The sequence below is a fragment of the Chelon labrosus genome, assembly GCF_963514085.1.
Source record: "Chelon labrosus genome assembly, chromosome: 20".
Lineage (NCBI taxonomy): Eukaryota > Metazoa > Chordata > Actinopteri > Mugiliformes > Mugilidae > Chelon > Chelon labrosus.
In genome coordinates this window covers 12074154-12355522 of record NC_140353.1, presented here as the reverse complement: position 1 = coordinate 12355522, position 281369 = coordinate 12074154, and the positions used below count along the sequence as shown (strand labels likewise).

Here is a 281369-nt window from a genome sequence, read left to right as displayed (position 1 = left end):
TCTAGTCTCCAGTTTGGCAGATACATAATTAATATGCAATTTTACATTGTGCAAAGGCCTTTTTTGGGCATTCTCTTGCACAAATAGGGAGATGCAACACCATAATACTTTGTAAAGTACAAGAGTAAAGTCGAGGTTAACTCGTGAGATGCAAAGACTTGTATTCAGCACCTCACCATATAATCTTCAAACAGAACAGCATCTATTACAGCCACTATTAAGACATAAGGCACTTTATTGTTGTTGTAGGCATACTGCAAAGTTGTGCTCGGTGACTCTCACATCAACTGCACAGTGGGATAAGAGGAAGTTAAATATAGGCATGATCAAAACAGGTAGTAAACAGTAACGCAAAGTGAGGTAGATCAGGATCTCATCAGGAAAGAACAGCAATCATAACATCTCCTCTTCGGCCAGGACCTTTCCTGTTTTTACAGATTCTGAGGAATTTAAAGTAAAAGGTTAACTAATAGTTTCCATTCACCGTTTAAGAGCACCTGCATAAAAATAACCAAAAAACTAAGACCTAAGACAGTCAAAGATGTTGTTTAATAAGCTCTGAAAGAATCTTTTGCTTTGATAGTTGGTCAGATATTGCAATGGATCGTCTACTCCTATGGTGAGCTGAGGAAAATCCAAACCAGTAAAATGCTAGTGTGCAATAATGCATTCTGACAAAGTGTCTGTGAAAAATCTTTTCAGATTTTCCCACACTATCAAGTCCTTTTCATAACAAGCGAGACGTCTACTTTGTCATTAGACATGCCATCTTCACATGAAGAGACTCCTGTCCGCAGTAGGCCAATTAGATATATATAGCAGTGGTAAATAGGTTGGGAAATCCCAGCGCTTCAGCTCTACTTTTGCGCTGCGTTAGCCTGCAGCATGGCGGCTTCTGCAGCTCAGGTTTACATTTCCTGTTGTTTTATCTGATATGTAGAGCCAAATATTGCAGAGGAAGAGATAGATACGTGTTGTCACAGTAGAAACCGGACATAAAACTGAGACTTTCAGCGCAGCTGTTGCTTTGAGACAAACTGCAGATAAGTTTAGCTTCAATCACAACCTGAGACGTAAAGCTGTATTTTGAGTCCGTCATGAGTCACTGAAGGCTGATCTTCACAATTACTTACTGATCTGAATCCAACAAAGAAATCACTTGTAGCCTTGCATACCAGATGAACTCATCATGACCTGTAATCCTTTTCTTTCTAGGTTAGACAGGTGATACAGAAGAACCGATTATTCAGTCTACACAAAGAATTGAGTTGGTGGCTGGAAAACTATGGTTGAGACAAGGACTGGTATCTGAGAAACTGCAGTAAGGCTGAGGCTCGATAGCTAAGCAGAGTGGGGCAAGGGATCCAGGTGGCCAGGCCGTACAACAGAGAACAAAGGAAGCATGGACCCCAGGCAGGCAACGCCTAGTGAATGAAGAGCTGGACAACTGGGGATTTTAAGGGGATGGCCCAGAGGCTGCGCAGGCTTTGCAAGCAGGCCATTCAAGTGGAACCACATAGGGCAGGCAAACAGGGTCGTTCAGGAGAAAGGACACAAGAATCAAGAAGAAGTGGAGGCAGAGGTGTTGAATGCTGTTCTAGATCGCTAATGATAGCGTTTGTGTGTCAACTGCATTGTTTAGAAGTAGACCTGGGAGGTCTAATAAAAGACCTTTTTCAGCCTTTAGAGTCTTCATCTTCAGTGTTTTAAAGGAAGTACCCTGTTCTTAAACACAATCTTCAGCTCTACCGTCATATTTTCTTTTTTTCTTTGTCAAACCTGGAAAAGCTGCGTTTGTTTGGAGACTTCTCAAAGTGTAGGCAAAAGCATTGGCTATTAACTCGATATTAAAATGAGATCTGGACAAGCAACCTATTTCTCTCAACAAGGCAAGTCACAATTAATAGATCTTAATCTGCCTTCAGAGAGGCGCCGGGAAAGTTCATTATCTTTGTCCTTTTCTGCCAAGTCTTATGTTTCCTTGGACAATTTGATGGCAATTTCACCGACAGCTCCAGTTGCTGCAGGGACAGAGGTGGTGATGGACTGTGTGCTCTCTCACGCAGCATATGAGTCACAGAGATCAATATGCAGTGCAGTGCATGGCGTTTGCAGACTCACTAAACACATTTTCCGACGTGCGACATGTGACCCGCCATTTAATACTGCTGACATAAATGGCAGGTTATTGTGGTCAATCTGTTTTTTTTTTTTCTGCACTAAGTGGGATGAAGTCAGCGGATGTCTGGGAAAAACAAGGACATACCTTTTGTAAAACCTCACTCTTTAGAAGTGCTGTGAGTTCTTCAGCACACTCACATTTGTCATGCGGGACACTGAGAGACCCAACAAAGTTGACGAAGATGAAGGGATGCGTTGAAGTTCTCCAGAAATTCACATAAATTCTGAATTAAGACAAAAAGGCTAGCGGCGTTGCTTGTTTTTTTCTTCTTCTGCATATTATAATCGTCAGGTTCTCTCCACTCCACTTCCACATCACTCCACGCTGTGGTGGGAGGTTGTACCATAGTAATCAGTCCTCTGTGCTCCAGTTCACAGCCCACCTCAAGGCTCTAATTAGAGGTAATTAAAACACTCTTTCACTCTCTCTTACACACATGCATAGTCACATGTGAGCCCACACCAGATCTTCAACAGGGTCCACGCTGTAATTAGACCCGGCAGAAAACGTAACTGAATCATCAACAGGATTTAAACTCCCATCCTGCATTTTTTTAATAATGTCACTGAGGTTTTTGTTCATCATAGTTTAGCCTTTACAGTTTATATTAAGATCCAAAGAAGAGTTGTCAATATATTTGCCAAATGACAATAGCAGTGTTCATAAACATTTTAAAATAAGTAAAGAGCATCAATCATGTGGGACAAGGTTTTATCATATTGGGGCAAATGAACAGCAACCATTAAGAGGGACAATTAGCCAATATTCAAGCATAACAGTACAATAGTTACAGTGCTTCGTCTTCAGAGATTACATTTAAGGTTAATCAAGACTCAGTACCCTTCACACTACGTCCTCTGAGATGTCTCACTTCTTTCACTTTCCCACATACTCTGCCTCCATAATACATGTCATCTGCTCTGTGTTCCTCTCGACTTACTCAGCCTGTCCAGCGATGCCCGACAGTTCAGACATTGCGCGCGCTGTCTGATCATTGGCAGAAAATCACCCTCCAAATCCTGCTCTTTTGATAAGTGTGGACGCAGGGCTTCGCTTCGATTCACGATTAAACTCGTGTTTATTGTCACTTCCACAGTAAAACGCAAAGAAGTGTGAAATGCTGTTTCTCCTAGTCCCGCCGTGCTACATACAGTACACAACTACACAGAATAGCTGTAAGTACGAAAGCTGCCTTTGCATTGAATAAACACTGCTACTGATGGGTACAACTGTACACGTTAACTGCAGGATAATAAGGCTTTAGATTGTTGTTCCCCCAGGCGACGTTGGCCAGTCAGTGAGAGAGCAATGCTGCATAGAACAAAGCTACAATCCGGTGATGGCTGCCTCCATTAATCCTGAACAAGACATGCAAAGAAACCCCAACTCAGCACTACAGAAAGCCAGAGTGGAGGTGAAAAGAAAGAGCAGACCAGCACAGAAAAATCAATAAGGGCTTGCCCTTAACTTACCGTATATGAAAATGTAGTAGACATTTGCCTAACGTGAAACAGATCCATGGAACAGAGACATAATGTTTCGGCGTGAGATTAATAGCACTGTTGCATTCTTTGAGAATGTTTTAAAAAGCTAAAAGCACATACAAAAATCAGATAGCGTGTCTTGCCTTAGGCTACTCCACTGAGCATTTTTCTCCTGGGTTTACACTGTCGAAAGAATAGACAAAGGAGAAAAAAAAGAGGCAAAAACATCACATTCTTCTGGTTTCACCAATAAAATTAAACTTAGGCCGCAATCTGCTATGGCTTTATACATTTTCTCATCAATGTGTATAGATTCCTGACAGGCTTCCACTATGGCTGCACCGGAAGACGCTATGGAAAGGGCTCCATATCATGTGTTGAGTTTTCATTTGTTCTAAACATTTGCACTGGTCTTTGCCAAAGAAACCAATTATTAATCTTCTTGGATTCAAGGAAATATCGCAATCATTGGCTCAAGCTGACATATTAGCCGACTGGCTGCACACATCACTGAAGTATGCTGACTTTTTTTGGCATTAAGGTGGATGTGGTAAAAGCATGAAAACAGCATAAAAACGTGAAACACTCTCTGTTGTGATTCAGCCTCGTTGTAGCAGAGTTTGATGATCATGCGGAGGAAGGAAAAGGTGTTACACAACCAGTGGGCTTCCAATACTCCCACCCAGGGTGCTACTGCAGTGTCAGAGACTCAGCTAAATGAAACAGTGATAAGAGTAGGCCGAAGTGCACCTCCTTCTCTCTCGGTTGCCATCTGTCTCTGCTTTATTGTTTCAGTTTCAGGGCCTTGCATTTGCTCTGAAAGTTTGAAAGAACGTGCATAGTGAAAACAATTAAAGACAGTCTCCCCTTATCTGTGTAGTGAGCATTGTTGCGTTGCGTTAGCAAGGCACACGCCCCAAATCCCTCTGTGCGCCTGTTCTCAGGAGATGAGACAGGGCGGCTGATGGGCTCCTGTGTCAACTTGCACAGATGAGACGCTACCAGCTCTGCAGAGGAATGCAACCAAGAATGAAAGTAGGGGAGACCGTAAAAAAAAAAAAAAGAGCGTACGCTTTCACCCAGGATGTGTCATTATGAGAACATGTGTCTCCTGAGGGGAGAGGTGTCGCTGCGTCGGTAGGAATGCATTTTGTAGTAGTGGAAGGAAGTAAAGGCAGGTATTTTCTGTACGCATCCACCTCTGTTCTGCATTTTGAAGCACATTTACATATCCCTTATCAGTTAAACCATATTGATTTGTATTTGGTGTTTTTTAACTAATTTCTATTCAAATCTCATAGCACATTCTTAAATCTTTCATTTTGCAATTTACCACGGTGAGAATCACGTCAATGTGCATTCGTTCATGTCATTGTTATTTTATTGGCGTAGTTAAGGCATTGGAAGCAGGGTTTGATACAAATGGTCTACACTGTTCACTGATACATATAGAGAGAGTCATGAGTCGTGCATAAAATAAATAAAACTGCAGCATGCATCACAGAGTTCCAGTTAATTAACTTTTGGCCACAAATGCACTGTTACAGTTCTTTGCACTGATAATATCAAGGAGTCGTCTGTGATTCTTTTCAAACAATAAACCTGCCCAAGCATTTAGTTATCAAACAAGCCTCTCCCTTCCTCCTCTGCGTCCAGGTAAACTGAAATGGAAAGTTACAAAAGCTGGTTCAATGACACGTCGGCCACTCCCTGTGGTTTGCCCAAAGGTGAGGTGCTCGGTGCTTCACAGCCTCTGTAATATGTGATGGGACCCGCCCTTTGTGGGGCTGCAACTTGGATGAGCAGCTTTTGACAAAAAAAAAAATAGATGATTGTGCTGAGCAGAACTGACTAAGAGAGAGGCATAATTGCAAAGGGCCTGTCTGGATGTCCTCTCTTTTCTGGTCCTGGGTATTTTATGAGTCATCAGAGGGCATGGCTCAACCTCTGGGCTGGTAGGCAAACAGACACTGTGCGCTGTGCTCCAACATGCCTGCAGAGAAAGCTCCTGCTGCCAGACGAATAACGGGGATGAGATTTTCTAGATACTGTTATATATACATGCTAAATTCGGACATATATTGGCAGAGCTTTTTAACTGAACATTTAACATTTCACTTTTAGAACGACATGACATTTTGCGACCCGTTTCATATTCAGTTTAATCCCAGAGAAACTATTTCAAACTTTGTGAGGACAGCTGATTACTTCCTTCAACTATTCTGTGATAAGAAGGGACACGGCGGTAGGACTCTGGTGTCATGGGGTCATCCGGGGTTATTCCAGATGCCTCAGGAGTTGGTCACATGATCAGCCATTCCTGATTTCACTCGCTGAGCAAGGATTGATTGCTGATGGTGATAGATGAGCTGGTGAGACTGACGTCTTTTTGTATCTTTACGTCTTGGTAGTTGCCTGGACCTCTGTACCAGGGGCTTGTACTGAATGTTGACATTTCTTCTTGAAGAGTCAAACAAAAGATCAATGGCTAAAGGCTCATTGTCAGAATTTACTGATAACATTTCATATTCAGAATTTAGGTTGATTAGTTGCCCATCAGTTGTCACCCTGTTACTGTTTATACTTAAATGGCGCCAAGAACCAGGTTTTAGCACATTTTAACTGACAAAACGCTCCCTTCTTTTAAAGCTGTGCCCCAAAAACTTTGCATAATCTCTTTCCAAATCGACGACAAAAAGCAAAAACTCAGTGTTATGTCTAAGGACTCAGGTCCCTCCTCCTGCAATAGGGCTTAGAAATCTCCCAGTCGTGGTGAGAGAGTAATTTCCAGAGCAGTAGTTAGTCAAGCTTCAGACTCACAGCGATGATGTCAACTTACAGCACAGACGTCACAAACTCAATTATTCAGAATGAATGGCTCATTTTGGATCAATACACTGACTAATAAGTTCGGACTATGTGCCAGTGCACCATGTGAAACAAAGTGGTGGGCCATTAATCTGCTAATACAGTATGCATGCACATTTTAGTCTGATTTGTTTTGTAATTTTTGTAATGTCCCCAACAAAGGTGCGGTGTGGTTTGCCGGAAGCAACAAGTCCAGTGCTTCGTGGCATAATTAGCATGGGCCACGTGAAATGGTTTGCGGGCTGGTGGTGTTAATTATTAAGTGGCCCGGGTCAATTCCAGAGCTTTGCAGGCAAACAGCAGCAGAAAGGTCACAGGGAAGAGGACACGGAGCTCCTTTCTAATTGTTAAAAAACCACCCTGCTATCAGTCGATGCTAATATTTACCACTCTTATGTGATGCAAATAGTCTTAGCCAATGCGCACGATCACAGTGTGACAAATCAGCCCACATATTTGCCCACAGTGTCTTCTTCCGCAGCAGATTACAACCAGTATCTCCAGTAAAAACAGGACAGGCCATCGCGAGTTTTCCTACTCCTCCTACTCCTCCTCCTCCCCTCTTCACCTCTACCCTCCCCTGATTTCTCTGACAGTGCACTCTGTCTTTTCTGGGTTGCCTCTGCTTGCCCCTGGGGCACAGATTATTGAGATAAACTTAGCAACAGCTAGCCGTGTCACCCTGCAGACCCTAACAGAGCGAAAGAGAGAATGAGGAAGGGTAAGCAGGGGGTGCAGCTTGTGCCTGACACACAGGACTCTATCAGCTTTAACATTAGAATTAGATTTATTTCAACTTATTAAACTTCTTACTGGAGATACATAGAAGAGATACTAAAAGCAGATGAGATGAACAAGACTATTATATACTTATTTAAGCACAGCCATTCAGGGCAAATGATTTTTCGCTTATTTGCTTCATTACCAAGGATTCAATGATCTGCAGCCACCAGAAAATCAACTTATCGGCTCATTGTAGTGGAAACACTTGGAGGCACAAACAGAGCCCCTTTCAATGGAAACAAATCTTGGCTTTTTACATCATGCAAAACAGAGAAGATGAGGAGATGAGAAACAACAGCTTCCACTGAGTGAGTCGCTTCATCTCCGTGTCAATACTCCCCGTCTAACAGATTTTTATTATCATTCCATCTAATTATCTGCTCTCTCTTCCTCTCATGTTACAGATTCCTACTCTAATTTCTTACCTCCTTCTGCGGCCTCGTCTCCATAGCGATGTGAGCCGCCTGCCCACGCTTTCACTGTAATATCATTCAAAAACAATGGCTTCGTACTGCACAACAGAGCTGAAGACGGAGAAGGTATCTATAGTATCTAAAATAACTCTTTACGGTTAAGTAGAGGCTGGTAAACAAGGAGATTTAATTAATTTTCTTTGCTTTATGCTATATTTGGATCAGGCAGAGAGCCAGAAGTGGCACAAATATCCTGTGGACAGAAATACACAAGGATATCCCTGGAGGAAGTGCTACCACAATGTCTTCCTGGAAACAATGCTTCAACAGGAAGTGATTTATGACCCAAATATGGAAAATCTGATAAGATGTCTGGGGCTCTGTAATTATTATTTTTTAACTTAAAAAATGTACAGCAGACAACTTTTCTGTTCTGTACGACTGAAATCAGTCTGACTTCAGGCTGTCGTCTGTTGAGTTGATTATGCAACACCATCGGACTCACTCAGACAGACGGACATCAGCACGGTCTTTATCTTTTTTACACTTGCGATGAATTCTTTTCTGCCATAGGCTCAAAACTGTCGACACGGCAGTTTTGTTGACCAAGGTAATGTGGCTTAAAGAGTGAGAAGCAAAGAAGGCCGAGGGGAAAGAGAGAGAGAGAGACAGACAGAGAAAGAGAGAGAGAGAGAGAGAGAGAGAGAGAGAGAGAGAGAGGATTCAATTTGTGTCCAGGCCTCGGGTCATGTTCTGCTCTGATGACGAGCTCTCTGCCCTTGTTTCTATTTCCTCCTCTCCTCTCCTCTCCTCTCCTCTCCTCTCCCAAGGTGACCCCTGCTCCGTGATGATACAGCCATAGCATTAACAATCTCGATGCCCAGTTCAATCACACAAATACTTCGTTAACAAAGCCGTTTAGCTGCAGGTTAACAGGTCATTTGACTGCGCCCACCGTCCTTGGTTTTTCATCATCCGACTGCGTCATAAAGTACCACGCCACACCCTTAGCTGCAGCTGCTTTATGCTTTAGAGGGTCACCATCCACTGTCGTTGTCTTGGTTTTCTCAGCCCTATACAGAGATGACAAAAGTGGCATTTTCTTATCTTTGTTTTATATTTTGGGAGCTATAAACATCAAATTAAGGCGAGGAACACACTTGACTCTTAAGCGCAATACTCCAAGTAAACCGTGTTTGACCAAAGTGAAAATTTAACGCAGCAATTATTGACAAAATGTTAAGAAATTAGATAAATCCACATATGGCACATTATTATCATTTATTTATTTGTGACTTGAATAGTTAATTAGTGAGTACCCTAATGACAGTTACAGATTCATGCATATAGTTAATGTTCAGCTCAGTTATTTGTAAAGAATTACATAAAATCAAAGACAAGAGCCTGCTTATGTACACTGATCAGCCACAACATTAAAACTACCTCCCTAATATTGCGTAGGTCTTCCTTGTGCTTCCAAAACAGTTGTGACTCATCGGAGAATGGACATGGGCCTTCTGAGGGTGTCCTCATGTTGAGGGGAGGATTCTCTGTGGATCATCCCACAGATACTTGATCAGTTTGGGATCTAGTGAATTTGGAGGCCAGGTCAACACCTTGTGTTGTTTTTCATGTTCTTTTGAGTTGTTCCTAAACCATTTTTGTGAGTGTGTCTGTGTCAAGCTGCGTCCTGCTGGGGATGTCTGCTGCCATCAAGGAGTGTCATTCCTATGGGATGGGGGTCCCTGGTCTGGTCTAGGTGGGTGGTACATGTCTAAGTAACATCCACACGAATGCCAGGTTGACAAGATGGTCAGCGTCATTTACTTATCCTGTCAGTGGTTTTAATGTTGTGACTGATCTGTGAATAAGACCAAAAATTATGGTCAGTGCATGTGCACTTCACACATTGTGCTGACCTATCATGTGATATCTCACAGTAGAGTGGTTGGCTCATAAGGTTGATGTCAGCACTTTCCAGCGAAATCCAGTCGCACTCAGAGCCTTAACAAACCTGCCTCTCTCTCTCTCTGCTTTTCTTTCATGCCTCCGCTTTGACTTTGAGTGTTGCCATGGAGACCAAGGGCAGGGAAAAATAAAATAAAATAAAATCCCTGATCTTTGGTTTGGGCTGTGAGGTCATGTGGAGACAGGCAGATGAAGAGAGTGAAGAGCAGGCGGGATCCAAGAGGGGGGAGGCAGACAGAGGGAGGATGCCAGGGGAGTGTGTCACCGTCGACTGGTCAGTAATCTGGTCGACACCTGCACGTACTACACACACACACACACACACACACACACACACAGAGGAAGTGTAGCATAATAAATTGAGAGTCTGTGGCTTCTTTGTGGCATTTAGCGTTAACAGTGCAATTTCGCCTCTCAAACTGTGACTCAATCAGCTGTTGTTCATTTCAACACGACCGCCGTCCTAGCTGGGCGTTAACTGGGCTGATAACTGGACTACAGCGTGCACCAGCAGACACAATGAGACAAACCAGACTGTGTGTGTGTGTGAGAGAGAGGAGTGTGTGTGAGCGGAGGCGGGCAGATGCTGGGGTTTAGAGGCAGATTTTTTTGTCATGACTCCAGGACAAGAACACAAAATAAACTCCCAAGACACTTGCCGAATGCGTTCTAATACAGCAGTCCTGCACTAAATCTGAGCTTCATGACTGTTATAATGTTCAGGTTATGTTGAAAGGGTGCAAGGGAGGTGGTAATTAAGCTGTATGATCATTTTGAAGGAAGCAGTTTGTTGTGCTGTTGACCCACTGACTACAAAGGGGTTGTGATAATAATAGAAATGTGTCACTGCAACACAATACAATTCAGCTGTACTGCAAACCACTGAAAACACAGTTGAATCAACAGCTCTCTCCTCACTTTAAACAAACCCAGAACAGCATAACCTTCGTGAAGCAAGCATTTCATTTACTCATCATTCTCATTGTCTAAGACTGTGATTCAGATGAGAACATTTCATTGTGTTTTTAAGCCGTCCGCGTCCGCCGTCAGAGCAAAGGAAACAAGGGTATTCTTGGACTTGACTTGCGTGTACGGTAAAGCCAGCGATGCCCTCGTGATTGGTGCTGAGCGCGGCCTGTAGTGGGTGGGATGGTCCTGTTTTTCACGGTGAGATTGCAGTGAATGCATTTCAGGCTGCGGTTTCCATGGCTACCAGCGGCACGCCAGCGTTGCATGAGTTGCAGAGGATTGGGAGGGAGGGGAATTACGTGGAAGCCTGTGTGTGTGTGTGTGAATGCGTGGTGGCGGTGGAGGAGGAGGAGGAGGAGGAGGAGGAGGAGGAGGAGGAGGAGGAGGAGGAGGAGGGGATGATGTTGTTGCTGCACTTCCCTTCACGATGTCCTGTTTCCTGTTTCCTCCCCTGTGTGTGGAGTGGAGTATGTGTGCATTATCCCAGTCTGTCTCTCTGCCTCACATATTCCATTTGCCCCACTGCTTATCTGCCTCTGTGCACATCTGGAGACAATTACTGGATTTTTAAATGTCGAGGTATAAAAGTCCTCCTAAGACATCAGAGGCAGGTTTCAGGTTACAGACAGAAAGATCAATGAAGTGAGCACCTCTGGCAGCTCATTACCCTGCACCTTCCTGGTGTAGACTATGATAATAAATCCGTTTTTTTTCCCCCCCCTTCTTTGACTAAAACACAAACAGATCAATACCGAACCCCGTCCTCACACTCATCGAGATAAAAGGGGACCGTGAAGAAGATGAGAGAGGAGTGAGGGCTGAGGAGAGAAGCAGCAACCAAGAGGGAAACTCAACGGGGGAATGAAAGCGGTGAAATATTCATGAGAGAGTGAGACCAGAAAGGAAAGAGACAAAGAGTCAGACACAGAGCAGCTCTGCATGTGTGTATGTGTGTGTGTGTGTGTGTGTGAAAAAGCGAGTGTTATCCCTAATGAGAGGCCTCCCAGCTAAGAGGCCTCGTATCAAACCTCGCCTTTTATCTGCAGCGTCAGTTACAGCCTGCTGCTCATTTCCATAGACGAGAGGTTCTGTACACCGTCCTGCAGGAAGACATTTGCATACAAATAGAGGGGGTCAGAAAAGGCTGAAAATATACAGAACCCTCTTAACTGTGTGAAACTGTGTGTGTGTGTGTGTGTGTGTGAAGCTCAGTTCCTCGCCTGAAGACAGAACAGAGCAGAAGGCGTGTTGGGGCAAATCTCTGGAAAGATTATACAACCTGTTTCTTTCAACAGAGAGTGAGAGGAGTGGGGTTGATTGAGTGTTGTCATGTGCTGCCCTCTACTGGCCTTTTGCTCACACTGCTGCGCTGACTCTTCAAGCGTTTCCTGTAAACCAAGGGAGGCAGGGAGGGAGGGACACACTGATGCCATGACTGTAAAAATCACATGACTTTAAAACATTTATCGGCTCTGTGCAAAACCCCAGTCACTGTCAGTTGGCACATTTATTTCCCTCTCTTCTTCCTGTTTGTCTTTTGCTGTGCACTTGAACGATCACATCTGATTTCCTCTTTGACTTACTCACCACCCAGTCCTGCTATTTCCAGTTAACCAACACAAATAATCTGCTTTTTGCCTCCTCCTGTCTTGACTATTGTAATTTGCAGTAAATGCATTTAAACTCAAAAAATGTGGAGTAGGAGTACAAGAATCTGGTGAACAACTTCGTCTCATGGCAGCACTAAGAAGAAGGGCACCTCACGGCTGGACAAACTATATTATTATATAACTTAAATATTTTTCATATCTTCGACTATAAAGAATAAAGTATCTATCCATCTAGACTGCCTGGCCAAAAAAAAAAAGGTCACACACTCTAATATCTTTGATTAATTGTCAAATACCTGGGAGTGACCATTGATAACAGACTGAACTGGAGGACCAACAGTACAGCTGTGTACAAGAAGGGCTGCAGCAGACTCTATTTCCTGAGGAAACTGAGGTCCTTCAATGTGTGCAGCAAGATGCTGGAGATTTTCTACCAGTCTGTTGTGGCCAACACACTTTTCTCTGCTGTGGTCTGCTGGGGGAACAGCATTACAGCCAGTGACACCAACAGACTGGACAAACTGATCAGGAAGGCTGGCTCTATCATTGGCTGCAGACAGGACACTTTTGAATCGGTGGTGGAGAGGAGGACTCTGAACAAACTGTTATCAGTCATGGATAACCCTGACCACCCTCTCCACCACGCAATAGACAGACAACGGAGCACCTTCTCCAGAAGGCTCAGACAACTTCGTTGTCTCAAAGAACGCTACAGGAAATCTTTCCTGCCCCAAGCCATCAGTTTGTACAACTCCTCATCTGTGTGTGACAGATGACACTCTGGACTTTTGTTTTTTTCTTGCACATTTGCACATAGTTGTTTGGTATTGGTTGTAAATTTTGAATCTTACCTAAATTCAGTACACCTCATTGCATTCTAATTTAACTTTTTTAATATTCACTTATTCACTTATCTTATAAGTTTTGTAAATATTGTGTATACTTTTTGTTCTTTTTTTAGTTCTCTATTCTTTTTATTGTCGATTTTTAGCTTTTGTTATATTTATGTATGGTTGAATGCCTGTACACTGCTGCTGCAACAGTGAAATTTCCCAGTTTGGGATTAATAAAGAAACTATCTAATCTAATCCAGTCTAATTACAGCACGCATTCTCTGTGGCATTGTTTCCATAAGCTTCTGCAATGTCACAAGATTTATTTCTATCCAGTGTTGAATTCATTTTTCACCAAGATCTTGTCTTGATGATGGGAGAGTCTGACCACTGTGCAAAGCCTTCTCCAGCACATCCCAAAGATTCTCAATGGGGTTAAGGTCTGGACTCTGTGGTGGCCAATCCATGTGTGAAAATGATGTCTCATGCTCCCTGAACTACTCTTTCACAATTTGAGCCCCATGAATCCTGGCATTGTCATCTTGGAATATGCCCGTGCCATCAGGGAAAAAAAAATCCATCGATGGAATAACCTGGTCATTCAGTATATTCAGGTAGTCAGCTGACCTCATTCTTTGGTCACATAATGTTGCTGAACCTAGACCTGAGCAACTGCAGCAACCCCAGATCATAGCACTGCCCCCACAGGCTTGTACAGTAGACACTAGGCATGATGGGTGCATCACTTCATCTGCCTCTCTTCTTACCCTGATGCCCCCATCACTCTAGAACAGGGTAAATCTGGACTCATCAGACCACATGACCTTCTTCCATTGCTCCAGAGTCCAATCTTTATGCTCCCTAGCAAATTGAAGCGTTTTTTTTCCAGTTAGCCTCACTGATTAGTGGTTTTCTTAAGGCTACACAGCTGTTCAGACCCAATCCCTTGAGTTCCCTTCGCATTGTTTGTGTGGAAATGCTCTTACTTTCATTATTAAACATAGCCCTGAGTTCTACTGCTGTTTTTCTTTGATTTGATTTCATCAAACATTTACACCCCACTCTCCTTCCAGTTTTTAATAATGCGTAGGACAGTTCTTAACCCAGTTTTAGCAGTTTCTACAATCTCCTTACATGTTTTCTCTGCTTGATGCCAATGATTTGACCCTTTGCAAACAGACTAACATCTTGTCCACGACCACAAGATGTGTCTTTCACCATGGTTGTTTAAGAAATGAGAAGCTACTCATTGCATCAGTAGGGGTTAAATAACTTGTTGCCAGCTGAAAGATATCACCCATGCAGTAATTATCCAGTAGGAGGCTCATACCTATTTGCTTAGTTAAATCCTTGTGGTGACTTTTTGGGCCAGACAGTGTATCTATCTTTTGGTAGGGCCACTGAATATTCAGGAGAACTTGCTTGAAAAAAATAACTTTGTATTTTACAGTGGTAAAAATATATAGATTTTTTTTTCTGCTAAAACTCTATCCTAAAAAATGCCATGAACACCAAGAGACCTGAAATACCGGAACAGGAAGGACACATTTGTTAATAAAAGCAAATCCTGGCAGGTTTCCAGACCCGATTTCAATTTAAACATGAAATTATCAGATTGTAATCATATCTGTCTACAGTACTGACATGATTTACAGTTTTCATGAAGCACAAATGTGAATTAAAAATATTACAATAATAATAAAAACAAGTATAACGAGGATTTTCTGTGGAAACGCACAGTTGCGTCTGCGTCTGTGCCTGTGCAAACACTGGTGCCGCACAGATCCAGTCACACACACGGTGTAACCTTGCAGGAACATGGAAACGAAAACCAAAGGTGACGGTTGGCCTAATCCAGCTTGTCAACTGCACTGATTTCTCTGCTCCACCCTGGGATGGACTAGGGACAGAGGTGACGCTGGTTTGACTGGTAAATGGATCAGTTAACAAAAACCATCGTTGTAAAGGTGTTGTTTTAGCAGCAGTTTCACTGTGCTCTACAGCTTGACAGATGCACACAATTAGTTTACCTGCTATTCAGACTGTACAGGTTGGAAAGATCTGATGTTATAAAGTTAAATCAGTTTGGTTTTAACACTGATCGAGATTGGAAAGGAGCAAAGATTTTAGAAATTCTAAAATCAGTTTATACCAAGTTTTCCTCTATTTTCTTACTTAGCTAGCCATTAAGCTTTATTTTCTGCAGGTTCTGCAAGTAAAAGGTGCATTTGATTAATTAAAAAGTCAGCCCAAACTCATAAAGTTGCTTAAACTAGAAGATCTATTTTGGCTGCTCTTAATAAACTGATTGATTTCCCAACATTAAGCTCTCTGCAGGCATCTGTTTCACGATTATATATTTTAATGCCATTAAAACTTTTTTATATTTTTTATTTGTGTGGTGCATGAAAAATGTTTTGGAATTTCATCACTGTCACCGTTGCTCCTCAGGCCCCTCAGGCTCAGAGTCTTGGCCCTTGTTCAAGTGAAACTCCTTCTCCTGATATCTGTCCCAGCATGGCATTTTTTGGCTGTCTTGTCACTTGTGCACAACCTCATTTTTTTTTCACAGACTAATTCACCAATTATTCTTAACTCATTCAAGCCGAATAAACCAGAAAGGAAACAAGTTCCTTTCTGATGAATTTCTCATGGATTTCCTGAGTCTCTCCCCCTACAAATGCTCCCAGCTCGCTCTGTGTTGCACCATTGTTTTTGAGCATGTTACAGGTCAAACAAGTGACAGAGTTTCAGTGCAGAAGCTCCTTCACAATATGAAGGCTGCAGTAAACGCCAAGGAGCAACGGTTGGCTTGAAGACAACAGAAACTCGTGCAGGCACCTACATGCCCGCTGAGCTCCTGCTGACTGTATCGTCACAGAGAAACCAATATGCCACTGTCTGTGCGTGTGGTGGATGTGTTATTATAAATGGATAATCCCCGAGTGCAGTGTCTCCCATTACAGCTTCTATACTGCTCGGTTCCCACCTTTACATCCCTAAGTCCCGGCAAGCACAGATGATGCCCTTTCACTTCTTGATATCCGTCACTAAATGGTGTGAAATAATTTCTCAGGAGCTTTTTTTTTATGTGCAAAAAGGTAAAGATTCACATTTGAACTTCAAGGATCAGGGTTCGATTTATTCATCAAGACAAACAGGGAAGTCACAAAGCCCACATTGTAATGAACCAACACTGATGATCAAACTAGTCAAATTAAATAAAAATATGTAAATACCTAACCATTCAAATGTCTGCGTAAAAAAATGACCCTTTACATCGTCTTTTAGTAAAACAGAAAGTCGCTTGGATGACACTTTGACCGATGTTGCAACATCTCCACCAATGGGAACTACTTCACGCCCCCTCAGTGAACTTTAACTAATGATATATGGTGTTACCCTATGTTTCTTTACACAGGGAGAGGCTCCATCGTGTCATCTCTGACAGTTCTAAAAGTGAAAATCATCCGTTCGGATCAAGCATCCACTTCAAACATTTTACACCGCGGCCTTATGAGAACATCAAGTCGAACCAAAATGACTGTTTGAGTGAGTCTCGGCGTTCACTGATATTTTCCAGAAAAACAACTGTTTTTGTTTCCTGCTTCCTCTTAAAGACACAATTCAGGTTTGACAGCTAGTCTGCTCAGGAAGGATTCCTGTGCACTGAGTGTCTCAGAGTGTGCACGCAAGTGGGTTTGTGCGTGGGTGGACCTGAACTTACGCCTGGGTACACGACGGTGACAAGTCTCTAAATGCTAAAGTCGTTGGAATACATATCTTTCCACGGGTAGCTGTGAATATTGACTTCTTCTCATTCATGTCACACCTCTTGTTTATCCAGATTACTTTGCCGATTCAGGTTTTTTTGTTTCACAATGCATTCATGAATCAGTCTAAAACCTTAAATGTGAATGTTTGTATGTGAATACATGAAATAATACTTCCTTAATACTACATTATACTATATGCTTTTTTCTTTTTTTCCATTAAAATTCTCCCTAATGCATCACTTAGTGTTACTGCGCTGCGTGCATGCTTTATCCTGATGTATGTATGAATTGAGCCATTTTCTTTTCCAGTTCCTTCCACTCCTATTTCTTTTGTCCCATTTCTGCTAAAGATTTCTTTCTGTTAAAAGAAAGAGAGGGTTTTTCAATGTCACTGTCGCCTTAGAGTTAGATCTGGGGGTTTCACACTCTGAATTGGGTCGAAATTGAATTAAATTTAAAGATACTTCTATTTGGTCACTGGTTCAATTTTTATTTTAATTACGAGTTACTGAATTCACCTATAAAATATTTAATTATCTACATAAGATATAGATATAAGGTATGTCTATAGATTAAGTTTTATAACAGTATGTAAAATAGCTCAAATCATCTCCTTCTTGAGCAACTACAACAAACAAAATGCTGTGTACACGTTAACGTACATCATCTATTTTGATTTCACTTATTTCTTTACACGAACAGTATTTGTAATACAGAGTGATAGGCTGTGATTTTTGCCCGAGCAAAAAGTCAATCACAGCAGAAACAAAACTGGACTGGGCAGAATGGGAGGCTGAACCAGGTCACAAGTGGCAGAGCCCGTTTGACAGTCTCTCACTGTTTCTTCAACAATAACCGCCTTCACTGAAGTCGCCACACCGGTCTATAAACCATAAACGTCTTCCACACCTTTCAGCTTCCTGGGGACATAAGGTAAAACATTGTTTTCCGTGTGTTCCTGAAAGTACCTGCAAGTCACAAGACTGCGATGAGCAGGACTGAACAATTATCAGCAATGAAGCCTGGTGAGAAGAATTAACAGAGACGTCACCTGATCAGAGTCTTACAGCAGTAGAAGTCGATGTGTATCATCACAAAGACTCGTCTCTCTGTTAAAACGCCTCTAAAATTAGTGCAAAACTAAACAATAAAAGAGTGTGACACAAAACTGGACTGGTGATAACAGTGAGAGTTTCTCTTCTGCAAGTTATCTTTAAGATTTCGGTCACCTTATCTCAAGAGTAACGTGCGCGATTTTAAATGCAACATTTTCCCATGGATGCGACTCTCAAAATAGCTCCCTGGAGTGTCCATGATCGCGCAGGAATGCCGTGTAATCTGTTTGCCGGCATTCCTCGAGCAGCACAACACAAAGCCTGCACGACGGCTTATAAAGGCCTCAAACTTGTGACTTGTGTAAATACTGAACTGTTAGTAAGGTGTCACTTTTCACGGGATGAACATGTTTCGAGATGGAAATTGAAGGAAGCTCCGTGCAAGCAGGGAGGAAGGAGGATTCACAGACTTGTTTGACAATGACGATTTTCTTTCCTTCTTCCTGCTGTCGTTTCTAACATTTTACACCATGCCAGTTGGCAATAGTATATTGTACACAACAGACTTTTTTTGCACACTTACGTTTAAGAAAACCATAATAAAAACATGTAGAATTTGAAGAAGAGTTTGTACAATGACATAAATCACAGACTGAATGATCAGTCCAATCCACTGCTCAGGGCTAAAACATCAGCGTCCTTCTAACGAAACATGGCGGTGGCAGCATCATCCTAACATAATGCTTCCCAGCAACAGGGAAACTTGATCAGACCCCGAGGGATGGATGCATGCTGCCAAATACAAACAGCTTCTTGCAACATGGGACAGGGGTGGTGAATTCAAAAATGTTGGGTAAACTCAAACAGCCATGAGGGACGTAGATTCAGGGCAAGTCTCTTAATGGCAGCAGCCGAGACAAAACATCTGTAGAGATACCCGATGATGACGGTTCACAGACGCTACCCATCCAGTCTGAGCTTGTCAGTATCTTTTAGGAAGACTGGAATAAAGTGAAAAAACCCAAGTGTGTAGGGACTCAAGACTCAAATCTGTGATTGCATTTGAAAAGTACTAAATTAATCTATTAAATGAAAGATTTCTGTTTGATTTTTTTTTTTTTTTTTTCCTCGAAAGATCAGTGAGGCTAAAAAAGGCTTCAATTTACCAGGGAGCATAAAGATTGGACTGTGGAGCAATGGAAGAAGGTCATGTGGTCTGATGAGTCCAGATTTACCCTGTTCCAGAGTGATGGGGGCATCAGGGTAAGAAGAGAGGCAGATGAAGTGATGCACCCATCATGCCTAGTGCCTACTGTACAAGCCTGTGGGGGCAGTGCTATGATCTGGGGTTGCTGCAGTTGGTCAGGTCTAGGTTCAGCAACATTATGTGACCAAAGAATGAGGTCAGCTGACTACCTGAATATACTGAATGACCAGGTTATTCCATCAATGGATTTTTTCTTCCCTGATGGCACGGGCATATTCCAAGATGACAATGCCAGGATTCATGGGGTTCAGATTGTGAAAGAGTGGTTCAGGGAGCATGAGACATCATTTTCACACATGGATTGGCCACCACAGAGTCCAGACCTTAACCCCATTGAGAATCTTTGGGATGTGCTGGAGAAGGCTTTGAGCAGTGGTCAGACTCTCCCATCATCAATACAAGATCTTGGTGAAAAATGAATGCAACACTGGATGGAAGTAAATCTTGTGACTTTTCAGAAGCTTATGGAAACAATGCCACAGTGAATGCGTGCTGTAATCAAAGCTGAAGGCGGTCCAACGAAATATTAGAGTGTGTGACCTTTTTTTTTTGGTTGAGACTTTATTTTTTTTGGACCAGGGAGTATACTTTCCTGTATCAATTAAAAATAGAAAGGGAACTATTTTCTACACTTGCCAATTTTGTGGGTCATGCTGTATGACCAGTTTCACTATGTTTTGATTTTGTTTTGTTTTTGTCCCAAGCTCTCAGGAGAAGAAACTCACATCCTGGAATATTCACATCCTGGAATATTTAATTATCGAAATAAAGCTACTAGACTTGTTTGAGCTTCTTGAAGTGGTTATACCTTTCATCCAAACAGCTTCCTCAGAGTCCCAGACTTTTTGACCCCTTCCTGGGCTGAGCTCTTTGACCCTGTTGTTGTTGTTTTGAACTCAAGAGACCTTTTGTCAGAGTCTCAACAAAGTCCAGCTGCTTTGCTTAAGCAGATCTATTATTACTCTACTTTATTAGGCACACGTTGACAAATCATCATAACAGTGAAGCCGTGTACACTGTGAATAACATTAATAATAAGGGTCTTTTTAAGCAGACTGAATGGTCAGTAAAAATCCACAGCTCAGGGCTACAAGATCAGCAGTGTTGTGAAGCAAAACACACAAACGCTCCATCAAGAATCCCAGAATCCAATAACACCTGGAAAAACCACTGACCTGTTTCCCCCTTGCGTGTGTGTGTTCATATGTGTGTGTGTGCATGCGGGTGTGCTGTGCCCTCAGTGTTTATACTGTAATCAGCGGGGAAACAATGTGATAGCATCTAACTCTGGCCTCAGCAAAATACTGGAAAACATCATGATCATCAAACTCCACGCTCGACTCCAAACATCCCTCAGTCAATTAACAATAATTTGTCAAAGAATGACGGTTGGAAAGCTTGTAACAGCAAAGGAGGCTGTAGGTAAACCACGGGTGACCAGTTATACGCGAGTGATGACAGTCCCACAATGTCAATAAAATAATATTTGTAGATCAGACTCATCTTTCGCAACGGCTGAGTGCAACAGATGTGAAATCCCACCCAGTGCACACCACTTTAAAAACTCAAATGCTCTGCCCGCACAACAACTAACAGCAACATGGTGATGATCCTCAAACACAAAGCAACACTGTTTCATTGTTCATGCAGGTTTGCCTAACTGTTTACCCAGCAACAACACACTTTACCATGAGCTTCCAAACTTCAGGCCCGAACTGATGGTCCAGTAAAACAGACCTCATTACAGTTAGACGAGCCGTCAGCTCAGACATGTGCTCGCATGCCGGAAAAGTGGGGAAAGGATTTGCATCTCATTTCCATCCCAGTTAGATGCCTGGAGTGAGGTGGGACGGCACTAACTGACTTCTAGGATGAGGGAGGTAACAGGGGAAGGATGGATGAAAGGGGGGATGCTGTAAGGTGAGTGACAGGGAAAAAAAGAAAAGAGAAAAGGCACTTTGAAGACTTGGAGTCGTTGAAAACAACTGTTGGAAACTTCAGATCAGAGAGACGCGTGTCTGGGTGCTTTTCGTTGGCCTACCTGTGTTTGTGTCTCTTCGCCTCTTCCAAACAGTCACATGAGATCATCCCTTTGCCTCGGGCTGTTGAACGCCAGCAACTACAGCGGGCCCGGCCTGGGTGTGTGTTCACTTCTGTTGGAGAGCAGACTAATTCAAGCGAGAAAAAAAGAAAAAAAAACTCAGCCTGCTGAGCAGAGATCATGATGTTTTTTCCCTTTTTTATGACAGAAATTGGTGTTTTAAGTGGGTTTTCACTTCGTCTTTTCCTTCTCTGTGTCTTATTTAAGCCTCTTTGTTTGTAATAAAAGTCAAATGAAATGTTAACACGTTTCTGGATTAGCTATCACGCCAAAAGTTGCAAGAATTAAAGTCGTAAACTTAGAAACACAAGATAAAAGTAATAAATAAAGGAATAAAACTAAGCAAAATAGCAAGTCTAAGCAGGTGGATTGGCCACACCTTCTAGTCTGGAGAGAGGAACATCCAGTAAGCCCTGATTAGTCTCCAACACAGGTGAGTCAAAATGAGAAAATGACGCCAAAATATGAATCACAGTTTGATGTTAATCTCCGAAATGGACGGTCAGCTGGTGTGAAAAGACCAACGCTGGAGTTAAACGAGTTTATTTTGAAGTCTAAAAGCTCTGGAGCAGCAATTTTTATGGATCACTTTGGAGAAAGATAAGGGACCGTACTGCTGTTAAGGCAAGAGAAAAGCAGATGCAATTTCACACCCATGTTTCATCAGCGCTAAGCTAAAGAAAACAATGCAGCATTCACACAGAGAAATAAAACGTTTAATAGCATCATAATCATCTGCAGAGAGTTGTGAAGTGATAGAATCTTTTTGGGATTCCTCCAGATTGGGCTTCGAAAGCAGGGCTGTTACTTGTAGTGAAGTATTCCTCTTTTTAAATAAAGTATCTGAGTACTTCCACCAGATCTACAGTGCGTTCCGCTTCCCGAGACCACACCTGAGCGGGCCCTTTCTCAGGCGTGATCTCACGCTTCCACCACTGCTTTCTTTTCTCTGTTTCGGCTGTTTTGTGTGCTCTGTCGAGTCAGCATCTACTCCCGTCCACCATCAGCAGCCACGCATTCCCAGCCTCCGCTCTCCCCCCTCGCTCTCCCTCACACACATCCTTGTATCCCTCCCTCGCCGTGTTATCCCATGTCTGAAGTGCAAACACAAACAAGCTCCAGGAGAAGCAGGTGTCCTTCCACTGGGATAAATAAACAGTAAACCAGGATCCAGGAGCAGGAGGTTGCGGCTGTGTTGTGTTGGTGTGGTTGTGGTTGTGTGCGTGTGTGTCAGGGGGAGGCCGGGGGAGGGGAGTGGTTGTGGGGGATACAGTTAGTTTCTGTCTCTGTTTGTGTGAGGGGAAACTTTGAATATGGCTGATAGCATCTTTTAAGCCCCCTCTGCCTCTGACAAAGCTGTTTGTTTTCACTCAGTGTTTCTTTTCATCTCATTTGCGTTTGTTTTATGGTCAGCCCACAGTTAACAGCTAAACCCATAGTATTGTGCGGTTGAGATTAAATACGGTATTGTAGAGCAGCATAAAATATATCATAGATACAGTAGATAGAGATAGAGATGAATGTCAGGATGCTTTCAACTGTTAACCATCAAAACTGGCCCCTTAAACAACGCCCCTCTGATTTGGTTGCATGCTAATTCATCGTACGTATTTGCACGCTTTTGATGACTCTGGGGGTATCGAGACTAATTTGCCTGCTTCTCACCTTGCAGCTGTGCTGGCTGATGGTAATCTACCCTCCTAGAGAATGTAAACAACTCTGAGTATCATCATCCTCTAATAGCAGGTCAATTTAATGCAAAAGGCTTAGTTACAGTTAAACAGGAGGAAAAACCGGCCCACGGCCATGTGTGGGGATCATTACGTCACATGTGTGTGGCGACAAGAAGAAGTTTCAGTGAGTGTTCAGATGATGTGAACTTTTTAAGATTTTGCAGATTTAGTAGGGTACAAAACTCAACATAACTACTGCTTAAAATCACCGTAATGCGTTTTAATTCATAGACAAGAGCTGGCCAAAATGCAACCCCCAAGACCATATATCAACAGTGGTTGTCTTTGTTTTTTAATACATGACTTTTGTGCTCCTCATAAAGCTGAGAGTGCTTTTAAATCATCAAGGGGTTAGTTTCTGCACTAGTTCACAGGATGCTGTTCATATTGAACAAAATGTTTCTGTTATTATTATTATTATAATAATGAAGCCGAACTGGTTTGATGAGGAACAATAACCTCTTGCCTCATGTTAACTGTTATATAATGTAAATGTCTGCAATCAGTTCCATCAACATTTAGGGGAAAGTGTAACATGCATCTGATAAATGTATAGATACTGTAAATAATTGTGCAAGTAGAAATATCTTTACTGTGGAAAAATTTTTCTGACAGAAAGTTGAAAATACTTCTGCAGAAAGAAGAATAAGCAGATATTTTTAACATATAACCTACAAATAATAACCTTGTCGGCTTTTAATTCAATATTTGCATAGATTTCTGCTCTTTTATCAAGACAAAATAATAAAATCACAGCTTTTAAAGTTCTTTAACTGGTTCTCCTCGAGTCCCTCCACTGCTGCAGGTAGGCCACCCCCGGTGAACCAATCACAGCCCCGGACGCTGTAATTGACAGCGAGACCCCGCCCCCGCGTCCACCTGTAATCCAATCCGCGGCCTTGTCACAGGTAAAACCGGCCTCTATTCCACAGCGTTTCCCAAAAAAGCGAGAAAAGCCGACAAAACCCGTTCTTACAGTAGGGGACACCTTGATTGTTGCCGCGGCCCTCATCCAGCGTTAGCGGCGGAGTCTTCCACGGTAAAGAAGACGGGTCGGATTTTCAGTACCAACTAGAAAGTCCAGTTCGACCGACCGAGATGTCACAGGAGCATGACAAGTAAGTTGTCCTGACTCTCCACTTTTAGCCTGCACCACCAGCACGTTGACGCTATAGCATTATAACCTTGTAACAAATATTTATTATTATTATCGTTATATCTGGATTATTACTTTTGCATTATTATTTTTTTTATTTTTTATCTGCGCTCACGGATTTTTAAAAGTCACACAGTAGTGCATTTCTGACCTGCAGCAGCTGGTCACACATTTTTTATTTTATTTTATTTTATTTTTAATGGTATTTATGTTGCATCTTTAAGCGTTACTTCAGGACTATCATATCATTTTTTTCTTTTAAATGGGTAAGTTTACTCTGACACTGGCTGCCAAGCGAGTTGATACTATCTCATAGTTTCCCATGGTGTAACTCCGCTCATTTCACCTGTCATGTTCAAGCTTGTACAGGTGTATCTCCACCTGCCGTGCGAGCCAAGGCGCCTGTTAGAATATAAAAAAAAAAAAAAAAAAAACTGTCCCGTGATAGAGTTGGGTGGTTTAGTGTTTGACTTTGCTTTAAGCTCTAACAGTTATGTGGATAGTCTTAATGATGTTTGTTCAGGTATAAACATGGACATGAGCAGTGAAGCTGTCAGCTATAGAGAAAACTCTCTGTCTGCACACGTTTTTTTTTTTGTTGTTGTTGTCCAGAGCTTCATTTTCTGACAGATATTGCCCAGTGAGAGACGATTAGCCCTTATTCTGTATGTTTTTTTTTTGAGGGCATTGACAAGGAGAGTTTTGAGGGGAGTGAAATTGTACACCTGCTAGGCGTTGGCCCATCTCAGACAATGTAAGCAAGCACAGGGCTGTCTGAGGTTTTAGTGGATTTTACTCTACATTGGTTAAATGTTTGGTCAAATTAAAGGCTCGGAAATTAGTCACATAGATTTTCTCTTAATGATCATGTAGAATTTATTCATTTTTTTTAAAAATGTGCATTAAAAGTGGCAAAAGAAATCTGCAGAGATGTCCCACTGGCTTTATATTCTACAAATTAAACCAAATTTCTATCTAAAAATGATCTTTTTTTTGTTTGTTTAAGCGACAGATTATGTTACCGTAGAGTTTTATTGGCTTGTAAATAATGGATCTTATCAGGTTGCCTTTTATGAATAGCACAATTAGATATAGGATTACTAATTATCACTTTGCTCTGACCATTGAGAGAAAAAAAGAAGCTGTATTTGTTGTAGATACTCAACATGGAAACTGAGCCACTCCGTTCACACTTTACAATAATTACTTTGTTGTGGAGGAACATCAGCTCATGGATTTGGTGGCCGAACATGTGTTGTGGTGGTGGCGGTGGTGTGTGTGGTTTCCGAAGTCTGACGAGAAAAAGCTGATGATCTTGAGGGAACTTTAATGACAACTGACTTTACTTTCATTAAGTAGTTAGGCTGAGCACATCTAAGTAAACGGGGCCTGTGCAAACATTTAAATTTACTGTAAACAGGCAGCTTCGTTTGGAACGCTGCAGGAACATTGCCTGTTTGTACAAACTGAGAGCTGTGTTTTAATTTCCTGTTAAGTTCAAGAGCTTCATATTTTAGACTTAGGCAGTCACTTAAAATATTCTTATTGGTCCACCAACTCATTCCTGTTTGTGAAGTAGTGACTCTAAAAGGCGCCACAAGATGGGCGCGAAAGATGCAGGCTTCATTAAAACTCATGATTATTTGCCACAAACTGGTTCTCTCATAGCTGTTAAAACGCAGGAATGCTGCAGGGTCAGGTGCGTCACATGCGGTCAGCCTCTTAGCCAATGAGGGCGCAGCGAAAAAACCCAGAGTCGTCACACTGGACGAGCCTGTAGAGCATAGTTTTCTCGAGACACCTCTGCGCTTCGATGGCTGAGATTTGTTGCACAATCGTCGAGAAGCCTGAACAACAGGTCCTGCAGATAAAGAAACATCTACGCAGTCGATCTCTCTTATAACCTGTTTGTCTGTTTTGAACGAGGCCGAGATTTTAGGTCCCGGCTTGGTGAACTTGTGGCGAGTCAGAGCGGAAAATCAGTCTCTCTGATGCATGAGGAGAAGCTCATGAAGGGAGATGTGAATCCAAGCAGCCTTATCAGCTCTTATGGGCATTTTTAAGTAGTATCGGTTGTGGACATTTCATGAGACTTCCAAGTGTTATTATCAACTCATTTGTGCACAGTAACCAAAATACACCTCCCTCTTTTGCAGTAAGCGTGCCGTACTGGTTCTCCAGAACGACCTGAATTATGGGGCCCAGCGTCGCTCCTTCACCACAGAAGATGAGGCCTGGAAATCATTTCTGGAGAACCCACTGACGGCTGCCACCAAGGCCATGATGAGCATAAATGGAGACGAGGACAGCGCTGCAGCCCTCGGCCTCCTCTACGACTACTATAAGGTGCAAGTCTTAGAGATCTTAGACTTTCTTGACCATGCAGGAAAAGTTTCTCCATCTTTCCGCTGAGCAGCGCAAAATCACTCGCAGGGGGGATTAGTTACACAATTATACCTATACGTTCGCTGCCTATATGATCCTCATTCATAGTCATAGTGACATCCAGCCATTAAGTAACATCTGTGAGGCAGACGCCATGCCATGTAACTGATATATGCTGACTATAGACAGCAGGATGACCCGGGCTGTTGGATGTGATGTGGTCAGATGCTGAGCGGCTGTGTTTACCTTCACATACAGGTGCCCAGGGAAAAGAGAACAATACATCAGCAGAAGACAGATGCACTGGTCTCTGATGTGGATCCCAACAAAAGGTGAGCGGCGGTCCTTTTCCTAATACCACCCCCTCCTATAAAAAAAATAATAATGAAAGCACAGCGGAGGGCAATGGGACGAAAAGAATAGGGAGAATTTTTTGAATTTTAAATTCTGTTTGCACACACCTTTATCCTTGAGGGGGGGGAGCTCCAGCTTCCTCCACAGTGTCAAACAATGAGTCGTTTTTAGTTTAAACATAATTTAGTGGGTTTGTTTTCACAAGGTTTTACTAACATCCTTAATCTCTAATATCAAGATAAAGAGAGGCTCTGAAAGGGTTGTAAAAATTAAAGTGTAGTGTGGGAAAATTGGTTAAAACATTAATCTACGGGAATCTGCATCTCCAAAATATGAAAACCCAAGTTAAGCCCATCAAACAGTAAAACATATATATATAATATATCCTGAATGTGTGCAGATGTGTCCATGTCAAGGTATATTAGTAGTTTTGGCCTTTACCTTTAACTGCAAAGTAGCTTTGAAAGCATATATTTGAGCGTTATGATGATTTTTATCAGATAAAACCAACAGAATTTCTTTGTTGCAGGCACCAGAACCAGGCAGGACACTCCATAGTTCCTCACCAGGAAGCCGGCATGGAGAACAGGATCCAGGTCCTCAAAGCGCCCTTCAACATTCTTCAGCTGGCTCAGGACAAGAGGGCCCATTTCAACTCACCAGGTCTGTTCACACTCAGTAACACGAACAGACAAAGGCGGTTCATTAGCAGAAAGCCTGAATGTCAGTTTGCTGAATTTGTTCACTCAGACACTACTGTCACAGTTTCCATTGCGGCCGTGCCAAACTACCAGACCATCAAGACGGAGGTGCCCACCCACGGCTTCTCCGTGACCGTGCCAAACAACTGCGGCGAGAGCGACGGCCACGTCAGCGTCTTTGAACGGCAGCTCGCCCACAGCGCGGTCCAGTTCAGCCCGAACACGCAGTCCCGCACGCCCCCCGACTCCACCTTCTCCGAGGGTTTCAAGGATGGTTCCCAGGAGGTGAGTGTTTCGATCCCGCTCTTTCTAAACCCTGCTAATGCTCTCCCTACAACCCCCCTTCTTCTTCTCCTTCGCTTTCCTCTCCTCTCCTCTCTCAGATCTCTCCCATCAGACAATAGGATATTCACCTGATCCCATGGAGCCAGCGGTGGGCTCAGCCTTCCCTGGTTTTATTTGAACATGCCAAAATAGTGGCCAGTGTGTTATTATGCCATTGTCTCACCAACACAATAAAGTGCTGTACTTTTCTCCTACAATAGCCAAAGCCTTTTCTCTCTGCTCTTTCTCTTTTTAACCTGGAGGGGAATTACCTCAGAAAAGAGTAACCCAACAAAACCCCTGTACAGGAGGGGTGGGGGGCAGCAACAGAGCCATGTTTGAACAGAAAACAAAATGGGCACGAAGGGGAAGAATGAATTAATAACACAAACACAAACTGATGGCAGAAAGAAAACTAGGTGGCACCAGATAAATACATTGAACATTACAGGAAGAGATATAAAATCAAAGCAATGAAGTGGATTTATATCGTCTTTCTCCCGTGCCTCACTTCACACGTTGTCTCTATCTGGTCCCTTTGTGCGCCGCAGGTGTTTTCCTTCCCTGGAGATCTCCCGTTACGCATGCCATCCATGGCGAACGACGAGTACGCTCAGTTCGACACTGTGCCGGGGTAAGTCGCGCTGCCGCCGGCCCGCCGTCCGACTTCCACCACCATTCAGCGTTTGACACAACGCTGCAGAATGGCTTCATTCATCTCGGCCACAGGGGAGACACCGGATTCCCCGTCCATGTGAAAGACAAGAGTCTGCATGCACGGGGGTTATCTGGCCTCGCTCTGATTTTGGGTCACGATTTAGCTGCAGTGGCCAAGTGAAGCCCATTGAGCCCCTTTTAGCTTGAGGCTGCAGTTTTATCTCTGTCTCAAACTAAAGAAACGTTAATTTTCTTAGTGTGGAAATCTGTGCCCGATTATTCTGAGCATTGACTAAATTCTGCCCTTATTTCTGTGTATTTTAGGAATAATTTTGAGTACACTCTTGAGGCATCCAAGTCTCTGCGTCAGAAGACGGGTGATGGGACCATGACGTACCTCAACAAGGGCCAGTTCTACCCGATCACCCTCAGGGAGGTTGACAACAAAGGGATGCAGCAACCCATCACCAAAGTCAGGGTAAGAAAGACAGACCAATAAAGGAAAATTGTTATGGATAATAATATCAATGTTACAAGGTATCAAGGTTTCTTTCTTTTCTTTTAGAGTGTAGTGATGGTGGTGTTCGGAGAGGAGAAGTGCAGGGACGACCAGCTGAAACATTGGAAGTACTGGCACTCCAGACAGCACACTGCCAAACAGAGGTGTCTTGACATCGGTAAGATCGGCGTGCTTTTCAGTCGTAACGCTCGCTATGAAATGCAAAGAAACTCCACTGAAATGCAGCAGCATTGACAGTTGAGTCATCAGGGTGTTTAGTTTTGAGAGATTAATCCACCTGCGTCTGGACACTTAAGAGGCTGGTTGAAAGGGCAGCTTAGTGAGAAAAGGTGTGTTGTTTGATTGTCACAGTTCAGTTTTGATGGCGAGGGATTACCGTTAAGTCTGCGACCTTTACAAATCTCAGCATGTCTCATCATCATATCGAATCACCCTTTTCTTAGAGTTTCCTTTTTGGTTGTCATTTATTCCCTTACGTCTTAACCGATCCTTACGTTTTCTTTTTGTTTTTTTTGTTTTGTCGCTCCAGCTGACTACAAGGAGAGCTTCAACACCATTGCCAACATTGAGGAGATTTCCTACAACGCCATTTCCTTCACCTGGGACACCAACGAGGAGGCCAAGGTAAGCACATTTACTCTCCCACATACAGGTGTCTGACATCCTCTTCCATCACGTTCATGTAAAAACAAGTTCAGTGTTTGGTTCACAGGGTCACTGGTGATCCAAGGTTTCCGTGTACTTCCTTGTCTTGCAGTCTTAATGCGAGCCTTGAACTTTTCACATCAACACACTTTAAAACCTTTTAAGCCAAAAATAGACTCTTCTTGTGTGCGTTAATTTGAATTTAACCACCGACCGGGTTTCAGGTGCTTTTCGTTGCCAATCGTCAGCCCCTTTGTCCATTGTGATCCTCCAAAATAGCCGTTAGAGAGGTTAGCGGCTTAAAAAGAGGAGCGAGGATGTCGTCATGTCGTGTCCCCCCTCCTCTTGTGTGTTTACTCGGGTTGCGTAGAAACAAGGAGGTGTGCGCATGAGTTTCCCTGCACTCTGCTCCTACATTCTTGACTGGTCCAACCAGCCTGTCACCCCTATTGTGGTGCTGAATGTTGAAAGGTATTTCTGAACGCCAGACACAAGCAACAAAGAGTGCAGGAATGAGGAAACTCAGCGGGAGGGGGCACGGGGGTCACAACGACAAGATCGGACGGTTGGCGGCTAAGATCCTCTTCACTCCACTCCAGTAATTCACTCTTGTCTATTCGTCTCTGTTGTCAACACCCGTGCAGCCCTCTGGCTCTGCTCCTAAGACGGAAGACGACTGACAAGCTATAGCAAATAGACACAGAGAAAACACGCCAGTGCGATTCATCCCCAGCGCCTCGCGTTTGTTTTCTGTAGGCTACACTTTGCATAAATAAAGTCACATGTGCAGACCTCTTTTGCACACACACGCACACACATGCACCAGGATGTGGGTCTAACTGTCTCATGGCTGGAGGCCTGTGTCCATAGGATGTTCATCCTTGTGTGTTTTCGTTCACCGAGTGTGTGTAACAGCCCCGCCACATTGTTTGAGCATCTCCTCAGTGAGGTGTTAGATTTCAAATGAAGCTGTGTGTACTTGGTTTTCTGTGTACATCTGGCAGGACCAATTTGATATTTATTTAAAGTCTCATCAAAGAAAGTTTCATTTAATCCGTTTATTATATATATATTCATTGTGTTAGCTTAACACAATGAATGAATGATATTTTATCATTTAAAAAAACAAACACTGAATACAAGATGAATTACACAAGTGCTTTTTAAATGATATGCTAATCTTTAGTGATAATCATCAGTTATTTATGTATAAATACAGCAGAAAGACATGTAACGTTAAGTTTTTTACATATAAATTGATTTTATTACAACGCTTTTTCGTAAATACTAATAGTTTTAACGATGCGTAGACATAATTTCCATGTGTGTGGACAAATCCCACTAAAATATATATAAATTAGTATTTAAGGATGAACTGAGGCCTCCCTCGCTGTTAATAACCTCCATCGTTACATTTGTCATTATGTTTACACAACACTTGAATGCACAAATACGTTAAAAAAGAAAAAGATAAAATTCTTGGTATCAGTGAGGCCCTGTGGCTTTACCCTCCTTTGGCTGTTTTCAGACCTTCTCTTTTGATTGTGTGTTTTGTTGACACAATGGTAACCTGTTTTCAGTACAAGCATCAGGAGGACAAAGGGAAAGAAAATGAGCATGTGTTTGCTGAAGTCCACCAGATGAGGGCAGCACAGATCACTGAGCGCGGTCTGGAGACCTGGGCTGACATGCACCTGCTGCAGAAAAGCCCTCAGTGAATTTTAAAACAAACTTAACAAAACCGTTGTGAATTTCACCACCTGAGACTTTTGAGACTTAAACTCTCTTTGTCTGCGCCTGCCTTCATCCTCCGTCCTCTCTCCCTCCCGCAGATCTTCATCTCCGTCAACTGTCTGAGCACGGACTTCTCCTCTCAGAAGGGGGTGAAGGGTCTCCCCCTGAACCTGCAGATCGACACGTACAGCTACAACAACCGCAGCAACAAGCCCATCCACCGCGCCTACTGCCAGATCAAAGTCTTCTGTGACAAGGGTGCGGAGAGGAAGATCCGAGATGAGGAGAGGAAGCAGTCCCGCCGGAAAGGGAAGGTCGTCGAGCACAACAGTGGAGTGGCCTGTGAGTCCCTTTTAAGTTGCAGAATGCGCACAAGCAAAGAAACTACTGTTCACTGGTCGTCTCTCCCTGATTTGCATCAGAATAATAAGTAACAAAGCAGTACAGTTAAGAAGACAAGTTTAGACATGAGTGCTCCATAAAAACAGAAATAAATTACACCTATAAATATTTTTATAGAACCAAGGTCAAAGGTCAAATGACTACTGACAACTTTAAACCTGCTGCCAGTTAGCTGCTCAAAGCCGCACGGTGCATTTTAGCTTATTTCAGCTATTGTTTTGGTTTCAGAGCCTAAACTTTACTGTTACGATTCAGCCTCATTGCTCATGTCCATGTCTTTTCCAGCACGAGACATCCAACTGCCAAAGTTAGCAACTAGTACAAACTCGGTGGAGACTGAAACAGAGCCAGGAGTGAATATTGAACTTGCATTGCCTAGAAAACACAATGCTCTGTTTGCTGAATTGTAGCTGCTCCAAATGGCCGCACAAATCTATTAATGCAGATTTTTCAGACTTTGACTTTGTCCTGATGCACGAGGCAGACACTTATCAATCTGCTCCCCGTCTTCTCCTCCCAGATGCAGATGTGAAACTACCAATCCTCCAGAAACGCAACGATGTGACCATCTTCAAGATGATGACCGACCTTGAGACCCAGCCGGTCCTTTTCATCCCTGACATTCACTTCTCTACCTTCCAGCGCCACGTGAGTGCAAACTACACACCCACAAAAAACCAACAGTACTGTTTAAGTAAGCTGTGAATGACCTTCCTCCTATGCCATTTCCAAACATGAACACGCTTTCTGGTGGTTTTATGTACCAGTTGGAGTATCTTAGGTGGTCCATAAACAGTTTGTTTATCAGCTTCCACCCACTCATCTGCCAGCTGGGTCGAGGTGACCTGCCTGCTTGCTAGTTGGCAGGAACACAGAGTTCTGGTTTCAGGCTTTGATAGGAATCCTACAAAATGATGGCTTGGTTTCAGGATGCTTACTCACATCATGAATCATTTACCAGCGACTCAAAACAACCCAGGGGGGTCAGAACATAGCACCTGTACACGCACCTTAATTTAAGTGCGCATGTGCTCGAGGCAGAGGGGATCAAGTAGAGCGCTTAGATGCATAAATAGAGTGTTATGATATTGAGTTGTAGGTACACTATGTTGGAAAAAGGAGATGTCCAGAGTTACACATGAGGCCAGAAAATAAGCAGTTTGTTAGCTTTTTATAAAGCGACGAAAGACAGTAACACATCTTCTCCTAAAATGGACTCTGAGCTTTGCTTCGTCCCTGCAGAATAAACCCGTCACATGGCACTTACATGTGTTCATGTGCACATCTGACCCCTGCATGCACTAGTCTTTTGGTGACATTCAATTTATCATGTCACATTTATAATGAGCTGCTTTATTTATTGTAAAAAAGAACAGTCAACATCTAAAAGGCTTTTTGCCCATTGAGAAACTTGACTACTTGTGAGCTTTGAGCTCCCCCTGCTGGACGGATCATGAGCAGCCCCAGCTGAGCGCAAATTATAAAATGTTCTCTTTCCGCCTCGCCAAGTTTGCCCTGCTGCCAGCGGGGCAGAGGGAGGAACAGGGGGGTTATTTTTGGTGATGCCAATGACACTGAACTTTACTGACCCCTCTACTATCAGTTTCTGATAAAACTCTGGGTTTACTGACTTTCCTCTCAGAATAGAATTCTATTAACAGTCTGCAGTCGATACAGGACAGGACTCAGCAGGATGAAAGGCAGCTTTCCAAGTATGAAAAAAAGAAAAGTTACTAGCCATTAAGCATTTTTGATCATTTTATTCAAGTACACATGCCAAATGTCTATTGGTTACAGCCAGAAACGAGCATATGGTCTGTTATTTTAACACAAATAAATTATTGTTAGTTATTAGAAGACACATAAGACATAAGACATTGTTTATTTATCCCACGAATGGGACAATTTCCTTGTCACAGTAGTGCGGAATTTGGCAAAAAATATATTCAAAACATAACACCACTACAAAATATATAGAGAAAAATAGAAATAAAAAGACATTCCGTGTATACAGTGTGGTGGTGGAAACTTTACAAATGAATAATTGCTAAAACTGTAAAACTATGAGACAGTGAGGTAGTGGTTTGTGATCTGCAAAAAGCAGATTTACTTGTGCAAAAAATGACTGTAAAAAGCAAAAATGGGTTATTGTTGAAGAAGAAGAAATCAATTAAAAGACAACAAAAACTGACATTTTCTACTATTTTCTGATCCTTTTTAGACAAACTGATTTTTTTTTTTAATTAATAAGTAACAAAAACTAGTTGTGGTTGCAGCCCAACTGCGTTTCAAAGCTTTCCGTTCCTCATATGTAAAATAACACTCAAGTCTGAGCAGAGTTTTTCGATACTTTATAATCGCGTGAAGCGCAAAACGAAGCATGCGTTGGTGTCAGAGTCCAGATGTGTAACTCCAGCTGTACAGACTTTGCTCTGCATATATGCCTATACAGCTGAAGAGCCGGTTTGTGTTGACCAGTCTCAGTTCTCTGCGATAAAGGAGAAATAAATGGGTCAACACAGGAAACCATTTGGACTTGGATGTTGACTTTGCCTTTGACCCAGTTGACTGATTTAGCCGCCAACACGGGGAGCTACAAGTGCGGGCATATCGGCGGCAGGATAAAAATCTTATATAAGCACGCATTAATGTCAGATATCATCGTAAATATGTGATAACCCGTCAATAAACATCTATAACTGACGCTAATAGAAGTCAAGAGTCATCTGTGACGCTGTGTGGAGCTGAACGCTAACTTTTCTGGTCCATTTAAGTGAATTTCCTCTCCTTTCTTTCTTTTGCAGCCTTTCCCCACAGAAGATGGAGAAGACAGGTGAGTTCACTGAGGCTCTGATTTCACACTTTCTGGTAGTTTTGAACTGAGACAACCTTTGACACCTTCCCAGAATAAAGCACCCAGCGATGCAGATGCTGTTTCTAGGAAATGCTTATGGGTTTCGTGTCATGTGTGTGTGTACGTGCCAAAGATTTATGGCTGATTGTTAAGTCCATTAAATGGTGATTTGTGTGTGTGTCCACTGCAGCTCAGGCATGAAGAGATTACCCTTCAGCGATGATGAGTTCGTTACACCCCCAAACAAGATGGCAAGACTGGAGGAACCGAAGAAAGGTACAAAACAGTATGAGCGTCGCTGTGCATCCGTGACACGCTCATGTGCCGATCAGGGGCCTTTGAGTGCTGCTCTTCTCTGGGGCTAAAACACTGTGTTAAAGTCTGCGCACATGCATGTGTGTGTTTTCTATGGTTGGCCCCCGAAGCTCCCCACACACACACAGACACACTCGCTGGGCCATGTGATTATTTCAGGTCTTTCAAAACACATACACGTGCCTGAGGCCTCCACAAACCCAACAAAATACCACTGATCACTCCATGCTCACATACATGCAAACAAGCCCGTGCCCTTTACCCTACATCCTGTTCCTGCACATACAAAAGGCTTTTACTCTAATAATAAATAACTGAATGTGTGTTTTAAAATGTATTTTTTAACAGGCTGAATCTTGATGTTTAAAAAAAAAAAGTTTCAATTTGATTTGTCAATTTATAAAGCAAAGCAAGATTATGCAAGGCTACTGATGAGGTGTGTACACGAGCAGTCGGTCCTGAGAAATATTGAGTGGGTTGACAAACACTCTTTTACAAAATAATTTTAATTTTAATTGAAAATTCACTTTTTTTTCCACTTTTGCAATCCGACACTTTGCCTCCAGAGCTCTCTAGGGCTTCTCCACACCGCCACTACTAAATATTTTGGCATATTCAGATTTAGTTTGGCAAATCTGTCGTAAACTGGACACAAACCCCATACCAATCAGATGCACCACAGTCCAGATAGTCGGATTTCAAAGCGTCTTTGTCACAATGTGACTCGCGACGATAAGGTCGACACGGGGAGTCTGTGGAAAGATGTCAAAATAAACTTCTGGCGCACTAGGGAAAGCTTCTGGCAAAGCTTCTGGCAAAGCTGCTTGCTGACGTCTACTGACGGCATTACCGCAACAAGCAATGCAGATATGTTGATGATGTCTGGACACATTAATACCATCGGGTCACATCCAAATTACAGCGCATCCGTGTGATCTGGTTTGAGAAATCTGATTCAAAGGAAGTTTAAACGAACCATAAAACACAATCTCACTTGTTGGTGTCTCAACGTCTGACCAGATGTGACTACGACTTCAGGGGTTACACGTCAAAAGAAATGCTGTAACACCGACTTAAGTGATCTGCTTCAGTTAGTTCAAGTCTTTTTCAAAAGGTGTTCAGTTTAAGGCTTATATGAAGTTTTATAACTTCTCATGTTTTTCCAGTCAGAAAACTGGATCGTATTTATGTATCAGTGAATCCGAAAATTTCCTAGTTCCACTCATTTTCAGCAGCTGCTGCAGTCCACAGTGTTCCACGTCAGATATGGCCTGCACATACTACAGCAGTGTGAAGCCGAGCGTGGACACTGCATGGTCACTTATCTCACTGGCCCACCCCTTACTTGGCGTTTGTTCATACTACAGAGGTGGCTCAAACTAGTGAAAACTCCTCTGCACATCTTTAAAAAGAAGCCCCCTCGAAAACAAGCAGCATTTTCCATATTTAGAGGACACAAGTCTCATTTCCCTGCAACAGGTTGGAAACAATATAACATCAGAATGTGGTCTATTTAAAGATGACCGAGTGTAGTGAATGAGAGGTGGGTCTGTTTGTATACGTGTCCTTGTGCGACCACACCAGCGTCATATGATCAGTGCACATTCTAGGCGAACGCTGTCCAGGCTCTGTGCCACCTCTACGTATTTGGAACAAAGGCCGTGCATAGGGAGTATTTAGGAAAATGACTTGCAGTGTTGTGTTTGTAGCTGTAAGTCTACTAATAGATCAAACGTACTACATGTATATATGTATATATATGTACATGAGCTTGAGCTTGCTGTGAAAGTTAGATGGAGATGCAATAAAGCCACAAATCCACACAAATGAGCCAAAGTGGCAGATGAGCAGTTTGGTCTGACGCAAAGAAAAGCTTTTATGACTTTTTTTAGTCCGAGGTGGGATTCGTGTTTGTGTTAAGTCCACGAACGTATGTGCTTTGCTTTGACGCCCGTCCTCTCTTCTCTCTTCTCACCACGCAGTCCTGCTGTACGTGCGCAAGGAAACAGAGGAGGTGTTTGATGCCCTCATGCTGAAGAATCCCACGCTGAAAGGCCTGGTGGAAGCTGTAAGTTGTTGCCTCTTGCTTGTATTGACTTTGTCTTATTGTATTGTGTCTGAGCGGCTATGGGAGGCTGCATGAGCCGTGACGGGACTAATCCAAAGGAGAGGATGGGGTGGGGATTTATGGGGACACACGGGGGTACTTAAATCAAGGTTCTTGGAAATAAGAAATGGGAGACATCTTGGGGAGTACGAAAACATTGGAGCAGGAGGTCTCGCTTTAGGGTTCATCAAGTTTAGAAATACTAGAGAACAAGGGTCGTCCACAGCAGTTATGGAGAGTTGGTGACATGTAAGAGGTGATTCACACAGGCCACTGTAGGATAAGGGGGTTAAGACCCAAATGCAGGACACCAGGCGATGAGGCAGGAGTAGGCAAAAAAGGAATTTAATTAAACCAAAAGTAACACACGGCACTGCATAAGGCAGGAGCTCCAAAATTCAAAACCTTCAAAAAAGACAAGAACATAACAGGACAAGACTAGAGCTTGAAAAAAACAGAGAACACAGAGAAATGGTATGACACGACAGAAGACAAAGGGAAAGGCAGGACTATATATACACAAGGGCAGAGGAGACACAGGTGAAAACAATCAGGGCGGGGCAGACAATTACACAGGTGGGAAATCACAGGACAGGAAACAAGGAAAAACTTAACAAAATAAAACAGGAAACTCAAAAACCATCTCCTTACTTTCCGCTGACTATTTCTTTATTTCTTTCAAGCTCTATGTCAACCATTTATTTATTGCTTTTCTGCTTCTGACATTTTATTTTATTTATTTGTTTTTTCCAAGCTAATCTTTCCGTGTACTCTTGGTTCAGAATTTAAAGCTTTCGTGCATGTTTTTAAAATGTTAATTTGGATATTTTTTTTTATTTTTTGGACCAGATTTCAGAGAAGTACGAGCTGCCCTTGGATAAGGTCGGAAAGGTCTACAAGAAGTGCAAGAAAGGGTGAGTGTCGGCCATTTACGTTCTCACCCCGTGTCTGACAAAAATAAATAATAATCAAGTACAAAATAAAGAAATTATATTTTTACCTTTTTATGAGGCATTCTGTGTTGTCCGTGGGGCTTTCTAGACTGATTTATTTCCGATATGCAAATGAAGCTATTGAGGAATTTATCCTACCTTCAGAATGTAAATAACAAGGATGTCAATCAGATAATGTGCGTTTTATCAGATTCACGATTGCCGCTTTCCACTTACAAGGAGGTCAAAGAGTATAATCCCAATTGGCAGTCATCACTCTGGGTGTAATACTTGGTCATTTGCGAGTTAATTGGACAATCAAACTCGCTGCTGTGATGAGCCAGTCGTGAGCTGTAAGAGCAGGATTGATTGGCATCACATGTAATCTGAAAATAGAAGTTAAACTGTACTGTGATTACATTTGCATAATGAGAGACAGGTTTTGCTCTAAGCCAACCAGCTGTTGGCTTTAGCTCAACATATAAAATATAGAATTCTTTCTTTGGGAGGAGTACAGAGAAAACAAGACTTTAACACACTATTATCTTCTGTATTGACAGTATTCTAGTCCACATGGACGACAACATCATCAAACACTACTCCAACGAGGACACCTTCCAGATCAGCATGGAGGAGCAGGGCGGCATGTACAAACTCACCCTCACCGAAATCTGACCGGAGGAAGGAGAGGGATAAATCCTGAACAGGGGAGGACAACTGGAGTCTTCAGGTTTACGCTTCCAGCTATGCAGTGATTACGGACTCGATCTGAAACTTAAATCACGATGTCTCTGTGCCGCGTCAAACAGATTTATTTTTAATTTTCAGTCCTAAAAGCGGTATTTACTGCAAAAGCTCTTAATAGGCAACAACGTTGGCTAGAGATGTAAGTTATACATTTTTTTTATTTTTTTTTTGGACTCGTTCTGATTTTGTGCACAACAACGAGTGAGGATCGATCGCTAAGACACTGTTCTCTAATATTCGCACCTACTTTTGTAAATTTTTGTCCAGATTTGCAGAGCAATCGCAGCGCTGCTATACCTCATGCTACGCAAGCGGCGGCCTTCGTTCATTCAGTCACGTGTTTGAATTTTATCAGGAGAAACAGCTTTCCCCCCCTGTCTTTGCCATAGCACTGATGATTGCAATCTGTATAAGTTGGCCGCACAAAGCGATGAAAGCAAATTGTTTGATGAAGCCCCAGTGGCTCAGTGTATTAATACTAAATGAAACATGGCAGTATTTAGTGTGTAAAACCGACACATAATTAGAGTAGAATACTGTAAATGTTTGTATTTTTTAGCATAGGATCCTTTTTTTTTTTTTTTTTTGTGAATGACGTGGCTTTAGCAATGTTTTTTCCTCAGATCAATTTAAATGACGGCCTCTCTGTAAGTATTACACAGTTGCTAAATATATTGATAATATTGCTAAAGACCCAGCTACCCTTCCCCCCGTAGAGTAGTTTTCTGAATGTCAAGTGAAATAGGTCAGTGCTGTCCTGGAAGTGCAATACGATGTTTAAGTTCAGACACGTTCAGAAAAGTAATTCCCAGTTCAATTGCCATAAATACAGTATAGAACACATATTAACAGATTTTCTAAAGTGAAATGTTGTATATATCAACTGAAAAAAAAGGATCAATATGATGATCCCTCTTTTCTATCTCAGTACTTATTGTGTACATATTTATTAAGAGGATGTGGGCTTTTTTTTTAACCATATATAACCAAATATCTATTAATCCTATTAATATAATGTTTTTTTTTTTCTCCTTTTATATGAAGTTATTCTAACATTGCATGTCAAGGGACAGAAAGTTAACACATTTTGAATCTTTGTTTTGTAAAGGATTTGATGCTCAAAGTGTCCAATAAAAGCTCTCTACAGCTGATGCTCCTTGTCCTTTGACTTTGTTCCTGTTGAACCGTGAACTCGCGCCCTGTCTTTGAGATGCAGGAGGATTTAATTAAATAACTGTAGGTGCGTTTCGGTGGTTGAGGTGTCGAGCGGCGGCACATATTAGGTTGACCGTGTGTGTCCACGGGAACAGATGTCTGGGCATCAGCTCTAACCCTGCACACAGGAAACGGGGCATGATGACAGGACGGCCTGGTGCAGGAGAAGCTGCTCGGTTGTAAAACCTGGCCACAAATTCCTGCATTTGGCCTTTGATTGTACAAATTTCTGCAGTTTGGTATTAGTTCCCCAATCTGGATTACTTGTATGACCTAGTTATTTAGCTTCTAATGTTGTATCACTGTTTTATACAACACAAAACATGCATTAATTGTTCACTACTTCGGTTTATGACCAGGTAAATATGAAACCAATAGTGGTAATCAACAAATATTAGCATGCTAACATGCTGAACATTCAGTGTGAGCATGTTAGCATGAAGCACAGCTGTGTGTAGATGCAGTCTCCTACCTCCTAGCACTGCTGCCGACTTAATTTTGCAGAGTCGGGCAGTTAAAAATTAACCAATTATGAATCAAAAAGATTTCTGTCGGTGTAATTTGTAGGAATGGTGCTTTCATTTGTTGATCGGACCATCTGTTGTGTCCTTTTACAGACGATGTTCCTTTATATATCGTCTCATAATACGTCTGCGTATCTGTGGCTGCAGTCTGACAGCTCTGCAGGCAGAGTCATAAAAGATGACACTCCCGATGGGTTCAGGTGTGCAGGTACGTGCAGGGAAGAGGGCCTCATTTAGTTATAATTTAACCAACCAGTCATGCCACTGTTGTCACACTGCCTCGCTGCGGTGCTTTAAGTGTCACCTGCCATCTGTTCTCTTCCCGTCCACTGTCTCTCTCCCTCTCCCGGCTCTTTCGCTCAGTTTTCTTTTTCTTGAGATGTCCTCATCTAAACCCACAGTTGGTGTCGTGATACAGCTTCTGTTCAACAGTTTGTGGTGAGGACAGGAAACTGGTCGGGCTCACAGCACACTTCTTATGTTTATTCAGAATGATTTGATTGGGTGGAATTTAATTCTTTCCATTCACAGATATGATCTGAGACTTAAATCATTTAGATTGAAGTGTGGATTCAATTCCATTTTGTATTTGGGTGCAGTGTTTTAATCACTACAATGATGATAATTTATCTCGTTTTAAAATACTCTTCCGTCATGCTACCTCGATGAATTTTTTTGTGTGTGACCCTTCACAGGACAAGCGGTTACTTCCTCTTCTTTTACTTCTGTGCTCTGCATTTTTTATGGGTCAAACTGTTTTCTTTTCTGTTCGGAGACTTGGAATTATTATTATTATTTTTTTTGATGACGTCCCATCTGACTGCCTGACACGTTTACATTTTCCTGGCACATGAAAAACAATAGATTAGATTTCTTTTTTACACACAGAAAACACAGAAAAACTGACACATACGTTTTCATTTTGGTTGTTTTTCTTCTGCCGTCAGATGTCACTGAACCCAGGTTGACTCACGATGTTGCTGCTTCTCTCATATTCGTCTCGAGGTAACTAGCTGAGGTTGAAAATGGAAAATTTGGTCTAGACACAAAGTACATTTGTCACTGCTTAAACGTTAAACCATTAAACTCAAAGGGAAAATGTTCAATAGGTCTCCAGTCTCTTTCTGTGCGTGAAAGCAGCACATAACATCTTCCTAACTACTGGTGAGTAATGTTAAAAACACTTGAGAGAATAAGTCATTTACAGACTTAAAATGGACCACAAGTAGGGTTTAATGTACTTTATATGAGCTCTGAAAGTGTACAGTACATCTTTCATTGATTAGCGTTAAGCAAGCCACCAGGAGAAAAACATCGTTCCCACGGCACAGCCAGACGCCCAGACAGAACACCACAGTATTGTTTAACGATAACACGGAGCCTTGATCATTAGGCACCACACATCTCCAGACCATCTCCAGGGAAGCTCCTCCAGGGAGCCCTCAAGCCTGCCTCCTGTTCCCCATGTTGCCAGGACAACAGACAGCGAGCTAGCAGCACACGAGTCAGTCTCTCATAGCAACAGATTGGCTTTAGAGCCCCACTCTGACCAATCAGGAGCCAGGCGCTCGAAGCGAAATCCCTGTTGTTGCTCCGTTCGGATGTGTAGGAGGAGGAGGAGAGGAGGTGGAGTCACGTGTTGTGTGGTTCACAAAGCATCCTTCAGTTGACTTTAAGAGTCGGCTCCTACTACGGGTCAGCCGTGGATTGTTGTTGAAAATACACAACAAAACAATTTCATCAGGAGCAGGAAATGTAGGCTGCTCCCTCATTCCTGCCAGACATAGTGGCTGTGCACCTGTTCCATTCAACTTGATGATAATCAGAGATCGATAACACAATCAATGACAAAAGGAGAAATTCTAGTGTGTGAAAGGGTAAAAGTGATGTAGTCAAAATCCTACTTAAGGATGACCCATTTCAGAATCTATATATCAGCTATAGTATATCAGAACATATTATTGAATTGTACTCATTGATTCATTCATTTAATGTTTATTTAACTATTTTACCTACTGCTACATAGCTTAATGTATAATAACACATTTCTCCTGCGATATATATTTTATACCACAAATCTATATATTCAGAAGAAAGTAGCATAACATGGAAATACTGAAGTAAAATACATCAAAATTGTACAAAAGTGCACAGTACTTGTGTAAATGTACTTAGTTAAATTCCTAAAAGCTGAACTTTGCTGTTAATACAGGAGGTGACGAGATGAGTATGAATTTGTAATAGACTAAATTGTCTTGCTGTGTCTTTTGAAGCTGCATATGTTAAAGGGGTGACACTGAGTTTATGGGTTTTAAACATGGAGGTGAGAGAATAGTTTTCCTGTATAAAGTGTTATTAGGTATGATTCTTTGACGACATTATCCTCCATGCAAATGCAACACAAAATAACATTTTGCCGTTCAGAAACCAGAGTAATTCAGCAGTCTGCATGTTTGTTTGTTTTACATAACGTGGCCTATATAGACGTCATGCGTGTACAACAGTAAAATGTTGACTTTTTATGGGCTTCGGATAATTCATACTTAAAACAGGACACAGTAAGAGGTTATTTCCTATTATTCCTATTGTTTAATCCAATGAATGGAGGAAAGAAGGGAGAAAGATTCCTCCTTTAGAAGTTTACTCCACCCCTGGGATGCCTTTACTAGCTGTGTCCTTTCACCCAGATGCCAGTTTGTAGAGATAGTTGGGAGGAGCGACTGACAGCCGGTGTTTAACACGAGTACGTGTCAGCCCGCAAAACATCCGGAGTATCTGAATATTAGCATCGGCGTCTTTGAAGACAATATCAAACTACGTATAATAACAAGGTCTTCAAAAAAGTAATAATGCAACTGTGAACGTAATTCCGAGGCGTAAAAGCCGAGCGTTGCAACATCATCCTCAACAACGATCTGCAAAGTGATCTTGGCTCCGTATTGCGTCAAAACAGAAAAATGTAAACCAGAGAGCAGAGTGAAAGAATTGTATTCAAAAAACAAATTTTTGGGACGCGTGGTGTAAACTGCCTCAGGAGATCTGCAGCCTTTTGCAGAGGGACCAAATTTAATTCAGATTGTGAATGTAAAACCGTTAAAATTTATACGTTTTTAGACGAGACACATGTGGAAGTAACCCTCGTGTCTTTATGAGACTGCCTATGGCTGACTGTCAGGGCCCTGGGGCTGTTAGTGAAGAGTAGTTCTGGTGATATATTTAACCTCGCCGGGGCAACTCCCCCCTGACTTCACTCCTGGAGTTCCTGAGGTGGGGGAGTCAACTGGACTGGGGAGGTGTGCATGCAGAGGAGGCCCAGATAGGGCCAGCGTAACCTTTCCTCCAGATTCCCTAACTAAGATGAAGTGAACTGCCCCACTTATATTACAAACAGGCTGCCTGTCATGCCTGCATGCTAACTCGTTTTTCCACGTAGCTCCTCCCTCTTCCCCTTGCTTCTCGCTAACAGCTGGCACTGAAACTGCATTGCCACAGCTTCAAGCACTCGCTGCTCCCTGAGGTCATGCTTACGTGAGTCATACTGAGGCACGGCCTTCCTCAGCAGCCTTGCACAGCCAGGTCTGGGCCAACACACCTGCTGCAGGCAAGCTGCAAACAAACACAAGTTTAAGAATGAAACACAGTGCGATCAGGTATATAAGCAGGAAGCCCAGAAACTAAACATTAAATAACACAGGCCTGCGCTCAGGGAAGTGACATTGAGCTTATCATTATTACCTTAACTTCTTTCAGCTATCTTTAGTCATGTTGAGTAGCATATGTATTTGAAAGCACGAGATGTGTGCCCTTTATATCATAGCTACCAGAAGTCTGCTGAAACTCCTGACACCTTCTTTTCGTTTCCTTTGTCCAAATGCAGTTGGTGATGTAACAGTATATGTAGGTCAAGACCAATCTGGATTCTCTGAGATGTGCTTTTGGGAATGAGTTCATATAAAAGTTCAGACAAAAGGCCACAGACAAAAGACCCCGACATACAGCAATATGCACGTGAAGCTAAAGTGAATATATTTAGTATGAGAAGGATAAAGCGCAATATGCTTCTCTGTGTATACAGTACAATATACAATGCAGTGCATATGAAGACTTAACTATGGAAAATATTTTATTTTTAAGGCTTTTTTAAGGCTATTTTACGGCTTTATTTTAAGGCCGATGATGTAACAGAAGTCAAAAGCGGGCAACAGATCAGAGACATTGATGAATAATTTGTTAATATTAGTTTAATTAGTGACCTGGTTTTACTGTGAAAAGGCAATGAATACTGAAGCAAATTGTGATGACAATACATTGTCTTGCGGTAACACAGTTAAAGGTTACATGGATGATACTGATAAAACCTAAGTATTTTAGGGCATTGCAGTCAAGTGACATTGCATTTGTGTTATAAAATGTAAAAGATGCGACTGTTAAGAACTTGTTTGTCGGCTTTTTTCCCCGAGAATTTTGCACAAACAACTCCAAAATAACAAGACAGAAACCCGCGCTTAGCCTTGCTCTGGCGTTGCATTCACGTATTGTGGGAAAGGTGGTACAAACGAGTGTCAGGTTGACTGCACAGCTTAAAACAATCTTTGAACTTACATTTTACGTTGTAAGAAAGGAGTTGTGTGCAATCACATCCAAAAAAAATATTCATTCGTTTCAACAGCCTAAAACCAAATTAAAGCTTTTAAGCGTTTATTAATATGTCTTCTTAAATGTCTCAGGACATTCAGCGTGTGAGTGTATGCAACTGCCATGTATTTAAGTATTATCATCATCAAAACCATGCACTTTGACTAGACATTTTGGCAATCAAGTTTTACCCATAATATTTTAAATTTTAATATTTTAATATTTTAATAGTTACACATATGTATATGTGTAACTAGTATTCACAAACTGTGTCTCTACACAATCAATTTCTCATTGCAGTTGTTTGCGCTTATATACAAAATCCTTTAAAATCTTAAAATATTATTTATTTATTTTTTAAATGTATAATATTAGGTGGCATGTAATCATGACATTATAAACGGCATGCATATATAAATATATAAATAGAAAAAAAACAGCATATTTTGTCCTGTTAATTAATAATCAACTATTAAATTAATTACACTGGTAATGTTATGTCATGTAAATATTGCAGTGGATGTTTGAGCCGGCAAAATAAACAGAATAGAGCGACTCTAAATCACAACATAGTCTTGATTTAGAATTTCCAGAAACTTTGATAGAGATTTCTGTTAAGATAAAACTATTTCTCTATCATTTTTATTTCGCCTTTAAATTTTACTATCTGGCTTAAGAATAGATCCCATTCGGTATTCCTTACGAGGTAAGGTTTATTTTATGTTTTGCTCGTAAAATGTTCCATTGAGCTGTCACGTCGTCTCTCACCGGGTTATTGTCGCAGCCCGTGAACGCAGCATAGACTGAATCGACCTTTTGCCTAGTTTAGCGGACGGCAGTTCATCGGGTTTACCCTGACACCGCTGACTCTCGAGGCCACGCCCACCAACGGCCACGCACCCTATTTCCTCCAACCGTCCTGCGAGCACGCACTGTTCACGCGCTCCCTGCTTCCTTATTGGCTGACGTTCCGCACACACTTGATTGTGATTGGCCGAGTGTTGCCACCCGCCGGTGCGTGTTGTGAGTTTTGTTTTTCTTTTTTTTTTTTTCTTTTTCCCTCCTCCCCATGTTTTACACACACAGCTGAGAGAAAAGGGAGCCAGTCAGAGAAAAAGACGACCTCAACCCTTCCACAGCAGCATTGGCAACCGCCGTCTCTTTGTTCTATACTGGCTTTGACAACAAAAACGTGATATTTAAACATTTTATTCCTCAATGCCATCGCGAAAATTCAAAGAGATGGACTCGCACGGGGTAAGAGATTTCTTTTTAACAGTTTAGCCTGAACGCAACATTTATTCCGTGTTTTCTTTTTTAGCCCCTTCATAGTCACTTGTTTACTGACTGCTGTGACGTTACAGGCTAAATTTATTTTTGTTAATTTTCATTTATTATTCTTAAGAATGCTGTCACGTCTACTGCACTAAATGTAAACACGGGTTTTAATCAAATATTGATGTCGCAAAATATTGTTTTATTATGTCCCTAAAAGGTAACGACCTCTGTATATGTTAAAGTATTAAAACAAGTAATTTAAACGTGCACTTAAAAATGTCAGTGTGCAGTTATTGTTAATCTAGATGCATTTTTATAGAGCATCAGTAGCATGCATTGTTTATTCTTAATATGTATAACAAATAATAAAGTTGTAACGTAATAAGCCTACTTCCTGATGCAAACCCGCTTTATGGGGATTTCACATGGCTCATCTCAGCAGCACGTCACTGTTTGGTCTATATTTGGGAAGGGGAGGTGTCCTGGCATCGGGCCACAGGCAGTGCATGCTGGGCCAGGGTGTAGTCACCAACACCTCCTCCTTCCCCTTATTGGCAGCATCATGCAGTTTGGCCCGGGAACTTCAGATACAGGAACAGTGACTGAGCAGACCATAACTGGAAATAGATCTGTTTTTTCCCAGTCAGAACAGACAGCGTCCTTTTGTCCGCCATACCAGAGCGAAAGCTGAATCAACACCAAGTAGTTGAAAGCGGTGTGTAATTTTCCTGTTTTTTTATTTTTTCTTCTTCCTAGACTGAATATATGGAAAATTGCGGGTCTTACGTGAAGAGAAGGAGACATGATAGTGAGCAGTCTGTCTGTAGTGGAACCAGCAGCTGTTCCCCCGGCCTGGAGTACACTGACCTGGAGGCAGCTGAAGCTCTGGTGTGTATGAGCTCTTGGGGCCAGACTCTCTTCCTCAGCAGCAACAAGCCGAACCCCAAACCTAGGCCTCTCACCCCGGCCTCGGACTCCTGCGACTCCCTGCCATCTGAACTCCCAGAGCCCCCAAAGGACTTTGTGTCCCTCTCCTCTCTGGTAAGACGCTTATCATACTGTACTAGCATCAAACAGTCAATAATATGCATTCTGGTTTTCCCACATTAAGAGATAGCTAGTGTTTAATTGGTAAACACATTCCCGTGTTTGCATTAAACCTGTTGACCTTTTCATGTGAACGTGTCAAGATAAGTGTGGGAGAGTGCTTTATGACATAAGAGTATGGCAGGTAAGAGGTGCTGCAGCGAGAAAAAGCTTGATACAGTAAGGTGGTTGACCTTGAGACAACTCCTACTTGCAGGTGCAGGGGTCATAAAAATCACAGTTTACAACTCGGAGTGATCCTTATTACTGCCACCTGGGATACTTATCTCTGCAAACACAAGACCTTTTAAATGTAGAGAAACACGCTGTTTTATTGCGGTGGCACTAGGATACGCTTTAATTCCTCAATCTCTTCTCTTTCCAGTGCATGACCCCCCCTCACAGTCCCAGCTTTGTCGAGACCCAGTCAAGCGTTGCGACCCAGTTGAGCTCCAACCTGGCTACGTCCACACAGCGCTGTGGGTCCGGCCTACACCAACCTGCCCTGGCACCTATTGCTGAAAAGACAACCACCCTCCCACTTGCACCACAGCCCTGCAGAGCCATGGCGACCAGCGTCATCCGCCACACCGCAGACAGAAACCTCTGCCAACAACACATTCCAATGGCCCCCAATCCTGAGAAAACTAGAGACACAGTAACGGCTACAATGGTCTGCCAGCAGCAGCAACGGCAGCAGCAATGCATTACAAACACTGGGCAGATAACCACACCTCCATCTCCTCCTGCTTCTCTCTTACCCCCAAAAACAGAGCAGCCAGCAAGTCCCTCAAAACCCTGTTTGGACAGTGTCTCCACCCCCACTCTTGTCAACATCCAACCACAAAATAGCCCACCCACTCCGCCTGTTCCCACAACCCTGTCCCCTCCTCCGGTCACTAGCCCTCAAATCATCTGCCAGATGTTCCCCGTCAGCAGCCAATCAGGTATAATCTCAGCGTTCATCCCCAGTGCGGTTCAGACATCCGGTGCTGGAATTCGGACTGCCACCGCACCCATCCTCTCCCAGTCCACCTCAGCTAACGGCACCCCTGTCCAGCAGTCCCTCATAGTGGGCTCAGCGGTGCCACAGGGGACAGTGATGCTGGTTCTCCCTCAGACCTCAGTCTCTCAGGCCCCTCATTGCCCTCAGACTGTCATGACCCTGGGCAACACCAAGCTGCTACCTCTGGCCCCAGCCCCCGTGTATGTGCCAGCCGGACCCAGTGGCAGCACAGCAACCACAAAGATGGACTTTTCTCGAAGGAGAAATTATGTCTGCAACTTCCCAGGCTGCAGGAAGACATACTTCAAGAGCTCACACCTCAAGGCTCACCTTCGAACACACACAGGTGAGGGCTCACCTCATATAGAAGATACTCATAGGGATGTGGAATGAGTGTGACTACCACAGTGTGTTGCATCCTTCTTGTAAAACCTTATTTGGCCTTGGCTATTCTTGATGGGAAAGACAATGAGCTCATTGTTTTTGTGTGAGCCAAGCTTTGTTAAGTTTTTATGACGGCAGTGTGACTCACTTGTTTTCTCCTTTTGGCCCCTCTTTTAGGTGAGAAGCCCTTCAGCTGCAGCTGGGAGGGGTGTGATAAGAGGTTCGCCCGATCTGACGAGCTCTCCCGTCACCGGCGCACACACACCGGGGAGAAGAAGTTTGTGTGTCCCGTGTGCGACCGGCGGTTCATGCGCAGCGACCACCTAACCAAACACGCCCGCCGCCACATGACCACAAAGAAAATTCCCTCATGGCAGGCGGAAGTTCGAAGCCTGAACAAAATGGCGGCTGGCAAAGCACCTCCCTCAAAGCCTGGCATTGCCACATTAAGCGTGTTGGTACCTGCTGGCTCAAAGTAGACAATGAACAGCTCTACCCACTCCCGACATACTAGAGGGATGCAGGGAGCAGTAACCACACAAGGTTGGCTGCTCTTTTACTTATGGGAATGAACGACATAAAACATGCACTGGACTCTTTTCCTGCTCTACTGCTCATTTGTACATGTATTTTCTCTAAAGGATTCTTTGTTTACTTTGATATAATTGATATGTATGCACTCTTGCCAAAGCCTTTGTATGAAGTTTGTCTTATACATTTCACCTTCTGCACCTCTCCTCCAACACCTCTTTTTCTCTGTGTTGATACTGATATACGTGTCTACGTGAATGTATTGTTTCTTGTATTATAAAATGCATTTATTTGTCACATTTGGGGAAAAAGTTGACAAGAAAAAGTGTTGTAAATACAAATATTAATCATCAGTACTATGATTATACCTTGATTATATCTCCCTGTCTAACTTTTCATATTATTTAATACATATTTGTAATAAAAAAACCCAAAAAAGATCAAATGACTCATTCTTTGTTAATTTCATTATCTTTCCTATATCTAATCCAAGACAAATGACTGGTAGGAATCGGGGTACAGTCAGCAGTCGCTCCTTGCCGGCTCATGCAGAAATGCAGTGAGTGGTGTCAGCCCACATCCTGTGTGCGTCACGCTGATTACCCGCCAACCAGCACCGCTCTCTGTGGTCAGCTGAATCTCACTCGTGTTCATCCAAATGTGCTGACAAGCCTGTGGGTAGCTTCCTGCTGGCTGAATGAATTTTTTTGGTGTTATAAAAGCTGTTTTGGCAAGACCATCTGGGGACACTGAGTCCTATTTGTTAACTCAGAGCCGGAACGCTCGATGAGTCAGAAGAGACAGACAAGTTGTTTGGAGTTCATTAACAGATCATTTGAGTACACTCAGGACTGTTACGTGGGAACAAGGAACTGATAAACCACCACTCAGTCCTACTCCTACTCAATCAAAACTTTCTTTAAAACACTCCCAATTGGTATGATTGCCGAGTACACATTAAAAGACTTCCAGTGGCCCTGGAAAGTGTCATTAGTTTCTGTATTCAGACTTCGACTGGAAATATTCGGAGGATGCAAGTGCAAGTTTTATAAAGGTATTACACAAATAAACTTATTAACACGCCACTCAAGTCCTCCCACTCACATATTTCATAAGCGGTGGCCCCACACCCAGAAACGACGCACCTCTTCCAATCAGATACAGAGGAAATATGAACGGTTGGGGGTGCGACCAATCTGCTTTCTCCCCTGCATACCCGCCCATTCGCCTCAATGACCGACATACTGACTGCCCTGTGACACCTGAGCTGTGGTCTGCAGAGACGCCTGCTGGTGTGGACATGTCACTTCACGCCACTGAAAAACGTCCTAATATTCAAATCAAAAAGAACTTTATACTGAGGGTTGGACAGTATAACGAAATTTAGATAGCACTTTCTGAAATGTATGACAATTAAGGACATTTAAGAGGCAGTAAAAATGATCAGTAAATATGTAGAAGATATATAGTACAATGTGCAAAAGAATGTGCAAATATATGTATAAAAAAGCAGCAAGAAAGGTCATCAAGTAACGTCATTATGAACATTTAAACGTAACATAAACAAGAGGATTATCATAATGAACTGTGCGTTACTTTGAAATGAGCGATAATGACCTGGTTATATTTATGGGTTGATTATAATTATATATGTATAAAAAAAAGTTATTTTATGTATGGGTATATATGCAGTTATGGGTTACCAGAGTTAGAGTTAAACATGTTTTTGTTTTTTTTTGTTTTTTTTTCCGAGATGTAAAAAGAATTTCATCGACAGCTTTGGCGAATGTATTATTATTCATTGCACACAAACAGCCCAAGAATTTATAATTTTGTCCTCTCTTTATAACTAGTTTAAGGTTTAATGTCAGCATTGAAAGTGAGGCATATAATTATGTAGATAGTTTCTACAATAGGATTTATTAATAAATATAACTCATTAACGCTACTGGAACAGCACAAAAGACCTGTTTAAACGAAAGGACAGTCAGAAAGTTATTTAATCTATTCACATATTATTGTGTTTGGAGTTCATTTGAATTTATTTTTTTTAAAAAGGATTTATTTATTGTCGGTTAATCCAGAATAACGACGACGATGTGAAATATATCTGTACTTTCTTAAAGGAAATGTTGCATTTTATTTATTAATTTATCTCACATTTACAATTTAATCTTACGATTGCCTGTACAAAAGTGAATATCTTTCGAAGCTTTTAAGTGTATGTACGTGGATTAATTTATTTTATATATTTCTGGGGGAGCTATTTCCTGGTTGCGCCAACTGCCCTCGCGGATAGGTTGCTATGGTTACATCGACACAACTACACCGGGGTTTTCTGCACTGTGGAGTTTCGTTGTCCTGTAAAAGGGATAAAACGTATAATAATCATCGCAAAACGAAGCAAATGTCACGTATTTTTCTGTGGATTAGCTTGACTAAATATTAGCAGTTAATGTGTTTACATTTCAACTGCTTTTTACGGACGTTTGAGTCACAAAACACCGCAGGTTACATCCTAAAACTCAACCTTTCTCCTCGTGACACTCGCCATGGAGGTCGGAGATAAACTGAAAGAGCTCAACATGACGGCGGACGAAATCGGCAGACTAACAAAAGCTTTCAAAGACGAAAAGTTCAGGGAAATGCTGCGAGATTACGCCCAAGAAATATCAAACCCCGAGAACAGGAAAGCGTATGAAGAGGAGATCAAACTTTTGGAGCAGGAAAGAGGAAACGCCATCGACTTCATCCACCCCAGACCATTTAGGGCCATCAAAACGAGCGTGGACGGTAAGCAGAAATGTTTCATCAACATCTGCGCCAACGAGAAAGTCGGGAAGCCTGCGTCTAAGTGTGTTGTGGAGGATGGCCGCAGGGGACAGCGTTGGTCCCTGCCTCACAGCCTGCACCCTGGGAGACAGGACACCGATCCTAAAGGCAACAAAATCATGATTTACGATGTTATTTTCCACCCGGACACTCTCCATATAGCAAGCAAAAACAAGAGGTTCATGGATATGGTGGACGACACGGCCATTCAGGGAATCCAGGATGCCTTTAAAGTGACTCTGGATAAAAACAATGTGAAAGAGCTGAAAACAAAATACAAAGGGACACCACATCCTTGTGTAATTCGAAAACCTATACCTGGATATGAAGCCAGGAAGCCCACAGACGACCCAGACCCTCTCGCCTTCCCATACCCAGATGATGAAAAAAGACCTAACGCAAAATCTGTGACAGCAACCAGAAGTGATGCTAAACCTAAAAACGTCCCTACGCAGCCTCAGCAGCCCAAAGAGCCAACCAAGCCGAACTATACAGTGAAATATAGATCTTTTATAGACCTGCAGGACTTTAGATGCTCTAGGGACTCGGCCCAAAGCCCCAGGCCCAAAGAGATAGTGGTTACCATTGACATGCCACTCCTGAAGTCAGTCACAGACACCAACCTTGAAGTTACGGAGAAGAACCTGCTGCTGGAGTCCGAGAAACCGGCCTACAGACTGGAGCTGCCTCTAGCCTACCCTGTGGACGAAGACAAAGGAGAGGCCAAGTTCAACAAACAGACAGGACAGCTTACCATCACACTCCCCGTTCTTCCTTCTGATGTGACCTTGGATCTTTTTAAAGGGCCTGCAACTGATTTTCAGAGTGACGATGAGATCCAGGAGGAGGAGGAGGAAGAGGACGCACGGAAAGAGACAAGCGTTGATGAAAAGGTAAAGGACGAAAGACAAATACAAAAGGTGGATTTGAAGCAAGAGACACGGGTAGACGAAAAAGACGAAGAAAGAGGTCAATGTGAAAGAGGAAGGAGGATGAGGGAGGGTGAAGAAGGGGAGACTGGTGCAGAGAAGCTGGAAAGCAAAGGCCAAGAACGCGAGGAGGTGAAGAACAGCGCCAAGGTTCCTGAGAGTGGAGCCAAGGAGGAGGAGGACAGCGTGAACGAGGAGGAGGAGATGAATAAGAAAGAAGACGGACAACTGACGAGGCAGGACACAGATGACGATCTTAACAAACCAATGATAGATAAATGTGACGGTGCAGTGGAGAACGACAAGTTCCAGTGTAAGAAAAGTGACATTTCTGATGAAGCTGCTTCATCTAAAACTGAAACGCAGCACATTTTAATCTCTGATGAACAGTCGTGTATAAGAGAGGAGGCAACATCCAGAATGAAGCCTTCAGATGTCCAAGAGGAGACTCTAGACACTAAAGGTGTACAAGGAAACATTCAGGTGAGATAAATATTGACAAGAAGGCTGTGGGTGTAAGTGTGCGTGATTAAACCAAACAGCTAAGTTCTTTTGTATTTTTTGCATTAGGTGGGAACAGATGCTGCATCTTGTGAGGAATCCCAGACGACTACTACCACAGTATCTGAAAAGCCAGGTACAACAGCCGTCACATGTCTGAGCAACATGGAGGACCGCTGCATATCCGAGGGGTACGTTAAGGCCGGTATGATGCCTTCAACAGGTGAAGGGAACACACCAGGGAGAGGAGATTCAGACAAACAGTTCACCCTTCGTTCTGCAAAGCTGGAGGAGAGAATCATCAAAGACGACCTGCCAACAGAGCAACACGTCCAAAACCCGGAGCACGAGAAGAAGAAGAAGAAGAAGAAAGCACCTCCTGTATTACTGAGGGAAATTGACAAAGACGGAAAGGAGACCGTCATCAGTGACCACTCGACATCTGCTGGCTTCATCTTCCAAAACGACCTCATGTATGAGCTGGACTGATGTGTGCTTTTGTTGTGATTCTGAAAGTGAAAACGTTTTCTCATGTGGTTCTGTTTGCTTTCTCACATTTTAAAACCCAACGTCCCACTTAAGACACGTTACATGACACAATTACCATTTCAATGTCACCAAATAAACTACTTGAGACATGACAATGAAGACTTTTATTTAATTTTTCACGTATATATAAAAAGTGTGGGTCATCAGCACAGTAAAAAAACAACTCCCTTCAGACAGGTTATGGACCCTGAGGCACTGTGTTCAGGAAGTTCGTCTCACGTCTTCATTCCTCTGCCTAGTGGAAAGTAGGTCATTAGGGGAACGTGCAGTTTGTTCTAAAAGGCATGAAGGACCAGATGCTGTATGAGAGTTGCCGGCAGCACAGGTTTTTTGTGTCAGTCAGTGCCACTACGTCACAAGTACATGAGATATCTGTGCTTCTCTGTTCACCATTATGATTTAAGAGCCATATAAGTTGAGTGCGAGTGTAAAACTAGCGGCTTGAAGCACCTCTAAAAACAAAGTTTAACAGAGTCAATAGTGTCCTTTCATTTAAAGCCCTTATCAGGAAAGTGTACCACTGGGTTATTTACTGCTGCAGTCTTCTGTCTCATCAGTCATCATCCTACAGTATCTCTCAATACAAACTATTGCAGAATCCATCAATTCCCATCTGTTGGTGTTCTATTCTTCCTTCAATTAAGTCTGTTCTTCCTCATTTGATTCCTCTCTGGAGGGAGTTGTCTAAAAATTCGGAGTAGCAGGATAGTGAGCAGAAGTGCCGCTGCACCGGTGCATCTGTGCCTCCCATGTCATCCACCAACACCACCGTGTGAGAGACTTGGTGCAGGTTCATGCTCACTGCTGTCTTGATGTAGAAACTGATGCAGACACGGCCGCAGTCGCAGGTCTTGGCTACTTCGAGGTCCCGGCACAGGTGGGCGGGGACGAGGTGAGGTCCATACGGTATCCTGCGAGGTGAGCAGAAAGAATAAGATGCAAGGACTTATGAACCGCGGTGAGGCTTATGTGTGATGTGCAGCAAACTAACCTGAGATTAACCACAGCTCTGGAGGCCATCTCTTGAAGAGGAAGAGGAAACTTAAGTTGCATCGTGTGATCCAGCGGGTTGGGCTGGACAAAAGGATTTCCAAACAAGTCCAGGTTCTCCAGACTCAGTTTGCGAAAGTCACTGGGCAGCGCGGCCAACTGATTATGTGCTGCAGACAGGAACCTCAACTTTGAGAGTCGGCCGATGTGAAACGGCAAACAGACGAGCTCGTTGTCGTCCAGCTTGAGGTTCACCAGTTCCCTGAGCTGGCAGAACTGAGCGGGCAGGGCCTGCAGTCGATTCTGGCTGATGTCCAGGAGCTGGAGGGTCCGCTGCAGCGTGGACAGGCAGAGGGCCTCGCTGAAGGATTCCAGGTGGTTGTTGTGGAGGATGAGTTCGGAGAGGCAGCTGAGGTCACCGATGGTTGCAGGGAGTTTCTTGATGTGGTTGTTACTGAGGTCTAGCTTGCGTAAAGCTGGGGGAAACAAAAACAAAGAGCAATAAACAATAAAACTGAGGTCAACAGTCAAAAACTCATTCAACATTCCCTGTGTACACTGTAAACTTGTTAAATCTTACACTTATGTTTGGTAAACTTGTCTTTTTAACAGTACCCATCAATCATAACGGGTCAAATCAAACCTTAAGCGTGTCGTTAACAGACAACTCCCTTTACCTTTGAGAGAGAGCATCCGCATGTCCACACGCGACAGCTTGCAGTACGACACCTGCAGCTGCTCCAGAGAATAGGGGAAGTTTGACGTGAGAGGGTAATCCTTCCTGGACGTGATGGTCAGCTTCTTCTTGGGCTGCTCTACGTCTCTGGCACGAACAGGAGTGAGTGTGGACAGAGGAAGGCTGCTTGTGTCACTTCCTCTGTCTGCCAAACGAGCCGCTGAGAGGAAATTCTTCAAGCTGTTTGCGTCAGCCTACGAACACGGAAGTAAATGAAGTTACGGGGCAGATCAATAGATTATTAAGTAACAGACACGGCAGACTCGCGCAGTCCTCTCAGTTTATTGCATGTGACCGGATTTCTCAAAATATCTAACCTAAATTCACTGGCCTAGAATATCCTGACACACTTCTTTTGAATGAAGAGCGTGGATTTTACGCTTTTGGGAATAAAAATGTTAGTAGGAAGAAAGTATATGGGATAAAGGCATTGTTCAAAACCCACAAAAAAAAAAGTGCTAAATTATCTCTTTGTTGATATTTTGGACCTTATTTGTAGTGGTGATATCATGGTGTTTTTAAAACTGCGTCAGCATCAGTAGCTCCAGTCAGTTTTGTGTGAGTAATTTTCCAAGTTAAAACAGCTAAGCTAAAAAAAAATGCTATGGTCTGTGGCCTGTGGCCTAAAGAAAAGTATGTTGATGGTCGGTGTCTCAACTTTGAGGCAAACTTGAAGGTTTTGTACCAGAAAAAAAAACAAAAAACACACATACACCCCCCCAAAAAAAACCAGTCCTCACTTATAAACACAATCTTATTCAGATCACACCACACTGGATGTCATACCTTGCTCAAACAAATGTCAACAGCGGGTTCCTTTAACCTCACAGTGGCCTTTCCATCCTCCACAAACCAAGTGAAGAACTTCTCTATGTTGTCTTTCAGCTGCAAGTGAAAAGTGGCAAACGTGAGTAGTGGAAAAATACATTTCATAACAACGTCAGCAACCATGATTCAGCCAAGAGTGATTCATTTCGTCGGCAAGTTTAGACAGGAACACTAAAGCAGTTTTTTTGTCAACAAACAGGTTTACAGAGCTTTGACCATTTAAATCAAAGGCATTCAGGAAGCAGCTGAGACCATGAAAATAATACTGCTTGGGTTTCTAATCTAAGACTCTGTGGGAAAGATGATGAATATTTAAAAAGACTCAAGCCACAGTTGTCTGTAATGTTTTGGCAAAGCCAGTTTGAAAAAGAGAAACGACACAGAGGGACTAACTCAGGATTACTCTTTATCGGCAGGTAACATCTGATCAGTGAACAGGAATCTTCTGGTTATGAGAATTGATTTTCTGTCCCTGAACTAAATGATTGACAGTTTAATTGTTGTAGCTCTTAAAGCACATGGTCGCACATGTTTTCACTGACACATTAATAACATGGGTGTGTCTATTACTGTAAGTGATAAGAACAAAGCAGGTAGACCTGATCTACTTGTACAAACTAAGTTCATATTGACAGCTTTTCAGACTATAATTCAATTTTAGATTTGGTGGCTGAGTAAACTATGTTTAACGTCAAAAATATATAACTTACACTAATGACTGGTGTCATAGCGTACTAGTTTATAACTTTTTTAAAAATCCTTCTAGGGTTTCTGTAAATACATATTTGTTTCAGAAGAAATCAGGCTTTATTTTGACTTTATTGTGATATGCTAGTCATGAGGCTACCTGGTTTTGACAAGCTCTTTGTTATATCAATAAATAAAATCATATAGTTGGATTAGTTTCGATATTTGAGGCCCCACACCCAGTGGTAAATAAAACATGTCCCCTCCAAAAACATTCACCTTTAACTTACAGCAGAGTGCCACAAACAAACAGCAGCAATCAAAACAACCGTACAAACACACACCTTGTACTTTGACCCTGCTCTGTCTTTGGCTGTGCAGACCATCAAGTAGATGTTGCTGCGTTGACTCGTCTTGTCCATATGCTTGCCAATGGAGAGCACAGCCCTGGTCCCCTTCCCTCGACTCTTCATCCCAAACGTGGGGAGCATCCGATTCACCACCTCGACTTCACACTGCAGCTTCATCGCAATCAGTCAGTCACTTAAAGCGTCCGTCCGGCTCAATGCCGCTTCCGACTGAACAAAGGGTTTAAATGCATGCCAGAGGAAAACTTCCGCGAAAAAAAAAAAAAAAAAAAAAAAGTTGCGCTAGCTAGCAAGTTACGTGCTGCAACTGCTGGTGACACAAACCACGTCAGTGCTGTCAACAACAGCAAGCCCAGCTTTCTTTACAGAGCTGCCTCTGCATCTAAGCGGCTGGTGGAGAAACTACACGCCGTCTACAACGGGAATACTAACTCCTTCGATGGCAGCCTCAGTTTTCTTGACAGTATTTTGACGAGCTGTAAAGGTCGAGGACAGTCCTCTGCTGTCAGTTGGTCGGTTAGCTCAGCTGCCGTTAGCACAATCCCGCGCGCCTGCCTGGGAAGTGACGACACTGGGGCGCGCGCTAAGGCAAGACCGCCCGTGCGTGCCTGTCCGTTTCCCAACTTATGTCTGTTTTTTTTTTTTTTTACTTAGTAATAAAAAAAATATATCTTCAAAAAAATATTATTAATAAAATGTGTCTTTTATATATTGTACTGTGCTGTCATATTATTTGGGACTTCAACATGAATGTTTAGATCGGGTGTTTAACTTTAAAACATATTTATTGGGTCAAAGAGACAGGAAAAACTGGTAAAACAAAATGGTAATAATATTAACTGAAATAGTCAGCTGCCGTTTCCAGGATGGGTTTTTCCGTTCATCCTCTACATTTGTTAGTGAAAATTAGTTTGGCTAGTTTATTGGGTAGATATATGGATGTATGAAAACGCATATAAAAGTCATTTAAAGAAAATGTTTCGCTCTTAACGTTAACGTGAAACAATATATAATATATAATATAATCATCGTGCCATCTAAGAGTGAAAGAAAAAGAAACTTCTGTAAATTTGGTGAACAAATACATATCTTAAAAGTTTTAGTTACTATTCTGAACAATATAACTTACAAAAATGACACGTTGTCCTAATATACCAACAACATAAAAGTGCTGCCAGTGCATCAATGATTTCACAACACATGTAATGTACTCAACAAGATCACTTTGCATCATGTGCACTTTTACTTCTACTTTTTTTTTTTTTTTTGCATTAACTCTCTCATCAGATCAAATGGAAACATTATTCCTATTTCCCATTGGCCTAAAATATCCAATTTTTGTTTTACATCCAGCTCTCGCTTTGTGTTTGTTATATGATGTATTTTAGAGTTGCTGGCAACAACAGCAACAACCAAAGACTTTCCAACATGAGATGAGTTTAAAATTTAAGGAAGAACCTAAAACCATCGCTGCAGCGTGTTGTTCATGAGGGAAAATTCCAGTTCAAATGACCATCTGACCATACATTTGTATCCATGTATGCTTTATTTGTATCGCTCCTCCCTCTGGCATCAGCCGAAGCAAAGTCCCCAATCTATCTTTAGTGTTTCCTCCGTTGCACTTGAGGACAGCCGACGTACCAGTGAGCAGTGAGTCTGAGACTGTGTGACACTGTCGTCTCAGATCAACGTGATCACGGCAAAACATTAACTCTGATCTCGTTTCCTTCTCTTGTCTCTCTTCTATTTTGAGGTCAAGCACACATAATGAACATTGGCAAAGAGTCTACCATATATCAAGTATTTCAACACTTCAGTCCTTCATACAGACCTTTATTGCTTCCACTTTGACATTCACTCCGTGTTATCCAATCCACACATTTCTCATCAATCATTTTTCTGCAGATTTCAATAAAATAATGATAATAAAAAAATAAAATACTCATGTCTTTGGTTTCAACTTGCTGTCTGTTAAACTAAAACACAATATGATTGGTAGCAACATGCAGCTTTTCATACTCTAAGTGTTATTCTTACAAACAGACCAGTTTCTTGTATATTTCACAGACACAGCGTCAGTGTTTACAAGCTGGTGACTCCAGTGATGACACCTTTGTGGAAAACACAGGTGGTTAAATCAGTAGGATGCTCTGATCATGCAGCCAGGAGAGTATGGCGGTAATAAGATGGGACACATCAACACCTGCAGATGTTTTCACAGACACTGTTTGGGAGATGTGTAAACGCAGTTCAGCACCATGACTCCTCGTAACTGTGTTCAAAAATATAAAGTCTGCTTAAAATACTCTAATTAAGTTTAATTCATATTTACAGAGAAATTTCCTGAAGTGTTTCCATAAATCTCCATCAACCAGCCCTTCAACACACTCCATTACTACTGGCACTGAAATCACTGTTCGTCACAGAGCCGTCTCCACACAGGATGATCCTCTCCGTATGTAATAACGCCTCACTTCCCTCCCGTCCTCGCTGCCATCGGCCCGATGCACAATTAGAACAGGGAAGAAGCTAGCGTCCCTGTAAGTTGGTGGACTGTCACTGAGGGCCAGCTGGCTGGAGTCTGAGCGGCAGCACTGCTCGTCCACGCAGCAGGGCTCCGTCAGGTTGCTGCTGCGGCTCCTCCACAGAGCCACAGTGCGATGGGAGCCGTACATGCGGCAGAGAGAGAAGCGAGACGTGTCCGAGGAGAGGTGGGAGTGGAACAGGGCTCGGCTGCAGGAGAAGATGGAGGAGCAGCTGGAGCTGGTGACCGTCCTCCTCCTGCCTCCTCCGGCCCCTTGTTCGTTGACCTCGCCGCACTGCTCGCAGTCATCCTGGCTTTGGAGGGCTCCGTAGCTATCGGCAGTCTGGCTGCTGTCCAGCAGGTAGCAGTTGGAGGAGGAGGTGTCTTGTAATGAGTCTCCTGTGCTCATGTTGATCAGCATGGCCTCTGAGTAGCTGGGAATCACCTGGTGGTTGCAGCGGATGTGCCACTCCATTTCAGTGCTGTCCAGTGTGTCGACTCTTGGAATAACACAACCAGTGTTACTCCCCACGGGCCTGTCTTCATCTAGAGGAGAGGGGCTGCTGTGGGTGTATTCCAACCCAAACAGTTTCTCTATGCGGTAGTGAACATAGGCAGTACGATACTCGGTGAGCACTCTTAGAGGCCAGGACAGCATGAGCAGAGCTGCCAGCCAGAAGGCAACCTGGGAAGTGTACCAAGGCATCCTGTCTGGATCTACGTAGGCTATCAGGTTTTCTCTGAAGTCCATGTTCTTCAACAACATCCCCTCCCGGGCCTCCATGTAGTCATCCAAACCTTCGATCTCAGAGAAGAACCTGGCTCTCTGGTTGAGGTAGTCATTTTCTGGACCGGCCTCTGTGAAGCTGAAACACTTGGTGAAGCGCAGGCGTGTTGCTGGATGTTCCTCCAAGCCTCTCAGGTCACGTGACACATCTTTCATCCCACAGTGGCTGTAGTCGAACTCGCCCTCAGCCACATGTGTGTTGACTCGCTCGTGGTACACCTGCGTGGTGGTGTAGGTGTCCCCGTTACGGTATCGGGTGACTTGCCGCGTCCGTCGAACGAAATGGTAGCTGATGGCCTTCCACCATATGCAAGGCTGGGACTGTCGCATGCGCAGCACCCGCTCGTACACGCTGTCCACGTCTGCTTTGCACTGCAGCTCGCTCCTGGCCCTGCAGTGCCAGCACTCCACCATGTACAGCACGTAGAGCATGAGCAGGAAGGCGAGGGGGATGTAGATGTAGCCGTCCGAGCAGGGGCTGTCGTGGTAGATCATAGAGTGTCCTCCAACGCCAATGCCGGAGGCGCCCCGCAGGGAGGAGGTGAAGGAGGCCGTGAAGGAGGAGGTGAGGGCGGAGTTGAAGCTGATCTTGGTGACCCGGGTCAGCTGACACCAGGCCACCGCACCCAGACAGCTGTACATGAGGAGGGAGAGCACCAGGCAGCGCCAGTGGGACTCCCAGCAGACACAAGCACCGAGAGACTGCTGGACTGGACGCTGCTGCAGAGTGAGGAGAAAGAGAAAGATACGAAAATGAACAAAAAGAAAGAAATTAAGAAAGTTAGATAAGACAAATAAGAACAAGAGAAGGAAATATACAATAAAAGAAATGAAGGAAAGACAAAAAGTACAAGAAAGAAGGAAAAATAGGAAAGAAATAAGAAGAAATGTAAATATAAGACGAGAAAGAAAAAGAAAACAGAAAGAAAGACATGTAAGAAAAAGAAGAAAGATGACATAAGTGAGAGAAAAAGGATGAGATAAGAATGAAGAAAAGAAAATACACAAAGAAAGACAAAGGTAGGAAAAAAGAAAAGTAGCAAACAACAAAAAGAAAGAGATAGGAAAGGAAGAAAGAGGGGGGATGAGAAGAAGGCACTTAGAGCGATGAATGAACCCTGTAAACCTGGCAGTGATTTCATGGCTTGCAGCAGAAATGCAAATGAACAGAGCCTCACTATAAATTGCGGCGTTTTTCCAAACCTAAGCACAAAGTAAATCAAAGTAAAGAGAGCTCAGTGGAATTCAATTAAACCGAGCAGAGTGTCCCAGCGAGGCTGTGCGTCAAAGCGGCTGACAGATGAATATTACTGAGGTGTTTTCTCACATGCATCTCTGAGATGAGTCTAATGTATATGAGGACAAATATACCTGCTAGTGAAGTTGTCACATTAACGGCATACTCATGTGTGTGTGTACACAAGCTGACAGAGGGAAAAAGAACAAGTTATTGGCTTATAAAGTTACACACATGTAGTAAATAATGGTCCATTAAATTTGTTTTTAAAGAATTGTGAGTGGGTTTAATGGTGAAAACCAAGCTAGATAGAGCTTTGCTATGACATAATATGTTAAAGAGGACACTTTAATAACAAAATTATCCAAACTAAATGAGTTTACGATCTACACAGAACCTCATATGTATGTTCAGGTTGAATAAATCATGACACTAACTGAGAACGTGCGCTATTTTCTTTCAGCTCCATGTCTAATCCCCACAAAAAACAACCAATTCATCAAGCAGTTGTTACTTTGCATCGACACTGAATAAGCTAAATATATTTTATTTCTACTACATCCTCCAAAATTTCAGGGTCACACACACACTAATTTGCACTTTAATGAACAATATATTGATCACAAAGCTGTTAGTTGAGGACAGCAGTAATTACTAAGACATCAAACCACCAGTTAATAAATTATTATACATTAAATCAACACTATTTCTTTTGCTCTCATATTTGTTGCACTTTTACTTTTGATAATTGAATGTAAGACTCCACCTTGGGTATTTTTATATGGCGGTATTGCAGCTTGAATGCTCCTCTCATTACTGCTTCACATCTCTGCACTTATCTGCAGAGTACTGGCTGCTTGTGGCTCAGAAACAGAAAGTGCTCACATTTGCAGTACTGACCAGCAGTCAAATGCTCCCATTCAGCAAAGACTCTAGCTGTAGGCCATTTCATCAGTAACAGTACAAGAAGAAGCTAGAGCGTGCGCCTTCATGCATAAAGAGAGTAAACCAGGATTAATTTGATGCCATCTTGTCAGGCACATCTACGTCCGAATCTAATATCTCTTCTCTGTCTGCTTCTTGGTGGTGACATTCTTCCACATGACCTCCCGTGTTGCTGTTGTCGACTACCTCTGGTGGTTTATGGAGTGAAAGGATTTATGCTGACAACCAGCCATCCATTACCGCCGCTCACACTGGGGTGAGGTTGTCACACACTGACGATTCCACCTCAGTTATTTATGGAGGAAACAGGGATTCGGTCCTCGCGTACTAGGATTGGGCGGACGTTTCACTAGTCCGAGCCACGTGACAGTTTCAGTTTTATACAGGACATTTAAGCTAATATCCACATGCAGTTTTGGTCAAGTCAAAATAGATTTTAAGCAGCTGAACTAAATCGGCTGAAATTAAGAAATGTAATGTGTGAAAAGGTTCAGGCTGCTTGTAACAGAGCTGAACAGTGCAGCTGTACATTCACCAAGCAGTTTATCGCACAGATGATCTGATGACAACTCATGTGATTCCTCTATCTGTCCAAGATTTGCTGCATTGTCTACAGATGGTTCAGAGCAAGTGCTTCAGACTTATTTTAGTTCAGGAGCAATACACAGCCCAGTTTGATCTAAAGTGGGCCGGACCAGTAACATAATACCATAATAACTTCCAAATAAATGTTAAATGTTCACATTTAATGTAATATTCTTTTAAAAAACAAGTTATGAACAACCTGAAATTTCTTCTTCTGGGTCTCAGTGTTGTGTTATGTCCGCAAGTCTCACTAAAACCGCACAAACAAATTAGAAATAGCAGAAAAATCGCACTTAATGTCTTCTATGTAATTTCTGTACTCTGGCGGTATGTTTGACACCCCTGGTTTTAAAAGTAACTACTCAGTGACGGTTAAGACAGAGGGTGACTGCAGACATAAGCAGGTAAACAGATCAACGTCAAAGTAGGGCTTTGCAAAGCATCACTGTCAGCTGGGACATCATTTCTTGTCTATACAACTCTTTCCAATATGCAGAATACATTCATTCACCAGTGAGACTACCTCTACACATCACTGGAGTCTGCTGCCGCTGCGTGAAACGTAATATTCTGACATTTCTGCAAGCAGAGATGCTGTTTGGCTGCAGGTGGAAGCAGATGATGTTGCAGAAAGGATTACAGAGGACTGAATTAGGAGCCAATCAAAATGACTTCTAAATTAGCTTATTCAAAAGTGAAAATAAATCTGAGGGAATCAGTGTGCCTCTTAAATAGCAAGAACAATAAATCTGTGTTTCTTATGTATTATAAGTATTGGCTTATTTTTCTAAAAGTCATTCAGTCATCAGAGCTGTCATATATTACAGAGAAATTACTTTATATGCGAGTGGGTCGTTTTAATTATATAAAAAATAAATAAATAACGTTTTTCTGCCATGTCAGCACCTACCTCCTCCGGGACATCACTCTCAGCCTCCTCCTCCTCCTCCAGCTCCTCTCCCTCAGCATCATTGGGACCGCTGGCCGCCGTGTCCTCCGCAGAGTCCTGATCGGAAGAGAGCATGCTGCACTTCTCGCATTTCAGAGAGAAATTACAAGCTCAGTCCTTTTTATTCACTTTCTGTGCTCCAGATATACCTCCGTTTGCTCCCCCCTTTTGTGCTCCCATCAGCCTCACAGCGTCTGGGCCGGAGCCAGCAGGCTGCTGCTGCTGCTGCTGCTGCGGTGCGGAGCGGGAGTCCCGCGGTACTCCCCGCTGTCCGGAGGGAGGTGGGCGGGGTTGAGGGAGTTCACCGCAGCAAAGACAGCAGATGTTCACCATGGTGCAGCTTGTTCTCTGAGGACAGTGGTCGGCTGCCGCAATTACCTAATAAACCCACATATCACTTGGGGGGAAAAAATCCACGCAGTGTGCTGGTAAACGTAGACACCGGTACTGTAGATACAGAGGAACGAAACAACGGGGGGAAGCGTTTGGCTGCAACACAGACGACAGCACATCCCAACTTCCGGTTATGTTTAAACAAATCGTTTAACTGTATTTCACAATAAAAGTAGTTTGAGTTGTATTTCTTCGATATTCAGGACAATAATACATTTGCCGCAAAGAAACAAATGTAGACAAAAACATCATATCATATTTGAAGTCTATTTCTGCCAACATTCACATTAAACGTGACAAAAGTAAGAAAGGCTAATAATAAAAAACAACTAATAAATAAATAGTTCTTTATGGTGATTTCTGGTCTTCTATTTATATTTGAGTTTTTTTTAAAACCATACAATTTACATAAACCTTTGTTTAAAAACCTTGAACTTCTTTTTTTTTTATGTTTATTAACTTTGACAGCTCATACCAAGGATAATGCTTTGAAATATTGCCAGTTCTGCAATGTATTATTGGAATTATATTAATGTATTGAATATAAAGAAAGTTCAAGCCGACTGTGCAGTATTTCTCTATAGCAGATCAGTCTCCGCCCTTGCTTTGGAGCAGTCTAATGAATTGATGGCTTAAAAACGTCTCATATTAGTGAAGCAGTTTATATTCAGTGAGGGGAAAAAAGCAATTATCTCACAAACTATAGTGGCAGGACATAACAAATCCGTAATTTCCTAATGGAAGTTTCTTGGAAATTATCGCACAAATTTGTTTATAATATATTGATTTCCTGTGAAGCGCATTGCTGCCACGCCAGAAGAAAAAAAATAGCAAGTTATCACATTATAACGTGATAGAAAACTGAGTGATAGCAAGTCAATCTGGAAAGTTTAAAAGCGTCTATTTTCCCCACGGTTCGTGACAAATAACATGGACGTGTAAAACAAAATGTTGCCAATATTTATTATTATTTTTATTATTTAACTTTTAATGATAGTTTTCGCAAATTTAGTCTGAAAGTTTTATTATTTCTGAAGCAAAACATATTTATACCGTAAATACTCATTAAGCTTTGGTTGTACTTCCTCGTACTCACCGCTGGGGGCGCTGCAGGCAGTCGAGCCTCTCTCAGCTACACGGAACTCAGTTTGTCCCTGGAAACATGGCGGAGGTCAGGCAGTGTTTTGGAAGGGGGACGCACAGATTTGCACGCAAAATATACAACCGCTATCTCCTGGAGAGCCCGAACAAACACGGGGAAAGTGCAATACAAGCTTCGTCTCTCTCGGCTGGGTTTTTATTGGATGACACTGAAAATGACGGACTGTACAGAGCCCAAAATACTGCTGGACTATCACCTGGCAGTTACGCAAGGTTGAAACCGCTGCTGGGTTCTGCAGAAGATGTTTGGAAACCCGGCAGTGTCTTAGATAAGTATTACTATTATCCTAGATTTAAAGAGTATTCACTTTCTAGAAAGACCCAGGTACAAATTAATGAAAGAAGTGTCGATTTATACCGGAGATACGACGAGTTATTGAGGACTTTCTCCAGCTCTCTTCCTCGACAGCAGCGTCGGCGTTTCTTTGGAGACTATGGCCAGTTTGTATTTATCAGGGCGTACAGTGGCAACGGAACCAGATCTGAGCCTCTGTACAGAACCAAAACTGGCTATTACGAAATCCTGGAGGTGGCACCCACTGCCACCCAAGCCCAGATAAAAACGGCGTACTACAAGCAGTCCTTCGTCTACCACCCGGACAGAAACCCCGGCAGCGAGGAGGCCACTGTCCGCTTCTCCGAGATCAGCGAGGCATACACGGTGCTGGGAAACAAGGGGCTCCGGAAGAAATACGACCGGGGGCTGTTGAGTCTATCGGACCTCAACACGACAGCCAGACCCTCCGGCAAGGACTCCGCCGGGAGCTCAGCGAAGCCGCACGCCGGGGGCGGACGGTCCGTCGGGGGCGCGGACAGCCGAGAGAGCGTCTTTGCTTTCGACCGGTTTTTCAAGTCCCACTACGGCGAGCAGCTGCAGAGACAACAAGAAGCACGGTTCCGCCAAGAGGAGATACTGAAGAAGAAACATGAGAGTATAGGCGACAAGAAGCTGAGCAGGCTGGTGGATGTTGGAGGAATCACTCTGCTGGTGGTGGCCATGGCTCTGCTAATAAGTTTAAAATAAGCATGAGGTTAATCGACAAGAGGGAAGAGTGGGGAGATGGACTGAACAGACTCAGGTGTACTTTTCACACTAGAAAGCTGAAATAAGTAAATTGTTTCATTGGTAAATTTACAGGAAATTAACTGGCAACATGAATTGTTGTGATGCTTTTCTGCTTTGTTAAATGGGACAGTTAAAATTGTATATTTAGCTCCTGGACAGTTAATTGATGAAAACAAACAATTTGAATCTATCACCTTCAGTTTTAGACATGGGCATTGATCCTTCTTTTTTTCTGTGGCAGCACAACAAGCTAGTTGTAGCCCTAACTGTGCATATGAGCAAGCATGCACTGCAGGGCAGGTACGCCACACCGCCTTCTGAATACATTACTAATCTATTTGTTGGGGGAAAAAAAAGGTTGATTATGATTTTAATCAGAAATGACATCACATGTCAACAGAGGAAGCGTTCATTGGTTGATTTGCAACTGTTTAGTACGACGGTTCAGCTCCTTTGGCTTTCATAAAGTCATCTCTGAGGCAGGTTTTATTACTTTTAATGGTCTTGCAAGTTTCTTTTCACGTGTTGCTATTTATGAAATATTTATAGCACTGTAAGTAAGGGATGAGGGAATCTGTCTAGTCTGTCAAACAGGCTGTGGTCAGATTTTAAAGAATGTGCCTTCGATGATATTTATTGTGAAAATCAACAGGTATGTTGTCCAAAGATTTAAGAAATAAATCACTTCTGAGCAGTCCTTGTCAGAGCACAGGGAAATAAATGTTGTTTGAATCCTTCATTATCATTAGCACTGATTTAAAATATGAAACTATTCCCAGGATTAATGGAATAGGTATAGACCGTAAGTTTTCATACCACATAATGCTCAGCCTCAGTTTAAGGTAAAATGCCAGAAAAGAAGACAAGATGACAAAAAAGACCCATCATGACTCGACACACACTTAAGTCTCATTTAAACATTCAACAACAAATACAAATAGATGTAGTGCATTCAGAAATTCACAGTTAAATTTAAGTCAGTGCATATCAGTAATGAACTCTGGCCAAATAACACCTACAGTGACCAAACAAACAAATACAGTCGACATATTAAAAGTGCTTGCGTTAAAAAATAAACACTAAAATCCATGGAAACAATTCCAGACATGCCCACTTAGTAAAAGACCAAATTAAGTTAACCCTTGTGTACCATACTGTACTGTTTGTGGATGAAAACAGCCACTAATTATTAACTGCTGTAAAAATAAGGTTAATCAACCTAGGTCCTGATCAAAACTATTAAATATTTAAAAAAAGATTTAAAATTTTAACCCTTTAAATGCCAGTTTAAAAAATAAAGTCACTGATATGGGGAAAAATACACACAAAATGACCTGTCTTTAATATAAAAAATGATCGCAGACAGGAGATTTTTTATCTGTTATCACAGTCTTCGATATGTCAAAGATTAGTAACATCAGTGACTTTGGCACATATTTAGTTTTTGTGTAGCATCAGATTTTCAATAAAAGTTAGTAGCTGTTTTCAGTCACGAACAGTATGAAAGAGAAGTAAATTTGCCCACAGTGTTATTGACCTATTGAAAATGTTGAGATCATATTTTCAAAATTCATGTAAAATTAAGGTTCCTCCCCAAAAATCATTCCATTTGCTGCAAGTTATGGTCAAATTTACGGGGAAAAAGTGACTCCTAGTGGCTGTTTTCATCCCCAATGGGACACAAGGGTTAATACATGACTTTAAGTCACTATAATACTTGAAGAAACGAGTAAAGTCATGATCACGGTTGAGAAACTCTTGCAAAAAGTGTCTTAACTCGTTATGATATGAATGCGTCTGCAGGCCTGTCTCAGATAACCGGGTTCAGGGCGTCATAGAGCCGCTGCACTGCCAGCTCCACCATCTCTCTCAGGGAGATGTCCTCTGTGCACTCATCCTCGCAGCACACCGACTGTTGGGGAGGAAAACATGTCAGTCACAAATTCCAACATCAAATGCATTATTCTTTGTTTTAGCTTGGTGCGCTGAAATCCTCTCACCCTCGTTTCCAAACAAATCTGAACCGTCTTCCCGTCCACCGTCACAGAGATGTTAGTACCGTCGTTAAAGTCAACACATTCAACACCAAACATGTCCCTAAAAGAGAGAAGACACAGAAATACTGATGACTACACAAGTGTTTATTTGGGGAAATTCATTCATTCATTCTTTTTAGACTGCACTCATGCTAGTATAGATTTATCGTTGCACTCACTGCAGCATGACTTCAAGCCTGGATTGGAACACATCCATGTCCACAATGGCACTCTGGGTCTCCATGACTGTTAATAAAACACAAAGTAGATTGTTGTGGCATTAACCAGACACAACGTATTACAGCTTTTGTTTGTTAAGAAAAACTGGTTCAAATTACCCTTTAGTACTTGCATAAAAAGACTCAAAACCAAAGATGAATATCACAAAAATACAAACCCTTTTGAGCCTTAGGGTTTGACTGGACTTCCAGTACCACCGTGGTGACAGCGTCGGCATACATGTCATTTAGAGGGTTAGCTATCCACTGAAACAGGAGCAAAAGGAAAAGGGTGGGTGGGTGAATTTCAGCAGTTAAAACACAGAAGTCCCATCCTATATGTGTGCGAGACAGTTTAAATCTGCAGCTGACATTAGGCCAGGTTTTGTGCCTCTGTCTTAGCCTCAGTGGAGGTTTAGTTGTTTCAGATTCAGATTCAGAAAACTTGTACAAAGATGCTGTGGCACAGAACAGAACAGAGACTGAGCCAGTCTATAAAAAAGGCTAAGATGTGATCTCACCTCCAGCAGCACCAGGCCGGCCTCGTGGACCAGAGTGATGTTTTTAAAGACTTTCAACGTGTTCTTCTCCGTTCCATCCAGCTCTTCCACGTCACCTGAAACAGGGAGTTTGGTGAAAGTGAAAACAGTTGTACGTTATGGTCTCACATAGCTAACTTCATTTTCATACCGTGTGTATCAAACTGTATTGTAAGTCTTACTAGTGAGGTTCCTCAGATGGCAGACAAGCAGAGAGTAAGGTCCAGTGAAGGGGATGGCCTGGGTCTGCTTCACCATGCTCATGGCCAGCTCTGTGTACGCTGCAGAACAGACGCATCAGGTCATTACAGCTCACAGCAGTGACTACTAATTGGTTTAAACCAGCAACACTGTAGCTAATGTAGCTCAGATGAAAGAACCTAATGTGTTTAGTATTGATTCCTACAGATTACCGAGCACTGATTTACCTAAACCTCCCGGATTCACACCGCTAAAACGCTCAGGTAGGAGATTAATGGTTACTTACTGGACAGGTCAGAAGGATTGAGGATGTGGTAGTTGAAGTTCTTCTTCACCAGTATGCCTGACACCCTCTGACCCTGCTCACACTTCTTATCAGCCAGAGAGCCCATCACCTGAGGAGGGGAGAAGTCTTCAGTAACTTCATTCAGTGTCCTGCTTATTTTCAGGATTGTATTTCTGTGTTTGCACAGTGTCAGGAACTCAAAACACAAAAATCACATGATAAAAATGAAGACTGTCTTAACCTTGGCCAGCTTCTCTCCTCTGAAGTTCAGTGTAACAGCTTCTGTGTTTCGAGGATTATGCACTTCAATGTGAACTTGGTCGTTATCCTCGTACTCCCTGATCAGCGCAGCCTTCAGACGGGCCATCTCATTCTGCTCCCCATGTACAAGGATCTGTGAATTAACACCTCAGCTATTATTAAAGATGGAATTAAATTGCATTTAAATTTACAACAGGAAAAGAGAGTTTCACACAAAGCCACACATTTCTCTTTGCCCCCTCCTACCACATGCGGGGGCTTTAGAGCCCGGATGAACTCGCTGGTCTGCTGGTAGTCAGTGTGGGCAGAAAAGGAGATGTAGTCCACCGACATCTTCAGCTGCAGCTTTTGTCCTGACATGGTGGTGATCTCCTCAGGCTCAGACATGATATGCTGCAGAAGGTACACATTTTCATTATTAATTAATCTGCCAATTGTGAATTCATGGGATGTCTTTAGTCTTTCAGCTTTAGGGTTTAAAAATACATGCTGCAGACAGTCAATTAATTTATCATAAGCTCAAAATAAGTTTTCACACTTGTCTTCCTGTCGTGCTCTGACCTTGGCGAGTGTGCCCTCCACACAATAACCAGCGATGATAACTCCGTTCCTCTTATCGGTGCACCAGCTCTCAAAGAGCTCCCTGGAAAGTCCGCTCTGCATCATCCCCGGAGAGGCCATCACCACACTGGGGCCGATGTCATCAAAGTGATCCATGCTCTGGAAAGAACAGACACCAAAGTTATAGATGCTATGAGACGACGAGCGGTAACTAAGCCTAAAGAGTCTGGGTGTCTGTATTTGTATCGATCTCTACCTTTAGATTGCTGATGTGCTTGAAGACAAAAGGGTTGTTGATGTTTATGGCCTTGCGGATCTTGTCGTTCATTGCGTTGACATAAGTCTGGTACACGGCCATGCACTTCTTGGCCAGGGATGAAGCGTAATAGATTGGGATGTCATGGAGCTCTGGGTGGTTCTGCCAGTACTCATCTACAAGAGAACATGAAGCATGGACTCCTTTGATTGACAATCAATTAAATGAAGGTGCAAGAACTTACTGAATGACAATGCAAACAGAAGCTTCTAAGTGTCAGATGGGATGCTAGGACAATAATTAAGCATAGTATTAAAGCTGATGGTGGTGAAATTGCCAATCAACACGTTCTATCCACATCAGAGAGTCAACCATAAATTCTAACCCAATATAAGCAGTAGCTCCTGGGCCCGCCCCAAGGCGAACACAGGGATTAAACAGCGACCCTCTCTGTTGACAATGTCATGGACTGTGTTACAGAACCGAGCTTCACGCTCCTCTCTCTTTTCGTGGATGTGAGTGCCATAGGTTGACTCCTGCAGAAAGAAAAATCGCAGTACTGATCATGTTGTGAACAACTAAAGATCCTATTAAATTGGTGTTTAATATGAATTATTACATCAGAATAAGCATTTATTCTTTCGTCATACTATGATTAAGATGTCAGGTTTGACACTGGGGATCTCAGCTGCCATTAGATGCCTGTCTTCTTGTCGGGAGAAGTCTCCTGTGTACAGCAGCTTTGGAGGGAAAAAGAGAGAGACAATGGATTTATGAGTGCACATTATTTCTATAAAGTAATCGAGCTTTACTACACAAAAAAACAGTGATTTAAAACACAATCTTTACTTTGACTCCAGCTATTTCGATCATGAACATGGCAGCTCCCAGCACATGACCAGCGTGGTAGCACCAGAATTTGATTCCAGCCACCTCCTTGACCTCGTGGAAATTTATGGTCTCAATCTTGTCCATGCTCTCCTCCAGGTCAGTCTCAGTGTACAGCATGTCATCTGCAGAGATGTTGCTGTAAGGAAATAAAAAAAAATAACCGAAAGATACAGTGTAATTCAGTGAAGAAGAATGTCTTCTGAGGAGATGAGCCCCTCTGCTCCTACCTGACTTTGACGTAGTCTGACAGTAGCCAGCGGTAGATGGCTTTAGTGGCGTGGGTCATGAAGGTCCTTCCTTTAAAGCTGGTCTTCTGTAGGAACCAGGGCAGAGCTCCACAGTGATCCAGGTGGAAACTGATAGGACACACGCATCAACAAGAAATATTAGCATGATCTATAATATAATTAAAATACCATAATTTGATCAGAGAAAATTCTGGTCATTTAATAATCTAAAATAGTGCAGCAAATAACAGAGAAGAGGGAAGACTCACTGGCTGATGAGCAGCAGGTCTATCTCAGCTGGGTCGATCAAGTCTATGTAGGGGAGAGCGTCCATTCCCTCTAAACCAGGGTGAATGCCACAGTCCAGCTGCAAAACACAATGTTACTTTATTTATTTCACTCACGACTATCCGCTCTTTATCAATGTTACATTACACAATAAAATAATACATGAGGATTTTACAATGTGCAAAAATAAATAATAAAAAAACTGCATGGTGCACCCTTCACATAAATAATAAATAATAATTTAGTTATCCCTATTCTTACATTAAAAGAAATACTTGTAGGTGTGTGAACATTTTGAAAAATATTTTTTATCACTATGGAGTCATACAGCAAACAACACATAATTACCATAATTTTCCTTCCTTTGAACTCCAGGATAATACATGACCGCCCAACCTCCTGCCCAGCACCACTGTAACATAAGGAAAATGGCATTAAAGCTAACCTTGCATGTATTTGTTATTATAGTGATATAATTGCAGCCATTTAAAAATATTTATTCATACGCAAAATATAAATTAACTCACAGTGGACGAATTAGGAGCTGGTCGCTTTCCTCGGCAGGGACAATAATATCTAATTTGCGTTTTGAAGCCATATTTTCTAAACGTTGAAGGTCAATTTGAAATAATAAAAAAGAAATCCGGTCATATCATATTTGTGCTCGCTGAATGAACGGGAGGGGGCGGCCTCTCGCAACGCACACTTCCGGTGGCGTGTGCAAAATACCGCCGGGTAGAATCAAGAGCGCTGGCGAACGTTCCGAGACGGCTGTTAAACGCGTAAAACACCTAAATGCAAGGGGCAACGGCTGTCATTATTAAATAACATTTGCGTATAATTATTTTTTTAACACTTGGAAGTGTATTGACTTAAAACTGCACAGTATCCACAGGCATATCGGCTCAATATTTAACTTTTGTATAAAAAAAAAGTTTTTTCCGTTTACCACTTCGCTACGTCCCCTTTAAGTGGCGTTGGGTGTAGGCTTCTAAACTCAAAGAGAAACCGAGGAGTCAAACTGTAAATAGAAAGCGTACTTGAAGAAAATTAACTCTAAACGGTACGTTGAAGCCACCGCGGTACAAACAGGTATGCTGAATTTAAGTTAGCCAACATAACTTACCAGAACCTCCCGTGAAATTATCAACGCTGAAAATGAATGCGGCGGTGGGCATTTAAGGTGGAGAAGTTTTATCCAAACATTTGCTTCTCTTCTTTTTAGGATGTGGCCACAGTGTGTAACGAGCGATGTCTTCTGCTTGAGTATGTGGGTGTATGTGGGTTAGCTAGCGGTGTTTAACTAGTTAGTTGGAGCTAGTTAAAACCTGTTGGTTCTGGTGTATGATGGGACTCATTTATATTTTTCAACTGTTCCCATTCCTTCACTTTATTTTTAATATACATCGTCCAACTCTATAAATCAAACATTTGTAGTCATATTTTGCCCTGATGTGATATATACCTGTTACAGTATGTTACAGTAGCAGGTGTATCAGATAAACTGGTTTCCGGTTTAACTGGTGCCTCCCTTTTTTTTTTGGCCTTCGTTTGCGGTTATGTCTGGTTACTATGGTAACCCGTGTAATTACCATGGTAACCCGTAGAATTACCAGAATTTTAGCGACTAATTCATTTTTATTTATCGTCAGCGTTATAAGCTGTTAAATAATGAACATTTTTACAGTTTTATTATGTGTATATTTGTGTCGTTTTATTATTTTAGCCCTTTTAACATTTTCTTATGCTTCTGAATAGAGCAACGTGGCCACACCCTAGTTTTGAACGTAAACAACACATTTATCTTTAAATGAAGACGAACAAACTCTTAAAATATTTCATGTGAATTGCTGTGCAGCTGTCACAGTAACGACCGAAGCGTCTATTATTCAAATTTTAGACAGAGCTATGTCCCACTTTTAATTATTCATTGTCTCTGTTGAGACATGAGGAGGCAGCTGTGTGTTCAACACCGTGGTCTCTGTCATGATCCAGGTCGGAGGGGCTGGAGGGCTGGATGCGGTCGTCATGGTGAAGGATGTTTCGGAAAGTCAAAAAGCGCCACAGCAGCAGCAGCTCGCAGAGCAGCGAGATCAGCACCAAAAGCAAGGTACGGCGGGGGCACGGAGATGCCACTGTCCTGTACTGTCTTTAATTCATCCAACTCTTGTTTAATATTTCCGTCCCTCTGCAGTCTGTTGACTCCAGTTTGGGAGGACTTTCCAGATCGAGCACCGTCGCCAGCCTTGACACAGATTCCACCAAGAGCTCAGGTCAGTGTGGCAGCCGGTAAACGCATCTGAACCTCATCACCAGCTTTTACTTCCTCAAATTGATTGTGTGTTTGATTTCCTTTTAGGGAACAGTGCGTCTGAGACATGTGCGGAGTTCCGGGTGAAGTATGTGGGATCGATTGAGAAGCTACAGTTTGACATGAGCAAGACCCTCCAGGAACCTTTGGACCTCATCAACTACATTGATGCTGCTCAGGTAAGACGCTGGAGCAAGATAAGGACACATTTTAAGCGGTAAGGGCTGCGTGGTTCACAGCAACGTCAATAATTTATTTTGGATAAATATCCTGCTTCTTCTCGCAGCAAGACGGAAAGCTGCCCTTTGTTCCAGGAGATGAGGAGATGGTTCTCGGTGTGTCCAAGTATGGAGTCAAAGTGGCCTCACTGGACCAGTGTGTAAGTAGCAAAACTAAAGTGAAAAGTCATTGATAGACACTATGTCAGTGGTAACCTGCAGCATTTTTGGATCATCATACTAATCGGTGTGTTTTACTGTATCCTCTGGACAGGATGTGCTGCATCGCCACCCTCTCTACCTGATTGTGCGTATGTTGTGTTACGATGACGGCCTGGGAGCAGGGAAGAACCTCCTGGCTCTCAAAACCACCGACACCAAACAAGAGGAATGCAGCATCTGGGTGTACCAGTGCAGCAGCTCTGTGAGTAAACTAAAAAGAACAGGTTTAAGATTGCGAAAACGTCCACTGCACTGTCACTAAGTGCTGTTGTATCCCTCTTCTCCTGTGTGTTTTCTGTCATCTCTCTGAACAGGAGCAGGCTCAGTCCATTTGCAAGGTGCTGTCGGCTTCTTTTGACTGCGCTCTGACATCAGACAAGTCCTGAGGCCGGTTCAGAGCAGAAGTAAAACAACAGGAACGCCAGCAGTAGCTAATTAGAAAAATAATACAGCAGCATTGTGATTGCAACCATTTCCCTCTTTTCTGATAATCAGGAGGGGGAATTATTTTTGTTAGCTAGCAGGACAACACGATTCCAGCCTTCGTGTTGAATCCCTGCAGCTCTTAGGTACTGATACTTTTCTCTCGTTGAGACAGAACTACTGTGAATTCGTCTTAATCATTTCCTAGTCGCTTGTTTTTTGCCCTTTCAAAATAAAATTAAAAAGCAGAAAGGAGGGGAATGGTTGCATTTTAAAAAACGTTCAGTGTGCAGTGTATATCAGTGTAATATTAATCATATTTAATTTAAATCATGGTACGTAATGTTGCAACTTGCAACCCATGTCAGCACATAATAATTCATGGGAGACGGTACAGACGGATCAGATTTGATTAACGGTTTCCTTCCACTCAGATCCTTATTCAGGTTTAGAAATCCATTTGTGTGTCTGTGTGTTTTTTGTTTTCTAACAACAGTATTGGTACAGAAGCGTGCACTTTTTGACGTTACACATAGGCTTTAACTTAACCCCACATGGTCGGATTTCCCACTCTGTTCCTCATTTTTGTGACTTTTCAATTTTCAGTGACTTGTTTGAGTTTAATTTCTGTTTACTGCAAACACCCAGTGGATTTCTCGGTACCAGAAGCTTCTTGCATTGTCTGTTCATGCAGAGGTTAAAGCATTAGATTATGTTAGATTTAATGACCCCTAAAAGATTTTGTGGGAACAATTTGTTTACAGTTGTGGTACTAACTTGACTTCACCTCTTACAATAAATACTTTTTCCACAATGGTCCTTTAAAAAAATGTTTTCCAGTGGGAAATTAAATGAATTTGATCTGGTATGTCTTTACATTTGTCTTTTATTTAATGAATTGCCACAGAGTGATACTACATGAACAGTTTCTTTGGATATTTCTTTCCCCACAGTACAGTGTATTTTTATACACTGCTGCACATTTTGAAACATGAATGAATGCAGACATGCTGAAATACTCTCCATCAGAGGGAGCTCTTGATACATAATCCGGCTTCTAGTTTTAAATAGACCAGTCAAATGTGGTTTTAAAAATGCAGATGATTAATAGTGGTTTTGTGCATGAATTACTAAAATATTGAAACAAAACATTGACTACCAGGAATATTGTTGTGAAAGTTGGTTTCTTTACTTACACAAATGCATCATAAACTCCAAAGAACCAGACCAGGGTCTTGCATCGTTTCATATTTTATTATTCCAGTTTTATTTTCCCATTTACTTGCACAATAGAGTTAAGAGTCAATGTAGTGATCCACAGACAGTTAATGAGAATGAATTATGTTCCCAGTTGTGTGTTCACAGGTGTCTTTACACCACACACACACTCACTCACACACAGGTCCAGCTGAGGTCGTATCTGCCACAGTGCATTAAAAGACATTTAGCGCCCAGTTTCTTTTTTTTTTTTTTGTATTTTTTTTTTTTGTTTTTACATTTAAATATCCACAAACAAAACCAAATCTATTTACACAAATAGATTATTAATAGATCTTCCTGTTTCCAGTGAGTTAATATTAAACACGGTGAAGAGGGAGCATCAGCTACGATTTACGTGCTACTCTTCTTGTCATTCACGTATCCACGGAAGGCTCTGGTTTCAGGATAAATGCCTAAATATCAACAATATGAACAGAAACAAAGTTGCTCTGCAACTAAAGTGGAATTAATTACACTGTAGGTTTTATATTTATCTCATTACACATTAGATAAACTCATCTTTCTACATCACAGGACCCCAAAAATGTACTGATATGATGCTCAAGCTGCAGGAAGGATATTGTTTCTCTCTGTGTGGCTGTTCAGAGAGTTAGTTTAGCTCATTTATGAAAAGAAACCTGTCAAGAATATGAGAGGAAGCAACAAAAGTTACAGCTAACTCCTGCTTTTTTTTTATCACATTCTCACAATCTCTTATTTCCTCTTTATTTTAACATCATTCGCAGCTTAATCTGTGCAGGAGACACATACACTCACACACACACACACACATCTATTCCTCTAATAAGGCAGATGACAGGCGAAGACAGCCTTAGGTGTCAGATCTAGCATTAAGGTAATTACTGGCTGCTGCAGCTTCAGTCAGTGTCAGCGTTTGACCTAAAACACTTTAGGAGGAAGAACGGCTTGCTAAAATGTGTCTGTGAGAAAGCATTAGCGCGAGATGCGTGACACTGAACTAATTTGCAGCTCTGTCATTTCACGCACACGTGAGAAAGTGGCCTCTCCCAGGCGTGGCGAAGTCGGAAGCAGTTTCAACATGCAGCGTCCCTGTTGCAACGCCACTGAAACAGGGACAGTGAAGCGCTCCCTTGGCTTGGGTGCAGCTTCCAGCATATTCCAGGGTTTACATAGCACCATTAGGAAAAAAACCTCCACACGGGAGGACTACTACAGATCTGGAAGGTTTGCACTTATAAGCGGACGTGTAAAAATCGCTCATGCACAGATGCGGAATGTAAGCATGTTGACTAAGTTCACATTTACAGTTGTTAGTAAGTTAAAATACACTGCTGTAATCTCCTCCGCCCCATCACTTTAAGGGCTGTCTGTACAATGCAGATGATGTGAAAAACGGATGAACACTGTACATTCAACCTCATGTTGTGACAAGGATAGAGACAGGAAAAGTGCATTTATTGCGCTTCACTACAAACATCTTCTTTTTTTTCTTTTTCTTTTTTTTAAATTTTAATTTTAGCTCCCCTGTCAGTGACATTAACCGCAAGCTTTAAAACCACACAGCCCCTCGAGTCCCCCTGCGTGACACCCAGACTCGCCGTCTTCAGCGGTTGCCATGACGACGCCCGCACAAAGTTTTGCAGCCGATGCGGTGGTTCAGCAGTGACACTAAAAAGAGCTCATTAAAGATGCCAGTGAAGATGATGGTGATGATGATCGTAACAAAACGCTGGGACGACGTTTTGTCGGCCGGCGGAGCAGAGACGATGGGGGGAAAAAAAAGGGGGACGTCCCAGCACACTTCCTGAGACGCGGCGTGACCTTTCAGTCGGCGATGAAGTGTACGAACGTAACGGGGAAGGCTCCTCTTCTCAGCGGGTCGCCCTCGATGTGGCCCAGCTGTGCAGTAGAAAGACAGAGGAGAGGTCAGAGGACGACAAAAGGCAGACTTTTATTTCAGAGCTGGAGTCACATGGGGTCTCAGTTTATTCACGAGGCTTAATTTGATAGAAATGCTAAAATCGTTTGATTGCTTTCAACAAATTAAGCCATTTTAATCACACATATGATACTAAAACACCACTGAACATACAAATAGGACTGGGGGATTATAGAACAAGAGAAAAATTAAGTTTCAGTGACTTGCATTTTTCACCTGTACGTGTGATCCAGTACTGATTCACAAAATGCAAAGCTCCATGTTTGGATTTGTGCATTTTCTAGGCACAACTGTGCAGATTTGGACTCATTTTTATATGCAGACTGTGATTAGTTGCATAAAAGGGTAAAGTTCAGGATCCGCTCACAAAAAGTTTGGCACACAAAACAGAAAAAAATGAACTGAACTGAATCAACAAATTATGGTTTCAGGATTTCCAGAAACAAAACTGAATCAAACTGGGACATCAACAACTAAATCCATCTTTACTACACGCTATAATCTAATCGCGGGTCGTACAAGACTAAATCACCACAAACATCTCAGTAAGAAAGTACTTTCCTATTTTATATTACCTTAAATGACAAAGACGTACTTATTAGCTCCATTTAAGTCATTTTAAACGTCGTCTACACCTGAAAATAAAAAGCTAGAACATGTTTCACATCTGAGAAGGTTTACACAAGGATACAGGTGAAACATGACAAAAGAAAAACTGTATCTATAAAGTGTAAATGAAATCATTGCAGAGATAAAAATATTGTTTCCTCTACCAACATTAAAGCTTCTTAATTCTCTTGAAAGCTTTATGTTTTCCTGCTGCTGTTGTTTTGGCTGCCTCACTACTGTTCCGTGATTTTCGATGTTTTACACAGAAAAGTGATAGCGCTGCTTGGATGCAGGACGGAGAGGGGAAGCATGGCGGGGACCTCGAGGGACAGAGAGTGACTGACTAAATACGGTCATATCTGCAGGGGTGGCTCAGAGGAAAACAAGTTGCAGCTGGTCGACGTTCACACAAGGGGCTCCACAGAGGAAGCGGCAGCAGACGGAAAGAACGAAGCGGGGGAGGAGGATATCGGCCAGAATGAGGTCATTCCTTTTTGCTTTCTGCCACCGTGGTCACAGAGAGCAGTGACATCCATCCACATGTTGGAAACTGGCTGCTTGGACCGGGAGCGCTTTGTGCTTAAATCTGAAAAAACTCACTCGCACATTGAGTCTAGAGCACGAGAGATACTGACCCACCACTCCTGGTCCTCCTCTCCGTCCACCACGATCACCTCGCCCTCAGAGAAGGTCAGCTCGTCTGGGTTGTCGGCGACGCAGTTGTAGATGGCTTTGACTCGCTTCGGCCTCTGCTTCTAAAAGGCGAGAATAAGCACACAAAGATTTTATTTTAAAGTTTTAAATTGTGCGTTTGTGTGTGCAACTACTGGCAACGAAGGCCAACCGTGACATCGCCTCTGTCTGGACCAAAAACCTTCACTTGAACACACACCAGAGACTACACCCACCAACCAGCTGGCACATACGATCTACGCCTGTGTGAAAGGAGCTATCTCCCCTCACCAGCAGGGGGCAGTAGTCTGTATTTATCATTCAAAAGAGGAAACCAGGAGCACTACTGTTAGCTGAGAGGCTACGAAGCTAGGAAGATTTCCCTCCCCCGGACGAACTGATTCAACATGCTGAAATGAAATGGCGGCGACAGGGGTCTGACTAGTGCCAACAGCGTGGGCTCAGTGGGTCACAGTCCTCCGACAAAGTTACACTTCTGGTATTGTTCCTTTCGTCCAATAAGGATTTTTTAGGGCGATTTTCAGGATTAAAATTCTTAAATTAGAGATTATTTTATACAAAACAAATCCCTTTGAGGCAAAGAAAAGATTTTCAGTTTGGTTCTTTAAAGGCCTGAGTGGTAGTTAAGGGTCAGTGCAACCTTCTTCTGTTAATTTATCAGCGCAATATAGATAAGACCATTTTTCAGGGTGAGGTGGAGGAAAAAATGAAGTTTGCAACTGACTTTTACAGTTCATGTTTGCACCTTGGAACAAATTCATTTGGATTCTGAACTCAGATTTGATTTTCCAAAGAACAAACTGAGGGAAAAATGCTGGGAAATCCAAAGATCCTCTGATTCATTCATGATTCATCATATCATGTAACTGATGCAGTCGCCAACGTGACTGGTTTTCCCTCTTCCACCTTAAAACAAAACTTAACAGCTTCTCCCCTCAAAGTGAGAAAAGAGGCTCCGGGCCAAAACACAGCCTCGGACTACAGGAAGGAAATTTATTGCCCAAGTAGTCACTGGAAACACTGGAACAATAGGGAAGGGAATTACGCAACACTAATATGAGAATAAACCGTGACTTGGAGAATAAGCTGCCAGTAAATCTGTGCAACAGAACAAATGAATAAGCAGAGTAAAATCTAAACGGTAATGGGAGGGAGGAATAAATGAGGGACTCACCGGGTAGGCCTTCCTCGGCATCGGCGCTGGAGGCAGAGACTGACCTATGGAGTTCTGAGGGTTTCCTGGCACTTCCTTAGCTGGAACAGGAAAAGGAAATTGTATCACAATCACAACTAAACTTTCCAGAGACAAATCAGGATCTGACAGATAAGCATGCAACTCCCTGTCCAGTTCAAAGCAGCCTCTCGCATCCATTCACTCACCTGCTCTTTCGATGGATTGCGTTCGATTTAGAGGTCCTCTGTTGAAGCTTTTATCGTTGCTGCAAATAAATAAAAAGTACTCCAATAAACAAGAGTGTGTCATACAGAGACACAGAAAACCGCTCGACAGCTCTCTAAGACTCTCCGCAGCTCTGTTGCAGATTTATTGCAGCACTAACGGGCCTGCGGGAGATAAAAAGACAAAAGGACGACTGTGGAGGAGAGCTATAACTTGTCTGGCTCGATGCAGCTTAGCCTGGGAGCTAATGAAACGGCTAAACAGCGGCCGTGGATTCTCTTTTCTCTTGGGAAACAATCAGCACATTACCAGACGAGCGTCCAGAGCAGAAAGATACACAAGCCTGGGGGTGATGCACGGTGCTGCTGCGCACACTATGTGGAGGGATTTATATGTATGCAGTGCTTTCTTGGGAAACTGGCGATCTGCTGCCATGTTGTTTACATCTAAAGATACAGGCATTAGCTGTATGTGCACGTGTTTTCATATTCTTACCCTGCAGGAGATTTAGGTGGCGCTGCCCTCGATCCCAGCAGCCCCTGACCTGATTTGGACTGCAGGCTCATGGCTTCCATTTTTGTCACGTGAGGAAGACCCAGACCTGGAACACACAGTGATACAGCTCGTTTTTGTCTGTTTCTTATCTCTGCAATCTGAATATACTGTCTGACCTTAAGGAGAGCGACTGAGCAGACCTCGTGATTAGAGTATTTTTTGTTTCAAAGGTCGGGGATGAGCTTGTAAACGCAAAACAATTATGAACTTTCCCTCAGAAAGAGGTTTCACTTAAGATTTTGGTGTTGGTGGTAATCATACAATACCTAATTTTTCTTCTTCTAAAAAAAGTAGTTTGTATGCACTGACTTTTAGCTCAGAAAAGCTACATAACCGCAAAAGACAACCAGACTATGTAAAAATTATTGTCCATACCTCCGGTTGAAGTGAGCCTCATCGGGGGCACAGGTGGGTGCATGTTGGGGGGGTCTGAGGACGACCTCTGTCGACCAACCAGGTCTAACGATCCAGGCTTCCAGCTGCTGGACGGTGGCGACTGGCTGATCCCTCCCAGGCCTGCCAACTGGACTGAGAGACACGCAAACAGAAAAGGGATTATTAAAATGAAGAAGAAGAAAAAAATGCAGTGCACTTTGCCAGAAGCAGCGTCCACTTTAAAAGCCAAGTGGTTTTCATTTTGATGTAATTGAGAGCGGCGGTTAATGGGGAGAGGGAATGTGCAGAATGCTGCGGAGAGGCGGGCGACACAGCTGGTCGTTTCTCCCCCTGCTCTGTTGGCAGATCTCCACTCAGCTACTAATGACATTAAAGACCGACTTCGGTGAACTTGTCGCACATCGGTCGACAGGGAGAACAATTACCTGGTTTGCGGTTCTTTTTAATCTGATCTTACCCAGGTTCCTCGGGGGCAGGGGCGGAGCAGAGGTGGTGGCGGGCTGAGGAGGGCTGGTGTTGAGGATGGTGCCGTAGGTCTCGTTGTTGACCAGGTTGGGCATGTAGGGCCGCTGCTTGTCTTTAGCGAGGTTGGAGGAGTCGCGGCCGGACTGGTGGTGGGAGTTACTGCCCGGCGTGTAACAGCTGACCGGACGCTCATCTCGCCGATGAGGGCTCGGCTGCGGAGGTCAGAGGTCAAACGCAGGGTGTTAATGTTGTGGTTACGTAAAGTGAGGATGTGACTTTCTGAGCTTTCTGTGCATGCAACATGTCTGAAAAGTTATAAAGCCACAGAAAAAATAGACTACACCTGACCTTGTCCTGTAAATGATCTACATCACCATCTAACAAATTAGCATAACTCCCACCTTGCGGCTAGTTTGACACAATCAATCAATCGGAGCCCTTTCGGGAAAGAGGTCTTAAAGAGACAAGAGCTAAAGAGCCGCTGCAGCCATATACAGTATGGGAAAGTAATGTGATTACTAGTGTAGATTAGAAATTGTCTTGTTCCAAGCTTACTAAGCTTTATACAATTTTATCTCAAACTAAAATAAATCATCAGCTGGCAAAAAAAAAAAAAATTCATAATTTAAAAGCCGTGCCGTTCACCTTCTCGTCCAGATCCTCGTCACTCTCATCCAGGTCTTCGTGCTGCAGGCACCATTCATACTCAACGTGGACGTGGGCGTTGAATTTCCCTGCCAGCGCTTGGTTCAGCTGCGAATGTAAACAAATTCACACACATACGAACACAAATGAACGACAGCTCTTGCGTGGATTCAGGAAGTGATGCTCTTGCGGGTCTAAACACAGTCAACTCACCAGCTCCTCACACTGTAGGTGTTTGAGCCTCCGAGCGATATCCAGTGGCGTCTCCCCGGCCTCATTAGCTGGAAGGGAAAAACAACGAAAACATATAATCACTGTTGTATCCACATGCCACAAGGGCACAAACACACAGACTGTTTTCTTTCCTCCTTCTTCAATGCGACGTGAGAAATGTGTAATTAAGCCGTTTCCCACACTGAGCAACTCTCTCCGTCCTCCTTCTGTCTGCGTCTGTTATCATGCTGTTTGGTTGATTTCAGAGCAGAAGGATTAGTGTTGTGAGAAAAGGGACACACTACTGGGAACTAAGCCTGAAAGACTCGGACTGTCTTTGAGTGCGAGAGCGAGACAACAAAGGCCGGCCACAATCCTGATGCATTAACACAAGAGCAGCACTTTGGGTGCAGTTTTGCTCCACAGTGCAAATTATATAATGTTTAATCTGTAACATAACTTAAACGTTAATTAAAACATTGCTTTCAGTGCAGTCTTAATATTTCAACATTTTTTTCTCACAGTAAAAGTAAGAAATATCAGAGAACAAGAGGACAGTGAATGCAGCATGGCTGTGCTCTTCACTGCTGCTACCGCTGTGTTCCCTCACCGATCTCTATGGAGGCCTTGCCCCGCAGCAGCAGCTTCAAACATTCGCTGTTGTCAGTCAGGCAGCAGTAGTGCAGCGCCGTGCTGCCTTTGGCCGTCTGCTTATCCAAATTTAAACTGCCAGGGGGACAAAGACAGAGAGAGAGAGAGAGGAATACTTTTAGATCCCAAAGATGAAGATACAGCATTGGTTTCGTCTGTTCTCTGGGGATGTACAGTGTTTTTCCATCTGTAGCACAAGTTTTTTTTTCAGTGTAACAACAAAATAAAGAGATCTAGGAAAGCAAAAATGTGCTGATAGAAAAACAAGTAAATAAAAATTATATTATATTCCAGTATATTGACATCTGGTTGCCTTCTGTTATTTCTGTGTTTACCTGTTCTGAGTGAGGAAGTCGACGATGTGAAGAGATGTTCTATCCACGAGTCTCACTGCTAGATGAAGCGCCGTCTCCCCTTGTTCCTGAAATTCAATTCAACTTTATTTATATAGTTTCGATAACAAATTGTCTCAAGATGCTTCATTCAACCCAAGCAATAAGGCGAAAAAAGTCACTTTTGACAGAAATAAATGTTCTAGAGTCACAAGAGATGAATCAGACAAAGCTGTAAAGGTGAAATGGATCGTGCACTGACGTGTCCGTTGGCCAGCGGTATGGGCTCCATGAGGTCGACTCCCTCGGCGTAGACCTGGATGAGGGAGAAGATGTCCCGGGCTTTCACTGCGTCGCACAACGTGTGGAGCCGCGACGTCGGGTCGGGACACTTCTTCCTGGCGAAACGTTTCTCCGTGTATTTGGCCGTGATGAAGTCTTTCCTCGCCTGCCTGGTGGAGGACACGAGGACACGGACGTTCTGTTACAGCTGCTCAATTCAGTGCGCAAGGAAAAGCAGTCACGTAAAAGCCGTGAAACATATAAAATATGAAAGATTCAGAAAGCATAATTGGTACATTGTTGGTGGAAATGTGTCCCAAGGATCACAGTATAGTATCACAACCGGCTGTGGAAAGAGTGTAAGGCGAGACAGACAGGAGAATGATGTGGAGGTAAGAGGAGGAGATGGAGAGAGCTGTCGGGGTGACTTACATGTCGCTGGCTGGGTTGGGTTTCACCACATTTTCAGCACTTAAACAAGCCTCCATGATTTCATTGAAGCCCGCGTTACCCACATTCTTGGCCAGCTGTGGAGAAAACACACACACACACGCACGCAGACACACAATTAAAAACTGGTTATGTGTCATTTTCTGATTCATTTAAAAGTCGTCAGTTCAGCTCACACCCTCTGGGAAGCAGCAGACATCCTGATTTGTAAGCGTGGAGCCTGACTGACTGAACGCCCCTCTGACTGTGGTTAACACGACTGGAGTCTTAACACCAATTCGAGCAATCAAGACTGGAAGCATTTAATCCCGACAGCCCCAGAGGCAGTAAATCTCTACACCAAGCAGTGATTAGGAAAGCCAAACAAAATCTCAGCTATTCTAAGTGTGGAGCCTTCCAGAGGAGAAGAATGAGGTCCTTCTTCTAACTTTCACCTCCTGTCATGATTTACTCCTCCTTGTTGTTCTTTAACTATTACAACCTCCACTTTCCAATTTTATCCCGCCTGAAAATCTCCAGAGAAAGTCGTTACAGCGGAGTGACAGCAACTGGAGACGTGAGGCGATTCAGCAAGCAGGTCGGACGCCAATTTACCAAGAGCTCTGAGGTGCTGAGTACATCCAGGGTGAGGGACTGGATCCGGGAGTAGTGGACCCCCAGCTCCCTGTGGATCCCCGAACATTCGATACAGGTGAGGATGCCCAGGTTGGTGGACAGCCACGTCGGGTCTGAGAGAGAAAGATAAAAGGGGAAAGTCATTTCTGCATCTTGAGAGCCAACTTTGATGTGTCCTTGTGGAAAGCTCTGGCAATTTAATAGCGGCCTGGAGGGCTTTTTACTATCGCTCAGCGCAATGTCAGAGGAAAATGACCAAGCCTAACGGTGACCAAGTCTGGCCTAGATCCTCTGTGCATCCCTGGGTATATGTTCCTGCCATAGATACTATATAACATATAGATTTTGTAGGGACTTGAGACAATATTAAGAGGATTTCATATATTTTAAGGTTTCATAATATTTCTACACAGGATCCACTCTGTAGCATTTTCTAAATCAAGGACTATACCAGTGGTTTAGCATGCATTACACTACCTGCATATATTACATTACGTTCCTGTTAACACTAACCTAAAGCACTTTTCTCATTTGCTTCCCGGCAGCAAATATTTCAACATTTATGTACTTCACAGACTCGAAATTTGCTTCAGATTATCCAGTGCACCGTTGCCTTCGTTTATCGACTAAGTCAGCAACCAAGGACAAGGGCTGAAGGACTTCCTGAGATTTTAAAAAGGCATTACTGCTCAGGAATATGCCATTCTTTTCCCAGGATGTGTGGGATTTCCAGGCATATGCGATATTGCATCGTGACCACAGGACCGTGGATAATCCTGGTTTGATTCAGACTGATCCTGTGCCTGCGTCAGGAGATTTAAATAATTAATGAAGTTACCTGCTGCTGCGCTTGCATGTGTGAAATGTGCACAGCGCCTCTCTCAATTCGGGAATGCATATTTAGGTATTAAATAAACCCGAAAGACAGGTTTTGTGAGCAACAGAAAGTACTGGCATTTCTGCCAAACCTCAAATTGCATTGTAACATGTCAATCTGTAGCTGTTGAGAAAAACGGAGGAACTGCAAAACTTTATATGCGTCAATCTGAGTAATATGTGACCAGCTCAGCCAGCTAAAATTATGGCAATCATATCTTCACAATTACTGCATTTTAAGGGTTTAGTTACGCACATGCTAACAACCCCAGACTCCTGCAAGAATGTCTGCAGGGGAACTTGAGCAAATACTGCAGAAAAATCTCAGTAGCTCTGAATTTGTTGGATATCCGGTGTAATTTAAGTCTCAACTGCATTATTGAACAATTGTCATGTAATTGGGACTCTCAAATCAGTATGCTGTCTATGATGATTTGTGCGTCGATCGTCTCTTTGACTCACTGGGGGCTCCGCAGTCACAGCACACATCGTTTCCCGTCATCCTCTTCACTTCCCCCAGGATCGCCTTAGTCAGCTCCTGCACAATGTTGTTCTCGCCAACATGATGGTCGCCTTTGAAAGCCTGATTCAACGCCTCCTCCTTGCTGTTCTGCAACACCGAGATCCAGCTGGAGGAAAGGGGATAAGTTAGAGGAAGGGCATACGGGAGACGTGAGTCAGGCAGGTGAAAATGGGAATAATGACGGAGGAAAGAGAAGAGGGAGGAGAAAGTCGTGTAAGCGTGTGAGCAGCAGAAAGAAGGGGAGGAAAAATGAGAAATGAGACTGGGGGAAAAAGGCAGTTAATGGACAGGAGGTGGGAGGTAAAGACAAGGCCAAGCGTCTGACTGGGTGTGAGGTAGGAAGTGGGTTTAAAGTAGAGGTGGTAAACAGGATGCACTAGACATACAAGAGGAAGGAAGGGACAGGCACTTACATCTGACAGTCCTGATCATCCTCAGCCTGAAAGTGATACGTTCTGTCATCTAAAACAAAAAAAAAAAAGAAAGAAAGAAATGACAGAATATATAAGCAAGGACGCAGAAGAGAGCTTTAGAAAAAGCTTTGAGTGATTCTCTCCAGAGGGCATTAAAGTGTTCTGCAGAAAGGTCAGACCGAAGCCACACAACAAAACAACGTAACTAAAATATGTTTCTGTCTTTAGATTGAAATCAGCCAAATAACCAGGGAGATTCGTTTTTAAACAGCTGAATACACAGAAGGATAAACTATCGTGCGTCTCCTGACGCAGACTTAAACCAGTTTCTCTTCTGTGAGACGGAAAACTGGAATTAAACCTTAAATATTCAAGAACTGCGATGCATGCCATTCCCCATCATTTCCTCCTCCCATTTCTTTCCTGTCAGGTTTGGTTTGGTTATATATATATATATATATATATATATAAAAAAAAAACACTTAAAAGCCCCAAAACATGCATCATTAGCGACACAGTCAACCCAGAAACTGGAAAGTCAAGGAAAATCGATTCCTAATAATCGGAAAACAACAAAAAAAAAAACATTTTAGGCCATAACATGCAATTATTTTCATCATCGAAATAATGTGCAGATATTTAAGTTGTCAACCCTTAATTTCTGTTACGGGCCTAAGTGCTAGATTTAAGTGTGCAGTTCCTTAAATGGCCACTGGAGGCTGTCTCCAAACCCGAGTCATTCCCCATAGGCCGCCATAATAAAATCCAGAAATACACATGTTGACAGCCTGGGACAAAAACAGTTTTGGTCTCTGTAGTCAGTTTTTCCAATCATGACAACTGCATTAAATTTACATATAACTCACCCGACTAAATTATATTAAAGTTATGTATAAACAAGAGTGTGACTGCTTTGAGTGATTTAACAAGGTGTTTGACTACACTGACTAGACTGGGGGAAGGATAAACGCATCAAGATAAATAAAATGACAAAGAACCTGCAGAGGTCAAAGGGAGAAGGCTGAACTCACGTGATATGAGGTCAAAGCTCCGCTTCTCTTCAGGATTGTGTTTCACCTGGCACGTGAGCAGGTTGAGTTTGGCTGGCGGTCGGTTAGCCTGCCACAGAGACGCAGATATGAAGGCGGGGCGGAGAAAAACAACCACAGAGGTGAGCAAGACTGTTGTGTTTAACTGGATCTGACTGCTGCTGTAGCCAAATGAAACATCTGTGAGCTGAACCGTGTTACTGAGAGGAGCTGACCGGGCCGCGAGCTAAACCTTCATATGGGAACGGGCAGAGTTTAGTGAGACTCAGCTGAGGCAGTGATGTGAGGAGAATGTTAACTGGCAAATTTGGCTTGTGATCTCTGCAGTTTGCAGTTAATGTGTTCATGGTTAATGGGTAAAGATAATGACCGGCGAGGGAGAAGGCTTCACAGCCAGTACACTGAAAAATAATGCATGTAAGGCTGTTCACGTGTCCAAGAGTGCTGAACAAACACACTGATCCTGTCCTGTCCAGCAGTTTTTATCAGAGCGCAAAGACCAAAACATGTTTTCTTACTGTGCCGTGTGAAATGGTGAGGTATCCGTTCTTTGCTGTGCACTTCCTCTTCTGCCACACTTTCCTTAACCTGTGACACAAGAGGACATTGATTAGTATGTAACGTGTACAATGGGACATGGAACTCATGAAAGATTTACGAGTTTTGTCTTTCATATTGGGCATTTAAATTTAAATTTGGGCTTTAAAAACTAAATTATTAAACTGAACTACTTGATAATGATCTGTTATCAGCAATTATCTTTGTTTCTAGAATAGAAAAACTTAAAGGACCAGAGTTTAGGGTTTTAGTGACATCTACTGGTGAGGGTGCAGACTGCAACCTTGCTGTGTAGGAGAACCAGCAGCGGTAGTCAATGACTTTGAGTCATAAAAAACTCAAAAGGTCCTCTCTAGAGTCAGTGTTTGGTTTGTCCCTTCTAGGCTACTGTAGAAACATGGCTGCCTCCATGAAAGAAGAGCCGCTCCCTTTGTAGACATGAAGGGCTCAATCTAAGCTAATGGAAACATAATGATTAACATTATATTTTATAAATCATTCTGCTAAATCCTACACATCGATCCTTTCATTTCAGTGTGTTTATTGCACATGCCATATATTGCCTCAAGCGCTACATCTCTCACCCATCACTTTTCTTGAAAAGGTACCCGCTACGTTCTGTGCCATGCTCCTTGTTGCCCTGGGGCTGGTGCAGGCTGTAGGTGGTGCTCTGCCGCACCTGTGAATCCTGGGAAAACAACAACAGAGCAGACAAATCAGAGCTGTTAGAAGCAGGAGCTGGAGCTGCGCACAGGATTTGCTAAATATGATAGTATGCAGACAAGAGGGAGCCACAGAGGCGTAAAATTGTTCTGGTTTAGACTGTGCCTCTGGCTTTTCCAGCTCCTCTGGGAATTTTTAAGGTTAATATCAGCAGTGTTTCAGATTTCTGCTGGTATGCCTGAATGATTTTGTAAAAATGAAGGAGGGGAGAAAATAAGAGGAGGTTTTACACCTCTAAAGAAAAAGTCTACAACAGCTGATTTAACATGTAATTGCCTAAGTGGACTTAATTTAAATATATTAACCTCAATGTAACAGCTAAAAGGACAGATTTTTGTATGATGACGCATTATGTGATTTCAGGAAACAGAGCGGACAACTTCTTAAGGCTGGAATCAGATCAGGAAACAGATGCCGTAATCCTCGAAGATCACTAAAACATATGTCATGTTGCCATATTTGAAGAAAGGACAGAAAACAAACTAATCTAAAACTGGACACTGGACACTGAAACATCAACAGAGCGAACACAGGATACAAACACCCACAGAAAACCATTTTCAAGAAATCCACTTACTCTCCTAGACTTGTTTCACAAAAGATGAAGGCAGCGGAAGAAAAGAAGAAAACAGCGTTCAGGTTCAAGGCTGCTGTGATTTAAGACAACCTCACCTGTCAATGTCATCTCTGAAACAAGCTCAACGTTAATAGTGAGGTTTGTGTCCAGTATATCACATATAATTGGACTTTGCTGAAGATTTACTCTAGCTGACGTGTTTTTTTTTTTGTGTGTGTTACCTCCTTCTGCTCCACCTGTAGAGCTGACTTGAGGACATCTCGTAACTGAGTTAGCTGCTTCCTCTCTTCGTCCTGCACCTGCTTTATCTGTTATAAAGAAATAAAATGAAAACATAGGAGAGCAAGAATAAAGATGTGCAACTCAGAATGGTAGAAAAAAAAAAAGGAAGAAAGGTCAAAGGTGTTCTCACCGTGTGCAGATCTGTGGCCAGTTTCTCTATGGAAGGTTTCAGGTTGTCCACGGCTTTCAGTCCGTCCTGAAAGAAACTGAACGAGAGGTACATTTGTTCATCTCAAAATGTAGCATGTAAACATTAGCATTTAAAAGAGAGTGAGTTAAAGGGGAATTACCATTTTTTTTTTACAACCTAGACCTTATCTCTGGCATAAAATATGATCGTTTACTCACCAATATAACTTTGGTGTCATTTGGCCTCATTACGATGATATTAAGATCCGCGTATATCCATATAGTGGGAGTGACTGGGGCACCGAAACGCAGCCTCTAAATAACACATTATCTGCTGTGAAATTCATTCATTTCACTAATATTTTGTTATGATACGCTAGTGCTATTCCCCATTGAGTACAGAGTTACCCGTTAGCATCATCTGGGGTCTGGAGATTGACCTCTGACCTGGATGATGTCATCTCAGAGCGCCTCGCGCACCCCGCACGGCTTGTTTACCTGTAATTTGCTACTGCTATTTTTTTTGCAACATGGCTGAATATTTTTCCAAATCTGAGGTTGTGGATGACGACTTTGTTTATGATGGACGTCCTTACTGTTTTGAGCCAGAGTATACGGATGAGGAGCTCGTTGAAAGGAGGATGCGGAGGCAGTTAGAGGAACAGCTGGCCAAAGAACAACAAACTGCTGCACATCCACGAATAGATAACAGGTAACTCTGGACTCAACAGGGAATAGCACTAGCATATCATAACAAAATATTGGTGAAATGAACGAGTTTCGAGGCAGATAATGTGTTATTTAGAGGCTGCGTTTCGGTGCCCCAGTCACTCCCACTATATGGCTATACACGGATCTAAATGTCGTCCGAACGACTCCAAATGACACCAAAGTTATATGGGTGAGTAAACAATCGTATTTTAAGCCAGAAATAAGGTCCAGGTTGTAATACACAGTAGTTCCCCTTTAAAGCTGCAGAGCAGAACATTTGTCCTCGCCGCTCTTATCTGGACCATCAGAAACTTTTCTTTGAAGCCTCATAGGTTCAGTTTCATGACCAGAGATGGAGAATTCATAGAACCCAAGTTACATTTGTAACTCTTGTTTCTCTGACGTTGTCCTAATTGCTGCAGGCTACTCTGATTCCTTGCCTACAATTGCTCCTTTCTTCTTCAGCTCTGCCCAACACTACTGGTGTGCCAGCATGGAAACATCGCCAAAGAAAACTGATACAAAAACGTACAGCAAGAGTTTCCTGGCGTTGAAATCTTTTGGCAAGGTCTTAATGAAACAGACGTTCATTTATATTCAGTGCATCTAGTCCCACAAAACAGACCTCAGTTCATACAGTAGTTTGTGTGTCTTACTTGCACTGTGCATGGAAGTACTTGATGAGATTCTGCAGCAGGTCCACCCCCTTCTTGATTTTGATCTCGTTGACTTTGAGGAGGTACTGTAAACAGAGTGAACACACATCCAGGCCGGGTGGTAAGGCGGAGTGGAATCAGAGGGAAATGGAACTTAACTCAAACTCCATCTCAAACATATGCACCCCTTTCATCTCATATCTTCACTTCAAAGTAAAAACTGTAATTTTCTAAGTAAACCGTCGCTAAAGTCAAACATCAAAAAGGCACCGAACATACATAAACTGTAACGTGATACTCGTATCTAGCACCTTACTTTGATATAAAATGGATGTTTCCATAATCCAGAAGTGCAAATATGTTGTTTTTCCAAGCCATTACTACCTGCTGTTTGCACCATCAACTCTATTTCCAGATTTTTTTCGTGCACTGTCAGTCAGTGAGAGTATGACTTACCTCACACATCTGTAGCTGAAAGAATCTCCTCTCCTTCTCCATCTCTTCAGCGATTTCCGCCCCGCTGATCTCGGTCCTAATCATCCCATGCTGCCTCGCATGCTCCTTCTTCTCCTTCTCTATCTTGGTGCTGACAGGAAGTGACAGCAAGTGAGTCAAAGGGCACATAGAGTACATATAACATCAACACAAACACGCAGAATGCTTCATTATTGTGTAAAACCAGCCCTACACTTTCACATGTGTAAGTCATGTTAGAGGTGATTAAGGTTAGGTATGGATTAAAAGGTCAGAGATTAGGGATTTAACAGTTTGACTGCTCTTAGATGGAGGCACGTTTCCTGACAGTCAGTATTCAGGGCTGATTTTTCACACAAAATGTCAATCTCCCACAAGCAATCGGGAAAACACGCCACACAGAGAAGGGGAGGCACCAATCCATGCAACAGGTCATTCTTTTTTATATGCTGTGCTTTCTGACAGCATATGTATTCTGTCTATATACATATATCTCATTGTCTGAGAGGCGTTTCAGAGCTGTTCAGGCTGGATCATGTGCATCAAGACGGACTTCACGACATTATGTTATACTCTATTATCTACCCGAATTAAACACAAAAAGGTAGTTAGCAATCCCATGGCAACTTTTTTTTCTCAAAAGTAAAAAAAGGAAGTTACCCTCCCCGAGCATGACATGGTCCTGCATATGACTATCCGCAAAATCAAATGTTTTTGTTTTGCACATCTGACTACCAATAAATAAATGAATGATGTGGTCATCAAGCTTTAAAAGGTGCAGACGGGTACATATTGTTACCTTCAGACAGAGCCAGATAAGCTGTTTGCCCCCATTTCTAGCCTTTAAGCTAAACTACCCATTTCCAGTTTCTTCATCTGCCAGAAAGGATCAAGTGTGTCCTTACAAATGTCCAGCTACTCTTCTGTGATTCTGTCCCAACTGCCCTGTTTGTTCCCTTTAAATTGTGATTCAGGATGTGGCACCGCCTTGAAAAGGAACAAAACCCCTCGAAAGACCCTAGCCATGAGTTTCAAACCACCCCACAGTGGTTACAGTTCCATTGTTTGTATGCATGTAGGCCTGCAGAACTCTGGAAATGAAACAAAGCCTGACATGGTCTCAGCGGCCATGATACAAAGAAAATAAATTACATACACCGATCAGGCATAACATTATGACCACCTTCCTAATATTGTGTAGGTCTCCCTTGTGATGTCTCCAGAATGGAGAATGGACATGGGCCTTCTGAGGGTGTCCTGTGGTGTCTGACAACAGATTGTTGTTAGTGGGGGCCTTTAGGTCCTATGGGTTGAGGAGAGGGGCCTCTGTGGATCAGGCATGTTCCAGTGCATCCCACAGATACTTGATCAGTTTGGGATCAGGTAAATTTGGAGGCCAGGTCAACACTTTGTGCTGTTTTTTGTGTTTTTTTTTCAGTTGTTCCTAAACTGTTTTTGTGTGTGTATCTCTGTCAGGCTGCATCCTGTTGGGGATGGCTGCTGCCATCAAGAAGTGTCATAGCTATGGGGTGGCGGTGCCTGGTCTGGTCTAGGTGGGTGTTACCAGGTCTAAAGTTTCCCAACAGAACACTAAATTGTCTCAAGATCGCCAATGTTATTTACTTCTCCTGTCACTGGTTTTAATGTTGTGGCTGACCAGTGTATATACAACATTTAGTTTCTGTTTGGCCAGTGTGAACTTTGCCAAACTTAATTTCATTCAGAGCACACTGCTGGCCTTTGTCACCAAATGAATCTTCAGCCCTGACAGCGTTACAGCATCATCAGGGCCACCACTAAAACTGAGACACATGTTAGCCAGGCTGTTTGGCCGCCAGCCAAACTGAGAGTCGTTCAGCGGATGATGGGGCTGAGTATCTCTTCACTTTCAGTACTGTCAGTTCAGGAAGTGATAAACCAAAAAAAGATACTGAACTTTGTTTTATTTTTTTTTTTTCTGCATGAGCTCTGAATTTAAACATGTCAGATTATAGCTGTGAAATTAAAAATGAACCACTTCCTGAATAAACAGCATGAGGCGGTCCCCACTGTGGAGACTGAAAACAATTCAAACTCAGGTACTCGGATGCAAACCAAATGACCAGAAACCAATGCTGCTTTGAATCCAAATAATTTAATCTCTCCACGTCTGTGAAAACAGTTTGTCATGAATATCAGACAGCAGAGAGATCAGAGGATTATTCATGAAGAAGAGCAACACGATGTATTTTCAATCAGGAAGAAAACTGGACTCTATTGACGGCCTTGGTTTGCCATCAATAGAGTCAAATTATAAGCTGGGACGGTCAGGAACAGTCAGAAAGCATCCAGATGAACCCTTGATGTATATTAAAAAAAAAAGAAACCCGTACTGCTCGATCAAAACAGTTTGGAGAGAAGATGTATTACCCTTTCAGTAAAGAATGTCCTTTGCAGCTTGTAAAATATATGAAAGTGCTATAAAAAAAAACTCATGTGTTCTTTGCATGCACAATCACAAAGGGAGTGTCGGTGTAAAAATGGAGTCTCACTGTGGAGGTGGAGTGGTGACAGTGTAGGTGGGTTATTCACATTATCAGAAAGTGTTGACATGTTAATCACAAGGGGAGGTTAGTCAAGACAAGACACACACTGAACAATTAAAATGAACACTTTAAAAAACTGGCAACAACAAGACTGGTGTGAACCTTTACACTAGTAAGTTAAATATACTGAGGATTAAAGTTTTATGAAATGCATTAGTAAACTCAATCACTTAAGTAACAATCCTGTAAAGTCAAAAAGACACTACTTAGTTTACTTACACTTTAGTTTCATAGTCCTTCCAGGCTTTGTCAAAAGGCTTTTTAAGATCCTGCAGAAAGCAAAACAAAGAAGAAAGTAAACAGCCTGAAATAAGGTGCTAAAATCTTTATGAAACATGGATGAAATGTTTTCAACAACATAAATTGGTGCGACAGCCGACTCCAGGAAAGCTTGTAAATCAGCCTTCAGGTGGCATTGTTTTTTCAGCGGCTGTTTCCAGGCTCGTGAATAAACTTTCAATGCATGAGAAGTCCTTAAAGGGGTCATGGCGCTGCATCTGCTGAGGAAGAGCATGTGAAAGCTTCACAGCAGCTGCTAAAAGGGGACTGGTTTACATCTTTCAAGGTATAGAATAAACTTTCTGTCTGAATGTTTGTTATCAGTAGTTTTAATTTAACAGGCAAAATGTCTGTGTTTACATCTTCACAAATGTTTTATATCATTTCAAAATGGATAGCTTTCAGTTTTTAAATTTGACAAGAGTTAGATAAGGACATCAATAGCGTTTTCACAGTAAATATGAAGGTGCAGCTAGTAGCCGGTAACCTTAACTTAGCATAAAGCCTGGAAACTGAATGAAACAGCCTCTGTCCAAATGTAAAAAAAAAAAATAATAATAATCCACACACACTATTAATTAACATATCATTCATATATAAAGTCATCGGCACAAAACCCCAAAGTATATAAACTACAATATGTGGTTTTATGAGAAGCTAGAATACTTTAATACTTGGCTAGCCTCAGACTATTAGAGATGCTAGTAGGTAGACTTTATTTTTTGGACAGAGAAACTTCATCAGTTTCTCTGAATGCTAAACTATTCCCATAATTGAAAGTAAACAGTTTGATCCGTGGGGAAAATAGCTATCAGATGCAACCCTACATATCCGGTATCGGTGCACATGCAGGGCAGACAACGTGTGATTAGATACTAAAAGCACAGTGCTGTAATCAAGATGTCAAATGCTGCACACACAGGAATGCACACACATCCTCTCAGAGACCAGGGATCACAAAGAGGTCACCATCATGTCCCTTGTCAAAGCTTACTAACCAGCACATTTCCTTCTTACTCACCGGTGAACAAAGTTAGTGTGTTTAGGTGTGTGTTTCACCACAGTTTTAATCCGTCAGCTGACTCACCCTCCTCACATATGCAGAGCGGCCCGCAGCTGTCTCAGCAAAGAAGTGGGCGAGGTTATGATTTTTGGAAGAGCATGAGCACGACGCAATTGTTTTTGGCACTTGCGACGCACTGCCTCTGGTCAGTCCGACGACAGGCAACACTTATTTCTCATTGTCATGGGTGCGATTTCAACAGCTGCTTGAACAAAACGGTTGATTAAACAACGTCCTGATTGCTGCAGTGCCGATTAAACAGCAATTAGGACAAAACGAAAGCAGACATTACTTGGTGCAATTGGCCATATCAGTCGCTGAAAAAATGCAATGCAACTAAATTAATCGTCTCCTACTAACAGACAGGAAAATCTGCTCGACAGCATGCAGCAATAAAATCTAATCAAAAGAATTATGAAGCATTTAATGCAACCGCTCTAGTTATTAAAACACCACAGCGAAGCATCTGAATCACTGCAGTGAAGAAACCCAAAGCACTACTCTTAGTTTAGGTTGTAAGCAGCACTCTTCTCAGTCCATTACTCGACATTTCTACGGGAAAATGTGAAAGGCACACATTTTAGTGTTCGCCTGTCAGACAGCTCATGTGTTTAGTGCCATTGTTAGAGCTCAAGAGAGGACTGATCCCACAGTTGAGCTCCACTTCAACAGCAGACGAGTGGCAGCCTGGACCTGCCAGTCCACGGGATCATGGCGTCAAGTCAAGGGGGCACTCAGACATTCGGTCAACCAGTCCAAGAGCAGAAGCCACCAGAGTAAAGAGAGTATAAAAGTGCCATAAAAAAACTTAAGGCCCAAAGTGAAATAACATGCCTGAGTGGAAAACTGCCAAAACAACAGAGGAAGTCACCAAAAGAATCAACTGCAGGTCAAGAGAGAGCCAACGAGAAAAGAGAGGGTGAGCGGAAGGAAATGTCACAGCCAGAGAGAGGAGAAAAATGGTAACAATGGCTAAAAATACCAGACACAGGCATCGCTGGGCAGGGAAGGGCAGAGCAGAATAGGCCAAGGCACAGGGCAAAACACTCCCTCAGAGAGCCCTGAGCTCTTAGCGCCTCATTTCCCCTGTCTGACTGAAACTAACGGACGGAGGAGGAATGTCATGCCCTTGACAACGGCGTCCATTCGCAAACTTATCACCTCTTACTACCTACAACCGTACGTGTCCAGGAATAGAAGTTCCTGTTACACATTCCTCACACCTTTTCCCACCGCCGCACTGAATGTGCAGCCTGTACAGCAGCAAACAGGGGAGAGTTTAGTTTGGTTCAGTAATCCTGGTGCGATTTCAGACAATCAGGCTTTAATGAACAACTGTCTCTCCACCAGATGTGGGTCAGAAGCTGCCTGGCTTTGGTGATCCGGCCATCCTGGATGAACGGAAATAAATTCAAATGATACCGACATAATTTAAAAGACAAAAAGCGAGGAACAGGAAGAATGAGCAATGGGGTAGCATGAAAGAGAGGTAGATGGCTGTGAGAGGAGCATGGATATGGACAGACAGACTGGTGAAACCCAGACTGGCGAATCCCAAACCAGCTTTAACTGTTTAACTCTCAGGTTCATCAGTGACATGGAGGCTGAACTTGCAATTAAGACTAGAGTTAAGTGGTAAATTGTGTTATTTTCGTAGCCGAGGTAAACCGACAAATGAATTAACAAAGCGTTACCTCTGTGGTTTGTAAATCCCCAGTTCAGTCACTCGTGAAGTTCCTATGAAACGTCTGGCTGAGTATTTATGCGTCTCTTCTGAAAACAGGAAGCTAAAGAAGTTGCCAGCCTCCAAAAAAGGCCCAGTGTGAAATGACTGGTCAGCCTCACAAGCCTGAGCAGGAAGGCACTGTCACCATTCAGCATCAGCTCTGCCGGTGTTTTTTTTGTTGTTGTTGTTGTTGTCGTTTGTTTACTACTGTAGTTACTAACTCAACATAGAGGGCTGTTGTCGAGGACTTCTTCTCACCACAGCCATCGCCTATGCATGTTCACCTTTCTGATGAATTATGGTGGTGATGGGTGAGGCAATGTTTGAGCCAATAACCAGAGCTGACAGTGGTGAAGGAGACACAAAGGGGGAAGGAGGGACTTTAACATTTGAGATTGGATACAAAATTAGCTCCCTTGAGTGCAGGATGAGTGATGAATATATTCTTATAATTTTGCAGGAAATGGCTCTAACATACCATTAAGTATAGACATGTCATTGTTGGGCTAGATACAAAACATAATGGCGTCGTATAGCGGAAGACACATTAAAACAACTCTAATCCACTAATGCTGCTGATGTTTTAGTTCATAGCAGAGTATGTGGTCTGAAAACCAAGGAGAAATAAGTCGGTGAACACGTATCCGCTCTTATCTAAAATCCAAGCTAAAATGCGTGGGCGGTTTCGGATGTTCACGACCCACTGAACCTCAATAAGAGGGGGCACAGCTGGACTCGCACGGCTCAGTCTGAAACGCGTTAGTCCATCCGCTCCCCTCCTAAAATAACAGTAGACTCTACACCAGCTATCCAGACACTGTGACTGAATGGTGATGAGCTGATGTGACTCACAGCGTTAGACACACAGACTCACCAATAAGCAGGGGGCCGACTACAGTCATGACATCACCGTCCACTATGAAAGTCCCGTTGGCACAAGTCTGGTGGAATCAGCACTTTCCAATTTCCCCTGAGTGGGAGTGTGTTTATCTTCAGCATTAACACTACCGAGTCTTCCATGGACTCCCCCTCTGCTAGTACCACAGTATCTTGACTATTTTTAAAAGGCATTGTAATTTCCCAACCGCACTGCTCAAACGCTTAAATGTTTTGTTCACCTGAGCTACACTAAGGTAGCCATGGAAACAAAAAGGCAATAACTGACAGCAACCTAAAAAAAAAAGACTTATTTTCACACTTGAAATCTCAACATGCCTCGGTGGTAAGGTGGTCATAGAGGTAGATGGGGTGGAAAGATGGGTGAGTTTTTTTTTTTTTTTTTTTTAGCCGATGAACAGCAGCGACAGGTTGCTAGGTTGTAGCCCTCTAATCACAAAGCCATTAGTGGCTGCCTCCCTCGGGGTCAGTTCATCGCACTCATTTCCAAAGACAACACAGACAGAATATTAACAAGCTAAGAGGGAACAGGGGCTACCGGGAAGCCATTAAAGTCCCGAGTTAAATCAAATGTAAGGACGGGTCACTAATATACCTGATGCATTAAATATGGAGCATTTTAAGACCCCAGACTGCTTCCCTGTCTTGTGTTTCTTAGCTTTTATATTTTCGTATGGTTTCAAATCTTCTGATCAACAAATGCCTGTTGAATTAAAGTGCTGTTTGAAAACTCAGATCCCTGATTTTACAGTGGAATACATGGAGTTTTAAACCTCTTTACCTTGTGATCAGGAAATATTAAAGGAAGTAATTATGATATTCTGATGTTACAGTCACTTGATTGTATTTGCCCATTTCCTGACTCCTACAGACATCAATGTATGGTGTCATATTAGATTTAGATGTCAACATGTGGATGAATCCGTTAACCTTTAACTTGAAAATATAAAAGAAAAGCACATTTATTTGATTATTTGATCGTAAGTCTTGTTGGAACATGAAATACACACAGTATTTCTCAGCCGTATTTTAACTAATTTCTTCTTTGATCTTCTAAACACATTACTCTTTTATGACATCCATATCAACCGTACGTTCCTCCCTCCTCTCCCTGCAGTCTAAACAAGCTGCCATGCAGGTCTGGATTCCTTCCTGCTTCCCCCCTCTCCTAACAGGTACTTCCCCCGGGACGGGACAGGAGCGGAGGAGCAGGATAATGACAGAGGACGAAGGAGATGATGAAGGGGAAGGTGGAGATGACGGGGAAAGGAAAGCCTTCAGGGCTGTGGAGGTGAGCAGAGGGTTGGGAGGTGTGTGTGCGAACACAGGCGAGAGTCAGCCCATCACGTTACCTCTCAATGACTCTTTCGTCCTTTATTTTTCCTGACACCGAAGGCTTAATTCCCGGGTTTGGTGACATTACATCAGTGGTGACATTTATATGAGCGTGTGTAAATGTGTGTGTGTGTCCTGAGGTATAAAACAACCAGCAGCTCATTAGCCCCATGTCGGTGGGGTAATGAGAATCATCCGAGGGCTAATGAGCAATAAGTGGATAAGTATTAGTGATATGACTGTCTGCCACGGTAAGGCAAAAGAGTGAGAGTGGGGGCGACGGGTGTCCAGTCAAAGGGGGGAAGGAAAGAGGGGGAGAGCGATAGCGACGAGAGACAAAGAAAGGAAACTGAAAAACAGATAGAGGCTGAAAAGAAAACACTGCACTTGAGAGAGGCACACAAGAAAAACAGAGAGGACAAAAAAAAAAAAGGGGGACGGCAGTTCAGAGGTCGAGACAGAGCCAAGTGGCCGAGGGTCACGGGGACAACTGGCGTCACCGTGGCAACCAGGCTCATTAGCGCCGACTTAATCACATCATACCGCGGTGGAAACCAAAGCCAATCATGTGCCTTGAGAGAGAAAGGTCACAGACCGCCACGGACAGTAACGAGTCCTGATTGCATTACAAAACTGTTGAGGAGCGTTTGTGTGGGTCTAGTCTCGTTGGTGGGCACATGACTGACCAGCTGACTACGTGCTGCATCGATATTTAGGAAGTAGAGTTGTGTACTGAATGTTTCTGGTGCAGACCAAAATACATCCACGGCACCAAGAATGAAAAAAGTCGAGCACTGAAAGCTGACACTGTATCAATAGGCCGAGGGTAATAGGTATCAGAAAGTAACTGTAGTCCACCAAGGTATTTTACACTTATTATCTTTTTCTCTCTCACCCCATTTCCTCCCATCCATCAATGTTCCAGTCAAAGTCTACCATAGGATTAGATCCTAGTGGACAATATCATCCATGTGTCCCTGGAAGATGTGCAAACATTTTCATGCATTCCTCTAAGTAATCACAGACACTTTGCTAAAACTCAAATATGTATTCTGATACTGACTGATTGTAGACTCTGTCCTGATGCTGAGTAATCAGAGGCATCAAGCTAACACTGGTTATAGATAGGTAAACTTTTATTTTGTAGTTTAAGAAAACTACAGCTATATTCTGTCAAAGATGTTATCAGCTTTCTCTCTCTTCTCTTCTCAACTTTTACTTTTTTGGGAAACAGGAATGTGGTGCGAGGTAGCTTAAAGCAGCGTATTATTAACCTTGTTAGCGAGCACTGCAGCACTTCAATGATAGTAATTGTCCAGCAGTTTCAAATTACTTTGGCCGAGGCTTTTTAAACTTTTACTGCCTGTTTCCTAAAAGGGATTAAGCCACCACAAGACAAGCATATTTGGATATTTAGAATGTATTGTTTTCCACTAAGCTCAATCTATTCTTTAGTGCCAAATGCATGTTTTGTGTTTGTCTTCCAAAAACAAGACATAAAATTTGTCAATTCAGAAAGATCTCTTCCTGCTTGCAACCACCGGTGAAACGGCTCTTAATTCCATCTACTCACATAATACGTCCAGCTCGCTAGAGTCAGACAAGTCCATACTGGTTAGCAAGCAGCCTTACCCCTTTGACACCCTTCAGGTCTCCCTTCAGCAGGCTGTCCAGTGGAAAGGTAATGATGTTGTTCATGTTTTGGAACTGGAGGAGGGTGGAGAGAGACACAAACAAGAGTTGAAAGGTTACATCAGAGGATTTAAGGCTGCAGGGGACTGAAAGTCGGGGGCACTGATCGCAGCTGAGACGTAATCCTTTCAGTTTCCCGTGTGCCGTGTCCACCAGAGAAAGGAGAAGTGAGGAGAATAAAAAAGCGTGCAAGTTTTCAGCTTTTGAGTGAATGGTGGTCTTTAAATGCCTACAGGTTGCAATGCTTTTGGTACAACTTGCATCTTAAATATAACATTTTTACGACATTAAAATGAGAAGAAAAATCTGTCTTAAACTCCCCTGCTTGCAAATCACTGCGAAAGCCAGCTTCTGTGTGTAATGCAGAGCAAAGCAATCTAGGAAGCCGGAGATTACTGAAGCTTTCTGGAGATTACATCTTCACATCCCGGTCAGGCAGAAGCTCATATTTCTTTAATAAAAGGTGTTGAGATAACACTAATACGAAATCTCAAGCCCCTGTTTTGGGTTTGAGAGGATACAGTGTCCGAGGGGAGCGACAGACCTCACATGGTGGTGTCAAATTTATTTAATAAAGCTTTGGCCATCATGCAAAACCTGGCTTTAATAGAGCTGGATCAGCCTGAATTAGACCAAGTGGATAGTTACTGTTGCACTGCTTCTTTGGCCGTCTCATCGGAAAACTAGAGCTACCTCCTCAGTGCTTTAAGTTCCAGCTGGACTCGGTGTGTGCTCAGTGTGTAGGTGTGTGTTAAGAGAACACACACTGTGACTCCAGGGGATAGAGACAATTAGGGACAGCATGGAAAACTTTCTTTGTCCCTGTGGACTTTACCCAGCTGCATCCTACACACAACCACACACAATCGCAGAATGTAGACTCACCAGGTTTTTGAAAAGCGCAGTGAGCTCCTTGGTGAAGACGGAGAACTTGAGGAAGGCTGAACCCAGGTCGGGATCGTCTCGGTACACGCAGTTTTCTCCAAACTTCTCAAGGGCCTGAGTGTACTGCTCCTCGTTCTCTACGTGGGCTGGAAAACACACGTATACACAGAAATCAGCAATACATACATACAATATTAATACTGTAGCGGCCTGCCAAGGTCTAATTTACTCCGCCATGGTCTCATAACGCAGCTGAAATATTTTTGCATGTTTTAAACAACGCTGTACTTGCGCTACTTTTCCTGTTGCTCCTGAAAGCATCCCTTTCTCACCCTCTCCTCCCCAAAGCCGTCTCCCTCCAGCTCTGTACCTCTCTGTACTGAATTTAACCTGACGGAGAAAACGGCATGGTCAACTCACGTAGCACTGTTTGTGTTGTTCACTAATACAAATTTACGTTACAGCCACTTTTTAAAACCTGATGTTTGTGCTCTTGATTTTTAGACCATGGAGATTTACAGTTACTTAAAGAGAGTTGGTCAAAACCCGAAGGAAACACCTCCAGACGTAACATTAACTAGCTTAACTTTGTAAGAGCTCGCTAGCACAGTTAGATTGAAAGTCACCTGTTAACTATAAATTAGTTTACTTTATTTAATGTTACATACATTTGTCCACAGAATGCCACGTCTCAACAGCATTTTGTTTAGTATTCACATACATAAACTGCACAGGGTGCTGCTATGTCTCGCTTAATCCAATATCCGTGTTATTATGGTAATTTAAAGGCGCACTGATACAAAAAACCAAAAACACCAGGGTCTCATGAAATTTTGTGGGCAACACTGAACGTAGTCACTAGACGGTGAATTAAACAAAAGCCTCGCTCATTTAAAAAGTCATCCAGCATATCTTTAGTCGACCTATTCTACCACAAGACCCAGATGATTAATATACTTCATGCCAGACCAGGCAGCTGATAGCAACTAATGCCAATGGGACAGTGTTGGAGAAGGCTGGAGCACCGGGGGGACTGTTGCTATGACGACGCTTGCAGAGAGTGAGAGAGAAGTGACAGAGACGGAGGGATGAAGTGAAGGTGGTGGTAGTGGTGATGGAGGGGTGAATAAGAAAGGAGGAGGAAAAAAAGTAGTGTGTGGAGGTGAAACACTGTAAGACGCCTGCAGCTACATCATGACTCAGCTTTAAAAGACGCCAACCACACACACACACAGAGCAGCCACACAGGTTCACAGATGTGGCAGGTTTATAGATTAAGCCGCTAAGATATCCATCATGTTATTAAAAGGGGAAAAGCTGAAAGCTTCTGAGTCACTACCTGCAGGTGTCGTCACATGAGACAAATCTGATTTAAGGTACAAAATATAATCTGATGGAATAAGTGAGCTGGATGATAAAACACAAAACGAGAGGATTTAGCAGACTGTAAAGAGATGACAAAGAGTTTTTAAGATTATTTATCTATCTATGATAACTAGAGGAAAGCACAAGTATCAATGAAATCCCTTGAAACCAACATAACATCAGAAATTTGCTTATTCTGTGCGACCATCAGTCAAAAATTGGGTCAAATCCTCACGTTCAAAGACATGACTTGCTGTGACGTGTCCTGCAGAGAAGTAATAAACTTCAATCAGTGTCATGTGTCAGACACCGACCACTATCACACGCCCACAGCCCACTGTCTACACATCAGCTCCAGCTGTTTGTTTGGCTGCGGCTGTGCCAGGCTGCGAGCCAACAGGGCGGTGGCCTGTTGTTGTTTTTGAAGTGGCACACGAGAGCTCTGCTATTCAGAGCTGACAAATAGCACAAATTCCCCCCGGGCTGCTCAGTGGGTACACGTGTATTTGTCGTAACATGACCTAAGCACATCACACATGCAGCCTACGGTACAGTGGAGCTTTGAGCCTCGGAAAGCGGAGCTAGTTAACATGGCAGGGAGATAAGTATGGCGATACACAGGCGACATATTTCTACAGTTTGCACTGTAAACAGTATCTGCTAATTCAGTGTTGACCTGCAAATGTTGCCTAAACATTTCTAATAAGTTAAGTTGGCATTCAGGGGCCCTCTTAAAGAAACTATGCCTTCCTCTGGTCCATTACATTTATTAAGATTCTTTTTTTTGGGACATCGTGTCTTATTTGATCGATTGTTATTTTACCTTAGTGGATTGAAAATATCTATCCATCAATGTAACGGTTGTACATCTTAATAAAAAGGTTACAGAGATTCTTTCTTACTGAATATTAACTTATAAAAACTTAAAGCAAAGAGCTGGATTCAAAATAAAGATGGTTTTAATCTGTAGTGGAACATGAAGCAGTTCTCATGGGAGGCAAATGTCAACTCACAAGCACAGAAGAGTCAAACTTTTAGTACTCTGAGGAAACGGATTGTTTCGCAACATGATGAATAAGAACTACAGCAAGCATCCAAGACAAATTTTTGACTGCAATGCTGAAGCTAGATTAAAAACTTTATTTGACTCTTTTTGAGACAAACCATTTCATCATCCATCTAAAATTAGCAAAAGGAAATACAGTTTCTGGTTCAGAAAATAGATGCCAACGCGGCTGTAAGTGGCGCCATTTCCATTTAAGGCAGTCAAAAAAATAATTCCCGTTGCTTGACCAAAGGAAACGATAACCTTGTGTTTATGGCAGGATAAAGGACTCTAACGGCGTTAAAACACAAACAGCTTCACAAGACGCAACTGTGAGCCAGTTGCCACTATTGTCAAACATTCTTAACTGTATCTTCCCTTTTTACACATACATGCACAAAAACACACGGGACAAAATGCGTCTACAGCTTCCAGGCATCTGCTGGGGATTATCCAACACCCCAAACTTCTTCCATCTCTCTCTCTCTCACACACACACACAAGGTTTTAATCACCAGATAGCAGACTGGCCTCTGCTTCCTCTCGCCGTCTCTCCCACGTTCATTCCATTACACGGCTCCGTCAGGCCTGCTCCGCTGACGCTCCAACGCTCACTAACACAATGAGCGGGAGACGGGACGATCAATTCCATATCTCTCTAAAGACTGTGTAAAAATAAGACTGTCCACTTTATGGCACCAATACGGCCATCAGCACTGAGATAATGGAATCTTATACCCCAAGAAGACAAAGAATCACAGGGCGTGAGAAAGAAAATAATATTAAAGGAATAGTTTGACATTTTAGGCAATATGTAATAGATGAGAAGATGTTCAGCACATCTGTAAATCTAAAGCTGGAGCTAGCAGCAAGGAGCTACTTAGATTAGCTTAGGATACAGAATGGAAACAAACTTGTTTTTTATGTGATAATGTTATAGTAGAAGAGAGGATTGACATTTCTGTGGAGCAAGGAGCTACTTAGCTATTAGCTTAGCTCAGCATAGCATAAAGAGAGAGAAACTTCTTTATTTTTTTTGTCAGAAGATTAATATTTCTGTCAGTATCAAGCTGGAACAGGGCGCTATCAGCCATTTTATTTAGCTTAGCCTAAAGAGTGAAAACAGAAAATAACTGGCTAGTCTGGCTCCGTCCTAAGATTAAAAACACACCTACCAGCATCTCTTTAGCGCACTGGTAATTCACTACTCGAGCCAATAATAGTCCAGCAAACTTTTAGTTTTGTTATAAAGTTTTCATAATACTTTGAACACACTTATGTTAGCAATTTTCCCCTGTTTCCAGTCTTTATGCTAAGCTAAGCTCCATATTTACCCCTGAGACACAAGAGTAGTATTAATCCTCTCAAATAAATGTATTTTGCAAAATGCCAGACATGTCTTTATACAAGGTCCTTGTATGAACAGAAGTGTCTCTGTCCTTTTGAGTCCTTCTTCCTCTTATTTTTGTCCTCAAACATCAATTCAATGTAACTCCATTAGAGATAAAAGGCTCAGACTCATTTTTTAGGTAGCTGGCAGCCCAGAGAGAATTACAGGCGTGTGAACAGCAGCAACTTAAAGGACTTTGCCAGGCCAAACTCTTTGTTTCCCTGCTGCAGCATGAGCTCTGCATTATTCAGCTGTTCAATGTCCAGCCCACCTATAGCTACAGCAGCTGTGAATCTGTGTTCATCATCTGCCTCCAGTTGTTATCTGTTCAGCAGTTTTGGCAGGCCTGCCCTAGCAGCTCTGCTCCAGCAGCTCCAGTTTCTTCAGGAGGTGTGAGATGCTGCTGGTTTATTCATCAAAACCCACAACCTGACATCCCTGACAGGCCCCTGCAGTAACACAGGACTCTTTGGCTCATTTATAAGCTTTCCCTGTAACTCTCCTCCTCACCTCTTCCACTTTCACATCTTTTTTTCTGGTACAAGTCATTGCTTACTCAGCTTCTTTAGTTTTCCCCGGTTGTGCTAACTATTGTAATATTGTTTATTTTTCCTCACAATTGTAATCGAACCGTCATTCACTCATCCCCTCCATCCTTCTCCTCCTCATTACTATTCCTCGTGTCATAGCCAAAAATATCCTTGCAGGGTTTGGGCTCTGACAGTCAGTCATACCAGCCGTGAATGCTAAGGGAGCCAGCGTTGAGGCTCCCTGCCGTGTTTCTCATTATTCACACTTCTTCCACAAAATCCTCTATGGAGAACATTAGGAAGCTCAGCGTGTTGGTTCTCTTTCTCTAAACATACAGATGGCAGAGATTGGTTTTCGCAGCTATAGCAACAGCATCCCTTTGTGAGTTTGTATCATATTTAGCGGCACATAGATTAGAACTACGCTGTTTTGTTCTAATAAAGCTCAATAAAACATGAAATATTCATTTATATCTAAGATTTTCAGCGACGTTTTCAGGGGTATTTAAGCACGTACTAAGAAAAGAGTTTATTGCTGATTTAATGAATTTGGAGTCTGTATGTTGTTGCTCATAATTGATTACTTAACTTGCATGCTTGTAAGCTGCAACACCTCTGCTATAAACCATGTACATTAAAGGTTTACTAACCTCTTCAAATACATAATATACGATTTCTATGTAGCTTAATGGCAATTACAACTTTGGGTAGCAGAACAACTTTAAAGACAATGACTATTTTCACATTTCCACACCTGACAAACCAGTATTCACTTCCTTTGCTGCTCTATTTTGGTCTCCACCAACTCCCAAGACAAATATGTGGCTCTAATTGCTACGTAATCCTGTATAGTATATACAGTATTTACCAGCAAGTTGCTAACTGTGTTGGTGTACTGTTAGCTGTTGAGCAACTAATATTTTCTATTTAAGATATCTGCCTTATGAGTACAGTGAAGGCTGTTATATAGTCAGCGAGAAGTGAGAATTTTGTTCTTGCTGCCTTTGTTTGGGAGTTCTCGCAGCTTGTTCTCGACACATCAACCGGGCAGGACTTTTTTTCTCATGTGGTGTCCGGTTACTATTCTGTGATTGGTCAGAAACTAGAGTGGGCGTGACGCTAATATACTAGATGCTAATATTCGCAGTGTGACTGCTAATCTCTCCTGGGTAGAGATCGGCATACTGTGCGTGGGTGTGAATGAATGGTATGATCCGACAGACACAATCGTCAAAACAACTGTCATCCAAAAATAATAAGAAAATTGCTTCTCGTCGTCTGTCTTCAGCATCTCCCACAATGCTTAGCACATGTGACGTATACTGAGGCCTTCTCCAGAGTTCGACACTTGAGTTTCTTGTGAAGTATAAATTACTTGTCCAAAACTAACTTTTTTCTTGTTCTCACAGCCCTAGGAGCGAGAACAAATTTCTCACTTGAAAGTAAACTACTTAAGTCACAAGCCATAAAGCTGAAACAATAAGCTGAAAGACACTGAAATGCGAAGACGTGCTGAGGCAAACGGAAGGCTTGGGATATAATTCTCTGCAACCCATGTCACATTACACTTAGCTATTTGAAGCATTGTTCATGACAACATATTGATCAACGCATAAAATATTTATAGTAAACTAGATAAACTAGTAGACTCTATATTTGGAACATATAGCATCCGTGTTCTAGAGAGACGAGGCTGACACAGGCGTAAAACAGAGAGACATTTTGCTTGTATTCAAAACAGATCTGTGTCCGCACCTTTTCTGTAATGACTGCTGATAACTAAAGGTCACCTCAGTGAACACGAGCTTCCCTTGGGACACGTTTAAACAACAATATTCCCAGTGGCATTTCCACAGACAAAGTAGTATTTCTACTGTAAACACTGATAGGAATCTGCACAAGCTTCATGCTTCAGGGCACCAAGTTTGACATGCTTGCTCCCATTTAGATATATTCTTCTCTCAATAAAAACTCATTTTAACTGCTTTAAACTGAAGCCTCTGCTGCCGTGTGCACACGGATTCAAGTAACGGATAATGCCCAACGAGGTGTCCATTATCAGGGATTAAGGGACAAGACAGAGGCCTGTAATTCGTGATTATGGACACCTTGAAGGGCATTATCCTGGAACATTCATTACCATCTCCGAAGATTTTAATGAAATGGAAACTTTGTTCATTAGTCCAGTATAAAGGATGAACCTTAAACATGACTTTTCTTGAGATGAGATGATCACTTATGTGACACAAACTATCAAGAAGTTCAAATGGGAAGTGTGTTTATTCACCGATTTTTACAGCTAGTTAGCCGTTAGCTTTTAAAAGTTGCTGAAATGAAATTGCACAGAGAAGCTTTCACTGTGTCCCCGTTGCTATGGTTACCCACTTTATGTACGGGCTGAAGCAGCGTATCAGTTCAGAGCAGTGAGCAGACACTTTCACAGGAGCTACTCACTAGGTGTCCTTTGTCAGGAAATAAATGGGACTCCCCGCAGCCAATCAGCATCAAGTATTCACCCAGACGTAAATGGCGTCAAATGAAGGCCTCTATCAATCACTCTAAATAGCCGAGCAGGTTAATCTTCTACGTGTACACCTGCGTATAAACAACTGCCCTGTCCTGGGAGCCTGGACACAAACACGTGTGAAACAGTGTAGTGAAGTAAGAAGACGAGTGTGTCCATGCCTCAGCACCCACACACAAACGGTGCATGCCCCTCCCCAGCTGTTCCTTTTGGGGTCTGGATCAGACAGCTGTCCCTCTGGCCTGAACAGAGCCGCGACTGTTTGGAAAAAGACATGCTCAGCACATTGTTCACGGGTCTCTCTCCTTCTCTCTCTCTCTCAGCAGGGTTATGTCAGGCAGCCCAAACAAAAGACACTGAAAACGCCCAACACTGGCACAGCTAGCCACAATGAGTATGGTAATAATACACGCAGGGGCTAAAAGCGGCCTCTCCTATCTTTGCCTGTGACAAACCGGCAACAGGAATGCGATTAAAATTATTTTCACTTGTGTGTTTGTGGAATAAACATAAAGAATGGCAAGTCTAAAAGAATTATGAGAGGAAAAAATGATGCTTAGTCTGTCCAGCAACTAAAAAAAAAACACATTGTTAGTTTCATAACATTTTCACTAAACCTTTTTTTACATCTCAGAATGGTTCGCACCGTTTGAATCGCTGGCGACTTTCAAACTCGGCGTTTAAGTGCCAAAAGTGTCTGTGTCTGTCAAATAAGACGAGATAAGGAAATGAAAATCGTGAAATGAAGAGTCAGACAGGAGCACTCACCCAGACCGGACGTGTAGATCGCCTTCACGGACTTCTTCATCTTGTACAGAACGCTGCGGTCCACATCCAGAGCCTGGCGAGAGACGCAAACAGTCAGGCATTTAGAGGTCAATGCTCACGTTAGTGCAGATATATGAGTTCAATCTGGACGTATGGATGGCACAAGTACATCCTAAACCTATTAAACAAGGGGTACGACATCAGACCTGTTTCTCTAAAGAAGTGTGTGCCTCTTATAGGTAATGCAATATAATAACTTGGTTACCCTTGAGTTGTTTAAAGACTTTAGAGTCTATTAATATCTTGGGTCATTCTAGAGAAGCGGTTTGTGTTGCTGCCGTATTGAATTTAATCTTATTTTTTGGTGCTATTTTGTCCACATCCTGAATGCCTGCGTGTGGTGGGTACATTTTGTGTGTGTGTGTGTGTGTCTTGATCCCATCTCCACTCTGGCTTCAGGCCATGCATTATTCAAGACAAAGCTAAAATTAGACCTGAGCTCCCGCATCAGTTATTGTGTTAGTGTGTGTGTGTGTGCATTTATCAGTGTAACAGCTGGTAGGACAAGAGCAATGAGCATCCGAGGTCCATTACATGAAGGACAATATCCCTGCAGTACGCACACGTATATATCTGTGAGCAGTCGCGCGGAGACTTTGAACCCAGACTCACAATAAGCAGAACAAACAGTGAAAGTCCCACAGAGACAATGCACCACTGTACCAGCGATGAGTGAAGGAATCTTTTGGGATGAGGGGGATTTTAGGAAATGAGTTTTAGGGACTTTAATAAGTATGTCCGCTTGACCGGGCCAAAGCAGGCGCCACTTTCCCCTGCCCTGCTCCCCATCTGCCTGACACGTATCAAATCCCCTGCGCTCTCAGAAAACAAAAACACACAATGGCTCCCTTTCAGCGGTTACACTCACACCAACACTGTACAAAACCCCAACACACACACACTGTCCTCTTTGCAGCAGCCTCTATATGTGAAGTGATGGCAGAACTTATTAAATTCATAAATCTGTACTGTTTTAATATCCAAGCCGTGCGTGGTTTGATATTGCAAAATGGAAGAACTGCTGAGTTTTCCCTTGGGTCGCATTTCACCCACACAGACACGAAGGGAACAGAGACGGCCACAACACAGAAGATGCTTTGCGGTGAAAGAGACGGATAAATGAAGAGTCACTGGTTGAAGGACATGTAGAGGATAAGAATAATATAGGCTGACACTGTGCTCGTTCTCTCTTTCATCAATAGTGGCTCATCGGGGCCACATATAAAGTGTGTAACTATACACCCCAACAGTCAGTCTGTTGGGGTATATAGTTACACTGGATGGAGTGAAAAGCAAAGATAATAAGAGGCTATTCAAATTATCCAGGCGTAATGAAAGAATGATCCATTCAAACGACATCTATTTGTATTTAAATTGCTTTTTAACCGATGTCAGTCAAGCAGAGCTGTAAGATTTGAATCTATTTTAATGGACCATCCACAATACGCCATAATCTGCCTCAGGAAAAAACTAACAAAAAGACATACACACACACACATACGAGATAGCTGATATCTCTCCACCATTTAATTATTCTTTTCTGTCAGTTCAGTGACTTTGTTTGAACTGGAATTGACTTGAATTCGCTCTTTTAAATTCAATTCTTCTACCGCCTCTGACAAGGACCTTTACAGTTAAAACAAAATCCACAGTTAAAAAATATAAGTAAGTTGCAGTCGCAGCTAAAACCCTGACCTCTGAGACACTGCCAATTTCAGGTAGCATAGTATTACCACCATCAAGTCCAAGTAGCAACCTCCAGAGTTGAAAAATGAAGTGCCAAAAACCACACTTTCCCGAATGGCCACTTGAGGGTGGCTCTAAAAGCAAGTCAATCCCCATTGACCTCCAACAAAAATAAACATGCTCGTACAACAAACAATTTGTTTGTCTCCATAGCCAATTTCCCAATTCAGGACGACTTTTAGGGGAGTGATGTTTTCCGTGAATAATATCAAGACATGATGTTATGCATTGTGTTATCCACCACCTTTCTAGACTCTGTCTTCATTTTGACGAATGTGTTGACACAAATAAGCTCGCAGACAGCCGTGTCTGGTAAAAGTAACACATGCCAAAAATAAAGATTTGATGTCCTTCAGCGGGGGAACTGTGCAAATTAAAAGACGACCGAGTAAAAGCGAGACTGGCAGCGCTGTGGTTTTAGTTCCTTCAGCTCCTGTTAAATGACTCATCTGTTACATATGCTATTATCCCATTAGCTATGTCTGGCACAGAAAGACTCCTCAGACTCTGTAGCTTAGACCCCACACAGATACGCATATGTCTGCATATACAGTTAAACAAAATAAACTGAAAATAGTAGAGAAGATCTACAAAACAATTCTGTCTACACCGCCAAACCAATCCAACCACGAAAAGACATTTAACAAGCAGTGTGTTTTCTAAGCCGATGTCACTTCGAGCTCTTTACACCTTACATCTACTCCAAGACCGAAGAGGACTCTAATTTCTAACAGTATCTCTGCTTCTGTGAGAGTGTAGAAGGCTTCACAGAGGATCTGTATTGATTTTCTGTATAACATGAGATGTGTGGCAAATGATTTCAGGGCCCAAAATATATTGACGGAAAGAAATTTAACCCATTTTGGACCATTTGGTAATATAAAGTCAGAGTTTGACAGCACATAAAATGCATAAATAAATCTCTGCATTCAATAAGAAAAAATGGTTCCTTCACAGAATCCAGCCATGAAGCAATCAGTTTCAGAATGAGCCAGTAGGATGTGCTTGAACAATCCCATCTATTGATGGTTTGATATTGAACCTTGTTTGGCCATCGAGGCCGAGAGGTCAAACGAGGGTGAGCCGCTGAAGTCAAAGCATGTCAAGGTCACACCTGAGCAGCACACATAATAAATTAAGATACCAGACTTTCTGCGATGTATTCATCATTTTCAAATAGACGTTTTTAATACAACACATAAAAAGAAAGTGCCTATGGTATAAATGCAGCACTTGGAGCGACTCAGCTGGGCTTCCTGGCAGTAGTGTGAATGTTTTCATGGAGGAAGTGAAAGCCAAATGGACAAGAGATTTATAGCAATCTGCTCGTTTTGTGACTAAAGCTTTTTGTGCATATGCTGCATCAGCACAGTCAGATGGCAGCTACTGTACTGAGTGTGTGTTCAGCTCTGGTATCATGTAGCTGCTTCTGCAACCAGACGACATTTACATTCAACCTTGCTTTCTGGTTGACCTCAAAATGGCCCGATTGCTGTGATAAAAGGAAATATATCAGCTCAGCGGTCACTGGTTCTTAAAATTGCAGTGAGTTAAGTTACTCCGTTATTATCTGTATCTTGTAAAATTGCATTACAACACCGGACAAGATATGAACGTCTGAAGTGTGCTTCCCAGTTCCACACTAGACAATTGTTTAATGGACAATCAAAAAAAAGATAATGCAAACAAACAGAAAAGCTACAGACAACTACAAAAAAGGTATGTTAGCGTTTCAATTCAATTCAGTTGTATTTATATTTATATCCATAATACAAATTGTCTCCAGATGCTTTACAGAACCCAGAGCCTGAAAACCCTAGAGTAAGCACTAAGGGGACAGTGGCAGGGAAAAACTCTCTTTTACCAGGAAGATACCTTGTGCAGAACCCAGTTCAAATGGGGGGAACCCTTCTGCTTGAGGCTGACCAGGTAGAGACAGAAAAACAGAGAGGACCTGAGGTTCATTTAGTCAAACAGGAATCAAACGGCGAACCGGAACAAGGTGGTCTCAGTCTGCGCGCAATCACTCCCTATAGAGTGATTCGTCTGCGTAAGAACACACGTTGCCCATGGACCGATAAGACATTATAATTATATAACCAAGCAGTTTACCAGATGCGTCTTCGGAAGGGAGACCGTGGGGTGAATAGGTTGTTGTGCGCCTCCAGAGCCTAGAGGCTCAATTAAACTGAATGTGTTGTTCATAAACAGGGCACTGGTACATGAACAATAGCGGAGTAATAAATGAAATCCAAATTCCTCCAGATATGTTGTTTTATCTTTGTGAAGTTTAACTGATTAATGATAAGAGCTGAATATTTACACAATAGACCCAGCCTCGGAGCCTGGAGCTGCTACACAAGCAAACTTCATGTGACATTACTGCTATGTCAGCATTTTCCCTCCTTTGTTAGCATCTCGCAGTAAACTAACCAGAGAGCCTCTTTTTTTCCCGTCCTCTCTTTGACCGTGCAGGCCTGAGCAGGAAGAAAAAAAAAAAAACTGAATTGAATTAATCCTCGTCTTAAAGCATGACATCATCATCGCTGTTATCAGCATCATTGTGATCGCAATCGGGCACCATCTGCTGCGCCAATCTACCCAGACTATCACAACACGGCAGGGTCGAGGGGGTCGTCGTCACGGCGATCCATTTGCTTATGTGCGTGCATTTCCTGAATTGTGGGGTATTACGTGTCGGGTTACTGATCTGTGCGAGTCCAGTGCAGATATATCAAATCTAATGTGTGTTCACGGACAGATAGAGCAGGAAAGAAGATACAGTAAACCTGATTAATGTGGAGGATGCTCAGCTCCATTACAGTATGAATTTAAGTTCAGGTCCAAGACAGCTGTTTTCATATCTGTAAGATATACTGTTCGGTCTTTTTCAAGGATATCTGAACTACTTTCTTAAATAGTAAGCTTAAACTAAAATGAATGAAACAAGCAACTTCAAACAAAGTAAATACAACTAAAGCATGGCGTAAATATCCTATTTTTACCACAGAAAAGCATGCAAATACAATGTTTGATTATCACTAACTGAACCAGAACTAATAAACTGATATTTTCTTCGTCCAACATGTTCCCAGTTCTCCCAAACCTAAACAAATATAGGGAATTAGAAAAGGAAGTTGAAATATTAGGCTTTTATACAAATACAGAACTGATTAAATTCAGTTCACAGAGACAGGTTCCCAGTGGGAACCAGATGCCAGTAGGAACACAACAGGAATCGCAACGACACTGAAGTCATGAGTAGATAAATAGGCCTAATAAACACATGAAAACAAACATACAAAATGAAGAAGTGTGTCGTCTGGACTTCTTAACATACTCAACTTTTAATGTCAGAATTTGCTGCTTTCCAAGAGAAACTCAGAGCAAATGGTGTGAAGCAATTGTTCAGCTGTTGTTTTATTTAGCTGTGGTTTATCCGCCCGTTGGAGAGAAGCTTGGAACTGGTGGTGTGGGTGAAATGTGCCAGTTCACTTCAGGGCGTGTGGTTGGATTGTGAGCAAACAAGAACTGAAGCAGTTCATTTATAAATAAGCGGCTGTCTCTGACTTGTTTGTGGTAAAAATTTCAGTCCCTATAATAAAGAGGCAATCATAGATCCTAGATAAGTTTAGTCCAAACTGTTCTAAAGCTTCATATAACACATGAGCTTCAAATGTGGAACCAGCAAAGTATTTTTTCCTCGTAACGTCATTTAGATGATTAACTGAAAACCACAGTGTTGTTATGACTGACTTATTGATGAATTAAATCAGTTAGTATAACTGAAAAAGTGTTGATGAGCGACAAAGTGGAAGCTCTAGAGAAGAAGTATAGATTTATTAGCTTTTTCTCTTCCCTCCAATAAGAAATAGTTCACACCACATGTAAAACAGCTAGGAGGGAAAGGAGCCACCAACACTCCACCTAACAAGCCTGTTTATCGTAGTTGTTTCCACCTCTTTCCCCGCTGTCTGAAGAAGACAGACATTCCTGGGTGATTGCACGCTGGAGTGACTGACAGACAAGACGGAGATCCAGCCCCATTGTTCCTGCCAGCTAACTATCTGCTGATGACAGCATGTCTGCTTGGCAATGCTCTGTCCGGCTTTTCTGAGAGGCTCCGTCACCGTACAGCACACACATGTCCAATTTGAACAAAAGGACAACCCAAGCAGTCCTCTCTGTCTGTAGTATCACTGTCGCCAGAGCTACACACTTCTTTAAGATCATGCACACACACACACACATCTGGACTCTCTTTGTGTCTTTATAACTCATCTAATAACTTTGTATAACCCTCTAAGCTAACCCCCCCTTTGCGACAGTCAAGCAAGGAAGCAGTCGGCCACACGCTGTGGAAATTAGGGTATAAGAAAGTCTGCGATGTAATTATCCAATTTATTTGCTACTTGTGTGGGTTCAGTATCTGCGACGGTGGTTTGTAATTCATCTTTTATTGAGGGCCCAGATGTTAAGACAATTACACCGAGACTACCTCACTCCCCGGCGAAAACTACTGAAAACTGTAACGGAGACGCACATAAATTGAAAGGCCTGGTTTTGATGTGAAAACTACGGGCGAGACTTGTCATTACATTCGTCATATTTATTTCACCCCTGTGGTGTAGGCAGGCCGCACTGTTTGGAGAAGCAGCAACAGCTGGAACAAGATGTGAAGAAGACGTGATCGCTTATGTTCACTGTGGATGAACATGTGCATCGGGCTTGTTCCAGAGCATCCCCACAGATACTTGATCAGTTTGGGATCTAGTGAATTTGGAGGCCAGGTCAGCACCTTGTGCTGTTTTTCATGTTGTTCCTAAACCGTTTTTGTGTCATCCTGCTGGGGATGGCTGCTGGCATCAAGGAGTGTCATTGCTATGGGGTGGGGGTGCCTGGTCTGGTCTAGGTGGGTGGTACATGTCTAAGTAGCATCCTCACGGATACCAGGTCCATAAGTATCCCAGCAGAACATTGTATTGTCACAAGATGTTATTCACTCCTCCTGTCAGTGGTCATAATGTTATGCCTGATCAGTGTATGGCGTCTGCTCTTTTCTATGGGGGTTTGGCTGTGGTACAGTATTGTTCAGGCATGCTTGTAGAACCTGAGAACACCTTCTCCTGACACACTACTTTTTTTTTTTTACATTAGAGCGAGCTGAAAACTAATCTATATTGTTTTCCTAAGAAGAAAACATCACATCATTAATGGGCAGCCTCCACATTACACAAAGAGACATGTCAGCTTTATTGCAGGTGTGCCGTTGAAGCAGCAGATTTTGTGCCCGGCCAGCCTTCAGCCAGACGGAGCAGCTCTCCTCGGATCCACATGTGGCACAGTCGAGGTAAACACAGGAAGGGTACTCTCTCTCTCTCTCTGAACTTCAAAATCAGAGGAAGCACCGTGACTCATTCAAAACATATGTCAAATATACGGTTCAGCCCTGGAGAAATGTAATAAGAAGGTATATCTCTGAGAAAGATTGAGTCAAGCTGTTCGCTCTGGTAGAAGCTTTTACAGTTAAAAGTTTCCCCGTCCTCCTTAAACAAAAACACATCAGAAGACGCCCTTTCAAGTGTTTCATTCACAACTTTTCTCCATGCTGAGTGAGAAAATTCAATATTTGGAGAGGAGTGGGTTCCATGGAGCTGACTGCTAACCGGGCCACGGTTGCAGGGTTTCTCTGTTCTCTCGGGACAGCTGAGATGTGAGTAGTCAGCCTGCCTCGGGGGCAGCAGCTTGGAAAACTCCAGGCAGCAAGTTCAGTGTTAAAGTGGGACAGAGTGAAAGGGATGGGGGGAGGGGGGGGTGGTGCTTTTTACTGTGTCATGAGACTGTCTGACATGTGCTCATTAACATTAACACGCAGAGCTGGTGTGCGCTGCGGCGCGGGGATGAGAAGCCATACGAAAAGTCACCAATTTTACCGTGACAATATCAAACAGACACGTATATCATTAACTTTAAAGGAGCCTAAATCTCCTTTTGTCGGGCCACCAAATTTGGAAGGTTTTCGTCGGGTTTCTGTTCAGGTTTTCTGCCCGACTGAGATTTATTGAAACATCCTATCCGTCTACAAGTCCTCTGGTATTTTAGCACCAGCACACTTGCTGCTTTACAGCTCCTCGGTGAGCACTACAAAGACCACTGTTGGACCACAGCCTTGACTAGCAGCTGCCAGAAATCACACTGGGATGACAACATCAACTGCAGTACTTTAAGAGCTAGAGAAAACAAACTTTCATGTCTACTACCGAGGCGCCTTTTTTTCAGGGTGTTTTACATTTTACAAGGTGAGGGACCCAGGCTGAACTTTTGTTTCTGTTTGGTTTTCACAGATGCAAGTGCCTCCTGGTGATAATACTCTATAGCAGTGTTTTTTGTGTGTGTGTGAGAGCTAATGTCTTTTCAGAGCCCCAGTCTGTCCTACTTCATTGTTTGGTCCTTGTTCTCATAAGCATTATCTCATCACTTGCATATAAAAGAAGAGTTAAGTCAGAAGCGAGAACAAGAAATTGCTTTTTTGAGCCAGTGATGAATAAATTCACAGCAGAAAACTGACGGCATCATATTTAAAACCTGCTAAAATGGTCTGCCTGACGATGAGGCGAGCATGTAATGAAGTTTATAAACTAGCAGGAGGCTGATAAAACCGAAGTTCGAAGGAGGAAATAACGACCAAATGTGCTGCACTTTGAGGAGGTGAGGGGGGAAAAAACTCCTGTGACTTCACCTTGGAGTTTCTCTTTGGCTCTTTTCACACATACGATTGCGTCAGGTTCGCGGTGTCAGGGGAGCGCCGGAGGCAAAATGCCCAAAAGTTCTGTGGTGGTGACGAATGAAAGAGGAAAAATGACCTGCTTTCTCCTGGAAAACTGGGCAGTAAAACAATACAGTGAGCGCCACGGTGTGTGTGTGTGTGTGTGTGTGTGTGTGTGTGTGTGTGTGGGTGTGTGTGTGTGTGTGTGTTTGCGGGTTTGAGAGAGCACTTCAGGCGTAAAGAATTTCATCCGAGTCCCTTTGAACTCAGCCGGGAACTTAGAAGTTGAAAAGAGCTTTGATTGACATAAATGCAGCGAAACTGAGAGAGTCTGAAGGGTCTCAGACGGTCTTCACAGATACAGCTCGCTGTGCAGATAAAATGCTTTTGATGCGGCTGCATCAGAGTTTAAAAACTGAAAAGACTTTTTTTTTCCTACTTGTGTACTTGTCTTAGTCCAGAGGCTTTTGGAGTTGGATTCTTGTAAGATTCACAAGATGCTAGGACCCATCTTACATGGATCAGTCTGAATCACAGTCATTCAAGTAAAACAGGCATGGTCTACGTGTGTCGACAGTCTATAATAATGTGATAGACAGATGCTTCATCTAATCACCACTGCCAAATGTTTTTAGAAAATGTCAGCCCTTTTACAAATTGTTTCCAAGGTCTTCTTCAGAGATGTTTCATAAACTAAATTAGACTAAATTCTAAGGACAACAAGGTCCAACATACTTAAACTGCCCAATACCAGCTTCCTGTAACTGACCTTTTCATATCCCAAATTAGATCAACAGCAATCAGTCTAAAATTCCTCTCGTGTCCATATTTGAGCATTTCCCCAACAGAGAAGAAGTCTGGGTCAGTCCTCTGAGTGAAAGTGACAGCGAGACAACAAGACTGTGAGGATTCTCCCCTCCCACCACACCCTGCCCTCCCCCAAAGCATCGCACAGTGACCAGGACTACAAATCAATGGTGGAGTTCATTAATGAAGAGGCAGGGCCCCGTCAGGGAACAAAAGACGTCGACAGGAGCCGTCTCAGACAATATGGGCCAGGACACTCTGATGGATGAGATGAGCTTTAATTTCCTGTCTTCCCCCAGTTTACCCCCGGTGTCCAACCCTCTAACCTCTGTGCAGGCCAGAGAGCTGAAAGTGTCATTTAACCTCAGATCTTTTCACCACAGACTGAGGTTTCATGATCGTTTTCACCCTTACGTCCCTTCTCCAGATGAAATACACTCACCAGGCCTAACAGTAACTTACAGGCTCCAATAAAACAGTGTAATAAATTCACTACCTAGTCTGAGACAAAACAACCATATCACATCCCGACAGTCAAAGCCCATTGGGGGATAACGGAGATCATGGCTTTGAATCGACTGGGACACGACTGTGACCCTCGACCCTCGTAGATTCATGGGGAGGGCTGCTGCATTATAATGAGGTCTGACCGGAGCCTGTCACTGGATGATAACACGAACGCTGCATTACCATGCCCTGGAGAAGGGACGGACACCTCTTGTTTCAAACAAATATCCCTTGGGAACCATTGGATAGCAGTTCTACTTAGAAAAATGTAAAGGGAGCTTTCTTTTACCTTTGCTTTGTTAGAACGACTGAACCTGAATGTGTTTTAGCAGAAAGATGGAATTTACTAATTAGTCTAATACCAAACATGCCACCTGAAAGCAGGGCAAGACTTTTAGTCGTGATAATCTGGTTGACGATTCTGTGCCGGTTTAGTTGGATCTCAAATGAAAAGCTAGACACGTCCATGATCAGTAGTTTAATCTATGGTCTTCACAGCACTCAAGTGTATTCATAAATCTTTGGTGCACCACTGACTATGACCAGATCAGATCAACGCTGTGAAGAACTCAATAATCCTTACATAAACTCCAATAGTTCCCGCTCAAGACCGGGAAGGATAAATGTATTTGGCTTTGCTTCAACATCCATGTCCTACTCTGGTGTCTTAACTACAGCAAGCCAAAGTCAAGGGACATCAGATTCAGAGTGAGGCTGAAGAGAGGAGACAGGACTGCAGAGATCCTGCCAGAAGTCCCATTTCAATTAAACGAAGCATTAAGCTTCTTAGGTGGCACTGAAGACAGGCCAGGGTGGCTGGAGGTTTAGGCTGCTCACTTCGGCCAGACAACACATTTAGGCCATACAAGAGCTCACGGATCCATCGGCGTGCCTCTAAAGCTATTAGATGAGGATTGTCCCTGCATTGATAATCCTACTGTCTGGAGGCTTGTTAAAACTTTCCTCCAGGCCACCTGTTCCAGGAGGTGGGGGGTGCAGCTGTTGTCTCCGATAAGGCCCCAGCCATTAACACCAACCATGCCTGCGACGGGGGCAGAAAAAGAAGGCCTGGGCCTCCCCTTGGCCCGGGAACTGCTCGAGAAGACTTACAAGAGCACATTTGTCATCAGGTGTTAACATGTTCGACACAAATTATTGCACGTTTGAAGAGACGTTTAAATGCAAACAGCAGTGGGGAAGAGCGAGGGTTTAGTTCCGCAACAACCGGTTATGCAAAAACAGAGAGTGGCAGCTGGAAATTAAATGAGATATCATCTTATGTTAACAGAAGATAAGGGTTAATGTCAAGTTAGGGCACGGTACCCAAAACAACTGTTGCCATCAGATTAGGCTTAGGGGTGCTATAAAGAGATGAGAAGCTTAGGGCTCCCAGCAGGCACTCCTCAACTGCTTTTCTAACACCTTTGAGTTAATTTCACAAGCCCCATTATCTTGTTACACATGAACGTCAAGGAAAAATACGTCTCTGAAAACCAGGCCGGGACACGGACTGCGCAGCCAGTACCAACAGTTGACTGTGCATGCTGTAAATACCGTTTCCATTCCCAGAGGTACTCACCAATAATCTCTCTAAAAAAATAAATCCATCCTTACAACGTGTCTTGCAATGCATAGCTGGCATACCAGGGTGATGGAGCTCTGCTGGATGAATAAATAGCCACATGGAAGAGTAATGATGCTAGACTTCAAGACTGAGTTACCCCCAACCGTCCTCAACATGAGGGACTTGGCTATAAATAACCATTATTCATCGGCCAAAAATGAATAAACTGGACAAAAGACGAAGGCGCCGCGGCGGGTGAGTGGGTTTCTAACACTATATAAGGGAGGACATTAATCACGCAGCTGCAATCACAATTTCACCCTCGCCATAATATCAAGAAGCTAAATGTTTCTACAATCTCATTAAATTTGTTAATGTCAAACTTTAAAGCCCGTTGATAACTTCAAACCAGACCCTCCCCCCCCTCGTGTGCTCCATATCATGGTAAATTTAACTCTCTGGCTCACGTCTAGAGGAAATGCGAAAGCACCCTTAGGAGACACAGCTCCCTACGTTTGATCCTAAACGAGAAGGGAACCCGTGAAGCAGATTTTCCTGAAAGTCACGTTCTCGTCATAAAGGTTTTACGCCGCTTTTTTTGAGCCGCTACTGTGAATTGTCGCATCTTGTACGAGCAAACCGAAGAATGCCGCGACATGAGGTTGCGGTTGATATATTTGTCTCTGTAAAAATAAATATTAGATAAATATACGACGACGACAGAAAACAGACATGATGAGTGCAGAGCTTTGGCTGCGGGCCAGAAACAACACAAAAGTTTGATATTTGTATTTATACTACAACAATGGCTAATGTCCAAGTAAGCACTCTACCTGTCAAGTGCATTTAAATTACAATGCAGCTGTAATGACACGAGACATATTACGTGTCCGTCTGCACAGGGCTGATCAAAGGGCCTCACTGCTGAGAACACAAAAGCTCGTCTTGAATATCAAGTACCGGTGGCTGTTGTGCAGCTGTAAGTCCTTATACTCAGCAGCTGTGAGTCAGGTCTGTTTCATACCTGCTGTATTCACTTAGTCATCTCTTGGGGAGGTTTCTTGATGTTACACGCAGTGATTCCTACAACAGATCCACTCTACCACAGTACTGATATAAAACCTAATGCTTTAAACCTGCTGCACCAGTTCAGTGAGCTCCACGTGTGATACTGTGATATTGCGCAAATAATACCTGGTATTTGTACATAAAGTGGAAGTGGATGCACTTGAGATTCGCGCAAGGAGACGACTCTATCGATTGCATCATTTCTGGAGTCTGTCGGACTGGAGGGATTTGGTAAATGGGGCGAAACACAGATACAGAAATAGACCGATAAGACCACAACAATCTGTGTCAGTTTCAGGGGCGGACGGCCTCATGAGTTTTCCCTTGGATGAGACAAAAGCAGAGGGGCATCTTCAGATCAATACTCCGAGCTCAAGTCTGATCTCTCCTTCCAGTGGACCATGTTGAAAACACAGAAAGTCACTTTGGGTTAAAGGGGTTTAAATTGCAAGTGAAAAGTCATCTAAAATGGTCAGGACTTACCATTTACAAAGTTTATGAATTAAACCCAGAGGGGGGGATGGGGAACCAGATCCTAGAGCTCTTATTTCAGAAACGTGTGCACAGAGCAAAGTCAGCACAAGTGTTTAAAAGGAGCACAAAGGGAGGGGAGAAGGGGGGTCACGATACAAAGCTCAATATCCTCTTACTGGATAAACAGGTTTTTATTGCTGTGGTTTTACAGAGAAAACCCCACATGCACACACATGCTCTCCGAACGGCCCCTTAATAGCCAGCAGTTTAAAACTACTAGCCTAATTAAGATTATGTCAGATGCAATTAAGTGCAGAAAGAAATAATTACACAACACTGTGCACCCACCTACGTAAGACCTCGGAGTGGTCTGGTCCGGTCTGGCCTCCCGTTAATGTGTTTAAAGGCTTCCTATAAACAACCAGACCCAGAGGTCAGTTTTAAAAACTCCTTTAAGAAGGTGAGCCTGGAAGTCTGTAAGCTACATTTAACTAAATAAAAGCTTGATTTGCAAACACAGATTACTGCATGGACTCTTATTTATATTTATGTGTGTACTTAATTAGTGACACACAACATTACACAGACAAACTTAACCGTTTACGTGGGCGCGAGATAAAATTATAAGATAAGACGTATGTCTACAAGCCCTGAAGCACCCATTTATTTATTTTTTTAAACATGTGGTTCTGCCTACTGGGGAGGATTAAATCTGCCAGAAATAAAACAATAGAAGAAGAAATTTAACGACAACACTAAACTCATTCAATAGAGGAAGATGGCCAAGATAGATCCACGTTTTCAGCAGCGCAGCCTACAATCGAGTGCGGCTTCATTCATCTTTTCAAACGCTTGTTTGGACAACACCTCCACGTTTCCGTCCTTTCTGGAAACTTGTCACGTCATGTGATCTTTACCACATGCGGGGGGAAACAAGCTCAGGAAGAAGAGATTTATGTCAGCCAGAGAAAAGTCTAATTAGGTGTTAATATTTTACTACTGACCAGATTCCCAAAGGCATACTCCACCCGTATCCGTCTGATTGAAAGAGTACTCCGTCGGGCCACTGAGGTGGTTACATGAGGCATTTTCAATCCAAACTGGGTCATTATTCTGATTGTTAGTGGTAAACTATATCCATTTGGCATTCCACAGACATACAGTGCACAGATGTACGAATGGTTTACATCTCCACAACGCCGCTGTCATCGGGTTCTTGTTCTGCTCTCCTAATTTGTCTCAAACGCCAAAAAGGAATCCAGCCGCCTGAAACAGCAGATGTACATACGAACAGCCGCCCTTGCATGCAATGCAAACTATGAAAATAGACAGTGGACGGCGTGTTTCTTCACACTCTACCGCGGCACCATAACTGGACTTCCTAAAGAAGAGCAAGGGGCATATTTTTATGCATTCACAGTTATGTCAACCGGAAGTCAGCAGCAAAACTTTATCAAACCATTATCAAAACTTGCAGGCACCAAGTCACAAAAGGCTTCTTCTGAAATTATACAGCAGCAGATAGTAGCATTAGAGGACAGTGTGCTGCTCCAACCAGCCTGTCCTCAGCTGTCAGCTGAAGGGTGAAGAAGTGATATAACAAACTGTTATTCTGGAGAAGGCCAGAATCAGCACAATGTTTGAAACCCAGTACAACGCTGAAAACAGCAGTCCAACGAAACACAGTTATTATTCTCAAGGGTAAAGGTGTCATGGATGGCATCCTCATTCTTACACTCCCAGGAAGATATACTTTAACCGACGCCTGCTGCTTGAGGATGCACATATGTAAATGTGTTTTGGTTCGCATGCATGTGTTTGAAATTCCAGGCAGGGCCCGCAGACAATAAGTGGAAGTGTTCCTCACATCCACCGCAGCGTTTAATTGGTCAAACAGACGAAAGCGAGCGAGGTCTAGTTGCCCCAACAATAAGGCCTTGTGTTCCCTGAGGCTTGAACGCGGGGAGGTCAATGTGAAACAACAACAACAGGCTACTCCGAGTCCCTGCGACAAAAAAACAATTCAGCGGCTTCACAGCAGCAGCAGCAGCAGCAGCAGCAGCAGAACTCCCAAAACAAAGCTGCTGAATTAGATTCACAACCCAACAATTCAACCTCACAAGCCGGCAATTACTGCTGGCCCGCTATTTAAAAAAGACTTAAATCCACACACTTATTTGCTCAGTGACAAACACATTCCTCTCTGAGCGGTGCTGAAACCGTTCCCGGTGGCAGATTATTTGCTATTTTAAAACCAGCGCCAGCAGAAGTTCGAGGGGAGCCGTGCGCGGCAAGAAAGTGAAACACCTGTCAGCCCGAGCAGGTGTATGCCTGTCTGCATGGCTCCACAAACACAGGTTAAAAATAAAGCCACAACCCTCATCAAGGTGTGGAGGATCAGGGAGCTTAAGGTGGACCCGACGCTGAGCCCAGATGTGGATTAGCTCACATACATCAACTTATCTCACCCACACATGCACTCTGCCAGACGTCTGCTTTTACCAACTAAAAAATCCGTTCCACGCCGTACCCTAATTTACAGGAGCAGAGACACACTAACACACATAACACGGCGAGCTGCTCATGTGGGAAATCCTATTTTTACAGTGAGCCAGGGCGAGGCTCTTGCCCGGCTGTACACAAAGTAGGGAAACTATAACAAGGGAGTGAAGGGGAGGCGGTGGTGGAGGGATATCAGGGAGCAAAGCGGAAGTGTCCTTCCTCCTGATGACCTGCAAGTTAAAGGAGAAACACTAAGTGCTCTCTGTGCAAACACACACACACACACACAACCGGGACACCGGCATATGATTTGTCCTCTTCTTTTGCAGTATTTCGTCACTGGGTTTGTCCACTCTCCATCCTCTGTTGGACGTCCTCTCTCATCTAGATCTAAGGATAGACTGGGACACATTCAGCTAAAAATCCATTTGAGGCGCCTTTGTGATCTTGACCTACACATGCTGCTCTTGTAGAACAAAATTTGTGCATAATTGCACATTATAAAGCTAGAAAAATGTGCTAAAGGATGAGCTTATTAGAATTAGAGGTGTGCTGCAACACACATCAGTATGAAAACACATGGTATGTAAATAGCCTATTATATTAGGGTTGTTTAAGGAAGTCTTTTAAACCGTCTTTTCTGGGATCCACTCACCTCCTCCAGAGCAGACACTGTATTCCTGCAGTGGGACATCCTGGTGGTGAAATTAGACGCAGTCGGCGACTTGTAATCTTCATTGGTCTCCGCCACAAACTCTGAAACTGTGATTTGGTCCGGCATAATTAATCCCTTTGCTGCTGGTAAGAGCTTGACGAAGTAGTTTTTCTTAACCTCCGGAACAGTTTTAGGACAGGAAAGTTCAGAGAAGCAGTAGCAGAGGTGGTAGTGTCTTTGAAGGTCCCCTCGGGTAGTAAACCATCTCTGTTTATGTCATTTGCTCCAACACAATCCGGTGCAGCGGTGTGTTGCACGCTGCTGGCTCGAGGAGTTGCCGCTTCCCTCGCGCTTTTTGCGTACAAGGTGATGGATAGGTTATGCCCCTCCTGTCCTTATTTACTGTCTTTCAGCCCGCTGCTACCTTTCCATTCACTCCAACAAGCCGCTCCGTCCTCTCTTCTCAGAGCCCGCTATCCTCTCTCTCCTCTCTCTCTCTTTCTCTGCGTCCCAAAACCAGCGACAGAGCGGAGGTTAACTTCTCCTTCTCCCCAGCCCCGGGAAACAACAAGCGGGCGTTTCAACGGGAGCGCAAGAAATTGACAAAGGTAGAGGAGGGGATTCAATGAAGCCGCAGCAGCCAATGGGGAGCGCCGGCTGGAGACCGGCAGCCAATCAGAATTCGTGAAGCCGTGCTGCATTCAAGCGCTCCCCGTAAACTACCACATCCTGATAGCAGCGTGATTTCTGGGACATGTTATGCCCTAATAATTAGCACTGTTGTATGGGGGTCGTTTAAAATGTGTTTTATATGTTAATTTATAAAATATAGTCTTAAAATAAATAACACGAAACACTTTTAGCTTGCTACAAAATTTGATTTAAGGCTACTTAGCGTCAATATTTTGCTCGTAAAGCAACATTAATCAGCATTTTTGAAATTAACTTTATAACTGATTAAATCAACATCAGAAAGAGCATGTATATAACGTTTTAGTCAACATACAGTCTTATGTCGTCTTGTCTTGATTATGCTTTTAGTTTACAGATGTGACAAACTGGAAAATAATTGGGATTTGATAATTATCAAACTATTGCAACAAACTTCTTGAGCAAGAGACCAATGAGAGAAACACTTTGAGGTCTGTGTTTATTTGTTTACATACACACACACCCTTGCAGCAATGTGACATTGTCTTGTCCACAGACAAAAAGGAAAAAGAACGCCTCATAGAAAGTACTTGTAAAACACGAAACATAAACAATGGAGATGCTACAGTACAAAATAATAACGTGAATTTTATTATTTGTCATAGTTTTTTCGCTCAAAATTCATTAAGAATTCCCCAAATCTATTTTCCTCACAGCTGTGCACCAGTCGTGATGCATGCATTTACGACGGCACTTTAACGCAGCATCTTGACTACAGGGCCAGCACTAGTGTTCTTTCTTAAGGTGGAGATAGTAGAAGCAGACAGCTGTGTGGAAGTGATGCCCTGTCACAGTCGATGTTTAGTTTAATGAGTTAGGTTTTTGTTTCTATTATAAATGTGATCTAAAAATTAAGTATTGAGAACATGTGTGAGGACAAGCTCTTCATCCAGTGTGTGATCAAAACAACTGTTCACAAGTTGATTGTGACTTCAGTGCACTATAGATTTAAACACTCAAGGATTCAGTCCAAAGCTGGCAATAACATGCCTAAAAAAATAGCAGAAATTCTAATTTCATACTTAAAAAAAATATCTGTCATCTATGTTTATCATTAGGCGGGGGACTAGTATTTCAAGTTTGAGAATAAATATGTTTGAATGTGTGGTTCAAGATGCTTTATCCTCAGATGTGCTGCTAGCATTGTGCATTAAAACCATTAAACTGAAAAAAAAGACTTTATTGTCTGCTTCTCTAGGATTTATTTCTTCACTAAACAGAAAATGGGATGTATAACTGCATCACCCCGATGCATAACCTACTGTCGTCTCTGCACAGCACTGTATGTACGGTAGGGTAATCTTTAACCGACAGATCTGTAGGTTGATTGGATGTAATTTTTATTATAAGGATAAAGAAAAGAATAAAATGAATCAGGCTTCCTCAACAGAAGACGTCTGTATTTCCCAAAATCCTGTTGGGATAAAGGGCGAGGAGAAGGAAAACATTCTATCATTAGAAACTGCCTGAAATAGTGAAAACTTTCTCCCATGCCTGATTTTTTTTTTTGTCACCAGAAGCCTGAAAAAACAGCAACCTTTGCTCTCAAAGCACTTGTGTTGTTTTTTTTCCCCCCGGGCCTTGGAATCAAAAATCTGCTGATGCTTCCCGGCTCATTCAGCCCTAGCAGGGCAGCCACTGGTATAAATAGTCTAGTGGCGGCTGAGGCAAAAACCCCGGGCAGCCTTTAAATCACAAACTGGGCAGTGTTCACACATTCTTTCAGCGCTGCACCGTCTCCTGGCAAGCTGCTAAATGAAGAGCCCGGGACCCAGGCTGACCCTGAGCGGCTAGCGGGCCTCGGCTTCCTTATGAAATGAATGCACACGCTCCCAGTGAACATCTGCTATCCAGAGACAGAGCCGCTCAGTCAGTGAGGTCAACAAACCTAAGCCCTCCTCTTCACTGACGCGACTTCATATTTCTAACGCCATCTGCCTTTCTAGCTGCAGGTTTCATCCTTCAAATAAAGACCAGACCAAACTAAAACTATATCTGTGAGTGTGGCATCAGTTTGATCTCTCCTTTCTGTTACTGAAGAACAGAACTGGAAAACCAGGTGAATAGGGTCATCCAGTAGGTGCAGGTTGGGAACATAATACAAAAGAGCTCATTGTTTAACATTTAATGGGACCTGCGCACCCCAGCACGCCAGTAAAGGACCATAAAACTAATTTTAAACTTTTACATAAATAATCTTACCTGTAGGCTACTGTATTGTACAACCACCAGTTTTTGCATTTTACAACCAACCTTGAGTTTGTTGCTGCTTTTTTAATGTGAACAGAAGCCTCATTCACCAGCGCCGTCTTATTTGCATGCGCTCACAGCAGCAGTGACAGCAGTGAGTAATGAGTCAGAAATGTAGTTCTGCTTTGACCTCTCACCATCTTCAAATGATCTAGTGCAAAACATCTGCGTTAATAACATCGTGCGTGTGTATTATTTTCACTTTCCCTTTAAAACCCAAAGATCGAGAAATGAAAACTGAAATGCAAGCTGTAGACGGAACAACAGCCGAAGCAGATGTCATGCTGTACACTCTTGGAAAAAAAGATGTTTGCAATTTGTATTGTGAGCAGGAAAGAACGGGGTGTGTCATTCTTCGGTCGAAATGAGCCTCAAACATCCAATATAGTTTTACAGATTTGGCTGAACAGACAGCGGGGCAGGGTATTAAAAGGAACTGAAATTTTGAGTCATTTCTTCCTAGCTGAGCTGCCATGAAATCATGATTGTGTAACAGGTGGGATAACCTCACAGCCCTGCTCCTTCTGTTTGGGATAAGTGAAATGAATGAGAATCATTCTGCCAAACATACGCATCCACCGTAGAGACGACGATCAGCCACAACATTAAACCCACTGACAGGAGTAAAGTAAATAACATTCACCATCTAGTGACAATGCAATGTTCTGCTGGGAAATAGACATGTACCACCCACCTAGACCAGACCAGGCACCTCCACACCATAGCAATGACCCTCCTTGATGGCAGCAGCCATCCCCAGCAGGATGCAGCCTGACACAGACACACACACAAAAACAGTTTAGGAACAACTAAAAAAAAAACATGAAAAACAGGACAAGGTGTTGATCTGGCCTCCATATTCACTACATCCCAAACTGATCAAGTATCTGTGGGATGATCCACAGAGGCCCTTCCCCTCAGAGGCCCCCACTAACAACATGATGTTGCCAGACACCACAGGACACCCTCAGAAGACCCATGTCCATTCTCTGATGAGTCACAACTGTTTTGGAGGCACAAGGGAGACCTACACAATTTTGGAAGGTGGTCATAATGTTACGCCTGATCGGTGTATATCATAGACATAATACAGGATAAGGATCGTGGCTGGCCGCATGTGGGCAAGGTCTGGACGAGCAGTGCCTGGTGAACCCGAGCTTTAGCGCCACATACTCCTAATGGGAGAGGGATGAACAGAAGAGGAGGGCAGAAAGGGCAAAGGGGGAGGTTTAGCTCTCGGGGGAGGGCAGTCAACTGTAACGAACCTAGTCTTTTCTCACAAACTCTCAAAGAGTTGGTTCAGTAATGAGTTCCGGCAAATTCGGGACCGAGGGCCACCTCATGAATGGATGCTCAGTCCGCGCACAGATGTGGAGCTGATTTTTGCCGCTCGACGGGTGATTTTAATGACTGTTTTGTATTCTAATCACGAGGCACTCTCAGAATTGGCCACAGAGTCCAGTGCGTGTAGCACAGTGTATTTTATTTTAAATCAGATCATACATAAGCTTAAAGCCAGACAAATAGTTCCAAGGTCAGCGCTGGAGGCAATTACATAATGTTCGGTTGATAATGGAAATCAATTAACTGGTGGAGAATAAGGTGACTGGGTGGCTGACTATAATATATCACCTGTTTACTGCAGTGTATTCATTTTCACTGACTAGCACACAAGAAGGTCATTTGACTTTTAAATAATTAGACTAAACAGTTACGCTTAAAACCGCTTGCTATGTCTTCACAGTTTTTAGGCTCCAAGCTCCAAGCAGAGGAATGCCCCGCCTCGTGCTTTTCATTTGACCGTGTCACCCTGAAGGACACCCAAGAAATAATGTTCTGTGAAATGATTGCGTGACATTTTCTTTTTAGCCAGCCTTGGCCGCACACACTTCGCAGCTGCTTCACTATCATCATTAGGAGCGAGTGGCTTTTACAGTAATTATCCTCTTAGGATTTGGCCCTGCAAGCAGATCAAGTGTCCCTGCACTTAATTATATATCCTGACAGGCGGCATGTCAGCCAGCCCCCCATCCTCTTTTTGGTTTCCTTGTTACCCTACCCCAGAATAAATAATCAACCATTTCACTTCTATGCATTTTTGCAACCTGTTCACAAAAACCTCCGCTCCGCTATTTTGTCTTGCATCCTGCAGCAAAAATAGTTCCAACGTTTTATCCCATTGCATAACATCCCTTTCCATCTTTGTCCCAAGAGAAAGCATGAGAGTCCCGAATTAATAAAAGATAAGTGGCTGTGTGTTTTGCTGATCTTCCGCTCTTGTCCCCAGTGCATACCACAGGATATTAGCTGTTAACCCACAAGACAAAAACACAAACAAAAGTGATAATGATCTCTGAAATCCAAGCAATTAATTCCGTGCACCTCTGGGTGCAATCTCCTCTTGGTCAGTGCTATTATTTGAATGTCTACTGACCACACGAAAAGCAGTCGGGTTTCTGGTAATCAACACTCTCGGCTTCTCCTAAGTCATGTCATGCAGAGAACGTGCTCAGTATAATGTAAAGTAGTGTCATGTAGCTACTACTTGTTGCAGACAATCTACACCCTCTCATGGAAATGGTATTCACTGATGGCAGTGGCCTCATTCAGCAAGATTAAGCAATAAGTTCAAGGTGTTGGCTTGGCCTCCAGATTCCCCAGACCTCAATCCGATTCAGCATCTGTGGGATGTGCTGGGCAAACAAGTCCGATCCATGGAGAGTCCCCCCTTCCCTCACAACATGTAGGACTGACTCCTAACGTCTTGGTGCCGGATACCACAGCACACATTCAGAGGTCTAGTTGAGTCCGTGCCTCCACTCGCTGTTTTGGCAGCAATGCCTACGCTAATCTACTCAATGTTAAACAGGTGGACGTAATGCTATGGCTAATCTGTGTACTTCCATGGACATATAAAACCTTGTTCTAGTAAAATTCCTTAAGTATATAACAAGACCAATTCATCTGATCCTAATTTAATTTAATGATAGTGGGTAAACAGTCGGCAGGTTCTGACTGAATCAGCAGCTCTGCAGCGCCGTGCATGCAGAGCAGCCTCGCTGACAGTCCCCCACAGGTCCCATAGCGACCACTGTCATGGTGCAAATTCCCAGGCCGCGCTGCATTTGTTCTGACACCATAACAGACGAGCCGAGAGCATCTCAGGCATTTGAATTAGCCTCACCAGAGATTCAGAGGGATGGACTCGTGGTGGTGAGACGGTAGTGGAAGAAAGTGCATGGCTTCGCTCTGTGGTGCGCTTTTGAATCAGAAGTGCCTGGTGAGTTCAAAGAGTTGATGCTACAGTAGCGTGCACCACAGAATAAAGAGTATCATGTGTGGAGGATATCTGTCTGCGTCCCCCTGGGAATGCTAATGGAGGGGGCGGCTGAGTTCAGTGCATGCACCGTAAGTCAATGATTGTGCCTGTCTCGCCCTGAGAGAACTGTTCAGACAGACTGTAAGCAAGACCAAAGCCTGAAAGTCTATCATGTTCATCCATCTTCTTGACTAGATAGAATTTTAGCCCCATGGAAAAGTCAGTCATAGAGAAACTATCCTCGATGCTGCAGCAGGTGAAAACGCTGGCAGTGCTGCAGCAGCGCGAAGAAGAAATGGAGGTTTTTTATTTTCAGTGTCAGATCAGTACTCAGGCCTTTTGGGGACATTTTACCTTAATGGCCACAATTTGGTTACGGGAAATAACAGTGGTGGATCATTTCATTTGTTTTATCAGGTTAGGTCAAAACTGGCCTTTTGATTTGCTGGTGTGAAGTCTCCTTTGCTACAATCTTAATCTGTTCATTGTGTTGGAACAAACACCAGAGCTGCTGTTATTTCAGCTTTAGATGATGAATCTGTCATCTTCAGACAAGAGACACATTAACCATTTCCATCTGTTTTGCGCTGGGATGAGCTAACCAGCTGCTGGCAACCAAAAACGCTAGAGGATGCACAATGTTTCTCGTGGCTCTGAGTTCATGCGATTGTAGATGGAAATGCATTTTTGACGAATCTCCGGATTTTTAGAAAAGGTGTGAAACTGAGCAGGCCTCCTTAAATTCTGCTGCGCTCACTCACAGTTGCACTCCCTCTTCTCCCCTCCCTTGACGCATCTATTGTGCGCCCTCTTTGCATGCGGCATTGGTTTGTGCAGAGCCGCTGAACTTCGGTTCGCCGGCCACGGAGGGACTACCTGCTTAGTCCAGAGACCTGTGAGAAACAAGTGTTCACGAGAATTTATGAGCTGGCCACGGAGGTTGGTGTACGGAGAATGAGGAAAAGCAGAGGCACTAAATAAGGTCACGCTGTAAGTGTGGGGAATGAATGAATAATAACCCCACCCTTAAGCTTACTGTGAAACGAAACAATGAGCTGAGAGAACTTGTTTTTTTACCGCAGACCAAAATAGACAGCGGTTGCAGATTTCACTCCATGCCTTCCAAATGTGTTGTCGATGTGTGAAAAGCAAGGGTGTGTGTCCCTGCACAAGTCTAGCTCTGGGACAGCATGAAAGTCTCCTCTCAGAGACTCATCCATTCTTAATGTAGAGTATTACTCGGTTTTTGGATATTACGCTGCACTCATTCTCATAACTTTTTACATCCATGTTAATATTCGCAGACCTGGGATTTGTCCCTGAGCAAGGCCGTATGGATTAACTAACACTGTTTATTGATTTTAAAAAAATATGGCCTCCAGTCTTAAGCAACATGTCAGCGACTCCCGCAGGTTGTGCTGCTGGAATATTTTGAGTGACGATGATAATGCACCGCCAGAGAATTCCCACCGGGGATCCCAGCACCATTAAAACGGCCGACGCTGTGCTTGCAAAGTGAAGCTCTCTGTGTCTGCGGGCGCAATGGAAATGAAGAGAGACGACGGTGGGGGGAGAAATAATGAGGTCTTCGGGCTCGGAGATTTGTGGTGGTAAATAAACAGAACGCGTCCATCTCTGAGGAGCTGTTCTATTTCGAGAAGGCCTGACCCCCAAACACAAAAACACTTCCTCTCTGATCTGTGAAGAGAAAGGCTGCATGTCCCAGGAGGAGCAAGACTGAGCGAGAAACATGAACTATTGACTATATAAGGAGCTTATGGACTTTGTTGCCACACTACAGATCAGCCTCATTCTCTTGTAAACTCTTGTCTTTGTACACTTGTGTGTTACGGCCCTTCATTATGAATGAGTGAGAATTCAACTCATCCGCCGTTCACATGCTGCTGCTGCTGCCACATCATTTTAAACAGACAAGTGAAGGCTCTGTCTCCTCTCTGCTCTTTCTCACCGTCTCGTTCCTCCACACTCTTCAGGTGGGGTGTCGGTCTGTGAGGAAAGGGGATGGGGTTGCCATGACAATGCCAACTTAACGAAGTGTGTCTCCCTACATGACTGTTGGTTTAATTGGACGACGCAGAGAAAGAACCAAAAGGCGGCTGAGCTGAAGGCGACGATTCTCACCGTCTGCCGCGCTGTCTCCCCCCGTCTTGAAGTCACACTCTCTCTGTGCGTAGTTGTGAATGATTAATGGTGATTATGTAAGAGCCGTAGTACATGAAGTGCATGGTGAGTGCTCGAGGAGAGGCGACGCAGGGATCTGTCAATGGAGGGCGAGGGAAAGAACTTCCAGAGGCCCTTGGTATAAATGAGAACCTCACAATATGAGCTCATTAAGTGAATTAAACATTTTACTGATGTTTCAGTGCCGTGAAAAGATGTGCCAGTCAACATGTTAACTGCAATGTCATCTTCTGCAGCCTTTTCTCTTTGTGCATATCCAGCTTTTCTTTAATGTTTAATGAAATCTTTTTGCGTCCGGTATGATGTGCAACCTCAAATAAACCCTTATGATACTGTTTAAATAATTGATAACACATATTCCTCAACAGCAGACGCACACATATACACGCACACACAAAATGAGTTATTCTTCTGCATACAGTAAAAACATCCGAACTCTTTAAAAACGAAAGCAGCAAAGCAAAAAAAAGCACAATGAAAGCAGAGATCCTTTTACCACTGAGACTGCGGGCGCTAAAAACGTACACAGCTGCAAGAAACAACTGTGAGATGTACTAATGCTGCAGTATCTGATAAATATTAACAACCAAGCATGCGCAGTTGAGTTTGCTTGATGGGGGGGGGGGCTCTGCAGACCTGAGCTTTATATCAGACTCATGTATAAACCGGCCTTTAACAAAGTTTTCTTCACAAAGAGCTCACACGGGAAAATCACAGCTATTTCAGTTTCTGCAGCAAAACAACAACACAGCAATAGGTGCTCAAGTATTAGACTAATTTCCTGTGAATTGCTTTCCAGTAGCTTGAGTTGCTTAATGCCCATGCAGGCTCCCTAGGACTAATTTGATGGTCCACATATTTCCTCTCATGTACTATGCGGTGGAACTCCTACTGCACAATCCCTCTTCCTCAGGATGCAAACATGCAGGGGAGGAAAGCTGCCCACCAGGACACCTGAAGGTCTTTACTCTTTATTGCTCCACTGCATCTGCTCTTCCCATTATTCCTGCTTGTCCTCTGCGCCTCGTCCCAGCCGTGACTCGCTTGGTGTCACGTGTGCGTATGTCAAAAAAAAATAAAAATAAAGATCCTCAGTTACAAGAATTACTGCTGAAGAGGTTGGTTTTAAAGGTCTGACGACTCTCCCTCATTTAAAATGGCAGAGATCTGCTTTGTGTTCCATTTGAATGCGAAGCCTCATTTATTTGTCCTGCATTTGCATCTAATTCTCGAATCTATCTGTGTTTACAGGTTAATTTGAAGACAAAGCACACGCTTTAAATCTTTCTGTCTTGTTACTGTTGGCTTTCCATACAGGTATTTTACATAATTACACTATGATGCAGGAATTCAGCTAATTACCTGCAAGTGCAGAATTGCTGTTCAATTGGTTGAGCGTCTCTTGTTAAGTAAGTGCTGCCCTCTATTGGAAACAGTGACCAGGTGCAATCAGTAGCTTCACTGCTTCAATTAAAAAAAATAAGAACAATCACAACAGGACTATTACTGTAAAAAAAAAACACAAAATATGATGCCAATGTCAGAAAATGTGCACCCTTTAATGGAGAACTAAATATACTGAAGGAATAAATATACTTTTGTGGTTTATGGGGAAATGACTGTAAACCACTAGATGGTGTAGATAGACAGAGAACAATAACACACCACTGGAAGTGTAACTTCCTGCTAGCTATTACACAACAGTTAACCCACAGCTGTGTGACTGACCACAAGTGGCTAATTGTTAATCTGAGATTTAAACACTCGTGCTGCCCTGTCTGTTTAATGCCATTTATTTCATACCCATTAACAAAGGCACGCTTTATTAACTTTTTCCCCCCTGTATAGTTCCTGTGTAGCTACACCTTCTCTGTGATTTTAAAACTGGTCTCTTGTTGCATCTTTGGGATGCAGTGCTTGCAGTGTTTTGCAGGTAATGCTAATATCTTGGCCTAATATTTCCTATAAAAGGGGGAAACTAAAAACAAAATGCACACAGGAAATATATTCAAGATTATGCAGTAGATAACAAATTTGACTCTACAAACAGATAGTCCTGTGCTCTGTTGACAACTTCTGCGTAGTTTAGGTGTAATATAATGGGAGTCCACATGGAGATAGTTGTGATTTAGCACTCTTTATATCCCCTGTATGCAGCTATAAAAGTGCCAGTGTAGACAGCGCAGATACAGGTCTTTCTTTTCACTTTTATAGTCGTATTGTGTTCTCCTCTCCTCAAATAAATCCTACCAAACGCCCCTCTTACGTCATGCCTTTCCTCCCCTCACGCGTGGAACGCCATAAATGTGAGAGCAGCGGAGGGGGGTCGCATGCATCATCCTTCGCTTCAAATTCAATTATCTTTGAAGGCTGTAAATCAGAAACATGAGTCCATTAACAACGGGATGAGTGGTTGATGGATTTCACTTTCTCCTCACATTAGGTCAAGAGAAACGCTTATTACGGAGGGCTGGGCCGCCATCTCCCCACCCACATTATCACCATTTTTATGTCGCCAAAGGTTCTCTGATATCAAGATAGTTCGCAGCGTCCAAATATACGACGGTTGGCTAGCAGGAAGTCAACTTTAATTTTTCATGTTAAAAACGTATTTTTCAAGATACCGCGCATGCTCACAACAGGAGGCCCTGCTAATTTTTATTTACGTCACACGAGAAATTGTGTACGTTTTATAGTTTTTGTTATTAGGGCGTAAAAGGCGAACATCTAAGTTGTCATCACTTAGATAACGCAAATCCAAGCTAAAAAGACGAAGAAGCTAACGGGCGTTAGACGAAAGAGGGAGTACAGGCAGGAACGCTCTCGCTTCGGGTTTGTGTTCTTTGTTGGATGAGTGCCGTGGATGACAACCGTCCAGCTCGTCGCAACAACAACAGCAGCAGCAGCGGCGGCGGCGGCAGCGGCAGCGGCGGAGGCAGCAGTGTGTCTATCATCGTAGGGGAGTGAAGTGAACCGGAGGAAGGAGAGAGAGAAAGGATTTACAGACACCATCCAAGCATGGCTACCCAAACGACAGCATCATGCACTGGATCCGCTCTGTTGCAGCCACTCAGCGAGATGATCAATCTCCCCCTCGACCAGGTATGTGCTTGGATGGAGAGAAAAAAAAAAAAAATTGATTCGTTAACCGACCGAGCTGGGGACATATTTTCAGCTACACACTTAGCAACAGTGTGTGAGGCTATAACGGCTGGGAATGCGCACTGCCATTGTTTCCTGCCGTTAGCTTGGCCCTTGAACATTGCGGATCTGCATAAAACGAGGGCAGGAATTCACTGCTGGTGGTTCACTATCACCATCAGCTAGCCCACTGTCAAGCTACACCACAGCTAATGCCCTTTGTCTCTCCCTTTCTATGCCCGGAGCCTAATCCAGGGGTTTCCAAGCTGTGGTCCGGGGACCCTCGCTGATCCTTTGATCTGATCATTATCGGGCCACTGGTGTAATCTGGATTAAATACTTCACTTTCACTTAAGTGTGTACTAATGCTAAAATAACACACGTACGATTATTTTTTCAGTAGTAGTTGGTGATATGAAGAATCAAACTAACCCCTGACTGAGTGCTACATACCAGACTTCGCCTTCTTCTTTAGTTTTAATAGCAATTGTCAAAATAGTTGAGTTGTGCACTGCAGCCGCCAAACTAATCTAATGAAGTTCAACTGGCTACAACTATTTTTTTTGGTGGCACTAATGACGTGGTAACGCCTCAACCAATCAGATGCCATGTCTGTCACTTAGCGACGCTTCTCATCAACGGCTTCCGTTGAAAATTAATCGTGTAGCTGTTGCTCTCCTGCTAGTCGCATAAAGCTACAATTATGGTGCTTCAAGCTACCAATCAAACGTGAGGTGGTTTCAATGCTCCAATGTTCGTCAACCAATCAAATGTTTTGTTTCACCAGTTAACTTTCAAGGCTATTGGCTTGAGTAGCAATAACTCGTTAATAGTGTAGGGAGCCACACCCACATTTTTTTTTTGTGTGTTGTGAAAGTTGGTCTGGAACCACTCCATTGAAAGCTAATTATGCTCCGGCAACTACCTGCTGAGCCTTTTCAATCGTTTGGCCTCTGTGCAGTTTAATTTATTTTACAAGAAAATGGCTCTAATTGGTTATTGGACTATCCAATTACATGCAGAGGCTGTTTTCCCCCCCAATATCAGTTGAAACCCTAATGACGTGCCAACAGATTTATATTCTGGAGAAAACTGAGCTGTTAATTGGATTCTTTAATTAAAAAAGTGTTAAATCTGATTTTTAATTTGGCAATTTTCTGATAAGATCCCTCAGTTCACACCATTATCAAGTAGTGAGAACTCCATGCATGTTATGATGGGTGCAGGGCTTTATAGTCACACAGATTTCTAGGTGTTTGAATCCCAGCTCACACTGAACCTACTGCATGGTCACCTCTAATGGGGATTGGCACCACACATTTTACATTTTAAAGTAGTGTGGGAATACAACACCCTAAAGGTGCAGCTTGTCTGGACTAATGGGAATATATGGTCGTTTTCTGAAGTGGAATTCATTGCAGCGTGTGCATTATAAAGACTACCCCCAGCTGCCACACCCAACAACACCAAGTACATTTCCATGACAGTGGTTTCAGAGCACATTCACCAGAGACAGCCTGTGGTTGCGCGTAAAAGGCTCAGTTCAGTCATGTCAGATGAGATCTGTGGCTCAAGGTTTGTTAGACAGGTTCATCCAGAAACGTCATTGATAATGAATATTTGTTCCGGTGTGGCTTGTCGAAGGAAAGATGGAAATATCCGATGTTAACTATAGTGATTTCCAACAGCGTCACTCTCATGTTATTGGTTTTGCATGTGGAGGTGTCCCTCTGAGTTTATATTCAAATAACTACCTTGCAGCTTCCCTGTATCAGCGCGGTTTGATAGTTCTAAGTGTTATTTTTTAGCCTTAAATTCAAATTACTTTATTCTTTCCAGAGTCACGGCATTAGGGAAGTATTTGTGTGATTAACTATATAAATAAAATGCAAAAGGTCTCCAAACATAATATGAAAGCTGTCTAGTTTCCTCTTATGCTATTGCCATGTCTTATCAGCTTTTTTTCCCCAGCTCTTTTGTCCTTATCAGCATACGGTAGGGTCACAGACAGATGAGCCTGTTCCCTCTGCATGCCTAGAATTTTTTTCTTTGTAGTACACAAATGATATAAAAAAAAAGGTCGTCTTAGAGGAAGTTTTCTTCAGCTGAGAGGCTGTAAAGTTTAAAAATAATATTTAATTCTCCTATAAACACTTGCCTTACAGGAGGGCGTGGGCGAATGTCCAGTTTCATAGTTTCAAAATCATTGATCGCACAAACCGTAAATGAACTCTGTGCTTGGGTGAACTTCCCGATCATTAGATTATGCTCACAACATCCAAACCTGCATGTCTAGACTGGAACGTGTCACTGTTTCTCTCAACCTTGGAGGCTTCCGGCATCTGATAGGAATGCCACATGGAGGGAACGAACTTACACCCTCTCAACCTCAACGCACACTGTTGAAATATATTTTAACAATCAATATTTGTATTGCAGTCAATGAGTTTTAGAATTATCCTAATGATAATAATAAATTCAAACTGAAAGCGCTAGCATGTGCTTCTTTATATGAAGACAAAGAGACCAGCAGGGACAAAGAGACACCATGGGATTTTAATAAAATTCATCAAGTTGATACGTTAACTGCAGGTCAACAACGTCCACGACTGTGGTCCCTGTCACCAAACTCACCATGGTGATAATGGTGGGCTTGGTGCGTCAAGTGAACCCACATGCACTGTTGTCACTGTTGACAGTGTTTAACTTTCACGTAGATATCAGGGATGGCAAGAAGAGCTACCTCCATCTGTACAGTATTTATATATTATCATGTTGTGCTCGTTGCACACTGGGATATAGACAAGATGGTTACCTAAGCAACCGGAGCATGGAACAGGCACCAATGGTCTGCAACAAAGCGACTGGCGATAAACGGATCATTTTATATGTAGACATAGCTTACGCAGTGTGATTTTATTGCCTCGTATTCTGCAGTATGTGCACGACTCAACCTTTTGCAAATCCCGATGTTGAGCTTGACCCTGGGACCACAGTTATCAGTTCAAGCAATGCCGTCTACAACTTTTGATCACGTCTCTTTACCTTGGTGTCACAGCGGTGTAGTCAGAGAAGAAGTAATTGATGGCGTGCATTACTGAACTACTGGTTGTTTCTGTTTGGCTCCGTTTGAATGAATGTTGGCTCAGTAAAAGAGATTGGCACTGCACAAATAGGACAGATATTCACGGGCTATCATGGCCCACTCTACTTTGTTGGACAGATGTCACCCCCCCGTGTCAGTGTGGTTTGCTAGCATCCTGCCAGCTGTGCGCCGTGTTGTGTCAGCATCACGTAAATCAATACGGCCGCTCAGATAACGGCCCGCGCATCTGTGTGGCCCACGGACATTGACACTGATTTAAATGATGCTGCTGCAGTGTGGCGGCCCTCTCTCCGTGTTGTTAGGACTACGTGTAGCACATAGAGGGAGTGACGGGCCTCTGCACTGGCTCGCGTCGGGGCTGTGATGGGAGCTGTGAAATCTGAACCATGCTTTTCTTTCTCCATTCTTTTATTGCTTTCTTTCCCTCTGTCGCACATAGCCCGTCCTTTGTCAGCGCCATGCTGACGGTGCTTTGAATGGGACCTCCTACTGCATTTTTGTATGCCCACACGAACACTGTTCACCCACACTGATATAAAAAAAAAAAAAATGTTTTTATGATCACAAGTGCGCATCCTGAAGCCAAGCTGTGTCTGCCCTGGATTTGGCTTATAGCTTGTCATAGACCTCATGGAGTGAAGGACACGTCCAGTATGAAGTGATGCACTTAGTCTTGATGACATTGACCTGACAGTGTTCATCAAGGAAATCCTTGACATTTTACTCTCATCTCATCTGCCCTCCTCTTGCCTCTACCGCATATAGCAACTCGTTCAGCTGTTACTCTTATGCCCACAAGGATCCAGAAACTGATTCTAAGCTATCGTTACTATGGGGAAGTTAGCTGAAATGCTATGTTTTGTTTGAGATAGACCTCATGGCACGCATAGACTTGCAGGGGTGTTTTAAACGCAGGCATTCAGGTACTGCTCTTTCTCACTTCCTCTAGGACTTAGCTTTTGATTTTAGTCACTCACACAGCTGAGCAGAGCGGCGCTGCTTTTGTATTTTCAGAGGCAGCAGGTAAATGAGTCAGATCCAACCACTCGAGTAGGAATTTCGCAAGTCCAGTTTGTTTTGTTCCACACAAGGCGTCCCGCAGGCCAAGGCTCGCATAAACACGGCGTCCCGCTTCAGTCCGACATTTGGGAACGTGTTTATCTATCTCCCGACTGCTTTGCCGCCGCCGCGTCTCGGCCGTTCTCCCCATCCGTGCGCCGCGCGGCTCAGCTCGGTGACAGGAAATCAAAAATAACAAAACTGAATGAATCATACGGTCCATCTGCAAACGGAAAACTCCACGCCAGAAACTAATTTAATAGCATCCAAATTTAGGTTATTTACCAGTGGCACTAAAAGTATGATTTCCCCTGATAAGGAGCATTTGTGCCCCAGTAGACTTTATTTTCAGCTGTGAAGCTCTTTCCACAGCCGCAGCTGTTTCCATATGCAACAGCTGGACTCCTGGTGCATCATCCACATATTGTATGCAGTATTATAACAACCCGCTGTTTGTTTGTTCAGCTCTTCATCACCTTGCATTCTAATGTACTTTATTGATTTTACCTAAGGGTCCCACTATTTATGTTCCGTGCAAATTAAAAAAGGTGATTATATTTTGGGTAGCTAATGTTTTTTCTATTGTTAAGTGTTTTTGTTTTTTCTATTAAAAGCTCTGAGTTAAAAGGTTATTATGCGTGCACTCTGAAGTGAACCGTTTCCACCCGCGTGGTCTGCAGGATGTCTCTGGGGGAGTTTGGAAAATTCCACCTGCGCCGCGTTGTGTTTGATAGACAGTCTATAAGCTGACACACGGCTTCTTGGACCATACTTATATGTTTAGTATTTGGATTAAGTGAGACTCTGCATGATGTAATGTTTTCAGTGTCAGCACTGACCTTAAAAACAGAGCACGTGCGCATACAGCTGGAACGTCTTGTCAGCTGATCGTTGACAACAGTGTTTGTAGAGCTCTCTTAGACAAATACATTTCTGTCTCTGGCTGCAGAAAAAAAAAATGATCTCAGATGTCTGCTGCCTGGTCGTGTCCAGTGATTAAGTGGCACTACTGATATATTTTTCACCCTAGAGGTGTATGCCATCGACATGCAGGCCTTGTTGCTCCTCGGGTCATTTCAGATGTGCCAACTGCATCTGACGTGAGGAGGCTCTGTCTTTTAGGAATTGGTTCACACTGTACAGGCGGTGCTGCTCTGCGTCCCAGCTGTACAATCAGTCTTCTGTTTATGCGACATATTGGATTGCAGTTTGTCACAGTCAACGGCCACGTCTGTTGTCACGATAACAAGCCTCCGTTTGTTGTTGCTGCAGAAATTTCCTACAAGGCGATTGTACCGTAGGCGTGGGAGCCCACACAGTGCAGAGGGTTCGACTCCCAGCTTTCTTTCCGTTCACCGACGGTTCCCTGTGATCAGTGGCACGGGTGTCTTTAACGAACGGATAGGTTGACCTGGCTTTAACCGAGGTTTGAAAGTGGTCTTGTTTAATGGCTGCTGGTGTAGTATTTCTGACTCCTCCTTGTTCAAACAATCTCATTGTTAAATCCATTGCTTCTTTCAGTGCATTTTTGGAGGGGTGGTAGGGTTTTAAAGAGCTTTGCCTGGAGAATCTAATGTTGGCTTCACTCTAAGGTCTCCTGGCACCAGACCGAGTCCCCAAAGCCCCTGGCTTGGGACTCTTCGTCTTCCTTTTTGGCCCTCAGGACTAGTCAGTGTTTCTCTACCTCCCCTTTGTCTTTAATTGGCTGCCCACTGGGAAGTTTCATCCCTCCAATTGATTTCCTTCCCTCAGCTCTCTGTGATGTAGTGCTACTGGCTGCTGCCATAATTACGGTGCACAGTCAACAATACAAGCATGTGTGATTCCTCCTGGGTAATATGGGAAGGCCTGGCTATGTTGTTAACATTACTGGGTGGTTGATAACAAGCAACACAGTGACGATAACAAACCATTCTTCATTACGACGGTTGGACTTTACGATCATGTGTTCAATCATGCTACCCCGTTGGAGTTATAACCCAGAGGGGTGGAACAGCTGACGATGGAGGAAGAATCAATAAATCAGTAATACAGTCAGAAGATTAATTCACATGTTTACCCAGCGCAAACAGCACTGTGTTAGCCCTGCGATAGACTGGCAACCTGTCCTGGGTGTACCCTCGCCTCTCACCCAGTGACGGCTGGGATGGGCTCCAGCCCCTCCCCCCTCCGGAGGACAAGCGGTTACAGGAAAGGAAGGAAGGATGAATGAATGAAACAGCATTGTGCAACACATTGTTTGTAATGACGATAAGTCCTCTGTATTGATCTGGTTAAGGTTCATTACATATTATTAGAACAGATAAATGAATTGACCTGTTGAGCTTTTGCCCCACTAAGCCTCTGTAGGTTAGTCTCATTCACAATGCAAAGCAGTTCAAGTACCCATGTCAAAGTAACCTTGTATTGTACAGATATCCATAAAATATCCATAGTAATTTCTCCAACTCCTTCTCTCTGAAACATTCATACTACTGTGCTCTCTCTGTCCACGCCTGGATCCCCCCTGAGCTGCCTCTTCTATTAAAGCTCTCTTCAAAGTCTGGATATTTAACTATTAGTGTTATAAAAAGTCTGTGGGATTTTGAATGAGGCTTTGTTCATTTTCTATTCTTGTAACTTGGAAGCTTCCATTTTCGTTTGGCTCTCTCAATCTGTCACGTCCTTGTCTTTCTCTTGTCTTCTGCGTTGGTGATGACTGCCATAGCAGTGGGTATATTTTGAACCAAACCAAAAAACGCTGGGGATTTCCTGGTGGTGGCTACCAACCGGGGAGATCCCCTGAGAACTACATACTGTATCTTCGGGGGCTTTTTTTTTTTCCTGTTTCTCTTTTCTGCACCACTTCAAAGAAAACGAAAATGACGAAGTAGCTGGCTGGCATAGGAAATTCACTTCAGCGCGACATACTGTTGCTTCACGTACAGTCCAGTACATCCTGGACTTACCGACTGTATATATACTGTAAAAACGAAAATACCCTCCTGTGACGTCACCCAAAGGTTTCCGGATGTGCGGTTTTGAAGCTCAGCGTGGGTGCCTCTGGCCGTCGCCATATTGGCAGTGCCCGAATCATTCAAAAATGGGCAAAGAGGTGGAGCTTGACCGGAGCTTACGCTGTCAGGTGACGCCTAGGCATGCAGCTAACAACGTGTACAACCACCCACTAGTCTCTCAAAGCAGCCACGCCCGTATTTGTCCATAACTATAAGACTTGATTTCATTTAATCTGGTCAGTTATATGAAAATTTGCTTTTAAAGCCTCCAGTGGCAATTTGAGGAATAGCCACTTGCCTGAACCAATCGCTGTGCACTCCCTTGTCCTAAAATGCCTAATAAATGTAGTCATGATATTGCAATTCACTTATACCAAAAACATGAATCAGATGTTATACAAGCCCTGCGTTATGTCAACAGAATAAAAGACTAAATGTTTTCTATCTGCGTGATAGGACAGAACACCGGCAGTGGGTGGACTGTCTCACTGTAGATACGGATAAGTAAGAAATTCTGTGCGGATGTCATTCCTCTTCACTCTGAATTGCTCACCACGGTCACAAAAGTGGATATCCGCATGACTCAGCTTTACCAGCTCATTAGTTGGTAATGGTGCAGTGTACTGATGGTAGATTGGGTTTCTGTACTTAAAAGGCCTACACTCTGGAGCTTGGAGTTTAATGTTTGCATAGCACGGAAGAACGATGTTTTCAGGGAATCGCGTAAAGCAGCTTCAAATTACAGGCCAAGCACGTAGACATATTTGAAGATGTAGGCCATAAATATTGCTAACAAGCAACACCCAGCTTAAACATTTGCTTCTGTTTATGACAGTGTTGTCGCAGTTCAAACGTGTGTGCTTTGATAGGTGTTAATCCCTTCCTAAGGCGCGTTCATGTTGAGCCAGTGGCATGAAACTGAAGACTTTAATTTCTCTTTATGCGGCAGCTGTCCGTCTCTAGTTTGTTCTCTGTTCTCGTCCAGGAGTCCAATGGGATGAAGGAGATGCATCCAATATAAATGAGGGGGCATGAATATTTATTAGTGTGACTTTGCAGTGTCAGTCGTAACTCCATTGAGTTGCGCTGGGGGGTGGGGGGGGTTCAGCTGATTCACCTTCGCAGGAACAGACAGGCTCTGTCACATTCACCAGGCCTCAGTCACCTTACCTCTAAGTAGCTCTGTGCGCCCAATAAATAGTCAGTATAATAGTATTGATCACTCTCAAAGTACAAGTTGCGCTGTCATCTGAAAAGTTCAGCTACTAAGTGCGAAATCGATTCAAACTGTTCACTCCTCGGGACCTTTGGTCATCGATTCCCCTGAACCTGATCACCTGACGGAAGACGGCAAAAATAATATGTGCTTAACGGGGTATAAAACTCAACACAGTGCTTTACATGAGTTATCGCCCTAGTCTCAGCGATAACAATTATCTTTATTTAGACCATAAAAAATGCAAAGCGGCGCAGGTGAGGCGGAGTAGTCGCTCAAACGCAGAGGACACAACGGATGAACATTCACAAAGACAGTGCAAGTGAAAACAAATTTTTCAGCTTGGTCAGATCTCCGGATTGACTCAGCTCGGGTTTAAAATAGGACAAATCTTTAGGTATTTGTCAGGGCCTTTTTTTTTTGGTCAAACGATGTACCCGTGAATTGAGTCCATCTGTATTAATCGACAATCGGGAATGTCCCATGCATATTTAAAGCACTCGCGCACCCAACTGACAAATAGTGCTGTTACAGCCATAAAAGTGGACACCACGACTCCAGATGAAACCTCTTCCAGTGGCCATCAGGGAAGTCGATGCTGTCAGTAGTTGTTTCGCTGAGCATTGCCACAGCAGAGCAGTCACCGAATGCTCACCCAGCCAGCAAATGGTAGTCAGTTTACATGCTTATGTAACATTAGCTCACCATTTGCAGTCTTTTGTGACTTTACAGAAAAAACCTGCCTTTTGTGTGGTATTTGGTTCTGCCACTCAAACACCATTGTGCTGTTTTCTATTTTAAGTGGGGTTCCTTTGTGAATTGAAGAGTCTCTATAAAGGCAGTATTTTCTGCCGTAGATGTGAACAGTGGGCTGCAGATTCTTGCCAGAGTGCTAAGTCATTTATAAAGAGCTGTTGCTTTAAGGTTGTGTCCTCATGCTCAGCACACCGTTGAGAAATTTTGCATATATGGTCCTGTTCCATAGCAACTGTCTGCTTGTTTCATCTCAGAGGTGTCTGCCAAAGCTAGGAAAAGGTCTTGAGTGGAATTCGTAGGTTTAGTCAAATTTAGGGAACTGTTAACAGATCCTTAGGGAAGAAGAGGTATTGTGTATTGGTAATGCAGGTCTTTGGCTGAAAAAGTGCAGAATCAATTCCAATGGCATATACTGTTGCGTGTTTTGTTGTAAGCATTGCATATATTGTTTGTCCTTTACTTCTCCTGCCTGAAAGCAGTTTTTACTGGACAAAAAGAGCATCAGATCTTCTCTGCAAAAGTTGTCAAGCTCTTGTCGACATAAGTAAATGCAATATGATAGTTGCAGGGTGGCTCTGAGGAGACAAAATGTTCTATGATGACTGGTTTCCATTTTTATGTAAGGAGTTCAAAGAAGGCATGTTATCCTCTGACCAACCTCTGGCAATGTAGTAACTTTTCCACAACACCGTACGTCATTTCAGTTAGTCATTCAACAAACATGCAGATTATTAGCTAAAAACCCGAATACAGGCCCTCATTTGATTTGAGGGATTGGATCAAATTGTACTTCTTCATTATGTGTGGCTGAATAGTCTCATGGAGCGCTGCAGAAGCAAGACTCATCATGCAAGGCAGTGCACCCTCCCTTTGAATCTTTGTCTTCATACATTCCATGTGCACAGCTGTGGCCCCATGTTCAAACAACAGGCCGGAGATATTACAGGCTGTTCTTTATGAGTAACTCCCTCTGCAGCTCTGTGTGAATGAAACAGCGGGAGCCGAGCTGGCAGCGGCCCAGCGTTTGAGACGACTCTCAGACTCGCTTCCTTTTAGCTGCGTTGGAAAGGCGTCTCAGAAATGTCGAATGACTGCTTTGAATCAGTTTAAATCTGCACAAACGTGTAAAACAGCCGCAAACATCAGGCTTTGGCATCAGTTGCATGGAGGCAGATAAGAAAGAGATCAGAATCAGCACTGTCTTTGTAGACACACCTCTCGCTCCCACTGTTAAACATAAAAAAATCACATTAGGTACAATGAAACACAGTGTAATCCAACATAATGCAGCTTGCCTTAGGCACTTGGCTTAAAATGTTAGTCTTGGTTGACGTGGCGACACCTGTAGTTACCGGTGGTTACGATATTTCCAGTCACAGAATTTTGGGGAAACTTTTTCTATTATTCTGAGAGCTGATTTATATTTTGCACATGACATGAGCGTAATAAGGCGGACTCTGCCATTAGCAAACGTTGCTTATCTCTGTCTTCCACGGCATTGCATGCTAAGTCGTTAGCTAAGACGGTCAACCTAAACATTGGCATGCATAACACCGGGTTTTTATCAATAGCAAGTCTGCAACTTTGGGCCCAGCTGTAGCAACACCAGGTGGTTAGCTATATGGGTATAGGTAAGGTATACATGGTTAACGAGATTAAATCGTGAGATAAATCAAACGAGAGCATCCACAGGCAGCAGAAAAATATTTAATCAGTGACACAATCTGTCTGCCGTTTCTGTCTCTCTCTTTCTCAGTATTTGTATTTCTCCTTCTTTAGAAGGATTCCAGTAAAACTCTCGTGTAAGTCATATGGCTGCCAGCTGTTTACTAGGAGTTGCACATATCAAGAGGGGGGGGGTTAAGTGTTGTCAGCAAAACTCAATGAGAAATGTATGTGGATAACAGAAGAATAAGGACTAAGCCTGCAAGGCCCACCCAGGACATTTTCCAAAGAGAACGCTGGCTTTATTATATATAATTATACATACACGATTTTGTAATTGCTCTCTTCTGTTCCTCTGTTGTTTTTGTGTTGCGCTGGCATGGTAACGTACAGCATACATACCCCTGAGTGCTTCAACTCAAGGTCACTGAAGGTCAGTACATCTTGCTGTAGTCACACGACTTCATTGTTAGTCTTTCCCATTGCACACTAGCGTGAGTTCTCAAGGCACAAATACATTTTCGGACTGAACACGTCCCTATAGTCAAGGAGAAAAGAGCTCCACACACACACACACACACATACATATTGTGAGTGTGGGTCCGGCCCAGGATTGCTGGTTGCCTTGTGGGGAATGGCTGATTGTTTGGCTATTAATAGCCGGCCTGACCGTAGAACCTGACTGGGATCTGTGGATCAGCTCAGAGAGGAGCGCTCCACACTGCAGGCACTCCTGTGCATGTGTGTGTGTGTGTGTGTGCATCAGTGCATGCATCCTTCAGCCTGCTCTTGGCTTTTTTTTTCCCTCATTACTTCCTCCATCAGCACAACGGCTAGTGCAGCCTCAGTTAACCCCGACAGTCGATGGTCAAGTCTTAAATGGTGGGTTTGGTTCGGTGTATATATAAAGACTTGTGTTCCGCCCTTTTCATGTGCCGTGTTATCCAGCTGGCAGCCTTGTGACTCCACCACAGGTGAAGTGCTTGTCAAAATGTCAAACTCCTTTTTCTCTGATTTGCCTGTGTTTGTGAGTGGGCGAAGGGGGCATTGCCACTGGCACAAAACAAGTCAAAGCTTTTTTTGTATTGGTGGAAAGAACAAGGGTGCCGTTGTCCCCATACTGTCAGCATGCTCTGGCTGCTCTGGCTGCTCTGGCTGCACTGAAGCACACACACACACACACACACACACACACACACACACACACACACACACACACACACACACACACACACTAAAGTTGGTTTGTCTCTAGGAGGCATTACCAATTGTGCCACATTTGTTGGCTAGGACTAAAGTAGTCATGACATCGCCTGCGCCTTCGTCTGGCTGCAGAGACTGTGTGTGTGTGCGTGCAGATGGGTTTGTTTGCAAGTGTGTGTTTGCATGTGGGAGCACACTGGCACACTTTTCAGCACTGTCATTTTCCTCCTGTCAGGGGAACAGCAGATAATAATGCAGCAGCATTACATTCTTCACTGAACTGTTGCCGCCATGTATCTGATTGCGTCATGAACCTCACGTGTGAAACTTACGTATATTGTATATAATATTGCGCTTTTCCTACCTATTTTCTTGCTTCATCCACACATTACTAATCAATCATTGGCAGTTTTTAATACTTGCTGGGAGTTAGACATTAATAACCTTTCCAGCTCTTCTCTAACATGAAAACTGCTCTTTGCACTACAGCTACTTCCTGCTTCTGTATATTTGAAGCACACCACACATATGCTCTACAGACACTTTTTGCACCGGCTGTGGCACTAGTCGAGCTGAACTTCGAGGCTTTGACTCCCTCCCTCCGCTCGGGCGGCGGCAGCGGCACGAATCTGCATGAGTCATTGTGGACTACAGCTGATGGAAATAAAATGAGACTGTGCAGAGCGGGACTGTGGCGTCACACCGACGGTACGGGTGGGGGGGGGGGGGGGAGTGTTGAAGGAATGACTTAATGACATGGAAAAAAGGGTTTTATGCTAATGACGGTCTATATTTATCACCCACTCTGTGTAGGAACACACACGAGCAGATGCACGCGCCCATGCACAGACAGGAGCCCACCAGCGGCAGTGAGCACGGCTCAGATAGGGAGGCATGTACTGCTCACTATTTTAGTCTCTTGGCGCTAAACGCGGTGTATGCACAGGGAGCGGGGAGAGGGAATACTATTCATGAAATGTAATATTATCCCAGTTGTGTGTGTGTGTGTCTGTGTGTGATGCTACTTAGGCTCATTGAAGTGGTGAAAGTCATTACCTAAGCAGAGAGCTCTCCTGTGGGAAAGGTGTCCTGCACCTACAGAGAGCCAGTCAGACTCAACAAGCCAGTATTATGGAGATGTTTATCTGTGTCAGTGCCCCGTGGGAGCCATTTTCTCCAGGCCTCCCATCATTCACAGTCAGACGCTGACAGGTAAATCAGAAGAAAAGTCAATCCAAAGGCAAACCTTCTTTATTCATAGGTCTTACATCGTTCTCATGCCATGTTTGTTGGCTTGTAGCTCCACTGGGTGGACTGCTATGTTTCTGTCTGTCAGTCGTACCACCACCATGGTCGTGACTGTACCTCTATCGTGTCCATAGATATATATACTGACTAGATGTCGCCTTGACTACTGCTTCTCATTGGAACGAATGCGTCAATAGAGACGCCATCTTGCCGCGGGGCTCCAACCCCCTTTAATGCATTAGCGTCAATCGAGGCAGAAATTAAATCATCATAAATCGTCCAAATCTCAAATGATTTTTTTAGTTTTTTGGTTTGTTCCAACTGACAGACACGTATTTATGATCGAGTCCAGAGAAAATTGAAGCTTTTGATATTAATCTACTTCAAAAGGTGTAAGTTTATTATTCTTCCACTTCAGTGAACTTAAAATTAACTATCGTTACTTACCTTAGCCTAGCCTACTGCACACAAAATGGCCACAATGGTGTGATATCCATACTTAAAAATACATGTTAATTAAAACATTTGAATTGTACTGGTTTATTTTGTACATCAGCAAGCCTGCAATACAATGACCCAGCGTAAAATGGTTACATAACACAAAACAAACATAACGTGCGTACGTAGTGTGAAAACATCTTCCAGTATTTACTACAGCTTATTAAATGATTAGGCTACAGTATATAACATATATAACATCCATATGCAGCACAAAAGTCGGCATCTTTACAGTTGATCTGAATGCGGAAAACATGCAGATCCCCGCTTCAAGATGGCGGTGGTGTTGACGTATGCTTCTATGCCCAAGGCGACATCTAGTCAGTATATATACCTATGTATCGTGTCAATTACTGGATGAATTGCCATACAGGTCAATAGGACTTCTAATGACTTGATTGATTGATGATTTTTCTTCTGGTTCCAACATCAGGTTCTTGGTTTTGAGTGAAGTATCTTGACAAATATTGAAAGGATTGCTGAGAAATCTGATATAAACATGCCTCAGTTACAAAAATATACCTGCAAAATGATTGACATTCTCATCAGCCCTAGCTCGACATGTTAGCATGCTAACTATCTGACTGTGGTGGTGATCATGGTAAACATTATACCATGTTAGCATTTACCTTTAGAGAGGCCTGCTGCGGCAACAGACACTTGGTGTTTTTCAATCTGCATTCTTCTCTGTGCTTATGTTCTTGTGAAACCAGTCTTTTCCCAAGTACTGTTCCTATTATAAGTGCTCATCTGAGACCAGGTACAGTCCGAATGACCTGATGTGTGTCCAGGATGTATTAGAAGGTAACTTGTGCGGTACTCCAGAATGCATTTCACTTGTTTGGTCCAAACTACCGTGTATGAAACTCCTGGGTTTGCGTACTTGCTATGTGTGAGGGCATGCTAACCATGTAGCAACCTACACAGGCAGCACACGCGCTTAACGTGAAGGAGCTCCCTTAAATGCGCATGACATTTAGCCAATGCTTCACTTTATTAGCATAAGTCATGGTACAGGTGATGGTAAGGTGCTGTGCTGTGATATTCTACAGGTTGTGGGTTGCATCATGTGAGTGTTATGTGTTCCATCTTCATTTACTCTGACCCAGAAACATATACAGGTCCTTCTCAAAAAATTAGCATATTGTGATAAAGTTCATTCTTTTCCATAATGTAATGATAAAAATTAAACTTTCATATATTTTAGATTCATTGCACACCAACTGAAATATTTCAGGTCTTTTATTGTTTTAATACTGATGATTTTGGCATACAGCTCATGAAAACCAAAAATCCCTATCTCAAAAAATTAGCATATTTCATCCTACCAATAAAAGAAAAGTGTTTTTAATACAAAAAAAGTCAACCTTCAAATAATTATGTTCAGTTATGCACTCAATACTTGGTCGGGAATCCTTTTGCAGAAATGACTGCTTCAATGCGGCGTGGCATGGAGGCAATCAGCCTGTGGCACTGCTGAGGTCTTATGGAGGCCCAGGATGCTTCGATAGCGGCCTTAAGCTCATCCAGAGTGTTGGGTCTTGCGTCTCTCAACTTTCTCTTCACAATATCCCACAGATTCTCTATGGGGTTCAGGTCAGGAGAGTTGGCAGGCCAATTGAGCACAGTAATACCATGGTCAGTAAACCATTTACCAGTGGTTTTGGCACTGTGAGCAGGTGCCAGGTCGTGCTGAAAAATGAAATCTTCATCTCCATAAAGCTTTTCAGCAGATGGAAGCATGAAGTGCTCCAAAATCTCCTGATAGCTAGCTGCATTGACCCTGCCCTTGATAAAACACAGTGGACCAACACCAGCAGCTGACATGGCACCCCAGACCATCACTGACTGTGGGTACTTGACACTGGACTTCAGGCATTTTGGCATTTCCTTCTCCCCAGTCTTCCTCCAGACTCTGGCACCTTGATTTCCAAATGACATGCAAAATGGATACACCATGTGGACCACTGAGCAACAGTCCAGTGCTGCTTCTCTGTAGCCCAGGTCAGGCGCTTCTGCCGCTGTTTCTGGTTCAAAAGTGGCTTGACCTGGGGAATGCGGCACCTGTAGCCCATTTCCTGCACACGCCTGTGCAAGGTGGCTCTGGATGTTTCTACTCCAGACTCAGTCCACTGCTTCCGCAGGTCCCCCAAGGTCTGGAATCGGCCCTTCTCCACAATCTTCCTCAGGGTCCGGTCACCTCTTCTCGTCGTGCAGCGTTTTCTGCCACACTTTTTCCTTCCCACAGACTTCCCACTGAGGTGCCTTGATACGGCACTCTGGGAACAGCCTATTCGTTCAGAAATTTCTTTCTGTGTCTTACCCTCTTGCTTGAGGGTGTCAATGATGGCCTTCTGGACAGCAGTCAGGTCGGCGGTCTTACCCATGATTGCGGTTTTGAGTAATGAACCAGGCTGGGAGTTTTTAAAAGCCTCAGGAATCTTTTGGAGGTGTTTCGAGTTAATTCGTTGATTCAGATGATTAGGTTAATAGCTCGTTTAGAGAACCTTTTCATGATATGCTAATTTTTTGAGATAGGGATTTTTGGTTTTCATGAGCTGTATGCCAAAATCATCAGTATTAAAACAATAAAAGACCTGAAATATTTCAGTTGGTGTGCAATGAATCTAAAATATATGAAAGTTTAATTTTTATCATTACATTATGGAAAAGAATGAACTTTATCACAATATGCTAATTTTTTGAGAAGGACCTGTATATACTGATTCTTACACCAGTAAACATAGAAGTGCTGCCTTTGTTATGACATAATGGTTGTAACAATGAAGCCTGTATCTGCTGAGAATACTCACTTTATTCTGCGCATGCCATTTTCGAGCAGGAGACTGAGCATGAGACCTGGGGTTTAAACGGATAATAACGGCCTGATAAGGTGGCTAGCATGGCTTTAGCTTTCGCAGATAAAAAAAATTTAAAAATAATAGACTTCTCATCCATCTGTTCATTCCTGTGCTATTCCTCCTTTCTTTTACTGCCTGAGTGCAGCTCCTCTCCGATATATCTCCAGCAGTTGATGAGTTAGATTAAAACATGAGCAGAGGGAGATGTGAAGCAGCTTTTTTTTTTTTTTTTTTTTTTCTTTTTGGCTTTGTAGTAAAATCACGATTGTGGGTGAAGACGCTCTTTTCGGTGATGGAGGTGAAATAAATAAAGAAGTGGCGTGAGAATGAAGTGAACTGTCGTGCAGTGCTCCAGCTCCGGGCGCCTTTATGTTGCTCTCCCTCGCGCGCACACAGGCACAAAGACATATTTCACTCAATAATGAGCTTCAGGAAGCGGGCTTATCTCTGTCTTCCACAGCATTCAATGACTTCCTCCCTCCTCTTCGGTCTCTTTCCCTCCGCCGTTCTGTGTCTTGCTATAATGTATAGCTTCTTAAAGCCGAACTGAGCTGAGCCCTGCGCCGCAGCTGCCAGGAGGAACTGCCTGACGGCTTATTGCCTCTAAGCGCTAATCGCTTACCGCCGACTGCTCCGCATCAAAACATCCGCATGTTGTGGGTCTCTCTGAATGCATCTTTCTGATCCGTCCGCTATATCACTGTAGTTATATAGTAGGAGACTGAACTACACAGACACTGTTGCCTGGCATTGAGATAAAGTGAGGCCGTGCTGTAGACAAGTCTAGTTGGAACCGTATTTGTCTTTAGGATTTAATATTGTGTCAGTGGGATTTGTTACCACGGATGAGAAGAAAAAAAAATACATCAGCGTCTTCTGCAACGCAAACTTGTGGATGTGGTTTATCACGAGTGGTGGCAGGTTAGCAAAATCTCAACTCAGCACATTTTACTAGCAAGCCCTGCTAGTAATTCTCCAAACCACACCTTCTTCTCTTTCCCAGGAACACATTTCGACGTGTTTGCTGCAGTGCACGTATCCTAAATAGCACTTTTTTCCCTCTTTCTGTGGCTCCCTTTGAATCTCAAATTGTTCCGCAGCGCAGATATCCTGCCTCACATTCAGAAACAATGAGAGTGCCGTACCCCAGGGTGAGGTTGACTTCACAGTGAATCAATAATGGAAGAGGAGACGCATGTATTATGAATGAAGAAACAACGTACTCTGGCACAGGAGCTTGTCCGTTGCAAAGTGTTTATTCAATAAACAACTATCCCGACGCTGGCGACGGGCGGAAGGGAAACGTATTTAGCCTTGTCTTTTAACAAACCGTGCGACTGGCTTTTAAGATGTGGCTTCTTTGTGCTTGATCTTATTGTTTTTTGTCATGCGGCGCATTACCTAATGATCCAGTGGTATCGTAGGTTTGCTGCAAAGGCCTGCATGGGCCCAGTAGGCAACCGTGTTCGCCACGTATCCCTCGGTTCTTTAGATTTATGCAGAAACGTACCAAACTTAAGCGTACCAAAATCACGTCCGGGAAGCTGTGGATTTCGGCTCACGGTGTAAAATCACATCTGTGAGTGAAATGTAGCGAGTCGGCAGGCGTGCGGTCTCGTTATGTAAGTGTTGCTCAGGCCAAAGAACTGTTAAGAAAATGGGCATGTTTGCTTTGACAGTTTACGTCTCAACGGCTGGCATTAATTCCTAATGTCAATCTCCCGCAGTGAGCATCTCACTGATGTGAGCTGTAAATAGTTTGAATCACTCATGTAGTTTACTCGTCAGCAATAATCTCTCCGTCTCCCCGTCGAGCTGAACACACACACAGACACTGAAAAGTGTGTCTTTTAAGTTTTTAAAGGGATAATTGAGATTAACTGACTTGGAGTGGATTTTAATTAAAACGGCCAGTTAGCAAGCAGTCACGCTCAAAAGATATCCCTGTATACACAGCCGACGCGCTTATACCTGCGTGTTATTCAATGTTCACGCCGCACACGCGCGACGTGAGAAGGTTCTAATGCACGCGGAACCCGATATGAGAGCAGTCAGTCAGTCAGTTGTCGGGAACAAAATAAGACTCTCCGGTGCCGTCTTCAAAAGGCTTTTCCACTTCATTAATCACCCGAGGTTTCTGTCCGATAGGCCGGGAGTGAATGTGGCTTCGGGGCGACTGTGATCTCTGATAAACCAGCCGTTAATCGTCAGGTCCTATTACAAGTCTGCAGGAGGATGCGACAGAAGGACTTTTCACAGTCAGACGACACAATTTCCGCGTATCCCATGGCCGCAGAAAACACGGCGCTTTGAAAATTCATGCTTAGCTAATCTCCTCAACAAACACAGACCAGTTACTTGGATATTGAGAGGTTTATTTTTAACAGGTACACATTTAAATCTGCTTTAACTTGTCTTTTTTTAAATGAAATACTTTGGACATGCCTTAGGAGTTCTTTCTCAGTTTTTTTGTTTGATCCAAATTATTGTTTCTTTATAAGATCACCTGCTTATAAAGAAACAATAGTAATCATTTGCTTCATAATCTGATGGTTGCTAATATAAAATCACCAGTACTGCTGTCTCATTCTTCATGACAAGGCAAGCTTAAATATAAAAGCTTAAATACATAACTTCAGATTTTGAATAGTCACCCACAGCTCCACTTGAACAATACAGTTCCTCTGTCACACCCTTTCGCTCTCCCACATGAAATTCCTTCCTCACGACGTGTTGATATCCAGGGAGGGGCCGGTTTCACGTTCTTGTTCTTTCTTCCGCGCAAAGGCAGTCGTTAAAGTTCCTCAACTATAACTCAATTAGTCTTTGCATTCACTTTCAACAGTAGTTGTGAAGATGTGTGCTCCGGTTAACCTGCTCGGTTCCTGCTGAATCCATTTGGCATTACCGGCTCTTTTATTTTGCCCTCGTGGGTCTCTCGGATAAATCTGCGACTATAGTAAGCGTGGGCTGTTTGCTGGTTTGCAGTGCAGCCAGCCAGTCTTCCTGTGGGCAGAGGCACAGGCTCATAAGTCAGCTTTTCATCAAACCAACCGGCGGTGGCTTTGTCGCCGAGAGAGCAGCTTGAAGTAATCAAAGCGTGAAATGACATCCAGAGAAGGCGGAGGGGTAGTCAGAGCCGCTGTGATTCGTTGTCACTCCCGGGGCATCTTATTTTATTTTTAGCGCTTTAGATTTAACGGAGGTGATTTGCAGTTTGAACCGGGGTCTAATATTGCCACATTTGTCACAGTCAAGTTTGCCCAGAGTGTCGAAAACAACATGAGCCGGGGCGGAGGTTTACTACGAACCTAGGCCTACGTGCTGTATTATTCATAGTTGAATGGTGGGAAAAGGAGCCAGTGTCAATAAAAACTAATCTTTATTGGCACATAGCTGGCTCAGGTTGTTTGCTTTTGAGCCATACCAGACAGGGGGGTGGTTTGCTTTTAGATGCGATAGAAACACTTGCTTGGATTTTGTTTGCTTTTTGTTTGCTTCTGGGATGAGCCCAGACAGCAGGGCCTGCTCACGGTCTTTTGTTTTAGCTTCTCATTCTGGATTATTTGTTAATTACACTTATCTCAGTCCCAACTGGGCTCCTCCTCTGAACAGTACCACCCATAACAACAGAAAACACAACGATGGAGGCATGTGTGTGTGTGTGTGTATGTATTTTTTATCCGTGTGTACACGGAGCAACAAAAGCTCCGATATTTGCTGCCAAACACCATCTGATATGAGACACTAATGCCTGCAGATGATTCGTCGCTCCATCTCTTATCTGTGCAGGCCTACCATGTACTTAGCGGCTATATCAGTCCCTCTCCCTTTTGGCCTCATTAATGATGCAGGATGCATAGATAATGGATGGTGCTCATGGTGTCTCTAGCCTTTCACTGCTTACTGACCAGACGGATCTGTTCACATGACCCACATCCTTTAAGCGAGCCATTGTTCCTTCAGACACGCACTGGCAACAAACACGAAGGCACCAGTGAATAAGGGTCCTTTTAATGTTTTGCTTCGTATTTTGTTTAAATGTGTCAGTTTTGGGGGGTGCTGTGCATTTCTAGCCACTGTAGAGCGACACTGAAGGTGAGGAGGACAGAATTTTGGGACGAAATCAAGGAATAAATGTGCAATCAAGGGTGCAGTGAACAGCCCAGCCGCATGGGACACAAAACCTTCACACATCCAACGTCACCTCTTAGTCTTCACTCTTTATGCTGTGAGTTACCTACAGAAAATTTGAATCCATGCACTGTAGCCATGATGGTGTCAAAAAGCCTTGAGAGAACACAATCTAGTCCGATCAATACGACCTAATGTATGCGCTCCACTTTTCTATGATAGTTTTGGTAATCAAATGGAGAGGTTTCCATTGTCATCTCTCTGAGGGATTCATTCAATCTCGCTATTGACTGGAGTAAAGCCTCTTTGCCGTGCCATTTAGAGACATTATGAGATGAGACAAGGTCTCAAACACCCACTCTAAGCGCTCTCACCCCACTTGAATACGACCAGTCTGACGGGGCTGTTATCGACAAGCAATGTATGCACAAACATATTAAACCACACTTTCATTTCATGCAAATGAAACCCATTAAAACGTTGTGTTTTTTTTTTTTGTTTGGCGTCTCTCTGTGCAGGTTAACTTTGTGGCATGCCAGCTGTTCGCCCTGCTGATGGCTGTGTGGTTTCGGCTCTACCTCCACCCCAGTAAGACCAGTCCCTTCATCAGACATGTTGTGGCCACACTGCTGGGCTTCTACTTGGCTCTCTTCTGCTTTGGCTGGTGAGTCACTTGTTCTCGTCATCCCTGTCCTTTTTTTTTTATATGCCTTCCTCCCTTCTTTCCTTTCTTTCTTTCTTTCTTCCTTCCTTCCTTCCTTCCTTCCTCTGAATGTCTTCCCACAATGCTGTGCTAGTGACATTGTTTTCCTGCCTGGCCCAGTCCCAATTTCATGCCATTGTGAATACAGTCCTATACGCCCCCTGGATCGTTTGAAAGGATACTGTTAATCTCATGGTTCAGTTATTGCTATATGAAATGTTATGTACGAAAAGGAAATATTATGTAATGGAGTGTCCACTTCTTCCCTGTTCATTTCTACTTCAGTTATTTTCCTACGTTTTATAGAAAACTTCTCTTCATAAACCCTAGGGAATTAAAATGATCTTTAGTTGTTGCTACTTCTCCCTTTAGAGGAGGGAAACGTTGTTGTTTGATCATCACTGATAGACAAAGTAAAAATATATTATAATATAAAATAATAAGTTCCACTTCTGTCTGTCAAATTTGGAAAGTGTCCTGATTATTTGCTATCATTATCACAACACGTTAAAGCGCTGAGTAAATGTTTCACTTTTAAACAATAACTGCATATAAAGATGGGCGAACCCTCTGTCACACCACCCATAGGATGCCTTAAGAGCAGTTTTGAAACACAGTGTGGTGTCTCCGGCCGCCGCCATCTTGGCAGTGCCAGTTAATTCAAAGATGGTCAAAGAGGTGAAGCGAGTGGAGGTGAGACAGCTAGCAACCTGTCGGGGCTCCCACCTGTCACTCAATACGGCCAACAAGTGGGTTATAAAAAATTCATCCCACTTGCTGCAGTTAGCAAGACCAAAATCAGTGTTTCCAGTCTGTAAACATGTTTGTTTCTGCTTCAGATTTGGTCACTTTAACATGTCGGTCCATGGGGACTAACTCGCTCTCTGAGCCGGCATCATGTGACCATTACAAGGAACTACAGTTCTCAGTGTTGGCAATTTGTTTTCATTTCCCAGCCCTGGAGGTTGCCGCTTGGTTTACGGTGGGTATTTTGCCCTCGGTGAAGCTTCAGCACTTGTTACTTGTCGTATCAGTGGTGATAGTTGTCTTGATATGATTTGATATGTTGGAGCTCTTTGTCCCTTGTCTTAATTCATCAATCTCCCCCGCCACTCTCCCTTCCCCTCCTCATTTTCTTTCAACTCAGCCTCTTTCTCCTCATCCTTGCCAAAGCAAATGGGTCGATCGGGTAGTAACTGATATCCAATTAGAAAGCTGTTGCCCTGTAATAGACAACCCACTGTACCTCTGGCACGGTGCCCCTCAAAGTGCTGCTGTGTGTGTGTGGGTGGGTATAGGAGAGCGAACATAGGAAACATTAGCCAGACATCCAGCCGGCCAGATAGAGGAGAAATGCTAACCAGATGAAGGGATATCTGGCCAACGCAGAGACGGAGAGGGCTTTATTTCACCTCGCCATCAGACGATCGATGTCGTCTGAATCAGCTGACACCGAGCTGCGGTTGCGTGATATCATTTGTTGTGATGGGAGAAGTAGTAAAATTGATTCCTTAATCAGAAACAGTCACATAACGATGACTCACCAATCAGGCATAACATTATGACCACTGACAGGAGAAATAAATAACACTGACCATGTTGTGACAATGCAATGTTCTGATGGGAAAATGGACCTGGGATTTGTGTGGATGTTACTTAGACATGTGCCACCCACCTAGACCAGACCAGGCACCCCCACCCCATAGCAATGGCACTCCTTGATGGCAGGAGCCATCCCCAGCAGGATGCAGCCTGACACAGACACACACACAAATGGTTTAGGAGAAACCCACCAAGAACAGCACAAGGTGTTGACCTGGCCTCCAGATCCCAAACCGATCAAGTATCTGTGAGATGATCCACAGAGGCCCCCACATTCTGTTGCCAGACACCACATCTGATGTGTTGTGCACAATGGACACCTACACGATAGTCATAATGATGGATGTATATGGCTAAACCAGTGTATATGCTGATAAATGACAGTAATCTAGCACCTTTAAAAACATTTCCGTTAGTCTGTCTTACACCATTAACATAATCTTCAGATTTTTTTGTTTCGCTTGTTTCCCGTAGAACAAAAATAAATGATAGAAAGTAGAGGTGAGAGACGCAGGGACAAAAGTGCAACATGTCACCACTTCATCGTCACGTCTAGAGCAGATACAGTACAGAAAAACAAGGAACCGAAACACAGAATTAGTCAGAGAGTGCAAATAGAATGTCTGCGCTGAGCTGTGACTGGTTACTGGTGCATTAGGCAACAAAACATGTGGAGGATTGTGAAACAATCTGAGCGAAACCGAGGACAAATATTTTCAAAGAAACGTACATGAAACGAAAACCAACTTTCCTTGAGCGACTTTCTCTGTCGGTCCAAGGAAACAGCTCAGTGCAAACGGGCGAAACCATCGATACGTGTCCACCAAGGAATTTTTATTTTCTGCTTTAATTAGTTAGCGATAAAAAGACAATACGGCCAAATAAGTGCCTTTTATAGAGGTGGAGGTATTTATCAGTCATGGCTCAGTGCCCCAGTTTAAATAGTTTACGTTTTGTGTCTAATTAAACAGTAAAAAGGGTTCTTATCGCTTGAATTTCTGACACCATTGCATTTAATGATGCAGATGATGAGCTCAGTGATACAACAACAGGTGGAATTTGATAAACTTGTCAGGTGGCTTAAAGTCACACACTCGTGCGGCGATGCATGAACGCATCGGCGCACTCACCTGAAGCGCTTGCACATGTAGCAACGCTCGTGCTGTGTGGAGGAGCTCCTCTAGGGACGCCGCGGCTTGATTTCTTAGCACGTATTCCCAGCTCTCTGCCTCAAATTTGCTGCTGGAGAAAACAGTTGGAGATTGATGAACAGCTGTAACACTGAGGGGTTGACTGAGTTCATTTTTCACTTTGTTTGTTTAATGCATTCCGGTCAAACCAGTTAGGCTTCACAATGAATCTTTGTGCAATAGTTTCATGGTATAATTTCCACTTGCCTCCCGTGAGTTTGTTGGGCTGTTTATTTCATGCACGCTCGCCGTGATGTGTGCTCGCTGCTAACCCCTTGTGCCCTTGTCCTCTTTGTTGACTCACTACTAACGCAGCATGGCATCTCTCCTCTCCTGGAGGGCTTGACGTCTGCGGGATCACACGTCGCGACCTTCAAAGACCCAGCCTGTTGCTGCTGCACCCGTGCCGCGCGTGCGTTTAATTTACAGGCACACTTTTAATTTACAGTAATGGCGCGATATTACAGCAGCCGAAAGGCATGGGGATAAATTAAGCACACGGTGTGATAGTGATCGGTCATTATCCCGCCGTGTGAGATGACATGTTAACGGTTGCAAAGGTCTGGCCTCACATGGTTGATGGTGTGACAGGGGTTTCGTAACGCTGGAATTTCTTCTTCCTTGTGACGGTAAGAAATGACAAAGCAGGATGTGGATTTTACGCAAAAGCAAATAAATGTGGTAAAGTCTGAAACCATGTCAATGAAATATTATTTAACAATACACCAACAGAGTTGTAATACATGGTTTTTGTCTTTTCACAGGTATTCCCTCCATTTCCTGGTACAGAGTGGTCTGTCCTACAGTGTCATGGTCTTTGCTGGCCTGGAGAACATGCACAAGTAAGAGAAAATCTCATTTATTTATTTATTTTTTTGTAAAAAATATGGTTGACGTCACAATTTCCCACATCAGTGATGTTAAATTAGATTTTGCATGTTTTTTTGTTTTTTTTTTGGTCTGTGTTTTTGAGGCTTGTGAGCACGGGTCGTGACGACACTGATTCCTCCCCCCAAGCTCCCATCTGTGGCCATGGCTCATCAAAAAAAAACAAAAAAAAAAACAACACGCGCACACACACAGACAAACACGCACATGGCCTTAGATGTTATATTTTTGCCAGAATTCAAGGTTATGACTGCAGGTGTGTGAGACTCCCCCTGGAGAGGTTTCTCTAAATAGATGCTAAGATAACATGCGTCACAACAGCAGCTGCTCACAGACAGAAAGGATCAAAAACCCGGTGTCGCTATGAAACTTGACAACTTGAGGTTAACAAGATGGATGTGACGTTTCGACTGCCGGCAACGCTTCGCGTCGTAATTCCTAGAAGTTGAACTCTCCTTTCAGCCTGATGTTCTGTCTTTTACGCGAGTGCGTAGATCAGCACCGTAGCGTTTGTGAATACTGAATGCTGTGGCCATCGCCCAAGCCGAACCAACACACCTTCAATGCATTTAAAGGTAAAAGTCAGTCGGGCCTCCAGAGAGGAACAAGGTTTCATAGAAGCAGGACACACTGACGTGTTCATGTATACAGAGGCCGGTAAACCCACGGCTTCAGATTTTTTGCATAACAAATGAGTAACCACTACAGCAGACAGGTTGAGATTTAACCGAGGCCGTGTACTTTTGTCATCTACACCTACAAGTCAGCCCATTTTTTTAGCCTTTGCTCTTTCAGCCCCCCTCTAATTGGTTGCAGGACGTTCAGATATTTCCATATATAGCGTACAAGTTGACCATTGGTCAAACATTTACTTGTGCCTTATACTGTAGTCTGCTCTTGTCTTACTCCAGCCACCTTATTTTCATTCTTCTCATTGTTGTGTGCAGATATGAGAGATTAAACTGTATTTTTATCTCCTATATAATTTTGCGGTGTGAAAAGAGTTTGCTGTAGATTTAACACTTAAGAGCAATCCAAACAGGAAGTGTTTTCCATTCTATCAAATATATCAATCACAGTGATACTAAGAACCCTTTTTTATGGTTTAATGCTCTTTTTTTCCTCTAACGTGCTTAGTGATATGAATCCGCCACGCGCTATTTAAAGCACACAATCTCATTCATGTGTTACCTTTTGAAATGCTGTCTGTAATGGATGCTCTGTGCCAAACAGAAATCTGAGTCACCGTGAACAGATCAGAAGTAGCACTTGCACGTTGCTCACGTCTCACGTTTACTCTGGATTCTAGCATTAGGCTTGAGCAAACTTTGAGAACAAACTCGGTACAGTGCCTCACTCCCAAGGCTTGTGCACTATGGCACGACTGTTCTCTATTTTTGTTCTCCCTGCTCAGACACCCGGGCCCTCGAGGGGGCCAGGGAGGGAGGTGGGGGGTTGTACAGTGAGTGCAGTATGGCAGCTCTGAGGAGCTGCAAAAAGCTTTTTTATCTGGACTGTGGGAATGGCTGTGAATGTGGACTTGACTTATGTCCGGCTGTGGACCGACTACAAGCTTTTTGTTCAGTGGTCGGTGTAATATTTCATAGCTCCAGATCTCTTTCTCTCCCGGTGCCCCGCCGTCTTCGTCAAGTCACCTGTTGGGTGTGCTGGGCAGACCAGGAATGTTCCAGTAACGTTCTCGACGCTTTCCTACTTGCGTTAAGTGTGAACACAGCACTACCTGCTGGTTCAGGAGAGAGGGAGAGAACTGTGAAATTGTTGGAACCGACGAGATAGGCGGTGAGAGTAATGCAAGCACCTTATTAATTCATACTTGGAAAGTAGAACCATAAAAATGAACAGTAACTCAGGCTGTTTTAAGAAATAGGACAAGAATTTGTTATAACGGCTTAATGTGTATGTTTTAATGATAGATAATTCCGGCTTAAGTTTCAGCCACTTCATGATCACAAGGGCCTGAGTTAAGGACAAGCATGTGTCTCTGACATAAGTACTCTGGTTATAGGTGGAGTAAACCATTCTAATCAAATAGGGGAGAGGGGTCAGTGTTAGCAGGACAAAGCAAGACAAAGCAGAAGATGACAAAGAAGACGACAAAGTCCAAGTAGATGAAAAACGGCAACAAAGAGGAAGAGTAATGTTGGGTTCTAATAGAACATGTGAGGTTGCGATTACTACCTGGGAATGTATATGACTAATAAAATCGGATATTTCCATGAGTAGACTCGAAAAAGCCATTCAGGCAAAGTTAATCTCTGAACATGGAAAGCACAACGCCACTATGAAGGCAGCAGAAGACGACAGACAGAGAAGGAGACAACGAAGAAGACGATGAAGTCGGCTTCCTTAAAAGAGGAAGGCAAGAAAGACGGAGAAGACGACGACACAAAAGAAGACGGCGTTAAATACTCGGAACAAGACGACAAAGATAAAGAAAACGAAGGCAACAAATACGAAGAAGACAACAAATCTGGCTAACGCTAACATCCTGTACTCCAGGTAGGAGTTGGTCAAGAACTAGCCCAAGGGTAAAAGAAATATAAATGGCATAAATGGTGTTTTGATTATGGCTGTTGCCTTAGCTATACACGAATTTGTGGGGCCTAGCTTCTAAAGTATCGTGGTAGAAAGAGGTGTATTTGTTGGACTGTTAATTTAAAGCATAAACTGTTTTTTTTTTGTTTTTGTTTTTTCCAGAGGAATAGTTTACTCAACCTGAAATTAGAATTCATTATGGTGAGAAAGCAAGGCTGTGAACCGGAAGGTGATATGTGTGTGTGAATTACCGCCTCACAGTTGCACTCTGAACACATGGAAATTTCCCCCGGATCCGTGTCGCATCTGAGCGAGCAAGAAGTTGAGAGCCTCGAGACGTTTACTGTGTGTACACAACCTCAGGTCTCGTTCAGACTTTTATTTATAGCCTGTGTTAGCTTTCATTTCTCTGTGTACTGTTTGGATCCACACCTGCAGCTCCTGTGTGGCTTCTTGTCTACGTGCTGACCTGTCTGCTGCATGTCCCGCGGTGTGGGGGGGCCACACTTGAGTCCCAGGCTCCAACGTAAAGCCATGAGTGGAAATGAAACACCCCCCTCTGAGCTGCGGATTGCACAAACACAAATCAAATAATGATAAAGACAGGATCCCCGCTGGGCTCTCTGCAGATATAGCTGGTGCAGCACATACAGTATAGCTCATATCCTCTCTGATAACTGATGCCATGTGCTTACCGTGGAGAGAGCGGATCCTGGTGAAACTGGGTTGTTGCTAAGGATTGAAAATATCGGTTGAGTCAAGAAAAAGCTTCTCTTTCATGTAGTGCTAGCGTGGGTATTTTATGCCAGTCTAGTCTATGCTAAAACAGGTCTGTTGCTTTCATTGCATCGTCTTTCCAACTTTGTTTTTGACATTGATGAAGTGATATGCAGTAGGACCGTGTCCCTTGCTTCAAGAATACGTCCAGTTCAGTAAAGGCTGAAAACGAAAGGACAGTGCACCAGCACCATGCATCAGTAAACGTTATCTTTTCACATTTTGCTTTGTGGATGCTCTGGATGCTCTGTCCTCCTCCCACAGTTAATTAGCGATTCTAAATTGGTGTGAATGTGAGCATGAATGACCGGATCTCTCTTTTGTGGGCATCGTGACAGACCTGGTGCACCTTTCTACCAACCACAACCGCTGTCCTCTAAATCACAAAATGGCCACAAATAATGGTATGATATTTTTCAAGTGCATTGCAGAGACATTATTGTATAATACATGTACTGTCAGAAGCTCCACAATCCTTGCGCTTCGTTGAGACTGGAAGTAACAATGGTGTTTCTGGAGTCGGAGTTATTACGAATCCAGTTAACCTCAATAGGACCTCGTGACATTTAAACACTAGTGTGTGTTTTTTAGAGTGTGGAGGCTGGGGGGAAAAAAAACACTTTTGAGGATATTGAGGAAAATTTGGCTTACATACTTACCCTGAAGCCACCTGAGAGCCAGTGTTGTAAATCAGAAACACAACAGCTTTCATCTGTCAACTTTTAATCACGCATAGCCGTGTTCAGAAGATTTTACACGATGCCATCCCCAACGTACACGCTTAAGACATTAAACATTAAAATCCCAGTAGCCCATTGAGCTCTTCTGTTGTCTGCTGGGTGTGCGTATTACACCGTTATCTTATTCTAATTGTAAGTGGCAGTTTTAAGTATTTGCCAGGTAGGACACATTCAAATTAGCCTACAGGGCCGACTCTGGTTTCGTTTAAAGTCTTCATTTATTTTTATGTCCCCATCAAATAAATGAATAACCGAAAATGAATAAATTACACTGAAGTTCATTGGATTAAAACACTGTAATTGTCTTTTAAATAAAAACGTCGACAGCTATTTGTTCATTAATGAGCACAGTCTCGTCAAGTTGATCAAAAATTTCTGTCTTCACATAGTTTCTGAAAACATTTATTATTTCTTTAAAAAGCCTAAAGGCAGTAGTGGAAATCGTTTGCTATTATAAATAATAGTAGAGATATAAGCTTGCATTATTCTAAAAAATAACTTTTGGATTCTATATTACTGAATGTGTTTAAATGAGCGCTGCTTCTGCTGCTGCTGCACGACTCGTCTGGGACCATGATGGTCATTGCGTGGAACCACGTCGTCTCCCATATGCGCAGGATGCTCAAGAATATTGTGTAAACTGTTATGCCCTCGGAGCAGATGCCAAGTGTGGGTTGGATACAAACACAGAAAGCTCTGAGCACATAAAAGGGCTGTTTAATGATTATGTCCTGTTTGCGGTGCTTTGTCTGGCCTTCTCTGAGGGTTCTGTGAATAATAGTAGTGTCTCGTCTTAGTCGGAGATTCTTGAATAAATCTGGAAGGCTTATTTTTTTTTAGTTTTATAAAATCCTTGGAAGAACATATCAGGTGGTGTCTTGGCTGCTTCACATACAGTACTCTACAGGAATCAAGGTCCTTGTGCGTCTTATCTCCAGCTCGGTTTTGCTGTAGCTGGTTTGCCATCTACAGCAAAACAGGACGCTATCTAGCTAGCCTTGACTTGGGCTGACTTTGCAACAGTCTTGCACCGCGTCCTTTAGCGCTGCTCCGTCTTTGGCTTTCCGTTGAAAGGTCGTGTTGTCCTCTGTCTTCCTTCACTGACAGTGACACATTGTTGGAGCCCTTTCTTCCCTTTTGTCCAGCTTATGACCCCCTGTTCCACAGCCACCGCCAGAACAAAAGTCCTCATTCTCCTCAGAACTCTAAAATTAAAGACTTACATTATGTGCATCAAGGTGATTTTACCTGAATACCTCCACGTGTGCTGTGTTGATTCGTAAATGAGGGTGCATGCAGGAAATGCGTCAAAGTTTCAAGTTGCTCTTTGGGTGGCAACTCTTCTGGCTTATTTTCTGTATTTCTAGATACTATTTGACACAACATTTTAATTTATTTCTCCCTTTTTCTGCAGGTACTGCTTCATTGTGACACTCGGCTATCTGATATGCTGTCAGATCACACGAGTCTACGTGTTCGACTACGGCATGTACTCCGCAGATTTTACAGGGTAAGCCGCTCAATATTTCTCATTTGTTTTTTAATAAAAAAAAACATAATTGGTGAATTTTGAATCTTAAAATTAGTGCAAATTATGCTTTAAAATAGAGTAAGAGTGTGACTCAAGCGGTCTCAGCTGAACAGAAAAGAGTGCGTGCCACACTGTGGACGCGGGAGGACGTCGACGGGGACTATAGCTCCTTGCGGTTGGTTCCCACTCCTCCAGACTGTCTGACAATTCGAGCAGACAGCCTGCACTCCCAGCAGGGTGGGGGTGGCCAGTTGCTAGGCAACCCAATGCAAACCCATACTGCCTCCGTGAGGGCAGAGATTTCACTCCTTCAGCTACGTCTGCCGTCCGTCTGTTTTTCTTGAAAATGTCAAATTCGCTTGTTTTTCTAAATGTCAGCGTGACCCCTGAAGCTAAATGTGCTGTGGTCCAATTTTATTTACAGAGGAGGCAGAGGAGGCCTGTGCTGCTTACTCTTGAGCTTATTCCTAGCTTAAATTGATGCTTCCTGTAGCAGTTTGCATGCAGAAAATAAATCAAGAATTTGCACTTGCTGATGCGAGCATCAATAGAAAGGTGTGCACGTATCTAAATGCAGTGTGAATCACATGAGGGCCACCGTGCAGTGTTATTCATACCCTGCTTTGATGGAGAATGATCTTATTACGTCAGGATGAAGTGAGTAGCTGAGCGGCATTAAACAGGGTTAGTATGAAATTTGAGCTTTTGAAGAGATGCTCACAAACAATTACAAAGTGTATCATTGTAAATCAACCCTTGTGTTGAATAGTAAGTGCTTTTGTGAAGATTTAAATACAATATGCAGTTGTACGCCGCATTTAAAGTACATACCCTGCATCAACCGTTTTTTTTTACAAACACATATCATTTCAATGCATGCACAAACTTGATTTATTTATTGTTTAATCTCGAGTCACAAAACTAAAGCATTATTTGTGTATTTTTCACTGTACAAGATCAAAACCTTATCGACTGTAATTTTGAAATCATCTGAGCTCATTAGTTGAATGCCATAACTAAAACTGAAGCTGAACTATTTAAGTAAAGGTTTCATTTGTGATGAAAATATTCATCGGAGAATGTCATTCAAATTTATTTTTTTCTGCTTGGCCTTTCTTAGGCCCATGATGGTTATAACGCAGAAGATTACCAGCTTGGCATTTGAAATACATGACGGTAAGACAAGTGTTTGTGTGTGTGTGTGTGTGTGTGTGGAAGTGACAGACGTGACAGAAGTGAAAATGTCAGTTCCGTTCCCTTAGGAGTTTAAAAACTGATCACATGGTGCCGTTCCTGAGCCAGTAGTCAGAAAGAGACCATAAACATAGTTACGTAAAAGAGTAAGGACCAAGCGTGAACTCTATTACTTCCTCCCTTTCTCTATGTAATAACTTGGGTCAGTCCCGTGCCAATCGACCCTCCGACTTTTAAGGCAGAGCCGCTTTAGCGGGTGTGCATCAGCTCAACTTTGTCTTCCATGGGCTGACCTGGATGTGCCTCTCTCTCTCTCTCTCTCAGCTTTTGATTAAATAAAACAGTTAAACACATAACTGAAACACAGAGTGTGCAAACGAGAAGTGAATAAAGATGGAAAATTGACATCAGAGAATTGATCAGAGACTGGGAGGGTGATGTGAGTTACTCCGTTCTTTAGTTCCCGCCTGGAGCCTTAAGTCTCCTCGGGATACTCTAGACTGAACCCAAATCAGCCGCCTAATGACAATCCGAATATTGGTGCGTGTGTGCTGTGCGCTGGAGTGTTTTAAGTTCCGTTCAGGTCGACGCTTCTCCTCGCTACTGTGTGTCTAATGAGAATCTTAGACTGTAATCCTCATCCTCAGGGAACTGTCACAGCCCGATACCTGCCTAGTGTTTATTCCTATACGCGGATTTGAAGAGACTGGGGAAATTGTAGCCCAGAGACCCAGGTTCTCAGAGACTTTAGTCGTCCCGCTGACGTCTGTTAGTTTTGAGCTTACACGTGCCGCAACGCAACAAGACAAACACGATGATAACGCTCATATAGTCTTTCATATTCAGCAGTTTTGGAGCCAAAAGGAAGAAAAGAGTTTTTTTAGCGGCTGTGTCTAAAACCTGGAGTGGTGGAAGTAGTTTAAATTCTGATGGGTTCAGAGTAATTTTCCTTGCAGTTCATGAACAGTATTGTTGAATATGGACCGAAGGGAAGGGTGGTCACTGACCCCCGATCGTTACACGGCACAGCTGAGACTTGAAGTAAATGTCAGAGCAGCAAACCAAGCCACACAGGAAGATGGATGAAACATCAGCATAATCCTTAGGGCCGCTCTAAAAAGCTTAAGCATGCGGTGGAAATAAATTTTTTGCTGAACTTTTTTAACAAAGTTTATCAACATTCGCTTCCACCACGATGGGCTCAATGACTATAAATGCTGGTAATCCACTTATAATCAGGGTATCGGCCCAGTCAGAACAAAACAAATGCCCCATTTAATCACGTCACATCAAAACAGACTTGCTCCATCCGGCTAATTCCTTGAAGGATTTTTTAATCTGACTGACCTTTGATAATCCGCTCAGTCTGAAAATATTAGCCCCTAATAATCACGTAAATGCTTGAGAAGATGAACTAACCAGCGGAAGAATAGATTTATCAGAAACAGCCTCTGACTTCACCTTCACCTTTTGTTTGGCTTGGGATCAGAGGTCCAGTTGTGGCCGGAGGAGCGGCAGAATCAAACGGAACGAAGCGTGGCCCCGCGCCGCCGCCGCCGCCGAGATGTTTGCTCTTGTAGCCCTAATGAGCTGCTTAGGCGCAGGTTTTCATAACAACCAACCTGCGCTGGATGATGGGTTCTTGCGAGGTTATGCACACAGCGGCGTCCTTGCCCTGTCGCTCTCTTTCCACTCTTCGTTCTCGTTCGCTGTGCTCCGCTCGCTCGTCTGAAGGAAGTTGGCATTGTGTGCACAACAGAGCCATTCACAGGTTTTTCTTTTGACAGTTAACTCTGGCGCTGGCTTGGTTTACTTCCAGTACCTGCGAACCTTGCTATAAGTGTGTGTGTTATATACCATTATGCCCTTACCCATATCTAATCTTACCATTAAAGCTTCTCTCTGTATCTGTTTGTAGGCTTGGCCAAGCGAGAAGGGCTGACTGCCAATCAGAAATACCTAGCTATCAGGTATGTGACTCAGGTATGTTTTTAATGCTTCAGATGACGGTTTAACTCAATCAGGTTGAATTCTGAACTCCGAAAGGAATGGCGTTCTTCATTTCAGCGAAGGCTTTATTGCTGTCTGCATAAGAAAACGCCACCCTGCAGCCCCTTTCAGTCTCTCTGGTGCTGTCAAGCAGTTGTTAGGCGCTCTGTATCTAGGAAACTGCGCATTGACTTCTCTCAGGTGACTCATAACGTGGGAATGCCCGTTCCCCCTCCAATCTGTCCTTCTTTAAAAGTGTAGATTTTCCAGCCATTCCTGTTGGAGATGGTTTTAGATTAGATTAAATTCAACTTTATTGTCATTACACATGTACATGTACAGAGCAACGAAATGCAGTTTAGCATCTAACCAGAAGTGCAATAGGCAGTAAGTGCACGTGGCATAAATATTATGGTAAATAAGTATGGTACAGCATATGGACAATATTTACAGATGGTAATGCTGAAACTGAGAAAAAATGTAAAAGTTGGACTTGTGGAGGTATTTTGATTGATCAGGGAGTTGATATGGAGAGGATCCAAGCAGAGAGAAAGACTGACTCACGAATAAAAACGATTTTATTAAGATTATTTGCTTAGCGTTTACCAAAGCCAGACCTTAGGGGCTTCATGAAGAACTAAAAGGACATGTTAAACATAGTTGTTTGTGAAATGGACCTAGATACTCTCAAAAATAGACACCTGCAGCTATAGAAAACCTAAGATAACTACAGTTTCGCAAACTCATACCAAAATATGTAATAGGCTGACCTTGTCGGAGTATCTTTAAGGCCCCAAGTAGAAAACTGTTTCAGAAACATTTGCTGGGCTACAGTGAGTCAGCCGCTGACTCTCGAAATGGCTACTGGGGAGGTGAGGAATTAGCAGTCGAAACAAGAGCCCCCGTTCAGGCCGTTAGATTTCTGCCTCACCCAACAGAGGGAATTCAGAAGAGAGGAGTAGGAGCCCACAAAGCACCAGTCAAGTCCTTTTCTGGACTGCTCAATAGGACAGAACACACTGGTTTCTCAGTGGACAGATCTTGTGCTGGACAGCTCGAAGGCACGATGCCCTTGATTTATTCACTGGTGTTTGATGTCTGGCGTGTGTAATCAGTGCATCACAGTCACGTTTTGCGTTCTCTCAATCTCGCCCTCAAGTCGTATGCCAAGCTTGCTGGAGTACCTCAGCTACAACTGTAACTTCATGGGCATCCTGGCGGGGCCCACCTGCTCCTACAACGACTACATGGCCTTCATCGAAGGGACGGGCTACCGGCCGCGCCACCACGAGAACGCCAACGGCAAGGAGAACGGAAAGTACAAGCAGACCGAACCCTCGCCCAAGGTACGGCGCACCTCTCTGGAGATTCTGTGTAGCTGCGTGAACGCGGTCCAGTTAATTCAGCTCCGTTTGTTTTTGATAGTTAAGTAATTAATGATCAGTTAAATAAGAAACCACGAGAAGACTGCAAACACTGTGAAACGGCAGACTTACATTTTAAGCAGTGATCGGCGAAAAACATTCAGAGTTGCAGAAAGCACTTGAATACAGCCTGACTGGTTCTGATAAAAAGTTGGACCTTAAACTATTAAGTTCTTTGTTCAGAGACTGTGATAGATGTAGACATTTGCGGATTTAATGACGCTCATGTCTGAATCTCAAGGTTATTAATGTATTCTTGCTTCACGGTGCACTGATAATTTAATTACCCTCCAAAATGTAAGTGTGTGTTTATCTCCTAAGAGGAAGGAACACAGACTATTCCTAATTATGAAACATGAAAGAATGCCCAAGGACTCGAGCTGACCTCAGATGAACTTAGCTGAGCTTTTTGAGGGGACGGCATCATGTCTTGTGATGTTTAATGAGCGTTTTTTTTTTTAAATTATTATTAGATTGCTTTCTTTTTGTCTGTGCCTGCGCGTGTTACACTCTCTCCCCTCGCCTCTCCCTAGAATGACGTCATCTCCAAGCTGTGCACGTGTGCCATCTCGCTGGGCATCTATCTGTCGCTGTATAAGCTGCTCCCAGTGGATTACGCCATAAACGACGACTTCGTCAGCTCCACGCCCTTCTATCTCCAGGTCGTCTACCTTTACCTGGCCATGCTGGCTCTGAGGCCAAAGTACTATTTTATCTGGACGCTTGGTGAGTGTGGTGCGACTCTGTCGGTGAAGTCTGTGTTTTCTCCACACATGAACGTGTTTGAAAGTGGTTCTTGGACCTGACTTTGATTGTGACATGCGCTGAAGCTAAAGATGAGCAGTGACATGTTAGATCTAATGTGAATCGGGCAGGTATCAAAAGATACTGAATGCACAGTAGGCTGCTGAGATAAAGCGGCGCCGAAGATGTGAATTTATATTTTAACTGCATGGGTTTATAGAGGTATGAACTCAATGAACTATTCTGAGTTCAGAGACTGTGATCGTTTGTGAAGTAGTCCTTACACTGTGTTGAGATGCAGCCAAAAACAGTCCCCTTATTTAACAGCCTTTTCGTGATGTAACAGTGCCATCTAGTGCCGAACCGGAAACTGTTCTAACCTCCTGACGAGTGCACGTGACGCTGCCTCTCCATCTGTTTCTGTCACCGCTTCTCTGATGTCTCTCTGAGAGCGAGGAGCTGTTGTGATTCTTTATTGTGTGCTATTGTACTCGGAAACATTTGAACCTTTCTCCCGCAGCTGATGCTATCAACAACGCTGCCGGGTTCGGTTTCAATGGCTACAACAAAGATGGCACCCCACGGTGGGACCTGATATCAAATCTCAGAATTCTGGACATTGAGGTTTGGGCTTTTTTATTTAGACCTCTTGTAAAACTCACAAAGACCCTTTTCAGCTAAAAAGCCTATAAGGATATTGTTCTGTGTTTGATTTCAGTTTGCCACCAGTTTCAAGATGTTCCTGGATAACTGGAATATACAGACAGCCCTTTGGCTCAAACGGTAAAAGCATTCAGGTTTATTATATCATATCTTTGCATGTCTCAGGCCTGCCATTTCAATTAACTGTGATGCAAGTTTGTTGTGTGTATTTTTCCAAATTATAGCTGAAACTAAACATTGTTTTGACTCAATACTGGATGTCGGTTTTCTCCTCAGGGTGTGCTACGAGCGCTGTCCCATTAACCCCACGGCTGCCACCTTCCTGCTGTCAGCCATGTGGCACGGGGTGTACCCCGGCTACTACCTGACCTTCCTCACCGGCATCGCCATGACCATGGCTGCACGTGCAGTGAGTGCAGACGTTGTTCCCAGGCATATCGACCCTTATATCTGGAGCCTTTTTTTCTAGCCAAATCTCAGTCTCTTGTAACCTAGTGTGCACATTATATAGACGTTCTGCCGCGGACATTGATTTGATTTACCCTACTAGAGCATAAGAGCTCTTAAGATCTACCACATCTACTTGACAGACCAACAAACACACACGTAATCACTTTATGGTTTTGTTAGCGGGTAATGATGAAGTAGTACACCACTCATTTTAAGTGTGAGGCCATTACCACTAATCTCTGCTAAGCCAGGGTTCTTCTCTTGAGTTGTGCGAAAGAAGGAGACAAGAGGATATTTATGTAGACACGGTGGAGTGATAGTAGTGCAGTAGAAATGCTCTATAACTCTGGTTAATGTACTCGGGAGTGGTTGCCCGGGCAGTGAATACGTTGTGCAGGTGAGTTCCTGCAGGGACTTTTGTCTTCTCAATCAGAAGGAGGCCGCTGACCCAGTTCTGCCATAAATCGACTGACCGCTGCCACGCAGACATGTTCAGAGACAGATTTCTTATAAGATGAGAAGAGAGCATAACAAGCAGAACTAGACGGTAATGTCTGCTGCCATGCAGAGATTTATGGAACGAGTTGAGTTAGCTCGGTTCACGTGTAGTTTACTGCACGGCCGAGTGTAATTTAAAGTTTACAGCCTGACGCGGAGAAGTTCAGCTAACTCTTTTGTTCTCTTCCAGGTAAGGCACAACATCAGACCGTACTTCCTGGTCTCAGACTCGTACAAGCGCATCTATGATGTCATCACGTGGGCAAGTACTCAGGTTGCCATCAGTTACACGGTGGCGCCGTTTGTCCTACTCGCTGTAGGATCCTCGCTCAAATTCTACAGGTATGTGTGATTAATTAAAAACGCGTGTTGTGCTGCACTGACGCCGAAGTACGAGAGAGAGTAATAGAACCACAAGTGTGACTGTACACTGTTGCTGTCGTGTAACGCTATTGGAATATTAAGACATAACATCAATGTCTGCAGTGGTGAAATTAATACTGTTTTATTAGTATGGTGCTCTCCTGTAAGGCTCTTAACAAGACAGCTTAATGAAAGAAGGGTGAAGTGGACTGATGAGGGAAAAATAAAATGGGCGGCCGTAACGCTGCTCGGCAGCTGCCAGGAAATAAAGACACAATCATCTTAAGCTATTAAGTGTTGTAATCATTTAAATTTTGACCAGTGGTGCTAGGTGAAAATTTGTGCTGGGCTCAGACTACAGGGGATTCTCCCACTTCATGCCTCCAAACAAAATCTGGTTGATTATGTGAGGTCTATGAGGACAAGGAGCAGCTGGCGGTGTTGCCAAGTGATGGAAAACATTTGAGCCCTTGAGACTACTGTTAGCTAGCATACTGTTGTTGATGAATAGACAGACTGAATCTCTCCAGTTGCTTTCACGTCCGCACTTGTTTAGCCTTCTGCTTTGTTTTTGTTTTTTCTCTCACTGCAAAGTATTACAAAGGTACAAGTTCTCGTTCTTCTTTTGGTTTGATAGGCGGTTGCAGGTCACCTATCAGACTGGCATGTGGATCAGTAGACTTAGAGCTATTTGTTGCACCACTGTCTCATTTTGGTTTGCATCTGCGTCACGGTGAGATCAAGCGGTGTGGTGCATTCAATTCTTAACAGTCTAGCACGATCAAGGAACCGTGTTCAGGTGTTAGATTAGAGAGAGGAATATCTGTGTGGAGTTTGCATGTTCTCCCTGTGTCTGCGTGGGTTCTCTCCGGGTACTCCGTCTTCCTCCCACCGTCCAAAGACATGCATTTTAGGTTAATTGGTGATTCTAAATTGGCCGTAGGTGTGAGTGTGAATGGTTGCCCGTCTCTCTGTGTTAGCCCTGCGATAGACTGGCGACCTGTCCAGGGTGTACCCCGCCTCTCGCCCAATGACAGCTGGGATAGGCTCCAGCCCCACCGCGACCCTCTAGAGGACAAGCGGTTACAGAAACTGAATGAATGAATGAATATCTGTGAAGTTTCTCCTTAAATGTGTGATGAAGCCTGATTTCAAAATCGGGGTAGGTCTTTGAAACTCCTGTAGTCTGAGCCCAGCCTTAAGGGATCACTTGAGTTATTACAGTTCATCCTGAGGGGAACGTGAATGTCTTTATCAAAGTTCATAGCATTTCATTCTGTGGTTTTGGAGACATTTAATTAAAGGCCAAAAAATGTCAACATAATGGTGACTCGAGAGGAATAATAAGGTCACGTTTGTGAAGTTGATGTACCACGAATACTAAATACTAAATACTAAATCCATTAATACAACCAAGGATTATCTACCTGTACCGCCCATTTTTATAAACTTGATATCTTTACAACACCGCGAAGGAATGTCTTCAAGTTAGGCACGTTCAAGAGTCAAAGGTCAAGGTTCACCTACCAACAGAACCAGTTGTTGGTAATGAAGACATTTTATATGAAAAAAGATCAGCTTCACTGTGACATCTAATGTTCTGTAAAGGCAGTGATTCACAGTCACTCATCATATGAGTCTGGACAGGCATAAATAGACATACAGTAAACTACAGCTCAACCACTTCTTGCTTTTTTTATTTTCTTAAAATAAACTCTTCAGGTAATTCTTTGTTTTGGATGTCTCCGCAGGTCTTGGTACTTCTGCTTACACATTCTGTGTTTACTGGTGGTGCTGGCCCTACCTGTCAAATCGAGACGCCGGCAGGCCAAAGAACAGCAGGATGGCGCACAGGACAAGCAGCCAGATCACAACAGCACAGACAACAACTGCAACCAGAAAGACAAGACCTCGTGAGGTCCGTGGCGACGACGCACGGTCCCATCAGCAGCAGAAACACTGACACAAACTAGAAAACACTGGGAGCTGGAGTGTGTCGAGTCTGTTTACCTGACAAAGAACCAAATATCTCTGAGAATCCTACGAGACGGAAAACACAAGTCAACGTCCTGTCAAAAGCTTCCAGCAGCGAGGAAAACAGCAATCACACTTCTGACACGGATAAGAGACCAAGATGAAGAAATGGCCACGGTTTAGACTAACGAGCGATAGCGATTACAATTACTTTAGTGAAAAAGAAGACTTCCAAGCTGCCTTAAACCCTCTATGTACTCTGCAGGTGAAACAACATGAGTGGAAGTGCGGTATGTGGAGGGTTTTTGTCATTGTCTGGATACAAGCCTCTGTTAGGTGGCGACAGAAAACGTGTACATGTAAAAGAAACATAACTCTATCATCAGCTGCCAATTTCAAACAGGCCTTAGGATCCTCAAAAAAAATATTGTTTTGATTTCTATGTCTTTTTTAAAAGTCTTTTCTTCGAGAAGAGTTCACGTTGTACGAGTTTTGTATTTAGATGTTTGTGACAACACTATTGGAAATCCATTGTTGATGCTTTATTTTTTCTGGGGTGATTTGGAATACAGATCTCGTCCGTCTCCAGCATTGGAACAGACTAAAAGAGGCACTCACAAGTTACTAAATGGATTTCTGTTCCTTTTTATATTTCTCCATATCTGCTGCTTGTTTTCTCGAAAAAACACGACTCATCAGACAAACGTGCGTTACAAAGGGAGTTTGTGTACCCTCCTGTGATTTAGTTTTTCTTTAAGGATTTTTGACATTTGAGTTCAGGCTTCTCTTCTTCTTGTTTTTTTAATCTGCTCACACATGAAAGGTTTCTTCTGTGTTCAAACATATTGCATCTGTAATATGAGTTTCCAAAATGATTTAATAATTAATAAAAGTCCTTAATAATAGTTCGGGAAAGACAGTGGATTATTTAAATTTTTTATTTTTTTGTTTGTTTTGTTTTTAATACTTGTGAAGTTGAAGTAGTTGTCTTAAATCCTACTAACGCAACAGAAGTACAATTCGATCTCTACATCGGCATGTGATTTTAATTGTCATAAGATTTTGTAGCCACAACTATTAAAAACCAGCTGAATGTAAGACAAATTGACGCACAGTGCGTAAGAGCACGTATACAGGCTACAGATTGCGTAAGTGCACAATTTGCATTTGTCTGTGAGGAAATCCAACACAGTTATTTAATTAATAGTGATATTGTACAAAAGTCAAAGACATAGGCCAGCGGTTGTGGTAAATGGTCTTATTCCATATTGTGTGCACTTAATGTTAGATTAGGGGATGTTTCAGGGTGCATTTACTGTAGGTGTAAAAGACACTGGTTCCTCATGGTGTTTTGTTTCATCCATGGCTTGCCTTAAGCCTTTCAAATCATCCAGTTTGCTCTTTACAAAGTTCAAACAGCCACCGCCGGGATATGTTTTTTGGTAGAGAAAATGTGTTTCAGATAGCCTAAAACACGCCTCACTAATGACACATCAGACATATTCCGGGGATCTTAAGCTCACGATATCATGACGCCCTTCATGCGAATCTCTCAGTAATTTTAGTTGAATTGGTGCATTTGTGTTGTATAAAATAATAACAAAGCAGCAGAGGTGAGCTTTGAGGCACTCTGTTGTGTTTTAAGACCTTCTAACACTTGCATTTCTTTGCCATAACTGTATGTGTACCAGTATTCATGTGTTGATGTGAACTATATCTGTAGCCTGGGCCGTGTGCAGGCGAGCGCGGGTCCGCCCAAGGGAAAGGGATGTCGTCCTGCAAACATAGCGATTATTGCACTGCATGGCCACCCGAACCAGCAGATCAATGCAAACCGGCTCCGTATGTCCAAAGTGCCAAATCATGAGCGGCGCATTTTGTTTTTGTGGGTATGCCTGCCTGTGTGTGTTTGTGTGTGCGCGTGCCTGTGTAACATAATGGTTATTTTTGTGTCAGAAGGAAAATTTATTGAAAGATTTGTATAACAGTACATTAAAATTCTGATTTATGTGGCAAAATAAAGAGAACTTATTTTTAAACGCTAAAATCATGTTTCAAGGTAAATGTTTTCTTCTAAAACTTTGTGTTAGATGTGGAACCACGAGGTAAAAACGATAAACACACCGTGTCCCTTAGAGTTACAATGCAACAAGGCACTGCATTATTACAGTTACAGTACAAAGCTACTGCTGATTATGTTGGTAAAAAATGCTTTAAAAGGAATTGTGCTTACAATAACAGCAGTTCAATAGAAGATTCAGTGGAGGACATTAGTCACAGCAGGATTATTACCAGTGTGGATAATACGGTTATGATGGTTAAACTCCATTTAGCTGCTTCACTTTCAGGGTCCAGGCATGTTCATGGGACACTTTGGTAGAACAAAACCTCTATATTGTGACCTCTATACTGGTCAGCTGATATTATCGGCCAATATTGGCTCATTTATCAGTATCTGCAAACACGTTAAACAATAATCTTAGCAACTAGTTAACAACAGTGTAAGTTGCTATTATTTTTTTGTGAAACAAATGATTTTCCCTTTTCAGTATACAGTATCTGCAACGTAGTTCTGTCCTTATCAGCTATCACGTCACTGAGGCTTTTCACATCAGTTATGCTTTTTTAGCAACGTAGCTAGCCAGCTATAGTTTGACAGAAGAATATCTGCCAGTATATCAATATTTGTAACTTATAATGATTGTATCGCCACCCAAAATCCAGTATTGGTCAGGCTCTAATCGCCAAAGCTGGTCAAAGGCAAAACTGTCAATTACAGGAACAATTAAATTTTTTATTTTTATTTTTTTGCATAAGCCAAATAAAAAATATTCATGTCATGTCGATGTTGTATTTTCTGTTATTAGATGATTAACACTTATGCAATATGTGAAAGCAGCTGTGGTGGAAGACGTATTCAGATCCTTTACTTAGTAAGTAAAGATGCGTGGGTAATGCCAACAAAATAAAATACACGAAAATAGGCTCTGTCATTATTTTGTTATGTGTTATATGGATTATTGGATTATTATTATTGTTGCATTAACATGCGAGCAGCATTTAATTATTGTGTCTGGCTGATTTAGAGCTGATTTTACTCATTATATTCTGTATTCTGTCAGCAATATTTCCCTCTGAAAGCACTTTGTGCTTAAGTACAGAAAGCTAGTTAAAAATCATTATTTAGTTACTTTAAACCACTGGTAAGCAGCACTATTAAACCTGGTGGTCATTTGAGCTACTTTATTTACTACCGACTAGTTGCATATCACATATGACCATTATAAGTATTAAAAATAGGTGTTTAATTAATTCAGTGGACTTAAAACACACACACACTAAGAAATTTTTTTTAAAAAGACTTAATTGATCTAAAGGTAAAATGTAGATGCAGTGGGAAGAAAAGACAATGTATAAAAAATGCAGGTTAGATGAAAATATAATTTTTTTTTTTTTTAAATGATATAAAATGAAGAATATATCAAGAGTAGAAACCATGTTTATAGTCGTTGTACCAAATTCATGTTATTAAATGAAGTTAAACGAGAAATATGTGAAATTCCTGAGATACAAATAGATATACTGTAAGTATTTATTTTATTTTTTTATTTTATCTTTTTACTGCAGGTGTTCAAAGTAATCCTGTGTCACTTGAAGCCCCCTTGTTTTTTTATCAAAGCGGGGGAGGGCTGGTTATCTGACCGCTACTCGCCACATGTTACGCCGCTGTAAGAGGGATAGTAGGAGGCGGAGCTTCACTGCCTTTACTGTAGCTGGCTGGAGGCAGCAGGTTAACGTCTAAACAAACACACTATGACTTAAAAAAAAAGGCATTTATGACTGAGTTCTTCGGACCGGAATCAAAATACAGACGAGTACAGATCAGCCCAGCTTTGGTGAGTCGATTCCAAGATGTGAAGTTAACTTTTTTTTAGCTTTTACAGGTGATACAATTGACCTGTTGGGAGAGTTAGCATTAGCTAGCATGTTTAGCCGTTGGGAGTTCGGCTAGCTTGTGTTTTGCAGTCGCTTCACAGTGGTAGCACCGAAACACGGGAAGTCACTGTGTTTTTAACTCCCCCAGTCAAACGCTTCCGTTTACCGCACACCAGAACAATATGCTTGTTTTAATTTCTCACGACGCGATATTTGTTCGTGTCATACAGATGTTTACCTTTGACTGACAACCCGAAGACAGTCTTTTTTTTAAAGTTACTAATGCGGACAGGAAACGGTATATATTTTCGCAGTGTGTTGGTTGACATTATATTGACACTGTATCCTGTTTTTGTGACTTTCTTTCCAAGCAGAAGTTTGACTCACTTCCCAGACTAAAGCACTGACGGAAATATGGCAGTTCCTGATTTTTATTATTTGGTGTTTTCCAGTCAACCCCATTAAACCTGTGTTTTTTAAAACGGATTCTGGTATGTATCAGGGAACTGAATCCTAAGCAGTTTTTAGACCCACATGACAAGCCATGAAGAGCTGACTGGTTAAATTTAGAGATCATATCCAATGTTGCCTGGTCAGTTCACTACCTCCATTTGACTGTGTTCAGATAACACTGCAGCTGACAAGGGGTTTATTTGAATTTCTATGATGGTGTCTAGTATTTTTACATAAATACCGAACCGTAAAAGTAGATATGAGTGATTCTGACTGTGTTCATTAGGTACAGTAGGAAAAACAAATGCATTATAATATAACAGTCCTGCACTAAATCCCCCTTCATTACTTTTATAATGTTCAGTTTATGTTGAAACTGCGGTAATTCAGCTGTATGATCATGTTGGAGGGTGTAGTTTGTGGTGCTGCTGATGCGTCTTTGTTATATGGCCTAGCCCTTTTACGAAAATGGGGTTGCCAGACTAATACAAACACGTGTCAGTGTGCACCACAATACAGTTTAACAGTATACTAGAAACCACAGCCTCCAAAATAAACACGCAGTTGAGTCAATAGCTCTCTTAGTTGTTTAATTTGAATGCTGAATACCACGTATCCCCCATGAAGCTGAAGATTTAGTGCAGGACTCTTACATTATAAATGCATTTATTTTCATTAGTGTACCTAATGAACTTGCAAATGCTGTGTATGCGTTTGTTTTGGTGCTCCAGTGTGAATTAGACTGCAAGTCATGATTATTTAAATAACTAAAATCATGGCTTTTGTCCAAGCAACAAAAAAATACACAGATATATTTACAATTAAGGTAAAGATGAAAATCATCACATTTGAGAAGGTTTAACCAGAATATCTTGATAATTATGAACTGTTAATGGTTTTTAGCTCCTGTTTGGCTCCGTCTACTAATGCCTTTCCATCTTTAGAGCATTAATAAGTCTCACTGAAGTAGTGTGGTTATTTATATGCGTTGTAAGATTTTTAATTTGAAAGATTGTGATATTTATTAGGTTTTTGTCGACATTTAAGGTCATTGTAAACGCTGGATATTCCAACGCTGGCTTAGTTTCATGTTTTTTTACGGTCATTTAAAAGCTGTGCTAATCTGCCAGCATCCGCTTCCATTAATCTCAACCAAATGTTACTTCATTGCACTGCTCATAAAATTAAAATCGTACAAATTTGCGCTGACATCTTAATTGCCCTCATCATCCCTTTTATCTGTGTCTCTTGGTGCCGAGCCAGTCCATGTAATGAATGAAAATCTGGTCGCGTGCGTCCATTGTGTCGGGAAGAGATGGGCGTAGGCCGGCCCCCCTCATCTAATATTCAGCTTTTAGTAAAAGGGGGGATGCTGAGCGTCAGCCCGGCAGTGCTTGTTGATACTCTGTGCTGTTTGACTGGGCAAGGAATCAGTATTGGTGTTGTAGTTTCATCCTACATTAAGGTAAGAGTTTGTTCTCTTAACCTTTTTTTATTGGTATGGTACTTTAATCGTTTGTTTTTGCCGTTTTTAGTAGTGCTTTTTTTTTTGTTTGTTTCTGGGAGTGTGTTTTGTGGAATAGATGTGTGTGAGCTCCAGTCTGATCACAGCTCAACAGGGAGGGAGCTAAATCTTTACTGATTGGCTCTTGTGAGGTGTAATCGTCCACCCATTGTCCTGAGAGACAAGAAGCTGAGGAGGGTGTGTCAACAGGCTCCCACTGCCGTCACTGGAAACAAAGGATTTATCTTTTCACTTATGTGTGACACTGCCTGGTAGCAGAGAGAACAGGTAGCAGGTCATCCCCGACGGAAAAGAAACGGCGTCACACTTATATAAAAACATAAATACAGAAAGACTGTGCAGACATTGATTATGTTCCTCTGAATTCGACTGAACTGTCGGGCCTTTGTACCGACAGCGCTGACAGGCATGTGACATTTAAGCGTTTATCGACCTGGGCCTGAGCAGCTTGGCTCGAGGATTATGGCGAAATATTGAGCAGCGTGTTTGGAAGTTGTTATGTGAAACCCATCGCCAAGGCAACTTGCAGGCAACGAATGCAGCCCATTAATTCTGAGTTACTGAGGCAGGAAGTGAGTCTGACTGTGATGGAAGAGCCCAACTTGATGAATCATTAATGAGCTTTTTATCGATCGGTGAATCCCTAATGCAACAAAAGAACCCCATATTCGAGGGGTTTTCTCATATTCGCTTGTATAATAAGTTTAATATAAGATAGGTGCTGGCTTTTTGAATTATTATTCTAAAGAGGAAAGTAGTAAATGGAAAAAGAGAAATCTTGACCCACTAGCTGAGGTAAAAATGGTTTAAAAACGAGTGTCTTTGCCTGGGTTGATGATAATTCCTGAGAACGGTACCGTCTAATTTTAGATAATCTCCTTGAAAGGGGTTGTGAGCATTGATTTTTCAGAAGCATGCAATTGCCTTTTTGTGTCTTGCTGCTTTTTTTTTCCAAATCAATGCAAAGCAGTTTCAGTAAAATAGTTTGCTGTGTGTCTACTGTACTTTAATCTGAACTCTGCTCCTCGCTTGCGTACACAAGTTTATCCAATTTCAGGCCGTGGAAGAGGGTGGAGCAGAGGCCGGCCTTGATATAATTGGAACACACAGTCCGGTGCACCTATTGTCTGATTCGTTGTTATATCAAAAGAAAGTTTAAAGGCTATTGTTTGTCTTCATTGGTATTTGATGACATAGATTATCTTGGGTCTGCCTTCATTATACTGAGTACTTAATGTTTTCAGCATGAGCAGACAGAAGGAACTAAACTGAGCAGAGCTTGTTAGCTCCTGTGTAATGAGCATGCTCGGGTTATTGTCCTGTAAGCATACTTTTAGTAAAAAACATATAACTGCCTCGAAAATACACACAGAAGCTTCAGGATCTGACAAACTCCCTCATAGGAACAATGCATAAATGGAAATCCACACAAACACAGTAAAATCAAAGCTAAGTCTTTGTTTATTCATTAGCACTACACCCTATTTGTGTGGTGTTCATGGCTTCGCTGCTACTTCCTCAACAAACAACTAGCCTCTGTTTTTGTCTGACTGTGTTTAGTGCGTGTGAGTTGGATTTAGGCTGCTCTGGTTTATTCCACAGCATCCCTTCAAACGTACACCACACCCCGCTCCTGACCATGACTTGAACCTCTCTGTTCGTCTCCGAGTAGTGTCACACATTTAGCCGCTCGGGCTAGATAGATATTAACTGCTGTTCTTCGCTCGCTGCGAAAGCTAATCTGCTTTTCTTTTTTTCGCTCTGCAGTGGCGTACAGGTGGTTAGCAGCCCCGCCATGGATACCACCACGTCCCTGAAGATGACCTCTCTGGCCGTCCAGAGTCTGTTCAGCTACGTGGAGGAGGAGAACCTGGCTGCCATCAAAGCACATTTGGACAAGTTCAAAGATGTGGACAGCAGGAGCGATGTGAGTCAGCCGTATCACAGCACCCCCTCTTTCAGGGAGGACTGTGCAGTAATAAACCATTTACAGGACGAGTTTTGAGTTGCATGTGGTAATGTGATGTTAAATGTGATACCTGTATTTACAACGTGCACATATTAAAGGATTATGTCAGTGATAATACGCTATGTTATCAACAAAATACCACAGTGACCTGATCCTACCAACAAGTATTTTCTACGCAGCCAAAGCCGGATTAGTCATTTTTGTTTCTTTGTGACATACTGTGCCAACTAGATTTTATATTTTTTTAGATTTTTATTTTTGCACAGTTTAAAAGAAAAAAATACAAGATTGACAAAGAATAAAAAAAGTAACACACAGTGCAGGAAGAAGCAGAAAGCCTAATGGGCTTATTTGAAGCCTCTACCTAAGTAATGTTAAAATTTTACAATATTTAAAAGAGAACACAAAATTATCATACAAAAAAAACAAACAAACAAACATTTCACATAAAAACAAAAAATGTGAGTGTGTGATGTGTGCGATGTGTATGTATGTGTGTGTCTCCATGAGGGAAATATTGGTTTATACCCCTAAATTATTGATTCCTTGAGCATAAGTGAGTCAAAGATAAAACACAGAGACATGAACAACAACATATGAAGAAAAGCAAATTACAAAACAACCGTTAAATAATCTTTTAAGTGTCTTTTATAGAGTTTTATAGAGGAACTAAGACCCATAAAACTATTAAAAAGCGTAAATGAGCTACGTCAATGACGTGGGTGACTTTTTCTGTTATTTAAATCTTTGTCCGTATAGGCACTATTTCCACACACATGCTCTGGCTGCTGTAAATACTCACTTAGAGCATAAAATCCTTGGAAATAGTCCCAAGCTATATGTATTATTTGCTCAAAGGATTTAGTTTGGATACATTTGAGTAGCATTTGCCAAAAACTACATTGCATAGCTGTTTTTTTGCAGTTAATAATATCAAATAATGGGGCCTCAGACGAACTGAAGCCTGGAAAGAGACATTTTTAATTCCAATGAGATTTGCTGAAATATAGAATACATTGCACTCATTTTCTTTATCTAACCATTATTGGTTGATTGGAGTTAAATCATCAAATAGTGTTACTGCCTGTCTGTGAGTTCTCAGAGCGTTAAAGAGATTAATTGCCTGATTAATTGGCGTGTTGGTGTGCTGAAAATCCTTATCTCTGTTTCGCTGTATTCCCTGTCTCCTTGTTTCAGAATGGACAGACTCCCCTGATGGTGGCGGCAGAGCAGGGCAATCTGGAGATAGCACAAGAGCTAATTAGGAGAGGAGCCAACGTTAACTTGGACGATATTGTGAGTGTACAAATGCGCACACAACACGTAACATCTCAAACTGCAGCACATGTGCCGAAGTGGAGGCACAGGTGGAAAACAACGCGGTCGTTTTAACCACATCGTCCACTTGACATGGAGGACGTAACTTGTGGCTTCCATGTTCCATCTTGCTGAACTCACCACACTCACGCTTAGTCCTCAGCTGTTATGAGCCATAATGACCGATCATTACGCACTCTTACCTTCGCTCTTTTGACTAAATGACAGGATCCACTCACTAGCCAACACCCTGTGTCTTCAGTAGCCATCACCCTCTTACACGCACACACTCATGCATGCATGCACCCTCCTACTTAGGCGCACGCATGCAGGCTCGCACACCTCTCATTAACATCTCACGTACATGTAACCTGCTATTACGCATCGCACACTTAAACTTGAGCTTACTGGCAGATGTAGAGAGGGGAACCACTACGTACAGTACTGTCACTGTTTCTTCTCACGCGCCGTTCTCTGACGCCCTCAACTTTCAATGCGACACCGTGTTCCCACGAGCACCTGGTATGACCAGCTGGTAGGTATGGCGCTTTCACCGTCCCCGGCCGCCCCATGTGTGGCTCTGACAGACGCTCTGTCGATTGGATTTGGAGTGTGATGGGAGTTCTCACGGTAACAGGTTGTCTCCTCTGCGTGCAGGACTGCTGGACTGCCTTGATCTCGGCAGCTAAGGAGGGACACATTGAGGTGGTGAGGGAACTGCTGGAGAACAATGCTAACCTTGAACACAGGGACATGGTGAGAATATAGAGTTACACGAAAGTGTTTCTTATTTTTAAATCGCCTTTTAATGCAAAATTCATGTTTTATAAATGAAAACATTTTTTCTAACACACAGCTCTCTAACTGACACACTGCAATAATAAGGGATAGTATTTTTTTTGTCATACATTTACATGGTTGTCATCATTTAAGTCCAAAAATAAAGAATTAGAAGTTGACTTGACTCGACCCGGTGGTCACGTGGATGGACACTGGGCTCAACACCCCTGATTTAAGGGCCAGTAAATGTTGTTTCAGTCAATACTACCTATTACCACATAAATAGAAAAGAAATATTGTGTACTCTCATTATCAAAATTACTTGAAAATGCATATCTTTCAGAAGAAAACACGAGTTTAACAACATAAACCCATAAGACATCATGTCAGTCATATGAATGAAGTTCAGAAGTTTAAATGTCTTCATTTCTATTCGATGTGATGGCCCCAGTGCTGGTTTGAACAGGATTATCCATTAGCTTGGGAATGGACGTAAAATGAAATTACTTTCAGTGCAATGGCTCCTCTCTGGTTGTAATCCCATTTACTGAGCTCTGGTTGTCTCTGCACGGGGGCACTGATATGATTTAGTCATTTTATCCGGACATGTCGGAGGCGGGCAGCCGTTCATATCCAAACCATAGCAATTTTTCTTTGAATTTCTGAGACTAATGGATGAGATATACATGTATTTATTACATGTGACTGAATACCTCAAGAAGGAGTGTATGTTTCCAGTTTTAGAAAAATAATAATAATTACATTCGTAATGAATCATAGGCAGAAGCGAATATATTTTCAATCCTTAGCCTCTGTGACTTTTGACTTTGTGGCAGAGAGTCAAGACATCAAATGACTCACTGCCATCCAGGGTGTGTCTACAGTAAGCTGTACAGTGAGAGATCCCAGTAGGATTATAATGAATCACACTGTGTGATACACTGTGTGATACTGCACACTCACTGGAAAGAGTGTCACCATTTCCGTAAATAGCACATTTTCCAGCCACTAAATCTGCCTGGATTTAAACCATTTTGTGCCACTGTTGTTACCCATGCATGTTATTATGATAAAAGCATACCTGTATTTATAGGCACTAAATATAATATACATACATTGTATGTTAACTGTTAAACACTCCACAAATTTAACTGTGTTTTCAATGTGTTTTCTACTTAGGGAGGTTGGACTTCTCTCATGTGGGCAGCGTACAAGGGTCGTACGGATGTGGCCGAGCTGCTTTTAGAAAAGGGAGCAAACCCTAACATCACTGGACAGGTACTGAGACCGAGGAAACATTACAACATCTTGTTTAATTTGAATTCTTTATACGTCTATTTTATGACTTAAAGTAAATATTATATACTCCATGTACAGATGAATGTCACAGGTAAGTTGTAACTTGAGAGTATCAAAAATGTACGCACAGTCCTTCTCTACACCTGCACAGTTAAATTCCCATCATTTGCTGTTTCAGTCATGTGGGGTTGGCTTAAGGCGTTTGTATAACCGCAGGCCGGACGCTGATCATTAGTTACTAACAGTGTGACTTCACCGCTGTCTTTTGCCCCAACAGTACAGCGTCTACCCCATTATCTGGGCAGCAGGTCGAGGCCATGCAGAGATTGTCCACCTCCTGCTGCAGCACGGAGCCAAGGTCAACTGCTCAGACAAGGTAACTACATACAGACCTATGTTCGTCACTTACTTGTTTATAATCACACAGAATTCAGTTTCCTCCTTTATTTATTATCCCTACTTCATAATTATAAAACGTCCTTGGGGAGTTGATGAATTGTGTCTTGTCACTCATCTCTGATGTATTTCTCCTTTGCAGTATGGCACCACTCCTTTGATCTGGGCCGCCAGGAAGGGCCACTATGAGAGCGTGATGCACCTTTTGGCCAATGGAGCTGATGTAGACCAGGAAGGAGCGGTAAGTTGCATTTAATCTCCAAGATCCAATGTTTTCATGCTTTATTTTATGTTATTCTGCCTTAAAGTGGTATCAGGGGAAGTTGTATTTGAGCTAGTTTATAAGTACAAGAGCACAACATCGGACCCCATACTGGCATTGTATGTCAGTGCATCCCATGACCATCTTTTATGCAATCCATCATACTGAAAGGATTTTATCTGAAGTAAAAGTCATATTAAATATGTGTAGAAGTGATACAGTAATATCATAAATGCAGTTATCCTCACCAGAAGGTTTTCATGCATTTCATTTCTTTTGTGTACCTCTGAGCATGTGACAAGTGTGGGTGAAAATTGGCTATCCGTTATGAAGTAAGGTGTAAGTGGGTGTATTTCCTATTTCATATGGTGTGGAGATGTTCCCTAACATGTCAGATGATACCATACAATGCTTACAACAACTACAACTTTTAATAATAATACGAAGGCAATTGTTTTATGTTTTTTGAAAAGCTTTTGAAATCGGGAATTATGTGTAATACAGAGCGCTGATAAGTGCCATCAACACATTAGTAAAGCACAGTCTTAAATAACTGATTACACCAGTGATGGATGGAACGCATCTGCGCTCCTTCGAGTCATGTTGCATCTGTGCCGACACAAACTGAATGATTAGTTTGTTTCACACAAAGCATCAATAATCTGAAGAAACTGTGGCGGCTAATGTTGCAGAGCAGTTAATTTACACGTGATTAGGAGACTCTAGTGTCTGTAAAATGTATGAATTATTGGACTCTCTAAACAAGATTTAAATATTAACTTGTCACAAGCCTGTAGCGTCTCCCAGAGCTGCTTGTTTTTCTGAAGGATTATCTTCATTGGTTATTGAGCATTCGTCATTTGAACATGTATACGCAAACACTTCACGCATCTAGTCAAGTCACGGGAAACAGATGTGTAAAAGTGTGTCTTTCTCTGTTATTACAGAACTCGATGACGGCTCTAATTGTGGCGGTGAAAGGTGGCTACACTGAGGTCGTCAAGGACCTGCTGAAGAGGAACCCAAATGTTAACATGACAGACAAGGATGGCAACACAGCCCTCGCCATCGCTGCCAAGGAAGGTCACACAGAGATTGTGCAGGACCTGCTTGACGCCGGCACCTATGTCAATATTCCAGACAGGGTGAGGCACACTAGCACATACACATTGTTATCAGCCCGCTGTTTCGACACCAACAGCTTGTTATAAAGTGATATGAAATACAGTGTGATTCAAATACAATTAATGCCTCTCTGTCTGATTTGCCCTTGTTCCTGTCTTTCCTCGTCTCTTTCAGAGCGGGGAAACCATGCTGATTGGAGCTGTGAGAGGAGGTCATGTGGAGATAGTGCGAGCGCTGCTGAACAAATACGCTGATATTGACGTCAGGGGCCAGGTAGGAGCTCCTCTCCCACTGTCTCCGCTGCCTTATTGATGTTCACAAGCAGCCAGGAGCCCTTCTCGTGTTCTGTGAAATGTCACACGGTTGCTCAATGCTGTTTATTCACCCCTGTTGTTCCTTGGCAAAGTTAACTTTCATCCATGGGTTAGAAATACACAGAGATGTTATTGCCATATAAACACACCTTGACAGCCTGTACTGATGCCTGTTACTCACACGCACAGTGCAGAATAATATCCTGCTTTTATGGCTATACACACCAGTCCACATACCTTTATTAGATTTCAGTTTGTTTTTAAGATAAAAACGAGTCAATATTTACCTTGTCCTTTCTACACCAGGATGGAAAGACTGCCCTCTACTGGGCAGTGGAGAAAGGGAACGCCACCATGGTGAGAGACATCCTGCAGTGTAACCCTGACACAGAGAGCTGCACCAAGGTAGGAATACTTGCAGGCTTTATTATCCTTTGAATTTCTTGATTGTTGAAGCTAAAGAAATATGTATGAAAGGATGAAAATGACTTAAACTGAATTGAACGTTTGTGTTTGTTGTACTTTAGGACGGAGAGACCCCCCTTATCAAAGCCACAAAAATGCGAAACATAGATATAGTGGAACTGTTGCTGGATAAAGGGGCCAAGGTGTCTGCAGTGGACAAGGTACTGTTTAAAGCACAATAAAAAAAACTTATCATAACTATATTTGGTTTTATTGACCTGGAGGTTCGATTCTTGTTTGAGTTTTTACTTTCCCAATGTGCACCAGTGAGTCAGTTCTGTTTTTATGGTCACAGAAAGGAGACACTCCACTCCACATAGCCATCCGCGGGAGAAGCCGAAAGTTAGCTGAACTGCTGCTGAGAAACCCTAAAGATGGCCGCCTGCTGTACCGCCCCAACAAAGCTGGAGAGACGCCGTACAACATTGACTGCACCCACCAGAAAAGCATCCTGACGCAGATATTTGGAGCCAGTACGACCCATTTCTACTTTTAATTCAGAACGTGAAGTGTAAAAAAAAATAAAAAAAGCACGTAGATTTATATTTTAACATCTCCTCCACTGTTTGATCTTTTCTGTCTTAATATTGCTATCTTTCTCTCTCAGAGCACCTGTCCCCCTCTGAGTCAGATGGAGACATGTTGGGCTATGACCTATATAGCAGCGCTTTAGCAGACATCCTCAGTGAACCCACCATGCAGCCGCCTATCTGTGTTGGCCTGTACGCTCAGTGGGGCAGCGGCAAGTCTTTCCTTCTTAAGAAACTGGAGGGTAAGTAATCCCACAGCCTCTTACATGAAGATGAAAAGTACAGAAATGTCGAATTTAACTTTCTCGTTACGGTTACTCATGTTCTCTCTGCTTCTCTTCTCTGTCAGATGAGATGAAGACATTTGCGGGCCAGCAGATAGAGCCACTGTTCGAGTTCTCCTGGCTGGTGGTCTTCCTCACCCTGCTCCTCTGTGGATCACTGGCCCTTGTCCTGGGATTTACTACTGACGCCAAGTTGGCAATCGCCGTCTCTCTTAGCCTCCTCGCCCTGGTCTACATCTTTTTTGGTGAGGAGACAGACAAGCAGGAAATTGTATACGGAGTGTGGGAATATTCTGCTTTCATTTGACTTGTTTTATTGTGAGATGAGAGTAAAACGCCATCTTAGCAGGGGCCGCCCTTTGGATATCCAAGTATCCAAAAATATTTTCACCCCATTTAGTTTCCATGTGAATTTCATAAAATATTGCTATTCTGTCATAAGAGGTAGTTTCAAATGTATTATGGGTTCCTGTTGATATATTTCAAATTTTCTTGGAGTCAACAGACGTGACCAATTTAAGACGATGAAGTCTCCGTTTCAGTGCTGACTTCAAACTATACACCACTTTTTAAATCGTGTTGATAGGCCAAGTAAAACTCGCCATGGTTTTGCCTGAATATTGTCATCAGGTTTGGTGCGCGTTTAGTGCGGGAAGAAACAGTGAAAAGGAAAATGCGAGCAAGAGAGCGCTAGCCAGCTTCAAATGCATCATATCGACCAATCAGAAAATGATATGGCAATGGTTGCTAAGGATGACGGAAAAGTTGTGGAAGTGTTGTTGCATACAGTCTACGGAGTGACGTCAAAAGAGAGAAGCGAGTTTTGAGATTTGAGAAATTTGTCATGTTTAGACATCACTTATTGTGACGCCTGATAGTTTTGTAAATGGCTGTACAAAAAATGCCTGATGCATTTCCTGCATTTTAATATAAATAGTTTAGATTTGCATTTGCATTTAAGTTATAAAAATGGTTTGTTAAACATGTTTGTGGTTTTCACAATGAAAAATCGAACGTTTTCCTACTCGGATTTCATGTTTTTAGTGTGTTTTTAGGTCCAATGTGTTAATACAGTATGTCAAAATGAAAAAAAAAAAATCACACGTGAGGTTGTGCTGAAAAGAATGATGCCAAACAAGGCAAGTTAAACTGTTTTCAAGATTAAATATAAAGGTAAAACCAAAAGTTGTCAGTTATAAAGACCTCAGAGAGTTAGAAACAGGTCAGATAAACCGCAGTACTCATGAGGTCTCAAACCAAAGCCTTAACTGCATTGCTCACTAGAGGGTGCCATAATACAACTAATATGAAACCCTTAATTGAAGGTCTTAATGATTCTGAATGATTTCTGTTTACAAACAGAAATTAAATACACAGTCATGTCAAATATTCAAATGTAGGACCAGATAATAATATTATTTTTTAGCAATGTTGACCACGTTTGTCTTTTCCCATATCCAGTGTTGGTGTACTTCGGAAGCCGACGTGAGAGACAAAGCTGGAACTGGGCGTGGGTCATCAGCACCCGTCTGGCTCGTCAGATCGGTTACCTGGAGCTGCTGCTCAAACTGATGTTTGCCAATCCTCTCGAACTTCCTGAGCAGACCACCCGTGCCCTGCCTGTCAGGTGACAGTGATACTCTGACAGAAAAACACTCACTCTAGTCTCTACAGTCTACTGCAAGGATATTACAGTTTAAGAAATGTTGCACTGTTATTAGAAAACATTGTTTGTTTCTCACCCATTCTGCAGGTTCTTGTTCACGGATTATAATCGCCTGTCTAGTGTCGGAGGGGAGACCTCCATGGCTGAAATGGTTGCCACGCTGTCTGATGCTTGTGAGAGGGAGTTTGGATTCATGGCCACCAGGCTGTTCAGAGTTTTCAAGAATGATGAAATCAAAGGTGACATCACCGTCTTTGGTTTTATGTCAGTCGTGTAATGACCATTCAAGCAGTGCGCAAACTCACAATGAAAACTTTTATTAGACTATAAAGAATATTAGGTTAACAAATAGGGGCTTACATAACTTCCAACAACTTATAAACGTCTAACAGCAGCCTTCCAGGTGGTACCAGTGTAACAGCTGTCTTATGTACATTGTTGTTTGACGATTCAACAAAGTAAAATGTGTCCAAGTTTAATAATAAACTAAACAATGACCCTTAACCTGGATATTATTTTCTTTGGCTTGCATAAATGCAGCCCTGCGATAGACTGGTGACCTCTCCAGGGTGTACCCTGCCTCTCACCCAATGACAGCTGAGATAGGCTCCTGCTCTCCTGCGACCCTCCATTGGACTAGCGGTTACAGAAAATTAATTAATGCATAAATGCAAAATTAACAACAACTCTTGTGTTTCCATCACAAGCATTTTGCAGTGTTGTGTCACCACGCTAGATACCTTAACACAAACGACAGACAAATACGTGCAGTTTGAGTCAAATGTCTCTGGCTGATATATATTATTCTTCCTCTTCAAAGAGATGCAAAGCTAGACTAAACTGGTAGAGCTTAAATTAACACACAGGTCAAGACAAACATTAATGATTCATTACAATTCTAAGGTGTACATTCACTTATGCGTGTAAATACATGTCCAGCAAGACATACTGGTGGACACTCGAACAACAGTGCTGCCACTGAGCTGATAAGCCACCTAAAACCTACATCCTTCCACGCATAGTATTAATTTGTGCTAAACCCAGTGTAATGTTTTTGTTCTGTGCCCATTTTGTAATTTTAGTGTCTACCTTCCTCCAACACCACAGGTCAAAAATGGAAGAAAACATGCTGTGTTCCATCGTTTGTGTTGTTCGCCTTGACACTAGCCTGCCTGATCACTGGTATGGCACTGTTGGCTATCTTCAAGGTGAGTTGAATCCATATTAAATTTAAAATGATCTGTTTATTTAGTTTTCCATCCTGGATTCTTGATTTCTGTTCTCCAAGATTGTTATTTTTCCTGTTTAAAGACAGTGGACAAGCTGGAGACATTTTGAGTAGCAGTAGCTACAGTAAAAGGGAACATTCCCAGCTTTTGCATTTAATTTTTCTTAAATTTTGAAGTCTTCTAAACAGTTTTACTTTTGACTCCTCAGGTGGACCCTGATAATCTGACCGTTAATGCTGTGCTGATAGCCATGGCCAGCGTGGTTGGCCTGGCCTTACTGCTCAACTGTAGGACCTGGTGGCAGGTAGCCGACTCTGTCCTCTACTCTCAGAGGAAGCGTCTGCACAGTGCTGCCAACAACTTGCACAAGCTCAAGAGTGAAGGATTTATGAAGGTATAATAATGCGCTTTAGTAATTGTACCTAATAAAGGGTAAATTGATATCCTTCAACGTCCTGTTATCTTGGCTAATGGGACATTCCATTTGATTATGAAATTATGAAGTTGTACTTCCTAATCAGGTCCAATCCAGTTGCTTTGAGTAATGTTTTTTTCCTTGTCTCTCAGGTTTTGAAGCACGAAGTGGAGCTAATGTCAAAAATGGCCAAAACTATCGATGGCTTTACCCAAAACCAGACGCGTATGGCTGTTATCATCGATGGGCTAGATGCATGTGAACAGGACAAAGTGCTGCAGATGCTGGACACGGTGTGTGTGTTTGCATGCTCTTGAGAGTGGGTGTATAAATCATGAGAGCAGATAACAAGATAATGAAAGAAACTACCACTCAAGAAAATATTAAACCATGAGGCAGACAGTCTCAGAGCAGCTGCCATGTGGCCTTAACTTAACGTGAGTCTCACCTGTGCTCACGGAGCCAGCATATTTCTGTTGCAGTGCAGCCACCTTGGTGTTCCCAGCTGCCTCAGCTCACCTCCAAGTTTAGATTCTTCCTCCCAGCTGCTGTAATATAATTTCCTTTAGCCAAATGTTATTATTTGGTGAAGTAATCCCAGAGAAGATGGCAACCTCCTGTGTGCTAATGCAATCTTCTCATCTCTGCAAGCACCTCCCAGTCACTCTGAAACCATCGTCTGTTGAGAAAGATTCAGACAACACTCTGAAATCCATTTTTTGTGGGTTGCACATTCATCAGTTAGAAAATGTAATCCCTTTTTCTGCTCAGTCTGTGCACCTCTCCACCAGATAATGCGTGTTAAAGATGCAGACATCATGTGATGGCGCGTTTGTTGATGTCACTGACAGCTGCTTTAGGGACGGAGGTTCATCGTCCTACAGGGCGAGTCTGAGGGTGCTGGCCAGGGGTTAACAAACCATGAATGCTTGTAGCACAAATCGATGTCCTGTGACACTTGGACAATGTCCCTTAGTTAGCAGAGTGGAAATCCCCCAGCACCATGTGCTGTGGACAGTCTGCTCTCACAGGAGTCATTAAGTTTAAGTGCTACAGTTAACTACTGCCTCGATCTGTCAAGTTGTGGATTGATGACATTGTATACTGCCAGTTTTGACATTAAAACAGTAAACAAAGGGATGTGTTATGCTGAAAACTACTCGGGTTTTTCACGTGACTCAACTAGATCAAGTCATTTGTCACAGTAGGCTAAAAACAAAGCAAAAAATAAATGTCCCTTACACACTAATTTATGGTTCCTTTGTCATTCCAGATGAGGGTGCTTTTCTCCAAAGGCCCTTTTATCTCCATATTTGCCAGCGACCCCCATATTATCATCAAAGCTATCAACCAAAACCTCAACAGTGTGCTGAGAGACTCCAACATCAATGGACACGACTACATGAGAAACATTGTCCACCTGCCAGTATTCCTTAACAGCAGAGGACTCAGTACGGCCAAAAAGCTTTGCATGGCTACACCCACCAACGGAGAGGCAATGTCTGCAGAGGGTAAAAAGACAATACCTTTAACACAAATATAATGAGATCTGATTTTGGGACATTTTATAAACTCATGCGTTTTTTTTACAGCTAATAATTGGTAATACTTAAGTTATGTGACGCTCTTCTTCTTCTTTTGGCTTTCTCCAGGATGGCATGAAGACATGGACAGAAAGATGTCTCAGAGCAGCCTGGGTCAAGACCAGGGCAAGTTTGGCAGCAAGACCGCCCTAAACCGCAGGGTAACTCAGCTGTTTAAGTTAATCTGTGTATTACATATAATATTTTGTCAGGGTTTATAGGCTCAGTGGTTCCCGACCCAACCTTGTAACCTTTTAAAGCCCTGGTTTTGCAGGAATTGGCATTTTCATGCAGTGTGCAGTTTTATGCTTTTTCACCACTGTCATACATACAATTTGTGCCTTGACCCCTCCCACGGGCATCTGTACACCTGCATTTCTTGACAGACCGAAAGATTTGTAACTGCGAAAGAAGTCATAGCAAGTTGACTGATATTGCTCCCTAGTCCAAGAGCAAGAAAGACAGCTTAGCATCTGTCTTGCAGACTCTTACTTCAACCAAAAGCCAATCTGATATTTATCCTTGCCCAGCTACTTACTCAGTCCCTCTGTTTTTTTGTCTTCCCTTCTCAATGTCCCCTTTAGCGTCTTCATCAGCCATGAAATCTTGATTGAGAATACTGACTCAAGGTCTTCTTACCTAGCTAGCTGAGGACCAACAATGGTTGGGTGTGACGTAGTGTTGTAAACGGTTTCTCACCGGCCGAAGATGTTACCCGCTCACAGTGTAGCAGAGCATAGTGCCAGAACATGTGTGGGAGTGAACGAAGAGCTTTTCTCAGAATGATTTTGAAACTGCTCTTTTAATAGTTGCACAATGTTGCTTTAAGACAAAGGCAAATACTGGCACAATAAAAAGAGGAGAACCCTGGAGGTAGGCGTTTCAAAGATAGCTGAGGATGGAGTATGAGTTGTAGGTGGGAGAATGACATTAATTAGTCTCAGTAATAATAAATGGAAATCCAAGAGTAGCTTTATAGCCGGTCTAAGAGTCTAAAGTCTGTCAAGCACTATCAAAAACACCCTGAATAGACACAGATCACACCCAACTCTAGCCCATAACAGCCTAATCAAAAGGCAAACAATCATAAACTCGAGAAGCTTTTGATAAGACGACAACTGTTTCATTCCTACAGTTCTCCCATTTTCCAGAAATGTGCTCAGTAATAGTGCTAGCTGTCTTTGCATTAATGAGGCAAAAAGAAATTGCCTCAACAGGAAACACTGGGTCAGGTTGAGAAAGGCTGCCTGACTGCTCTCTGTGTCCAGCCTCCTCTCTGAAGGGTGTGTTCAGTACAGGCGTGGCGTTGGCAGGGATCGCAGAGGCCAGAGGACAGAAGGAGACACACATAGACAAAAAGAGAGAGGTGCTCGGTGTGCGGCCAAGGTTCCTGGTGTAATTGATGTAATGGCTGTTTATCCTTCCTGCTGCGTTGCCACAGCCTAATGACAAGGCCTAGCAGCAGTGGGTCCCTGTGACAAAACACTGGCACCAGGTCTGCTGGCAGGAGGCTAAGTGACTCTGCTGCTGTCGCTGATGCCTTCCTCCCTCCTGCGAGACCTTCCCACTGCCCCCCTCATTCCTTCCCGCCTTCCTGTCTTGTTTGTTTGTTTGACATTTGTTTGTACCTCTGGTTTATCTAGTACCCTCAATTATTGGTGTTGGCCCTTCTATTACGGGGCAGCATTCCCTCTTTATATGCCCTCTACTGCTAGCTAGCTCTTGGCAGGAGGGCCCTCTTTCTACAAGTGGAGATTAAAATGAGGGCAGGAGGGGAAGATGAATTAGTGCCTCTCCATTTTCTCACGGCTTCTGAAGTTGCGGATGACATTACGAGTATCTCGACATCTCATTTCTATTTATTTGGAATTAAACCAATCAAATCACCTTTAGAAACACTGAAATGCTGAACTTATTTCCCTTTACGACTACAAAACTAACCTACCTAACTACAAAAACATAAAAAATAAACCAATACAGCTATATAAGTGCTACAGCAAAATTCAATATATATGACATATCAGAAAGTCAGACACACAGGGGTTGACAGTTCAGTTCTGACTGAGTGGTGGCCATATGTTTCAGCTCTCTGAGAAAGAGGTCATGAGACTGGCGTTACAACTTCAAAGTCAACCAAAACCCTCGCCTTGGCTCATGACCATGGCAGCTGTCTGATATCATCACAGATGTTCTCCGGTAGATCTGTGTCAATAGCTCGACTGTGTGTCGTGACTTTTCAGCTTGGGAGAGTGGCTCTTTGGTTTCTTCTTTACAGTCACAGAGATTTGGTGTTATATATGTTTTTCTCTTTAAGAGAAAGAAGACTCTGTATACTCTGTCACATGTGCTGGCTTACCCCGACAGACTGCTATTAAGAAAGTTGTGGTGCTACTAATGGACCAAAATAATATACACAAATCAGGCATAACATTATGACCACTTGCCTAATATCGTGTAGGTCTCCCTTGTGCCTCCAAAACAGTTGTGACTCACTCACATGGTCTTCTGAGAGTGTCCTGTGGTGTCTGACAACAGGATGTTGTTAGTGGGGGTCCTGTGGGTTGAGGGGAGGGGGCTCTCTGGATCAGGCTTGTTCCAGTGCATCCCACAGACACTTCATCAGTTTGATCTAGTGAATTTGGAGGCCAGGTCAACACCTTGTCCTGTTTTTCATGTCTAAGTAACATCCACATGAATGCCAGGTCCAAAAGTTTCCCAGCTGTACACTGTGCTGTCACAAGATGGTCGGCGTTATTTACTTCTCCTGTCAGTGGTTTTAATGTTGTGACTGATTTGTGTATATGTTTAATTTATTATTGAATGAGAGCAAAGATGTTCATAAGAAAAGTGAATAGAGTGCAGGGGAAGTCCAGATTATGAGAACATGAGCCTCTATCCTCACATCTGCATGTATTCCTCAATCTAATCAAGCGTAAGGTCCTAAGATGTTGTGACCTGAGATCACATGGTGACCTTGAAATGTGTCTTCTCCTGTCTCGTGATGCATATATTGCACCAGTAACAGTCAGGTCCTAGTGTAACAACTTTTGTTTCTCTTGTTCTTTGACTTTAGGGATAAAACTTTAAAGACTTATAAGTCTGTGAACATTTTATTGTGGTGCTCTTAACTGACTGTGTCTATGTTGCTTTTGCAATACAGTTGTTATATTCACTCTCCTAATTTTATAAAAGTTGGACTAAATAAAGCCAATGTTAGCATTGCATTAAATTACTTAATGTGACCCTTCATGATTATAGTCTTGCTACTCTTGCTAGCTGGAAACGTTAAATCCAAACGTGTCAGATTTCCTTCCTCATGCTAATGTGAGTGTTTGTCTGTTAAGGACACCTACCGGCGTCGCCAGATGCAGAGGACCATCACTAGACAGATGTCCTTTGACCTGACCAAGCTGCTGGTGACCGAGGACTGGTTCTGTGACATCAGCCCACAGACGATGAGGAGGCTGCTCAACATTGTTTCTATCACAGGTAAAGATTAAACCACTGTGTGTGTTGTCGGGAAAATATTACTGGGAATGGAGGAGGAAAAAATACAACACGAAGCTCTGTTGGGACTTAATTGGAGATCAATAGAGGCTAACATGTGGCTGCAGGGGTGGAGGAATGCACCAAGCATTTAATAAAGGAGTGCATTTCCTTCCAAACTTCAAGACCCATTTAAATTAAAGATAAATCTAATTTACTGCAATGACATGATAAGAGACTGAGGATTAATGAATTACTGAATTTGACATGGGACAGACGTCTGAAAACCAGTTGCTTGTATGACAGTCGATATAAGCCTCTGTACGAACTAAATATGCTGCTACTTTGATCAATCTTGATGATGGAGAAATTAGTTTTCTTGTGCAGACAGGACTAATGATTAAACCAGTGACTTCTGCACAGCCTAATCCTCTCCATCACTGCTGACAGGTCGTCTGTTGCGGGCCAATCAGATCCTCTTCAACTGGGATCGCCTGGCGTCGTGGATCAACCTGACAGAAGAGTGGCCTTACAGGACTTCATGGATCATCCTGTTTCTGGAAGAGGCTGATGGAGTGTCTGACCAGGTCACTCTCAAGACCATCTATGAGAGGTACACAGATACAAACCCATACACAAACGCAGGCTTCTGTAATATCCTTGGTCCTTGTATTCATTTATTTCTTTATTTGTTATTGTCATCCTTTGTTATACTATATAGGTCAAAATTATTATTATCGTGGTTTAAATTAGTTCCATAAAAAATTGTAAAAACACCCAGCTTCTGTTAGAAAAACACTCTCTCCACTGAAGAGATCAACAAGCCAGAACTAGATTTTAGAGATGCACTCAATAAAGTATAATTTAGTTCCCTGTGAATTACTGATGTAAATAACTCTAACCAGCAGGGGGCAGTAGAGGATTTTGTTTTCCACGGGGGCAACATCACTGCACATTTAGTGCCAAAGGCTATGAGTAGCACACTAACTGGCAACTGACAGACAGATTTTGTAATGGATCATAATGTACAAGGCAAATGATGACTGGATTATTGCCTGGATTAGATTCACAAAAGGACGCTTTTCCATAAATCTTTACAAGAGAAAAGTTCCACTCAAATCTAATAAACTAATAAGGGGCAAAGTCTTGTGTGTGTGTGTATACAATATGAGCGTTCATCCCTGTGCCTGTGAGGTCACGAATGCTTTTAAGCGTGCTCACCGCAGACAGGAGGAGGAGACCGACAGAGGCCGAGTCGCTGGGTCTGGGTGCTGTTGTGCATCAGTCGCTGGCCTTTAAAGGTTGCACTCTGTCACAATACACTAGCACCCACAACTCCTGCGGCAGGGAAGTGTCACAGACAGTTACTGTCAGCTAGTCAGCCAGCTAGATTCAGCAGACAAGTCTCCATCCCCCACCTCAAACAGAAACCGCTTCCTCATTAGGCTTGGTTTTTGCTTTTTGGTTTATTAAAGGACATTAGCTACTACTTTTCATTCTTGTATGGTAGTTAAGTATTACTTAGGAAGTAAGGGTAGAAGGTATCATAATCTCTACTTTTCAAAATTTTTAAATGTCACTACATTTCTCTGGTGTTGCTCTTTGGCCCTGTTTGAATATAGTGGTCACCGTAAAGCAAATAATTATCATTGGAAAATAAACCAATGAAATAATAACAATTACGTTCCAGGGCAGCCATGAAGTTCTGCACGTTTCTACAAAAGGCCTAGATTCACGTGCCCTTACCACAGCATGGGATTGTACTTACACTGCTCATTATACTTAATATAGACATGATCTTGTTTTTGACCAACGGTCCTGTCTTTCGTTATCTTCCTCCTCACTGGGTGTCTTTCCAAATGGCTGCTCTGTTCCGCAGTGGCCATCGAAGAAGCTGCCTTAATGATGATGACAGGAAGCCTCGAACAGGCTAAACACAACGCCTTGCCTAGAGGCCTTATCTTTTGCACCAATCTTCCGCTGATAAGACTCAGGCCTCTGTCTGTGTATCCTTTTCTGTCTCTGCTCTTTTCTTCCTCTTTCTTATGATCTGAGGCTCTTTAGATCCCTTTTTAGTTCTGGATGAGTTAATCTGTCCTTTTGGCTTAGCGACGGCCGGGCACTTGACTGGCCTCTCTGAACCTCAGGGTCTTTCTCTGTCTGGTTGAGAAATAGAGAACTACTGCCCTTCGCTTTTCAGAAGTGCTTATGAATTTGCACATCACACATCTTATTTGGTATCGTAACTTTGACAAGTCTGCATTTTATAGTCAGCATCTATCGTATCTTTTTTAGATTTCTTTTACCGCAAGACCGAAATGGTTCACATGTGTTCTTTGTCTGTTTTTAGCGCGCATACATGTTCACGGGTTGCTGTGCTAAGCCGCTTTTTTACACAGCAGAACTGCACATCCCCTGAGCGTTACTAAGTGAATATATTAGTGGTGAAGTGAACGTGGGGGTGAGTCAGCCCCTTATAGGTCAACTGTCGCCCTGCATCTCAGTCACAAGGCAGCAGGCTCTTCCTCTCCTCTCCTCTTTGTAAAGCTTGCTCAAGCTTAGTGTGCTACAGCACAGTCCACAGAGCATCAGATTTTATATTATAATATACATTATATATTGTAAATCACAAGAGTCACAACAGTTTTATTTGTAAAAAATAAAAATACGAGAAGATGGTGCCAAAAGATGACCTCAGTTTAGACTGTCTGTCCTATGTAACCTGTTAAATAAAACCTGAGATAACTCATACGTTACCTAACTATGTGGAAGTAACACAGGATGCCCTTTAGTGAAAAAAGTGCCACCCTTTATCATACATATCTGAGAACTGTCCGAGAACTTTCACCCTCCTGTTTCACACGCAGACTTTCGATCAGCTAAAAGCCTTTTTTTAGCCACTTGCTTGGCAATAACAAGCGTCCACAAAGGGCTGTGAAGTGTTATTGCAGGACATGCCGTGAGGAGAAAAGTGTAGCGCTAATTCCCATAGCAGGAGCGGACTTGTACAACCTTCCTAATCTGATGGAGAATGTGTAATCGGTTAATAACCTCAGTGATTTCTGTCATTAATGTTGAGACCGGGGGCGGCCCAGACTAATGCAAGGTAGCAGAGGGAAAGAACTGTGTAACAAAGATGGCACTGTCTGCCGAGTATATTGGCTCAAAGCAACACACTTGCAAACAGAGCGTAGCTAAAATGTTTGAATACTACAAATTATACCTAGAGCAGAGAGCCAGTATTGTTGCCTGCTCAGTACACCGGCTGAAACTGAAGAGAAAACAAAACAAGATGTTTTTTGGATCAATGCTCGCATTTGTAGCCGTCAAATTAACAACCTCAAATCCATCTTTTCCGTGCAGGTTTTTTTAATCACTAGCAAATTGAATTCAGAGCCTGCAGCCTCATCGCTCTCACTTTCATTTATAACTTTTCTACCCTTCTCCGTATTGTCTCTACTCAGGAGTCATTTGTCCCTTTTTTTTTTAGCTGCCATTAAAGACTTGATGACTATAGCTAACCTGGCTCTCTCCTGTTTCATGGTTATTGCTTTAAAGCAGCCCTGCCATTTCCAGAGACCACTAATGGGGCTTTGTATGTTTATTTCCTTGATGTTGTTTAGAGTCATTATATTACTTTTTGGCCATTTAATGGAAACTCTTCTGTGAAGTGACTTTAAGTGACTGGTAAAGATTCAGATTGTTATTTAAATTAACTTCTGATGTTAAAGTCCTCTTTAAAGATGTTGATCAGCAGTTTCAAGTCTATCAGAGCAAATCAGCAACAATGAAAATAGATTATCTTGCGTTGTACATACGCTTTGTAAACATATACAGGAAGTGTTCAGCCAATAATAACTACTATAACCAACTGTGTTAACACTTGAACAAACAACAAAAACTGATTTATTATGCTGAGATCTGCCTGTAGAAGGCAGTCCAATGTTAACAGAACCAAAAAAAGAATAGAAAACAGTAGAAAAGAAGTGATGGCGACATACAGTACAGTGGGTATCATAAAGTCTACACACAGCTTTTAAATGAGCAGGTTTTGTGATGTAAAAAATAATAAATCAAACGAAGAACAACCATATCAAAACATTTCGTATGCCACCGAAAGCATTTGTAATGTTTGGATGCGAGTCTATCAGCTTGGAACATCTTGACCTGGGATTATTTTCCCACTCTGCTTTGCAAAAACATTGTCAAGAAGAATATAATTAATCGATCGCCATCAAATTTGTTATGTTTTAGTTGCAGCCACTCAAATTTAACAATTCACTGTTTTTGTACTTTCTGTTTTCTTCTTTGAGTCAGCCAAATAGATCAAAAATGCACAAGTAAAACTTAATCCAGGATCAGCTCTGACGATACGATTAGTGAAACACTAATAACGGGGACTGTGAAACAACATGCGCTCATTTTTACATGTTTTTATCAGTGGTGATTTGTTTGAAAGTAGTTTTGGTTGTGTGGTTAACATACTTGGACCTAATAATGTATAAGGCCCGTAGAGAGTTTATTCCTGGATGCACAGATCCAGTTTTCAGCTCTAAAAAAAAAAAAAAAGTGTCACTGGTCCACTGAGCAGGTTCCTGCTCTGCTCTGACATCTGGTGCCCTGTCTGTGCCAGGATGCCCCCGCTGCACTCAGGAGTGCGTTTCTGGCGCTGCACCTGAATCTTCTGTTCATTACCCACCCACACACACACATAACACAAACTATTGCATGCCGTACACTTATAGATGCACAGTAACGCACACAGGAGTTGTAGTAATTCTACGTGTGGTCTCACTGAAACGTTGTTTGCCACCGCTGGCTGTTGCAGTTGAACATTTGCCGACACACACATCAAATCACGTACTAATCTTACGCCTATGTAGCACGTATAAAATACACACACACACGCTCACGTGCACACAGCTAGCTCTCACACCAGTGCAAGAACATATGTCACCCTCAACTCCTCAGAGGATCGGTGTAATTAATCAGAGCCTGAGATCCAGGCTGTGTTCTACAAACATGCATACGCACACACACACACACACGTTCACACAGAGCAGGAAGCAGAACACAACAGAGGAATTCTTGTCGGGTAAAATTGTAGTGTTTAGAAGTGTCTTGTCACTCTGTTCCCTTATAGTATTTGTGTGTGGAAATCTCTTTAAGTGCTTTATGCTTTTAATCATTAGGCCACTGCTTGTTAAAAATCGACAATTTCCCTCTTCTCCTCCATTCTGTCGGCCTGACCCTGCGTTCATCCACCTAACAATCACCCTTTCAGAGACGAGACTAGATCCAGCCACTTCTTGGACACTTCAAACTTTTTTTTTTTTTTTCTTTCACTAATCACAGCCTGAATGAATGAATATCTAGCCCAGCAATTCCCTCTTAATTAGAGAGACTCTCATCCCAAGTACTGAAACATTAAGATGACACTCTCTTCATTCAGGATTACTTTAATTGGCACAATTATTGTAATTTGGTTGCAATTATGTGCTGGGATAAAAGCGCCATTCCAAAGCTCACGCGGGTGATTCCCTTTATGTGGCGTCCTTTAATAAGCTCTTAAATATCTGGCCACAAAAGAAATGGTGCGATCCTATTCTTTTCCTATAATGAATACTTCTGAACTTTTCCTGCCCTCGAATGAAAAGTCTTTATTCTGTGCCACGCGGCCTATTGTTCATGTGAATTCCTGTCACATTTGCGGCACATTTTATAATCTAGACGCATGGCTCTGAATGTTTGTCTTCCATCTCTCTGTCCTCTGAGGGAGCCCATTGTCCCTGTGCTAAATCCCCTAAGGAGTTATTTCAGAGAAACACAGAGTAAAAGGGGTAATCCGATCTCTTGTTCCTCTGCCATTTGCTGAGAGGCCTAAAAACGAGTGTGAATTTGTAAAGGCTAGCGAAGTCACCGATGTCTCAATAGAGTTCTGGCTCCATCACTGATAGGACACGGCATTGAGCCTACACACCAGTGTGCTGACAGACCACCTTACTGACGAGCAAGATAAAGAGAGACAAAAAAGAAACTATGGTTAGTGTGAGATAAAGATGGAAAAGGGAGAGGGGGTTGGAAAAAGATAAGAAAGGGCATTAAGTGAGAGTGAGAAGAAAGAGTTCAGTCTCAGGAGGTAAAACAAGGAAAAGAAATGAAAGTGTCTGAATGCTATAGAGAATCGAAGCAGATACCAGCAGGGATACTGCGTGAGAAGTTTGCCATTGGTGTGTTAATGTCTCTGGTGTATTATAAGCCTCAGGTGATGCTGCTGCTCCAAGCGAGATAGTCCAGGTGGTGGACACACACAGATTCATGCACATGTCCCCTGGGTCCCGCATGGCTGTTTATATTACTGAAACCGGTCCTCTGCTGATTCCACTCGAGTGTGTGTATATGTGTGTGTCAGTTTGGCCCGCATTGTCGTCCCTCCATCCCTCAGGTGTTTCTGCCGGCGGTGACTAAGGCATGAATCAGCCTCGGCCAGCTCCAACACCACTCAACCCCTGCTGAGCTGCTCAAAAAAAAATAAAAAAAACAGCATAGCCGGTGCGTACAGGTGACACAGGAGGAGGTGTGTGCGTGTCGAGGCTACCACGTGAGGACGGAAAGAACGTTATGCCGCATTCTTTGTTAGAAAATCCTTAAAGCCCTTTTCATTTCTGCCTGTAAGCCAAGGTTGAAGGATTAGTCTAATTGGTCTGAAACAAGAGAACTACTCTGTTCTCTTTTTTTTTTTTTTTTTAACAAAGCACAAATAATGATTTCAGATGCAATTAAAACCCCTACTACACCTTCAACCGGCCTCTGCTCTTTAGCCATAGAATCGCAGACCAGTGACGACAACATTGGATTAACATTTAAATGTGACACTGAGATGGAAGAAAAAAAGAGTTAAGGGCTGAGAAGCAGACATCTGCCTGATACTTTGGTATTTCTGCAGTGTTGAGCATTATCACTGATCTCTCCCCCGCTTTGCCGTCTCTTTGTGCTGGAATGGCTGGAAGGTGGGCGGAGTGGGGGGGCTGATTATAAATAGCAGCGCAGGGTTGCAAGAGGGTCAGCGCTGACCTTTAAGCGGACAGCGAAATTCACCATCACGGGGAGCCATGGGCACTCTCGATGGTCACGCGCACATATGTACACACACAAACACACACACATGCAGCCCTTAACTGACATTAACATCCTGGCCCTTCAAAAGTCAATAGAGGTCAGGCCCTCTTAGGCTGTGTGTGAGTGTCCAGAAGCCACACTGAAATGGCAAAGAATGACTAGACAAAAGAGAAAGCCCAGTGAAGCAAGCTGAGGATTTATCCCAGCCAGCCAACACAGAGAAATTACAGGTGTCTTTTTCCAACCCGTCTTTACTTTAAAAGCATATTTAAAAGCTTGACAGGCTTTTAATTTGGCATGTGATCGTGCTGCCAGCCACCGTACAGCTTAGACATTTGGTTATCTTGACTTTTCTGCTGCAGCCTCCTAAGCTAAGTCTGCTTCTAAAGAAAGTTCTTAACAATCAGGCGAGGCTCTTATTCCAAGGATAGGACGACCGGGCTAAAACATTGTCATATGATCCTTCATGTCCAATCACCTGGGTACGATTCTGCCAATTCAAGGCTAAAACCGAATTCACAAAAGTGGTGATTCGTATCTCCGCTGCTTTGCTGCATCTTTCAGGAAGTTGTTCCATTCGCCGCTATTCCTCATCCAAGGTTTATACGGCATCCTTCTTTTGGAGTAGTTTGGACAGTGCTGTTTTTTATTTAATGGTGCAATTTGCACGGCTCCTCTGAGAAAAAGCCGATCATATGCCAAATTTAGATTTACTCGGACACAAACCGGGCTGCTCCTTTGTTATTTAGCTGTATTGATCACTCTTTCTTGCAGTCGAGCTCTCTTTCTCTTCCAGGCTCATGTGCTCAGTGACATTCTTACATCTTTTTCTCATCTTATTTTCTGTGAAGTCAAATAGGAGATTATTTGAATCCCGGGCTTTATTTGTCACAGTCATCAGTCACTGTATGGATTTTAGTTTCATAACAGACTTATTCCAGATGTATAATCTACTCTTGCGCATTTGTCTCCACTTTAGCAGTCCGCCCCACTTAACTCAGCATCATATGGTCTATCATCTGGCCATTACGGCTATCAAACAACCACATGTTCTGATATGAACTTCATGGTGAAATTAGTGTCACAATGAACGAACTCCGCCATGGCCCTGGGATGCTCCAAACTTTCCTTGTGCATAAATCTCCATGCTGAGGCTTACTGTTTTACTATTTGTCAAGAATGAGGCCCTAGTTACTCTGAATGGAGGGTTCAGCTAAGGTTTTTGGGGTCTGGAACAAGGAAGCTGCATTTTGGGGCTACACATGAGTTTAATCAACATTTCAGGGAACCACTGAGTTCTGATTCCATCTTACAGAGAGTCTGCTTGGTTTTTGTCAGCATGGTGTGTTTCCCATTAGTCTGCTTGTCTCTGTGGTTTACACTGGGATGCGCAGGTCCAGCTTAGTATAAGAGAGTTTCAATTACTGGACTAAACTTTGCCACAAATGTATATGGAAAGCATGGAAAGCAGACACTGCCACAAGTTGGCACCACCAACACAGAGAAGCAAGAAAGAGAAAGTTAGAGACAGAGGGTGTCCACAGTACTTGAATCATTTGATTTAAATCAGGGAAATAAGTCTGGATTTTAAGGAGACAAAGAACATGGCGTCATCTAAAGTGAAAACATATTTTTGCTCTCGCCCTCTGTCTTTTCGGTGGTGGAGGCCTTGGCAGCTTCCACTGTAACAATAACCTCCCTCAGCATTGATGCTCTGAATCCACGCGCCAGCTTGCTTGTCCACTGTTTTCCCGGAGAGGGCCTCGCTGTTTTCATCCACGCGCTTGGCAGACACTGCCAGCGGCTCCGACATGACTCTGACCAGGAGAGGAATGTGCCGGACCCAGGCCTGGTTAACTTCTTCACCCACACACTCTTATACTGGTCACACATTGTCTGACACTGAAACTCTTGAGCTTCTCAAACACAATGTGCACAGGCAGTTGTCTGTTCTGCAGGCATCTTCTCTGTCTTTGGGCCCCTTTATGGAAATGTTTGGCAGAGAGACCACCTCTTTGTGGCGTGTGTGCGAATGTCGTCTGTAAGCACAGAGGCCAGCTGTAAAGCAAAGTCAAGTGGTACATTCATACTTTCAGTGCCCTGAGAGTGTACGGAAAGGATAGGGTGATGAATTCTGCTCATTCCCATCAGCTGCAGTGTGTGGGTGGTTGAGAGGAGAAGAAAGGCTGTGCTCCAGTCAGCTATGGGACCTATTAGCATTTGGATAAGCTCAGAAAGCTCCCAGTGGCTGCTCCACAGAGAGAGTGGTTGGACCTAAGCGCCTCTACTGCTCCAGCTATAAGCTGGGTCCTGTCAATGGGCCTATTGTACGAGAACGGCTGCTGAGATGCCTGACAGCCTTTATCTCACTTGTTCTTCATCTGCTTAAAAGTAGCACACCGACTTCCTGTGCGCTCTAACCCAAACGTCCATCTTGTCATGTAGCAACTGATTGCTGATAACAAAGGCTAAAGTGATCTGTGTCAGCATAATGCCGAGGTCAACGACCCGACATTTGAGGTGGTTATACCACAGACTAGTTATAAATTGCTTTTGTCGTTATATGATCTGTTTGTTCCGTAACACCATGCAACACAGCATGTTGGTAAGAAACACCCAATCAGGTTGTAATTTCATTAGTATGCCACAAATTATGTCCCTTCCTTCTGTTGTATTCTTAGTTTTCAGTTCCACCATCCACTGATTCATGGCCTCTCTTCTCTAATAATGGCCCGACAAGGCTATAGTTAAGGGTATGAGCTCCTTTCTGTGTCTGGCTTGACTCTCCTGCAGACATGTCTGACCAGTCACTGGAGAAAATCAGGCATCTACCACTGACTCTCTCACTTTTTTTTTTCTTTCCATCTGTCTGGGTGTAACTCAGTGATGGATGTCCTTGACTTGCTCTTCTCAGTAGCTCCTGGTTGTCTTTGGAAGGCACACTGTATGTTCGCAGTGTACAACAACATGTAAAAGCTATCACACAGGTTATCTGTCTCCAAAGGCAACCAACGGATAATAACGCAAAATTAATTTTAGTGAGTTATAGAACTATATTCATTTGTAATTATAAATAGTTATACAGTCAAACTTACAACTCTTCAAGCTATAATAATACGTCTATTAATACTTTCATTATTGTTGTCCCTTCTAATGTCCCTTCTAATGTTAGACGGTCCTATATAAAGACACAAGTTTCCATATAAAGTCTTTGGAGAGTAATCTTTGTATAGCAAAAGGACGTGTCGTGTGTGTGTGAGTCACTGGCTCCTGTTGGTCTGTGTCTGCAGACCCACAAATAAACAGCAGTAAGCCAGCTGGAAATAGGGGAAAAGCGCAGGATTCTCTCAGTCTGCATACGGGTTAATACAGTTCATGAGAAAAGGAACCGAACACCCACACAAACATACTTTTCACACACTTGCACATGCGCAAAAACTCACAATCCCCCCTTCATCCCTGCCTTTGAATGTCTGCATCCTGTCATGCCCAGGTGTCTGCGTTGGACATGACACGGTTGTTTCTGTCAATATGATTCGAATCGGCGCTGGTGCAGTCGCCGTCTGTGTTGCGCGCGCATGTGTGTACATGCAGGTGACATCTATGCTTTCAGAGTCCCGCTCATCTCCTGCAGCAGAGGTCACGTGAGCGGGGGTTCATCTGTGTCCAGCTCGGAGCTTCGGTGACCTTTTGGGTCTTGTTAAAGGTTCTAATGCAAGAAACACTGAGAGGGCTTTGTCCACCAGAGCCAGCTGTGCCTCTCCGTCCTCCATGCTCACAGCATATTCTATCTTCTCTCAGGCTGTGAGACTGTCCTGGAAGTTAGGTGGGGACAGTGACCCACCTGTATAGATTGTATAGGATTGGAAAGATAAGTGAGAGGTGGGCAGAGATACAAAACTTTAGATTTAGTTCAAATTACGTGTCAATAACAAGGCGCACTTTGCTGATAAAATTAGTCAGATGAGTCACAGCTTTCCGGTAAAACGCAGTAAAATGGAATAGATTCACATTTGAGTTACTCACTATTACTTCTGAGCAATTCAAGATATCTCTCTCTAGGACGCCCCCAACCCGGTATTCCTTTTCAGACTTGTACATGTGGTTGGAGGCATCCTGAAACCACAAGGTCACAGGTACGAACTCTGTAGCACCAGATGCGTCTATCACCAGCCATCTGTCCTGTCAAACTGTCCTTGAACAGAAGACTGGACCCCTACCTGTTAACTCCCTGCCAGCAGTCTGGACAGCCAAAAATGAAAAGTATTTACCTTGAAATGAGTGCTCTACAACTTCAGAAGTGTTGTTTTTGACCACCCGTCACTAAGGTATAAGAACGTCCCTGGATTGGGCTGATGGGACTTTTCGGCCAGTTATGTTAACTGGATTAGGTTATCTGATAGTTTGGATTATTAGCTAACATTGTGCAGTGTTGCGCTCTCTCCAGATGCTGACCTCATCCTGACTTTGCTAGCGTGCTGCAGCAGAGCTACTAATCATCCAATCAAGTCTCAGAAAGACCTGCCTCTGTTCACTCTCGAAAACAGATCAGTCCTCGGGAAAAACCCGGCTTCTCGGCCCGTATTCTCAGCAGAGCATACGAGGAGTCAGATGGGAAGAAATATGGGGAGGGTGAGTCGGGGTTGATCCGGACAGAGGGAAGGTTAAGCAGGATGTAGGGAGAGAAAAGCATCTACTGAGAAAATGATGAAGGGTTCAGATGACAAATGGAGACAGAGATGAGAAAAATGTCTGCTCCCCGCTGGAGCCTCCTCATTCATCTGATAAGAGAGGCAGACTCTCGTGATGAATGGCCAGTGTCATAAGTCACTCCAACTTTCATATTTTCATGTCTGAATGATAGGATCAACGTGAAATACTGATTGCTCTGGGTTAGTGGTGTTTTCCCTCCATTATCCTTGTATCCTTGGCCTCATATTACCCCGGCCTTGATTAAACGGATACCTTTTTAACCTTATAAGACGCGAAATCTAATTTCAGTGAAACAACATTTATTTTAAAGACTCAAGCTTTATCCTGTATGGTGCAAATTTGGAGGGACTCGGAATGTAATGTTCCATAAACCGAACACGGTGTCTGTAAGTTGTTCTGACCCGATGTTATTCATATAATAGGTTTTTTCTTCTGCAGCACAGGCCGGAAAAAATGTATCATGCAGGCATGAAGCAATCGCCAAACGCGGTGTTTACTTTGTTTACTGCAATAACAAACATCATGTTAACCGTAACAGCACATCATGACGCTCTTCCGTCTGCTGCTTGCTAAATTACCCTGATTGTCATCTTCTCAGGTTTCCTCCTCTGCTGAGAAAAGATAACATCCCTCACTCTATCTGTCCTCAAACATCCCCCCTTTCACTATCTTGCCTTCTCTAAATCCAGTTATCTCTCTGCTCTCATGATGATGATGACCGTTGGCATATCTTTTCAATCTAAACAGAACTGCTTGTTATTTCCTCTTTTCTTTTTCTGTCTTAATGTTAACACTTTGTGTTTTCTGCTCTGAATTGAAGTATCATCCTCCGTCTTTTTGGTTTTTTCCGCAGTGAAATATTGTAACTTCTTCTGAATGTACATTTTCTACTGAAGCAGAAGTGGCTTAATGTTTCCAGCTTTGAAACATCTTAAGCTTTACAGTAGAATAGAGTTATTACTACATCACCCCTCTCTGTTTTATCTTTCTCCTCTAAAGAATCTCCAAGAATATCCCAACCACTAAGGACGTGGAGCCTCTGCTGGAGATCGATGGAGACATCCGAAGCTTTGAGGTGTTCCTCTCTTCCCGTACGCCCGTTCTCACCGCCAGAGACGTGGAGATGTTTCTGCCCTGCACCGTCAACCTGGACCCCAAACTCAGGGAGATCATAGCAGGTCCATACACACTCAGTAGATATTACAAATGAAAAATCTTCGTAAAACATGTTTGAGCTGCTTTGGTGCTGCGTGGCATGCATTGTACAAGTCTCTGGGGCTCTGCTGGACAGATTAACATTCTTCCAAAACATTTCCTCTTTTGGTGTTTTCATGGTGGTGTTGGAGAGTGTTGTCTGCTATGTCCAAAACGGTCTGGGGGTTTTGAAGAGAAGCAAGATCCGACCACGTCCCACAGCTTTTCCAGTTAGATGTTCACAGTTTAACTCTTATCACGAGAGTAGAAAAATAAATAAATCAAATCAACAACAGTATACAATCGCCATGAGAAACGCTCCTCAGTGTGATGTGATTCAATACCAGCTCATTTGGCAGTGACATTACTCATAGCTTTAAAATCTAAAATCAGCCACTGCAGGGGCTCTCAATAACCCACCGCTTGCTTCTCATTTTCAAACAATTAAATGTCGAGCAGGTTTTCACTACAACGCCATGGAAGGAGGACAATATTTTTCCCTCTGCCTGTAGTGCACCACCAGATTTCACAGTTTGTAGATACAGTGACGTAATAGTGCATCAGTAGCAAACTGTAAGCCCGAGCGGCGCTGTACTTTCGCTACCGTGCGTCAGCATCCATTCAGCCTATACAGGAGTGTCAATGACGCCTAGTGTGAAGCTGCTGCATCATAGTGTTGTGAGACCACAGAAAACACACACACACACTCACACAGAAAATCTGTTCCATTGAGCCAGCTTTGACTCATGGAGGGTGCAGCTAAGTTCTGCAACCAGACGTCCAGTCTGTAAGTACAGGAATCTTTTCCCCCGAAGCGTGTGTGTGCACCTGACCATAAAAGATGCGTTTATTTGTGTGTTTGCGCAAAAGTAGTGTGGGCGTTTTCACCTCCACACACGTCCACGGGGAGCGGAAGGTGACCAGCGCTCCTACCCAGTCATCCTGCTCCCTCCACTCCCTCCGTGACCAGTTGGTTCTCGGTGCCCAGTGTCCTGTGGCCAGCCAGTGGGCAGTGCTGTCAGTGATACCCGCCCATGGGCCTGACTCACATCATAAGGCCCCCATTGTGTTCGCAGGCTGGATTGGGTCTCACTCAGCGTGTCATTCAGCAGCCACTTGTATAACCAGGAGACATTCTGGTGCCTGCTTCTGTTTCTGGTTCTTACTTTCTTGCCAGCCATACAGAGCCGCTCTGTTCTGTCCTCGGGCTTATTTAACTTTAATTTGGGAGGTTTTACCAAAGCTCCCTACTTAGCTCCTGCTCGACTTCTCTCAAAGTCATATTGATTTATGTGAAAACAATTGTGGCAGAGAACTTATGAGATAATGTCTCTGAGTTCACATGGTGCGTTTGTTTACATGCGTGACTTTATTTGTCAGGGACAGCGAGGGACTCTGTGTGCCAGATCATCACGTGGCTGGCATATAATTTGGAAAACGGAGAGTATCAACGCGTCTGCTGTTTGTGAGCAAACAGAGTAATAGTAATCAAAGTGAGAATGGAATTCACAGTTGAAGGTCATTGTAATCGTAGCATCTGCGCTCGTTTTCTCTCCAGTATTTAGTTGTTTGGTTGTCTTCTGTTCTGGAGAAAGAGAACATGTTCAGGAACAATGTTCTTGTTGTATTCCCTGCAGTGCCTTGAGAGTCAAGGAGTTCTGCTCTTGAGGACGTCAGCCGTTTGATATGTATTTTTCTCTTTGGATTCACAACTGTCTAAACTCTCCAGAGATGATGAAATAAAGCTAAATTATTGATGCGTGGGTGGATCTGAAGGGTCTTTATAGTCGTCGCCAAGACATGATCATCAGCATCACAGATAAACACTTTTCTCTCTCCCTCCGTTGTTCTTTTTCCCCTGGCTCTGCCCTCTCTTAGATGTGCGCGCCGCCAGGGAGCAGATGCACATCGGAGGAGTGACCTATCCCACGCTGCCCCTGCAAGAGGCAGTGCACCGTCCCCAGTCAGGTTACAGCCACCAATCTGCTGCCTGCTCGCCGTCGGGCTCCTTCGCCGGATCCCTGCCACCTCAGCCCCACAGTGCCTACTTCAGTGGAATGACGGGTCCTCAGCACCCATTCTACAACCGGGTGAGACACGACAGATGTAATGTAGAAAAGGCCAAGTGAAAAAACTGTTCAGCATATGACATACAATTACAATTCATGCTCTCAAACAATTAAACTCGGGTGAGTTAACGTATTTTAGCATTTATTTTTTTCCCCCCACAGCATTTTGTGCTCCCTCATATTATTTTGTGATTTTTATTTTGTTTTACCCCCTCTCCTCTCCCCATCTGCCTCTCCACCTCCCTTCCTTCTCCCCTCATAGCCTTATTTCCCCCATCATGTGTATCACCTGCCACGGCATTACCCCCACCATGTCCCCTCATCCCTGCGCCCACCCATTAAACCACCCGGTCAACCCCAGGACACCAATGGACTTGTAAGTAAAGAAGTAGCTCTAGATCCATTTCACACAAGCTCTTTGATGATCACAGCAGGAGATATGCTAGTTCTAGTAGCACTGATATTATGCCACAACATCAACTAGCATGGTTGTGTCCCGTGAAAAGGGCTTTGAACTGTGCTTCTCATCAGTTTTATGTTTCTATTTCCTTTCTTGAATTAATATAATTCAACTTGTAAAGTCAGGATGGAGTGCTATGTCACTACTCACCACTGGTCTATCAGGTCCATTGTGTCAGTCTTCTGCTTAAACAAACCACAATGACTGACCTCCTTTTCTTTATTTAAACTCTTCCTCTTCTCTCACCAACTATTTTGCTCCATCCTTCTGTCTCCCTCTCCTTATTGTGATATCGTATGTTTTAGCTTTACATTTGTACATTACCTAGTGATGTCCACCTCTGATGCTTGCGCGTTTATTTTTCAGTTTGCAAAGCCAAACCCAAAAATAAGGAAGCGAAAGGTTACTCTATAAGTTTTGTGGTTATTAAATCAACCTTCATTAGCATCTCACCCTATGCAATCTTTGACTGTTTGTTGCACCTCTGTCAGGATGTTATTGCAGAGGATGCCAGAGAAGGCCTTCCCTCATGTCCCTCTGACCCCTCCATGGTAACCTGACTAACATTAGCGGACGTAAAAATGCATGCACATAGATACATGCACAGCTGTGAAACACAACATTAATGCAAACATCCAAATTATCCCTCGTAAGTTGCTATCGGCCTGTTGCTTCATGTTTCAGTTCTAGTGTTAGATGCATAAATTGCACGCCTGAATGTGTGACAGGCTTCTTATTGTGTTGCTGTGGTTTACAAAATTAAGAGAACGCGTACAAGAACCTGCTGCATGCTGCAGTGTGCTTAAATAGTCCAGCTGAAAGTTGTGCGACTATAAGTAGGCTTACCACCATCGTGGTGTTTTAGTTGATGATTCAATTTCTTAGAAAGAATTACAGTTTTAATTCAGCCGTATGAATTGGCTGCTAGTCTTTGGCTACGTATCTTCACCATGTTAGAATTTAAGCTCCTCGATAAATAGATGATGGCATTATTTTCTCCTCAGGTGCCATTAAACTATGGCAGATGAAGGGTACGCAGCAAAATGACATCATAAAAAAAAACAAGACAAAGATTGATGGAAATATGACATTTCTATTAGGTTAATTCAGCTTTTTTTTATTCAAACAACTTCCAAAATAATCACGATAAGGCGATTATGTAATAATAATTGCGACAGACCTAACTAAAACATCCTGCCGCCTATCGAAAGTGTGCACGTTAATTGTAACATGCTCTTGCACAGCACTTGCGTGTATACTAGTTCCAGTAATGGACAGTGCGTCGGATTTTTTAAATGGATATGAAAGTGCTCTGACTGACATCAAGAATGCTTGAAGTTGCACTGAAAAGACCTGAACCTCAGCAGACGCTCACACATCTCAGGAAAAAGCAGCCGCCACCATTATAGAACAATTTGATGATAACACTACTCTGGAGATTTCTGCTCCACAAAGCCACTTATCAACCCACTGCCAGCAAGCGTTTAGAGGAGCTTTATGAAAGATTTATATAAAGATTACTGTTTAATATTCCTCCTCTCCACCATTTCTTTCCATTTTCGTGTCTTTAATTTTTATTTATTTTTTGCAAATCCAATCCTTTTATACCTCCATCACTGTCTTTAATTTTTATGCCACTTTTTTGTTCCTCATATCTTCCTCCTCCTCTTTTCTCCTTAATACAAATTTTTGTCACATTTTCGGTTAATCTCTTTGTGTGGCTCTTGCGTGTGCCCTTATTGTTACAAATCTGCAAATGTGTATGTGTAAATTGTGTGTGTGGACATGTAAGCAGGCCTGGCCCGGTGTATTGCCTCACTGATGTAAGTGCGAGTATGGATTCCTTGGGCTGCTGGGATTATCATCAGAGCAACTGTTGGGGCTGGCAATACACACACACACACACACACATATACACTGACAATGAGCCCAGCGCTGGTAGAGCTTATCTCCTTACCAAGACGCTTCCTCCCTCGCAGAGCTCTGTTTCCTCTTCCCCATCCTTCTGCCCAGCCCTGAGCTCAGCCCAGCTGTAATTACAGTCTTATCACACACACACACTGGGAGGGTTCACACAGACGCACGTAGACACACCCGCAGACATTGACGCTTCCACTCACGTTCTTAGAAGACACGCTAGCTCTCTGAATCAAGGAGCCTTATTTGAGGCCTTCTCTGAATTGGAACTTCTGTTTTCTCTCCGCCGAGTGAAAGATGTCTCTTTCTGGGTCTCTCTCCTCTCAGTTTCTGTGTCCTCTGCAATCCTTTCTGTGCGCAAAGATTACGGCTGTGAAAGCCAGCTGACTCCAGCAAAAAACAAAATCTCCTTGTCTAATAATTCTACCTCCAGTAGCCTCGTCTTTTCCCGGGCTGACGGCACGGGCTGGCTGCGTTGCCGCTGCAAAGGAGCCGTCTCCTCCCCTGCTGTGAGACAGATAAATGTCTGCGCCGTTGTCAGTGTCTCTCCTGTCCCTTGATGATGAGTTCAACATGCGCGCTCCTGTCTCCCTGCTCGTTTGTCTGTTTTCTATGTCTTAATTTTTGCCTTCTTCTTGTTTCACAGGTAGAGTCGCGGTGTCGCGGTGTTATAAATGTCTGGGTGTATTTTTGTCTGACTATTTGTCCGTCTGCTTCTTTTTGTCTCCTTATCAAGCATTTAAAGTCGCTGCCTTTCAAATTAAAGCAGGTACACCTTTGGTTTCATGGCTACTTCAGCACTTCTCTCCATCGTCCACCTGTCTCTACTTCATCTCTAACACTTACACTTTGGTCCTTTACTATCCAGCATGCTGTAGAGACATATTACCTTGAATTAAATGCAAACACACAACTTAAGTAGTTATTAGATTCACTAACATAGTTTCATTCTAGAGTACTGTGTGGACTTCATCCCCTGCCATTATAGAAACTTGGAACCTACTATTGTTTACTGTATTGTATGAGCTGCTTTTTAGTTTTTTATTTGTCTAACAGCCACTCACAGTCCGGCTAAGCTTTGCTCTTCTCTCCCTCGAAACCAGAAACAAAGCCGGGGGGCTTAGTCTGAAGCCACGTCTTAATGGTGTTAATAGCCGGGTGAGGCAGGAGGAGAAGATGGGGGAGAGAGAGAGAGAGAAAGAGAGAGAGTGATGGAAAAGAGAGTAGGAGGTCAATGCAGGAGGCTGAGTGGGAATGTGAGAGGAAGGAAGGAAGGGAGGGAGGGGGAGAGAGAGAGAGAGAGAGAAGGAAGGAACGGGAACTTTGCTTGTCACAAAGACAAGCACAGCCAGAGGGAGAGGGGTGAGTGTGGAAAGGGAGGGGAGTGGATGAGGTTTGTTTGGATTTTGTGCCAGCGGGTGGCATGCTGGCTGTCTGTGAGGCCTAAGACTGCATCAACAGGCAACTGGTATTAGTCACGTCAAGCCTCGTAGCTGCTCGTCAGCGGCGGCCGCTTCAGTGTGGCTCGACTCAACGAATGCTCACAGACACTCAGACTCCATCCCTTAAGTGTTTTGCACAAACGTTACGTGCTTATATATACACTGCAAAAAAGAGAATAAGAGGAGGTAACAGTGTATTTTGATAGTTCGGCAGCTTTGTTTACTTCTACACTTACACTGTGTGACTGATAGAGAGAGTTACTGTGTGGGATTGTGGTTTTGCACCTTTGTGTGCCTCACAGTAAAACGCCTGCACGTCTCTTTGCCAGGAATTGTTGCTCGATTCGCCCTAATCACTGTGTCGGGAATGATGAGTTGCTCTAACAGCGTGTGTGTGTGAGATTGCCTTGGTCACCTTCATTCAGGAAAACTCTGATGATGTTCTAGTTATTTATTTCTCTGTGTGATTTCGCAGGTCTCTTCTGCTGCCCTGCTCAGCACTTTGAACACAGACGCGGTGTGTGAGCGTCTCAAACAGATAGATGGAATCGACCCAAGCATGCTGCCTCAGTACACCTCCACCATCAAGAAGGTATGATTTCAAAATGTATTAATCCTCATGCAGCTCTCTGCATCTGCAAACAAGCTAGTCAGTCTCTTTCCTGTCCTTTGCAGGCGAATATAAATGGTCAGGTGCTTACTCACTGTAACCTGGACGAGCTGAAGAAGGAGATGGAGATGAACTTTGGCGACTGGCAGCTCTTCAGGGGAATGGTGAGACTGGATTTCTCCCATTAATTTAACTCCATCTGCTTTAATATTATCGCTACAAACATTTTACATGTAATTTATAATTTTTCAGTAAGATTTAGCTTGGGAATCTTTGTTGTTGTTGGCAAGACTGACCAAGAAAGCATGAGTCCACCAACAGCAGTGTCTACCTTCCGATCACTGGTCTAGAGTAAAGGCCTGCAGTAGAGTCTATTTTCAATTGCATAAATTCTCCTCACTCTGTGATACTCTGCAGACACTCAGCCCTGCCAGCGCCCTCCTGTTGATATATGTCAGCCACGGTTTATTCCAAAACGAAGCAAGACGGTATCTCATAATAAGACATCTTGTACTGCGCTGAGATATTGGGTTGGAGATTTTATAATCCGTATTACGAGAAGGGCGCTAGTCAGTCAGCCAGGAGTCCAGCCGTCTGAGCCGGAGCTGAAATCACTAACACATGTAGCCGGCTCCACTTCATCAAACAGTCAGCCTGTGCTCTTAATACCAAAGCAGAGCTGCGGATTGGTTGTGTTTTACCGGAGATCCGATGCAGAGCTCACATGGAAGCAGCTGGAACGTGCAGCGGCCTTACGGCTCCATGTAAAGACCAGTGTTGTGTTGCCAGGATTCAGCCAGCAGAGCCATCTGGTTCAAGATGGCTGACTGATATCTGGATGAAGAGAGGTTATTGTCAGGGAGGAGTGGACAGCTCAGTAGCTCTACTTAAGGCACAGCACACAATTCTCACTAGCACATGCTTTTGTTTTTGTTGTCGAACATCCTTGTTTTGTTCGTCACACGCTTTGAGGAATCACGTGTACAATTAGCTCAACAATGTCCTGAAGCCAAAGTTAAACGACTTGTTGAACTCTGATGTGTTCTGTTTTAAGGTGATAGAGCAACGGCACTCTGAAAGCCAGGCAGTGCTTCAGGATGAGTCCAGAGCTGCTAGCGAGCAGGGCAGCAGTGTGCACCACGGGGAGCCCAGCAGACGCCCAGGGGGACCCCAGCATGAAGCGGCAGCCTTCAGCCTCAACCTCAGCTTCGAGGAGCTGAGCGGAGTGGGGCTGGAGGAGGCTCCAAGGCGCAGAGACAGCTCACACTGGCCGGTCAGTCTCAGTGTCGGGAGCTGAAATATATCACACATTTATATTCACACATGTATGGACGCAAAAGACGCTTTAAAGTTGCTCCTTTAAGCACAAGTGTGAGATTGCAACATTTGCAAATTGTACTGAAAAAGGAGGTCACACTCCCAAACTGTCAAATAGCCACGTGTCCGCTTCACCAAGCTACCGAGTGCTTTGGTGACCTCAGTGGTTTCACATTAATGTTAAGCGAGAAAAGAGCACAGCAGAGGAAGCTTATGGCGCTCTTGAATTCGGCACAATTAAAAATACATACACACACTGCAGCTCACCAAAAGGTGTCAAGGGGCCCCCTGTTTGTTATTTTCACCTTCCCCATTGCCAATTTGCAAAATCTCTGAGACACGAGCAAACACTCACTCGTAGACAGCTGGCACTGCTGCTATTTTATATGATCTCACTTTGTGATTTGTTTCAAATTTAAACCAAAAACACACCACAGCTTTCACTGTCACTCCATCTGCACTCTTTGCCAGTAACTTTTTCACTTTATCAGAACTCACGTTCTAAATCTTTCATTGGTTACGGCTGTAATTTTAGCACAGATACAGTATATTTATATTTATGTGTCATGCATTCTTAGTTAACAGCCTGCAGCCATGAAGCACTCTCTCACTGCCGCCCATGACATAAACATATTCCTCAGCAAACTGGATGTGTGCGCACCCACCCAACTTTTTTCCTTATCTTTGTCAGGTGGCAAATCACCACACCTCAAGCATGTCCAGCCTCAACTCCCAGGAATCCTCCAATGACATCTGCAAGCTGACAGACAAGCAGCAGGCAGAGTATCGTGACGCCTACAGGGAGTACATCGCTCAGATGGCCCAGCTGGAGATGTCCGGTAGTGGGGGAGAGAGACCCGTGCAGCCCCACCCTGGACAGTTCCTTCAGGCTGCCAGCTCAGAGGACAAAGGGGTGGGTGGAAAGTCAGAAGTATGCCATCATGTTTTTGCCACTGCATCACTAATAGTAGTAATAGTTGAGTCAAATCAGAGAATAAACTCCCACCATCTGATTACAGGAAAATACTCTGAGGTTAACTGTTGTCATTAAGTTGCGTCAACATAGTTCTGAGGTCAGTCTGTATGTTCTGAAACCGTTTTTAAATGTTGTGTTTCTCTGGCCTGTGCAGCGGCAGGAATCTTAGCCCGAGTTGGGAAAATGGAGATCACTGCGTCTTGCATTTCTTAATTATTGGCTTTAGCTTTGTTTCTCTTGGCACAAACGGGAGAGACAGGATTCCCCTCTTCAGAGGCCCCTCAGAGGCCTACAGCGCAAGATATTCTATGTTTTTATGTTCTGCTGCTTATTGAATCTTCCTCCCTCTTCTCAGGCCAAGGAAGGAACTGACCAAGACAACCGCAAGTCCTTCAGCAAGAGAGGTTCCAAGAATAGCGACGCCACTGACTTTGCCTCAGGTGGTGATGCTCAGCTCTTGGACCCCATCAGTGAGGAGGATGAGAAGCTGGACCACAGCTCGTCTTCCAGGACTCCAGGCTGCAGGAAGAAGGGAGCCGGGTCATATTACCACAAGCTGCCCAACGATGAAGACTCGGGCCCAGACGAAGCGGACAACACAACACCTCTCCTCCACAAAGAGTCAAGAGCTGATGATACGTCCTCCCACAGAGCCTCCCAGCCCACTGGGCTTCTGACCAAGCCTGGCTTCCTCACCGAAATCCTCCTGGACAAGAAGGACTCGTCAGATTCAGGAATGCGCTCCAGTGACAGCTCCTCAGATCGCTCACTGGAGGAGGCTGAAGGAGACGCAGAAGCACTGAAGCCCAGTCTGATTGAACTGGAGCTGGAGGGCTTGGTGAAGAAGAGAGGCCTCCTCCCCAGCAGCCTGAGCGGCCTTCAAGACGCCACGGTTGCGCGCATGTCCATCTGCTCCGAGGCTCCTTCCGAGGCCAGCCTAATGGCAAGCAGCCCGGATGAGGGGTGGCCGTCCAGCGGGGTCGGCAACCTCAACTGCAGCGCCAGCAACACCACCCTCAACAACAACACAAGCAGCCCAGACGACACCATCACTAACACCAACATCAGCCGTCAGCAGCAGGATAACATCACAGGCACGGATTCCACCATCTCCTCCTCCTCCTCCTCCAGCTTCTCGCCAGCTGTCTTCATCACCCCTGGTAGCAGCACTGCCAGCACCACGGCTGCCACCATCCACCACAACCAGAACCTGCGCACCATCAGTCTGGGAGATGAGACGGAGAGCGTCCTCTGAGAATCCATGTGCACTCGTTATTCTATGAAGGGTCATGTAGGCTGTTGTTCTTGATGTTGTTGGTAGCGTAGTTATACCACTGATGTTGTGATGTGTTCCAAAGAATTAGTTAGTATCAGTGTTGTGCTGTTTGGATGAAAATGTAGGAAGTGTTGCTGTCAAGTGTAGTGAATTCAAAAGCTTTAAATAGATAGATGGTTAAAAAAAAATAAAAATAAATATTTGATGTTGCCAAAAATGTTTCTGTCAGGTCGAGGTTTCCGCAACTTCTTCCTCGTGTTACAAGGACGTGTCGTGTCCAGTGTGGTTGATGGCTCCTCGTGTGATTTCTCTCCTTTGTCGGAGCGGTGATGTCGCCGTGTTTAGTGAAGAAACATGTTACAGAATGAAAGGTGTAGCTAAACGAAGGGATTGTAATGACTGAAAAAAATAAAATATAGCAATGTTTCCTAAGACTTTTGCCTCCAAAGCATGTTCGGCGCCGTTGTGTAGTTAAAACATTCAACGTAGATGGGAGTGTAGACAACGGTGCGTCATTGGAAGTTCCTGTGATAGAATAAGTCTATGAAGTGACGTTTTTGTCTTTTCCAAAGTTCCTTGTGAGAAGTGTGTTGTGAATCAATAAACATTTTGTCATGTGGACCCTTTAAACCCCATCTGTAAACGTCTCTTTCCTCCTCTTCTGTGCAGGGAAAGCAGCTGTTTGTGCGGAGAAGTCGTCGTAGACCAGGATTTAACTGGTAAATAAACCAGAGCACCTAAACCAAAAGTCTTTATTTGTAACTTTTGCACATTTTATCAAATGCATTTTAAGAGGAGAGGATGGAGGGGGGTGGTGACAGGCAGGGAGAGGTCGTCACTGGCAGGGTTTATATTGGCCGATAGATGGCGCGCTCCCCATGCAAACGTGCTGCTGGCTGTTTGCATGGACTCTGCCTGTCAGTATGATAAACTACTAAAGACTAACAGCTTCAGTGAGTCCCAAAGGTTGGTTTGGGGGCCCGTATGCGGTCCTTTTGAGGTTTATTTTTAGCTGCGAATTAACGTGCGCGACTGCTGTATTAATTGTTTTATCTGTTGCAGCTTTCAGGGAAAGAGTGACTTTTCCTGCACTTGATCAAGAAATTACCTTTAAGCGGTCCTTGGGGTAAAAAAAAAATAAAATAAAAATCAAATGTGGGATCGCACATGTGTTGGTGGGTCGATGGAATGAAAATATTTGAGAAACCACGCTGCACTGTGAAGGAGGAGATGAATGACAGCTGGGTTTTCACTACAGGGCACCAATTATGTCACCCAGCAGCCCGTATTAGCCACCGCCTGCCCTTTTTACCCCAGCCAGTTATACCTTTGATACCAGCTCTACAGCATAGTGTGAACTGCCTCATGATAATGGATGGCATTTAAGATTTAAACCGCGCGTTTTGATCTTGAACTCCCCCCGCGGGGCTCGTCTCCCCACCTATCAGTTTGTTGACGTTACCAAGTCGTTTTCCCACTGGAAACAAGACGCTTCTTTACTTTAAACTTTTGGACACCACTGCTCAAAATTTGAAAGTAAAATAAAAATCATTGCAGAGCTTTTATAAAATTCCAAAAGCTGCTCCAAGTACCAGATTAAACATTACTTATAGAATCAGCTGAATCTAAATTTCTGTACATTGCCTCACTTTTAAAAACAACACAGCCTCGGCCCGCCACGCTGAATCATTTAATCCCATGTACTTTACATAGCGTGTGAGAAAGTAAAAGTGCAGTTAGTCAGTGCGTCCTAAATCAGCCTTTACGCAACCCTGCGCCTCCAGGTCGTGTTTGCCTCGGGGGGGGGGAAGTGTTGACGCTGTGTTTTAGGCCATTATAGGTCACATACTGCAGGTCCGATAAGAACTCTTGGTTGTGGGATTTGCTCGTGAAGTGCCTCAGATGGTCTCTGTACATTCAGCGCGGTCATAAGTGAGGGCAAAGTCAGCTGGATGTGCAGCCGGGAAATTGATTTTTTACGCACAGTTTCTTTACACTGAATACGCAGCATTCAACCCTCCCTCCCTCCCCCCCCTCCAAACTGTAGCTCTTCCCCAAATGAAACATGTTCAGCTTGCGTTTTTGATTTATTTTGTATAAAAAAAGGTACAATTTACATTACTTTTATAAAAAGTTTCAGCATAATTAAGTACAACATTACACTTTTGCAGAAGTTTCAAATTCCTGCAACTATACAAGATAAACTCCCGATGGGAGTTCACAAGGTTTCATTCTTTCATTTTTACCTTTGTTTTTTTTTTTGTTTTTTTAAACCACGTCCAGTCCTTCATGTGCCAACAATTCTGACAAGACAAGACTAAACTTTTTTTTTTTTGTTTTTTTTTTTTTTTTTACAGTAACTAACCAAGTTGTCTGCTCTATTCACGTTCCCACCTCCGCAAAAAAAGCGAAGACTTCAACAAGGAGAGGGACAAGAGGGGGTGAAAGGGTGGGTAATAATCCTTGTGACAATAATCTCGTTTTTCCTCCCGCTGTCGGGAATATAACGCGCCTTCCATTTCCAGAAAGGACCCACAAATAAAAAAGTCTTAAGTTAAATAACGAAGTGTCCAAACAGAAAACACATCACATAAGATTGTCCCATAATAAGCAAAAGTCTCTTGATTTCAGCGTCAGAAAAAAAAGAAAAAAAAAAAAAAAAAATCCAGGCCTGGAGGACAGAGGCTTGGAGGGAGGGGGGAAAGTCCTGCTCCCCAGGTCCTGTGTATGTGTATGTGTGTGTGTTTTTTTTTTTTTGCGTCTTGACCAAACACCTGCAAAAGATTGAGAAAGAGAGGCGTGTTTAGAAAATGCAAACAGGGCAGAGATCCGGACAGACTGGCGCCAGGGAGGAAGCCGCAGTTTTTAACATTTAACCAAACACTCCCAATACTAAGCAAACCCTGCGCTCCAGATGTACACACACACACAGAGAGCGAGAGAGAAGCGAGAGAGAGAGAGAGAGAGAGAGGGAAAAGGGGGGAGGACGCTTACACACACACACACTTTTCGCACAACTTCAGCCTACAATCTGGGGAAGAATCAGCGTAATTGCCGCTCAGCTGGCGCCTACCCTCTTCTTGTACCAATTATGTGCAGACATCGTAGTAGCAGTAATCCAAACAGCCATTATTTTCCTGTTGCAGATGCTCTTCATTATAGACACAAGAGGGTCTAATACAACCCTGACGACTGCTACTTCTATACAGTAAAGCAAGCAGCCTGGAGCGAATATCTTCCATGTTATTCCACTAAACTACAGAGCAAAAGGTCTTCCAGTAAACGTCTTTGGACACACTGGATGAGATTTTTTTTTAAGAATAATCTGGGCCACATTTCTGATACAGTAAAGTCTAAAAGAAGCCAGTTATATTTGTTGGATGGGAGACTGGTCAGAATTGGCTTTAGCTGGAGGAAACTGTCCGTGCCTTGTCACAACTGACGCCCAAGTGCAGCGCAATCTCACGCGAAAAAAAAAACAAAACAACAAAAAAACATATTGGGACCGTTTCAGCAACGTGAGTCGACATTAGCAGGAGGAACAAATGGGATTGGTAAATGGTAATTCTAGCCCATTCTGCTCCAGCAGACTGAGAGACAGGCTGTAGCGGAGCCTAAAAGCCCTGGACAGAATGCAGCAGCAGACACGAGGACAGCCTACTTACCGCTTTAACGATGCAGAGTCCGGCTGTCATCTGTCATCAGCTCTGATGGCAACTCCGGGGACTGAAAACAAACAAACAAACAGACCAAATGTTTAATTTTATATTCTTTTTTTTTTTTTACGCAGCGTCCCGATCGATGTGTCTGCCATTGCAACAGTGTTATGTAGGTCGAATCTCTCCCTCATCTGATTCTGAACAAAAGAAAAAAAAATACACACACACACACACACACACGCCGTGTTCCTTTCCAACAAGCCATTTTGTGCGAGTTACGCATAGGCTACAAAGGCGCACTGCTTATGCGCACAAATAAAAAGCCACTGAATGTGTTTCAAAACACACCAGGACTGTGGTTTTGCCGATCAGAATACGCGCACAGCTACAATGTAATTACCTGTAATGACAAGATGCTGATATCTGTGTTGAGGGTGGTCAGAGGGGTCCGGGATGGAGTCTGCCCCGGCCGCGCAGGGTGATGCAGGCTGGTTAGTGCGACACTGGAGTCAAGCGCAATCTGCAGGTCCAGGATGTAGTCGATGACATGCTGCAGGATTTCCATCTTGCTGACGTTCTTGTTCTGGGGGATGCTGGGCACCAGCTCCTTCAGCTTGGAGTAGCAGTCGTTCATGTTGTACAGCAGGCTGAGCGGGTCATCCACCGGGGTCTTGCTCCGAGAGATTCCCAAGGAGTGCTCTGATAAATTCGCGTTGTTTTTCCGGAAGGACCGCACGGGGCTTATTGCTTTCATTTTGTCAGTGTTAAGTTAAGCGAGCGGATTTGGATGTCTTGCTTCTTTTTTTTAAGTCCTGTTCTTGCCAGACGACCAGCGATCAGACTGGATTACCTAGCTGTCAGTGTGGTTTATATAGGTTGCGGGCTGGGCATGCGGCATGGGCGGGTCAAGCGCGCTGATTGGGAGCTGCCGCGGTGCCACTCAACGCCTTTCAGCCTTCCCATTGGTTATCTTGACTCAAACCCCGCCCCTTCTCCACTACGTTACCAGTGGCAACGCATGTTGGAGGCGGAACCCAGAGGGCGCTTCAGCAGCTCCGGTGGGCAATTTGGAAAATTAAGCTCTTACCTGTTTCTGATCAAGAAAATTAATGATTCGCATGGATGTCAGTCGACAATGGCAAGGCACGAGCACGCTCCACTGCCTTTGCCTACACCTTTAAAATGTGATCCCATAGTTTTATAATGATGGCCGGTTCAGAAACGTTTAGAAATTAAAAAGGGAGCAGTCAGAATAGAGATGAATTTGATCTATGTGCCAGTGAAAGAGTTCTGATAAGTTATTCTGTTGAAGCAGAATGACAATAAAGCAGACAGCACTCATTTTTCTACTCGCACCAACACATTCAGTAGGTGTCTGGTTTTGGAGGTGTGGAGCAGTGATGATAGGAAACATAACAGGCGCGCCTGATGATTCTTAATTCACACCAGCCCAGACCGGTGTGGAGACAAGTTTTTGAGTCTGAATAACAACCGGAGGGAGAACTCCGTCAGAAAAACGTTTGAGTGGAAAACTGAAGCAGGAAAATAAACTACAGAGCGATAAGGGTTTTTTTTTTTTTTTAGTGCGTTTACGCAGGAGAAATTGTGCACCAAAGCTTCAAGAAACAGAGGCGACATACCCAGAAATGTGCATGTCAGTAAACGGACACAGCCTCTGATTGCTTCTTTTCTATTCACTCCTGTCAACAGCGGCTCACATTCACCAGTAAAGTGTATCTTAAGAGTGTGAGCCCGTGCGCCACAGCAGTGCCGATCAGAAGGTAAATAAACCGTGTTCATAACTTGAGTGAATTATCTCCCACGGCTCTGTTGTTTAAAGTTGGGCCCCAGTTTGTGCGTCTTTCTTTGCGTGCCTTCTTGGAGATGTGTGTGTGTGTTCAACCCTACAGTGCTTTAAGGTCCCGTGCACCTTTGCCGTCGCTCGTCACCTGAGCGTGTTGTGTGTCAAAGTGCGTTTAGTCACGGCCTACAAATGCGGCTTTCATATCTGCGCACGTGAAGAGGTGATTAACTACAATTGACACCTTAATGTTTTCTGAATGACTCATTTGTTTGTATGAATTACACGCCTCATTCTTCAGCGGCAGGTGACGGAGGGCTGTTTGATACCGCACTAACTAATTGCCCCTGCGGGCAGTTGTAGACCGTTGTCATGCGCCCGCTTTGTGGATTTCCTCCAGATAAAACGGATCAATGTATTTTACATAGAGTGCTAAAATTTGACTCGAATGGAGAGACTTTACATGAGAGGCGGAGAGGCGGTTTCTTTAAATATAATTAAAATGCTTCCTTTAAGATTTATCTTAAAGGAAGAGAGGAGTAAAATAAACGAGTTAATGGACGAGAAGAGAAGTGGTATGTAGACACAGATTGGATGGCAAATGTAAAAGAAAGTCGCTTTAACTCAAACAATGCATATATTTTTTTTTAAAAATCCTGCAAAACACCATCTGTGCCATTGGTTTTACGCGCGGTTCTCTTCGTGGACTCTTTCAGCTTTCCTCACGATCCTGTTTTTTTTTTTTGTTTTTTTTCTTTTCCTAAATGCATTTCTAATATAATCTGGAACTCCTGCAGCCTGTGTCCACATCTGGTGCGATAGGATTTTTCCATTTTCTCCCCTTCGAGCTCTCGCTGCCACAGCTGTGTACATTTTCGCCCCTGACTGATGCCTGACAGACGAGGCGATGGATGGACGCAGGAGCACGTCGGTGCAAAGCCGAGCGAACCACCGGCAGGAGCAGCAGCAGCGGCGGAATCAGCCTCACCCTGCCTCTCCTCTCCTCTCTGTTCCTCCTCCTCCTTCTCTCTCTCCCTCTCTCTCTCTCTTTAGCTCTGCCTTTTGGAGCAGACTCTCTGGCGCCGGCGCCGTGACGTCACCCCATTCACAGCAGCCCTCGAGCCAGCCCTCGCGGCGCCGCTGAGGCGGTTTCCATGGAAACGGGGTTTCGGGGGATGTCAGTCCGAGGTGCTTCTCAGCTGATCAACCCGCGGGGCCGGACCAGGGTAGGATTAGCACCGGGAACGGGTTCGAGTCTGGCCTAGTCTCTCTCTACAAACACGGACCAGTGAAGGAATGCAGCTATTCCCAGAGTTCCTTTACTTGTTAGAGACCGGACCTGACGTACAGTGGCTTTCCAAAACACTAGGTACACTTGTGAAAATTAAAGCATCCTAATGTAATAATCCTGCACTAAACCTGAAAACACAGTTGAATCAACAACTGTCTCAGTTGTATGCTGAATACCTTCATGAATACAAGGGTTAGTGCAGGACTGTTTTATTGGAATGCACACATTTTTTACTAGTGAACATAATGAACTGTCTCGTGAGTGTATATCTTACATTGTTTCTTATTTCTCACGACTCGTATTGCACCAAGACACATTCCTTGTATGCATGAGAATTTGCAGAATCTGATACTGACTACTATCTAATCTGCGTCCACATTCAGAGGGAAAAACTGTAGGTACCACTTAACACCACCTGACTTCCAGCTTACCATTAGATACTCTGCAGAATAAGATTTTATAACTGGAAAGATGCATTAAACATCCCAGCTGTTTGTAAAATAACTCAAAAGTTAAATCAAATAATGTCAGTAATAGTATTTCAAGGGCATGTTTTATATGTTTGAATAGTTTTGTTTATTCTACTTATATAAGCTCTTATTGGGCTATTTTAGTGACAGTTTCAATGCAGGGGCACTGCTGAAACTGACATTTTAAGTCTGTCAAATGTTCATTAATGATTTGTGCATAATGCTTTGCAGAGGAAGGTGAGTCAGTGAACAAACAGACACACTTTTGCAATTCTTTTCTAATGTTTCCTTTGCGTCTCCAGGCCTCGAAGACATTCCCAGCGAACAAACGCCACCCTCCATTATTATCCCGGTCCACCAGCCTGTTAGTTTGGGTTCAGGTGATAAGGTTCGTCGTAAAACAAAAGCGGAGCTGCCAGCCCTGTAGCCCGGCGTCACACGGTCCGTGCTCCGGTCAACTTCCCGAAGCTTCCCTAAAACCCTGCAGTAGATGGGAGTCTGGTTTAAAATCATTTACCCCTTCACTCCTCGTGACAAAAATAATTTTACTCATAAAAAATGGCAATGAAGAAAGAAAAGAGCTTTTTGTGTGACCTGTTCTGAAGTTAAATCAGTAAAAGTAAAGTTAAACGACAAAATATCTGAACGTCCTGTCACTTTAAAAACGCAGAGGACGAAAGGTTAAATATTTTTTTTTATTCTTTATTAAGCAAAATTTAGCTTTAATGTACAAACCGTGTTTTTTAAAAAAAAAATAAAATAAAAAATAAATTGAATTGAAATAAATAAATTGTTATTACAAAGTAGGCTACAGTGAATTCCGCTTCTTTAAATCCTTCGACGTGATAACGGCACCGAAAATGTCGCTCTCCTCTATCCCAGAGTAGGCTACTGAAAAGTCTCGCGCTCTTCTTCTTATTCTTCTTCGCTGAGTTGCCACGCGCCGGTCGCGTGGAGGAGTGTACACATCAAACAGTGGTGCTGGGACTCTTGTAGCAGCGTCGACCCTGTGGGGCGGGGTTTGCTCCTAAACACCCCTAAATATCAGTGATGTGGCAAGGGGTGAACTGGGATCAGCCCCCTGAAATAGCTCCACTGCCAGCAAAGGCTGGTAAATACAAATCTAGTAAAATCTTAACAAAAGTCACCCTTCATGGAAGTCAACATTCCTGCTTTGATTATGGACAGAATTAATTAATATACTGTGAATGTGAATGCACATGTTGTGAGTATAAGGGTTTTTCCACTGCATCAAAAGTGAAAACAGTTCTGATATTACATGTTTCTGGCACTGACTAAGATACATCTGGTCTCTCACCGTCCACCTCCCAACACCTCTTCAGTCTCTCCTGTGGTCCAGATGGGACTCTGAGCAACAGCCACCGAGGCCTGGCTCTGCTGTAACGTGAGAGGCTGCAGCAGGGGCGCAGGCGAGCGGGCAGGAAGCGCTGGGATAGATGGACGGATGGGAGCGACGAGGATGGCCAGATTGGACGGTGGAGACAAAGGCGCCACGGATGCCCGAGTGCCTTCCAGGCTGGTCGTGGAGTGGCCACTCCAAACCTCCCTGGAGGCCGGCCCTCCTCTTCCACGCGCTGCAACACACAGCTGGCTGCAGGAGGAGGAGGAGGTGGGCAGCTGAGCCACAGACACATACCGTGTATTATGCTATAACCTCTATCTACAAAACCTAAACAATTTAAGCAATCTGATGCTGTTCAAAGTCCGCTTATATTCCGTTAGAGTTGAACTGCTCAGATCCTTTGGACAGCGTGACAACCACCAACCAGTTGGCAGTGTGGAAAAGTTGGCTGCAGTTTAACTTTTGGGCAATATTGCCCGTTGGCACGCAATCACACGTTAACATTGCTGTGTCGCCCACCTATCACTGCGGCACAGCTGTCACTGCATCTAGCAGTCTGTACCCCCGTAATCAGATATGTGCATATCTCCACTTTCACACAGGGAGTATGACAGTGTGGTTTCTAGTTGAACATACTGTTGGAAGACGATTGTGGAAATCAGATTTCTTTTAATGCAGCAGGGAGAAGAGGGGTTAGGTGGTGTCTGTGGGTAAATTAGGAGTTGGCATGTCTTATCTGTCGCAGAGCTGTGTTGCACAGCATTATCAACATTAACATTTGGCGTTATTGACCATCGAGTCGGTTACTGTTGTAATGTGACAGGTGCAGTGACAGCGTAGTGTCATTGCACAAGGCCTGCGCTTGTCACAACAGACGCTTCAGTGAGTGAACTGATGAAGTTGGGGTTGTTTCAATCCCAGGGTGCAGTTTGTCAGGTTCCTCTATTCCAAGGGGAATTGAGACTGTGCATGTGAGACCTGAAACTAGGTTCTGATACCACCCAGGCCCCAGACTTCTTGGATTCTGTGGTAACACGGTTGTGTGGGAGCATGTCAAACGGTCACTTGTGCGCTGCATTTCATTTCAGGGAACTTAACCCCTGCATGTGCCGGCCATCATGCCTCCACTATGTTTAACTCTGTAATCCATTGATGGTATGTTGCAATGCATTCCTCACACTGGAAACAGTAGTTGACAAAACAATCGGACAAGGCCCTTTGCCATGTATATTCTACATGTGCTATATACGTATATGTCCAAGAGTCATTGTCAACCTCAACTTTTAGTCCAATATGAACAAGAAGCTCATAAACAGTTAAGAAAAATAGACATTTGACATGCGCAGAAGTAATCGCTCTTTAATCTCCTCCCACAAACGATGTTTTTGAAATCAGAGCTTCAGAGCTGCACTGTAACTAGGCACAGTAGGCCTGTCAGTGTTCACGGCTGTCAGTTCACATTGAAGCAGTGTGTACGTTAGTGTGGTTAAAGTGAGTGTACTGTAGCGTGCACATGGACAGTGTTGTCTTTTTCTGGTCTTTCTGGTCTACAAAACACTGAAGTAAACATGAAAGAAATGGATTCTGTTAGCCGTTAGCATTTTTGGCTAACCTTTTCACTTGGAGTACAGGTTAAACTAACTCATGATTGTTTATATTTTAAAAAAAGAAACCTACCAAACCAATTAAGGGTATTGATATCAAGCAATATTTAAAAAAGACATAATTTCAACATTTATATTTTTTGATTTACTAATGTAAAAATAAAAGCCTGCAAGTTAAATAGTTGGTTTTCGGGATTTGCTGTATGTCTGTGACCCCCTACTTAAAAAAAATAAAAAATAAAATTTGAGCAGAAACATAAGAATACAACATTTAAACAAACTGGATTTTATTTTATTTATTAATATAATTTTTCAGGCCTTTTCATTCATATTTTTATATTACATGACCGTTTTATGGTCACATCTGACCTGTTCAGACGTAAGAGAGAGCAGGGACGTGAGAAGACGATATTTTGGACTGAGTTCTCCCTTCAGCAGAACTCTTGTTTCCTTCAGCTGTATCTCTTTGTTGCAGCAGAGGCCACTTCCTTCTAACCACAGTCATCTCGCTCTTACTCAATCTTCATCTATTTATACAGCGCAGAGGGAAGAGAGAGTTAATGTAGGAAACACACTTGTTTCTGTGAAAACAGGTCACTTCTGGCTGATTCATTGCACCGTCTTATGCCATCCCTGACCACCCGCACTCCTGTTATTTCTTCTGAGGTAAATTATGTGCCTGGTGTTTGGGGAAAGCCTGCACCAGTAGACCCTGGGCTGCTCATGTATTTAGGTCTAATGTAAGTGGTGGAATTGTATTATCAAAACTCTATGAGAGATCGTTTAATTAATTTAATGACAGAAAAAACGGTATGTAACACTGTGGCCTTTAAAGAACATCCTAAAGAAATAATTGTACTAATCAAAATAAATGTGATAATGCCACTTGTGAACCCAACTTTTTAATTATTGATTCTATAAAAGTCATATTGCATCAATACAGAAATGGCAAAACAACAGAAACACAATTAAAGCTATTGTGAGCGGCAACATTAACAACATTCCTGCCAAGATGCTCTCCACCGTCTTTTAAGCGTTACTTACTGTTTACAGAGTGAAGTGTGAAAAATGTAGAGCATCAAGCAAGTCCAGATTCTCACATGTCAGTCATGTTGCTGCTATGGTGGCAGCTGCAGGTGTGCAGCACTTGAGTCCAAGACAAACCTACGCAGTATGTAGTACACCATATCATATCGTACTTTACTGTACCTAACTTACTGTATCGTATCATAACGTAATGTATCATATCGTATAGCAGTGTATCATATCATGTCTTAATATAATGTATCGTATTGTATCATATCCTAATATAATGTATTGTATCGTATCTTAATGTATTGTGTCAAATCTACAATCAAATGTAAAGTATTGTATCGCAATATAGCATATCGTATTGTATCTTAATATAGTGTATCGCATCACATCACATGACATCGCATCGTAATACAGTGTATCGTATCGTATCTTAATATAGTGTATCGTATCGTATTGTAACATAGTTTATCGTATCATATCTTGTTATAGTGTATCGTATCTGAATATAGTGTATCGTATCATATTGTTTTGTATTTTAATATAGTGTACTGCATTGTATCGTATCTTAATATACTGTATCATGTCGTATGTATTGTATCATATTTTAGTTGACTGAGGTCAAGTGTATCGTATCGTATCTTAATATAGTGTATCGTATCATAATATATTTTATCGTATCGTAATATATTCTATCGTATCATATCTTAATATAGTGTATCGTATCTTAATATAGTGTACCGTATCGTATCTTAACGTAGTGTATCGTATCGTATCTTAATGTAGTGTATCGTATCGTATCTTAATGTAGTGTATCGTATCGTATCTTAATATAGTGTATCGTATTGTATCATATTGTTTTGTATCTTAATATAGTGTACTGTATCGTATTGTAATGCATTGTATCGCATCATATCTTAACTGTATCACATCATAACTTTTCATAGTTAACAGTTTTATATTAAGTGTCATTTTAGCAACTTTCAGCTCATTGTTTTGGTTTTGCATCTACTAACAGACAAACGCAGTGGTGTATTTAGATACTAAAGAGCTGGATATTTCCATGAGGCATGAATATTATATTTGGTTTTACACTCTTATGAGGTAGGGTTTTAAACAGGAATATACTGAATAAGCTTGCCAGACACAAGGTTCACATTGCAAAGGGCCTGTGCCCCTCTGTTTCAGTGGGCAACTGAAGGTGTCTTGTCATCCCTCACATGCAGATTTGCTGCTGTAAGCACACCGAAGTGGTCAGGTGGATCATTGAGAGCCAGTGCTTTTAACTGATCACAACAACAAAGGTTCTCACGGCCCTAATCCTCTTTGGCTCTTATCTCTCACCCCTCCTCACCCGTCACCCATCTCATCGGCTCACGTAGGATCAGACCTACGAGCACAGACTTTCTCATGCCTTTCTCTTTTGGCGTGCTCTTAATATCCCTATTACTTTCTCCTTCTCTTCCCTCTTAGATTATCTGTCTCGCGCCGTCGACGTTCCCTCTCTCTCTGCCTTTTTATTTCGCCTCTTTTCTTTTCTGCCGCTTCTACCATTTTATCTGTTCTTTCCCACCGAGGGCATCTGGGTCTTAAAGGACCCTCTTTACCCTTTGACTAACAAAAGCTGAGTCACTTTTGAAATGAAGAGCAGGGTCTTTGAATGACACTTGCTAAGCCCCATTTGAAGAGAAGCCTCAGTCTCTTATCAACAATGGCTTCAGCCCTGTGTGTGGACTATGATCAAGCATACGGCGGTTCATTCAGGACGGTGGGAAACTAAGCAGCAAGCAGGAGAGAGAAAGCAGCTGAATAACAACTTTCTTCATCTGTGGCATCTTTACATCTTTGTGATGTAATTATATTAAATCCCCCAAAACCTGCTGTGTTTCATCCTGCCACCAGTTTTAACTTCCTCTCTATGACAAGCTCCACTACAGTTAGTCCCAGACAACAGGTTAATGTGGCCATTTACTTTGATATCAGCAGAATGAATCAAGCTTTAAAGGCTATTAGTGTTATTAAAAATGCCCCAGAGGGAGCGGGTTTGGCTTGTGTACTTCCAGGGTTTGTGTATGCGTTGCAGTTAGGTTTAGATTATTGGGACTTATTGGAGTAACAAGCTAATGGAATTAAGGTGCTGGATTTCATGCACCGTTGCCAAGATTCAGCATTAAAGGGATGTGTGCTGAATAAATAGTGCTTTAAGTAGATGAGATTCCGACACGGGAGAGATTCGCTTGTCAGAGCAGCATTGTTTGCTTGGCTCCGGAGCCAGTGAAACTGTCAAGTGTGCTGCTGGCCACGGATAGACGGATGGATGGAAGATTCAGGGAGCGGGTTTCTCTTCTCAAAGTGCGTTTTTAGAAGCTGAAGTTGACAAACTCTTCAAGCGCCGAAAGCGAAGAAACTTTCCTCCCGCGTCTACTGTAGTTTTCCAAATGGAAACGCATGAAGCGGTTCTGAAAAGAACCGCTGGAAGCACACCTAAAGACACCAACACTCTCCACAAAAAAAGCGCGGGTGTCTATACAGATCTATATTTGCCAGCTAATTACGTACATGAAAAGCAGAATCAGAATGAAATCCAAATATTTACCAAAATAAACTCGTGTTTTGTTTCATTTTCTCGTCAGCCGTGCCAGAACAGAGTCCTCTCCATTACAGATAATTCATCTGATGTTTGTGTTTGTTGGTGGATTAGCTGGGAGGCGTTGCTGTTGGCCCAGGCTGTAAAACGCTCTCATCTGTATTTTAATGGACTAAGAAGCAGTGGGAGGATGTGGCTCCGTGCCACAATTTCACAGTGAAAGAGAGGATCGTATGTAGCAGGTAATCTATTTGTGAGAGTGTTTTATCCGTATAAATGGAATTAGTGGATGGTTTGACGACACATTTAAAACGGCAAAAGCTGAGTGTGTGTGCGCGCGTGCCCGCCCTACGTGCTCGAGGAGCCATTTTTGATCGACCCTAATTGGGATTTCTATGAAAAAATGTTTTAACGGTGCAGAGGATGTGAGATGAAATAAAAAAAAAAAAAAAAACATAAATGAATGTATGAAATCTGAGTGCGCGCAGACTGAAGTGGATTCACAAAACATACACGGCATGAAATCACAGCTGAAAGAGACACAGCTGCATGTAGACGTATGTATGAAGTACATCGCCACGAGCTACTGTAAGAGGATGAGAGGATGTATCTGATTCAAATGTTCGGCTGTGCCCGCCAGCTTCCTGTTAAGGTACAGAGGTCGGTCACCGGAACCTGTAGATTTAGCTTTATGTGCCACATTTCGCAGCAAATGTTTTAAAGTTGAAACGACGGCGCACACATTCCTGCACACACCTGCGAGTACGCACACAGAGCCTGCAGATGGTGGGGTCTCTCAGACCCGGCTCTTTGTAGCCCTCTCACAGTATGAGCAGAGGAGTAAAAGGCTCGTCTTCTATCAGGCTCCGAACGCAGCGGTGTTGACATTGGGATGGCACCTAATTAGGTTAGGCCCAGCACAGCATGCATGGTTAACTAGGCTGGCCTAGGCCTCGGGCTCCACAGATCCCAAGGTGACTGCCACACTACGGCAGGAACGATACCTCTGACTACTAATGTACTTTTTAACGTTATCCGTCTTCTAAAAATATAACAGCGACAGATGCACGCAGCCACGGTTATTTTTCACATCGCTCTAAAATTACTCCGGTTGCAGAGGTGGGAATTAAGCAAAAGTTTAGTGCAATCGGAGTTTACCAATTACCCTTTAAAAATAAAAGGCTCATGCAAGAGTTCAGACGGGATAAGTGAATTTAAGTGACTCGTCTTTAAGTAAAACTACAAAACACTTCCACCTCTATCAGTGGAAGATAACAGCACGGAAACTGCTGAGAACTTGAAACACACAAGTGGTCAGAAGATCACACAGGTTGTAAACGAGCTAACAGATTTGCCAGGTTAGCTGCCACTTCACGAGACAATAAAACTGAGATAACGATCCGTTATTGCACAAGAGCGCTGTGAATGAATCAGAGAACAAAAAAAGAGTGGGTCGAAGTCGGATCCGGAAGTTGGCGTGTGGATGTTTACAGCGGTCGTAATTTTGCGGTTCACCTTTGGGCTCTGCTTTTCTGTTCTTCTTCCGCTGCGATGCGATAGAAGCTTATCGGGGATGGCTTTAGGAATACAAATAAGCAACAATGACTCACATGCAAAGCTTTTCAAGTACAGTTTCCTATTCGTCCGCTGTCTAAAGACCAAGTGGGACAGAGGGAGGCTGATAGAAGCTATGTTTGGGTTAGTTTCACAGTCCTTTTGCTTCCCCCAAGGGACTGCACTTTGTAGCATCATTAACAGCCTCCTTGTGTGGAATCCCCTTCTCTGATTCTGTTTCCGCTTTGTCGCCTTTTATGTCGCGTTGAAATGAAATGGTCAAGCTGGAAAGGGGATGTGAGCTGAGAAAAAGAGGATGCTGTCCCTGGGAGTATCCAGTCTCCCCGCTGACATGTGACACAGATGACTAAAAGATTTTGACGCATTTGCTATTTTGATATTTCAGCGTAATGTGCCGGTGTCGGTGCCGGCGGGGAGGGGGGGGGATGGAGATGTTCATAGTGAAACTGGCAAGAGAACATCTCGGCCACTTGAGGTCACATTAGCTCTTCACAGGTGTGAGATCATTTGAGTCTCTGAGAGTGGGTACGCGGAGGAGAGGAGAGTCTGGGCGGCTTAGAAAGAAAGGCAGAAGCAGAGTAGTGCAGAAAGAGGGAGAGTAATAGGAAGAGAACAGGAGGGAAGGAGGAGGAGGGGGTGTCCGGTCATGCTCAAGCCCAGCGCCTTTGAAAGAGAAGAGGGGAAAGACACAGGGAGAAAGAGGGGAAAAAAGAAAGGAGAGCGCTTTGCAAGCCACCCAGGCTTCATTACCATGTCAATCTGAAGAGAGAGAGATAGAGAGGGAGAAACAGGCCGGCCAGGGCCCAGCAGTGGGGCCGGATCCATATGGTGCTGCCGGCTCTGGAATGAATAGTGAATGGAGCGGCTGGGCGCTGGGCTGCTGGAATCTGCCTCCAAGCCTTTGTGAACAGGATGACCAAAGACAAGAGGGAGCTCTGCAGATGGCCCGGGCTATAAATAGGTAGCTAGTCTATCTCAGTGCTGTCACTCTTCTTGTCTATCTGCCTCTCAGCGTCCCCCTCGCCCCCACCCCGCATGCTGCCAGGCCCCCGGACACCGCTAAACTCCGGGAAATAAAGGCCCATGACATCGCCCACCGGCCCGAGAATCTAAGCCACCTCCGGGCCTTCGAACGTGCGTCACTCAGATAGGTTACAGATGCAGGAGAGGTGTGGGAAAGCGAGCTTTGTCGGCGGGAAAAAGTGCAAAAGAGAGAGAGTTGCTAAGTTGCTCGAACACAAGCTGAGGAAGGGAAGGGAGATTGAGCAGTTGTGTTTTCAGTCCAAACTTCTCGCAGATGGACTTTAAAGTGAGTGATAAATCCATGTCCAGATTGAGGGTCCTTTTGTCATTAAACTAAGCCTTAGCACTGCTGTCCATCTGGCTCTGTGTATGTGCATATTTGTGTGTGTGTGTGTGTGTGTGTGCGTAGACACTGGACATGATCCGGTAGTGGGAAGAGCACTACAAGCCTTCCTTTTAAAGTGTTGCTGACTGTAGCACACTATAAGCTAGCCTTCTGCTCTTACGTCTCATGCATTCTCTCTCTCTCTCTCTCTCTCACACACACGCACACACACACTTTCTACCCCCCAGTTCTTGTAAACACACCTCTAAGCCAGCATGTGCTTCGTCTGTAACAGCCCCAGACTCCGAGGTGCCTGATCTGTGAGCTAACACCAAGGATAATTGCTAGGAGTGATGGAGCTCAGAACCAGACCTGTGGAGACAGAGCGAGGGATGACGTGTGTGTGTGTGTGTGTGTGTGCGTGTAAGAAGTAGCCCACTAGTAAACAGAGTCGAGCAAGTGGCCTGGATGACTTACGTCTGGACCACACAGAGGAAAAGGCATCCGTCAGGCTGGTGTTGCATAAAAGCTGTGGCGTCAAGGCTGGGTGGCACCGAACGAGAGAGGGGGGGGGGGGGGACAGCCAGACAGACAGACAGACAGGCAGACAGACACAAAGACAGACAGACAGACAAAAAGAGACAGAAAGAGCTCTTTCCAAATTTGCCAGGTTTGTACCGTCCAATGGGCCGTGGTGTTCCAAGTTTTATTGTTTTGTCCAGTTGGAGTTGCGCACCAGCTGCTGGCTCTCTCTCTCTCTATATATATATATATATATATGTGTGTGTGTGTGTGTGTGTGTGTGTGTGTGTGTAATGACTGTGCGCTCTAACCACCCTCCTGACATGTAATGGCTCTCTCGCGGTGAAAGCAGCCAGGTGCTCACCGCAGGCGACATCACCGGGTCAGCCGATGATGATGCGACCGACGCACCGGCTCGTCTTGATGACATCACCGCCCCGCTTCTCATCCCCCGGCTGACTTCTTTTTAGGCCGAGCGAGCAGCTTGTGTGTGTGTGTGTGTGTGTGTGTGTGTGGGTGTGTGTGTGTGTGTGTGCGACATCTCAGAAATGTCTTAATTAAGCCACTGAATCTAGAACTGAGGACATTAAAATGGGATTTTTCTCAGATTGAAAATGATCTTCCCGAAAATCTAATTAGCCGTCGAATCGGTTCAAGATTTTCCCGAGGTCATTTAATATCTTGAAAGTATTCCCACTCTTTCTGAAGGGAAAAACCATCACCTCCCACTAACAGTATTCTTCTGCCTCTAAATTAAACATTTAGAGACTGAACAATAAATATTTTAAGACTGAATATAAGAATAAATGTCTTGTTAAACCCCTTAAAAGGCCCTCCCAGTAGAGACCCTCCATCTGTTTAGATTCCACCTTATATCTGTATCTTTATTTTACTTTGCTGGTACAAAACAGACAGATTAACTTGACCTATCCGGCCAAACAGTCAGATATGCTGCTGCTGCTAAAATAATGTGTTTTTTTTTTTTGTGTTTCTTGTTTTGGTGCGTGGCAACAGCCAGTATCCATCACAGCGGCGTCGTGTTGTGTCACAGCAACCCAGAGGTTGTTAAGTGTCTGCTGCTAATGCTGCGGCGTTCGTCTCCGAGAATGCGCCGTTATCTGTGCAGACGGACTAAAATATCTGCGCCGTGGCGCCGTGACATCACGAAGCGCTCTATTTAGGTGGAGCATACTCTCGTGTAATTGCAATATGCTCTGTCATTAGAAGGGCGCAGTGTCATTATATTATATGAGTTATTGTAAAGATAAAAAAAAAAAAAAAAAAGACATGTTCTTGTCCTGCTTTGACCTCATTTTGGTGTTTTCCAGCTTGGAAATGTTCCGCTTCCAGCCGGGCCGAGTGGGATTCAGCTCACCTAAGTGCGGCTCAGGCTTTAGGATGGTGAGGGACTTAGTATGTTTAGTCCAAAGCAAACAGGAGACCACTATAGAGAGAGAGAGATGAAGGAGATAGAGGGAGCGGCAAGAAGCAGGACAGATGGGGCAGGGATCAAGGCCCCGTGTCCTTCTGTCCCCTCTGCCACTCTCTTTGACTCATCTTCTCTTTCTGGTTCAGGTCTTTTAGCCATTATGTGTGACCAGATGACAACAGGCCCGTAAGCCTCTCACATTATGACCACAGATGTCTTCTTACCACTTCTCTTAAACTGTTATTATATCATTCTTTCCATGATATTATGATATTGTTTTTTTTTTATTTTCCACACTACTTGGGCCATAAAGGATTTCACCCAGCGGAGCTTAATCTGGCAACTTGCCTTTCCCATGACCCCCCCCCCCCTCCCCTTCTTCCACCACCGCCGCCGACACATGCACATAGAAAGCAGCCGAAGATGACAGACAGTGAGACAGAAGTTGTTTTTGTCTTTTCCTTTTTCTCCCTCGCTTCCGCATATGGTCATCCGTTCTGCCTGTCTATCTGTCTGTCTGTCATTACAGTAAATCAGAGGGCTCTTCGGCTTTATCCGAGCGTCCTTCTGGCTGGGACGGCTGCAGCAGATGTTGGAGCCTGGGACAAAATGGATTTCCCCCCGCCGAGAGCAGCTTTTCTTGCCCTCCTTAATGGAGGCTCCTTGAAATGCTAATGCCTCACCATTAGTGTAGTGGTGGTCTAGCATAGTGATGGTGGGAAAAAAAGGGAAGACCGCGATCCTGACTGAAAAACCTTTGTCACTGAACAACCCCTGGAAAATATGCTCTGCTGATCCAGACAGACAAGCGTCTAGTAGAGGTTTGAGAAAGCAGCAGAGGGAGATATTTGTCTCACCACGCACAGCACAGCAAGGCCATGTGATGGCATCTAAGCCACCGGGCCTCCTCCTCCTCCTCCTCAAAATTCATCTTGAAGGAGGGATAACGACAATCAAGCACGTGAATGGCGGCAGTAAAATAACCAATTTCTACTTTGCGCCGAGCGTTTAACGGATCAGGCGGCCGCTCTGAAATTAGGAGGCTTAACTCCTTGAGAACATTTGACGATCAGCCGCTGCTCGCTGTTATCGGAGGAATCAAACGGCGGAGGAAAAAAAAAAAAAAAAAAGCCAAAGCTGCTTTGCTGAGCGGCGGGTGCCACATGTTTTCCCCTCCTGCGCACCCACTTCAGGCGGGGAGAAGGAATGATTTATTTTTTTTCCGAGTTGTGCGGCTTAATAAGACATGAAAAGGTTTGCAGGTATGAGCGAGGTAAATATTGACGAAGCAGCTTTGATTGGAGTATCAAGCTAGCTTCACTTTGAGAAATGGAGCTTAAAGCTGCACAATGACTCGTGTGCAGCATCTAAGGCTAGAAGAGGCTTTTTGCTCTTTTGCTATTTCTTGCTTAACCCCCCCCCCCCCCCCCCCCCCTTCCCTGACTCACACACACACACACATGCTCACAGATTTATCGCCCTGGACACTCTTGTCCCTGTCAGCAGCTGGCGGGCTGAGTCTTGTTTGAGCTTGTGTGTGTATGAATGCTTGTGCACAAACTCGTGTGTGTGTGTGTGTGTGTGTGTGCAGAGCCCAAGTAAAGCCTGCTGCTCTGCTCTGCTGTGCTGGCCAGGCCATGTGGCCACTTTAAAGCTCCTTTCTGAGAGGCCTGTGAAGTTGTTAAGGAGCTCCACTACACTGGCAGTTGGCTCTGGGAATCCCTCTGCCAGCTGTAGCCTGCACACACCCCTCCCTGCTTTACTTCCCTCTCTCTCATGTTCTCCCTCTCATGCGTGCTCTCGGTCCCTTCTCCTGCGCTCGCGACCGTCTCAGTCCACCCTTTTTCCGACTGCATTCGTCCGACGCCCACTCACCGCCTCTCCCCGCTCGTTGCCCGTGTTCCCGATCTCCCTCTCCCCGCTTTTCCCTCTGTTCCTCGTTCTGACCGCGGTTATCTGCATAATCTATGTAGTGAAACATCATTGCGGACCTTCTGTCTCTTCTGGCACCGGTCCGCCTGCACATGTTTCCTCCTGTATACCTGCTCAGATCGCTGGAAGTGCACTTTGGCAACTGACGGGGAGCCACGTGCGGCAGCGATGGCTATTTAGAAAAGAAAAAAAAAAAAAAGGATTTGAAAAGGTTTTTAGAGAAAAGCTACAGCTTGTGGTACTAATTCGGCAAATAATAAAGCTTAATGGATATTTGCCGTCCATAATCAGACCGTAAATTTACAATCAGTGCGTCCCTCACTTTCTAAATCTTCTTTCACTGGCTCACACGCACACACACACAAGTATACCGGAAGGTTGCATCCCTCTCTGAATTTGGCTGACCTTTCATCGAGAGCAGAGAGCAGGTGCACCTGTGTCCTGTTCCCTGGCTCATACTCCCAAGGTCTGCAGTGCACATCTGCTTGAGTGCACTTGCTTGTACACACAAGGAGGACATTTGCTTGTATTGTCATCAACTCCATTTGCGGTGGAAGTCCCTGGCTGCAGGGTTATGGGTGAATTGTTGAAGAAGGCCAACGTCCCTGATATCTATTCGCTGATCTGCTGATGTTCACAGAGGGTACTTGTAAGCTTTTTTTTTGCAACACAGCCGCTTGTATCCGACGGGAATTACACGTACTTTGGTTCAAGGTATGGTGTTCACGTTCAAGGATTTCCTGGTTATCATAAAATCACATGATATTAGCTCGGCACATGCGCCATCAACTTTAAAGAACTCTGAAATATAGTTATTGAAACAGAATATATATGTATATTAAAGAAAAACTCAATACACAACTTGTTCAGATAAAACTATTTCATCTGTGTCTAAACCGGACTGCATTTCTCCTCTAATGATCAGCTGATAGTTGCAACTCCTGCTGACTTTCCTCTCCTCTCCTCTCCTCTCCTCTCCTCTCCTCCTCCCATCCTTTCCTTCCTCCAGAGACGGCCGTGCAAGCTGGCGTCCTTTCACTCCACAGATGTCTCTGTTCCTATAGGGCTCTCGCTGCGAGGAGATGTGTTGGCAATCCTGTGAAACACACCTAACACACGCGCCTGGCTACACACACACACACAGCATTCACAGATGCTCACGATCGCACACACACACACACACACTCGCAGAAACACCCAAACACACGGTGTGATACTGCTGTTGTCGCCGCTGGAGTCAATGTCTGTGAAGACTCTCTCATCTTCACTCTCTTGTTCCTTCCCTTTCCTGTGTGTTGCCGTTCGAAAGAGAAGTGAAGAGAAGAAGCGCAACTTGTGTGTGTGTGCGCGCGCGTTGCTTGTGTGTGTGTGTGTGTATACACACAACACATCCTGTGTGACAACCTGGCGTAGCCTAGATCCGCCAGAGCTCTCAAGTTGGGTGTGAGAAGGTTGTCACCACATACCTGAAGCTGGCAGGATTCACACCTGTTAAGAGCTTGAGTGTGTCATGTATGTTTGTCAATGAGCCTCTCGCTGCATTCATTGTGGATCCTGAAAGCGTTTAGCTCAGATGTTTCGTGCAAAGAAACTTCCGATGATCGGTCAGGTGAGGCCCGGCTCCTTGGAGGAACTTCTCTTCTGACTAGAGAGGACAATAGACGCAGCTAAAGTGAGTTTGTGCAGTTTGCATGTTTCGTCTGCTTTATCTCAAGTGTGCGTCATCTGCGTCCGTGATGCCTGTTTAGGCTAGCGTGTTGGTGTGTTTTTCTGTTTTCAGCAGTCGTGCTCTGATATGTTCTCTTGTTGGCTGTTCTGTTGTGTGTCACTCTGAGTGTGTGTGACTGCCTGTGTGTGTGTGTGTGTCCACAGCATGGCAGTCCATCTGTCTCCAGGAGAGCAGCTTCCTGTTCTCTCCCTCTCATCTCTGCCACTGCAGGAACACACAACCTGGTCTGACATCCGCTCGCGCACACACGCACACGAGAGCGCGCGCAGGCACACATGTATGTATACCTTCTGTCTGTCTATCTGTCTGCCTGTTTGCTGACACACATTTGTCTGTCTGTCTTTCCGCACACATCCCCATAAAGCCCATCAAAGCCAGTCATCTGCCTTCCTTCTGTCTCTCTGTCTGCCTGCGTGTCTGCCCATCTATTTGTCTGTCATCCAAACGGTCACAAATGATGGGGCGGGGTATGGGGAGAGAGGGGGTTCGCGCACGCCATTTGGCTTCCCCAGCTGAAGCTCAATAGAGTGCTAAATGGCAGGGACACAAAATGGCTGCAACAAAAGTAGCTGCTGCAAAATGGCGACAGACGGGGGGGGGGTGCGCGAGGTTGAGTCAAAGGTTTCAGGATCTCTCCGGCCTCTCTAGGTTGGGATCGTTTTCGAAGCTCAAGGAGGAGCCGTGTTGACTTCCTACACGAGACGGTGCCATCGATCGAGCTCAGCGCCGGCCCGGGTGGTTTGCAGCGATTGTTCCACAGATCCCCTGTTTGCTGGAGAACAGCGGTGCCTGGGGTGTGCGCAAGTGGAGCATGTGTATGTGTGTGCGTGGGTGTGTGTGTGCGTGTCCGAGGGGGACATTGATTTGAGCTATTTCTTCTTTGCCACATGACAGATGCAGCCTGTTCACAGTAGAAACGTCAATGCCCACACCTGCTTGGGTGGTGAATGTGAGGCATCACTGACGATTGCCTCTGTGGAGCCAGGCTGGGAGACTGACAAAGTAGGAGGAAGGACTTTGTTAGGACGAAGATATCTGCTAGAATATAAATGATCAGACCATCAGCGCTGCACTAAAGATGAAAACCTGTTAAATCAACAGTGTACCCCCCCGAATATGCCAGTAGACACTGACCTACATGCGACATATGACTTCAAACACAGAGCTGTTTATCAGAGCGGTACATGGGTGAAAATCTCCGTACAGATTCTCCTTTACAGTCGGCGAAAATTACCGTACACCACATGTTGTGTCTGCGTTTCCATTCACTACTATCAGTTTCCAGCTCCGCACCATCACGGGGCAATCTGTTGACTGTTGATTTAAAGGAAAGATAGCCCTATATTATATTATCCCCGCACATATGCGTTGGCCGAGCAGTTTGCAAATTGAAAATACAGAACGAGATAGAAAATCGTGACAAGGAGTTTTCTGGCACATAAAACAGTTTTAAATGAGGCGGAGAAAAAAAAAAAAAAGGAAAAAATATAGAGAGCCAGCCCTAAGCGTTGGGGCGTGTTTGACGCAGGTAGGATTATAGGCCCTAATAAGTTATAAATGATAGTAATGGCCATCTGTTCGCCTATAGGGAGCTCCTAGCCAGCTCTGATTTGGCACGCCGAGCCGCGGCACGACAGACACTCCTTTGAGCATTGGGCGTTTAGAACGCAGCCACCTCGTGCCTGGGCATTTGCTAAATTCAGACGTGACACTCTGACAGCAGATGCTCAAAGCTAGACTTCAAGACGAGGATAAGTAGAGATTTTTCCCTGCTCACCAGCAGCATTATGAACACTGCACTCGCGGAACTGTCAAATGTGCCTCCGATTAATACCAACCAATTAGGAGTGATGGTTGCGGGAAAAAAATCCACACACCGCAGGAGATACATGGTTGTCAATAAAATATAGGGCTTTAAGCAGCACAAAACACCTGACTGTTACACTGCTTGGGCAGTAATTGACTGACTGTGGACAGCTTTGTCCCTGGTAACCGTGGCCTCTCCATCTGTGTGTGTGTTTGTGCGTCAGGGCTCTGGTCTTAGCCCCGTGGCAGGTGTCTCATCCCAGTGCAGTGTTTGCAGTCTGGCCCTTCTAAGCGCTGTAGCCTGTCTGAGGCAGATTACACACACACAGGAGCAGATGGGTGCAGACCTCAGCACCCACAAATACACAAAACAAGGCCAGGCCAGCTGAATGTACTGGATCTATACATACATACACGTGTGTGTGTTTACTGTTTGCAGATATGTGACATTATGCATACACAACACATGTCTGTTCTTTCATTTGTGCCTCCACGCACAGTATCCGCATTGTGTGTATCGGCGTTGCAGTGTATGTATTATTGTGTGTTTCTTGCCCAGGCGTAGCTAAAGACATTAGAGGGTAAACATTCTAATCCTGCTGCCCAGAGATGAGAAGAGTTACTCCGTTCTTCCTCTATCTTCCACCTACGTCAGTCCCGTATCAAGGCTAGTTTAACCGGCATGGCTGGCTAAGATATTTCTCTCGCCTTTCCCAGGTTCCCTCATATCAAAGCAGGAATTACCGCTGTAGCATTGGTGGCTAAGATGCCACACTAATGCGCCGTGGCTTCTCCCTTATCAGACCTTGTGGGGCCGGGATAAAATGCTACGCCACGCAAGAAAGTACCCAAGGCTAGAACTGCACCAAAGCTTGCTGACAGAAGAACATGGGAAGAAATGCCCTTGTAAATCCAGTAGTCTCATTTTGATAATGTCACTATGGATAAAAATAAAGAGACAAAACTGGGCATGCATAGGCCTTTCATGGTCTTTTTTACCATTCTATACACAATATCTTATTGTGACTGTTGTCAGTATGCAGCACCCTTCAGAATTTTTTTTTTTTACATTTCTGCCTAAATATGACTCAGAACATTAGCACACTGTCACACAAGTCCTTAAAGTAGACAAAGAGAACCCAGTCAGACAAATTAAACAAAAATATTATACTTGTGTGTTTGATTATTCAGGAAAATGAGCCAATATTACATATCTGAGAGGTGCAAAAGTAGGTGCACAAGTCATTTCTGTCCAGTCAGTGCAATGGGACTCAGGTGTCGTTCAGTGCTCTGTTTTCTTGTAAACATCAGGGGTTTGTCACAGTCTGATCTTCACAAGCCAGGTTTGTGGATGTGTGTGATGCTACGGACAAATGAGCTTTCTGAGGTGCTCAAAAAAAGAGTTGTCGTTTCTCATCAGGCTGGAAAAGGTAACAAAACCATTTGGAATCCACAAATTCACAGTCAGACAGATTGTGAACAAATGGAGGAGATTTAAGATGACAAAGATCCCTCCGAAAGGCTACAATTCCTTCACAGTTACCACAAACCGCTGCACAGGATATGTACAAATTATATGAAATGTTTTGGGTTTTTTTTCGTCTACTTTCAGGACTTTTGTGAAAATCCACTGATGTTTTGAGTCATTTTTATACAGAATGTAGAAATTTCTGAGAGGAGAAAAAAATTTTAAGCAGCACTGCACATGTTTTTGGCTAGCAATGTCACCTAGAGCCAATACAGCATGACTTGTTTCCCAAAGACTCCTCGGTTCGGTTCTTGCACCAGTTTGGAAGCAGCTGCCCTATAGTGAACCAGTGCATTTCAAAGCACCAGTTTCACACTACAGTCTAGTCGGTGGCTAAACCTGCGCTACCCAACCCTTGCCAACTTTTCCCCACGTTCCCCCTGCATACAAATTGCTTTTGTGAGTTTACCCTTAAAGCTTCTTCAGCTGAAATTCTGGCAAATGTTCACACTGACTTTAAAAGTTTTCTTTGATATCAGACATCGATATCATCACAATTCTTGTTTAGATCCACATTTTTACTCACTGAGGACTATTTTTGCTTGAAATTAGTGTATGTGAATGAAACAGGATTCCTGCTGGACAAAAAGTCCCAGGTGTAATCTTTTTGATTTTTCCTCAGTTAGTTGGTTAAGACAATTTACAATAATCTCATGTCTTTATGCTAAATATGGAGATACCCCCAGCAACCAGTTTGTGTAGTTTAGTATTAGGCTGGAAAGAGGAAAACAACCTGGTTCTACAGTACTTGAAGGTGCCAAAATATGGTAGGTGGGTGGTGCCAGTACCTCTAAAGCTCACTAATCAACATGGGACAACTATTGGTCGGTCAGGATCAGCTACTTCCTGGAGTTTTAGCTGGTTTCAAAGTCCCAAAGCTGGAAGCACAGGCATCTGAAATATTATGTTTTGTCTTGATTTTAACTTCTTGTTCTAAGCATGAAGAACAGCCCAAGACTAAAAAAAAAAGTATGTGGATGAGGTGTGCATATATTTTTTTGTGTCATCCACAGTGAATTGCACACTGTCATACTCAAACACACTGTAACAAAGCATGTGAGAGACTTTGCTTTGTCTCTTTTGTCTCTGTACTTTGTGAGAGTTGACTCATCCTGCTCAGATGCGCAGCTGTGCTTTTACACTCGTTTGTTGCATTCTTTTCGGATGTTACAGTCATTTTCGGGACACTCGCAGAGATGACAAGGTGATGTCAGAAGAAACTTGTTTGGCTCTGACTAAGCCGGCGAGAAGACACGCGCGCACGCGGTTTCGTGCACATGCACGCACCCCGTGTGTACGCACAGATGCTCCTCTGTGCGCTCCTCACAGCTGCTGTAAGATCCTTCATGTGACCACGGGCTGCTGGTCACACATGAAAAGGAGAATGTGTCACGAATAAGGCCGATATATGGGACCTTATAGGCGACACTGTGGGGAGGGAGCGAGCTTTGTGCCATCCACAGCTGTGTGTGTCCTCGGGGGCCTTGTGTCCAAACAGGAAGAGGTGTCAGATGGCCCGGGGATGCATCTCTGGGACACAACAACTAGAGAACTGTCTGCCTGTGTCCAACACACACACAAAACTTTTATCTATACATTGCAGCAGCGGTTTGTCTTCATTCCCCCCAGCGCCCTGCATGGACGCTCAGTCAGCCTCCTTTTGTCCCGCTTGCGTCTCTGCCTCCTGTTTGCATCTGCGACACGCACGCACGCAAAATCCATACCACACCTGTGGAAGCTCTGATGATGAGCAATTAGCCAACCAGACAGGTATTGCTTCACCTAATGACGCAGGGCGCGGTACGGAAGCAGCCATCTTGGATCTGTCATCCAGTGGAATCCGAATCCTTTTGTCAGGTCCACATTGTCTGGTGTTATAATTCATGGCTGTCGTGTGAAATTACTGTCACTTATCAGCATTTGGGATTGAGATTGGACATAGTTATGGTTTTTATACGTGTGGGCGTGCATGTGTGTGTATTTGTGTTGTTCTTCCATTGTTCTATCTCTCCTGTCCTTGCTCTGTTGATATTATGTTTATGCTAATGTGTACGTGTGCGTGTCAGTGCATGGGTGCATGCTTGTATTTGTGTATGTTGGGACAAATTAGTTTTCAGCTTGACTGCTTGTGTGTGTAAATGAGTTTGAAAGGCTATGTAATCACCCAAGATAGGGACTAAACGTGTGTGTGTGTTTGTGTGTTCGTGTGTGTGTGAAGGGAGCTGGACCTTAGCCAAACCCTTGCCAGGTCCTTTTTGCTACGTCCTCTCAAGAATGAAGCACGCACTTGTGAGAGAGTGTATGTGCGTTTGAGAAGGAGCTTCGAGGGTCTTATAATTAACATCAAGAAAATGCCATCTCCTCTTTCCCTCCAGGCTGCTTAACTAAAAAAAAACAAAAAACAACAAAGTTGATCAATTTTGATGTCACGGAGCAGCAGTGTCAAGGCTGCTCCGCCACAGAGAATAAGCTTTGTTAAATGGCGAGAGTGGGGGCGTGGATGTGGTAATGAGAAATTCCTGTTGATCTTTTTGAAACAGTCGGGGGCCGTACTGTACATCTGGGAGCAGAAGTGACCCCGGTAATACGCGAAAAACTCACCCCTCCAACATCCAGCGGGCTTGCTGTCTACATACAGATGGAGCTGTCCCAAAATAGTATATGCTGTACAGTCATGGTAAGCTGTGCGTGGTAAGAGGTCAGTGCACCGTGCAGGCAGGGGATCTTTCTCTGACTAAAGAGGAATTACCCTCTGGGAACACTTACACAAAGATCTGTCACGCAGAATGTGGCACGATAATATTCATCTACCTGTCCGGAGACCGTTTGCGAGGTTAGCCGGAAAGCTAATGGCTAACACTGTAGAAAACAAGGAACGCGCTCACCCTAGCTCTCTGACGTGTTTTGTCCTCGGTGATGTTTACTCCACCTCTGACATTTTGGTCACAGTATTCAGTGCATGTCAAGAACTCAACGACAAGAAACGAGTTTGTATAAAGTTAGCCTGGTTGCTAAACTCCAAGTTCACTCGCTTTAATCAGAAGTTGCATTTTGTCTCATGAACGTGCAAGCCAGTCGTCTTTTGTTGAGCAGTTTACGCCAGAGCTGGGACAAAACTAATTCACAGACAAACAGGTCTTTCTGTCAGTGGTGCAAATTTGCATGTTAAACTGCATCTAAGTTGAGGCAGAATCATTGCAAGCACACACCTCATGAGCTAATCCACTGATCATTTTTGCTTTCGCCTACGTCATCGCAGGGAGGACGCAGTTGTTTAATGATTCACTTCGTGGAACTGAGCCATCAAATAGTTCACCTGTGCTTTACCAACTGTGTCAAGTCAAGATGTCTCCAGTGGAAACAGTTTGTTCCACTGAATTGAACACGAATGATATCATTCTGCCGATTTAAATGCTGGCCCGACCAGTCTTTGAAGCATTTGCATGTCACACAACTTTTCAGATCTGCCAAAGGGCTCGTTGCCGTATTAACCTGGTTATTTTTTTCCAGAGTTCTCCTAAATAAATCTGCCTACACATGGAGACTTGTTCTTTAAAGAGTGCAGATATAATGGTGAATGTGTACAAGAAAAGGAGACATTCAGCTCCAAAAAGTCCCCTTTTAAGTTGCCTGTATGAACACAAATGTATTTGGTTTAGTATAACTGAACAATTCCTTTGTTAGATACTGAGCCTTTAGGCTGTTCCTTATTTTTATCATTTGTAAAGGTTTTGTTTCATTGTACACACGATATCTACCACCTGCCTTTGCATCCATCTTCCCATCCGCCCCCTGTAAATGTTCCCACACTACCCATACTTGAATTCCTTTCTATTTCACTCATTCCCCCTCTCTCAATTGCTTTCTCACCATTTCCACTGTTATTCCTGCTTCTCTCTACACTGATATATTTAAACCATCCCCCTGGGGAGAACAGAAGCCCGCCTCAATCTGGAACCAATTGTTTTGTTCGGTTCATGAATCCAGAACCAAACCCTGACAAAAGAAGTCTTGTAAGGACTGCTGTGTTATTTGTTTTTGTCGGAGTTACAGATTGTGCCGTTATCAAAGTATTTATTGTGCCGCCGCGCTTCGGTCGTGGATGCAGCGAGGGCCCGGAGCCTCGCAGCACATCAAAGCTGTCACAAATATGGAGCAGGGGCCAAATGGCAAGAAATGCTGTGGGCACAAACGAAATAAGCCAGAACTGTTACTGATAAGAAGCCACTTTTTAAAGCTCTCTCCGTGTTGATTGTGCCCTGCAAGTTTGGGCTACTGGTTAATATTCTCACACTTCTAACACTTTGCTGACTTTTCAGAGCGACAGACTTTAGTTCCATTCACACGTTCAAAGGGTGAACTAATTGAAAAGAAGCTCGGCATTGCAGAACAATGATAAGCAACTGATTAATACGCTGAACTTGGAGTAGTTTCTCTGTCAAAGTGAAGGAATAATAACAAACTTGGGCCTTGCTCCACTTCACTGCTCATCAGAGGAGGCTTACGCAGGAGCACATGTGAGTTCAGGGAATTACAGAATGATGTCTATCCCCTGGAGGTCATCTTGGACAGGACCTCTGGCTGGGGAACTTAAACACCTGTGTGTGGGTGCGTGTCCGTGCATCTGCTGCAGGTTGGGACACTCGGTTGCACGCCTGTCAACATACGCCAGCAAGTTGAGTGATGCTGCCGAGAGTTAGCATAGTGAGCGGAGCCACCTGACCCCGATAGGTCGCCTAGTGACCTTTACTTTAAATGTTGAGCTGCGGACACGAATCCAAAATGACCAACTGCCAACTGCAAAATGCCACATCAATCAATGAGTCAACCGCCAAAGTGACCGTTTTGATACTATAACATTTAAATGCCTTTGTTATTGATCCTGCTGCCACCATACACACTCTTTGACCACCAGTGTGGTGAAAACAACTCTAGTATTTAATGCCGTATTCCCTTAGAGGTCCCTTAAACACCGTGCTGTGTCTTGGTGACTTCTTGGCTCCTTGACTTCTCACGCGTCTTCTTGCGAAGTCACATGCGGAGACCGGAGAGCTCACGTTTGGACAGAAGTGCAGGAGGATCTCCGACTGCTCTTAAACCCATTAAGGCCACCTGGGTGTGTAGCCATGCATGGCTGGAAGGATGGCCAGGAGGTTTTGTGTGAGTGTGTGTGTGTGCGCGGGCCGAGAGGTGGCCAGGAGGAGCAGGCTGTTCGACAAGATTAGCAGGCTCTCACATGTTGCATAACAGATTCCCCCTCTCATGAAAAACCTGCCTGCACGCTGCCGCCCGCTTAGCAGGCTGGCCTTTTACTAACGCCCTCTATGCTCACACACAGACGCGGATGCATGAACACACCCAACGCCTTGCAAATGAAATGGTAATCCACTTCACCAAAATGCTTCCACAGCTTTGCATCAGTTGTGTAGCTATTTGTTAGTTTCTCTATTTATATCAGTGATGTGTGAGAGGACAGGTAGCCAGACTGGCCTCCTTAATCACGCAGGTTGAGTCAAAGCTTTAACAAATGTCATTATCCACACCAGCCTGGAGGTGATTAGGTGGTGGGCTGCTTATGGCTCTGTGTTTAGCATGGGCCTGCTGCATCCATCCAGGCCAACTGCTGCGTGTGTGTGTTTGTGCATATGGGCCTGGGCTTGCTGGGGGCTGTGATCCGATGGGTCCTATAACACCACATCAAACACAGGGGGAGATGCAGCCTGCCTAGTTCTCCGTCATAGCGTGTGCTTGAGTTTGTAAGCTGGGGGGGTTAAGTCATAAACAAGGTCTCCATGGTGACAACAGATGCAACTGCAGCAAAGAATGAAGTTGAGTGTCAGCAGTAAAGGCTCTCTGTGTGTGTGTGTGTGTGTGTGTGTGTGCTGGAAAAAACACGAGCGGTACGGGCCCTGCGAGAGTCGTAAACACCAGCAGGCCATGACTTCCACAAATAGACCTCTTAGAGGGGGAAAAAAAAGAAGAGGCTGGAGAAGGAGGAGAAAGATTATTTCACACACAACAAATATGCACAACTCAAAAATGCACAATGGATTGTAACCAGAAAGAGTCTACACATTTCTTTGCACAGGAGATCTTAAGCTCTGGCGTCCGTGGTTGAAGTTCCTCACAGAGGCACGTTGTCCTCCTTCCCCCATTGCTTACACGCCAACAATCTATTCATCAGTCTTCATCATCTTTCATCATTATATGGTAATCCTCCCAGCTCACTCTCGCTCTGTCTTGACAGCCCCCTGCAGTGTCTCTTTCTAGTCCTGTTGTGTGGTGAGTGTGCCATCTTGATTCACACATCCTGTCAGTAGTTCATAATCCCCCCTTTATGGAGACAGAATAGCGCACCGCTGTCTCTCTTTAATGCCTAACTTCAAGGCCAGATCTCCATGCGGCAGCCTCGCGATGCCTTCTCATTGTCCGAGCGGCTCTGCTGATGTTTCCACACCTCACCCCATCTCTGACCTCACTTGCCCAGGCTATTTTACAATATTATTTATGCAGAGGCTCTCTTTAGTCTTCTCTAAGCTGGCTTTTTCAAGGCTTTTCACTGAAAGGCTAAAAACAGACAAATCCCCCCCAAAACCCTCCAAAACAAACCATATGGAGCACTATACCTTAATCAGAGCAGTCGCTGTGTGTGTGCGGCTCTGTGTATGTGTGCACGCACTAATATTAGAATAATCCCTGGTGATTATGGGAGTGGTTATTAGGATGAATATGGCAACAGGGTTGGGTCGGGCCGAGCTTGAGCTGAGCCCAGGCTGTAGCGAGAAACAGATGTCAGTTGACCCACATCTGCCGAGCATGCTGGGACACCGAAGTGTCGGGTCACGGCTCGGATCACCTCAGAGACACTGTACATCTGGGCCCCCGAAAGATTATCGCGGTTTTCTCTTGGTTCACAGTGTCCCCGGAAAGCCCTGTCCCTCTGCTGCTCTCTCTCTCTCTCTCTCTCTCTCTCTGTCTCTCTACCTGTGTGTCTCTCTCTACCATGCCCACATAAACACTCTTACATACAGTATAGTACATGTATACACTTTGTACAATTACATTTTCTCATTTCTCATACATTTCTGGCATGAAGTACAACTTTTGGACTCTGATATTGAGATCAAAGGTTCTACCCTTCTGGATTTTGACCCAGACTGACAAAGTCTTGGCTTTATTCAATGTAAAATATCTGGTAACAAACTGCACCTGCCTCAACTTGCATTCACGCTATTATTATCTGTAAATGCAATTTGACAACTGGATCCCATCTCTCTGTGCTACCAGCTTGGTTCTATCCATCATTCATTTACTGGTCACCTTAGATCATGAGTAGAGTATACTACAAAAATATACAAAAACCCAAACAATAAAAAAATCTAGAGTCCATTTATCCTACAGACGATATGCAAATGTTTAAGCTACTTTTTATATATATGGTCTTTGAAAAAATGGTGAGCAGCCTACAAGATAATGTCTAGTTTCTGTCAGCAGAAACTGTCGACATGTGTGTTGACACTGTAAAAAAATAAGTCTCTCTGCCATATCAGCTGAATCTCTGTCTTGAGGTGTCCCCCAAGGTTCTGTCCTGGGCCCAGTGCTGTTTTACATACTTCCTTTTGGGCAAATATTCATTCATTCATTCATTCATCTTCTGTAACCGCTTGTTCCTGTGAACGGTTGCGGGGGGTGCTGGAGCCTATCCCAGCTGTCTCGGGCAAATATGTACGCCGTTTTAAAGATGTCTCTCGCCATTGTTATGCCAACTGAAGTCAATGTTACATTTGATCAATCCTCCAAACCATTTATGAACTTTTCTACTGACGTTATAACAAACATAATAACAAAGGAAAAGGAGAATATGTTTATATGTTTGCCCTGACTGGAATTGACCCAAATGTTAAAATTTCCCTCAGTCTAACTATTTATTCACTCATTTTTCTACCGGGTGAGGAACATCCTTGAACCTAGGGCCCAGTGTTTTCATGCAACTGCCTGCGGCTACACCATATACTGCATATTTGCATTTGCTTGCAGCTTTCATGTACATTTGTACTTACTGAATCATAATCCCATTCAAGTTATGTATGCTTTGTCAAACTATTAGAACTTTTTGCTGTTTCTGATGTTTTTCTCTCATCGACTTTTCCCCCAGTTTCTTGAACTCTGATCCCCAGAGCTATAAAGCCCACTCAGACACTGCACGCAATATATGTATGCACTAATAAACTTCACTTAACTATGTTAATGTAAAAAATATGTGAGAAAGATAAAATTATTTATTTGTGAATGTATCCACCGTTGGCACTTAGCTTCCTGTTTAGGCACTGCTGACATTTCCTATGATCTAATGGCTGCTGTTAAACAAGTTTTAAGTTAACCCCCTGTGACGTCATCTCACTGTCAAACACAGAAGAAGGATTTTGTCTGCAGTACTAATGAAAGTTATATAAAACAACTTGTTAGAGGACAATCACTGACAGGAGAAAGTAGAGGAGCACAAGCCAAACATTGTGGTTTTAAGTTATAGTTGTGTGTACTTGAGATGATGTGGTAGACCAACACTGAGCTCTAATTGAAAACAGCTTTCAGTGAATACTGACTGTGGGATAGAGTTTGTTTTTTTCGGGGGGGTGGGGGGGTCTTATACTGGTAATGGTTCTCTGGTCATTCCTCTGACATCCCAAGAGGCCAGAAGGGTTAAGATCCAAGATAGCTGGAGAATGACTCATGTGGCCCTTTTCTGGCTGTCAAATGACAAGTTCACGCGGTGTCACATTGCCTACTAAGGAAAGGGACATCAAATATGTAATTTCCCAAGACAGACAACTGCACAGCGAAGTTCAAATCAATAAGAGAATAACTGGAATTGTCGTTGTATACGGAACCACACATCATCTGTTGGGTTTAGTATTCTTTGAACATACAAAGTTAAAGGACATTATTAGATAAATATCTTTGTGAACAGCTCCCTCATGCTCTGCTTCCCTTGTGTTTTTTTCCTCTCTGCCCCTCTTTCTCGTCCTTTCTGTTTCCTTTCTCCGGCCTTTTCACTCCTCCTCTTCTCTCTGTCTCGCTTCAGCAGGATTAAGGCCCGTGCTTGTCATCCCACAGGGCAGAGGGTTTTGATTGACAGCCGGGTTCGCCATCCTGACATAGGTCCGTGCCCCCGTCATCATCGCTGATCATCCCATGCTGGCCCTCAGAGTGACAGGCGCCTGCAGAGCCATTTACTCCTGGTGCAGCCGAAAAAAGCCCTCCTCTATGACAGACTTTTATGGACACTGCACACACACGTTTCTACCTCCTGAAGTTTCTCCCCTTCCTTACCCAATCCTTATAACTTCATGTTTTACTCCTGATCCAATAATTACTTCTGGTATTTTGTCATTTGTCACTCCCCTCCTTTCTACTCCTCATCTTGACCTCTTCTAATCCTCTCTTCTCTCCTCTCATATCAACTCTTCCGTATCCCATGCATGCTACTATTAATCTAAAGGAATCTGCCAGATCTAAATTAGGGTAATTACTGTGTTTGTTTTAACTTAACACTGACAGCTCCACTTGTGCTACTATCTTTGAGCAGGCCCTAACAGATGGGCTGCTTAGTACTCTTTTGGGAAGGCTGACAGGAGTCAGGATGGAGCTGATTTTTGAGCTTCGTGTTTGTCAGCTTAATTTACCTTGCAAAACAGTTTAACGGGAGCTCGTTGTAAAAGCTTTTCCACATAAGAGACTTCTCATGGCAACTGTGAATCAAAAATAGCTTTATTTTAAAGGAACAAAGCCTGCTGGCCAAACTAGTTAAGGTTTAATTCGCTGCCCTCGATTACGGTTGCGTCAAGCTGCGCTGTAATGTCGCAATTTTTCAGATGTTGAGCCACAAGTTTCTGCTTGCTCATCTGAACCTCATCAAGACAGACTTCATGAAATTGTAAGAGAGTTTACGTGCTTCTGTGGCAACACAACTTTTGACCCATTTAAACTAAGCAAGATCGATATCGTCATCCTTGGAAAAGCTAGAGTGGCCCTAACCTGACCCTAGTCCTGCAGAAGTGATCTGATTTCGTAAAATATCTCTTCCCTTTTTGCTTTAGAGAGAATTTAATATTTTTCTAGTTTCAAATATTTCATGACTCATTTCATTACATTTCAACGTGTTGCTACAGTTTTCAGTTTCCAGCTGAGTAAGGTGAATCTTCCTGCCTCAGGCTGATAAATGATATTTTGTTCTGCACTGTTTCGTACTAAGTTAGAGGTCAGAGGATCTAAATCAACATGTGACCTCGGGATGCTGGTGCAAGCCCACGATGTTCACATGAAGGATCTATATCTGGAAATATCTTTGCTGAGCTTCTCTGTTTGGACCGATGGAAAGGATGTACCATCCTGAACTGTCTCACACAGACTGGAGAGCTACGAATCTGCTTTGAGGCTGTATGCCTCTGCCTTCTGTAGCTCTTTCCCTAGATGTCAAGCTGATTTCAAGTGTCCCACAGTTGCTGTGTCTGATAATTGACTTGGTTTCTGATATATTTTGGATATACCTACACTGTGGTTAGATCTGTAGAAATATCAGTTCCATTGCAGACTGCTTTCGAAGTTAGGATGGAGTATTTTGCTTAACAAAGTTCTGTACCTGCAGGTATTTAAACAAATAAGGACCAAAATATACTATATGTTTTTTTGTAATTTATGAAATTATGAAAATACCTTTAGTTGCACATCTTTCTTGCAGTTGTATCCAGTTATGAAACATTTTGTATTCATTTGAGCATTCAGGCTTCCTGCTTTTCTTCATCACATAATGGTCACTTCACAAAGTGCAAAGCGCAGTTCGGGCTGTTGTAAGCAGTGTAATATGACAGAATGGTTATGAGAAAGTTACATATTGTGTGGGTGTATGTGAGTGCAGAAGGACAGGAGGGCATCAGATGAGTACAGACTGTTTCCACCTGCCAGGTGCCTGGTCTCTAATCCCCCCTCTCTGTCTGATTAAACACACACACACACACACACAAACGCAACAAGGTCATCTCTCTGTCAACCATACAATAGCGCTGTGTACCCATCTGGCCTACATCCTAAATACTTCCTCTTTAGAAAGCAAATAAAAAAGGAGATGAGAGCTGACACTTGGGAACTGGTCAGAAGTGTCCTGCTAAGATAAAGAACTGAATTTGTTTTATGGTTTTCTGTATTTGAAGCCGCTCGGGGTCTGGGAGAGCTGCAGACGTCACATTATTGACCGTGTACGAGGTGAGCAGTTGTTTTGCATCATGTCCTCTCAGTCTTACACAGTCTGAAAGCATGAGATCATCTAACATAATACTTTCTTTGTTTGATATGAAAAACATCTTTTAACAGTGCTCTGCCAAAACCCACACTTTTCCTCCTCTGTCTTTCTTCCTTTCTTTCTTTAACTTCCACAGTGGACGAGCTTCCCTTGTCATGAGTCACATCACTCTGACAGTGTTTTATTCTGGGAGTACAGCGCTTTGATATCAAGGGGATAAGAGGGCTTTGTAGAGACAGTGACACCCATCCTCCTCCTTCTCCTCCGCCTCCGTCTCCTCCCACTCTTCTGCTTTTCCTTCCCCTGGGGAGGTTTGTCTTCTTCAGCTCCCCCCACCTCGGATGGCTTTTATGCCTGATGAGATTCGGTGCTGTTGAGGTGAGGACGAGGTCAAACGACATCAAAGGCTGCGCTGAGGAACATCTCATTGTAAATGAATGAAGATTAATGCAATAATGTTTGTGTACACTAGAACAAGGGCCTGAACACTGTGGTTTCTGTCTCGCATTTGTTTCAAATTCTTTTGGATTTGATCCAGTTCATGAGACGCCGTCAGTAAATGATTTCACACTGTAATGTAATATAGTGTGGTGTATTATAATGATGGTTGTGTGCATCATTCACTGCGTTTCGAATCACAGCAGAGAGCAGCACATATTCAGAGTAAATCCTGGCTACTGTGTGTGTGGTTTGATCCACATTATGATAGCGGAGGAATTCCATGTGGTGCCGTGCTGTCTGCGCCATCTCCTCTCCTCACCTGTTGAGGCTGTGATTAGATACCGTTAACCCCCAGGCCACTGCTATCACATACAGGTAGAGCGCCGTCAGACTACGGCTTTCTCTTCTGCTGTGGGCTTGGAGAGAGCTGTTGAACCCTGGAAACTGCAGACGGTGCTGAAAGTTTGTGTCACACTAATGAGCAATCTGTCAACAAGTGTGCGCTACAGGGAACTTGGAGAAAAAAGAGAAACATTTAGAAAAAAATGTAGATTATATGGCAGACGTCCTTGCATGAATTCCCTTCCCAACCACACACACACACACACACACCAGCCTCCAAGGCACAAAAAATTGAAACTATTCCCCTTGTGACAGAAATTTTTGGAGGTGTGATGCTCCTCTACCTAACAAGCTTTTAACATCGCAATGTCTAGACTTCTGTCTGTTACAGCTGTTTTGTACTTTGCTTTCTACCCAGAAGCAGGATGAGATAATTGATATCATTCATGTTTCTGTTTGAGCCCCAAACAGAAACATAAAATGACTATTTGTGGTTACACTGGGGTTTTTCTTTGTCGATCAACAACAGTATAAGGCTGTTGTTGTCTGAGCAAACTCACAGTTCACACAACATTCAGGGAAATTACTACAGAGAAGTTTGTGTTTTTATTTTGTAGGCAAGCTAGGTAATTTCCAGTACTTCAGCTGTTCTTTCACCTGTTAGATTAATGTATTTGTGACAGTTTCAGTTTTTATATTGTAATTTTCAGTTCTAAGGGACTGGTAGGCAGTTTATATATATATTTTTTTATTATTATGAACATCTCTGGCTGGTTACCACCTGAAACTCACATGACTGGGGTCTGTTAATGAGCAGATTCACTGATCAGGCATAACATTATCACCAACTGCCTTATATTGTGTAGGTCTCTCTTACGTCCCCAAAAACAGTTGTGACTCATCAGAGAATAGACATGGGCCTCTGTGGATCAGGCTTGTTCCAGTGTATCCCACAGATACTTGATCAGTTTGGTATCAAGGGAATTTGGAGGCCAGGTCAACACCTTCTGCTGTTTTTCATGTTTTTTTTTAGTTGTTCCTAAACTGTGTTTGTGTGCGTGCCCCCTGCTGGGGCTGGCTGCCACCATTGATATGGGGTGGGGGTGTCTGGTTTGGTCTAGGTGGATGGTACATGTCTAAGTAACATCCACGGGAATGCCAGGCCCACAAGTTTCCCAGCATGATATTGTATTGTCACAACATGGTCAATGTTATTTACTTTTCCTGTGTGTGGTTTTAATGTTGTGGCTGATTTGTGGCTTACTTGTAATGGGAGGAATTTTGTCTGATCCTACCGCGGAAAATACAAATTCCTGAGAGCAAAAAACTCCAGTTGTTATTTTTTTTTATATAAATAGTTATGTATTTGCTAATTATTTTTTTTAATGCATGGTTTATAGTTTTGTAAATGACTAAATAAATAAATAAATATCTGGTTTGTGATTTTTGACCTAATGGCTTCCTGTAGTTACGCTGGTCTGACATTAGACGTTTGCTGTTTTGTTAATATTTCTCATAAATGAGTCGACTAAAACTGTCGCAATTCCTCCTGATTTCTTAGTGCAAATAATAATAATAATAATAATAATAATTCACCAAACTTATTTTAATTTGTAGTTTTAACAAATATGAAAAGTCGAGTCGATAAAGCGAGGACTCGTCATCAAACCAATTTCCGGTCGCCGAAAAAAACAACAACAAAAAAAAAAACGTTGCTCCACAATTTGTTTACTGTTACACGATGTTAAACTTAAATATAACTGTTTAAAGGATTTGAACTCAAAATAAACATCGCCTTGGGGTTATTTCTTATTATTTATGTGTTCCTTGAAGCCTCAAACGTGTCAACCTGGTTTTATCAGCGAAAATGATGGATGGATGCTTATCAGCCAGGTAGGTTTCATGGCCTATATATATTTAAATACACAATAACATTAAAGTGATTTAAAGCGCCATATTTTATGCATTTTAGAGTTTGTGCTTGTGTGTAGTCATAATTATGAAGTAGCTTTAGGTTATCTAGGTTAACTTTTTTTGTTAGTAAGCTAGCATGCTAACAGTAGTTCCCATTAGAATTAGCTCTTAGCTAATGTCAGGTAGAGCACTGTCTGCTAGCATATTTGCCTTTATCTGACTGTCTGTCATGCAGTATAGTAAGTGGAGGTTTAATCCAGATTTCAAAAAATCCTATTTGCACTGTATATTAGCTTTACTCATCAAGTTTTTAGATTAATCTACAAGATATGTGTCTCCCACCAGTGCAGTAGAGGTACATTTATTGTGTGTGAAGTTCCATTCATTCACTATTACAGTAAAGAAAATCTAAAAAAAAAACTAGGCAAATAAATCGTCTGTGTCTACATACCACTCTCAAAATATGTATTTTTGTAATTTTGGTGAACCATCCCTTTAAAATATAATTGCTTCAAGCCTAAAGGCACCATAAAGCAGCTCTGTAGTCAAACAGGATGACTCCTGGTTGTGCACAGTGAGGGCAAAAAAAATAAAAAATCTTGCAAGCTGGGAGGCTGACAAAGTAGGCTTGACCCTGGACTGAGGCTTGTCGTGGCGCTGCCTCTCTGGAGGGCTCGTCTGGAGGTTGGCTGCGCTCTGTCTGGGCCGCACTGCTCTCTAATCACCCTGACACTGCTCTTACAGGGCTGACAGCTATGGCGCCAGGGAAAGAGGGGGGGGAGGAGGAGGAGGAGAAGAGCGTACACGTGACAAGGCCCACCTTGGCTCTCCACTTGTTCCCTCTCAAGATAATCACTTTCTATTGATTTTCTGGCGGCGCACAGATCCTTGTTACCTTTTCGACCTCTCTGATGCTGCTTGTCAAAGTATCTCAGGGCCACAGCATACAGACCTGTTCCCCACTACCCACCCTGCTCCACTAAACAATGCATAATGTATGTGAATGAAATGCAGGGCTTGATATTCACCTTCGACTTACCTGCGGAAAAAGTCAATTATTTGACTTTATTTCGCTTTGTTTGCATCTGAGCCCCAACTTCTCCTTTTTAACAACCCTTTCGTGTGATCCTGAGTTGCAAAGCACTCTATAGATTAATCATTGATCACCCTTCTGATGTGATAGCAGATATATTTACACTGTTGATGGTTTTACATGCGTGTGATTAATTTGTGGCACATGTGGAGTAGATGGCAGTATTTTGCAGTTGTGCAGTTTTTCTGCAGCCGTCTTTTGTGTAATTGTGGGATTGTAAATGAACAATGAGTGAGATTTGGACATGCAGCTTTGTTTATCTGACAAAAAGAGTACATATTTGTACTTGCACTGCGTTGTGAATCTATGCAGAGTCGTGTACACATGACCCAGCTTCTGTGCAGTTTCAATCAATAGTCTAGCCTACGTAGATTATTTTGTCCAGGAGTATTTTCAACCACAGATGCACTGTCTTTAGGTATCCTCATATTTGGCTCGGAAGTTTTTTTTTTTTAGCTAAATGCGACTGATTTAGTTAGAGCGGGTCACACATCTTCAGGCTGGCGCTTAGCTAACGTTATCTTCATAGTGTATAGTGTAGACCAGTGTCATACGGAATTACACAGCTGCTAACGCTAGGTAGCTAATATCACATAATTGTTAGCCAAGATTGGTTGCCCCTGGCAGACAACCCAGAGTATTACTCCTTCCTCATAAAGCACCCAGTCAGATTAATCTCCCCTGCTGTTCACAAATACCCTTCCTTTCTTTTATTTTGACTCATACGGAGCAGTTGTATTGTTAGTTATTCGTCCTGGTGTTTTCCCTGCTAGAGCCTTTTTTTTTTTTTATTATTTGCGTTGCGAGCCATCACTGTCTTGGTGAATACGCTGAGTTTGATGTATGTAGAAAAAAAAATCCATTCTTTCTGTAACGGTATTATCTCAATTTAACGGCTATTAATTTAACTCAAAAGCCGAGTAATCGGTTGCACGTAATGTGAAGGCCCACGTGCTAAAAAATTTCTGGTGGGGCAGTTAAACTTCCCTTCCTTTTGCCCTCCAAATACCCAGGCGAGCCTTAATGTCAATTCCTGAAGCGCATAGCCAAGCAGTGCTCCTGCAGGTTCTACATTTTGTGCCCGGATCAATAAGGTAACTCAATCAGAAGCACTAATTTTATCTATCCCTCTTCAAAATAATTAGGACTGACGTTAAAGGATGGTGGTGTGTGTGTTTGCAGTGAAACCCAAACTCTGTATATGTGTGTGTGCAGTCCATGCTTCATTCCTTTACAGCTTGTATCAGTGAACTGAAGCGTCACAGCCGGCGCCCTCTGCTACTTACCTAATTAGCTCTAGGAGCCTCTGCATTATTAACAGACCCCCTAAATCATTCAGAGGGGCCCTAATGTGTGTGTGTGTGAGTGTGTGTGTGTGTGTGTGTGCAAGGGAACACACCGAGGGGGTACAGAGGATCACTGCGATAATGTCCTTCCCTATTCACGACATGTCAGACGTAATTATTCACCCCGGGAAGACACGGGTCCAGAACACTGGTAATGGCACTCTTCTTATACCCTCCTCCGTCTCCGCCTCCTCTCCCTCCTCTCCCTCCTCTCCCTCCCCCCTCTCCCCTCTCCCACTGCTTTTATGACTGACAAGGTGCGAGATGGCCCAGACACCCTCTCTAGATAGACAAATACTGGAGGACGGCCGGCATTGTTAGGCAAGAATGTTCATGTTACAGAGGTCATGTGTTAATGCCGGGAGATCAGCAGGAATAGATAGATGATGTTTATTTTATTGCGTACATGGATCTCATTATCATGAGCTGCTATGCCATTTGTAGGCCTCATTTGCTCATATTACATATAATGCACTAATCATTTTAGAGGAATATTACTGTGATAATAGCAAGAGTGCCATTTAGCTACGTTAACCACTGGATGACTCACAATTGTGGCTGTTGAGAAACAGAAGTGCTTGATGAAAATTTGGGAAACAGAATGCAGCTGAATCATGTTCAGCAGAGTGTGGTTGTTTGCTCTAGGTTTAGCAGCTGGAAGTGGTTTGGTCCTTTTTTGTCGGCAGAGTCAGCAAGACACAAATGAAAAGTCAATATACATCACTTCCTCCCTCTCAGCCAATAACTGCTGTGTAGGGTGGTGATATTGTTCTGTATGAGATAATATTTAGCTAGGCTGGTGACCAAGGGCTCTTGCCCTGGTAAATCCACATGTGTTTACAGGAATGTGACTGTTTCCTGAAGCTCTGCAGTAGCTGTGGTATGTGGGTTGAATTCCAAAACAAGGCTCCCTTCTTTGTGGCCTATCTCACTCTCCCACATATATTTTGTAGAATACTGCGGATAAGCAATGTAGAGACGAGGAGCAGATTACCTTTTCTTTATTTTAAATGATTTGGGATTGAATTTAACAGCAGGAACGCATAAATAACGACTCATAAGGGAGGTCTCATGTGTTTTTTTTAAAGTATTACGGATGGGCGATGACTTTCAGTTTTCTATAAATAGGTAATGCATTGTTGAAAGTGGTCTTACATTTACATTTTCTTGCAACTCAGAGGTTTAATGTTTTTTTTGTTTGTATGTAAAATCCTCCACATGTTATCAGAAATATTTCAGCTTAATCTATTGATTAATCCTTTGGTTTACTACTAAAGGATAAATAGAACTCCCCAATGTTAAACTTTTATTTAAACATAATCATGATTACATATTTTATCATGGTATCAATAATTGAAGACCCATTTCAGACTTTAATTTTTACATAATGATGCTATTCATCACCAAAGTTGAGATTTATTCAGTGTAGACCTAATTTCGAAACGTGTTGTTTACCGTATTCTCTCATTTACTAGCGTACATAGCGTTGAGTATGATTTAACTTTAATGGCTTGCGCTGTTAATTGGAAACGCAGCGCTATTATTCATCTGCAAAAGGTTTCTTACACCCACGTAGCGTTAATGTAAATCCACGTCGTTTTATAGGCCTGTATGCGCAGAAACAAACTGCTGACAACTTGGAGATGCACTGGAAAGCAGCGTCGCCACGTTAGCCATTAGCATGTGCCCTAAAGAGTCATCCTAACAACGGATGAGGATGAGAATGATGACTCCCAGGCTCAGAACACAAGCCTACATTTGGACAAAACTATCTGTTTAAGCCCAAATACTGGGCTTGCTGTGCCGAGAGATCTTTTCTGCCGAGGTGCTCCTGTACAACGGTTGTACTGCAGTGGTGGGCTGTTTTATTTTTTTATAATCGTGCAGCATACTGGATCTCAGTTTGGGCTTTTTCAGTTATTTTTGCCATTCGTAGCAGTGGGAGCCACCAACTGGTTATCACAACTGGTTAGTGTTAACGAACAGACAAGATGTCTTACATTGCAGATTGTTTTTATTTCGCACATTGCTCTATCAAGGAACTCTGCCGTCAGTCCAGTCAATTTTTTATTTATTGTAATTTTGGATGGGCGATCATGATTATGCAGTAGCATGTGTCATTGATTTTTGGGGTGCATGTGCCTTTACCATTAATGTCAAGGCACATGATGGGGCATAAACAAAAGCTTTACATTAAACCGGTGGACACTGTAGCAATTAATTTTTTTTTAATTGAGTATGTGGGTCTGTAGCAAGTACTTTAAAGCACAAGCAGAACTGTTCTTCAGAAATGTTTCAGCCTAAGCCTCTCTTGATTTTAAGGTGCGTGTGAGTCTAAGTAGATTACAGGCTTTATTTAGCAATTGCGGGATAGGGGGGGAAAAAATTACGGCGGGAACAGTAATGGGGAAAAAGAATTAGACAAGATAAAAGTCTGAAGATGGTGGGAGAGTAAGAGAGCGAGGGAAAGAAACGCTCCTTTACATCGTTAAGCCGGGCCGGCCCCTCCCCCCTCTGTTTCAATTAAGAAAATTACTTTTTAGTTCAATTAACAATAATTCACGCTTAACTGAATAAAGTTTATTACACAATCAAGGCAACAACAGTGTAAGTGAGAGGGACACGCGGTGCACGCACATGCGGCTCCTTGTCGTAGTGGGAGTCGGTAAAATCTGTAAACCCTGTGTAGGCTTTGGTGAACTCCGAGGCAGACGGTGTTGTTAAGGGATGTTAGCGAGAAATATGTCATCATACTCTTAGATGGAGGGGCCCCTTTATCCTCTATCCTTGGCCTCAGGCAGCAGCTTGCATCACAGCGATTAGCTCCCAAACACACACAGTAACACTAGCAGCCACATTGTCATAATTGCCATTATCCCTCCCCCCCCCCCCACCTACACCCTCCTCCCTCCACCATCACCACAAAACCAGGGGATCATTCCTGGAACTACAGATGAGCTGTCTCCCTATAAATGTTTAGAAAAATAGGGCGGCATATAAATGGTGCTTTTTTACATTTTTATACCAATAATACGACATTCTTTGTTTCAGCTGTGGTTTATCCTCCTTTGTCCTTTCCCTCCTCCTCTCTGCTCTCCTCCTCTCCTCTCGTCCCCTTCTCTCCTTCCTTCTCACCCTCTCTCTCAAATGATTTACGCTGCTACAATTATTGGGTAATCTCCACTGTCATTACTCTTAACATCTGCTCTGTCACAATGCTAAAGGCTTTTGGCTGTGCTCTGCGACCATTATTCTATGTGCTTACTGTCCTGCGATGCAGACAGACAATGCCCCCCCCACCCCCACCCCCACCCCTCACCCTCTACTGCCTTCCCTCTTTTATCTGCATTGGGGAGATGAAATGACTTTTATATGAGCCGTATGGCGGTGTGATTTGCATGTGCTGGTTCGCAGCGAGAGAAAAGAAGAAGAAGGACTGACTGGAGAGGTAGGCTGAGTTGCATAGTGGAATCAAGAGGTCACAACTCGGTGAAGACCTGGAAAGGGCAGACCTCTCTAAACCCCTACATAGCAACCAAAGCAACTTAGATTATTTTTTCCATCTGAAACTGATAGAAATGCCACCCACCATCCTTGTTCCATCTCCTCATTCACTCATTCTCGCATGTGTTTCTGTGTTTCTCTCTGAATTACGCACAAGTACCCAGCAGACAGACAGTTAAGCAAGCTAACCTTTAGCGAGCAGGGAGAGGAACATTCAGAGATTTCCATCAGATTACCCAGTTTCCATTGTGTGTGTTTTCCCCCCTCCGTGGCGTGCCCCCCTTCCCATGCAGCAAATTGGGACCATTTGGTATTCAGATAACGGCAAACAGCTCAGATCTGCTGGAACAATAAGCAGTTTCTAACCAATCGCCCACCTGGGCTGAGCCGTGCTAAGACGGTTTGATAGTCGCCAGTCCTTTCACCACGACTCAATGGATAGGGTTTTTTTCTTCAGTTAGCTTTTCTAAAGCAGACTTTCTGATTGTATTTTCGCCTCCCTTCACTGCTGATTGACCTTCAGCTTCTTCACAAATCAGATACCACCCAGAAGTGCAATACAAGATGAATTCCGTCTAGTGGATGTCACAACCCGGCAAGTGTTATGACTTTAGTTAACGCGTCTGCACTTTTGTCTGCAAGTGAATATTTACGTGTACACTCACCCCAGAGAGAGGAATGTAATGACATGGGTCCAATACTGTGTGATTGAGATGGATGACTTGTTTTATTATCTGTGTTTTCTATGTATGTGTATGTGTGCATGCACCCCCTGAGAGCTGAGGGAACACATTGTGACCCTAGTTGTCTTTGGCCACCAGAGGCCACGCTGGCAAGGGCTGAAATGATGATTAAGGACAGGAGGCTGGATGGAAAAATGTGGATTAATGAAGCTCAGATAGAATTAATAGCCATGACATCCCACAACAGTGAAGCCGCTAAATGAGAATATGTTGTGGGTCCGCCAGAGTCTCAGCGTTTTGCTTTCAAGGTGATGGAAGGACTGAAGACGGAAAAGTTGCCTTCTTTCAGCTGACTTACCTAACTGCAGTGTTTCTCAAAAGCAGAGACTTTTGTCATGGTGGTTCCAACCCGGTGTCCCCAGGAACTATACTCATTGAGCTTTGGACACCTCTGCATTGCACAATTAGCCGTCCTCTATTCAGCTAGTACACTCAAGTCTTGAGTGCTTAACATTATAGGCTCAGTAAAACATGTTTTTTGTCCTCTTGTGGAAGCGCCGCCATTCGCGCATAGAGATTTAGAAAATAGAATCAGGAGCATATGTGGCTTTAGAAAGCCTGATGAAAACACTTAACTAGCATGTTTAGTCAGTAACAGGAGAATGGTTTAGCCCAAGGTGGTGAACGGTTTTTACTGTCTGTTGAATTCTCTAGGTAAATGTTTGCCTAAGACTGGTTAGACGTTACTTTATCCTTGGATATAAGTATTTGAAACAGTTTGTAGCAATTTGTTGTGCAAACAACAAAAGTAACAGTTGAGATAATAAAGGTAAACATCAAGCATTATCATTTGTTGTGTTGTGTGTTTGGGTAAAAAATAGGGCGTATGTGTGGCTGTGCAAATAAATGTAATTTGTTGTTTTTGCGCACACACTGTCATGAATCCTCACAGAGACCGAAGGTTTATCCCCTCAGCACACATTTTGAGAACCAGTGGTCTCGTCTGCCGGCGTTATTTTGTCCGAGAGCATTGTCAACACTAACCCAGTTAAATTTCACACTCCAGACATTTATGAATCTCTCTTTTTGACTGGTACAGTGCAGTTGTGACATTAGTTCTGTGTCTTGGGGCTTTTCCCAGGTGGGGACTGTGGCGCCTGAAAGAACATTGGCACTTCTATTTTTTATTTTTGAAGCACAACGTTAAGCGTCTCCTAGTATACAGAATACTTGAATTTCTCCATCTTGTTGACATGGTTATGTGTCTCTGATGCCATCCTTAGTTGCACTCACTCAAGTTTTGTTGTAATTTCAGTGTAAGCTATCAGTATGTTTGGTCAAGTCATCTTTGGGTCTTTGGAGTCACATTGTCTTGTTTCTGCCATATAAAATTTTACCGAATTCCACACACGTCCTCAATCTTGGCTGCATCTTAAACTTAAGAAGGGATCGATTGAGACTTTTACATCCTTAGATTTAGATAGATTCATCACGGTCCATACAAGGTCCTATGATGTTGCTCAATCGTCACCTGAGAACTGAGATAACATTGATTTGCATCATTAGTGTCATTCTTTCAAACGTCTCCCAGCACCACAGAGGACCCGATAAAACAACCTCGGATGTTTTTAGCAGCATCTGCAAAGATTCAACCCCCTGAAGTTTTAGTTCGGCTGTTTGAGGATAACAGTTGCTGGACCGTCTTGTCTTCTCTTTGATTTCACCACCTGGTTTGTTGTTCAGTTGGTGGTATTTCACTTCTACCTCCTGCGGGCTACAAACATCCTGGCTTGTGTGCGTGTTGATGTGCACATAACACACACGTGAGCGGCTTATTAGCATGTGAAGTCAGGAACAGGAGAATGGTTTAGCTCCAGGCGCCGATCACTCATTAATGTCTGGTCAGTGCTGCAAGTAAATGTTTACCTCAGAGTGGTTATACGTTGCTGGAGCCCAGAGGCAAGGGTCGTTGAGTCTTCACTGGTAGATTTGAAACAGTTTGTAACAATTTCCAAAGGTGGTGACACATGATAACAATTAATTTGTTTCTTAAAGAACTAGAAATAGTGCAAACAACAAAAGCAGCAGTTTAGATAACAAAGGTAAACGCAATTTGGATATTTTGTTGTGTTTTGAACTATTTGACCTGACTTTCTGTTATAGTAGCAATTTCCAACAGTTTGTTGGAAAAGAATAATTAAAAAAAGTCAGCAGCTCATGGAGTTCACTGCAAAGGATTTCAATGTAAACATGGGAATGTTTTGTAAAGACCACTGAAGTGAGAGGGAAAGTTAATAAAGCATCAAAAGAATGACAAGAGTATCAAGTCAGCTAACCTACTGTGCTTCCAGATACAGAAGAATCTGTCAACCCTGGATTAAGTTGCTCGTCGGCCAAAAATACTTCCTGGTTCTGACCAACGGCCCGTGCTGCAGGTAAGGCACGATTTCAAAAGTTACTTTATACTGTAAATACACTTCTGAGGATAATCATAATATTTCTAATGTATTTTGCCTGTGCAGGTTTAAGGGAAGCCCTAAATCATCCCGTCTTGCCCAAAAGGTAGGCGTCCTTTTTGTTTCCCCCTCATTTTTAATCCCTATATGGACATTTTGTATTCTCTCTTTCAAGTGGGCTTGAACTCTTCGTGTTAAAGAATGATTACGCCACCTTGCTGCTCCCTTCTTAAGTATCTGGTGCTTTGACTGGGGCTGATACTGACCCTGGGTGGGGGAAGAAAACTCCGGGAATGAGTGTAATAAGAGAGAGCACATGAGACTGAAAGGGAAACTGAGATAGTGAGCATTGACAGGATTGAGCTCCCAGGTGGGGTGTCACCCTCAGGGGAGGCAACAATTGCTGACAAATCTATGTGCGTGCGTGCGTGTCAGTGTGTGTGTGTGTGTTTGTCACATGAGAAGGTCTTGGCAGGTGAATTTCCTCGGGTATTGCTCATTAGAGACCTGCACCAGATTGTAGGGTTTTTCTGGAACGTACAGTAGTTGTGACAATTTGACACTAGTAATCATCTGAGAAATTCAAACTTTGGCAGAACTGTTGCTGTTACTGTTGCGGAAATCTAGTGTAAGTACAGAGAAATTAATGAAAACAAATAACCATAATTGAAAGAAAAATCTGCACCATGAAATCGATAATAGGCATTTGCCACTTTGACCGTCCATTATTCTTTTTGTTTTGTTTTTTTTCTGTACAGTAGCTTCAGTCACACTGCCATTGTTGACTTTGTCACTACCTTCCCATTGTGAAAGGGTGACCTTCCTCTTTCTCCCACTCTCTGTTCTGCTCAGCTCTGTACATCTGTGTCTGTTTACCAGCCTGCCTGTGTCTCCCACAATCTGAACTGATGAGTGCAACTCACAGCTGCTCCTCTCTTGTTTCCCGCTGGTTGGGATGTGTGTGTGTGTGTGTGTGTGTGTGTGTGTGTGTGTGTGGGTGTGTGTGTGTGTGTGTGTGTGTGTGTGTGTTTCTGTGTGTGAGAGAGCATGTTGGTGCTCGCCAGTGACAATGCCATGCTCCCATATCAAAGACTGGCTTGGTACCACAACAAACCTTCCCGATCAGTAAAGTTTAGATAAAGGAGTAGTTAACAGGTCATTATTACGCTCCCATCCTCTGTTTTTTTATATGTAGCTGTATAGATACATCCATATAGTATGGGGAAGCTTGTACATAAACACTTTTATGTCCAGCTGTGTCAACTGTGCCTTTTGACGCCCATTTCTGTCTTTCCTTTATTTGGATTATTTGTTTTTGGTCATTTCCTTCTGCAAAATGAAAAAAACAAAACAAAACTTGGGTGTAGTCTAAGGCTATTTTTCCTCCCTAGTACAAAGATAAAGATACCAAAATACAATATTTGTATTCTTTGGAGAATTCATTTTAAGAAGAATTTCAGAGAGATGCTGCTCATTGGAATAATAAGAATAGGAAGTGTATAGTTTCAGGGAGGGCAGGGAGGGGTGGAAAAAAGGAGTTTGAGAACAGGATATGTCTTGAGGGGAGTATGGGATACCAGTGAGAACATGACATCATCAAGACAGGTGTTGTTTGTTGTCCTGGAGTTGAGGTGAGGGGGCCTGAAGGCTGTTTGACTGTCGGCCTGAACCAGTTGGACTCGTTTCGGTCCTCTTCTCACCTCAGGTGAGAGCTGAAGATGGTTCATTTGAATTTAATACCCATTAAATAAGAAAAACAAAAGATGATTCATCGCGCAGTTGCTACGAAACCTGATTTTCCACCATTGTTCCTTTTATTAGGAGTTTTGTTTTAAATATTCATTAGAGAATTTGTTTAATCAAATTGCAAAACAAACGGTCATGTCTGTATTTCGGGAACTTTATCTGTATTGCTAGAGAGGATGGCTATTTAGCTTTTATCTTTTAACTTTAGGCATGCAGAGGGGGAAAGATGCGTTCACACGGGAAGAGACTAGCAATGAGTTTTATTGATGATAGGTGATAACACAACACAGGAGTGGGTGTTACCAAGTTGAACTAATCCCAATGGCACGATTGAGGCCACCCCCAGTGTGTGACACAATACAGGCGATTGACATATGATACAACACAGAGTTCCCCAAATGTTTACTGCAGGACCATTCTTAGCTTTGGTTCCTACCACCAAATTCACCACGCTGAACACTGGGTAAACCCATATGGAACTACAATATTATCAAGTGTGTTTTCTTTTCAATTAGAGAGTGCTGACGGCAAGAAGAGCTTGCACAGTCCATGCACTAGGAATATTTTAATGTAGCTCTCACCCTAACCCCTACATACAAGAAGGTTACCTTGACTACCAGAGCCTGGAACATCCTTCAACTAAATGCCAGCTACAAAGCGATGAGCACCGAGCAAGGAGTGAATTGTATTATATGCATGCAGGGCTTTGAGTGTGAGTCAGCTTGATGACTGGTCCAGATCGAGATGTACAGCTTACAGTCGGTTATCTAATGGATTGCTGTGAGATTTTGTGCAGACACTCCATGTCATAATGCCCTCTCATGTTTGCTGCATTGTCACCGTTAACTTTTTCTAGTTTAAGTGAAATAGAAATATAGATTGAAGGCTGAAGTCTGCTACTGTACAAGACCCCTGTGGGATAAATAATACAGGATGTACTAACTGTGTGTACAACTAGTGTAAGCATAAGTAAAAATCCTGCTTGTTTGATACTATGATTCATGGCCAAATACTGTATGTTCAGAACTAATGGCATTAGCGCAGCTGCAATTACTGTATCTCTATTGCTATTAAGCGAATGTTAGCTTTATAAAATGCTAGAAATTCATGGTAAACCAAGTAAACATGACCCGTTAAATGTCAGTAACTTTGTATTATTTGCCTGCTAATGGTAGCATTTAGCTCAAAGCGTTAATGTGTCCAAGCATAGGCTCATAAAGCCACTACTGTGGCTGTTGATTACATTGATTGAGCATCATTTCAACCTTCCAAGTGCGTGACAGAGACACTGTTTTGTACAGAGTTGCTTTTTTGGCTCTCACATTGCAAAACTTGAGTATAAAGCCTGAAGTCGCTGTTGTATGTAGAGTACAGAATTTTCTGTGTTACGTACAGTACATTCAGACAGGCTTCACTGGACTGCTCGCTTGTGTGGAAGTTTTCTGAGCCACCTATAAATATTTCCGTGAAGCCTTCTCCTTCAGGTACGTCTCGTCTCGGTGTCGTGCTGCCTGTCGATGCTGGTGAAATGTTTCTCTGGTAATTCATTTGCAATTAGGAAATGTAAATCAGACAGGTGCTGCTGGCATCTATCAGAGTCTGTATTTGTTTTACCTAAGGCATCTCAGATCCTCCCTTTGTTATAACACGCGTGCACACACGCATACACGCATGTGAACATAGACATGCACGCAGACGCGCGACAAGGTCACCTCCACGTATCACTTAGGGTCTTTCTACATGAGTCTGGGGAGACTTTAGAAGTGCGGTATAAAAGCGAAGCGAACTTTTTTATTCCGAAGATAGAATACAGAGTCTGCCTTGTTTCTGACTGACATATGTTCACTGTGTGTGAGAGAAGAACTGGGATCAACACTCTCCGCACATAAGGAGAGGTACAGCTGCTAGATAGCATTTCTTAGTTTGTGTGTGTGAAGTGAGGGAAAATGTGTGTGTTGGGGAGGGGGGCACACGGGAACGCACGCTTTCATGAGTGTGGCTGCGCGTGTGTTTGTGTGGAAGTAGAGGCGAGTGACTTCACACAGGCGTAGTAGTAATGAAGCGTGCCAGTGTGGAGAGAGTGGAAGTTGAGTGTCAAACTGGTGAAGAGGAAGGAGGAATCTGTAACATTTGGTTTCCAGTATGTCACATTTCCACCGCATTTTAATCACCTTTATTAATGCCAAATACTGAGCATGAGAGATAAACACTTGTTTACAAAGACTGACCAGTACGACAAATGTGCAATTTTAATATTTGGACTGCGGACAAGCAACTTTTAAAAGACAGTTTTTTAATATTCAGATGCCCTCCCACACGCGACGGCACACGCTGACTACATTTACAAACACACACATACACACACACACACACTCTGTGTTTTATGCCACTGGCAACTGCCTTATTCCCACCAGCTGTCTCAATGCATAAAACCCAGGCTTGTTGTTAAGTCTGGGGCTTAAAAGCACTGCCAAAAAGAAAGCTGGGCAGGAATAACGGCATTAATTCTGTGATTTGAGCCACCGCTCAGACTCAGCATTTAAAAGTGCTTAAAACTAGCAGCTGGTGTCAACAAGGTAATAAAAACCAGGCACGAGGGATCGCTCTGCCTGACTCGTGTCGGGCAGCGGGATGTCCATGTTAGTTTAAACGGTACTGATGTGGGCAAAGAGGAGACACTGCCAGAGGAGGAAAGGGCAGTTAGGGCAATGTGAGATAGCAATTTGTAATTTACCGGCTTGTGTAAGAGAAATATAGCATACAATAGATTGATGCTGGCATGTTACACCCTCCCTATTTGGTTTCCCTTGGCTTGAGAGGGCTCTGTCAGTGACATCACTCCCACAGCTAACTCTCCCTCCCTTCCTCTCAGGTGAAAGGTATCATTTGCCGCAGCTCCTGCCAAGTCAGGAGTTGGAAAACTTTAATTTCCCTCGCTCTGGAGACAGACCCAGAGGTTGGATGTCCATTACCCAAGCTCTGAAACAAGAGCTGACGTGGACAAGGAGTGAGCTAAGTACTCTGTGGCAACATTACCTAACCCCAGAATCTATGTATCGTCTTTCTTACTGTCTCTCTGCCTCATCATGGCTTCTCTCCTCGCTCTGTTGCTCCCACTTTCTCTTTCCCTTGTTGTCCTCTCTGTCTGAGGGCAAGGTTGAGATTTCGGGTTTAAAAAAAAAAAACAAAAAAAAAACACAAGACTTGGCTGGACCCGTGCCACAATGTGCATTACGATCCACCTCCTCTTTGCTACCCATTAACTTGTCCTTCATGATGTGGCAGCGGCTTGTAAACGCCCCGGCACTTCGGCACTCAAGCTCCTCCGCTCTTAAATCCACACACCACAGTCTGTAAAACATCTTGACTGTCCTCGCAACTTTGCACTCTTGCACATCCCTTGGAAAGTGAAACTGAGCCTGTGAGTCAGCAGCTTGGGTTTTTGCACATCATAACTGCACATAGGCCGCATGGGTATTCACACCTTTTAACCACGCAATACGTGATCGGTATACCACCACCAATGCCATAACAGCTATTGGTAAGAAATTGTTCATAGCAGTGGGTTTGCAAGCTCAGATAACTGTGTGGAGTCACATAATGATTCAATAATGATTCAATCATATTTTTTTTTTCCTCAAATTTTAGCTTTTCCTGGGAATTTATTTTAAATGTTCCCAACTCTTGTCCACAATAAGGACAAAAGGCTGCAATAAAAAGAAAGGTTTTGAATTGCTGATTGTACGTGGGTTGCGGTATCATCCACTCTGTTACTCAAGCATGAAATTTTATTTTAAATTGGGAATGTTCTATGAAATCCGCGCGGAGCTGTCAGTCAAACTGGAGGACAAGTGCAAGGTGTCCTGAAGGTTAATGGCTGAGGAAACGCTGAGCGATTTAAACACCATATGGATAGGCTCATCATCTACAAGCTGTTCAAGGTTGAACCCATCCAGAACACTGTAGGATTGAGATAATAGCCTTCTTTGCCCAACTGTTGTTAAGCTACCAATCTCCTGTCAGCTGCAGGGGAACTGATAAGCATTAGGACCCGAGACCCTGAGCAACTTTCTCTGTCTCTGTCTCTCCATGTTCCAGCGTAGACTCATTTCACATTTTTCTCTAATTTGTCAGTCTGTCAGATACGCAATCCAAAGGTGTTGATGACTTCTTTCTTTCTTCCTTTCTTTGGTTTTCTATTGTTTTCTTCCGTTTTCTTCCTCTTCTTGCCCTTTCTCACCATTCCCTTTTCTCTTCTCGTTCCCCCACTACTCCTTAGCCGTACACATCAATTGGAGAGTGGCTCGCCCTCAGAGCCATCTGTTTCCAGGCAGCCTGTGAGTGTTGCTGAAATATGTAGGGCCTAATTAATTCAACCAAATTGTTTTAGAATAGATTAATACAATAATGGCAGCGCATGAAAGGTTATTTCAAGTACACCACTCAGCTAATCTCATCAAAGGGTAGATTTTACTGCTCTGCACTCAGCGAACACCCACTGCCGTATAGACCCTCGTATACAGGAAGCTGATCTGTATGTAATGGAAAGTTCTCAGCGTAGGTGCTGGTTAGGCACTTACTAGAGTCGCGGCTGATCGGTGCTACTGCTGATGGATTCAAGAACATACATTACAAAGGCAAGCCCTTCCTGGAATTACTGAGTAATGGAAATTTGAAAAAAGGTCTATTACAGACATGTTTATATGGAATAGAAATGCGCAATAACAAAAGTTAACTAGGAATAATGGCTCTGCGGTCAGGTAGCACACCAAACTTTTTGATCTTGCAACGATAACATTATCCATCTATTTTATATTGATTATCCTGAGGAGGGTTGCTGGTTTCTGCAGCCTGTCACAGCTGAT

General features: G+C 43.2%; 12 protein-coding genes across 14 annotated transcripts; 7 read left to right on the top strand and 5 right to left on the bottom strand.

Annotated features, from left to right (window-relative positions):
• Positions 1-23999: 23999 nt before the first annotated feature.
• On the top strand, positions 24000-40026 carry grhl1 (grainyhead-like transcription factor 1). 2 transcript variants are annotated; one of them, XM_084568889.1, is made up of 16 exons: positions 24000-24160; positions 26355-26544; positions 26842-26915; positions 27467-27600; positions 27703-27923; positions 28514-28596; positions 28944-29097; positions 29185-29296; positions 29669-29763; positions 31617-31860; positions 32441-32568; positions 34725-34753; positions 34965-35050; positions 37072-37157; positions 38046-38110; positions 38689-40026. In XM_084568889.1, exons 1-16 carry the CDS (start codon positions 24141-24143, stop codon positions 38801-38803), a joined length of 1836 nt encoding a protein of 611 aa, XP_084425015.1. In that variant the 5' UTR covers positions 24000-24140; the 3' UTR covers positions 38804-40026. The 2 variants fall into 2 exon arrangements, with proteins under 2 accessions (XP_084425015.1, XP_084425014.1); XM_084568888.1 differs by having other exon boundaries at positions 27688-27923.
• A 6282-nt stretch (positions 40027-46308) lies between these two features.
• On the top strand, positions 46309-49972 carry LOC311505357 (Krueppel-like factor 11). The gene is made up of 4 exons (XM_084568874.1): positions 46309-46506; positions 47284-47568; positions 47999-48965; positions 49181-49972. Exons 1-4 carry the CDS (start codon positions 46468-46470, stop codon positions 49480-49482), a joined length of 1593 nt encoding a protein of 530 aa, XP_084425000.1. The 5' UTR covers positions 46309-46467; the 3' UTR covers positions 49483-49972.
• Positions 49973-52086: 2114 nt separating this feature from the next.
• Positions 52087-54285, top strand: dnaaf2 (dynein axonemal assembly factor 2; the record flags this gene model as incomplete). Its single annotated transcript, XM_084568785.1, has 2 exons — positions 52087-53778; positions 53866-54285. 2 exons carry the CDS (start codon positions 52087-52089, stop codon positions 54283-54285), a joined length of 2112 nt encoding a protein of 703 aa, XP_084424911.1.
• Positions 54286-54434: 149 nt separating this feature from the next.
• Positions 54435-58495, bottom strand: lrr1 (leucine rich repeat protein 1). The gene is made up of 5 exons (XM_084568772.1): positions 57931-58495; positions 56858-56956; positions 56013-56265; positions 55337-55811; positions 54435-55256 (listed from the first exon to the last, which is right to left on the bottom strand). Exons 1-5 carry the CDS (start codon positions 58111-58113, stop codon positions 55001-55003), a joined length of 1266 nt encoding a protein of 421 aa, XP_084424898.1. The 5' UTR covers positions 58114-58495; the 3' UTR covers positions 54435-55000.
• Positions 58496-59778: 1283 nt separating this feature from the next.
• LOC311505679 (transmembrane protein 151B) lies at positions 59779-66914 on the bottom strand. Its single transcript, XM_084569371.1, has 4 exons — positions 66894-66914; positions 66471-66528; positions 64943-65359; positions 59779-61985 (listed from the first exon to the last, which is right to left on the bottom strand). The coding sequence occupies exons 3-4, from the start codon at positions 65054-65056 to the stop codon at positions 60375-60377; spliced, it is 1725 nt and encodes a 574-aa protein (XP_084425497.1). The 5' UTR covers positions 65057-65359; positions 66471-66528; positions 66894-66914; the 3' UTR covers positions 59779-60374.
• Positions 66537-68639, top strand: LOC311505113 (uncharacterized protein; the record flags this gene model as incomplete). Its single annotated transcript, XM_084568516.1, has 1 exon — positions 66537-68639. One exon carries the CDS (start codon positions 66537-66539, stop codon positions 67557-67559), a length of 1023 nt encoding a protein of 340 aa, XP_084424642.1. The 3' UTR covers positions 67560-68639.
• Positions 68640-69047: 408 nt separating this feature from the next.
• Positions 69048-73963, bottom strand: LOC311505631 (cleavage and polyadenylation specificity factor subunit 3; the record flags this gene model as incomplete). Its single annotated transcript, XM_084569300.1, has 18 exons — positions 69048-69513; positions 69602-69698; positions 69817-69883; positions 70035-70122; positions 70377-70471; positions 70577-70675; positions 70882-70990; positions 71123-71275; positions 71389-71535; positions 71704-71862; positions 71960-72135; positions 72345-72495; positions 72610-72699; positions 72809-72986; positions 73078-73206; positions 73347-73444; positions 73714-73777; positions 73893-73963. The coding sequence occupies 18 exons, from the start codon at positions 73961-73963 to the stop codon at positions 69412-69414; spliced, it is 2073 nt and encodes a 690-aa protein (XP_084425426.1). The 3' UTR covers positions 69048-69411.
• Positions 73964-74366: 403 nt separating this feature from the next.
• itgb1bp1 (integrin beta 1 binding protein 1) lies at positions 74367-77402 on the top strand. The gene is made up of 7 exons (XM_084569301.1): positions 74367-74457; positions 75361-75475; positions 75560-75638; positions 75725-75855; positions 75963-76055; positions 76169-76318; positions 76431-77402. Exons 2-7 carry the CDS (start codon positions 75404-75406, stop codon positions 76500-76502), a joined length of 597 nt encoding a protein of 198 aa, XP_084425427.1. The 5' UTR covers positions 74367-74457; positions 75361-75403; the 3' UTR covers positions 76503-77402.
• A 305-nt stretch (positions 77403-77707) lies between these two features.
• asap2a (ArfGAP with SH3 domain, ankyrin repeat and PH domain 2a) lies at positions 77708-128776 on the bottom strand. The gene is made up of 28 exons (XM_084569299.1): positions 128230-128776; positions 112081-112153; positions 104459-104604; positions 103514-103588; positions 96801-96850; positions 93979-94108; positions 93523-93608; positions 92157-92232; positions 91966-92052; positions 91029-91132; positions 90405-90474; positions 89869-89956; positions 88838-88886; positions 88364-88530; positions 87005-87138; positions 86393-86487; positions 85941-86130; positions 85682-85767; positions 85306-85421; positions 84696-84763; positions 84483-84590; positions 83830-84049; positions 83352-83504; positions 82917-83022; positions 82403-82461; positions 82197-82276; positions 80965-81084; positions 77708-79680 (listed from the first exon to the last, which is right to left on the bottom strand). The coding sequence occupies exons 1-28, from the start codon at positions 128353-128355 to the stop codon at positions 79606-79608; spliced, it is 2937 nt and encodes a 978-aa protein (XP_084425425.1). The 5' UTR covers positions 128356-128776; the 3' UTR covers positions 77708-79605.
• Positions 128777-139619: 10843 nt separating this feature from the next.
• Positions 139620-182804, top strand: mboat2a (membrane bound O-acyltransferase domain containing 2a). The gene is made up of 13 exons (XM_084568996.1): positions 139620-139813; positions 161113-161258; positions 164854-164931; positions 170465-170560; positions 171702-171757; positions 173694-173745; positions 174924-175110; positions 175722-175914; positions 176453-176556; positions 176651-176715; positions 176872-177004; positions 177734-177885; positions 179658-182804. The coding sequence occupies exons 1-13, from the start codon at positions 139730-139732 to the stop codon at positions 179821-179823; spliced, it is 1512 nt and encodes a 503-aa protein (XP_084425122.1). The 5' UTR covers positions 139620-139729; the 3' UTR covers positions 179824-182804.
• An 844-nt stretch (positions 182805-183648) lies between these two features.
• On the top strand, positions 183649-226794 carry kidins220a (kinase D-interacting substrate 220a). Of its 2 annotated transcripts, XM_084569369.1 has the most exons (32): positions 183649-183776; positions 187562-187721; positions 188961-189059; positions 189738-189836; positions 191040-191138; positions 191437-191535; positions 191698-191796; positions 192765-192962; positions 193117-193215; positions 193563-193661; positions 193784-193882; positions 194017-194194; positions 194329-194493; positions 194601-194780; positions 195997-196162; positions 196289-196440; positions 197309-197409; positions 197639-197824; positions 197998-198138; positions 199119-199356; positions 199498-199589; positions 202773-202917; positions 203365-203527; positions 215746-215924; positions 217819-218030; positions 218272-218385; positions 221123-221155; positions 222304-222420; positions 222504-222602; positions 223493-223711; positions 224447-224668; positions 225087-226794. In XM_084569369.1, exons 2-32 carry the CDS (start codon positions 187590-187592, stop codon positions 225984-225986), a joined length of 5124 nt encoding a protein of 1707 aa, XP_084425495.1. In that variant the 5' UTR covers positions 183649-183776; positions 187562-187589; the 3' UTR covers positions 225987-226794. The 2 variants fall into 2 exon arrangements, with proteins under 2 accessions (XP_084425495.1, XP_084425496.1); XM_084569370.1 differs by lacking the exon at positions 221123-221155.
• Positions 226795-228081: 1287 nt separating this feature from the next.
• id2a (inhibitor of DNA binding 2a) lies at positions 228082-230691 on the bottom strand. Its single transcript, XM_084569192.1, has 3 exons — positions 230067-230691; positions 229673-229733; positions 228082-228781 (listed from the first exon to the last, which is right to left on the bottom strand). The coding sequence occupies exons 1-2, from the start codon at positions 230418-230420 to the stop codon at positions 229677-229679; spliced, it is 411 nt and encodes a 136-aa protein (XP_084425318.1). The 5' UTR covers positions 230421-230691; the 3' UTR covers positions 228082-228781; positions 229673-229676.
• Between the last annotated feature and the right edge of the window lie 50678 nt (positions 230692-281369).

Excerpts from the sequence above, each read along its gene's own strand:
- grhl1 (XM_084568888.1), top strand. The coding sequence starts at position 24,141 with ATGTCACAGGAGCATGACAA. Across the intron at positions 29,764-31,616 it reads ACACCAACGAGGAGGCCAAG|ATCTTCATCTCCGTCAACTG; the intron begins GTAAGCACATTT and ends TCCCTCCCGCAG. Across the intron at positions 38,111-38,688 it reads TACAAGAAGTGCAAGAAAGG|TATTCTAGTCCACATGGACG; the intron begins GTGAGTGTCGGC and ends CTGTATTGACAG.
- LOC311505357 (XM_084568874.1), top strand. The coding sequence starts at position 46,468 with ATGCCATCGCGAAAATTCAAAGAGATGGACTCGCACGGG. Across the intron at positions 46,507-47,283 it reads AAGAGATGGACTCGCACGGG|ACTGAATATATGGAAAATTG; the intron begins GTAAGAGATTTC and ends TCTTCTTCCTAG. Across the intron at positions 48,966-49,180 it reads TCACCTTCGAACACACACAG|GTGAGAAGCCCTTCAGCTGC; the intron begins GTGAGGGCTCAC and ends CCCCTCTTTTAG.
- lrr1 (XM_084568772.1), bottom strand. The coding sequence starts at position 58,113 with ATGAAGCTGCAGTGTGAAGTCGAGGTGGTGAATCGGATGCTCCCCACG. Across the intron at positions 56,957-57,930 it reads GAGCAGGGTCAAAGTACAAG|CTGAAAGACAACATAGAGAA; the intron begins GTGTGTGTTTGT and ends TTTCACTTGCAG. Across the intron at positions 55,812-56,012 it reads GCGGATGCTCTCTCTCAAAG|CTTTACGCAAGCTAGACCTC; the intron begins GTAAAGGGAGTT and ends TGTTTCCCCCAG.
- LOC311505679 (XM_084569371.1), bottom strand. The coding sequence starts at position 65,056 with ATGCTCTCTTCCGATCAGGACTCTGCGGAGGACACGGCGGCCAGCGGT. Across the intron at positions 61,986-64,942 it reads AGAGTGATGTCCCGGAGGAG|CAGCGTCCAGTCCAGCAGTC; the intron begins GTAGGTGCTGAC and ends CTCACTCTGCAG.
- itgb1bp1 (XM_084569301.1), top strand. The coding sequence starts at position 75,404 with ATGTTTCGGAAAGTCAAAAAGCGCCACAGCAGCAGCAGCTCGCAGAGC. Across the intron at positions 75,856-75,962 it reads ACTACATTGATGCTGCTCAG|CAAGACGGAAAGCTGCCCTT; the intron begins GTAAGACGCTGG and ends TTCTTCTCGCAG. Across the intron at positions 76,056-76,168 it reads TGGCCTCACTGGACCAGTGT|GATGTGCTGCATCGCCACCC; the intron begins GTAAGTAGCAAA and ends TCCTCTGGACAG.
- asap2a (XM_084569299.1), bottom strand. The coding sequence starts at position 128,355 with ATGCCGGACCAAATCACAGTTTCAGAGTTTGTGGCGGAGACCAATGAA. Across the intron at positions 92,233-93,522 it reads TACTTCCATGCACAGTGCAA|TTTCTTTCAGGACGGACTGA; the intron begins GTAAGACACACA and ends CCTCTCGTTCAG. Across the intron at positions 84,764-85,305 it reads CAAGGCCTCCATAGAGATCG|CTAATGAGGCCGGGGAGACG; the intron begins GTGAGGGAACAC and ends TTTCCCTTCCAG.
- mboat2a (XM_084568996.1), top strand. The coding sequence starts at position 139,730 with ATGGCTACCCAAACGACAGCATCATGCACTGGATCCGCTCTGTTGCAG. Across the intron at positions 171,758-173,693 it reads GGCATTTGAAATACATGACG|GCTTGGCCAAGCGAGAAGGG; the intron begins GTAAGACAAGTG and ends ATCTGTTTGTAG. Across the intron at positions 176,716-176,871 it reads ACAGCCCTTTGGCTCAAACG|GGTGTGCTACGAGCGCTGTC; the intron begins GTAAAAGCATTC and ends TTTTCTCCTCAG.
- kidins220a (XM_084569369.1), top strand. The coding sequence starts at position 187,590 with ATGGATACCACCACGTCCCTGAAGATGACCTCTCTGGCCGTCCAGAGT. Across the intron at positions 191,797-192,764 it reads ATGTAGACCAGGAAGGAGCG|AACTCGATGACGGCTCTAAT; the intron begins GTAAGTTGCATT and ends CTGTTATTACAG. Across the intron at positions 199,357-199,497 it reads AGAGGCAATGTCTGCAGAGG|GATGGCATGAAGACATGGAC; the intron begins GTAAAAAGACAA and ends GGCTTTCTCCAG.
- id2a (XM_084569192.1), bottom strand. The coding sequence starts at position 230,420 with ATGAAAGCAATAAGCCCCGTGCGGTCCTTCCGGAAAAACAACGCGAAT. Across the intron at positions 229,734-230,066 it reads TCAGCATCTTGTCATTACAG|TCCCCGGAGTTGCCATCAGA; the intron begins GTAATTACATTG and ends GTTTGTTTTCAG.